Source organism: Choloepus didactylus, chromosome 13, assembly GCF_015220235.1.
Source record: "Choloepus didactylus isolate mChoDid1 chromosome 13, mChoDid1.pri, whole genome shotgun sequence".
Taxonomy (NCBI): Eukaryota; Metazoa; Chordata; class Mammalia; order Pilosa; family Megalonychidae; genus Choloepus; species Choloepus didactylus.
Genome location: NC_051319.1, coordinates 90,203,769 through 90,430,885, shown reverse-complemented (window position 1 = coordinate 90,430,885; position 227,117 = coordinate 90,203,769). Strand labels below are relative to the sequence as shown.

Genomic DNA, 227,117 nt, shown 5'->3' with positions numbered 1-227,117 from the left:
ATTTGAAGGGGGATTTTACAATTATAAGAAAATGAAGGGGAATTTTACAACTATTAAGAAAAGCAGTTTTTAAAATGAGAAAATAGGAGCCTAATGGACAGACTTCCCTTCTCTTCCATACCCACCCAGTCCTTAGTGTGTAAGATCACCTTTTCTCCTGATATTTCTTACAAATACTCATCATATTTAGAAATCATGTATCTCTTTTAGGTGTTCTTTCTCTTGTCCCTATTCTGCTTAAGGAAAACAACCTTCCCTTCCCTATTGTTAGCAGGCACACTAAATATCCTCAAGATAACATCAAAATATTGCTTTCATAAACTTGTTTGTGCTTTACATGTGGGATACCCAGATCCATCCGTGAACAAAGACTATGGCTATCAAATATTATATACAAGTAAAACTTTAATACACTTCTCTTTCATTCTCAAGAATACCACTGAGGAAGTTACTCTACTGAATATTTAATGGCCAGTGCCTTTAGAACCCAACTTCATATTGACTGACATTCTCTCATGTACATTGAGCCCAACATAAAACACGCATACATATCCACTATTCACTCTCTCACACAAGCAAGCATACACATGCATTTTCTTTCTTTCCACAACAAGCCAGAATTACAGCTCTTTTGGTGATTGATTGTTATAATTTTTGGAATGGTTCATAAATTTTCCAAATTCTTTTAATTTCATAATACTTTTTTCTTTTTTTTCCAATGTGAACCATTCCATATTGCATCTTTATTGCAAAAGTCAACATGCTTCTTAGAAATTCAGATTGTAATCGATAAAACAAACATTACATATAGGAATTTAAATGTATAAACAGTTAGAAATTCAACAATATCTCCTATTATACTATTACACAAGTTCACAATTTTGTAAAAACTATAATACAGGCATACTATACATCAAGAGAAACCACTATTCCTTTTCACATGATTTTTTTCTTTTTGAAATAATGACCCATGATCATGGACCTTTTATCCCCCTAACAGGACTGTGTTCTCCAATTTATCATCTTAGCTGGTGACAGTGTTTTCCCAATGTTACAACATAAAAAGGTTGAGGGAAATTCTGTATATTCCTGGGGTTACCTCTTTAAGCTTGGGCAGTAAGCCACCAGTAAATCAGGCTGACCTAGCTAGATTGGTGGTTTTTATTATTGTTGATCAGCTATTTATATTATTATATTTATAATGTCATACACATTAAGAACAGTAGACTTTGCCTCAGATGCTGCATATGTTATTTCTGTAAATGAAGATGCCAAGAAAACAAATCATGGTAATTACCTGCTTTAAGAGAAGTTCTTAACACTTGGGATTTGAGGGTGGGGGTTAAAAACCCCAATGGAAAAACATATATATGTTCACTACTTTATGCTCTTACATAATTTTCTAATATTCTAATTAACTCATTTTAAATTCATTTTTGAGAGCCAAGCATGTTTTAAAAGTCTTAGAAAGGACACTTCATAGTGTCTATTTAAATTGTACTGAAAACCAAGTTTTATACAAAAGGCCTCAAACCTTGAGAAAAGTATCTCTCTGTTCTTCATTTAATACCTTTCTCTATCACACCCCCCCCAATAACTAAAATGTCAAACAAATCCTTAACTCTGTACTAGAATAAGATGTAAATTTTGAGGTTAAAAAAATCATATGAAAAGGAAATCTCATTCTGAAGAATTGTCAGTCTACTGAAAATTTTCTTACAGCTCCATTAATTTACTGTAATTTTAAGTTTCCAAATACAAAAATACAACAATTCTTATTGAAATCTATACGCTGGTAGTTTTAGTACACACACACACAAAAAAACCAAACAAATTATTTACAAAATTATACAGTTTAAGAAAAAACTTTGTACAAAAAATATATAAATCCTTTGTTCCCTCTATCACGTTTAAACTGTCAGGACTCAAAATATTCACCACAATGAATCTTCCAAAATATATACTGACTGAGCCACAGACAACAAGAAAATTCATTAGAGATGATGGAGGAGGAAGGAGCAAGATTGCTTATTCTAGGTACCCCATTCTAATGTTTTCCTTCTTTTATAAGCTTATTTAAGCGTCAGTGTTATCAGAAATATAATAATAACCTAGAAAGAGGAAGACATCATTATTATGAAGGGAAAATACATGAACTTAAAAATGATCCTGGTTTGACACATCATTCCAGGAAAATATGTAGGAGAAAAGATGATCAGAATGTGGGATTTAACTTCTTGTGGCTAAGTAAATCTAGAGTCCTGATGGTTTTAAGTTTCTTAGTGAATAGCTTCTATTTTGAGAAAGTCTTTACCTAAGGAAACAAAATCATTGACATAGTAATCACCAAGAACTTTCTGAAGCCAACAGGAAGTTTCAAATTTTCATACCACACATATATAAAAACACATCCTTGAAAAAAGTGGCATCCTATGCACATTAATCATTTTATTTCCCCAGGGGCCAGTATAGTGTAGTGTTGCTCCTCTGCTTTTCCATCTAACATTCAGAACACAGGGACATAAATTTACATATATATTTTACTTAACAGATATTCTACTCTATACAGTGTACAGTAAAAATGCACACAGTGAAGGAAATTGTCTACGAAGGGATGCATATGTTCATGGATAGCAACAAACTACAAAATTATGAAAATATATGGTTGTCTGATCAAAGTCAAATTATGACTCCCATTTATTACTAGCATACCCATCCTTCCTACCCCACTCCACCCCAGCCATCTCACTATCGTAGTTTAAATTAAGGAAAAGAATTTCAGACACCTTTTAACTTTTGTGTAATTATAACTAAACTGAAGCTTTAAAAGAGAAAAATAAGCCAGTGACTACCCCCCCACCCCACCCCCAAATCCTTCCATTACTCTCACCAAAACATGACTTACATATCAAGGTGCTGATTTAAACCTTTTATTGGGGACTGACTTTTGGTGGCCCAAATGAATCACTTATCTCAATACTGGGCAAGTCAGGCCTATTAGTAAAGAAAAGAGGGATGAGAAGTGGGCAATAGCTGAAATTTTTTACATTTTGAGAAAGTTAAAAAAAAAAAGACCAACTGAACCAATACTCACTAGGTATCAAAGCAAACTAATGATTCAGTAGCAGAAGTCCGAGAGTTAAAATTATGAGAAAATGGAAACACCACAGAGCTAGCTTCTATTGCCTTACAGCATTTGAGAACACAAAGAAACTGTTGTGATTTACACTGAAATAGATACTACTGCATATAAAAACATTGAAAAAAATTTTGCTGAATAAATTGGGCTCCTCTACAGTAAAAAAAAAAAAAATTAAAATAAATTGTACTTGTCTTACAAGACAACTCTTGAAAGCAAAACGGTATTTTAATTAAAAATAACTCCTACTGTCTGACAACCCATCCATAATAGCTGAGAGTTAAGAGATTCCAGGCGATTTTGACATTTAATGAAATTTTATCAGCAGATTATAATCCAAAATAAAATTTCTGAACACCCTGTCATTTACATCATAATCCAACACCAATAGGAACAAAAACAGGTGGTGTGGAAAATAAGGCTCTAGAGATTATCCATGTCATTCCTGTGGATCTTCACAACTGTGTAAAAGTCACTAGGCCTTTGGTGCTTTAATATCATGTACAGTTATGAGATGTGTTTAAATAGCAAACTTGCTGTCCTTAAACCTACTGCGTTGAAAAGAAAAATAAAAAAATTTTTTTGGCTCATTGACTTCTTTAAATAATTTTAAAAAGTTGTTCTTCTAAACAAATATTCCTAAAAATTATACAGCTCGCATCAGATTTCATCTTCTCCATGAACGAGACTCATATTCATCTTCATCTTCGTCATCATCATCATGCAAAAACAAATCTGAAGTTTCGGTTTCCTGAAGAAAGAGACAAAAAATCTACTTAGTAGTAAAAAGACATTAAATACAATACATTTTAGGCCAAAGGACAAACAGACTAGAACAGAAAGTATAGAAGTGATACACTTCAGAGTATCTTTTAGAGGAAAAAAAAAATCCCACATTAAAAAAAAAATGCATATAAATTCTTTTCCCCTTCTAATTTGGCTTGTTTTATGTTAACAAGGTTTCCATTCCAATATTATTAGGAAAAGAAAATTAAAAGGGGGGAATATTTAGGCTGGGAAATAAAAAAAATGTTATGGAATATATTTGATAAAATTAATTTAAATTAATTATATCCCACTAACATAAAAAATGAGGAAAATAAATGACTACTCTCAAACATCTAAATCTTTCCTTTTATATTCCAATTATTTGGGATGGGTGACTATACTAATTTAACTTTCCCATGACATGAACATTCCAAATTTTACATAAAAATCTAAAATCTTACACAAAGTAGAAGTACCTATAAATATTACCAAAATACCAAGACTTTTCTCTTCCTCTTCTTCTTGTTTTTTTTTTTTTCAACATGGGAAATATATCTGCTTTTGTTCTGCCAAACTGCCCAATAGGGTCAGAAGACTCTTGATCAACTATAAATGCTAGACATCTTTTGAAAACAAGGTTATTCTATACAGCATTTAACTTTGTGACTGATGTTCACTTGTACCCCTCATCCTGTTATTCAACTTCAGACTCTATGATCACTAAAGACAGCCCCTAACATTTATCAACGAAGAAGGGCCTTGAGTCAGCTCAGAACTAACCCACTCCAATTCCAAAACTATCTTGCTAGATGGAACTAGATCTAACCAAAACTACCCCACCTATCATGCGCAGTAGCTTCAACTTTAACCTGTAAGTGACCTATATCTCATTATAATACTAAAAATCATGCCCATCATGAAATTAAGGCTGCCATTTTCTTACATACATTTGTTCTGCGACCAAGCGTGTAATCAGTCTGTGCATGCTCTATAATTAGATCATCTCTAACCTTGTCATCTCGAGCCATTGTGACCATTATTCTAAAACCTGCCCAACTTTTGGTACTATAAAACTATCAGTTACTGCAGTTCAGGGAGACAGATTTTTAGGCTGATAGGCCATATGATCTCTTGCTTTGCACCTAACAATAAACTCTTTCTCTCTTTAAAAGAGGGTTATTAAGAATCAGGAATAATTTAAAATGCAGGTTATGGGTCCACGTTACTCAACTAATTATACCATACAGGAGTAAAGAGCAAAATTAATTTCATATATTTTAAAAGGATGTTTTTCAAGTACTTGTATTATTTAGGTCTACTTCTTCCCTCTCATTTCCAATATCTGTACACCCTAACTTTTGTTTGGAGAAAGAAAATAAGAAACTCGCATCTATTACCTATGGTGCTTAAAGACGCAAAAAACTAAACCAGCAAAAATTTAATTTGTTCATGTAATCCATGACCTCATTTAACAGAATAAAAATTTCCTGTATTGAATGTAAATACAAAAGAAGAAAAGAATAGTCTCTCCCAAAGAGCTTTTCCTTGTTCTGCACCTGTTCTAATACCTTAATAAATTTCTGGGCTAACTACATACATGAAGAAAGAATCCAAAATTTATTTTTTATTTATACTATTTTCTTTAATGTCAAGAAAAATATATAATTGGGAAATGATCTAATTCAACTCTTATTTTCCATCTTTAATTTACCTCCTCCTTGACTTCCTCTTCCTCAGTCTCAGTGGATATAGATGGTACCTTAGGTTTATGCCATGATATTTGTAGTCGACGGTCTTTGAATTTTGACCCTTGGTTTGCAGCCTAAAATATATTTAAGAAGACCAGGTAAGTAACATTCACATTTATTAATTATTCCTTCAAATTTTGTGCTAACTAAAAAGTATAATGATTTAAGAAAATAAAAATCTGTTTTTTATTCTATCTACAAACTCCATTTTTTCCAGCAATTCCACCTCTGGGTATATACTCAACAGAAATGTCTGCACATGGATTCTAAAGGGCCATATACATGAATGAACAGCAACAATATTTATAAAAGCCATAAAGTAGAGATAACCCAAATACACATCAATGGGAGAATGGAAAAATAAATTGCGGTACATTTTTACAATTGAAAACTATACAGCAATAAAAATTGCAAACCACTGTTACATGTGACAACATGGATGAATTTCACAAACATAATGTTGAGCAAAAGAAACCAGACACAAAAGAACACACACTGTGGTTCCATTCATATAAAATTTTAAAAACAGGCAGGAAAAAAACTGTAGTATTTAGGAATGCATACTTAGGTGATAAAACTTAAAGCAAGGAAGTGATTATCTTAAAGTGAGCATAATGGTTACGTCTCTGAAGAGACGAGTGTGACTAAGAGAGGGATATGAGGAAGGCTTTTGCGGATACGGGCAATGTTCTATTTCAGAGCCTGAGGGATGGGTATATGGGTATTTGCCTTCTGATAAATCACTGAACTATACATTTGCACTTAGTAAACTTTAAGTATTACTGCTACAATTTTAAAGAAATTAACACATAAGATATTTATGTGAAAAGAGCAATGTTTGGAATGCAGCCTTGTATTCATATGACCCCATTTTGGCAATTAAAAAAAAAATTACTTCATCTATATATTGTTAAAAACACAACTCCTTTTTTCTGTAAAAATATATAAAGAAAACAGAAAAAGAATTTTAGGACCAGCCTCTTGAAAGGTCACATACCTGTTATAATATCCAATTTTTCTATACACACACACACATACTCTATTCTCACACACGTACCCATATATGCCTTGAAACAATGAAATATTGAAAAACTGCCTAAATGTCCATCAATATGGGTTTGTTTAAATCAAGTATAGAATATTTATATAACGAAATACCATGAAGCAATAGCATGGTATTAGTAGGGTAAATATGTATTAGTAGGGTAAAATTTCTAATAAATACTAAGTGAAAAGATTATGCAAAAGTGTTGTACAACATGCTACCATTTGTGTAAAACATATATATTATATATATATATAATATATATAAAATACAATATGTATAGAATATCTGCAAGGAGATATGTGAGAAACTGGCAGTAATTACCTCTGGTGACAAAAACTGGGTGACTGGTGGTAGAAGGGAATCTTTTCATTGTATACACTTTTATTCCTTTTATATTTTGTATAATATAAATATAATAGAATTAAAATAAAAAATGAATACATATATATAGATATGTGTGTGTGTGTATATATATATATAAACAAACAGATTATATACCATTCATGAAAAATTATATGCAGTAGCCTAAACTAGGAACCTTTGAAATAAGTTTCTCAGGGAGAACCTCATCCAGTTCAGTTATTTTCCCAGATAAGAAACTGATGCCAAATCTTGGCCAGTCATCATTAATCAATCACCTGACTGATGAAGATGAAAAAACAAAACTGAAGCGCTATTGAGGGTTTAGGTAAATAGGTAGTCTATTTGTCACTAGACACATAAATTAATATAACACTCCTGCAGGGTTATTTGGCAATCTATACCAAAATTTTAAATATGCATGCTTTTGATCCATTCATCTCGTTCCTAGGAACTTACCTAAAGCAATGGTTCTCAACTGGACACAACAGTATTGCTCTAGGAGGCATTTTCGTTGTCATAATGACTAGAGAGCACTTCTCGGCATTTAGTAGGTGGGCGCCAGGGATGCAAAAAGTCTTGTGATGTATAGGAATATTCCACATAATGAAGAATTATCCCATTCAAAAATGTCAAGTCCAAGAAGATGTATTTTGTTCACAGTAATGAAAAATGGGAAACACCCTAACTAGCCATCAGTATGGAACTGGATACATAAATCACGGTATAGCCTTTCAAAAGAATGTTTTTAAATAAGACAAACCTGTGGCTATTGCTTAAACTCCCTGAGCCTCCATCTCCTTATTTGTAAGATGGAGTACACAATACCTACGCTGTAGAGTAGTTGTAAGAATGTTTACCCAGGAAGGGGGCAGTGCCTCAAAAAGTTAGACAGAATTACCATATGACCTGGCAATTCCACTTCTAGGTACATACCCCAAAGAACTGAAAACAGGGACTCAATTAGATACTTGTACCAATTGTTCCTATCAGCATTACTCATAATAGCCAAAAGGTGTAAACACCTTTATGGGTGAAAATACAAGTTCCCAAAAGCAAAAGTAGTACGTATGCATATCATAGATAGCAGGGCTGGAAAGATGTTCATTAAAATGCAATTTGTTTGATTTCAGATTTTTTGTGCTTTCTCCTTTATAATTTGTGTGGTTTGAATATTCTAAAAGCAGAAATTATCTTTGTAAAGAAAAGAAAAAAATTAAGGTAGTCTAGATAGTTTCAATGACTTTACAAAGGTTAGAAAGTTATTACTGCCACATTTCAATAGTAATTCTAGCTACCAAAATTGTATTTTTATCTGAACAGTCTTCTATATGGCAGAAAAGGTAACCTCCTGATCACTTGTGGCAGACAATGGCAATAAATATCAGTAGTTCACAAAGATCTACCATTATTAAAAGTTTTTAACAAGGTCTAATGAACAGCAATCAATGAAGCACTATCAAGAAAAGTTTCTCTGAAGGTTAAATCCAGAGAAAAGGTTAACTTTTGTTCTGGTTAATGCAAAAGAAAACTGACTGCCTGAACTATTACTTCTGTGTACAGTAAAACTCTCAAAGATATTTTTAGACACTTGGAGGATGAGAAAGGATAAAACCTGCCTACAGAGGATGTAGAGTCAGGCTAATAGTATGTGAAAAGTCTTTTATAATTACAGTAGTCATACTCAGTTGTTTTATATGCAGTTCCAAAGTGGCATGGGGAGGGGAGTTGGAAGTTTCTCGCCGGTAACAACAAAAAAATTGTAATGATTTACACAAATATATTTGGGGTATAGAAACTTAGAATTCTAAACCTCTTACTTTCTTAAGAATCAAAGAGTCTTTCTGGTTAAAGATGGAGGACTGACCACCATAGTATGTAATTTTGTACACTTTCCACACCCCACTGAAACTGAGTGACTGTTTAAAAGGCATAAATCCACAAGGACAGAGAAAATGAGAGAGAATATCACAAAGCCAAAAAATTTGGGAAGCTGAAAAGCAGCTACTGAGAAGTCAACAGATAATGTTTAAAATTTTAAAATCAAGAAGTAATAACAAAAGCAGACTATTTAAAATCAGAATATCAAAAGAATCAGCTAAAAGTGAACACCTCCAGGGAAAGGAAAATGGGAGAATGGAGCAGGATACTGCTTAATAATCTTGTGGCTAAATTAATTTGATTCCTCAAATGATGTTCATGTTAGCTTTTATAAAACCAAAAACTAAAAAATTTATAATGCAAGAATCTAAGGGACTTGGGATTGTTGCTATTTCCTTCTTTCTATATTTACATGCTTTCCAAGTTTTCTTCAGGGAACACCATGGGAGGCACTGTTAATTGTCTAACCTTAAACTACTATTTTATCTCTTTTCTTTCTAATAGATCCTAATTTCCGTCACTGGCCAATCACCATATTTGAGCCTCAGCTCAGAGGGAGAACCATGATTGGTTTAAACTTTCCCTTCACCAGGGATGAGTTTAGAAATGGGTGACAATTCTGGCTAAGACATGTGAGAGTATGTCTTCTAGGTAGGAGGATGTTTGTCTGTTTGTGAAGGGTGGGGGCCTTTTCTGGAAAAGATTTTCCTCATTCTTTTTTAAAGTGGTATAATGGGAGAAGGAAGTATTTGAAGATAAGCAAAGCAGAATTCACAATTCTCAAGGAACAGCAAGTCACTGTGATACTGAGGCTCGTTCGTGTGCCAATACATATTGTCAGATCAGCCCGTATGAAAGGAGAGGTCATATGGATCATATAACACTAATGAAGATAATGGAACCCAGTTGGTTAATTTGGCATGCTGATATGTTACAATGTACTGAATGGTTCATTTGCCTAGGGAATTCTGAAAATCGATGTTTGCTAATGGGGTTGTCTTGTGACCAAAAGGCACTGTGATGTGGTTGGCTGGGGTCCAACACTGTTGCCCTGTTTGCTGGTGGCCTATCACCTTTTTGTATATATGTTCTATCTCACAATAAGAAAATAATTGAAACTGTGGTGCTGTAACTTGTAACATTTTTGGAAATTTCCTATATAACTACTTGTTAAATCATACTTTGAAAGACATTATTTGTATATATGCTACATTTCACAATAAGGAAATAACAAACTGTGGAACTGTAATTCATAATATTCTTTGAAATTTGCTCTCTACTTGTTAAACTGCACTTGGAAAGTTTTCACTTTCATGTATATATGTTATATTCTACAATAAAAAATATGATTAAAAGAAAAAAAAAACCAGCCATATGCACACCACCAGCCCTTGTCTCATCTTAACCATGTGCAATTTGTCTTTTATAAAGCTTTAAGTATCTTACAGCTTGCCTTTTTAATGTTAGTCACAATGTTTTTATGGTTTGAAGTTTAGTTTCATGTCAGTACACTGAAAGGAAATATACATTATCTTAATGTTGATGACAGAAATGTTTGGTTGCCTTGTGTGTCAACTGAATGCATACCTAATTGTAAAAAAATTTTTTTACAACATTGGAAATTTGGAAGTTAATGTTTTTTGTAAGCAAAAAGAATTATGACAGAAATTTATCCTAGCAAGAGTTTAACAAAGTAGGATCAAACCCTAATGGTTTGAGCCAGTTTCTTATCCTAAATGTTTCCTCCCTTTTTACAACCTCTGTCCAGCACCTCTTGGTTAAATAATGTCTGCTCTGAGACATGAAATTAATAGGGAACTATGAAATAAATTATTTTAAAACAACAAAAAGAAAGGAGCATAAGAAAGGCATACTTTCTTTTCTGCCTTTGGACATTTTTATTAGAAGTTGTGATGTTTGCTTGTGCTGCAGCCACCCTGACACCAAGAGGAAAAAAGCTTGAAAACAAAAGCCAGCATTCTAGGACAACAGAGGAGAAATATGGAAAAAACCTGTATGGCTGAGTTATTGAATTAATCAGTCCTAAAACTTCCTCAACTCCAGACTTCTTGAAAAGAGATAAAATAAATGTCCACATTTTTCAGGTCATTTATCTGTTATTGACAGCCAACTGCACCAGGAGAGAAACATGCATTACTTTCATAATTAGAAAGAAAAAAAATCCAAGTTCCACCATGTATCACTGAATTTAACAGCTAAATCACACTACCACAATTCAAAAATCTTGGTGATTAATTGATAAGATTCCATTCGAAAAAGGCCAAAGTACAGTATTCCAAGTATTCCAAACATTTAGGGCAAATAACTTTCACTGTTGAAACTAACCAAACCTCTCCTTAATCAGGGGTAAAAGAATTACCCCTAGCTCTGTATGTGACCTTAAGCAAGGGTGTATGCCTTAAATTTTTTAGCTATGGACCTAGACTTTAATGTTAAAATATTTAAACGGAATTCTTCATGAAGATCTTTAATATCCTCAGAAGAATATTCATTTAAGATTCTTTAAAAAAAAAGTTCTTTGTGGACTCACTGATTTTGATATTGAAAACATACAAAACTCCATATATTATATAATATACAACCAAATTATTTTTTATATATTTCAAACTTAAAACAATAAAATATATAAATGCTATAATACATAAATGTTATATATAATATATAAAGTAACATATAATAACATACACCAGGGATTGGTAAAGTATGGTCTACAGGCCAAATGTGGCCCTGTACCCTGTTTTTGCTGGCCTTTGAGCTAACAATGGTTGTTACCTTGAAAGTGTTGTTAAAAAAGAAGAAAAAGAAAGCAGCAGCACCAGGAGCAGCAGCAAATGTGGCAGAGACTACAGGTAGCCAGCAAAGCCTAAAATCACAAAGCCTAAAATATTTTCTATCTGGTCCTTTACAGAAAGTTTGCTGACCCCTTGTGCCAGTTTGGATGTATTATGTCCCACAAAACGCCATGTTCTTTGATGGAATCTTATGGGGACAGATGTATTAGTGTTGATTAGGTTGAAATCCTTTGACTGTTTCCATGGAGATGTGACTCAATCAACTGTGGGCAAGACTTTTGATTGGATAATTTCTATGGAGGCATTACCGTACCCATTCAGGGTCAGTCTTTACTGAATCACTGGAGTACTTTAAAAAGAGTCACACATAAACTTGCATATAATTGTGCCTAAGAGTCTCCCCGTGAGTACCTCTTTGTTGCTCAGATATCGACCTCTCTCTCTCTCTGAGTCACCTCGGCAGGTGAACTCGCTGCCCCTCTCCTGCCCCACACATGGGACCCGACTCCCAGGGGTGTAAATCTCCCTGGCAACGCAGGATATGACTCCCAGCCTGGCATCGTGGGATCGAGAATATCTTCTTGACCAAAAGGGAGATGCAAAATGAGACGAAATAGTTTCAGTGGCTGGGAGATTTCAAATGGAGTCGAGAGATCAGTCTGGTGGATATTCTTATGCACTATACAGATAACACCTCTTGGGTTTTAATGTATTGGAATAGCTAGAAGTAAATACCTGAAACTATCAAACTCAAACCCAGTAGTCTGGGCTCCTGAAGACAACTATATAACAATGTAGATTACAAGAGGTGACAGTCTGATTGTGAAAACCTTGTGAATCACACTCCCTTTATTGTATGGATGGATGAGTAGAACAATGGGGACAAAAACCAAATGAAAAATAGGGTAGGATGGGGGGGATGATTTGGGTGTTCTTTTTCACTTTTATTTTTTATTCTTATTATGATTCTTTCTGATGTAAGGAAAATGTTCAGAAATAGATTATGGTGATAAATGTGTAACTATATGATCATTCTGTGAACAGTTGACTGTACACCATGGATGACTGTATGGTATGTGAATATATTTCAATAAAACTGAATTTAAAAAAAAGAGCCACACAGGCCCAGACGCAGAGCAGCTAAGAGTGACATTTTGCTAGACCAGCTATAGCTGAGAGACATTTTGAAGATGGCTGTTGAAAGCTGCAACCTAGAGAAGATCCTGGGAGAAAGCCATTTTGAAACCAGAACTCCAGAGCAGACGCCAGCCATGTGCCTTCCCAGCTAACAGAGGTTTTCTGGACGCCATTGGCCATCCTCCAGTGAAGGTACCCAATTGCTTGTGCCTTAGCTTGGACATTTTATGGTCTTAAGACTGTAACTGTATAACCAAATAAACCCCCTTTTATAAAAGCCAGTCCATTTCTGGTGTTTTGCATTCCAGCAGCATTAGCAAAATGGAACACCCCGATACAAGCTATTAATGTATTTATATATTCATGTTATGTTTTATGTTGTTATATACAGTCTACATTATATAGTAAATGTACATTATACATTTATATATACTTTAATTAAAAATTGACTTGAATTCTGCCAGAAATAGCAATTAAATATACTTTCATTACAAGTTTATGCACAATTTTGTATTCTACCTTTCTTTAACTTGATAGTCAATCCTGAGAATTTTCTCATATCACTAAATATTCTTTGAAAAATATTCTTAACGGCAGCAAAAGTAAAGCTGTAACTATGGGAACATTTAGATTGGTCCCATTTTTTCATATTACAAAGAGTATTACAATGAGCATACTTATAGATACTATTTACACATAATCACAGTAATCATAAGGATGATAAATTCTTCGAAACTGATTTACAAAAACAAACCTTCAAGGATTCCAGAATTAGATCCTCATACTTCAGAACAGCTTCACTCAAGTCTATTCATTATCTTTCATACAGATACAGTTCATTCATGATCCTTGCACAATCATTAAGGATAATAAAAGGTCACCGAAAATAATAATTTTATCTTGGATTTTGTGGGATAAAGACTTTGAAGAATTCCCCTTTAAATTTGCTAAATTTATCGACAATAATGTCTAGGCATGTGTATTCTTGTATTTCGTTCAAAGAAAGCATACTTTACTGCCCAAATATCTATTATTAGAGTAAGTGTGACCCTAGATTCAAGACTACCTGATATTACCCTTAACAACAACAACAACAACAACAAAAAAACAGAAAAAGCTATCAAAACCCAAGGCAGTCAACTTGAAAGGTGGAATCACTGCCCTCCCCCCTACGTGGGATCAGACACCCAGGGGAGTGAATCTCCCTGGCAACGTGGAATACGACTCCAGGGGAGGAATGTAGACCTGGCATCGTGGGATGGAGAACATCTTCTTGACCAAAAGGGGGATGTGAAAGGAAATGAAATAAGCTTCAGTGGCAGAGAGATTCCAAAAGGAGCCGAGAGGTCACTCTGGTAGGCACTCTTATGCACACTTCAGACAACCCTTTTTAGGTTCTAAAGAATTGGGGTAGCTGGTGGTGGATACCTGAAACTATCAAACTACAACCCAGAACCCATGAATCTCGAAGACAGTTGTATAAAAACGTAGCTTATGAGGGGTGACAATGGGATTGGGAAAGCCATAAGGACCACACTCCACTTTGTCTAGTTTATGGATGGATGAGTAGAAAAATAGGGGAAGGAAACAAACAGACAAAGGTACCCAGTGTTCTTTTTTACTTCAATTGCTCTTTTTCACTCTAATTATTATTCTTGTTATTTTTGTGTGTGTGCTAATGAAGGTGCCAGGCATTGATTTGGGTGATGAATGTACCACTATGTAATGGTACTGTAAACAATCGAAAGTACGATTTGTTTTGTATGACTGCGTGGTATGTGAATATATCTCAATAAAAAAAAAAAAAAAAACAACCCAAGGCAGCGTTTTTTGTTCTTCCTCATCTGCCTTGGTTTTTTTGCTCCTTCTGCAAATACCTAGAAACTCCTATATCCACTAACTGCATGCCATGTTTCAGATTTATCAAATGCATTTATGTAAAAATCAGTTATTATTAGATACATTTGTATGGGTCTACTTTTGAGAAGGAAAGAGATCCAACTGAATATGACCTGGTGGGGTTAAACTTAGACATCTATATATAGTCTCCAGTGCTCCTCCGGATCCAGCATCAACTTCCAACATAGTAAGATCACCAACTTTTTGTAGGCAGGAACTTTCTGCATTGAGTCATATTTACAAAAATTATGCTTTACATAATCAATCCCATCTCACTTTACCAGAACTAGCATTGGGCCTAAACACCCAATTTATTTGGCAAGGAGGTTTTAATTTTGTATACTCAACAACACTAACAGACAAAAATCAATGTTCATGTAGCCTCTGAAAATAACCCTGTGCATGCGTAGTGCTCCCCCGTGTATTAACTTCTTTACTCTTCAAAGTAACCCTATGAGAATACTAGAGCTGGTATTCTCTCACTTCACAAAAAATGAAAAATAAGGGTCAGACCAGTAAAAGAACTGCCTCAACAGTGAATAGGCTACAAACCAGATGGCTCTCAAATTTGGACACTCTTTATAACTGCCCACCATTCTCCATGAGTCAGGGTAAAATAGAGTAAGGGGTACCTTACTGGTATGAACACTTGGGGTGTAGCCTTGTTCTTTATGGTTTATTTCACCATCTTCAACACTTAATAGGGCTGAATATGTTTTATCCCAAAGAAGTTGTGTGAGAAGCAGGGAACCTGGATTTTATCAACCAAATATGCATTTTTAACTTGGTTCTCCCACTTATTAACCATACAACCTTGGCAGAATTATTTTTAAGCTTTGGTTTTCACATCTGTACACATGGGATTTCACATGTACCTTATAGCAATTTAAATTTAAATGAGATCATGTGTGAAAATGCCCTTGCAGAAATGACACTCAATAAATGTTTACTGAATGAATTAATGAATAGTTGGAAAAAGTATAAATTCTACATATGCATAAATAATAAAGATACTTACTTGTAGCAAAACTTTATTTGCATGTTTGTCTAAAAGTAAGTGATCACTACTGAAAACATATTATAATTAAACATGTTATGTTATCCTAATAAATTTCCCTTGAATTTTGCCTCCATTCCAGATTATTTTCACTTTTTGTATTATAAATAACCTATTAAGTCATGTAATAATCCTAAAAGAAAACCAAATGTAGGTTTGAAACAATTTGTCACTACAAATGCATTTATGTGGAGTATTATGGAATTATAAAGCAAAAGCTGCTTCTTGACCTTCAGATATAAGAATTTGCGAATAGCAATGTTTTTACAACTAAGTTTTCTAATCTATAAAACATTTGACATTTATACAGAATACAGCAAAGAAATGCTGAATACAATGTTTTTAGAATTAACATTTGCTTTTTTAAAAACTTACTGAGAAATGCTGAAGTAATTCCTCTTTTTCCTCCTCAGTGTATCCCCCAACTGTTAGTGCTTTGGGGCGGTGGTCCACTACCATGTGGTTTAGTGAGCCTCTTCCTCTTCCTCCACGGCCTCGACCTCTTCCTCGACCTTGAGAGGACATAGTCTTTCCTCGACCCACTGGTAAAATACCTAATCGTGCCGCCTGAGTAACATCAATGAAGAGTAAAATATAATATCCATTGTTAGACCAAATCTTGAAAAACAGAGGAAGACAGAACTACTGATTGAGATATTAAATGTGATAAGTTAGTAACTCCTCTTAAACCTCACCTCAACCTGTAACTGACTGAGTTTTTTCCGTAACTCTGTTGTGTCTTCTCCTGAGGATAGTCTCTTGTGGAGGTCCAGTTCAGTATCTAACAGCTCTTTCTGGGCCTTTGGAAAAATTAAGAGTGAGAAGATTTATTAGAGAACTTCCAAGTTCTACAAGAACATTATGCTTAAAGAATAACACACATCTCTTTTGGGATAATATGAACGACACAAAGCAATAAATATTGGGTGTTTTAGGGAATACAATTTAACAGATAGACCACCACAAAAATGTAGAGAGTATAATGATTATCAGTGGAAAATAAGAAGCAATCTTACTGCATGAGTTAGCCTAAAAATCAGACCTTGGGAACTGACATCTGAGATGAGGGCTCTGAGAATAATTTTCACATAATAAAACACTATATATGAAACACAATGGTGCAAAATAAATTATATAGTAAAAATTAATGAATTATATAGTAAAAATTAACAGAGTAAAATTAATTATATAGTAAAAAATTATATAGCAAAAATTAATAGTAAAAATTATATAGCAAAAATTAATGAAGGAGTAACAGTTACATAATTAATGAAGGGATAATAGTTACATAGTTACTTCCAGATTTGAACCCTGTTACTTTTGCCCTTCTTTTTATTTTAGAAACAAATTCTTTATCAATTTTAGGTGGTATGACTGTGAGATATTTTTTTTTCTTCCTGAACTCTAAAGTTTTTAAAATTGCATATGTTCTTTACACAACTGGGGAAAGTTTCAATAACTTGTAATTTTTAGTATCTTTAAAGATGTAATCTTAATTAAAACTTTATGTTTCTGTATGGATAAAAAAACAATTTCAAATGTAAATTAATATGGTACATAACATAATTTGTATTCTATGTATCTGACATATTTATTCCCACTTCTCAAAGGGATGCAATCTAATCTAAAATCTCACTACAGAACTATGGTATAATGGAACTACTATGTAAACCAAACACCCTTCTCAAGTAAAGGAAACAGATAGAAATAAATAAAATTAAGATTTAAATGGATCAAGAACCTCTGATTATTCTTTTCGGCATCATGCCACACTACTACCAATATTAAAGCCAGTGATTTTTTTTTTTATTTAAAAGGGATGGTTTTATTACATTATCACAGAATTAGAAAAAAAACCCTGCTGAAACAAGAAACATTTCTTTTCTCCCATCACTCTAGTGGCTTCTTCTTCAGCATAGAATATGAAAAAAAAAATCTATTATAAAACACATCATTGTTCAAACAGGTTCTTATCACCTCTTCTCAAAAATAGGACATAGCATCTATAGAAAAACAAACAAACAAAATACATTGTAGCCAAATTGCTTGCCTGTCTCCCCATCAGACTATCAGCTACCTATGTTACCACTGTACTTTCACAGTGCCAGGCACAAAGAAGACAGATGCTCAATAACCCTACATTGAATGAAAAAATGGAAACTAATACCTCTGTCTTTGTCTTCATTTTAGATGGCGTAGAGACTGCAGAAGATGTTTTTAATTCATCTTTCAATTGTGAGATCTTTTCTCCAAGCTCTTTCAAAGTCTTCATTATATTTGCTCTCTCTTCTGGTTTCATATTTTTGTTTTTTTCTAGCTTGGATATTAGCATCTACAAAATAAAGAGGAAAAATTAAAATCACACTTAGTAAATTTTAATATAAATAAAGCTTAAAAACTTTAGACAGGTATCTTTGCAAAATCTATTCTACAGATCAATTTCAGCATCCAACCAATGAGCAGGTCTTACCTTTTGACATTCTATTTGTTTTTCTAACACTTCTTGTCTCTTTTTCCTCATATCTTGCTGCAGCTTCATTGCCTCCTGTATGAACAGGTAAAGAAGAAATTAGTAATGGATAACAAAATTTCCAATGATATACAATGGTGCTATATTTTCAATTCATTTCTTTCAGGACATCCCTGTATAAGCCTTATTTCCCTCCTAATGAAAGAATAACTGAAACCAGAAATAAAACTTTCAATATATTTTCCCCAACACTTCCAATATAATAATTTACATTTATATTTAAATGTATTTTTAAAAATATTAAACACAAATTAGCTATATCAGGTTTATTCAGTTGAATGACCCAAATGTCTCTGTGAAGAAAAACAATAAATGTTTTCACTTGCCAATTTAATAAGTCAAATCCATATTTTTGGAGTTTAAAGTTTAAAACTGTGACATGCAGCTATATGTTAGAAATAACAAGAAAACCTATGGATTTTTGCCAGGAAAATTATGCCTCTGTATTCCATAGTTAATTAAATCTCTAATTATATTAAAAAAAACCCATGAGAGCTTAAATCTAGGTTGAAAATGAAACTCAGAACTTAACTACATGAAGAATACTACATAAACATTATACCTTATGCAAAACATCACTTAACTTACAAAAGCAGAAAGGAATTAGAAGGGAAAATAAATACTCAAAAAAAAAAATTGCTTCTCTCCCTTGGAGAAAAAAGCAAACATGACAGCTCACTGCTATTTATTTTTATATTGAAAAAATTTTATTCTTTGTGTTTGGTGTGGCCTCTGAAAGGCAACTGCAAAGCATTTTTTCTGTTGTTTCTCCTTTTTTTCAAGAGCACATTAATTAGGGAAGAAGCTAGAGAAGCAAAATAAACATGATGCAGTTCCATAACAACATGAACCGATTCAAAAGTATTAATATAATCACTTTAGAATTAAATGAGTCCCTTCCTTTTTAAGGCAAACAGGATTAAGGTTATTACCTGTTTCTTTTTAAGAGCTTCTTGAACATCATGAGATTTAGACCCTGAACAAAGTTTTGAAGGTGTCTTTAAGTTTGAGGAGCTGTAAATCATTTTTGGATGGCCTGGAGTTGAAAATATCTAAAAACACAAATAAGAGTAAATTAAATCTTAGAACACTTAAAAATAATTTTTTAGAAAGATTGCATTTATTTCTACATTAATTTTTTTATATATAAAAACTTCATTTATAAAAACTATTTCTTCATACATAAAATTCAAAGACAATAATTCTTTAGCAGTAACATTATTTATCTACGCAATCTCATGTTTTTCCTTTTTTTTATACTTAATTTTTTAATTGCGGGAAAAAGGCATCCAGAAGTTGGCTTGGTACTTACACAGCTAGACCATAGTGTTCTTTTGTTGAACACAAACAATTTCACAGAATATCAGCATCAGAAAAGGTCACTCTGTGACCATGATGAATAAAGATAAAAACAAGACCACTTCATAACTCCCTAATCATGACTGAACACTCCAAGCCATACATACAACTAAATATCCCTCTAAGCTGGCTAACACAAGTGACTACTGCTTCTTTACCAGTTGAAGCTTTAGCCTCATTCTAGTCTTTCACATTTATAGGTTAGATTTATTAAGATGTCTAGTCATAGAATCACACATTGCTTCCATATTTAACACTCCCTACAAACACCTAAATCCAGTCCAAGTCCAAAAATAAGTTTTTCTAATACTTCTGAAATACCACACCATTCTCATTGCGTGCATGCTTCCTTACTGACTAATAAATCCAACTGGTTCAACTACAGGTGTGCTCCTGGGGGTCTTTGGCTGGAGGGTATCATCACAAGTTATCTTCCATTAAGTGAAGCATCAAATAAAAATCCATGTTTCTAACAAACGTAAACTTTTCTAAGAATTACAGTACCTTGCAATCATGATCTTAATCTTATACTTAATTAAATGCTACATGAATTTACAATTGAATGTGTAACAAGTAGATGGCTCACAGATCTGACTTGGCAAGCAACAGGAAGTGCCCACTTCTACTGTTATCCTTTTGATATTTAGATTCCTTTCCTCTTCTGAACAAATGACAGTCCAGTTAACCATCCCCTCTTTAAGGCATAGCAGAGCTACAAGGTACACTACAGTCTGGTTCAAATCTTCCCCAGCACACTCGGCTCTTTTTTTCCTTTCTTTCTAAAATTTACTATGAATATGTGATATGAAATGCAGAAAAGAAAAATATTAAGAAATTCATGTAGCTTTAGCAATGAACAATCTGAAGAGGAAATTAAGAAAAAATTCCATTTACAATAGTAAGTAAAAGAGTCAAACATCTAAGAATAAATTTAACAAGCATATAAAGGACTAGGACTTATACATGGAAAACTACAAAACATTGCTAAAAGAAATCAAAGGTCTAAATAAATGGAAGGACATTCCATGCTCATGGAAGGGATGACTGATTATGGTCAAGATGTCAATGCTACCCAAAGCAATTTACAGATCCAAGGCAATCTCAATCAAAATTCCGACAGCCTTCTTTGCAGAAATGGAAAAGCCAATCATCAAACTATTTGGAAGGATAAGAGTATGAGTAGCCAAAACCATCTTAAAATTAATGAAGTTGGAGGACTCACACTTCCCAATTTGAGGACTTACCACAAAGCTACAGTGGTCAAAACAGCATGCTACTGGCAAAAGGACAGAGATACAAGACCAATGAAATTGAATTGAGAACTCAGAAACAGACTCTCCAATCTATATAGATTTAATGCAATTTTATTGAGATATATTCACATAACATACAATCATCCAAAGTGTACAATCAATTGCTCACAGTATCATCATATAGTTGTGCATTCATCACAATCAATCTTTGAATATTTTCATTACTCCACAAAATAAATTTAAAATTAAAATAAAAAAGAACACTCAAAACATCCCATTCTCCTCCTCCCCTCATTGTTCATTTACTTTTTAATGCGGTTTTATTGAAATATATTCACACACCCAAGTCATCCATAGTGTACATTCAATTATTCACAGCATCATCATACAGTTGTGAGTTCATCAACAGAATCAATTTTTGAACCTTCTGCTTACTCCAAAATAAAAAAAAAGCAAAAAAGAACACCCAAAACTTTCCATCCCCTCTATCCCACCCTATTCTTCATCTAATTTTTGTCCCCATTTTTCCACTCATCTATCCATACACTGGATAAAGGGAGTGCAAGCCACAAGGTTTTCACAATCACAGTCACACTGTGCAAACTACATAGTTATATATTCTTTTCATCTTCAAGAATCAAGGTCACAGAGTTGCAGTTCGACAGCTTCAGGTATTTCCCTCTAGCCATTCCAACACACTAAAAACTAAAAGGTAGTATCTCTATAGCACATTAAGAATACCCTCCAGAGTGACCTCTTGACTCCATTTGAGATCTCTCAGCCACTGGAACCTTATTTTGTTTCATCTCTCTTCCTCCTTTTGATTAAGAAGATTTTCTCAATCCCACAGTGCTGGGTCCATACAGCAAACTGATTTTTGACAAGGGTTTCAAGTCCCTTCAAAAAATGGTACTACTGCCCTCCCAACTATGTGGGACATGACTCCCAGGGGTGTAATCTCCCTGGCATCACGGGACATGACTCGCAGGGATGAGCTTTGCCGTGGCATCATGGGATTGAGAAAGTCTTCTTGGACCAAAAGGGGGAAGAGAAATGAAACAAAATAAAGTTTCAGTGGCTGAGAGATTTCATATTGAGTAGAGAGGTCATTCTAGGGATTATTCTTGTGCATTATATAGATACCCCTTTTTATTTAGTGTATTGGAAGAGCTAGAAGGAAATACCTGAAACTGTTGAACTGCAACCCAGTGGCCTTGATTCTTGAAGATGACTGTGTAACTACATAGCTTACACTGTGTGGCTGTGTGATTGTGAAAACTCTGGCTCCCACTTCCTCTACCCAGTGGATGAACAGATGAGTAGAAAAATTAGGACAAAAAGTAAATGAATAATAGGGAGGGATGGGGGGTATGGGATGTTTTGGGTGTTCTCTTTTACTTTAATTCTTTTATTCTTTTCTTTTGTGGTAATGAAAATGTACAAAAATTGATTGTGGTGATGAATGTACAACTATATAATGGTACTGTGAACAATATCACTGTGGGTGGCTGTATGGTTTGTGAATATATCTCAATAAAATTGAATTTTTTTTAAAAAAAGCAAAAAAAAAAAAAAAAAAAGTGTGCTAGGAAAACTGGATATCCAGATCTGAAAGAATGAAAAGGGTCCCCTAACTCACACCATATATAAAAGTTAACTCAAAATGGATCAAATACCTAAATAAGAACCAAGACTACAAAACTAGAAGACCTTGTGTTTGGCAATGTTTTTTTTTAAACTTTACACCCGTAACACAAACAACAAAAGAAAAAATAGATAAATGGGCCTCATCAAAATTAGAACTCTTGTGCCTCAGAGGAATTTATCATGAAATTTTAAAAAGACAATCTACAGAATGGGAGAAAATACGTGGAAGCCACATATCTGATTAGAGTTTGATATCCAAAATATATAAAGAAACCCTACATCTCAACAATAAAGACAACACAATCAAAATATGGGCAAGAGACCTGAACAGACATTTCTCCAAAGAAAATACACAAATGGACAAAGAACACATGAAAAGATGCTCAAGATCATTAGACATTAGGGAAATACAAATCAAAATGAGATATTACTTTATACCCACTAGAATGGTAACTATTTTTGAAAAAACAAAAATTAACAAGTGTCAATTTGTTAATTATAAATAAATAGTGCTTTGGGAATGTTATTTATTGCTTTGGGAATGTTAAAATGGTTTGGTGGTTCCTTAGAAAGTTATATATAGAATTACCATATGACCCAGCAATCAGACTTCTAGGTATATGCACAAAAGCACTGAAAGCAAGGACTTGGACAGATATTTGCACACAAATGCCAGAAGATGGAAGTAATCCAAGTGTCCAAATGCAGATGAATGGATAAGCAAAATGTGGTATAGGCGTGCAATGGAATATTACGCAGCCATGAAAAGGAACGAAGTTCTAATACATGTGACAACATGGATGAACCTTGAAGATATGGTGAGTGAAATAAGCCAGACACTAAAGAACAAATACTGTATGAGCTCATTGATATGAAATAATTAGAATAAGCAAATTCATAGAGTCAGAAATTGGAGTAAAGGTTACCAAGGACTGGGGAGCGGGTAGGGAAAGGGAAGTTAAAGCTTAATGGGTACAGAATTTCTGTTTGGGGTGATTGAAAGTTCTGGTAATGGTGACGGCAGCACAACATTTTGAATGTAATCATCACCACTTAATTATATATATGAATATGGCTAAAGGTAGAAATTTTAGGTTGTATATATGCTACTAAAATAAAAATTAAAAAAAAAATCTTCCAATGGGAGTTGGTGGAAAAAGACATTACTAGGACAACGGAATAAACTAGAATATAGAGTGCATATTTTATAACAAAGTTAAATTTCTTGAACTTGATAGCTGTACTTAGAGTGGTTATATAGTGAGTGTCCTTGTTCTCAGGATGTACCTGTAGGTATTAAGTGTTACAGCAGCATGATGTATACAACCTACTCTCAAATGTTAAGATAATGGACTGACTGACAGAAAGAAATGTCACAAAATGCTAAAAGTTAGTAAATCTGGTTATCTGGCAAAGGGCTATATTGGAGTTCTATGTATTATTTCGTATTATTTTTGCAACTCTCCTGAAAGTCTGAATCAAAATAAAAAGCAAAACAAAAATTAATAAGTGCTTGAAATAAAAAAAATTCCAATTTTCATGAGTAATACTTAAAAGATGTGAAGCCTCTTAAGGTCAGGGATTATATCTTAAACATTTTCACATCTCCATGGACACCTAATAAAAAACAGAAGTTCCATAATGACCACTGTTTTAGAACTTTGTAATAAAGTTGTATAGAATTGATTCTAGGGTTCTAATATTGTGCTTTTTTCCATAATCCTAAAACAAAGATATAGATATAGCAAGGACCAACTAAAAGTAAAGAAACAAAAATCATGCAAAATTCAATAATGGAAATTATACACCCAAATATTAACTTCTCTCAATCCCCACAATACTTAAATTTCCTCAAAATTCAGCAAAATTCAGCCACTTTAACCAAACAGGAAAAGTCCTCAAGTATTGTAAGAACCCTGCATAGCCGATGATCTTATTATCATATTTTTGAAATAAAAAAGGCAACATCTAACAATTTACTGAGCACTTACTATGTGCTAAATACTTTCCTTTTTTTCTTTACTAACATAAAAAATTTTAATCCCCACAGCAACATAGTGAGTTAGATACTTGTAAATTCAGTTTAATAAAAAGTAAACTATTGTGCACGAGTCATTTAACAGTCAGTAAGGCACAGGCCAAGTGAGTCAGGGGTATCTGACTTCATAGTCTGTAACTTTTTTTATTTTTCTCCTTTTTTTATAAGGGAATTTTTGAAACAGACAAAAGTACAGAGGTGTATAAAAAAAACTGATGTATTCTAGAAGTGGTTAAAATGGGAAATTTTGTGTTACACATAAGATACTACAATAAAAAGCTTAAAAAAAAAAGTTCCATGATTTATGCAGTCAAGGTTAGCTACTACTCTAGGAAAATGAGTCGCTGGTAACACTAGGGTAGTCTGTGTAAACTCCTAAGAGCTGGGGATTTGCGTGTTCCTGGCTGCATCCTCACGGCTAACATAAATGCCTATGGATGATTCTTTTATGCTTAATAAATTGTGAATTAAAAGAAAAACAAAAACACTTTTATCCTTTTCATTACAATTAGAGTATTACAATATTTTTTCTAAATAAGTTAGCAGGTGATTCTCATTTTAGCATAACAACAGTACTATTAAAGGGATGGTACTAAGACTGCTACCGTTTAGACCTCCTGTCATTATCAGTCAATGTCAACCACTGGGAAAAGGATGCCTCAATACAGAAGCATCATAATGACGGATGATATCCAATTTTTACTACATGTATACTTGGTGACTCTTTCATCTACTTTAAGAAAGAAAAGTTTTATCATAGAAATAATTTCTTATAAAAACTAATATATGCAAACACATATGGTCTTATTGTTCATGGTAAGTATAAAGCTCTGCATAGTCTAAAAAAACATCTGTTTTGTTTAATATTTTAAAGCTATATACAGTATTTAATAATTGAAGGATATGTTTTTACTTCCTTAATCCTAGTCCAATGCAGTGCATTTTTAATTATTCCTCAATGGTATATTGTAGCATGTTAAAGTTATATGCAAACATTAATCCCGTTAGTCATCAAAGTGTAAAATGCTTTTATGATGACATTATGCTAATAAAATGTATTTATATCTTTAAAAATCTGACGTATCCATCACTAAGAAACAACAATGATCAATTCATAAACTAATCTTGATTTATTTATATCCCCAATGACTATATCCTTATCCCAAATACATTATCATTTCATCTGTAAATATTTCAGTTGTATCTCTAAAAGATAAGGGCTCTTTCTTGTTTAAAGTACAAAACCATCACTGCACTTAAAGGATAACATTAATTATTTAAAATCATTAAATATTCACACCTCTGGACTGTATAATTTTCTAAACATTTTTTTCCCATTTGAAGTGGAATCTATGAAGGTCCATAGATATAGTACAATCGATGATGTCTTCTTAACTTACCTTTTTCTTAGTTTCTCTATCTCTTTCTGTTCCTTGCAAATTATTTGCTGAAGAAACCATTCAATAGTGTTCACTCATTCTACAGTGTTCACCATAGGATTCTCTGGTATCTTTTAATGTGTTCCTCAGTCCTCTGAATTTCCTTTAAGTTGGTGAGTAGATCTCGAGTCTTGATAAGAATTTTTCTTCTCTCTTTGACAGGACCCTAGTAATCTTTGATAACTTCCTTGCTTTCTGGTCTCAAAAAATATCCCTGGCTCACCTGGACATTACTAGCCACAGATCTGGAGATGGCCATTTCTCCAAGAATCCTTGGTTCCTTTGGGTGCTAGGTGTGCCTCATTGTCTCTGAGTTGGTCAGAGGTTTCAAGACCTTTTCAGTGAACAGAATTGTTCTGTTTGTTTTATTGTTTATTTGTCTTTTAAAGATAAAATACAACCCGAATTTACATTGATTACTTTCAATTCAAATTCAGGACTACAGTGTTTTTATTTAACCTCATCTATCTTAAATATGTCTCTTTTCAACCATACTGAAAAATCTCAGTTGTCAAGGACACTAACATAATTCCTCATTTAATTTATCCTACAGTACTCACTAATCAGTCTCAGAATACCAACATTGCCAACAGTATGATTGCTGACACCTTTTTTTATTTCTTTGTCTTCAGAATATATTCCACTAGGAATATAATCAAATCACTGTTTTAAAGCATTTGGAATAGTTCCTCTCCATGCGAATATGCTAGGTTCATTTGTTTCATTTTTCTTTTTTTTAGAGATTTATTTCATTTAATTTTTTAAATTAATAATTTGATATATTTACTTCAATCACATTTCATAATTTCTAGTTAAAATACATAAATAAACATGGAATACTTTTAAGACTACATAATGTTTTCTAAACGTTTAGCAAAGCAGACAAGCAAAGGAATCCAATTTATCATTAAAACTGACAGTAAAACATCATGAACTACTACAAAATTATTCATGGGAGAGACTAAAAAATTTTGGTTGGATTCTTAATGTTTGTTGAAAAGTGTTATTGCTTTGTTATTAATGACCTCAAAAGGAGATATTTTATGATACTGAATAAAAATGAACTAATTTAAAATTCATATCCTTTTGTTGCATATTGAACTCTATTCAACAATTCTCTTAGAATTCAAAGTTCAGTACAATTAATAAAAAGAGAATTATGTTTAGTTATTTTAGTGAAAATGTACCTCTGCAAAAAGCATTATATTTCTGATTTAAAACAGAAGGATTCTTCTAAGTATATGTATATGTGCAATAATACCATTGGTATGAAATTGTTTCCAGATTTTAGGAAAACAAGAGTGTCAACTCATTTAATGAGGCCACCATAACTTGGATACACAACTTCATAAATCCATTCCAAAAATGGAAAACTATAGATGAATATTTCTTATGAATTCAAACATATAAACCTACCTCAAAGCCTGTGGAGAATGCAGGGGTATTGGCCTACCCCACCTCAATGGTTGCTAACATAACCACAAATATAGGGGACTGGTGGTTTGATGGGTTGAGCCCTCTACCGTAGGTTTTACCCTTGGGAAGACGGTTGCTGCAAAGGAGAGGCTAGGCCTCCCTATAATTGTGCCTAAGAGCCTCCTCCCGAATGCCTCTTTGTTGCTCAGATGTGGCCCTCTCTCTCTAGCTAAGCCAACTCGAAAGGTGAAATCACTGCCCTCCCCCTTATGTGGGATCAGACACCCAGGGGAGTGAATCTCCCTGGCAACGTGGAATATGACTCCCGGGGAGGAATGCAGACCTGGCATCGTGGGACGGAGAACATCTTCTTGACCAAAAGGGGGATGTGAAAGGAAATGAAATAAGCTTCAGTGGCAGAGAGATTCCAAAAGGAGCCGAGAGGTCACTCTGGCGAGCACTCTTACGCACACTTTAGACAACGCTTTTTAGGTTCTAAAGAATTGGGGTAGCTGGTGGTAGATACCTGAAACTATCAAACTACAACCCAGAACCCATGAATCTCGAAGACACTTGTATAAAAATGTAGCTTATGAGGGGTGACAATGGGATTGGGAAAGCCATAAGGACCACACTCCACTTTCTCTAGTTTATGGATGGACGAGTAGAAAAATAGGGGAAGGGAGAGGCGGGGCAAGATGGCAGACTGGTGAGCTGTAAGTTTTAGTTACTCCACCAGGAAAGTAGGTAAAAAGCCAGGAACTGCGTGGACTGGACACCACAGAGCAATCTGTCTTTGGGCATACTTCATACAACACTCATGAAAACGTGGAACTGCTGAGATCAGCGAAATCTGTAAGTTTTTGCGGCCAGGGGACCCGCGCCCCTCCCTGCCAGGCTCAGTCCCAGGGGAGGAGGGGCTGTCAGCTCCGGGAAGGAGAAGGGAGAACTGCAGTGGCTGCTCTTATCGGAAACTCATTCTACTGATTCAAACTCCAACCATAGATAGACTGAGACCAGACACCAGAGACTCTGAGAGCAGCCAGCCCAGCAGAGAGGAGACAGGCATAGAAAAAAAACAACACGAAAAACTCCAAAATAAAAGCAGAGGATTTTTGGAGTTCTGGTGAACACAGAAAGGGGAAGGGCGGAGCTCAGGCCTTGAGGCACATATGCAAATCCCGAAGCAAAGCTGATCTCTCTGCCCTGTGGACCTTTCCTTAATGGCCCTGGTTGCTTTGTCTATTAGCATTTCAATAACCAATTAGATCTCTGAGGAGGGCCGTTTTTTTTTTTTTTTTTTTTTAAATCCTTTTTTCTTTTTCTAAAACAATTACTCTAAGAAGCCCAATACAGAAAGCTTCAAAGAATTGCAATTTGGGCACGTCAAGTCAAGAGCAGAACTAAGAGAGCTCTGAGACAAAAGGCAATAATCCAGTGGCTGAGAAAATTCACTAAACAACACAACTTCCCAAGAAAAGGGGGGTGTCCGCTCACAGCCACCATCCTGGTGGACAGGAAACACTCCTGCCCATCGCCAGCCCCATAGCCCAGAGCTGCCCCAGACAACCCAGTGTGACGGAAGTGCTTCAAATAACAGGCACACACCACAAAACTGGGCGTGGACATTAGCCTTCCCTGCAACCTCAGCTGAATGTCCCAGAGCTGGGAAGGTGGAGCAGTGTGAATTAACAAAGCCCCATTCAGCCATCATTTGAGCAGACTAGGAGCCTCCCTACACAGCCCAGCAGCCCAGAACTGCCCTGGGGGGACGGCACTCACCTGTGACATAGCACAGTCATCCCTCAACAGAGGACCCGGGGTGCACAGCCTGGAAGAGGGGCCCACTTGCAAGTCTCAGGAGCCATACGCCAATACCAAAGACTTGTGGGTCAGTGGCAGAGACAAACTGTGGCAGGACTGAACGGAAGGATTAGACTATTGCAGCAGCTTTAAAACTCTAGGATCATCAGGGAGATTTGATTGTTAGGGCCACTCCCCCTCCCCGACTGCCCAGAAACACGCCCCACATACAGGGCAGGCAACACCAACTACACACGCAAGCTTGGTACACCAATTGGGCCCCACAAGACTCACTCCCCCACTCACCAAAAAGGCTAAGCAGGGGAGAACTGGCTTGTGGAGAACAGGTGGCTCGTGGACGCCACCTGCTGGTTAGTTAGAGAAAGTGTACTCCACGAAGCTGTAGATTTGATAAATTAGAGATAAGGACTTCAATAGGTCTACAAACCCTAAAAGAACCCTATCAAGTTCAGCAAATGCCACGAGGCCAAAAACAACAGAAAATTATAAAGCATATGAAAAAACCAGACGATATGGATAACCCAAGCCCAAGCACCCAAATCAAAAGACCAGAAGAGACACAGCACCTAGAGCAGCTACTCAAAGAACTAAAGATGAACAATGAGACCATAGTACGGGATATGAAGGAAATCAAGAAGACCCTAGAAGAGCATAAAGAAGACACTGCAAGACTAAATAAAAAAATGGATGATCTTATGGAAATTAAAGAAACTGCTGACCAAATTAAAAAGATTCTGGACACTCATAGTACAAGACTAGAGGAAGTTGAACAACGAATCAGTGACCTGGAAGATGACAGAATGGAAAATGAAAGCATAAAAGAAAGAATGGGGAAAAAAATTGAAAAACTCGAAATGGACCTCAGGGATATGATAGATAATATGAAACGTCCGAATATAAGACTCATTGGTGTCCCAGAAGGGGAAGAAAAGGGTAAAGGTCTAGGAAGAGTATTCAAAGAAACTGTTGGGGAAAACTTCCCAAATCTTCTAAACAACATAAATACACAAATCATAAATGCTCAGCGAACTCCAAATAGAATAAATCCAAAAAAACCCATTCCGAGACATATACTGATCACACTGTCAAACATAGAAGAGAAGGAGCAAGTTCTGAAAGCAGCAAGAGAAAAGCAATTCACCACATACAAAGGAAACAGCATAAGACTAAGTAGTGACTACTCAGCAGCCACCATGGAGGCAAGAAGGCAGTGGCACGATATATTTAAAATTCTGAGTGAGAGGAATTTCCAGCCAAGAATACTTTATCCAGCAAAGCTCTCCTTCAAATTTGAGGGAGAGCTTAAATTTTTCACAGACAAAGAAATGCTGAGAGAATTTGCTAACAAGAGACCTGGCCTACTGGAGATACTAAAGGGAGCCCGACAGACAGAGAAACAAAGACAGGACAGAGAGACTTGGAGAAAGGTTCAGTACTAAAGAGATTCGGTATGGGTACAATAAAGGGTATTAATAGAGAAAGGGAAAAATATGGCAAACATAAACCAAAGGATAAGATGGCCGATTCAAGAAATGCCTTCACGGTTTTAACGTTGAATGTAAATGGATTAAACTCCCCAATTAAAAGATATAGATTCGCAGAATGGATCAAAAAAAATGAACCATCAATATGTTGCATACAAGAGACTCATCTTAGACACAGGGACACAAAGAAACTGAAAGTGAAAGGATGGAAAAAAATATTTCATGCAAGCTACAGCCAAAAGAAAGCAGGTGTAGCAATATTAATCTCAGATAAAATAGACTTCAAATGCAGGGATGTTTTGAGAGACAAAGAAGGCCACTACATACTAATAAAAGGGGCAATTCAGCAAGAAGAAATAACAATCGTAAATGTCTATGCACCCAATCAAGGTGCCACAAAATACATGAGAGAAACACTGGCAAAACTAAAGGAAGCAATTGATGTTTCCACAATAATTGTGGGAGACTTCAACACATCACTCTCTCCTATAGATAGATCAACCAGACAGAAGACCAATAAGGAAATTGAAAACCTAAACAATCTGATAAATGAATTAGATTTAACAGACATCTACAGGACATTACATCCCAAATCACCAGGATACACATACTTTTCTAGTGCTCACGGAACTTTCTCCAGAATAGATCATATGCTGGGACATAAAACAAGCCTCAATAAATTTAAAAAGATTGAAATTATTCAAAGCACATTCTCTGACCACAATGGAATACAATTAGAAGTCAATAACCATCAGAGACTTAGAAAATTCACAAATACCTGGAGGTTAAACAACACACTCCTAAACAATCAGTGGGTTAAAGAAGAAATAGCAAGAGAAATTGCTAAATATATAGAGACGAATGAAAATGAGAACACAACATACCAAAACCTATGGGATGCAGCAAAAGCAGTGCTAAGGGGGAAATTTATAGCACTAAACGCATATATTAAAAAGGAAGAAAGAGCCAAAATCAAAGAACTAATGGATCAACTGCAGAAGCTAGAAAATGAACAGCAAACCAATCCTAAACCAAGTACAAGAAAAGAAATAACAAGGATTAAAGCAGAAATAAATGACATAGAGAACAAAGAAACAATAGAGAGGATAAATATCACCAAAAGTTGGTTCTTTGAGAAGATCAACAAGATTGACAAGCCCCTAGCTAGACTGACAAAATCAAAAAGAGAGAAGACCCATATAAACAAAATAATGAATGAAAAAGGTGACATAACTGCAGATCCTGAAGAAATTAAAATTATAAGAGGATATTATGAACAACTGTATGGCAACAAACTGGATAATGTAGAAGAAATGGACAATTTCCTGGAAACATATGAACAACCTAGACTGACCAGAGAAGAAATAGAAGACCTCAACCAACCCATCACAAGCAAAGAGATCCAATCAGTCATCAAAAATCTTCCCACAAATAAATGCCCAGGGCCAGATGGCTTCACAGGGGAATTCTACCAAACTTTCCAGAAAGAACTGACACCAATCTTACTCAAACTCTTTCAAAACATTGAAGAAAATGGAACACTACCTAACTCATTTTATGAAGCTAACATCAATCTAATACCAAAACCAGGCAAAGATGCTACAAAAAAGGAAAACTACCGGCCAATCTCCCTAATGAATATAGATGCAAAAATCCTCAACAAAATACTTGCAAATCGAATCCAAAGACACATTAAAAAAATCATACACCATGACCAAGTGGGGTTCATTCCAGGCATGCAAGGATGGTTCAACATAAGAAAAACAATCAATGTATTACAACACATTAACAAGTCAAAAGGGAAAAATCAATTGATCATCTCAATAGATGCTGAAAAAGCATTTGACAAAATCCAACATCCCTTTTTGATAAAAACACTTCAAAAGGTAGGAATTGAAGGAAACTTCCTCAACATGATAAAGAGCATATATGAAAAACCCACAGCCAGCATAGTACTCAATGGTGAGAGACTGAAAGCCTTCCCTCTAAGATCAGGAACAAGACAAGGATGCCCGCTGTCACCACTGTTATTCAACATTGTGCTGGAAGTGCTAGCCAGGGCAATCCGGCAAGACAAAGAAATAAAAGGCATCCAAATTGGAAAAGAAGAAGTAAAACTGTCATTGTTTGCAGATGATATGATCTTATATCTAGAAAACCCTGAGAAATCAACGATACACCTACTAGAGCTAATAAACAAATTTAGCAAAGTAGCGGGATACAAGATTAATGCACATAAGTCAGTAATGTTTCTATATGCTAGAAATGAACAAACTGAAGAGACACTCAAGAAAAAGATGTGGAGAAATTGGAACTCTTATTCATTGTTGGTGGGACTGTATAATGGTTCAGCCACTCTGGAAGTCAGTCTGGCAGTTCCTTAAAAAACTAGATATAGAGCTACCATTCGATCCAGCGATTGCACTTCTCGGTATATACCCGGAAGATCGGAAAGCAGTGACACGAACAGATATCTGCACGCCAATGTTCATAGCAGCATTATTCACAATTGCCAAGAGATGGAAACAACCCAAATGTCCTTCAACAGATGAGTGGATAAATAAAATGTGGTATATACACACGATGGAATACTACGCGGCAGTAAAAAGGAACGATCTGCTGAAACATATGACAACATGGATGAACCTTGAAGACATAATGCTGAGCGAAATAAGCCAGGCACAAAAAGAGAAATATTATATGCTACCACTAATGTGAACTTTGAAAAATGTAAAACAAATGGTTTATAAAGTACAATGTAGGGGAACTAGCAGTAGAGAGCAATTAAGGAAGGGGGAACAATAATCCAAGAACAGATAAGCTATTTAACGTTCTGGGGATGCCCAGAAATGACTATGGTCTGTTAATTTCTGATGGATGTAGTAGGAACAAGTTCACTGAAATGTTGCTATAGTATGTAACTTTCTTGGGGTAAAGTAGGAACATGTTGGAAGTTAAGCAGTTATCTTAGGTTAGTTGTCTTTTTCTTACTCCCTTGTTATGGTCTCTTTGAAATGTTCTTTTATTGTATGTTTGTTTTCTTTTTAACTTTTTTTTTCATACAGTTGATTGAAAAAAGAAGGGAAAGTTAAAAAAAAAAAAAGAAAAGAAAAAAGACAAACAAGGAAAAAAAAAATATATATATGTAGTGCCCTCTTGAGGAGCCTGTGGAGAATGCAGGGGTATTCGCCTACCCCACCTCCATGGTTGCTAACATGACCACAGACATAGGGGACTGGTGGTTTGATGGGTTGAGCCCTCTACCATAAGTTTTACCCTTGGGAAGACGGTTGCTGCAAAGGAGAGGCTAGGCCTCCCTGTATTTGTGCCTAAGAGTCTCCTCCTGAATGCCTCTTTGTTGCTCAGATGTGGCCCTCTCTCTCTGGCTAAGCCAACTTGAAAGGTGAAATCACTGCCCTCCCCTCTACGTGGGATCAGACACCCAGGGAAGTGAATCTCCCTGGCAACGTGGAATATGACTCCCGGGGAGGAATGTAGACCCGGCATCGTGGGATGGAGAACATCTTCTTGACCAAAAGGGGGATGTGAAAGGAAATGAAATAAGCTTCAGTGGCAGAGAGATTCCAAAATGAGCCGAGAGATCACTCTGGTGGGCACTCTTATGCACACTTTAGACAACCTTTTTTAGGTTCTAAAGAATTGGGGTAGCTGGTGGTGGATACCTGAAACTATCAAACTACAACCCAGAACCCATGAATCTCAAAGACAGGTGTATAAAAATGTAGCTTATGAGGGGTGACAGTGGGATTGGGAATGCCATAAGGACCAAACTCCACTTTGTCTAGTTTATGGATGGATGTGTAGAAAAGTAGGGGAAGGAAACAAACAGACAAAGGTACCCAGTGTTCTTTTTTACTTCAATTGCTCTTTTTCACTCTAATTATTATTCTTGTTATTTTTGTGTGTGTGCTAATGAAGGTGTCAGGGATTGATTTAGGTGATGAATGTACAACTATGTAATGGTACTGTAAACAATCGAAAGTACAATTTGTTTTGTATGACTGCGTGGTATGTGAATATATCTCAATAAAATGATGATTAAAGAGAAAAAAAAAAGAAAAGAAAAATAGGGGAAGGAAACAAACAAACAGACAAAGGTACCCAGTGTTCTTTTTTACTTCAATTGCTCTTTTTCACTTTAATTATTATTCTTGTTATTTTTGTGTGTGTGCTAATGAAGGTGTAAGGAATTGATTTAGGTGATGAATGTACAACTATGTAATGGTACTGTGAACAATCGAATGTACGATTTGTTTTGTATGACTGCGTGGTATGTGAATATATCTCAATAAAATGAAGATAAAAAAAAAAATAAACCTACCTCAAAACATTGGCAAACTGAGTCCTGAGACATTTTAAAGGAAGTATACATAATTGGATTAATTACCAGAATGAAAATTTGTCTAAATATTGAAATAAATGTAAATCCCCTTATTAATGCATTAAATAAAAAAAAAAAAAAAACATATTATTACCATGCCAATGGATGCAGAAAAATAACTTGATAAAATTAACATCTATTTATGTTAAAAATTCTGAGAAAACTAAAAGAAGAGACTTCATAGTCTGGTGGGATAAGCTACGAAAAGCTAAATGCTTCACACTTTGTAGTGAACTGTTGAAGAATTTCTCTTTGAGTGAAATATAGCCATAATTTTCACTAATTATTTTAGTCACTATTACACCAGAGCCAAAAAAAGAATAGCATATATATTTGAGAGGAATAAGTAAAACTAAATTCATCAATACGTGGCATAGAGATATACATAGAAAATCCAAAGAACCTGGAAACATTCTCTTTAATCTATTGAGTAATTTTATCATGCTTCCTAAATACTGATCGACATAAAGAAATCAATCAGCAAAAATAAACTATCTGATACTTTTTATAATGTGATCAAATTCTTAGAAGGAATTCTAAAGAAAGATGTTTAAGACGTCTACATTTGAAACTAAATAAAACCTACTGATGAAAGGAATGAAGGAAGCTGTATATAAATAGAAATATACTCCATGTTCATGGATTAGAAAACCAATAATATGAAGATGCCAGTTATCCACAAACTAAATTGGAGATTCAAAGCAATCCCAATTTATTTCATGTCTAATTGGAATATGACTATTTCATTTAATTTTTTTTTTGGGGGGGGAGTTCATTGTACTATTCTCTTTATTTTTGTGTATTTTTGAAATTTTCCATAATAAAATATGTCTTTAAAATAAGTTTTGTTTTGATAGCATTGTATTACAAAACATTTAAAAAAATTTCTTCTTCAATGAAGACTTCTAGGCAGAAAAATACCAAGTTCTCAGCTGGACCATTAACTGGTACATACTCAGTTAATTTTGTTTTATAATTATGTTCAGTATTTACATTTCCAAGTCAAATTTACAAAACAAAATACAGTTAAAGCTGTCTTGCTTCTTCTATCCCTGCCTTCACCACCATATTTAATTTATGTGGTTTATCTCTTTGGTTTTTATTATTTTAAGCAAATACTTAACGTGTGATCGTTGCTGCTACTTTCTTATACCACCAGTGGCAGACTAGACATTTTTTCTTCCATTTTGCATTTTTTACTGAATGTATCCTGAAGATCACCCCACGGTATATATAAAATATTCCTCATTCCTTTGTAAAGTTGCATATACTCTATTGTGTGGATGTACTACATCGCAATTAACCATTCCCCTACTAAGGGGCATTTGGGTTGTTTCCACTCCTTTGCTATTAGAAGTAGTATACATTTACTAGCCTTGTACATGTCTTTTCTTATTTTGGCTAGAATACCTCTGAGATAGAGTCTCAGAAGGAGGATTACTAGTTTAAAGAGTAAATACATAAATAAATATTGAAAAATATTTTTATATCATAAATTTTATACTGTCAAATTTCCTTTCATGAGGTTGTATCATTCAGCATTTCCATCAGCATCTAAATCCCCTACCCTTTTGGAATTTACCCTGATATATGATGTAACTTAAAAAAAGATAATTTTATCTTTCCATGTGGCTAGCCAGTTATCCCAATACAACTTATCCAAAAGTCCATAATTTCCCCACTGATCTGAGACACTATGTTAGCATATTATTCCTATTTGCAGTTGAGTCTAGTTCTTTACTTTCTATTCTGTTCCACTGGTCTGTGCCAATATAAAATTATTTTAATTATAGAGACTTTATACAATTTTTAAAAGTCTAGTAGGGCTAGCCTCCTTCATCACTCTTTTTCAGGGTTTTCCTGGTTTTCTTTAAAGTAACCAAGCTAGAGAGTTATCACATAGATATATAACAGAAAGCAAAAGAAACTACCTAAAACAGTTTTATTTTATAAAAATGTTATCAAATCAAAATTTTGACATTCGATTATGACAGAATCATTACTTCACTATGTTCTTAATTACATTGAAGAGGAAAAATTATGAAAGAAATTGACTAATAAAGACATCTACCTATTACTAAATAGGTAAAATTCTCAAATTCCTACTTAGCTTTCAACATGAAAAAGAATTTAGCAAATTTCTAGTACATTTTATGCATGATTGTTCTATAAACCCACAATTTCTCTTAAAAAAAAAAAAAAAAAAAAAAAAAGCTCCAAATAGAGCCTATTCTCTCTAACTCTCTAACCAAAGGACCAGAAAAGGGCAATCTAGCAAGAAGGAAAATTTTAAAATGTTCTAATAAAAAAAAAAAAAAGGAAAAAAATATGTAGTGCCCCCTTGAGGAGCCTGTGGAGAATGCAGGGGTATTGGCCTACCCCACCTCGATGGTTGCTAACATGACCACAGACATAGGGGACTGGTGGTTTGATGGGTTGAGCTCTCTACCATAGGTTTTACCCTTGGGAAGACGGTTGCTGCAAAGGAGAGGCTAGGCCTCCCTATAATTGTGCCTAAGAGCCTCCTCCCGAATGCCTCTTTGTTGCTCAGATGTGGCCCTCTCTCTCTAGCTAAGCCAACTCGAAAGGTGAAATCACTGCCCTCCCCTCTACGTGGGATCAGACACCCAGGGGAGTGAATCTCCCTGGCAACGTGGAATATGACTCCCGGGGAAGAATGTAGACCTGGCATCATGGGACAGAGAACATCTTCTTGACCAAAAGGGGGATGTGAAAGGAAATGAAATAAGCTTCAGTGGCAGAGAGATTCCAAAAGGAGCCGAGAGGTCACTCTAGTGGGCACTCTTAAGCACAATTTAGACAACCCTTTTTAGGTTCTAAAGAATTGGGGTAGCTGGTGGTGGATACCTGAAACTATCAAACTACAACCCAGAACCCATGAATCTCGAAGACACTTGTATAAAAATGTAGCTTATGAGGAGTGACAATGGGATTGGGAAAGGCATAAGGACCACACTCCACTTTGTCTAGTTTATGGATGGATGAGTAGAAAAATAGGAGAAGGAAACAAACAGACAAAGGTACCCAGTGTTCTTTTTTACTTCAACTGCTCTTTTTCACTTTAATTATTATTCTTGTTATTTTTGTGTGTGTGCTAATGAAGGTGTCAGGGATTGATTTAGGTGATGAATGTACAACTATGTAATGGTACTGTGAACAATTGAATGTACAATTTGTTTTGTATGACTGTGTGGTATGTGAATATATCTCAATAAAATGAAGATAAAAAAAATAAAAAACAACAACAACAAAAAAATAAAATGTTCTAATAAACACCCTATACCAGACAAACATCACCAAGAAAAAAAAAAAAAAATACCCCATCTCCAGCCATGCCAGCAAAGGCCAAGTGGGCAGCCCACACGTCCACCCTTGCCCAGTTGTACTAAGACCCCATTACTGTGTCAGTGGAGGTCATGTAGGGATCGTGGCCCTCCACCCCAATCAGTGATAATGAGGCATCCCTCCTCTCTTTGTTAATGTCAGAGGAAGCTAAGTGGGAACTTTCACCACCATCCAGCAGTTAACAAGGTCTCCCCACTCCTCTCCTTGCAGTGCCAGTGGAGATTAACTGGGGAGCAGTAATGAGGCTCCACTCCCCCTACCAGCCAGGATGGTACCAGTGGGAGCCTACCCTTACTCTTGCTCAGCACTAACAAGGATCCTATCTCCTCCCCGGTTCAGTGAGGAACCTGGACTTTTCCTCTCCACCCGGCAGCAACAAGGAAGTGCCTTCTTTTCCCCACCAGCATGAAGTCAGAGCAGGCCTGCTCAAATAGAAGATTTGAATAAGACCCAGAGTCTCATAACCAAATACCCAAAACATCCAAAATACAAATGAAAATCCCTTCTCATACTAAGAACAAGGAAAATCTCAAAAGGAATGAGGAAAGACAAACAATACCTGCCAATACTGAAATCTCACAAATGTGGAATTTATCTGACATGGATTTTATGATAGCCATCATAAAAATATTTCAGATAGCAATTATGAGCATGTTTGACAAACAAACAGAAAGTCTCAGCAAAGAAACAGAAGACATAAAGAAGAACCAAATGGAAATTATAAACTGAAAAAAGACAGTAATTCAAAATAAAAAACTCTATGGATGGCATGACAGCAGAATGGAGAGGACAAAAGAATTAGTCAATAGACTGGGAGAAAAAAATGAACAGAATTTCGGGAACCTGCGAAACTATAACAAAATATCTTTCCTTCATGTCATTGGAGTCTAGAAAGAGAAGAGAGAGTGGGCCTGAAAAAGTATTTGAAGAAATAATGGCTATATTGTACACAGTGGACTATAGTTAATGGTACAATTATAAAAATGCTCTTTTATGAATTTTAACAAAAGTACCACACTAATGTAAGGTGTTAATAATAGGGTGGTATATGGAAACTCTGTATTTCATGCATGACTTTTCTGTAAACCTACAACCTCTCTCATGGAAAAAAAAAAAAACAGGATTAAAAAAAAATTAGCAAATTCCCAGCCAAGTCATGGAAATTAAGGAGATTTATCTGCCACACTTAGGTCAGCTGTCACTTATGTCTTGACTGAGTAATCAATACATTACAAATCTGGGAAATAATCAATCTGTTAATTTTCTTGTATCATTAAACAACCCTAAAAATATTTGATGTTCACAGTAAAACGTACCTGGCAATCCTCTCCAGCAACACCAGACTGATTTAACAAGTGTGTTGTATCACCCTGGTTACCACTTGCATGCCCAAGGCGATGCTTAATAGGAACCTTGTTAAGAACATATGCACCTGATGTCTGTGGCTTGCTTATCATCTGCATATATAAAAATAAACATACAAATAGTAAAAGTTTAAAAACATGCCTAGGAATGATAAAAATTTAGGATAGTGATTACTATGGAGAGGAAGATAAGGAAATGGAAAGGGGAGGGTGCATCAATTACTTGTAAGGTTTTATCTTTTGAGTAAAGTAGTGGATATACAAATGATTATATCATTAATCATATTTTTTGGATGTTTGAAACATGTCACAACAAAACGTATGCATAGAAGTATACAGACAAAACCTGTTAATCTTTTTTTATGTCCCCTCTAATATGTAATGCTTTGAAAGACTTAGGGGTTTTAATTGACAGTAAGGTAGTACGAGTAACAGTGCGACATGGCACCCCCCAAAATATAATGCAATCCTAGGCTGCATTAACAGAACATGATATAATAGATCACAGAGGTGCCGGTATCACTCTTCTCTACACTATTCAGCTGGCACCTAGGGGAAGAATTCACACCTCTGGGTTCTAACAGGAAGTGGGATACAAAAAAAAGTAGATGTATGTTCAGATACAAAAGAGCAGGATGATGAATGGAGATGACATCATTAATGTAGGGAGTCCCTTTTTTGTTTTAAATCTGAATGCATTTAATATAAGCAAAGAAACACCTAGGGGTGGAAATTATCATCAAATACATGAATGGCTCTAATGTGTAGTAGTAGTTTGTTCTTTCCTTCTTTCAAATGTTTCCAGCAATAAGTACCAGGCATTGTTTTACTAGGGACAGAATGAATACAAGAGACAAAATCCCAATTCTCATGGAGCATTCATTTCAGGTTTAAAAGGAAAAGAATTTTTCTCCATGGGTAAAAGTAGAACAAGTAGTGGACACAACGGAGATGGATTCCAAATCAAAATAAGGAAGAAGTTCTAGATTTAGAGATGTCCCAAAGTGAAGGGTTATCATACGTTAGTATGCACAAAAATTGTTTGGGTACATTTCCTACCCTTCGAGATTAACTGTAGGTTTGGGAAAGTGAGACCCAAGAATCTGCACCTGGGTAAGCAATTCTGATGTAACTAAGAATCTTCTGGAGAGCTTGTTAAATTAGATTCCTGAACCCCTAGAGATTCTGATTCAGGAGGTTGTCGTGAAGCCCAAGAATATGCATTTCTAGTAAGTTCACAGGAGATCACATGCTGCATGACTGCAAATCAAACTATAAGTAGCACCGATGTAGAAGACCCAAGGACCACAAATTGAGAAACACTGATCTAGAAGGTAGGACTGAATGACTTTTAACTCCTTGTGAACCAGCAGATTACCTTCTGGATACCTCCATGTACCGTTGATGGAGGAGACTGGGCCACGAGCACCTGCTGCTGATGAAGGTGCTGTGGCAGGTGATGGTGCTGCTGTGACAGGTGACCAAGTGTTTGCTGCTGTTGTAGGAGCAGCTGTGTTGGAGACTGCAGTGCTGGTTGCTCATTATTTTCCCTATGCCATAGGACTCGAATGAATCGGTTGTTTAGAACTGCTTCTGTGCTGGAAATGGCTTTCCTGGCCTCCTCATTGGTGAGATATTGAATGAGGGCTGCTTCTGGATCACCCTTAAAAGCAACCTTTAAAAAAACAAAGCAAAACCAAAAAAGAGATAGAAATTAACAAATCGTTAAATGCAAATAAATTGTTGGTAACTGATTCAGAAGCAGGAAACAGCCTCCTAAAATCCACTGTGAATCCTTTGTAAATCAAGTTCTCCATCCCCTAAAACACTGATGTGCATATTTCAAAATTATATATGGAAAAAGGATGGATTATTTAATAAACAATCCAATATTACCTAACTACTTAGTTGAAAATTCAAGTTATGTTAGATCTCTTCCTGATACCTTACATTCATCAAATAAACTCCAGAGATAAAATATTTTACAATAAAAAAATGTAAAACATTTTACAATTAAAAAAAAAAAAGTTTTTACTTTTAAAACACACAAACCCTGAGGAAAAAAGGTGAATATCTGTATAATCTGAGGGTTTGGAAAGCCTTTTTACACATACCTGAAAAGGCAGAATCTATAAAGACAAAAAGCAATAGATTTGACCACACAAAATTTTAAACTTCTGTCATCAAAATATGCCATAAACAAAACAAATGACAAATGGAAACAACTTTTTTGTAACCTATATGGTAAGCAAACGTTTAGTAAAACATTATTATAAATAACAAAAAATACTTAAATTAAAAAAATGGGCAAAGACAATGGACAGGTAAATCCAAAGAACTGCAAATGATCTATATAAAGAAGAACCTAACTAGTGGTTAAAAAATAAATAAATAAATAAAAAACACAAATTAAAACAAGTATAATTTTTCTTATCAAATTGGTTAAAAAAAATTTTTTAATGGCCATGTATACTGTATTGATGAGGTTGCATCTACTGCACTAGGGAGTATTAATTGTTACAGTCTTTTGGAGAATAATTTGGCGGTTCAAATAAAAAATCTTAAAATTAACATACTCCTTAATTCAGCAATTTATCATAAAAGATAATGAAAGGTTTATCTATGGGGGATACTCAGTACAACATTGTTTTGTTTCACATAAAATAACAAAAACAACATCAATTCCCAACAACAGAGAATAGTTAAATAAATTATGGCCTGTGTACATTAAGCCATCTAAATATTTTTAAATGCCATAAAGAATACTTAACAACCTAGGAAAATTTTAAGAGAAAAAAAAAAGTAGACATATTTGGTATGATGACATTTTTCAAAAGTTTTTAAGTGTAATGAAACAGTTTTTAAAATAAAGTGTGTATGTTTATGTATATTCTTCCACATTAAAAAATAGCAATAGTATGCCTTTTCATCAAAAGATGAACAGTCACTATGAGTGGTGAGATTTGGGTGATTGATTTTTCCCTTACATTTAACATATTTCAAATTTTTGTAAAACTAAACAAATACTAGTTTAGGGTAAAAACTGCATTGAGGGTAAAACTGCCTAAAAATCTCTCATAAAAAATACTCTGAAATACCAAGTCCCCCAATACTAACTTATGAAAATGAGCTACATAAATTATATTTTGGTTTGATGCCAATGCTTAAGTACTAGAGGTCCACTGACATTCCAATTTTAACCAGGCTTTAAGTACCCAGCCAGAAATTTATAAATTCAAATATCTAACAAGTAGACAGCAAAATACAAAAACCACAATTTATTTGCTCTTGGACAGCATATTATACTGACTGTAATTCTCAAGATTAAAACCATCCTTAACCAATAACTATTTCACCACAATACAAAGTCAGTCAGGAGACAAGACTACAATCTTAGAAATTACCAGAAATCTCAGCTCTCAGTTACAACACTAAAGGAGGTTAAAAGGTCATTTGTCCAAGACAGAACTATAAACAAGAATGGAGTAACTAGCCCAGTGTCTTTAAGGAAGAAGTTGCAGAAAAGAACAAAAAGAAATCACAAGAACAAATTTGGATTACCATTCATAATGGTAATCAGATAAGCAGACATGTATACACACACACACACACATACATACACATATATATAGTGCAGCAGTTCACAATACTTAGCATATATATCCACAAAGAGCATGGATTCCATCACTAACACAGCCACATTTACCTGGATATTAACAATAGTTCCAAATTTGCTGAAGTGTTCATTGAGCTTGGTAATGTTGTTCAATTCCTGAGGGATTTTCTTAACTTCTAATTTGGTGTTTGTATACTGATTCTTTCGCAAGAATCCTGGTTTACTCTGATTGTTATTCCCTTGCCTAAAAGGAGTATTAATAGATCTTGGTTAATTCTCTCAATTCATGCTTAGTCAAAGGTTATATCACCAAAGAATGTATGTTTATACTTATCAAAATATATTTTGTAAGCCCTTAACATTCTTCAGAAACCACTAATTAACATCACCCTGATTATGAGGGTACAGAACATTTTACAGATGGAGAAAAAGATGATTTTTTATAGCAGATGATTATAAAAAGGAGAAGCCCAACTGAGATTAACAATCAGATGCTGAAAAGATCTATCACAATTATCAAGGAATCAACATTAAAGCAAGAATAGAGCATCATTTTTTATGATATTTTTTCAACTTCTGCAAAGGTATAGAACTGTTTTTCTTTTCAATTCCAGTGTTTTAATTTTTAATATAGAAAGGTCTAGAAATAGGCAGCTACAAATTACACATACTCTATTAGGAATACATTGGCTTTTTTATTTTTAGGACTTTCTAAAGATGCCTCCTGGAACCCTAACTTTGACACACAGTTTGAAAAGCACTGATTAATATCAACTCAATTTTACAAATTTACTAAAGCAATAAATAACAAAAAAACTGATTATGTTCAATTAAATTATCTTACTTTCCCAGCCAAGGTTTCTTTGTGAGTGGCACTTCCAAACCACTCATAGCTCTTTTACGGCTATCTGGTTCAAGAACTACTCTGGTTATGTTGCTATTAATTGAAACAGGAACTGGTGGTTCAGTCTGGATGACAATGTTAGCAGCTATTGGAAACAAAAAAATTCACATTACTGATAATGCATTGTATTGGGGCAGTTTCAAATGATTACAACATCCGGTTCAAAAGTCAGAAGTCACTGTAAATAGCACTCGGCTACTACAATTTTTTTATCAGTAATGCCTCACATCAAGACAAAAATGACTGCTTCCTTTTTAAAAAAATAGAACATCCAAGTTTAAAAAAGGCAATTCCCCAATGAAACGTTTCAGACGAGGATTATCAATGGACCCGAGACATATCAGGAAAAGGTTGCTGGGGAACAAGATCTTCGTGTGTTGAAAGTATCACTCCATGTATTATTTACTTTACAATGGAGAGATCTAGCAGTTATCACCTTAGGCAAGTGATCAAACAGCACCTTTAATAAGGGACATTCTAGTATTACTTGCCTTCTGATGTGATTCAACAAGTTTACCACAGCAAGACTGGATATTAAGATATGGAATTATGATGTTATATGTGACAACGATATTGTACTTATGTAGGACTTATTCTTAGATGTAAACTAAGAATTTAAGAGTAAGGTATCATGATGTCTACAACTTAATTTCAAATGATTCAAGGAAAAAAAAAAAGAGAATGAGAGAGTGCATGCCCAAATGATAAAATGTCAACGACACTGGTGAATGTAGGTAAAGGTATTTAGGTATTCATTGTACTTCTTTAATTTTCTACAGGTTTGAAATTCTTCAAACTAAAATGCTGGGAGGGAAATTCAAAGCCTATATTATATATTGGCACACTTCCCCCAAAACAGTTAAGATCAAAATTCTATGAGAAACTGACCTTACAAGGGGTCCCTGTGGGTAGGGAAAGCTATTTAAGCAGCAAGGAATTGCTATTCTTTATTATGGCTGGATGTTGGGGTAGGGATGGGGGTAGAGTGTAGTAACATCTGTGTAACGGGGAAATTATGATGTAGATAATCATTCATACAACATATTTTTTTGAGTAGCCATTATAACTCAGAAAATCCATTAGACTTTGGGTATAAATTAGTGAATAAAATAGGTATGATCCCTGCCTTCATTCGGCTTATGATTTCAGAAGAGTAATTAACAGATGAGGCAGCAATTACTGTGATGGCGTGAAGTATTCTAGAATTTGAGATGCTATTTGCTCGTCCCTAAAATAGTTATCATTACCACCTGACATGTCTAATGTTTTTCACAGTTGAAGTGCCTTTATAAAGAGGGAAGGAACTACAGCTAGAGACTAAATGATATGCCCATAATGCATAGAGCAAGCCATTTGCTTTCTACACTGAGAAAAATTATGTATGGATTACAGTGTATAATCTGAATAGACAGATGGCTAGTAACAAAGGAAGACTTAAAAGTGCTGAGAAAATGACCTTCCTGCTAATCTCAGGTAATTTGGTAACAACATATGCATTACAGCATAGATGGTAAGAGCATGTTCTTCGGAATCAGATAGACCTAGATTCAAATTCCAGTTCTGCCACTTATTAGCTGTGTGACCTGGGGCAAATTCTTTAACCTCACTAAGCCTCAGTGTCTTCATCTGTAAACAGTACTTCTTTCATGCTGTAAGCAGTATAACAGATAATACTACAATAAAAGTATTTGGTGTAATCCTGATACAAAAACTGTTAGCTTGTAATAGCAATAGTGGAATTAATGGCAGTAAAGGAGAGTTAACAAAATCAGGATAGGAAAGAAGGTAAGAATAAGAAAATGTTTACCACACGATTAAATCATGAAAATATGGTTAGGATGGCCCATGGCCAGGCACTCAAAATCCAATTATAATAATAAGTTAGAAACTAGAATCACTTTTTTAGGGGGTGGGAAGTGTGTGGATAGGGATGGACATCAATCCGTATTAAATGCAAAAGCTTGCATTAAATATTGGTTTTGCTTTATTTTTAAGATTTGTTCTTATACTTTGTAAAGGTTTTAAAATATAGTTGTACTCATAGGTGCTAAGAATGATCAAATGATACTTTTATTGCAATTTTTTAGGTTCTCAATGTTATTAGTGTGAAATATAGTTATGATCACTTAAAGGTCTTAAATGATTTGTTCTCTGAACAGAAGGGACCATGTCTTTCCATTTTTTTATACTCAATATCTGGCACAGTGCCTACTACTTAGCAAAAACAGTCTAAAGTCCTACCAAAACAAGCAATTAAGTAACAATACTATTATTTATACTGAAAAAATAAATATAGTCTAATTATAGCTTTATAATAAAATTTAGATAAAAGTTATCCAAAAGCATTTGAGATCATTACATACCGCATCCTTCAAAAAAGATAGTGTGTAAATATTTTTAGACTTCGATTTCTTCAAGTGTGGTCAGAAAAGCAAATGCAATAACCATATCCAGTTACTACATAACACTTAGTCTCAGAAAAATTTCAAGGCATTCTCACCTCTTGGATTTGCATCCATATCTCCAGATGTTAGGCCAATCAGGTTTGGGCGTTGTGTCTGTGTTCTTGAAAAGAACTGTCTGTACTGAGACCTACCAGAACTGGTAATACTTGGAGCTTCTGGGTTATAACCATCTGGTTCATATGTATCTGAGGGAAAACAAAACAAACAAAAACAAACAGCAAATCAGAGACAGGTTAAACCATCTCACATTACTATAAAATAAAAAATTTCTAAAAAAGTTTTCTTCAAGAGATATAATTAAATCAACCCATGTATGTTTCTCTTAGTTACAGCAGATAGATACATTTTTTGGAAGCAAAAGAAAAAAATGTTCCTGTGGCAAAAGACTGTCATATAAATCCATTTTTATATGGTGATAAATTTCCAGATTCACTCACCTAGTCATTTTTATCTTATATATTAATAAACTAATCCAAATTACAATGCACATGTTTTAAAGACTTTTTTTTTTCATGTACATGACACTATATATGAAGGATTATTGAGTTTCATGTTATCTATCATGTCCCACCAATTCCTAGGTACCTTACTTTTTTAACTAGGAAAAAAATCAATCTATTCATTTGGTCATCTGAAATTCACACTGGAGTGATAACAGCTGGTGTCATACATAAAAGATATTTCAAATGGAAGAGCCAAAAAAATAAATTTTACATCTATAAATACAATAATCTTACCATCACCCTTCTCCTCAATGCTACTTTTATCACAAGTTTCATGTGTCTTCCCTAAAAGTCAAAATTTAATTTTTAAAATTCTAATGCTGTTACTATTTCTTTAGGATAAAAAAAATTCTGAAAGTATTAGTCTCTAAATGGTATATATCTTCTTCATCCTAACATAAAATGAAAGAAAGGTTAAGACTGACAAAAGACACTGATTTTCAGAGTTGTGATTTAGAAGCCACTGTACCTCTTTTATTTTTTTAATGGAAAAATGTTGTATGTTGTTCATATTAAGTTTCAACCACAAGATAAAGTATATTCAATTCTTATTGGTCAATCAGTTTTATGATTTAGAGTACAAGATCTGCAAATTATGATAAAAAATTTTCAGTTACTACTCAGTACTCCTGACATAAAATCTCCTATAGTTAAGGCCACAGAAAGTTTTGAAAGAAGTTACATAATTAAATGACCTTTTCCTACAATTCCTGGGAATATAGGATTATAGGAATATGCAAGAAACCTAATCCTTTAGTTAATTATGATGAACTGAGATCTAAATGCATGAGATATCCACAAAGCACTCCATAAATCCTCAAAATCACACGATAAAAAGACGGAAGAGTTTTCAAGAATCATTCCATTATATACAACTACACAACAAAGGGTACATGGAAAAAAAGACATGTTCATCCATTATCAGCAAGAAACCAGATGTTTTTGTTTCATTTTAAAGAAAGATTAACCTAATTTTTCTTGTAATATACAACAGATTGGAAAACAAGTATTTGAGTAGATATTAGATTCTTATCTAACAGCAGAAACTAGCTCAGAAGTAACACAGCTTTTGTTGCCGAGGTACTAAAAGTAAATACAGAGGACACCAGAAATGACAGACACAGGAGGCCTAATAACATAGAGCCATTAGGGACAAATCAAAGCACAGGAACAGAAAATAAAACTACATAAGAGCTTTAATGGGAATTTGTGACAGCAGATCAGGATGCTAGGTCACCTCTTAGGCTGGCCAGCTTAAGGTACAAAAGATCAGCAAGGTGGATGGATGGTCATCTGTAGCAAAGCTTACCTGGGACCAAAGGGGTGGGGCTGGAGACTGAGGTATGGTACCCAATGGAAGATCCCATGAGGTTGCGAGGTGGCACCAAACGAGCTGCCAACAGAGGAGGCGGTGTCCCCAACTGAAGTCGCTCAGATGCAGCAGCACCATGTTCACGAGAATACATGGGCTGTCCTAGAGAGGAAAGAATGGGAGGGCAGCTGGGATCAAGAGTCACAAGCTTCTTTTAGGTAATGAAGTGCTTTCCGAGATTAAGAGCCGAGGACAGAGAAACTACACCAAAGAACAGAAGATGGATATGTTACTGAGATTCTTTCTAACTCAAGAAACAACAGACATTCAACTAGTTAAGATGCATCATGGTATAAAGAAAAAGAATTGGGTAGTATGATTGTGTAATCTCCGTCTTTTACAATCTTAAATGGAATAATCATGTAATAATTTTATCCAAAGCTGAACAATCACCTGCATCAAGTTATTAGGCAAAGGAGCCCTGAGCCCTTATTCATGAAAATTTTGTATACAACAAGACATGCAGCCATATGAAGGCTGTTGCATCCATTAGAGTAAAAAAACAACCCCCAACACACAATTTCAGGTTTGCACAAAATATACTTGGGAATAAATAATAAAGGAATTAAAAACAAAAATAAAGACAAGCAGATCTCACAGAGAAGATGTTGAAAAGGAAAAAAAAAGGTAACTAAATAAGTTGCTGAAAATTTTGTCCTATTTAGCAGATGGATAATACAGATGTATACTTCCTGATTGCTGTGATTAGCAAAGAAAAAATGACAAAAACCTATATAACATTATCCACTGTACATACAAAATTACTTTAGATATTAAGAACCACTTTTTGAAAGAAAGCATTTTTGGGGTTTATGTGAATTGTTGTAAGAATGCCAGGCACAAGGAAGCCAAATTTCATAGAATAAGGTTAAGAAAAAGACAACATGTCAAGAAGCAAAACCTCCCTTTGGCTATTTAACAGTATCTTCTGTACTAACAACCCCACATAACACATATTTAAGATTTTGTCAGTGCTTTACATCTAAAATCAGACACTCCCTACTGACACAAGAAAAAATATTTTTTTACATCTAAGGGAATGTCCTAAAAGTTGTAAAATTCCTGAATATTTTTAATATAGCTTAACAGGACAGGCTACAAAGCAACATTTGATTTCAACATAAATGTTGAGGAGAAATAAATGTGCTAAATATTACTACACTTCTCTTCCTATAGATGGAGCAGAGGGGAAGGTGACATCATATTTTATAGATGACCGCGTAACTGCACGTGGCACCAACCCTTTCCAAAATTTACATGAAAAAAGCAATCAAAAAGCAAACAAAAAAAGAAGCAATCATTACACTGCAAAAACAATTTTGGCATATCCTCAATGAACTGAAAACAGTTGTAAGGATGACCTATTGGAGAGAATTCCCTTGTTAAAAGTGACCTATCAGCAGAATGAAATATTGTGCTAAAGAGAAAAATCTCAGTCCATATGACTGACTTAAATTTATGATATAGCACTCAACAAATCAAGAATATCTAGTTAATATCTCAAAGTAAATTAGATACTAAAGGCCACTTTGCACAAAATCTATTTTTAAAATGAACAACAAAGAATACGCATTCAAACACTTCAGAAGATGGCTGTTTATTTAAATGAAGCATGATTTTCTTAATGCCTACTGAGGTCTCTAAATACTATCACTAAAAGAAACCAGGATTCCTTAGGCAAATGGCTGACTCTAGATCTGGGCAGAAAATGTCTTAAGATGGGCCTGCTATACCTTGGTACATTGTTTTTCCAGAAGCAAAACAGCTATCAAAGTCTCTAGCATCATGTGAAAAAAACAAAAAAGACAAAAAAAAATCCAAAAACCTTAAACAGTCAACACAAAGAGGCTCTCCCTGGTCAAAGATAAGAAAAGGTGAACATCAAAAAGGACTATAACAGGAATGTTTAACAAGATTGACTGTAAAGGTTCAGAAATAGAAAGCACAATACTGTGTGATGGTAGCACAATATTTTAAGTATAATGAATAAAGTGGAGTGTGCATATGGTTGAAAGAGGAAGGCTAGTGAAATGTATGCCACCAGAAGGAAAACTAGATGATAAAAACTGGGACCATATAACTCAGCGAAACCCAGAGTGAACAATAATGGTGGTTAATTGTACAAATACAAGAAAGTTTTTACATGAAAGAGAACAAATGTATGTCACTATTTCATGGTGTTAATAACAGGGTGTTATATGGAAAAAATACAATTTAATGCAAACTAAGGTCTATAGTTAATAGTAACATTGCAATATTCTTCCATCAATTTTACAATGGGTATGGGATTTTTTTCTTTGGAAGAAATGAGAACGTTCTCATATTGACCGTAGTGGTGAATGCATAACTATGTGATTATACCAAGAGACATTGATTGTACACTTAGGATGAATTGTATGGTGTGTGAATAAAACTTTTTTTTTTTAAAAAAAGGGACTGTAATGGGCAAGAAAACATATCTAATATGTTAAAAATTTATGAGCTAGATTGAGAACAATTTCTTGACCAAAAAGGGGGATGCAAAATGAAACAAAATAAAGTTTCAGTGGCTGAGAGATTTCAAATGGAGTCGAGAGGTAACTGTTGGGCATCCTTACGCACTATATAGATAATCCTTTTTAGGTTTTAATGCATTGGAATAGCTAGAAGTAAATACCTGAAACTATCAAACTCCAATCCGGTAGCCTTGACTCTTGAAGATGACTGTATAACAATGTAGCTTACAAGAGGTGACAGTGTGACTGTGAAAGCCTTGTGGATTGCACTCCCTTTATCCAGTGTATGGATGGATGGGTAGAAAAATGGGGACAAAAAACAAATGAAAAATAGAATGGGGGGGGATGATTTGGGTGTTCTTTTTTACTTTTATCTTTTATTCTTACTTTTACTTTTTCTGGTGTAAGGAAAATGTTCAAAAACTAGATTGGGGTGATGAATGCACAACTATATAATGGTACTATGAAAAGCTGATTGTACACCACAGATGACTGTATGATATGTGAATATATCTCAATAAAACTGAATTTAAAAAAAAATCTTATGAGCTCACAATGATACTGAAACTGCATTTTAGGTTAGCCAAATGGTTGATGTTGCCAAGTTTTTCATTACAGAATTTCAGTCAATAAATGCAGAAGAAATTCAAAATTAGAATATCACAATTTTACAGACCCTACTAAAATAACAGATCAAGGCAATTATCACAGATAGACACTGAAACCACGAGCAACTTTAAAATGGATGGATCAGGATGAAAACACCTGTACACACTGATCAGTATTTATAACACAGAAAGGAGATAACTCGACATTATGTGCACGATGGTATACTACAGTAGGAAATACATATTAACCCTACCTATAAAATACTCCTGATCAAAAAGTGGTTAAAAAAAAAAAAAAAAAAAAAATCAAACACAAATCTGATAACTCTCTCACTCTAACTTCCAATTTACAGGAGATAGAGGAACACATTAAATGACACCATGGGGATATAAGCCAGATCCAGAATGTGAGAGAATTCTTTAGGACAGATGATCTGTTCATTTAACAAATAATAGCATAGAAATTAATAGGGAAAATTGTTATGGATTTAAAGATTTAGGAAACCTATTATTAATTTAACTAAATGTAATGTGTAATGTTGTTTAAATCCAGCTTCAAATAACCAGCTTCAAAATGTATCCAGTTGTAAAAGAACATTTATGATAAAATTGGGAGATATAAACACTGACTTACTATTTTACATTAATAAGGAACTGTTAATTTGGGGGTGGTGGTGATAACAGTATTGTGATTATGTGTGGGTTTAATTCTTATTTTTCAGAGATAAGTACCAAAGTTTTTCCAGATGAAATGCTATGTTTGGGACTTGCTCTAAAATAAGCAAGTCAGTAGTGGGTTATAGATACAGCAAGACTCCGTATGTTGAAAATTGTTGAAGCTGGAAAATTGGTATATGGAGAGTCACTATATTATTCTCTCCCCTTTTGTGTATATTTGAAATTTCCTGTATTAAGTTTTTATATAAATTGGAAACAGGTTATAATATTAGTGGATATGAGCCAGTAAGAAGTTATATTCATTCAAATTAGTTTCGGTAGGGAACAACTAGATAATACCAAACTACAAACATCCCAATTAATCATGTTCTCATCTTAAGTTGTACATAATATATTACATGCCTGATAGTGACATTTTTACATTCTTAATATTATATATCACAAACTCTGGTTAGTTGAAGAAAGTCTTTATTCAAACTAAAATTTTAGCTACTTTGTGTAATTTTCCTGATTTTGTCTTTAGGAATATTCATAGAAAAAAGAAAAAAATAATTAAGATAGGTTTTAAACTAAAAACTCAAATCTAAAAATAATAATTTAAAAATTTACATCTTCTAAATATTGGTGCATAGGAGCAGAGTAGGAACTAATAGAGTTGCTGAAAGAAGGGATGAAAGCTTATTTATTAAAAGTACCCAATCATCTGGATGCATATCTTTTATATTCAAATAGGCAATATGACATCTAACGCAACACAAACCAAGGTAAAAATGTGAGGGGAAAAAAATTCTAGATGTTATACAAGCACTCTATTGGAGACTGATTCACTTTTCTAGACATCAAAATCCATTATTCTGCACAGAGAAATGTTATGCATCCACAGAATTAAATGAGGAAATCTCAAGTTTAGGAATATCGTGTTTTAATAATATTACATAATTGATAATAAGAAAAGTATTTCCTGAAAGATAAAGATTATTTATGTGAATTCCTCTGAAGACTGACAAATGCCTTCAATTTAAGAATCTCTCTCTGTCCAGGATCCCAGGATATTAAATACTACTCTTACTATTTACACATCCAGTACAGTAAGCTTAGCAGTTACCAAATATTTTCACTATTTCTTCTTCAAATAAGCAGAAGAAACAGATCAATCTTAAAGCAGAAAGGAGAGGATATTTTACCTCAACATTTTATACTAATAAATGGTCTTATAAAAATAAAAAAAAAAACATACACTGAACTGGTGGCTTAACATTTGGGTAAAATGCTCAGAGGAAAAAGTTGATTTTTAAAAGGTATATGACAGTACTCTCTTTCCCTAAAAGTCCAATCACAATTCATTATTTAAGTCATTTTCATAGGATTGTGACATTTTAACTCAACAAAACAACAATTTGAAAGAGTTTTTTTCTAAACTGGAAACATTTGATATTAACTCTTAAATTGCATGATCAGGAGCCACATATATCCTACCCAATTTTACAATGGGGATAATAATTCCTTTTCTTCTTTTAAAATTCAATTGTCCTCTTTCAAAACAAATAATAATTACAACTAAAGGAAGGTTTATTTTTGGCAGAATTAGTTCTTTTGTCACCTGTTTCTGTGTCACTCTGATCATTTAATTATAGCAAAATGCACTGTGATTTAAAAAATATATATATTTCTTTCCCACTATTAGATTTTTTAGCTTCTTAGAAGAATCATTTCTTATTCAACTGTATATTCCCAGTAGCCCTGAGCAGACTCTCGCTCCAAAAAAAATCTAGATTTCATTTTCCTATGTTTGAAATCCATTCACATATAGTTACAAACTAAATAACATTTGATATGCTGGGTTTTTTTTTTTTTTTTTTCACTTATAAGCATTTTCCAAGCTGTGAATTTTAATAATAATTTTAACACAAATAAAATATCCTTAACTTAGACTTTCCCAAATTGTTAAATTTTTAGGATAGCTCATGTTCTCTAATAGGTTACAAAACATCTTTAAACATACAGTTTCCTACTTCATTTGAACTGAAGCAACTCCAATTTTTTTGGGAAATTATCAATTATGGTATTTAGAAAAGTAAACGAGAATAATTTGAAGGATTCGACTGATCTGTATCTGTCTCAAAGGCAATAATTTAGAAAAAACATTCTTTTATAATCAACTGAACAGAAAGACATGAAAAAATTATAAGTGACAGAGTATACTACACCAAAAAAATTTTTTTTAATGTTTTGATTATCAGGAACTCTCTCATAGGTTTTCAAATAGAAATTTCAATATCAAATTTTAGATTTTTAAGAAAGGAAGAAAATCACAAATTAGGCTGCACAGAATGCATTTTGAATTGTCAGATACTAAAACTTTCAAAATATTCAGCTACTGACAAATTAAATCTTTTTGTAACCATAAGACTCTTTGTAACCATAAGACTACCTTCTAAAGCAGGAATTCCCAAACACCGTTATGAAGTTATCATCTTTTTATTGGTCTGAGGCAAAATGGAAAAAAAACAATGTAATGAGTATATTATAAAACCAAATATAGTAGACCTGGCATCGTGGGACGGAGAACATCTTCTTGACCACAAGGGGGATGTGAAAGGAAATGAAATAAGCTTCAGTGGCAGAGAGATTCCAAAAGGAGCTGAGAGGTCACTCTGGTGGGCACTCTTACGCACAATTTAGACAACCCTTTTTAGGTTCTAAAGAATTGGGGTAACTGGTGGTGGATACCTGAAACTATCAAACTACAACCCAGAACCCATGAATCTCGAAGACAATTGTATAAAAATGTAGTTTATGAGGGGTGACAATGGGATTGGGAAAGCCATAAGGACCACACTCCACTTTGTCTAGTTTATGGATGGATGAGTAGAAAAATAGGGGAAGGAAACAAACAAACAAACAGACAAAGGTACCCAGCGTTCTTTTTTACTTCAATTACTCTTTTTCACTTTAATTATTATTCTTGTTATTTTTGTGTGTGTGCTAATGAAGGTGTCAGGGATTGATTTAGGTGATGAATGTACAACTATGCAATGGTACTGTGAACAATCGAATGTACGATTTGTTTTGTAAGACTGTGTGGTCTGTGAATATATCTCAATAAAATGAAGATTAGAACAACAACAACAACAAAAAGAAGCTCTGGCAGACTAAGACAGTCATGGTATATAACCCTTTTAATACACAGTTGGATTCAGTTTCCTAATATTTTGTTGAGGATATTTGCACCTATCTTCATAAGGGTTATTAGTCTGTCATTTTCTTTTCTTTTGATATCTTTATCTGGCTTTAGTATAAGGGTGATACTGGCCTCATAGAATGAGTTAGGAAGTGTTTCCTCTTCTTCAATTTATGGAAGACTTTGAGCAGCACTGGTATTAATTCTTTGAATGTTTGGTAATATTCACCAGTGAAACAATTTGGTCCAAGGCCTTTCTTCATTGGGAGGTTTTGATTATTGATTCAATCTCTTCATTTGATATTAGTATACTGAGATCTGCTGTTTCTTCTTAAATCAGTTTAGGTAGTTTGTGTGTTTCCAGAAATTTTCCCATTTCATCTAGGTTATCTAAATTGCTGGTAAACAACTGTTCATAGTATCATCCTCTGGTAATCCCTTTTATTTATGTAAGATCAGTAGTAATGCCCAACCCCCCAACCTGCCTTCATTTCTGATTTTTGGTATCTGTGTCTTCTCTCTTTCTTCCTTTGGCAGTCAATTTTTTTTTTTTTTTTTTTTAATCTTTTCAAAGAACCAGCTGTTGGTTTTGTTGATTTTCTCTATTGTTTTTCTATTCTCTATTTCATATATCTCTACTCTAATCTTTGTTATTTCTTGGCTCCTGCTTACTTTGGATCAAACTTTAGTTTGATCTTCTTTTCCTAGGTCCTCCAACTGTGAGATTTAGTTACCAATTTGCAATCTTTCTTTTTTTAATGTAAACATTTAGAGCTATGAATTTCCCTCTGAGCACTGCCTTTGCTGCTTCCCATAAGTTTTGATATGTTGTGTCTTTGTTTTCATTTATCTCAAGATATTTCCTAATTTCCCTCCTGATTTCTTCTTCGACCAATTGGTTGTTTAAAAGTGCTTTGTTTAGTTTCTACATATTTGTGAATTTTCAGGTTCTCCCCGTTACTGATTTCTAGCTTCATTCTTTTGTGGTTGGAGAAGATATTTTGTATGAATTCAATATTTTTAAATTGATTGAGACTTGTTTTGTGACAAAACACGTGGTCTGTCCTAGAGAATGATTCAGGTGCACCTGAGAATAATATGTATTCTGTTGTTTGGGAGTGAAGTGTTTTACATATGTCTGTCAGGACTGTTGGTTTATAGTATTTTTCAAGTTTTCTATTTCCTTACTGATCTTCAATCTAGATGGTTTATCAATCATTAAATGTGGTATATTGAAGTCTTCATAGATAATTAAAGGGTATTTTTATGATCATGGTATGTAATTAGCAATCTGTGATTTTTAATTTTGATCAGCAGGAATGCACCAGATTAATATGTGAGAATATTAATACTCACATAAACACTAATAGCTTAAATGTTTCATATAAAGTATCTTGATTCTTCAAACTTGTTTTCTTCCAATTAATAAACTAATACCTCTAGTAAAAAAAAATTATTATTCTTGTTATTTTTGTGTGTGTGCTAATGAAGGTGTCAGGGATTGATTTAGGTGATGAATGTACAACTATGTAATGGTACTGTGAACAATCGAATGTACGATTTGTTTTGTATGACTGTGTGGTATGTAAATATATCTCAATAAAATGAAGGAAAAAAAATCCAAGGGGGGGGGCAGAAAAAAAGTTCTGACTAATAAAGAAGCAATCTCTGAAAAAAAAAAAAAAAAACAAATATAAAAGGATTGTCCTTTACTTTAAGATTATCTTTTTTGGTATAAAGGGTCTTTTTATAACTGAAATATTAGATATTTTCATATACAATCCTTAAGTTGACAAAATAAAAATTTATAACTGTATTAGTCCCACCCAAAAATTTTTTAGAAAAGTTACTAGCTTGTGAAAAACAAAAGTTTGGAATCTCTGTTCTAAAAGGCCTTCATTAACATATCATCAAATATTCTTCCTTTTAAAAATAATAGAAAAATGGACCCTAAGCAATTTGAGTTCAGGTATCTTATTCATCTCGGCTCCCCAATGTCTATGTAGTACAATGCCTGGTACACAGTAAGCACACAACAAATATTTGCTGACTTAATGATTATTATGAAATAAATGGTAACTTTCAAGATTTTTGAAATTAAAATCAAAACGGAATTTTTATAGTCACAATGCTAAATTTAGCAATATAAAAATAAATGACAATTGCCAGATTTTTCAAAAATTTTTAGAAATGGAATTTTTATAGTCACAATGCTACATTTAACAATATAAAAATATACCCCCAGCAACAGAATCTGAGATAAACTATCCAGTTTTTCATATTTATAAGCCCAAAAGACATTTAGAAATAATGCTAAGAGCAGATTCAGTTGTAGAATAGATGAAACAGGATTGGCCATAAGTTAATTGTTGAAGCTGGTTGATGGGCACATGGGAGTTCATTATGCTATTTTCTTTATTTTTAAATACATTTGAAATTTCCCATAATTAAAAAATGAGAGCAGCAATGGAACAAACATGCACTATGTAAAAACACTGTAGAAATCAGATAACTGTGAGAGACTAAGTATGAAACAAGAACAAGTACTTAACAGATGTGGTTCCTGTTCTGAAGAAGTCCAGTGGAATATGGAATTTACATACATGAAAAAAATAATCAAAGAGTAGGCTTATCCACAATTATATGTTAATTATTTAATACATAATTTAGAACTAAACAATAATGTTACCCAAGTTCTTAAAAGATTTGGGCCTTGCTCCTCCCCATGTAGAACATGACTCCCAGGGGGTGTAATTCTCCCTGGCAACGTGAGACATGACTCCCGGGGATGAGCTTGGACCTGGCATTGTGGGATTAAAAAAGCCTTCTGGACCAAAAGGGAGAGGAGAAATGAAACAAAATAAAGTTTTCAGTGACTGAGAGATTTCAAATGGAGTCGAGAGGTCATTCTGGAGGGTATTCTTACGCATTATATAGATATCCCTTTTTAGTTTTTAGTGTATTGGAATAGCTGGAAGGAAATATCTGAACTGTTGAACTGCAACCCTATAGCCTTGATTCTTGAAGATGACTGTATAACTATGTAGCTTACACTATGTGACTGTGTGATTGTGAAAACCCTGTGGCTCACACTCCATCTACTCAGTGTATGGATAGATGAGTAGCAAAATGGGAACAAAAATTAAATGAATAATATGGGGATGGAATGTTTGGGTGTTCTTCTTTACTTGTATTTTTATTCTTACTTTTATTTTTCTTTGGAGTAATGAAAATGTTCAAAAATTGATTTTGGTGATGGATGTACAACTATATGATGGTACTGTGAACAACTGATGGTACACTGTGGGTGACCATAGGGCATGTGAATATATCTCAATAAAACTGAACTGGAAAAAAAAAAAAGATTTGAGCTTAAAAGCATAAGAAAGAATAGAAGAGAACATGTAAATGGGAGTGAAAATGGCAAAAGAAAGCTGAGTCATGACAGGGCACAAAGAGTTATGACTGGCCTGACCAGAGAAAATGCATGTTGGGGAACAACAACATGAGATGATCAAGGTGGAAAAGCTACAGAGAGCGGTTCACATATGTTTAAGGAAGAAATAGCAGCCAGCAAAGAGCTCTCATGAGGAACTGTCATGGTTGGTTTTCTCAGCAAAATTAGCTTAGCAGCTTTATGTGGTATGATTTTGGTGGTGATACATAATGGAGTCAAAAAGACTGTACCAATAATATAAATGTGATGTGATTCAGGTGTGGACAAGGACAGAAGCCATATTAGGAATAGAAAGGTACACTTCAAAGGAAAAAAGAAAGGATTTCTGACTAGATATGAAAAAGCAAAGCAATGAATCAGTGATGTCAAGTCTTCAATTCTAGGTGATCACAATTCTAGGGGATAAAGTGGGTATTACTGCCACTAACAAAGATAGGGGTGATGGAAGGTACAGACTTAAGGAAAAGATAATAGGTTTGATTTTAGAGAGGTGAAATTTGAGACGACAATAACTACAATAATATAATAACTAACCTTTATTTATAGCTAATTAGATGCTAGGCACTGTTCAAGATGCTTTATATGTATTAATTCATTTATTGCTCAAAACAACTCAAATAAGGTGGGTAACATTATCTCCATTTTACAGAAAGGGAACTTGAGATATAGGAGGTTAAATAACTTCCCCAAGGTCACATAGATAGTAAGAGATGGAACTAGGATTTGAACCTGGGCAGTCTGGGCTTAACTACTTTGCTGAACTGTCTCTTCCTGAGATGACAGAGACGAAGAAATGTTTAGGAGGCAAAATAAACTTTGTTTATGATAAACACAGTTACAAAGAAGATGAACATAACCATAAAATTATCTGCCACTTTAAAGAAAACCTCATATGACCTGAAATTCTTAACTAGCCAACTACCGTCTTAGTTTTTGGAGAAAGAAATTTTTTTTAAAGCCATTATAAACCAAACAAACACAAACAAAAACCAGTAAGAAATAAAAGAGAATTAGGATTCAAGAGAACCATAGTTAACAGTTAAGCATTAACAAAAAACAAAACAATACCTTAAACATGAATTTTACAAACAGCCTAAACACTAGCTATTAGTTTTAAATGATGCTATCTATCTTCACTTCAGCATGCAAGTTAAATAAATGATTATTATATATACTTCATCTGACCTTTTCGTAAACCCATCAGAAATGAAACCTTATGTTTTGGAAGTGAACTTCAATCAGAGGAAGTGAAGTTCAATCAGAGAAACAACTTGTTAACAGAAGCTTCAGAATGAATTTCCTTTAAAAGAGACTAAGAGGCTACTTCACAGCAGAGGAGACTTCTCTAAAACAGAAGATACTGCCCTTCTCTCCCATTCCCAAAGAAAATTAAAATACAGCTATACAGCTTAACCATATAATAAACTGCCTCCTGAATACAATTATAATGTTTATAGTGACACACTCCATAAAAAGAAATTACATTCTTTAAAAATGTAAACACTGATATGAGAAAACTTTCTATATATAATTGCTTATCTATCTCCTAGCAACTTTAAGTTAAACAACATTTACTTACGTTCTGATACTGTATAAAGGAGGTTCTGGGGTAAAGGAGGAGGTAGTCTTGCTCCCACTGGTGCAAGACTGGGCACTGCACTTGTCCCAGTCTGGTCACGGTTGTTTATTAGGCTTGACTGTGTTATGGGTGGTCCTATAGGCAACAAAAAATGAAATGAAATGGTTCATAACTAAGGTTCATGACTAATAAAAATATTCACTATACTAGTACTAATACGGACATTCATACTTAACATACACCTACTTTGGCTTTGAATAGATTTAAGGAATTTGATACATGCAAGCTTAAGCATTGAGAGTTGCATAATTAATTAAAATAGCATTCTTCTACAATAGGCAAAACTAACCTAGGCTGAAAAAAATCAGAACTGCTTGCCTCTAGGTGTGTGGAGGTGGAAAATGGCTGGGAAGGGGTTGAGGGAATTTTTCTGGGAAGATAGTAATGTTCTGCAGAACTCTTAAGTTAATGATAAGCATGCTGCAGTGTACTGATACCTATAACTTGCAGTGAAATGCATCAAAAATAAAAATGGAGAGGTGGAAAGACATGTGATGATGCAAATAAAGTAAAATGTTAATTGTAGAACCTAGGTGATAAGCATATGGATGTTCAGTATACAATTTCTTTCAACTAAGGTTTGAAAATTTTCATTGAAATGTTGGAGGGACATATGTTCCTAGATTTAACTTTTAAATAGATACGTTCCCACTGGCCCCTCCTTATCCACTGCATTGAAATAATATTTTCTATTGTTAGATTTTCTATATATATAAAAACGCGTCTTTATCCAGCGGAAAAAATCTCAGCTTGAGATTCAAAATTTTACTGTTTATGTAATAATAATAAATGTTCCCAAATGCTAAGTTAAAAGAACTGTATTTCAACTGTCCAAACCTATGTGTTAAACCTCTCCAAACTTTTACCAACTTCAATAAGATGTGTTCTATAAAGTATTTTACTACAAAGAAGCTGGGGAATGAGTACAATGGATATTTCTTTACTATTTTTGCAACTTCTTGTGAGTTTATTTAAAAGTGAAAAAAGGAAGAAAAAAGAAAATCGGAAGAAAGTATTTTACTGTTTAAATAAATTGAATGGCAATCATTTTAAAGATAATGACTTGCCATCTTTTAATAATGTTAAATGTCTTTAAGTGGTAATTTTCTTATATCTTTGCACTCACATAAGCTATTAACCCCATAATTTTTTCAATTACATTTTAAAAAAATTAGTCTTATTTATGTTTCTCCTATATTAGCAACTTTTAAAAATATTGTCAAAATGACCATTTTTAAACATTTCTTACTCTAAATTTCATTGAGTGTGATAATGGCATGTTTATTAGTTCTTAAAAATTCAACAAAAACAAAACAAAAAACAGTCCTTATCAATAAAAAGATCCATACTGCATACATAGCAGTAAAATATGATGTCTGGAATTCAGTCCAGCAAAACAAATAAACCAAAAGAAAGTGTGTGTGTGTGTGTGTGTGTGTGCATGTGTGTGTAGGGGAGGACAGATGAGAATAAGAACAGCCAAATATTGATAACTATTGAAGCTGGATGATGGTATATGTTGTACAGCCATTATTCTTTTACCTCTGTATGTGTGAAAAGTTCCATAATAAAAAGTTAAAAAAAATTTCAATATGCTTGAAGAGTTTCTTTGAAAACTGGGAAATTTCATTAAATTACTGGGATATTCACTTTCTGCAACTTAAAAGGGACAGAATAGCATCTTAATTATAGTAATATACTCCAAATTCTATTATTAATTTATTTTTTAAACAGTTTTAATCAAGGGTCAAGTTAACAGAGATGAAAGTCTACTAAATAGAGTTCTCCATTAAAGAAAGGAAGATTGAACTAATATATACTTACTTGGTATGGGAAGCACAACAGAAGGTGGGGGTTGACCATGTCCTTGGGGAACAGGAAGTCTCATACTGTGGCCAGGACCTGGTCCTGGTCCTGGTCCTGGTCCTGGTCCAGGGCCTGGGCCTGGTCCAGGACCTGGTCCTGGTCCTGGCATTGGCGGCATTAAGATTCCAGGAGGCGGTGGAGGAGGAAGCCCAGGAGGAGGAGGTGGGAAAGGAATCATGCTTGGCAAAGCAACTTCATCAACAACCAAGGGATCGTTTCCATGATCAAACTGACAAAGGTCACCAAGTACACAAAATCCTCTTTCTGTAAGAACAACAACAACAACAAAAACACCTCATTACAATCTAGTACTTAGAATTCCCAAAACAAACAAGTCCCTGACAAATCCACTTATCTGATTTTACAAACTGCTTTCCTCCAAGGAGTCTAAAGCCTTCTTCTGCTAATCATCACATACTCCTGAGGTATGGGCAGGCAGTTTCTCTGCTTTCTATACTATGAGTTATTCTGACTTCTTGAGACTGCAAATAGCAGAGTCAAGAACAGGCTCCTAGATATTATAAGATTAACCCCATTTGCTGTTAATTTTTCATAATAAAAATTCAGATACTTTGAGCAAACATCAATTTAGGAAAGGCTGGAGAAAGTGGGGAGGGGAAATAATGGACTTGAAGTAAATGATTTAATTTCAATTACCTATTCTCATGATATTCTCTAAAACAACCATTCTTGCTATAGCAAGTTGAAATTCTGGATTAAAACAATTTAAGTGACCATTATGTACTAGGTTATTCACTCTACAATTGTTTGTAATAGCAAAATATTACAAACATCCCCAAAATGCATCAATAAGGAATAGGTTAAACAAAGTTTTTGTACATATAAAATATCAAGAAGCCTAAAGATAATGGAGGAAGCTCTTTATGTATTAATGAAGGAAGAATTCCAGGAAATATTGCTAAGTGAAAAAAAGCATTAGGCAGAATAATGTGAAGAGTATGTCAGAAATTATGTAAAAAAGAAAGTGAAGGAGAATGTGCATATGTATTCATTTATGTGCATATGCATAAATTATCTTTGAAAAGATACACAAGAAACTGGTAACATTAAGCTGGTCCTGGGAAGAACTCTGTGGCTGGGAAACCATACTGAGAATGAGGTAATGCTTGAATTTTGATTTGACTTTATTCTCTACTTAAAAGCAATGAAAATGTAAAAAATATGCATTCTATATTTACAGATAAAATGTTATGTCTGGGATTTGCTTCAAGTAATACAGGATGGGGTTAGTGGGTGGGAGTATAGATGAAACAAGATTACCCATGAGTTCGTAACTGTTGAAACAAGGTGATGGACACACTGGTGTTCATTACATTATTTTGTCTACTTTTATAAATGTTTAAATATTTCCAATTATAAAAAATTAAAATAACTATATACACATTCATTCATCCATGCAATCAATCAAATGCAAAGTCAACAAATCAAACTTCTAAGTGGATTACGCATATCTAATAAACTGCCACACCAAACACTACACAAAGAAATTACAATCCTTAGCGTCTACCCAATTGTATGGTACATTTATTGTGTTTGAAGTAACAGTAAGAACAAAAAACAAACTAAAACGGGTCAACTTTCTATATTCTCTTGACAAGAGCCAAACCATTAAATCAAACAAGTAAGCAACATGTTGCTAAAAGAGATTTCCTATTCAACCCTTTTAACTAAACCTACACTATAATTAAAAGCTATGCTACATATGCAACATTTGCTTAACTGGTGTTTTTAGCTATGATATAAGAGAAGGTGATGATTTTTACCATCATAATCCCTGCATCGCCTCTTTGGTGGTGGATTTCGACCAAAAGAATTGGAAGAGCTATGATTGTTGTAGTAATTAGACCAACTCTCAGTTGTGTTTTCAGAGTGGTGAGCAGGTGCAATCACAGTTACAGTGCTGGGAATAGACTGTGCCCCCGAGGAATACTGTTCAGAAGAGTTCGGAGGTGGTGCAGACACAGGCACATAGGTACTCTCCAAATCATTCCTTTCACTCTTAAATTTTGATCTTTCTCTGTGCTCTGCTTTAGAGATAAAATAAAAACAAGAATGAAACAAATTGGAATTTCTGTTTTTAAACTGCTTATTTTCTCACTTACAAAATAGGAAAGATCAGAATACTGAAGTAACTTACTGAGGCAACCATATTTCAAACTGCTCTCATTTTTAAAATATCCTAAAAGCAAGAATATCAACAATGTGACATATCTTGACCAATATCTTGGGCAAAATCATCTTTTACACTTATCAACACCAAAAGTCTAACTGAAAAAGGTCAGATTCTCCACTGATATTTTTAATAAGAGCCCAAGAATTGACTTCCAAACTCATATCCCAGGAGATCAATGGTTGGGAACCCAGTAATCTACTAAATTTTTTTTCTTTTTAATTTTATAAACTCTAAGCAACCTTAGAGAAAATCAATTAGTTTTGGGGGGGTGGGGGGGGTGGGGTGAGCAGGGCAACCCTTTTACCTAAAATGATAGCTTGGTTGATTAAAGGACATTTGTATCAATTACACAAAAAGACTTAAGTCTAGATGATAGACACCAAGATATACTTATGAAGAACAACTTCTTAGTCACTCTACCTTGTCTCAAATCTGAAAATAGAGGACTGTTTTTGTAACAAAATCAATATCCAGTTTTTACATTGCTCAAACATATTAAAGGTCCATTTACCTTCAAGGGAATTTCTTGTTCCCTTATAATATGGGAAAAAAGCAACTACTGAATTTTTAGGAGGATACCTCATCTACTCACCAACATTCCTATTTGGATCCCGGTCTTTACTGCGTCCCCTACTTCGGCTTCGACTGCGACTCAGGCCTCGGCTCTTACTTCGGCTCTCACTCCTGCCTCTTCTCCAGTCATACTTCTCACGGTATAATTCATTCCGCTCATAGTACCGGTCGTAGTCCCTCCACTTGCCATCTTCTCTCTTTTTCTCACGTGTCCTATAATACACAGATATAAAAGCCATATACTGACTATAGAAACAAGTCTGCAAACAAATCGGTAGTACAAAGCAACCTCCCTGGAGGCATCAAAATTCATAACATCTATGCTCTTTTAGAAAGCCATAAGATCACCACATAATTCCTGTAATCCATTATACAAAAAAGGAAAAAACATTCTTCCTTCAAGCACACTGGGTGGGGAGAAATGAAAAGGAGAGGTGACTCCAATGTATGGGGAGGGATGGGGGAAAGACTAAAATTTGGATCAAGAAAAGAAAAAAGGCTCAAAACAAAGTTTACCTAAACAAAGACCAATTTTTTGAGGGCAGGCTAATGATTCAATACACAAGCTATACTACTTGTAATATAAAATGATATGGATAATTTTAACACTGAGCACCCCTAACCAAATGGAACATTTCATTAACATTCTCTAAGGAGACTGCTCCCACCCCTGACTCTTGGGGAAAGAACATGATGATTGTTTATAAAAGCAACAGGCAGTATGACAAAGACAAAAAACAAAAAAAAACCAAAAAAAAAAACCAGAAAGAGTGGAAGGGAGATAACATTTTCCTTAGATCAGTTTAGAGAAAAAGGAGTCAATACACATGTTAAAAATCCCTTCAAGGTTCTCTCAAGGCAACTTTAAAATCAGTTACAAGCATCTTCCTAATTAAAGATAAATACAAACCTTCGTTCACTAGATTCTGAACGAGTCTTCTGGGGACTAGGATATTTCTTTTTTCTGCCATCTCGTTCTTCCTCTGCTGGTTCCTGAAATATCTATATTAGAAACATTCATTAAAAACAAGAACAGTCCTTATATATATTACAAAACACATCAATCTGATAATCTTACTGGTATGAAAGAGGGCACAAATAAATATACTGAAATCAAATCACAAATGTTAGTTAACAGGAAGAAGTAAAAAAGATGCCAAAAGAAAATTGACAAGTAGTATGTTATTTTTAAATGTCAATTTAAGGTAGAGCTTAGAATCGCATTGCAGGAGGAAAACAAGCAATTCATTCTTATATACTGAAGTAGTAGAAGCAGCAAATCTCTTTTTCTATGCATCATGTAGTAAAACGGTATGTTTTCCTAATTATAATATATATTCACCCATATAATTCATTTGAGGAAGACTTGAGATTTAGTTCACAAAGTTTTAAGGAACAAATGTTTAAGTAGGTAAATCAGTTAGTGAGTTGTAAAACCCAATTTACTTCATGTAAAGTATAAAAAAATGTTACTTGAACTAACGGAAATGATAAGGCATCCTTTAAACTCTAACACTCCAGGCTGACCAAGAAACATAAAAAGGACTAGTGATTTTATTACTGTCTTTAAACTGAAGCTGATCTCACTTTGTATACTCCCATTTATTAAAATAAACCAGACATACGGCCTCTACTAGAGAAAGGTAAAATAAAATCATTGCAAGAGTTAATCAAATGCCCATCAAATGAAGAAACTCACTTACTAATACCCAACTCAGGAAGTGATGGAATGAACTAAAAGGTAAGAATTTAGGAAAACCTGGGCAAATAAAATGGCAGCCTCAACATGGCAACCATATGGTGCTGGCAAAGCACTACACTATTATTAGAATATTGTTAAAAATCATCCTCTCTACCATTTACAGAAAATACAAAGGGTGTATTATTCCACTGAGATGTAAGCAACAAATCCAAACAATAGAAAACTCTAAAACAAATGACTGAATTTCTTCAAAAAATTAATTTTAAGGGAAAAAAATGGGGTGATAAAAAGAAGAGCAAGAAAGATACACAGGTAAATATGAAGAAGGGATTTAAATATTAAAGTAGCCTTAAAAGACATTTGAGCTTGCAGATCTGTTCCCTTCTTTTGGCTTTTCTGTATTTTCCAGGGATTTTTAAAATGAATATGTATTAATTTGAAATGGGGAAAACTATTCTTAAAAATGTCAAGAATGAAGAAGGACCTCTATCTCACATTCTATACAAAAATTAACTCAAAATGGAACAAAGACCTAAACATAAGACTACAAAACTCCTAGAAGAAAATGTAGGGAAGTATCATCAGGATCTTATGTTATACAATGGCTGCTTACACTTTACATCTAAAGCATAAGCAACAAAAGAAAAAATAGATAATTGGGACCTCATAAAAATCAAGAAAACTTTTGTGCCCCAAAGGACTTTATCATGAAAGTGAAAAAACAACCTACTTAATGGGAGAAAATATTTGGAACCCCATATCTGATAAGGGTTTAATGTCCAGAATATAAAAAGATTACCCTACAACTCAATAATAAAAAGACAAACAACCCATTTTAAGAATGCACAAAAGACTTGGGTAGATATCTCTCCAAAGATGACATACAAATATCTAAAAAGCACATGAAAAGATGCTCCACAACATTAACTATTAGGGAAATGCAAATCAAAACCACAATGAGATAGCATTTCACACTCATGAGAATGGCTACTATTAAAAAAAACAGAAAACTACACGTGTTGGAGAAGATGTGGAAGAATGCAGGCACTCATTCACTGTTGGTGGGAATGTAAAATGGTACAGCTGCTGTGGAATATATATAATGGAATATTATTTAGTATTAAAAAGGAATGAAGTTCTGATTTATGTGACAACATGGATGAATCTTGAAGCATCATGTTGGGTGAAATAAGCCAGACACAAAAGGACAACTATTGTATGATCTCGCTGATTTGAAATACTGACTATAAGCACATTTAGAGTTAGAATCTAGAATATAGGTTACCAGGAGCTGAGCTGGGGGTAGGGAATGGGAAGTTAAGGTCTAAATTGTACAGACTTTCTATTTGGGTTGGCTATAGAGTTTTCAGAAAGGATGGTAATGATGGTAACACAACACTGTAAATGTAATTAACAACACTAAATTATATATGTGAATGTTGTTAAGGGAAATTTTAGGTCATATATTTGTTACCAGAATAAAATTTTTTTAAACCACAGGATTATACAACACAGTGAACTCTACTGTAAAAGAGGGACCATAGTCAATAGCACAATTTTTAAAATGTGCATTCATCAAATGTAACAAATATCCCACGCCAATGCAAGGTGTTAATAATAGGGTAGTGTGCTGGTTTGAATCGATTATATACCCCAATAAAGCCATTTTTATGCAATTTTATTGAGATATATGCACATACAATAAAATCATCCAAAGAGGACAATCAATTGTTGACAATATCATCATATAACTGTGGATTCATCACCACAATCAATTTTTTTTATCATTTTTAAATGCAATTCTGAGATATATTCACATATCATACAATCATCCAAATTATACAATCCATTGTTCACAGTATCATCATATGGTTGTGCATTCACCACCACAATCAATTTTCTGAACATTTTCATTACTCCAAGAAATAAAAATGAAAACTAGAATAAAAAACAAAAGTACAAAAGAGTACCCAAAACATCTCCTACTCCCTTTCAAACCCTATTATTCATTTACTTTTTGTCCCTGTTTTTTCTTCTCATCTGTCTGTACACTGGATAAAGGGAGTGTGAGTCATAATGTTTCCACAATCACACAGTCACATGGTATAAGCTAAATAGTTATATAATCGTCTTCAACAATCAAGGACACTGGATTGCAGTTCAACAGTCTCAGGTATTTCCTTCTAGCTATTCTAATACTCTAATAACTAAAAAGGGATATCTATAAAATACATTAGAATAACCTCTAAAATGACCTCTCAACTCCATCTGAAATCTCTCAACCACCAAAACTTTACTTTGTTTCATTTCTCTTCCCCCTTTTGATCAAGACGACTTTCTAAACATGCCATGTTCTTTTAATCCAATCTTGTGGGTGCAGACTTATTGTGAGTGGGATCTTCCGAATAGGTTGTTTCCATGAAGATGTGACCCCCCCAACTGTGGGTGGGACCTTTTGATTAGATTATTTTCATGGAGATGTGACCCTGCCCATTCACTTAAAATTAGTTCACTGGAGTCCTTAAGAGAACCAACACAGAGTCAAATGCTGAGACATAAACGCCCTGGGAGAAACAAGCAGAAGGATCTAGAGAAACTAAGACAGAAGCCCAGAAACATTTTGGAGAAAGCCATTTTGAAACTGAAGCCTGGGAGAGAAGGACCAGTAGATGTCACCATGTGCCTTCCCATGTGACAGAGGAACCCCAGATGCCACTGGCCTTTCTTCAGTGAGGGTATCCTCTTGCTGATACCTTAGTTTGGACACTTTTATGGCCTCAAAACTGTAAATTTGTAACCTAATAAATCCCTTTTATAAAAGCCAATCCATTTCTGGTATTTTGCGTTCCGCCAGCTTAGCAAACGGGAACAGGTGGTATATGGAAGCCCTATATTTTATGCATCATTTTTCTGTAAACCCAAGACTTACCTAAAAAATAAACATAAAAAAGGAATGAAGTGTTGATACATGCTACAACATGGATGAACCTGAAAAACATCATGCTGAAAGAAGCTAGATACAAAAAGCCACACATCGTATGATTCTGCGCATATGAAATATCCAGAATAGGCAAATTCATAGAGACAGAAAGCAGACCAGTGGTTGCCAGGAGTTAAGAGGTATGGGGGAATGAGGGTAAGTGTTAATGGATATGGGGTTTCCTTCTGGGGTGAAGAAAATGTTCTAGGACTAGATGGTGGTGATGGCTGCACAACACTGTGAAATTACTAAATGCCACAGAAATGTACACTTTAAAATGGTTAATATGGTAAGTTATCAATAAAAGAAAAACAGACATGAACTACTGATACATGCTACAACATGGATGGACCTTGAAAATGTTAAGCTGAAGAAGTCCACATATATGACTCCATTTATATGAAATATTCAGAATAGGTAAATCAGTAGAGACAGAAAGTAGATTGGTGATTGCCAAGGCTTGGGTGGGTGTAACTTTGGGAAGCTGATGGTTAATGGATATGGGGCTTCTTTTGGGGGTGACAAAAATGTTCTAAAATTGATTGTGGCAGTGGTTGCACACCTCTGTAAATACACTAAAACCATGAATTGTAAACTTTAGATGAGTGAACTGTATGGTATATGAATTAAACCTCGATAAAGCTATTGTAAGAAGTCAAAGGGCATATATAGTATGGACGAATCTCACAAACCCATTATTAAGTAAAGAAGCTAGACAAAAGACTGCCTGGTATTTTTTACATAAAATGAAAAAAATAGGAGAAACTAACACATGATTTTAGAAATAAGGGTAACGGCTACTCTAAGGGAGGGGGGGAACTGGGAAGGATCACACATAATGCTTCTGGAATTCTGTTAATGTTCTGTTTCTTGACCTCAGTGCTGGTTACACAGATGTGTTTACTTGGTGAAAATTAACTGAGCTATAAAATTATGATTTAAGCATTTTTCTCTGCTAAGTTTGGTATACTTCAATAAAAAGTTCCAAACATTAAAGAAAAAAAAATAAAACAAAAAGACATCTTAACCAATCATAATACATGGATCTTGATTCAAACAAATGATTTAAAAAAAAAAAAAGGACATTTGTGAGCAATCTGAAATTTAAACAATGACTGGTATTGGATGTTATTAAGAAAATGAAGGGAACTGTTGAACGCATAGAAAAAAGACTGGCCATGGATCTAAAACTATTGAAGCTAGATGATGGGTACATGAGGGTTCATTATATTACTCTGGCTTCATTCAGACAATTGCATAACAAAACCTTTCTAAAAGTTAAATAAAAGTAAATAGTCTGCATTTTTTCTATTTTAAGTAAGTTTTCTAGAACTTCCTATGGCAAAGATTTAATACCTTTTCCACAATTAGAACCAGATTGTCACTAGGTAGTCTAACTTTTCCTTTTATGTCATCCATCTGGCTTAATTTTTTTTTAACCTTACATATTGGAAGTCTGATAATTATTGTAATCATTATTTTAGTCTATCATGGCCATACAACTCAGTCTCCATTCCACTGATCCATTTCATAGAGTCTCCATTCCATTAATCCATTTTATATCTAAAGGTGTACTGAACGGATAAAGAGCTGGGTGATGAGTACATGGAAGTTCATTATGCTATTCTAACTCCTTTAATGAATGTTGAAAATTCTCTACAAGTTTTTAAAAAATTAAAATGAAATAAAAGATATTTCAGACAAAAACAAAATAAAACACACTACACTAAAGAGCTCGTATTTCTAGTCATAAGCCTATGCCTTGGAACTAGGAAAAACTGCCTTCTATTATTTCAGATTATCATGGTACACATAAATAAAGAATTACAAAATCAAAGATCTATTATTTTCATTGATTGTTCACTCGTAAGCTCATGAACTCAGACAGACAAGGTTAAAGGGTTTTAAAAGCAGCAATTTGTAACTACAGCAAATTTACAAATAATTTTTCAACTGCAGATCAAATTCTGTGTGCTCCATAAATTATGGTACATTATCTACCAAGTCATTTGTCCAGCAGTGGGGTGAGCTGTGCCACTGATCCAAATTCTCTCACTGGGTTCCCCCTGTGGCCAATAGTCTAATTATAAAACAACTGATGGTATGATGGAGCTGGAGACCAAAGAAAGTAAAGATTGCTAGTCATTAGGTGGATTTCTTAAGTAGCCTACTAGAGCAACTATATCAACTGAAGATAGACCAGAAAAGTAGAGAGACTATTAGTCAAATGTATATGCTGCTGTCAAACCTCTTTCATTCCAGGTTAACTAGAAGAATAAACTATCATATGAACTGTTATTTATGTTGGTAATGACAATTCAGTTATGTATAAAATCTTGGAAAACAGTAAAAATGCCAGAAAGAAAGCCTCAGCATAGCTCTACTCAGAAGCCAATGTGGATTTTTCACAATTTTTGAAATTAGGATTTACTCTAAGGATACAAAATGAAATAGTGCACCAATTTGCTTTTTAAAACTATCCTTTCAAAATTCAAGATAATGCAATTTTTCAAACCAGCTGTTTCTCAGATACTTTAAACAAATGACCTTCAATGGTTGTAGAAAAGAGTATGTACACCAAAAATTTTAACTGATTATGAAAGGATAAACCAAAATTATATACTATGAAGTACCAAAGATAAGTGTTTTCCTATTTCTATCACCTAAAGAAACACACAGGGAACCTCTCTTATTTTAAAGGACTTTATGAGATGATTAGAGGGCATGAGCTAAAAACAAAAAAAGGGATAATGGTCTCATTTAATCTAAATTAAGTATAGCCACATTTAAAAACACTGGATCAAGTCAAACAGCTTAGCACTAATATATCCAAAATGACAACTAAATGCAATATATGATCCTCAGAATGGGTCCTGCACTAAAGAGGAAATGAACATGCTACAAAAAAGGGGCACTGTTGGATCAATTGACAAAATTTGAATCAGGACAATATATACTAAATTTTTTAAAGTTGACAATAGTACTATAGTTATCTAAGAGAATATCCTTATTCTTAGGAAACACACATTGAAGTATTTAGGGATTAAGAACCATGATATAAATAACAATTCCCAAATGATTCAGGAAAAAATAATATGTGTGTAGTTATAAACAGGGAGAGAAAACAGTGCAAAATGGTCAATAAGTGAATCTAGGCACATATGTATGGTGTTTTTGGCACTATTCTTCTAATTTTTCTGTTAGTTTGAAATTATTTTAAAATAAAGAGTTAAAAGAAAAAGTGATTTTATCTTCAGAATAAATATAATAAAAACAAAAGTTGGAAAAAATTTTTGTATAATAACCAACATTTATGTACCTGTAACCAGGAAATTATATATAAAAACTTATTTAATCCTCAATGAGATAAGTACTACTATAATTCTCATTTTGTTGATGAGACAGTGGAACAGAGAAGTTAACTTGTTGTAGAGCTGCTATTTTAACTCAGGCAGCCTGATTTTAGAACCCACATTCTTGTCTATACATAAAAGGAGTTACAAAAAAACTTGATAAAATTTTCTTCTTGGATCAAACAACTAAGTTACCACCTACAATCTTTTTATATTTCAACTTGTAAAAATATTCTTTTCTTTCCTTTCCAATGTTGACAGTGATGTTTACAATGACGTTAACTAGAAAAAAAACTATGTAGTTTAAAAAAAAAAGAGTAAATAGTTTCTCTATTTATATGACATCTGTTACCTAAGTATTTCTCTTCAGGTTTCATTAAGACTTTACTTCAGTCGAGCCTCTACAGTTAATCAAGCTTTCTTTTTCAAAGGCATTGGATAAGATTCCTCTAAATTGATCAGTATACTTAAAATATTTCTTGGATCTCCAAACATGCTCTCTGAAATTCTTCCAACTCTTCAAGTCTAACGAACTAAGAATCTCTGATAAAGAATCTGCATCATGCTAAAACCCATAACAGATACTCCTAAAGAACACAAGTTCCAACTAAGAAAGATACTGGTAACAAGATATAACAATCTCCCACAAGCAAAAGAAAAATTTTGCATTACCTCCTCTTTAACTTCTTCTTTTTCTTGGACTGGAGGTTTCGGCTCAGGCTTAACTGTTTCCAAAGGTGGAAGGTAATTCTTAGTATAAAGACTTTCGAAGAGTTTATCCACAAAACCTGAAGTTTCTAAGGAGAAGAAATATTATTTAAATGTTGCATAAACAAAAAAACAGAAGTTTGACAACACACTCTGTTGGCCAAGTTGAGGAAAATGGGCCACTCTAATGGAAAAGAATCCCACTTCTGGTTTTTTTTTAATTCTTCCAACATACCTGCTCATTTGCAAAATGACACATATGCAAGATTATTTGTTGAAGCATTGTTTGTAATAGCAAAAGATTGGAAACAACTCAAATTTCCATGAATAAGAGTAGTTAAAAAAATTATGGGACAACCATACAATAGAATACACAGCAGCTATAAAAATGAGTAGTGATGATACCAGATCTAAAAAATACAGGATTAAATATTTGTATGTTTATATTTGTATAAATAAACTATGAAAGGACACAAAAACTGACAAAAGGTGCAATGGGAATGGGAGGGGGGTAGATGAAGAATAGGTGAGAGACCTTTCATTTATATTACTAGACTAAATGTGTTGCTACTAAAAATTGCAATTAAAAATCAGTGGAAAAAATAAAATATTTCAAATGTATGATAGTACTGTGAATGACTGTACACTCTGGATGACTGTAGGGTGTGTGAATATATCTCAATAAAACTGTATTAAAAAATAAAATAAAATATTGGCAGGAGAACGGTATGAAAGTATCTTTTTGTGTTTTAAAGGCTGCTCTATTTTGAAACTTTTTCAGATGAACTGAAAGGGGAAAACCAGATAAATTTATTAAAAGTTTAAATATCAGAATATGTATATTGTTTTATTAAATCTGAATATAAATAATTTTCATTGGTCATATCCTAAGGAATAGCTAAAGAGCATATTAAAAGCACAATACAAGTTCTGCTTACTGCAATTATTACACATTTTACATAGTTATTTCTAAAATGTCAAATTTTTTCTTCAGAAAAAAAATTCTTAAAAAGTCTTTAGACTATTAATCTATATAGCAAGCATTTTTCCATGATTATAAAATGGTTAGCTCTTGTCAACTGATACATATAACTTTAAAACAATAAATAAGTTGGTCTTTTAAAAGCAATTTTCTTCATACGTTTCTGTATCTTTAAAACTTTTTCTTATAACAAATGTTATTACTTTTGTAATTTAAAAAACATATAACCCAATAAAGAAAAAAATATAGATAACCATCTAACATTAAGCAATATTCAAAATATACTATTAAGTAAAAAAGAGCATATTACAAAAAAAGTGTGTATTTAATACCACTTTAATACATATTAAGCATAGACATAAATCTAGAGCTATGCTGTCCAAAATGGTAGCTATTTAAATTTGAGTTTAAATTAACTTATTTAATTAAAATTAAATTTAAAAATCAGTTCCTCAGTCACATTAGGCACATTTCAATTGTACTACTTAATTGGAAAGTGCAGATATAGAACATATCCATCACTGCAGAAAGCTCTATTGGCCAGTCCTGGTCTAGAAAACCTACACAAGTAGATAAGAGTGATTTTATCTCTGGTGGTGAATTTATGGCTGTTTCTTTTCTTTTCCTTTTTAAAATGTATTTTATAATTTTTCCTCACATTGTATTGTTTTTATAACTTTAAAAAAAGTTATTAAAAACCTTTAAAGCCTTTATAACAAGGAATTCTTGGGTGTCCAATAAACATACGCTTGCCTCTTACCTTGATGTCTTTACTATATTTTTGCTGTTTTTTTCTTTAAATTTTTTTGTGGCTCTACATTTCTCATGACTCATCTTTAATGCAAATTAAGTAATGCAAATGAATACATTTAGAAAAATACTCATCTGTACTAGGGAAAAATTCTGTAAATTTTTTTATTAAAAAAGCCTTAAAATGCATGAAAAAATTTGCAATCTTGTTTTAGACTGAGAAGTCAATTTACTATCTTTTCTTGGTAGATATTTGAGTTAGAGAGTATCTTCTCATCACCAACAGCTGGATTAACGAGTAAATGTGTATCATCCCCATTCAACAGTATTTATTCTATGTGCCAAGCACTGCCAAATTTCCACTCTGAACAAGGGGAAAGACAAACAATGGGGGTGCGGGGCAGAGATAAACAAAAAAGGGAAATAAATATATAATGTGACAGTAGTGACAAGGGCTGTGAAAAAAAATAAAGTAGGGTTGAGAGAAGGAGGGGGTGAGTGGGAGTGTGGGATGTTCTATTACATAGAGTGCTCAGAGGAAACTGCACTGAGATGATGACATTTTGAAAAGAGATCTGAGAGAAGTAAGGGAGAAAACCTGTTCTCGGCAAGGGTATGGCAAATACAAAGGTCCTGAGTTGGGAACATGTTTGCCATACTCAAACAACAGCCAGGTGATCAAGGTGACTAAATGGAAGAGTGAAGGCAGTGATAGAAGATGAGATCAGAGAGGCAGTGGGGACACTGTAGCTCTGTAGATCATGGAAAGGACCATAGAGAGGACCACAGAAAGACTATGGAAGTTAAATGCACAAAGAGAAGAGGATCATGCCCACCACTTTTGAATATCAAGAAACCAAGCCAAGAAAGAAAAAACAATGCATTCATTGTCCTAAACAACAGCTTTATTATCCTTAAACTATTACTCAGCAGCCATCAACTAGGAAAGAAGCCGAGAATGAAAGGAAAGGAAAAAAATTTTGCCAAAACACATCATAATTGGCAATGCATGGATATATTCAAGTAGTCAAAGGACACTGATCACTTTCTTTCCTATTAAGCTTTTATCAAGAAGTTTTAAATTAAAAATATATTTACTTAAATACTTGGTTGAAGACTTAATAATAATTACCTTTTTGTAAAAAGACATCAAGTTGATCAGCACAAAAGGCTTTCAATTCTTTCTCAGGTTTGTCCTTTTTGACCAATGCTACAACATAGTTGGCTAACGCTGAAGGGTCAGCATCACATCTAGTTGGACAAAGAGAAAACAAACATTTAAAAACACATTTAACAGTGGTGTTATTGATGAAGTCAGCCTATTTTGGAAAACCAAATATCAAAAACTTTATTTTAAAAAATGATCACGAAAGTTGGTGACCATTACAAATGGACACAAATACTGCAAATGAGATTTTCCTTTTCTGCTTATTTCTACAAAATAGCTAATTTGTCTCCTATCTTTGAGGTTTTCATTATACTAAGAAACTTGGACCAAATCTACATGCATTTGCTCTCTCAAGTGGTAAAGGAAAAAGGGTGGCCACTGTCCCCAAAGTTGCTGTCTGACTCCAGGCCTGTATAAGCAGTGAGGAACTATTTGCTTCATGTGGCCAATGAGGAAGAAGCAAGGTTCATGATGGGAAGGACAGCTTTACCTTCCTCAAGGTGCCTCTCCTCACAATCCCAGGCACCAGCATCCAAAAATGATAAGCAACACCACTGCTGATCATGTCAATAAATGTTTTAAGGATCTTTTTTAAAAGCGAGGGGATGAAAGGGACTGTACCTTAAGTAGTACTGGCAAACACTTTAGCAGCTATAAGAAAGAACAGGTAAGGATCTGGGATTAGAAACAGAAAGGGTGGCAGAAATCAATTTTTTTTCTAGTCAGTAGTAGGCTGACCGTGACATTCAAAATCATCTCCTATGCCAGAGCAGCATGTGATCCTTGAGTTTTCAGCTCCTAATGTATAACAACCTGTCAGACTTAACCATTTATCTACATCACACAAAAGTGAAAGTTTTCATGATGTAAATACACATATAGTTGATATTCTAGATTTCCCCATGAATGCATACGTAAGTAACACATATTCTTTGTGGCTTCATAGGGTTGCTATGAAGGGAAAATGAAACAACTCAGAATGATGGTAAATAAAACATTAAGAAAACAAAGTGATTATATCCCTATAAAATACTATTCAAATAATAACTAATCTTGTTCTATAATCCTTAGTTTCAGATGTCAACCAGAAAGTTCAAGATATCTAGTTACAGAGTAACAATCATATATTTAACAATTTGATGAGACTAATAAACAAAAGAAAAACCAAGCATTAGCTCCTTTCTTCCTTCTAGGCTATATTTTTAAAGTTGATAATTCAATACAGTAGCAGAATCTTTTTCTCTGCCAAAATTACTGCTCTTTATGGGAAAGGCTGATTTCTTTAAATACCTATTTTGATTTCAGGTATCAATTCTAAAAGAGCCAAATGCAATGATTATTAATTTGAAAAATTTCAGAGCTAATTAAAAAAAAGATTATGTGCAAGCATGAAAGTGCACTAGAAGAGAGTATAAGGATCAAAGATGGTAAATTATACTTTAATGAACACATGCAATCTAAAAGGAAGTCAAGATTTTTCTTAAAGTTAAAAAAATATAAAATGAATTTTGGAAAATTTTAAACAAATCAACGCAGTAAGTCCAATTGCTAAATCCTAAAATGGAGATCCAGTATTTTCATCTTCAAAAACTGTTGCACGTCAGGCTCATCTTGCCTATTCTATAAACACCTCATAAGAGACATGTAGAAGTAAACTTAATTTCACCTCTGAGAACAAAAGGATATTTGATCAGTATAACTACAATCATCATTCACATGGAGGGGAGAGAAAAAAAAAAATCACATTTCTAGCTTTACTTAGAAAGTTCAGATCCTGGATAAGGAGGATTTAAAAAAAAAAAACGGCAAGAAGAGGCAATGTTATTTTCTCTGGTGCAATCAGAACCTTGTAAGACATCTCATGACCTCACAGGTTATAAGGCTGGGTAAGGATATGAGGTTTCTAGTGAAAAGCATGCAAAACATTCAGATTATTGGATAAGGAGTGGGTTAAAAAAAAGCCCAGATGTTATAAATACACTAGTATTTAGACGCTAAAAAACAGACAGAATTATGCTGCTTCTGATTAAGTGCTTTTTCATGTGATAGTGTTAAAACTCAAGAGAACAGTTAAGGAAGGTATTTCACTTGGAAAAAGGGTAGGCTCCAAAAAAGAGTGTCATCACAGAATTTAAATATTTGTTTAATATGAATAAACAACTGATTGTTAATAACTGATAGTTAGAATTCTGTACGAAGTACAAAACCATGCTTACAGCCAAAAGAATAGAACCATTTAAATTTAATAGCTCCTAACATGTACCCATAAAGTGTGCTATGAAGGAAATTGCCAGTCTGGAATAATAAATATGTCTCTCTAATTGAATGGTGAAACTTAAACACACTGGGGAGTTATGCGCTGCAATTTTCTAGACCTTTAGTATTATTCTTTTTTATTCTTTCACCATACTGACCTCTTACTACATAATCTTTAAAACTTGACAATTACAATACTGTAGCTATGGTACCAATGCAATCAATCGGACATCCAGAAGTGTGTCACAAAAATCCCAGCATGAGTAAGATCCTTGATAGATTACAAAACAAATCCAAGGTTACCTCCTTTCCCCAAAATCACTTTTTACTTCTCTTAAAACCTTTTAGCTATTTATTTGGAATGAAACTTTACAGGAACCTATTTCTGCTTCACTATACAAGGACAAACATATTGCAGAATGGAAGAGATTTTTAAATTTAAGATCCATGGCTAGACTAAATATACATGTGTCTAAGAAAAGGGGGGACTTCTATTACAACAGAGAGATTAGAAAAGGTAATTACATCCATATTGAATTACAATTCTGCTACAGAGTCTTTAAAAGGCCTTAACATACTCAATAAATTATCAGATTCATTTTATAGATAACTAAATCAAGGTACAGACAAATTAAATGATCTACTCAAACTCAGGAAAGTAGTACACCTGTGGAACTAAAATTCAGCTGCAATTCCACATTAGTGATATCTATTTCACAGCTTATAAACTTTTCTAATGTTTATCTGCAAAAAAACCTAATATATCCTAAGTGTCAATGAATACTCTTCCATTTGCATAAATTATGTCCCCCCAAAAGTCATATTCTTTAATGCAATCTTATGGGGGCAGACTGATTAGTCTGTTGATTAGGGTGGAAATGTTTGATTAAATAATTTCCATGAAGATGTGGACCCCATCCATTGAGGGTGGGTCTTAATTAAATCACTGGAGTCCTATAAGAGAGCTCACTTAAAGAAGGAGCTCAGAGCAGATGAGAGAGACTTTTGGAGAGACATATGGAAGCTGACACTTCGAGATGCCTGGAGATGCATACTCTGGAGAAGCTAAGAGAGACAAGCTCAGAGACATTTGGAGAAAGCCATTTTGAAACCAAAACCCAGGAGCAGCAGACACCAGCCATGTGCCTTCCCAGCTAACAGAAGTTTCCCAGATGCCATCGGCCATTCTTCAGTGAAGGTAGAGGATACCTTAGTTTGGACACTTTTATAGCCATAGAACTGTAATTTGTAATCAAATAAACCCCCTTTATAAAAGCCAATCCATTTCTGGTATTCTGCATAACGGCAGCATTAGCAAATCGGAACAGTTACCTTCCAGTTAAAATAAAGAATCAACAAAAGAAATTTACTAAAGCCTAATGTAAGTTACAAATATGAGGACTCCTTGAAATTCACATCTACCATAGGAACATTATACAAACATGTTTCAATTATCTATCTTTTATTTTAAGTTATAAAAAATAAAATCAATTAGGATGATTTTTTTTATCAGGGGAAGCCAACATACCGTCCAAAAACTGCCTTATCTGTAAAAGTCTCAAATTTGTCTTTTGCCCCCTTCATGGAAACCTCCATTGCAGCTATAATATATACCTGCTGAGCTGGTATATCAGCTTTACAGAATATTTCAGACATATACCCCATCTCAAGATTGAAAAGTAAAGGCCCTACCTTAGGTCCCACTTCAAGAAACACTACAAGAAAACCATTACAGTCTACTTGCTTTAAGAAAAAAGGCAAGACTCTAAACCTTTTCCACTTTCAGAAAAATTTCCATGATTCGGAATATTGGCATAATTTTCTTCTACCTTCGTGTGATCTTGGTTTAAGAAGTGAGGCAACTAATGCACCTGTTACTATTGGGGTACACAAAAAAACCTTCTGATCCTAATGTGTATCAAGAACCATTAAAAATGTTCTTGACATAGTAGTTGCACTTATGGGAACCTAGCCTAATGAAATAAAGCCAAGAACACTAAATAAATATTAATTGTACAAAAACAACATCACCTTTAAAAGAAAAAGTAGAGTCAATATAACTATTCTCTTATTGTTGGATGTTTATTAGACATCCATGGGAAGTGATGGTTATAAAAGCAATACACAAATATGAAAAAAGCTTATAATATAATGTAAACAGGAGAAATCCAGATCCAAACTTTTAGGTTGGTTCTGATTACAACTACATAAAAGTCCACATATGGAAGAGAAACTGAAAGAAATATACAAAATTAATTTTATTCTTTTCTCTCTTTTCTACATTTTCTGTCATGCAATAATGCTTTTTTTTAAATACACATTTTTCTTGTGAAATTTAACATATATGCATAACAGTGATAACTTTCAAAGTATGATTTAACAAATAGTTAGAGAGCAAATTTCAAAGAATGTTATGGGTTACAGTTCCAGTTTCAGTTCTTTCCTTATTGTGAAATATAAGATATATACAGAAAGGTGATAACTTTCAAAGTAAAATTTAACAAGTAGCTTTAGAGCAAATTTCAAAGAATGTTATGGGTGATGGTTCCACCATTTCAGTTATTTCCTTCCAGCTATTACTTTATTTTTAAAGGAAAGTAAATAAAAATACTAAAAATCTGACTGATATCTGTGTTGAGGTTAATCCTTTGACAAGACAGAATGGAAAAATAAATAAAAATGGAGCTGATTTTATCAGAGTTTATGTGAGTAACTATTAAGTTCTAGGAATCAGTTAACACATATTAAAGATACACAAATATTGGTATTTATATTTCTTTTCCTCTTAATTGATTAGGGCTTTCATGAATGGATATGGAAAAAAATACCCTAGATTTATTAGGAGGAAAAATATATACATACATCTGTCAGCTGCAAACACCATATTTTGACATTTTGACTAAAGCTCCTAGAAGTAGTAGCCACCAGCTAAATATACCCACAAAATTAGGTTATTTTAAAAATTTTACTAAAGAAAAAAATCCATGGAGCTGCACAACGAACAGTGAACCATGGTACAATAATAAAAACGTGCTTCCATCAATTGTAACAAATGCACCACACCAATGCAAGGTGTTAATAATTGGGTGATATATGGCAACCCTGTATTTGATGCATTATTTTTCTGTAAACTCACAACTTCTCTATTAAAAAAAGAAAGAAAAGAAAAAAAAAATTAAATCTTACTTTTCTAATTGTCGACCAATCTAAATATACCTATGAGGAAATTCATTCTTTTAAACATTTACTAAATGTTTACTAAGTGCCAAGCATCTTGCTTGGAAATAGAATTACTTGGAGCAAGACAGACCTTGCCCTGAAGTCAAATGACCAAGAGATGGCTAAACAGTACAGAATAACAAATGCTATAAATGAGATTAACAACAAAATAAGTAATCATATTGTGAGCGAACAAGAAAAGACAGTGGTAGAAAACATAGGGCTATAAAAGCTATAAAAGCAACTGTGGCTTCTAGCCTATTGCAATGGGGCTAGGAAGAATTAAGTCAGACATATTTAGGAGGCAGACCAAAGGACATAAAAACAAATATGTTAATGTAATAGACTAAAACTTGCTAAGAAGTCTTCTGGTTCAAAATAAGTTCTTTTCTATGAAATAATGAATAGTTTTAAGGCCCACAGCACTTCAGAGACACATTAATTCTTTGAAGCCACTAAGAATACCTAAAAAATAATCAGTACTTCCCAATCTTAAGAACATATCTCTAAAATACTCATTTAATCCTAGTAGTTTATTCATCGAGAAGGTCAGATCTGACAGCTGCTGGATGATGACTTTTTTCTCCATATGGGCAACTACAGAGGTTACTAGCCAACTTGATAAGAGTAGGATGTAACCTCTCCAGTTCAACCAAAATAGACATACTCCCATGACCACAAAACCAATAAAATGATCTTAATCTGTGAACCTTATTGCAGCCCTTTCCATTATATTCAATTCACTAGTGCACTTAAAAGAACTCAGAGAAACTGCATATAAAAGTCTATGGCTTTCACCAGCAATTCCTGCTTCTACCTATAGGATGTGCAATGAGGCTACCTCTGTCCTGCACTAGACTTTTCACTGTTAATGTGTAAATGGTGCTTAACATTACTAAGCAAAATATTTTTGCAAAATCATCTCATGTAAACACCTAACTGTTAAATGCCTTTGTTTCACCAGTGACAAGATGTATCATGCTATAAAATCTTTAAAAATTGGAGGCTTTTGAAAATTTAGCTAATTGTGTATTAACCTAAATAAGAACGCAATAGGAAATTATGCTCATAGCATGATTCCAATATACCCACTGCAACCACATAATCTTAAAGCCCAACAACTGCTCTCAAGTACTATGTTGTAGCAACATGCCAATCTGCTATGAAAATTTTCTTGAATCTGGAATATGCAAAAAGTAAATTTACAAACACAACCCATTTTAACATGTTTATCCTTGTTACATTTTAAGTTGTATAAACAAACAAAAATAATCTCCCATGTCAACATACTAAGAACAAAAATGTATGTGATATCTGCATTTCCATGTACTACCCAAATCCATCCCATAACTTATGTGAGTTAAAAATAAGTATTTTATTTTGTGGTTCTAGGAGAGTCACCTATATTATTACAGATCAAGTATTGATTTTACATCCTTTTTAAACACTCAAAACAAAAAAAACTTTAAGGGAAGAAGCATGATGCATGCTATAAATGGAACATAAAACTCAAACCCAAAACAAGTAAAAAAAATGTTTTTTAAAGAAAGAAGCATGGATTGGGAATGCCATAAGGACCAAACTCCACTTTGTCTAGTTTATGGATCGATGTGTAGAAAAGTAGGGGAAGCAAACAAACAGACAAAGGTACCTAGTGTTCTTTTTTACTTCAATTGCTCTTTTTCACTCTAATTATTATTCTTGTTATTTTTGTGTGTGTGCTAATGAAGGTGTCAGGGATTGATTTAGGTGATGAATGTACAACTATGTAATGGTACTGTAAACAATCGAAAGTACAATTTGTTTTGTATGACTGCGTGGTATGTGAATATATCTCAATAAAATGATGATTAAAAAAAAAAAAAAAAAAACTACACTGATAACCTACGAAACTACTCTGGACCCACATTAAAAAAATAAAGAAAGAAAACCAAAAAAAAAAAAAACAAAAAAAAAAAAAAAAAGAAAGAAGCATGATGTGGGCTGTAAATTCAACATGTAGCTCAAAACAAATGGAGAATCTAACTTCAAGCAATCATTTGGAAAGATAATTTTTATCCATGAAAATTGAGGAATATCTAGGAAAATTTATCAATCTAAGTAGCCAAAAAGCCAAGTAAAACACACTTAGCAGATTTAAGTTCCTACTCAAACTAAATTTTGACATTAATTAAAAACAACAAACAAAAACTACCCAGAGGAAAACATTTTGGGGAGCTATTTAAAAAAAAAGGCAAGTAACTATAATGTTGAAAGCTGTTACCCTCTACTCAAGACATGCTATATACGTTTAACACTTTTAAAGGGATCTTTGCCAAAAGACAAAATCAAAGCTTCTATGGAAAATTTACAAAAAACTTAAAAAAAAGAAGAAAGTAAAAAGGCAACAAGAATACCAGGTACACAAAATAAAAAAGGTTTTTTAAAAAAACTTAATATAAGGGTAAAGATTTTTTAAAATATAGATCTTTCTTTTTTTCAGCCTTTTCTATAGAAGCTCAATTTCACTGAATTTCTCATTATTTCCTACCTTCACCACAATGCATCTCCATTTTTGTGACCCAAGACTTTTTATTGTGGAAAAAGTATGATGCACACTCAAGAGGCCTATATCCTACAAAACTTTCAAGTGTGTCCAGAAATTCACTTTCACTTCAACCATTGCTAATGCAAACTTCAGAAACACTTGGTGTGTATTTATTCACACCTGTGCTCTACTCATACACTCCTCATCCTCAGAACATAACTGCCACTTAGACATCAAAATTCCCCTAAGATCAGCATTGTGATACACTGGACTGCAAATGACTATTTCCTAGGTGTTACCCGCCCCCGCCCCCCCCCCCCCCAGAAACAAAAGTAGCAAAAAAAATAAGTTAACTAAAAAAGGTTCCTCAGGAGAACCAAGAAATAAACAGGGAAGTAGCCTGACACTAACTTCCAACAGCCTCAGACTTACCATGCCTCCACACCTCCCAAAACATCCCTTATTTCCAGCTCTGAAAAACACTCAATATTTCCACTAATGGGATCTGATCTAATCAATCAAAGCTTGCCCATCTCTTTATCTACCCCTTTTCTTTCAGCCAAAAGCCCCAACCCAAGAGGATTAAAGACACCATCTTTCTCCAGCCCCCAAGCCCATTCTCTTCTTCCTAGGAAATCTGTTCCAGAGACTAGCTATAAATCAGTGCCCCAAATAAACACTCCACAATAAACACAATCAACACCCCTTAGAATGATCATAAAACAAAAAGTTGATACCTCTGCTCAAGCTTCCCAATAATAGTTCTACAAATATCTAATACTACCCAAAATGTATGAAAAGGACAAGCCTCTCTCACCCTTTTCAGCACCTCAATAATAATCCTATACCCCAATAACTTCAGTTGTCCTCTCAACCTTTCAACAATATTTACAAAACCCTTATTCTTCCTGCTAGCCCTTTTATTCCTCCAATACTTGTATCTAAAAATCCCTAGATGCTGCAAATATACCCCTTTCAGCCCCTCCTCCAATAATATTAGATACCAGGATAGCTCTTTCAGCCCCCAAATTTATAAAAACCTCAATATTCTTTCCCCATTCCTAATAGTATTTTAAAAATTCATCAGTTCTTCTAGCACTATCTACTCCTCTTAACACCATAAAATCCCTTAATATCCTTGCTATTATACTTAACAGCTCCCCCATAATTTCTAAAACCCGTCAATGCTCACATTTCTGTCAGCTTCCCCATATTTTAAAAATCCTTCAGTACGCCTGATCCCTTAGAACTCACCAAAAATTTCTATAAACTCTCAGTGTCCATGCTATCCCTTTATGATCTAATGTTTTTTTAAAAGCCCTCCATATTCTGCTTCTAGTTTTAGTCCCCAAACAATTGTAAAGCACTCGACATCCTGCTTTTCCCTTCAAAATCCCAATATTCACATTTAAAAATCCCTCGATAGTCCTGTTATCTTCTCTCAATCGTTAAATAGAAATATTTTAAATTTCCTCGCTATCCTTGCTATTCTTTCTGCCACCCCAATATTTATGTTTAAAAAGCTCTCGCTGTCTCTGCCACCTTCCCCCGCGCCCCGCAGACCCACATCAACACCGCCTCTACGCCCCTTGCTCCCCCTCCCCCCCACAATGGTGATAGTACTACAGAGAAGACGTAGCCGGGACCTCCAGATCGCGCTCCATCGCACCGCCCCTCCCCGCCGCCTCCCCTCCCCCCACGCCCCCGCGGGCCCCCAACGCCCACGTTCGCCAGCCCCGGCCGGGCCTGGCTTACTCACATCGGCTCCAGTAACTTGGCCAGCCAGGACTTGAGGGCATCCACATCCTCTATGAGCATGATGCAGGGAGGGCGGGCTCGACCGCCTCTCTTCTTCAGGCCTGCCGTGGGTCTCCCCTCACCGCTTCTTCACGCCCCCTTCACAGCTCCCTGTGCCTAAGCCCACCGGGCACCTTAGGAGACTTCAACCTACTCCCCCGGCCGGGGCCTAACAGGAACTAACCCAAGAGCCCTCACTCAACCTAACTTGATGGCTTAGTCGGGCGGGAGATAGGGCCGAGTGGCGGGCGCGAGAACCAATAGAACAGGGAGGGCCGTGCGCTCAGCACCAATGAAAAAGCTCGCTTTCCCCGCGGGTCGGCCGTACCCAGTTAAGGGGAAGGAATATAACAAGGTAGGTAGAGAGCGCATATGAACTCCTGGTGCAAGATGGTATCTTGGAGAAGGTGCTGTGCCTCTTAAAGAGGCCGCGGCGCCTTTTTTGACCACGCCGCCGCCCGACGTGGAATACCGGTGCCTGTTACTAAGACTGCCTAGGGGAACCCGGCGAGCCCCTCATCCTGGTTCCTTCCTCTCGTTTTTCCTGGAAACACACATTCGTATCCCGAAATGACTCAGCTGTAGTAAATCTGCAACAGAACGTGTAATATGTACTTGTTCGACACATGGCACAAAATGCAAAAATTCACTCTTTTTCATTACACACTCATTTTGGTCGCCATTCATGCTAACAGTTTTTGAGGCTATGCTTCAATTACGCAGAATGTTCTTGACAACCATGCCTTGGATTTCAATAACCGTCATTTTTAAAACGTGTTGCACGGATGTAAAAGGCCGAGGTCACCTCAATTTTACCAGTATTTTAAATATATACTTTATTTAGAAAGTAAGACGTTTCCAATAAGTTTTTTTAATCGCATATCTAAAATTCAGTAATTTTTGCAGGGTGAATTTTGGTCAGTAAAAAAGATTTTTAAAATAATTGTAAAGAAGAATTTGAAATTACCGAAATAGGCCATTTAATTTGTACTAGGTGAGAAAGTCCTTTGGAGTTTTGAAATCACTGGTGTTACAATTTCTATTCAAGAACAAATACTGAGCCCTTGCTGTATCCCTGCACTGGGTAAGGTGCTGGGGGTCTGACAGTGAGCACCTCCTCTTAGAAGTAGAACAGTTTGCATGATAACAACATTTGAAAAAGAGCTAATGAGCCCGTACCTCATATAAAACAGACAGATCAACCCAAAATAAGCAGGACTACTATATAGAGAGAGCTGGGGTAGGCAAACTTTTTTAATTCAATTTTATTGAGATATATTCACATACCAAACAATTATCCAAAGTGTACAATCAGTTGTTCACAGTACCATCATATAGCTGTACATTTATCACCCCAATCTATTTTTTGAACATTTTCCTTGTACCAGAAAAAGTGAAAATAAGAATAAAAAATAAAAGTAAAGAAGAACACCCAAATCACCCCCCCCCACCCTATGTTTCATTTAGTTTTTGTCCCCATTTTTCTACTCATCCATCCATACACTGGATAAAGGGAGTGTGATCCATAAGGCTTTCACAATCACACAGTCACCTTTTTTTAAGCTACATTGCTATACAATTGTCTTCAAGAGTCAAGGCTACTGGGTTGGAATTTGATAGTTTCAGGTATTTACTTCTAGCTATTCCGATGCATTAAAACCTAAAAAGTGTTATCTACATAATGCATAAGAATGCCTGCCAGAGTGACCTCTCGGCTCCATCTGGAATCTCTCAGCCACTGAAACTTTATTTCGTTTCATTTTGCATCCTCCTTATAGTCAGGAAGATGTTCTCAATCCCACGATGTGATGTCGGTTCCAGATTCATCCCTGGGAGTCGTATCCTATGTTGAGGTAGGCAAACTTTTTCTGTAAAAAAGGTCAGATAGTAAATATTTCTGGCTTCCCAGGCCATAAGGTCTCTCTGGCAACTACTCAACTCTGCCATCTTGGCATGAAAATAGCCATGAACAATCTGTAAATGAATAAGTGTGTCGGAAATAAAGCGGTACCTCTAAGGGAATAAACGCTCACTCGGTTCTGGAGGAGAAAAGAATTTATTTACGATCTTGCAAGATAGGGCGTACAGCCAAACACGTGGAAGGCTGGCGTGCCAGAGGAAGAGAATGGCGATCTTTAAATCTCCTACTCCTAATTCACAAGTCCCTCCCGTTTCCCCATTGACTGGGTACTACAGAGGTTACAGCCTATCTGAGAACACTAACTAATTCATCTTTTGAGATTTTAATTTGTACAGCCAATCCCAGAGAGCCAACTAGCTCATTATTGAGATTTTGAACTGATCAGCCTTTCCCCCCCCCAATTTTTTTTTTTTTTTTGCTGCGAGTTCCCACCTCTGATTTTACCTCATATCTCTTTACATTCCAGTAACTATGGTTACTTTTCCATATAAGGAGCAGGCAGATTCTCTCTTCTCCTTTTCTGGGGCTTGTTTAAACTGATTTTGCCTCCATTTCCCTTCTTCCATGCTGCTCTATGTGAAAACTAAACTTATTCCTTTCTTACAAGTGTGGCTGTGTTCCAATAAATCTATAGAAAATTATAGGAAAATTTCAATTTCCTATAATTTTCACATCATGGAATATTATTTTCTTTTTATTTTCCCCCCAGATATTTAAAAACAAAAAAGCCATTGGGTATTAAAAACAGGTGGTTGGCAGGATATGGTTTGCTGGCCATAGTTTGTCAATCCCCTTACCTAGAGTAATAACAAGTACACTTAGAGATCATTAAATGAACCTCTCTCACTAACAACCCCCAAACCCCCAACTTTGCATATGAGGAAAAAAGCCCAGAGACTAAGTGATTTACCTAGAATCACATGCATCTTTAGATTTGGAATAGAGGTGGCATCCAAATCTGACTGCAAGCCCAGAGCTTTCTCTCATTCCTCTTTTTTCTTCTCTCCTCCTTCCTGTCTTCCTTTATATTTATCCGTATCTCTTCTTTCCAGTAAGGAGATCAAGTGTTACCAAAAAAGTGACAAAATTAAAAAAAAGAAATGTAAAAATGATATGATTAGGCCTAAGGCTGGACAAGAACGAGACAATATATTAGAAAGGGAACAGGAACTGCTTTTCTCTCACTAAATCACTCCTCTTCAAGAATTTCAAAGTACTTCCCAAAGGTATTTATCAAACAAATTTAACAGGCCTTTTATCAGAGGTGAAGGTGCTGAGATATATATAAAGACTTATGCTTTGAATATAATATTGAAACTTAAACTGTCTCTTGAGGAAGTAGCATCTGTAGAAGAGTTGCTTTTCCAGAAGTGGAAGTGGGATACAACAGAGTCAATCTCATTCCCATGCCTAGCTTACTCCATTTGCTAAACAGCTTGATCAGATTTGATCAGTAATTATGGTTCAGAATTTTCCCATTTACTTTTTTCAGAAGCATCTATTATATGCACAGCACTGATTCATCAGCAGTCCATGGATTTCAGCCATACAGTTACTATACTACCCTGAATGCAATGCATACATACATGTATTAATTCAACACACATACACTGAATGCTTATCATGTGCCAGATTCTGGGCTCTAGGCTGGAGGAGAGACAAAGAAAAGTCAGAAGAGTTATATACCTCATTGTCTTTTGGGAATTCAGATTCTGATAGCCTAATAATCAGGCATTGGATAATATAATCACAGCCAAAGTTGTTAAGCACTTATTCTGTGCCAGCCCTACAGTATTTCAGGGCATTGTTGCCTCTAATCCTCACACTACCTCTTTATGGTAGGTAGCATTCAGAGACAAAACTGCCACCCAGAGAGGTTGTACAAGGCTAGTGGGTGAGTGGAAGGGTCCAGACTTCACCATGTCTGACTCCAAAGCCCACACCTTTCATCTTTAAACCTTTAAATCGTCTCACTAGCAAACACTGAAATACGAACCATGTGGTTCATTCAAAATTTATTCAACAAATACATAGTGAGCCCATATCATCCCTTAGACACTGTTCTTGGATAACGGATACTGTGGTAGTTTGAAGTGGAATGGACCCTAGAAAATCACGTTGTTAACATTAATCCATTCCTGTGGCTGTAAACCTATTGTGGGTGGGACCTTTCAATTAAGTTATTTCAGTTGAGGCATGCCCCAGGTGGATCTTAATCCTCTTACTGGAGTCCTTTATAAATGGGATGATACCTGAGAGACAGACAGAGAGAAAGGCACAGAAGCTGAGAGAGAAAGCCACAGAAACAGAGAGGAAGCCACAGAAGCCAGAAGCTGGAAGGAACAAAACCCAAAAGAGAAGGGAGAGATCAGCAGACGCCACCATGTGCCTTGCCATGTGACAGAGGAATCCAGGATTGCTGGCAGCCTGTATTCAGTAAGAAGGTATTGTCTTGATGATGCCTTGATTTGGACATTTTCACAATCTCAGAACTGTAAGCCTGTAAACCATTAAATTCCCATTGTTAAAAGCCAGCCCATTTCTGAAATATTGCTTTTGGCAGCCCAGCAGACTAAAACAGAGAGTAGGATTGATTTAAAATTTTTTTCCTCAGTTAAGGTGGATACTTAAGAAAAGTTTGACTTTTCTCTCAGTTTTACTGAGAGAGAAAAAGAGAGAAGCTGTTTTATTTAAGAACAGAGAGACTATTAATAAAGGGCATTGAAAAGAGAAGGTAACTACAAGAACAAACTTCTAAACCATTCTCATTCAAACCAAGTTCCCTTTCTTGGCTTCAGAATAACTGGGTCAGGAAGAACTTTCAACTAGGTGATTTCACACAAGCGTTGACAGAGGTGGGGCCTCCCAGAATCACAATGGGCATGCCAGCAAATTGATTTTTTTTTTGGTCATCATTCTCCACCCTGTTGCTAAAAGCTTTCCCACTTGTACAATGAGAGGTTTTTTCATGTAAAATTTACAATCACAGCTTGCTTCCCTCACATGCAATTAAACTAAGATTTGGTAGAGTTTTAAACTAGAAAGCTCATGCTTACAAACAGAACTTTGTAGATGATCATATAATTAAGTAACATATTCACCAAAATACCAGTCTCTCCTGAGTCTGGGACACCTGGAACAGCACATCCAGTTCAGAGAAAATTCACTAAAAGGCTTCTTTTGGTTATGCAAAGGCAAGGTGCATTGGCAGACATATGGTGAGTCACTTTGAATAGTCTGTGTTAATTATGAGAATTGTTTTTCCTAGGAGAACTGTGTAATAAGGAGCTTTTAAAAAGCTGCTTTACACAATACACCTATTAGAATGACTAATATTATTATTTTTTAAAACTGACAATACCAAATACTGGCGAGGATGTGAAGCTGGAACATTCATACATTGCTGGTGGGAATGAAAAATGGGGCAGCTACTCAGAACATGCAACTATTATATGACCCAGCATTTGTATCCCTAAACATTTATCCCAAAGAGATGAAAACTTAAGTTCACACAAAAACCTGTACCAATTGCTTATAATAGCTTTAACTGTAATAGCCAAAAACTGGATTCACCCTAGATGTCCCTTTAACAGGTGAATGGTTAAACAAACTGATACATACATACCACAGAATACTATTCAGCAATAAAAAGGTATGAACTATTGATACTTGCAACAACTTGGATGACTTATGCTAAGACACACACACACACAACTAATACCCAAAAGTTACATGCTGCATGATTCCATTTATTTAACATTTTTGAAATGATAACATTTATGAATGGAGGACAGATTAGTGGCTGCCAGGGATGGGAAGGGGTGGGAGGAAAAGTGGATGTGGTTGTAAAAGGGCAACATGAGGGATCCCTGTGTGGTGGAATTGTTAATTAAAGTATCTTGACTATCGTGGTAGTCACAGGAACTACACTGTATAGAACTTTGTATAGAACTTAATACAAACACATGTACACACACAAAAATGAATACAAGTAAACCTTGTAAAAATGTCAGTATCCTGGTTGTGATATAATACTATAGTTTTACAAAATGTTTCCATTGGGGGAACTCGACAAAGTATACAAGGGATCTGTCTGGACTATTTCTTACAATGACATGTGACTTTACAAATATCTCAATTAAAAAAAAAAAAAAAAAAAAAAGCTGCTCCATACATCCGAAGCAATGTCACCAGGGAAAAAAAGGTTGAAAATGGCATCTCTGGGTGTGTGAACACTGGAAGTAGTCCTGTCCCATTCTCCGTGGGCTTTGTAGGTTCCCACTGGGCCTGTGTGGGGACCCAGATCTGACATCCTTGCAGACTGAAAAGGCATCCAGGAGAAATGTGCAAAACACTTCAGCAGTGACATCTTTTTTGCAGCAGGGAACAGCAACAATCATGGACTGACTGGATTCCAGTTCCCTCTGGTTATCTCTCTGATATTAGAAGAAAACTGTCCTCCCTTCTTTGTATTGAATAAGCCTCTTGAGAGTTGGACAAATCAAATAATAACAACTCATACTCCTTGTATGCCAGGCACTCTGCCAAGCAATTTTGCATGGATTATCCTCCTTCAGTTCATGTATTCAGCCTTTCTTTCTTTCAATGAATATCGACTGAAAACGGAACCTAGGCAAAGCACTGTTACAGGCCCTGGGGATACAGCAAAGAAGGAAATAAACAATCTCCTGGAAATCTATTCTAGTAAGAGGAGAACTGTGATAATAAACAATTATATAACATGTAGGTGGGGATATACTATATAAAAAAAATTATGGCAAACTGAGAGGATAGAGAGTGATGGGGAAGGTAAAAGGACTCTTTGAACTGTGGCCTGGAGGTAGTTGAGGTTTGAGTCATTGTGGATATCTGGGAGAAAAGCTTTTCAGGTAAGTACAAAAGTCCTGGGGCAGGAGCTGGCTTGGCATGTGTCTTAAAATTCTGGGGCTGCTGTAACAAATTATCACAAACTGGCAGTTTAAAACAACTGAAATTCATTGCCTCACAGTTCTAGAGGCTAGAACTCCAAAATCAAGGTGTCAGCAGGGCCATGTTCACTCTGAAAGCTGTAGAGGAGAATCTCTCCTAGCTTCTGGAGGTTTATCTACAATCCTTGGCTTGCAGCTGCAGCACTTCAATTTCTGCCTTTGTTGTTACCTGGTGTTTCCCCCTCCTCTGCCTATGTATCCAAATTTCTTTCTTCTTCTAAGATACAAGCCATATAGGATTAGGGTCAACCCTAATCCAGTTTGGCCTAATTTTAACTAATTCCATCTGCAATGAGCCTATTTCCAAATAAGGTATATTCTGAGGTACTGAGGGTTAGGACTTCAACATATCTTTTTTTTTTGGGGGGGGGGGGTGGTGGTTAAGGAAGCACATTTCAACCCATAATAGTATGTCTGAGGAAAGAGGGAAAGCAAAAGAATGAAATTATCAAAAAACCGGAAAGAAGAAAACCAGTTTGTAGGCTACTGCAATAATCCAAGCAAGAGATGATGGTTGTTTGGACTAAATTAATGGTGATAGAGGTGATAGGAAGTTGGATTCTGAATATAATTTGAAGGTAGAATCAACAGGATTTGAAAATATTTTGATTATAGGTTTGAGAGAAAAAGACAAGTCAAGGAAGACACTAAGGTTTTTGGCCTGAAAAACAGGCCTTCTGAGGAAAAAGTGATGGAGCAACAGGTTTAGAGAATGGTAGGTAGATCAAGAATTCAGTTTTGAACATGATAAATGTGCAATGACTCTTAGACATTGTGGTAGCCAGCCTCCAAGATGGCCTCCAATGATCCTTGCCTCCCAGTATTCACATTCATGAGTACTTCCTTCACACATTAGGTCAGAGTTGGTCTGCATACCCAATAGAATACAGTGAAAGTGACAGGAGGTGACTTCCGAGTCATACAAAACATTGTAGTTTCTGCCTTGGTCTCTTGGATCTGTTGTTCTGGGGAAAGCGAGCCACCATGTCACAAGATACTCAAGCAGTCTGGTGGATAGGCTCATATTCAGAGGAACTGAGAACTCTTACCAACAGCCAGGACCAACCTGCCACCCTTGTCAGTGGGCCATGTTGGAAGCAGATCCTCCAGCCCCAGTCAAACCTTCAGATGATTGTAGTCCCAGCCAATCTTATGAGAGCCCCCAGGCCAGAACTGCCCAGACAAGGTGCTCCTAAACTCCTGACCTACAGAAACTGTGAGATTATAAATGTTTACTGTTGTTTGTCTTAGTTTTGCCAGCTGCTATGTTAAATACCATACAGTGGGTTTTGGCTTAACAACAGGAACATATTGACTCATTATACTACTAAGAGTAGTCAAAAATCAAGATATCGGCAAGGCTTGCTTTCTCCCAGAGTTTAGTGTTCTGGTGCTGACTGCTGGCAATCCAAAGGATTTCTTGGATTGTATTTTGGCCTTTCATCACATGGCAACATCCTATCCTTTCTCTTCCAGGTTCCTGCTAACTTCTGGCTTCTGACTCCTCCCACTCTGTCTGAATTTCTTCTGCTTATAAAGGACTCCAGTAATCCAGATTAAGGCCCAAACTCATTGATTTGGGCCACAGCTTAACTAAAATAATATCTTCAAGAGGTACTATTTACAATAGATTCACACTCCCAGGAATGTGAATTAAGATTAGGAACATGTCTAAATTGGGGTACATAATTAAATCTACCACATTGTTTTAAGCCATAAGTTTTGGATAACGTGATTCAGCAATAGATAACTAATATAAAAATCCAACTGGAGATGTCATGTAGGCATTTGGATTTATAAGTTTGAAGTTCATGAGAGAGGTTGGGCCTGAGTTAAAAATGGGGGATTTTTCAGCATGTAAATCATGTTTAAAGTCATGGGCCTGCATAAGTCATGAAGAGAGTAAATATATATAGAAAGGAAGACCACTGGCCATTCCCCCATTCAGAGGGAAGGTAAGAAATATCAAGCTAAGTAAACTGAGAAAGCCACAGAGGAAGGAGGAATACAGAGAAAAAAAGTGTTTTGAGGAAGGTGAGTTTTCAACTGTGTCAAATGTAGTTCAAGGTCAAGTAAGATGAGGACAGATAATTGACCATTGGATTTGGCAGCACGAGTTCCTGGATGACCTAGACAATTCCATGGCGTGGAGGGAGTGAACACCTGATTGGAAAGGGTTCAGAAGAGAATGAGCAGAGAGCAATTAGAGATAGAATGACAATTCTTTTGACGAGTTTTACTGTAAAGGGGAGTAGGGCAAGAAAAAGGTACTGAAAGGTGTTGTGGGATAGAGAGGATTGTTTTTCTTTTCCATTTCGTTCTCTTTTGTTTTTGCTTCTTTGTTTGCTTGCTTTAGGTTAGAAGATATACGTGAATGTGGATGAGTCTGATCTAAGAGAGAAAGAAAATCTTATTACCGTGTTACAGGCCCACATAGATCAAGTGATTTATCCAAAGTCACAGAGCATGTTGGCGATAGGAGGGGTCAATGATTCAAAGTCATGCAGTCTGCACAAGCCACAAAAGAAAGCAGATAAATGGGACCTCATAAAAATTAAAAACTTTTGTGCATCAAAGAAATTCATCATGAAAGTAAAACAAGCTACACAATGGGAGAAAATATTTGGAAACCACTTATCTGATAAGGGTTTAATATCCAGAATATATAAAGAAATCCTTCTACTCAACAACAAAAAGAAAAATAACCCAACTTAAAAATGGGCAAAAAACTTGAATAGACAGTTCTCCAAAGAAGATATACAAATGGCTAAAAAGCACAAGAGAAGCTAAACATCATTAACCATTAGGGAATTGCAAATAAAAACCACAGTGATACCATTTCATCCCCACTACAATGGCTACTGCTAAAAAATGAAAAATAACAAGTGTTAGAGAGGATGTGGAAAAAATAGGAAGACTCCTTCATTGTTGGTGGGAATGTAAAATGGTGCGGCTGCCATGGAAGACAGTTTGGCAGTTCCACAAAAAGTTAAGTATAGAATTATCACATGATCCAGCAATCCCACTTCTAGGTATATACCCCAAAGCATTGAAAGCAGGGACCCAAACAGATATTTGCACAACGATGTTCACAGTGGCATTATTCACAATTACCAAAAGATGGAAGCAACTCAAGTATCCATCCACCAATGACTGGATACACAAAATGTAGTATATACACACAATGGAATCTTATTCAGCCATAAAAAGGAATAAGGTTCTGATATATGTAACAACATGTATGAACCTTGAGGACATCATGTTGAGTAAAATAAGCCATACACAAAAGGACAATTATTTTATGATCTCACTAATATGAAATAATTAGAACAAGCAAACTCATAGAGTCAGAATCTAGAATACTGGTTACCAGGGGAAGGGGAGGGCAGGGTTAGGGAGTAGGGAGTTAAGCTTAAAATTGTAGTTTCTATTTCAGACAATGGGAAAGTTTTGGTAATGGATGATCATGATGGTAGCACAACATTGTGAATGTAAAAAAATACTCCTGAATTATATACTTGAATGTGGTTAAAAAGGGAAATGTGAAGTTAGATATATATTACTAGAATAAAAATTAAAAAAAAAATCTAAGGAACTACACAACACAGTGAACACTAAGTTAAACCATAGACTATAGTTAATAGTACAATTATTTTCATCAATTGTACCAAATGTACCACACCAATTCAAGATGTTACTAATAGGGTAGTGGTATAAGGGAACCCTGTTTTTGATGCATGATTTTTCTGTAAATCCACAACTTCTCTAAAAAAAAATAAAACAAAAGTCAGGCAGTCTGATACCAGATTATAAGCTCTTAGATACTATGTGAAATAGCATCTAGAGGAAGATACTAGATTTCTGGCTAATAAGATATTGGGAGTCTGACTAATACAAAAACAAAATAAAAGGGGTATGATCCTTGTTATGCCTCCAATTCATATAGTTTAAACCAGTCTAATTTCATTGATATAGTAGAGATAGGATTCTTAAAAATCATAAATGCATAAAACAAACAACAAATATATATATCCTCAATATATCATTGAGATTGCAAACTCAGTAATATGTGATTGGGTATTTTTCCCTGTTTCTTTGTTTTCATTTTTCCCTTCCTTTCTTTCTTCTTATCCTCCTTCCTTGCCTCCTTCATTCCTTTCTTCATTATATGTTTCTAATGGAGTCCTTGGACTGCACCACAATGGTGATGGTAATGGTGGTGACAATTTGAGTAGAACATTTAGGAACCACAGGCAGTGTTTTGATGACTCAAGTGTCACATTCCCAGGAACCCACGACATGATTGATGATGCTCTGGGGAATACTGATGAGAAGTCAGACTGAAGCTTGTGGATCCTGAGTCTGGAATGGTGTAGCATGAATGAATGAGTGGATGATTTCTAATTACAAATACCACCAATTTAGAAAAAATCTAGATAATAGGAATTTCACAAATTTTTGTTACCTGAGAAGCAGAACTTCTCTAATTTGGTTACATTTGTCTAAATTTGAATGGCAGTCTTTCTAATTAATATGGCTACTTGTTCCTAGCTCATGGCAATCAGATTTAGAATTCAATGAAGTGAGCAAACCAGTTTCCAGTATTCTCCACTGTTTTTTCTTTTTCTTTCCTCCCTTCTTCCCAGCCTTCCCTTATTACTCTCTTCTTCTTTCTTTCTAGCTTAATGTTCTTGAGCGCTTACCATATGCCAGGCATTGAGCTAATCACCTTGCATGGTGCATCTCGTTTTATTCTCAACGCAAGCCTAAGAGGTGGGTATTATCATTATCCACATTTTACCCATGAGGACCCATAGGCTCCCAGGGTTGAAGGAACTTGTCTAAAGATACAGAGTTAGTATGGGACAAAGCTTCAGTTCAGATCCAGGCACCTGACTCCAAAGCCAATGAACACAACCACTGCACATACGGCTTCGTCTGCTGACCCATTAAATTTGTCAGAAATTGCAGAACAACCCCATCATCAACTAAGTCCCCAAGTCCTAGAAGAATTCTTCCTTTTTCTCTTTGTATTCTTTACTTGTATCATTAAGAAAAAAAAAATCTGGTCACCCTTCAGGAAGTATAAAGGTAGAACACTAATGTGGGAAAGAAATCATTTAAAAACAAAAGGTGGCTAATAAAGGTGTCTAAGTGCCGTATGTTTGAGGAACAGAAGTATCAAGAAAATTGCCCACAAGCCCCTCTTTGGAGGACCTTGCCATCTAAAGGTGGGGGGATTAGTTAAATATACATAACAAACAAATACAAAGGGACTCAGAGACAAGCCAGAAATAATTATAGCTTTATGGATCTAAATTTAGAAATGCTGACGAATTACTGAATAGAGCAGAGTGACCAGTGGTGTATGTTTGGGAATAAAACCAAGGAGGAAGTGAGTTCTGTTTTGGAGTTTTGAAGAATGAGTGTGATATGGTTTGACAGTTGAAGAAGGTATACCACATCATTATCTGGTGTTAACCAGCTCAGTTAGGCCATGGGGGCACAGGAAAGCCTTTCCCATAGCTGACATTTTTAAGTGCTTACTATATACAACGCCTGTTTATATTATGTCTTTAATCCTCATAGCAATCCTATGAGATATTTACTATTATTATTCTTATTTTACAGAGTGGTTAATTGAATAGCCTGAGGTCACACAGCTTGTAAATGATGAAATGGTTTTGTATGATTCCAAGCCTGAGCTCTTATCCACTATGCCACCTTTCTAATTTCATTTACCTAGACAGTGTTCCCTCCACATGGCCTTACAAAGAATCAAAAATTCCCAATTAAAAAACTATATTACTGAGCTGAAATAAATTTTATTTTCTAAATATTTCTTGAATCTGGTTACCTTTCTCCATCTTGACTGTCACCACCATAATCAAGCCACCATCACCCCGCCCATGGACAACTGCAATAGACTCCTGCTTCCACTTTTGTTCTTTTCCAATCCTTCTTCAAAATGTTCTAATGATCTTTATAAAACACAAATAGGACCATGTCTCTTCCTCACTTAAAACACTTTGATAGCAATCATGTTGCTAGTTATGTGCTCAGAAGGACTGAGGGCAGAGACACGAATAGACATTTGCACACTGATGTATATGGGGGCATTGTTCGTGATTGCCAGTGGATTGCCAAGGGTCTGGCAACTGATTAGTGGAGGGGCAAGTGGTGCTGTGTGCATACGATGGTGTACTGTGCAGGTGCAGAAAGGAGTAGAGTCATGGGGCGTGCCACAACATGAATGAACCTTAAGGACACTGTATTGAGCAAAATGGACCAGGGGCAAAGGGACACATATTGTATGGTCTCACTAATATGAACTAATTATAATGAGCAAATGCTGAGAGTTAAAAGTTGAAGGGATACATTCATAGGTTGTCAGGGGATAGAAAGAGGGCAGAGATTGGGCAACTGATGCTTAAGAAGTACAGAATATTCAGTAAGGTTGGTTGTGAGGGTTCAGAGATGGACAGCACAATGCTGTGTGGTGGTGGCACAATACCATAAGTGTAATTAACAAGGCTGTATGTGAGTGTGGTTGGAGGAAGGCTGGGCTTGTGTATGTCGCCAGTGGGAGAGCTGGAAGATGGAGACTGGGACTGTGTGACTTGGCAAAGCCTAGAGTGGACAGTGATGGTGGTTAACTGTATAAATTTTAGAAAACTAGAGTGGACATACATCACAGTTGCAAGATGTTGGTGATGGGGTGGTATATGGGAAGAAGTACAATTGGTATAAATTAGGATCTGTGGTTGACAGTGACCTTGTGGTGGTCTTGCATTGGTGGTGGCAAGGGCACTATACCAAAGCTGTGTGTTGATAATGGGGGATATAAAGGGTATGGGACTTTTTTATTCAGAAGAAATGGGAGTGTTCTCATGTTGACCATGGTGGGAATGCATAGCTGTGTGATTGTGCTGGGAGCCATTGATTGTGCGCTTGGAATGGATTGTATGGTGTATGAATAGAACTGTTAAAAAAAACAATAATAAGTGAGGATAAAGGGTATGAGATATTTGGGTTTTCTTTTTTCTTTTTCTTTTTTAGAGTAAAGAAAATGTTCTAAGATTGTGGTGTTGAATGCACAACTATATGATGATACTGTGAGCCACTGTACACTTTGGATGGATTTATGATGTGTGACTATATCTCAATAAAACTGCATTAAAAAAACCACTTTGATGGCCTCCCATTGCTTTAATTTCTGCTCTCCCATTAGACTATTAACTCTATGAAGGAGATGACTGTACCTGACTTGTTCAAGTGATCTATCTCCAGCATCTAGCTTTGTACATAGTAGAAGCTACATAAATATTTATTAAATGAATGCTGAATCCAAATGATCCTTTAAAAAAGGAATCTTTCTATTTAAATAGGTAAATTGAAAAGTACGAAGTTGGAGACATGGAGTTAGGTTTTTCATAATTTGTAAGCACATAATTGTTTATTTTCTTCTTAATTTCTCCCATTCCTTAGACTATAAACTCCATGAGGGTAGCGACCATGTCTTTTTTGTTCCCTACTATTTCCTAACTCTATGTCAGGTTCATAGGTGGTGCTCAATAAATATTTGTATGGGTAATTTTTATTATCAATGTGGATTGAAAGCTGATGTATCAAAGTTGACCAATAGTACTGGTTAGGGCAGAAAAGGAACAGGAGCGTATAACCATAATTATGAGTAGTGGTGGATGAGGATTCATTCATTCAATATATATTTACAAGGCACTTACTATGTGTAAGACACTGAACTAGGTACCAATGAACAAAAGACACAGTCTCTGCTATCCTGGAGTTAACAGTCTAGAGATAAATAAAACAGGCAATTGGAATTCAATGAAATAAATTCTCCAAAGGGGGGAGTGGTCAGGAAGGAGGTGCTTCAGGGAATGTCTAGGAGGGACTTTTGGCCCATACTTGGCCTGTCAGGAAATCAGGTCTAAAGGGTTAGTAGCCAAAGGGAGAGGGTATGGAAGATAACGGATAGCATTTGCATGTGTAAGAGCTCAGAGATAGGAGAGCCACTGGTAAGTTCTCTATAGCCTAAGGTTCCTTATTAACTTCCTTCCTTTGATCCAACAAGTATTTACTGAGCCCATACCACGTGCCTGGCAATGTGCTAGGCCATTTTTAAACTTGTATTTCAAAGTAGTAGTTGTTAAAAAAAAGTCGAAATACCTGTTTTTTGTTGTTTTTTTCAAAAATTCCGGAACTCTTTTAAGAAGAAACACTTGTGGCTGGGCTGGGGTCCCGCCCCCCTTAGAGTGCATTGTAGATGCTCAAAGAACGTTTACTGAATTAATCAAGCACGCATGTGAGAGTAACTAACCTGACCACCAGAGTGAAAAAGCCTAGGATCAACGCTGTTCAATAGAACCTTCGGCAATGATGAAAATTTTCTATTCTGCACGTCCAATACAGTAGTCTCTAGCCATATGGATTACTGAGCTCTTGAAATGTGGCTAGTAGGACTTATGAACTGAATTTTTAATTTTATATAATTCTAATTAATTTAACTTTAAATGGCCGCATTTGGCTGGTGGCTATCGCATCCGGCAGCGCAGCCGCGGATGGTAGCAGTCTAATGGTCTGAGCCCGGCACTGGGACGTGGTGGAAAGGAGGTTACGAGTTCCTCGCTTAAAAATGAAGATTGTTAATTAATGGGTATAAAATGTTTAAATGCTATTAAATGCCACCGGCAGTAATGAATATCTGTGCGCGGTAGAAAGCCATAATTAGCACCTCCAGTCACTGGTGAATAATAAACTCTACGCACCCTGACAAACACCCAACTCCACAGGGTGAAAAGGTTGAAGGCCTGGAAACCCCACCTTCGCCGGGGCGCGCTTGCAAAAGGATACTCTTCCGAATTGCATCATGGACTTTGTAGTTCAACATGCCCGGGGCGTCACTACCGGTTTCACCTTTGAATGAGCCTTTAGGGTCGACTTCCGGTAGCCCGCTGTCCTCTGGGAATTACAGTCATTTGACGCCTGTTAGACGTTGGCTGTAGTGGTCCGGGAACTACAATTCCCGGTGGGCAGCACGCTTCCCTTGCTGTAGTTAGAAGGGAACCGGCGAGTGCCTGCGTGGGTGTAAAGTGTGTGCTTTAGTGTCGTGAGCGCCTGGTTGCACGAAGAGGGAGGGGAGAGATTGTGACTACCTCATTGAGGAGGTTCGCCGAGGTTACTGTGGTGGGTTTGTACGTCTGCTGGCGGCGCCATGGCGGTAAGTTAGGGCAGGAAAAAGTCCGCTGTGGCCGGGCTCTAGAACCATGGTGGCCTGTCTCTACCTAATTCTAGGACCTTACCGTGTGGCAGCCGCTGTCTGCCGGGGGAAAAATAAGTCCTTTATGAAGAGGATGCTAGACGCCACCCCCCCCCCCCCGGTCACGCTAAGGCGTGGCTGACCTGTTGGTGGTGCTTTTTCTTGCTAGCTGTTGAGCCAGTAACTGTCTTTAACTTGATAGACTACTTCCATGTCATCTGTCTTCTTTCACTGGCGTTTTAAAAACAGTAGTGGAGAGAGAGGAGCTTGTAACATTGATTTCTTCATTCAACAAACAATAATTGAGCACCTCCCAATAAAACAGACAAAAATCTCTGCTTTCATGGGTTTACGTGTGTGCTGTTTGTGTGTGCATACTAAAATATATGGTGAAAAATTTAGTATGTCAGATACCGAGTGCTACGGGAAACAAATAGAGCAAGAAGGGTGTCTAGGGAGTGTGTGATGGGAGTAGAGTTGCGATTTTAACAAAGGGTGGTCAAGAAAGGCAAAGGAGGTAAGGGAGCAAGCCATGCAACCATATGGGACAAGGCATTTACAGGCAGAGGCAATAGTGTACATAAAAAAGCAAAGAAGGTTGTGTGGCCCAAAGGACACTGATCCAGGGGGAGTGTGCTCGTGCATGTGTGTGTGTGTGTGTGTGTGTGTGTGAGTGTGCGTGTGTAGACCATGTAAGACCTTGCAGGTCACTGTAAGAACATTGATGTCAACTCTGAATGGGTCTGGAAGCCTTTGGAAGGTTTTGAGTAGAGAAATGACAGGTCCTGATTACTTTAAAATTATCATTGTGGCTGCTGTGTTGAGAATAGACTAATGGTGGTGCTGGTGTGGTTAGCGGTGAAAGCAGACATCACTTAGTAGCTCTGAGTGAACATTTGTGAGAGGATGGGGTCTTGGGCCAGGCTGAAAATAATGAAGTGATGGGGGGTGGTTGTTGGAAGGTAGAGCCAACAAAATTTGCTGATGAATTGAATGTTGATAGTTTGGAAAGCTGGGGGAGGAGCTGGGTTTGGTTGGGGTGTGTATAAGATCAGAGGTTCTTTTTGTGGGCATGTTAAGCTTGAGATGTTTATTAGACATTCCAGGAGGAGTGCTAAGTATTTTAGATCTATGAATCTGGAGATCAGAGGAAAGATGTGGTCTAGAGGTGAATATTGATGATATTTAAAACAGATAGGACTGAATGAGATCACTAAGGTATGTATTAGATGATACAAGAGATCCAAGGACTGAGATGAGGAATACCCAGCAGAGGCAACTGAATAAGAAGGACTAGGGGGAGAGGAGAATGTGATATCCTGGAAACCAGGTAAACAAAGTGTTTAAAGGAAGAAAGAGTGTCATATGCTATTGATAGATCAAATTGATGAATGAAGAATGAGAATTGACTGTTGTATTTAGAAACATGGAAGTCATTTGAACAGTCTCTGAAAAATGGTAGGGGCAAAAAGTGGGTTCCAGAAAGAATAGAAAGAGTGGGACTGGAGATAAAGTGTATAACTCTTTGGAAGAATTCTGCTGTAAAGGAGAGAAGAGGAATGGGGCAATAGATGAAGGTTAAAAGAGAGACTTTCTTTTTTTAAAAAATTCATGGTAGGAGAAATTACACAATGCTAGCCTACTCTTGGGAATTATCCAGTAGAAAGGGATGATGCAGCAGAGAGAGGGGACAATTGCTGTAGTGATGTTCCTTTGTAGAATAGAAGGTATCGGATCTAGTGTATCTGTGAAGGAGTTAAATAGGACCCCAGGCTGCTCATCTAGGAACTAAGGTGGAGTATATAGATAACAGATGCCTCTGTGGGTAAGTAGATATGATGGTGGAACTTGTGGAAGTTATTTTCTGGTCACTTCTGTTTTCTCAGTGATACAGAAAGCAAGCTTATCAGCTAAGCCTAAGGATTGGAGAGAGGTGTTGAAGGTGTGAAGAGAAAGGAGAAGGTATGGAACAATTGTGTAGGACAGTGCCATCTAATAGAACATTCTGTAGTGATGGAGATGTTCTATATGTGCACAGTCTAATTTGGTAGCTACTAACCATATGTGACTATTGAGCACTTGAAATTTGGCTAGTACAACTGAGGGACTGAATATTTAATTTAATTTAATTTTAATTAGTTAAAAATTAAATAGCTACATGTGGCTAGTGGCTACCATATTGGACAGTATGCACATTAAAGTTTGAGATGGACTGATCTAGAAGAAGGAATGACGATTTCAGAAATTAGTAGTAGTATTGAACATTGTTTAAGGTTAATGGTCATGAATTTCTTGAAACCAGTTGGGGCAGTGGTGTTTTTCTCTTGCCACTTTCAGCTGCCTGGATAAAGGAGCAGAGCAGTTGGATAGGAGGGTTGGAGTTTTGCCATGCAATAATGATGAAAAAAGAGAGGGGCAAAGGAGTGATTATACAGATGGACCTGGAGCTTTATGGAAGGGAAGTGAAGACCTGGTTGTGTAAAGATTAATGCAAAAGGGGCCAGGATCAATAGGTCCCAGTGGAGTTGAAGAATTATTGGAGGTAGAATTCTGGAAGGATCATGGATGTGTATACTGAAATGATTATGTGGTTACTGAAATCACCAAAATCATGAGAAACATAGTATTGGAGAGAATGACAATGATCCAGGAACTGAAAACCTCAAGAAAAGAGTGTGAAGCAGGATTATTATCTTCATTTTACTTTTGGGGAAATCTCATCCTACAAGGTTAAATATCTGGAGTATCAAGTGGTATAATTTAGTTTCGTAGAGCACCCTGCAGTTTTCAAAAGACGTTTTTTTGTGTGTGCAGAAAATAGTCCAGGACAGTGGAGGAAGCACTGAAGTGTTGGACTGAAAACCTGGTTCCTAGTTTTGGCTCTACCATCAGCTTGCTGCATCTCTGGCAAGGCATGACATTTCCCTAGGTCTCAGGTTTCTCCACTTTAGCAGAAAAGGCCTGGATTAGATATTAGCTTTTCCAGGCCTCTTTCAGCCCTCACAATCAATGATTCTGTGTTCAACGATTCTGTGTTTTAGTAAGTAGCAGAATTAGGACTAATAATAACAATGGCTAACATTTCCCATGTGTTGCGCTCTGTGTTTAGCATTTTATTTGCATTGTCTCATTAAATCTGCACAATAATCTAGTTGAGATAGGCACTCTTAATATCTTCAGTTTAGAAATGAAGAAACAGAGGCTTAGAGAGTTTCATAGATCCAAGGTCCCATAGCTAGTACATGATGGAAGTGGATTAGAACTCAAACAGGTAGACTTTTTCTCGGTCATTATGCCATACTGCTTTCCAGGAAAACCCAGGTCTTCTGGTTCCTGGTCTAGTGCTTTTTCTTTAGTTCCAAGCTGCTCAGTGTCTCCCCATCTCTCCTCACCACAACTTGAGCCAGTGTGGAATTTGCTGGTTCTTATTTTGTTTAATATTAATGGGAATAGGCTTTTCAGTGTAGAAGACACTAACACATTTTTTTAATAAGTTATTTATAAGGAAACTGGTAATATTTCCTGTAAGTATTGTTGTTTCGCTTCACTTTATCCACTTCTTGCCCTCTGAATATAGTTGTGTTTCATACTGTCATTCTACTGGGCTGACATTAAAGATAGTTATTGGAAGATTCCAGGAAGAGTTCCCTTTAAGAAAGAACAAATAGCAAAGATAATAACAGCTAAAATGTATTGATTGCTTAAACTGTACCAGGCATTAAGTGTTTTATGTAATTTTTCATCAGAACAACCCTATGAAAGTAGGTGCTGTTATTATCCCCATTTTACTGATGTGGAAAATAAGGCATTAGATCTAGTAAGAAGTAGAAGCAGAATTTAAATCCATTTGGTCCCACTCTGGAACCCATTCCTTAATCATTGTGCTATTTCCAATTGTAAAGTAATTGGGAAATTTCTTTTGCAAACACCCTCCCATAAGGAAAGTTTTCTAACTCTTTCCAAAGGAAAAGTACCAGTAGTAAAATGTGTGAGACACAATAGACAAAGAATATCATGGATGCAGAATTATTTTTGGTTTTGTAATCAACTTGTAAACAGCAAATAATATTTTCTTCATATTAGAGTATTTATTTTGTAGAACTTTTCAGAATTTTAATCCTTTTTATTATAGATCATAGACTTTAAAAAAAAAACTTTTTATTTTGAAATACTTAAAAAAATACTTTTAAACTTACAAGAGAGTTAAAAAAATAATACAAACCCCATACAGAGAATTCCAGCATACTACTATTCCCCCACATACCCAGATGCATCAAGCTTTAACATTTTGTAAGGCCAGCTGATGTTTTTGTTTTTTAATTAGAGAAGTGGTGAGTTTACAAAACAATCATGCATAAAATGCAGGTTACCCATATACCACCTTACCCCCAACACCTTGCATTGGTGTGGAACATTTCTTTCAACTGATGACAGCATTTTTTTTTTTTATCTTCATTTTATTGAGATATATTCACATACCACGCAGTCATACAAAACAAATCATACATTCGATTGTTCACAGTACCATTACATAGTTGTACATTCATCACCTAAATCAATCCCTGACACCTTCATTAGCACACACCCAAAAATAACAAGAATAATAATTAAAGTGAAAAAGAGCAATTGAAGTAAAAAAGAACACTGGGTACCTTTGTCTGTTTGTTTCCTTCCCCTATTTTTCTACTCATCCATCCATAAACTAGACAAAGTGGAGTGTGGTCCTTACGGTTTTCCCAATCCCATTGTCACTCCTCATAAGCTACATTTTTATACAATTGTCTTCGAGATTCATGGGTTCTGGGTTGTAGTTGGATAGTTTCAGGTATCCACCACCAGCTACCCCAATTCTTTAGACCCTAAAAAGGGTTGTGATGACAGCATTTTAAAAAAATAATTGGACTATTTTTTTTTGACAGTAATTACCTCTGTTACAATTGATGAAAGATTATTAAAATCATACTCTCTAGAATCCATAATTTACATTAGGTGTTTTTTTTCCGCATATACTACTGTATTTTTAACACCTTGTATTAATATACATTTGTTATGATTCATTAAAGAACATTCTTATACTTGTACTATTAACATAGTTCATCTTCTACAGCGGGGTTCACTGTGTTATACCGTCCTTTGTATTATTTTAAATTTTTATTCTGTTAATATATACATCCTAAAGTTTCTCTTTTTAACCACATTCACCTCTATATTTCAGTACTGTTAATAATATTCACAGTAATGTGCTATCATCTCCACCATCCATTTCCACACCTTTATCATCAACCTACCTAGAAATTCTGTACAAGTTAAGTATCAACACCCCATTCTTGTAACTCTACTCTATCTCCGGTAACCTACATTCTAGATTCTAACTCTTGAGTTTGCTTATTATAATTAGTCCATAACAGTGGGCTCAAACAATATTTGTCCTTTTGTGTCTGGCTTATTTCATTCAACATGATGTCCTCAAGGTTGATCCATGTTGTTGCATGCATGAGGACTTCATTCCTTTTCATGGCTAAATAAGGTTTCATTATATGTATATACCACATTTTGTTTATCTGTTCATTGCTTGATGGACACTTGGGTTATTTCCATCTTTTGGCAATTGTGAATAAGGCCTCTATGATATTGGTGTGCAAATATCTGAGTCCCTGCTTTCACTTCTTCTGGGTATATACTTAGTAACAGGGTTGCCGGATCATATGGTAATTCCATACTTAGCTTCCTGAGGAACCTCCAGACTGTCTTCCACAGTGGCTGTGCCATTTTACATTCCAGTCAACAATGAGAGTGTTCCTATTTCTCCACATCCTCTCTAACACTTGTAGTTTTCTTTTTTTTTTTTTCCTATAGAGGCTATTCTAGTGGGTGTGAAATGATATCTCATTGTAGTTTTGATTTGCATTTCCCTAATTGCTAGTGATGTTCACCATTTTTTCATGTGCTTTTTAGAAATTTGTATTTCCTCCTTGGAGAAGTATCTAATCAAGTCTTGCCCATTTTTTAATTGGGTTGTTTTTCTTTTTATTGTTGAATTGTAGGATTTCTTTATAAATATTTTTCACATTGAGTAGGCTTTTTCAGTTTCATGACAAATTCCTTTGATGCATAAATGTTTTAAATTTTGATAAGGCCCCATTTATGTATTTTTGTTGTTGTTCTTGTGCTTTAGGTGTAAAGTCTAAGAAATTATTGCCTTCCACAAGATATTTTTTTCTTTTTTCTTTTTTTAAATTCAGTTTTATTGAGATATAATTACAATACCATCATATAGTTGTGCATTCATCACCACAATTTTGGAACAGTTTCATTACTCCAAAAAAATAAAAATAGGAATAAAAATAAAAGTAAAGAAGAACACCTAAAACATCCCATCCCCCACTCTCATCCTATTTTTCATTTAATTTTTGTCCTCATTTTTCTACTCATCTGTCCATACACTGGATAAAGGGAGTGTGAGCCACAAGGTGTTCACAATCACATAGTCACACTGTGTAGGCGACATAGTTACACAGTCGTCTTCAAGAATCAAGGTTACTGTGTTGGCAGTTCAACATTTCAGGTATTTCCTTCTACTATTCCAATACACTAAAAACTAAAAATGCTATCTCTGTAGCACATAAGAATACCCCCAGAATGACCTCTCGACTCCGTCTGAAATCTCTCAGCCACTGAAACTTTATTTTGTTTTATTTCGCTTCCCCCTTTTGGTTAAGAAGACTTTATCAGTCTCGTGATTCCAGGTCCAGGCTCATCCTTGGAGTCATGTCCTGTGTTGCCAGGGAGATTTACATTCCTGGGAGTCATATCCCACATAGGGGGGAAGGCAGCGAATTTACCTGCCAAGTGGGCTTAGAGGAGAGAGGCCACATCTGAGCAACAAAAGAGGTTCTCTGGGGGAGACTCTTGGGTAAAACTATAAGTAAGCTTAGCCTCTCCTTTGCAGTAACAAGCTTCATTAGGTCAAGCCCCAAGATCAAGGGTTTGGCTTACTAAATTAGTAGTCCTCAGTGCTTGCTACCACAAGAACTTGAAGAAGCTTTCCTACATTTTCTTCTAAGAGTTTTATGGTCCTGGTTTTTATATATAGGTCTTTGATCCATTTTGAGTTAATTTTTGTATAAGGGGCAAGATTGGGGTCATCTTTCATTCTTTTGCCTGTGGATATCCAGTTCTCCTAGCATAATTTATTGAAGAGACTATACTGTCCCAGTTGAGTGGACTCAGCAGCCTTGTCAGATATCAATTGTCAATAGATGTGAGGGTCTGTTTCTGAACTCTCAATTTGATTCCATTGGTCAATGTATCTTATGCCAGTACTATGCTGTTTTACCCACTGTAGCTTTGTAATATGCTTTAAATTTGGGAATTGTGAGTTCTCCACTTCATTCCTCTTTTTTCAAGTTGTTTCTGGCTATTTGGGTCTCCTTACCCTTCCAAATTGATTTGATAATTGTCTTTTCTGTTTCTACAAAGTAGGCTATTAGAATTTTGATTAGAATTGCATTGAATCTATAAATCAATTTGGGTAGAATTGACATCTTAATGATATTTTAGTCTTCCAGTCCATGAGCACTAATGTCCTTCCATTTATTTAGGTCTTCTTTGATTTCTTTTGGTAATGCTTTGTAGATTTCTGTTTCAGTTTGCTAAAGCTGCAGGAATGCAATATACAGAAATGAACTGGCTTTTTCAATGGGGATTTATTAGGTTGCAAATTTACAGCTCTAAGGCCATGAAAATGTCCAAATTAAAGCATCAAGTGGTAGATATCTTCTCTGAGGAAAGGCCAATGGCATCTGGGGTTCCTCTGTCACATGAAAAGGCACATGGTTGGCTCTGCTGAACCTTCTCTCCCAGGTTTAGCTTCTGGTTTCAGTGGCTTTCTCCAAAATGTCTCTGGATTTCTGCCTCAGCTCTTCTGGGTCCTTGCTTGCTTCTCCTAGGGCATTTCCGTCTCTTTTAAAGGACTGTACCCATCTTCCCCTTGAATTGGGTGGGTCACATTTCCATGGAAACAGCTAATCAAAAGGTTCTACCCACAATAGGTCTGCCCCCACAAGATTGGATTAAAAGAACATAGTCTTTTCTGGGGTACGTAACAAATCCAAACCAGCACAATTTCTGTGTACAAGTCCTTTAAATCCTTGGTTAAATTTATTCTGGGATATTTGATTCTTTTAGTTGCTATTGTGAATGAAATTTTTGTCTTGATTTCCTCCTCAGATTGCTTATCACTAGTGTACAGAAACAGTACTAATTTTTTCATGTTGATCTTGTATCTCGCCACTTTGCTGAGCTTGTTTATCTAGCTCTGGTATCTTTGTTGTAGAGTTTTTGGTACTTTCTCTATATGGGACCATGTCATCTGCAAATAGTGAATATTTACTTCTTGCTTTCCAACTTGGATGCCTTTTATTTCTTTTTCTTGCCTAACTGCTCTGACCAGAACTTCCAGCACAATGGTGAGTAACAGTGGTGACAGTGAACATGTTGTATTGTTCCATATCTTTGGGGGAAGACTTTCATTTTTTTCACCATTGAGTACGATGTTAGCTGCGAGTTTTTCATATATGCCGCTTATCATGTTTAGGAAGTTTCCTTCTATTCCTATTTTCAAAGTGTTTTTATCAAGAAAGGATGCCTGGATTTTTCATGTCTTCTCTGCATCAACTGAGATGATCATGTGGTTTTTCCACTTTGTTTTGTTAATGTAGTGTGTTACATTAATTGATTTTCTTGTGTTGAACCACCTTTGCTTATCTACGATAAAATCTATTTGATCATGGTGATAATTCTTTTGATGTGCTCTTGGATTTGATTTGCAAGTATTTTGTTGAAGATTTTTGCATCTATATTCATAAGAGAAATTAGTCTGTAATTTTCTTTTTTTGTAGTATCCTTATCTGGCATTAGTATTAGGATGATGTTCGCCTTCAAAAATGAGTTTAGTGTTCCCTCCTCTTCAATTTTTTGGAAGAGTTTAAGCAGGATAGGTACTAATTTTTCTTGGAATTATTGGTGGAATTCACCTGTGAAGCCATCTGGTCCTGGGCTTTTCTTTGTTGGGAGGTTTTTGAGGAATTTTTGATGTCTGATTCACTTTGTTGGGAGGTTTTTTGTTTGTTTGTTTGTTTTAAATTCATTTTTACTGAGTTATATTCACATACCATACAATCTTCCATGGTGTACAATCAACTGTTCATGGTACCATTCATCACCCCAGTCTATTTTTGAACATTTTCCGTACATCAGAAAGAATCAGAATAAGAATAAAAAATAAAAGTAAAAAAGAACACCCAAATCACCCCCCCCCATCCTACCCTATTTTTCATTTAGTTTTTGTCCCCATTTTTCTACTCATCCATCCATACACTGGATAAAGGGAGTGCAATCCACAAGGTTTTCACAATCACAGTCACCCCTTGTAAATTACATTTTTATACAATTGTCTTTAAGAGTCAAGGCTACTGGGTTGCAGTTTGATAGTTTCAGGAATTTACTTGTAGCTGTTCCAATACATTAAAACCTAAAAAGGGTTATCTACATAGTGTGTAGAAATGTCCACCAGAGTGACGTCTCAACTCCATTTGAAATCTCTGCCACTGAAACTTTATTTCATTTCATTTTGCACCCCCCTTTTGGTTAAGAAGATGCTCTCGATACCATGATTCCGGGTCCAGATTCATCTCCGGGAGTCATATCCTGCATTGCCAGGGAGATTTACAGCCTGGGGGTCAGGTTGTTGGGAGGTTTTTGATGACTGATTCAATCTTTTTACTTGCAATTGGTCTGTTGAGGTCTTCTGTTTCTTTTAGAGTCAGTGTAGGTTTTTTCGTGTGTTTAAGGGTATTTTTCCATTTTATCTAAGTTGTCTAATTTGTTTGTATACAGGTTTTCATGGTATTCTCTTATGATCCTTTTTAGTTCTGTGGGATCAGTAGTAATGTCTGCCCTCATATCTGATTTTATTTGCATCTTCTCTTTTCCTTTGTCAGTCTAGCTAAGGGTTTGAAAATTTTATTAATCATCTCAGAGAACCAACTTTTGGTTTTGTTAATCTCTCTCTCTCTCTTTTTTTTTTCTTCTCAATTTCATTTATTTCTCCTCTAGTCTTTGTTATTTGTTTCCTTCTGCTTGCTTTGGGATTAGTTTGCTGTACTTTTTTCTAGGTGCTCCAGGTATGCAGTTAGGACTTTGCTTTTACGTCTTCTTTTTTAATGTAAGCTTTTAGGGCTATACATTTCCCTCTCAGCACTGCCTTCACTGTGTCCCATAAGTTTTGATATGTTGTTTTCTTGTTTTCATTTGTCTCAAGATATTTACTGATTTGTCTTGCAATTTCTTCTTTGACCTACTGATTGTTTAAGAGTGTGCCATTTAGCTTCAATATATTTGTGAATTTTCCTGTTCTCTGTCTCTTGTTGATTTCCAGCTTCATTCCATAATGATCAGAGAAAGTGCTTTGTATGATATAAATCATTTTAAAGTTTTTGATATTTGTTCTGTGACCCAACTTGTAGTCTATCCTGAAAAAAGATCCATGCGCACTTGAGAAAAATCCTGCTGTTTTGGAGTGCAGTGTTCTGTATGTGTTGGTTAGGTCTAGTTCATTTACATACTATTCAAGATCTCTTTTTCCTTATTGATCATTTATTTAGATGTTGTATCTATTGATGAGAGTGGTGTATTGAAGTCTCCAACTATTACTGTGGAGATGTCTGTTTCTCCCTTCAGGTTTGCCAGTGTTTGCCACATGTATTTTTGGTTGATTGGCCCTTTTATTAATATGCAGTGTCCTTCTTTGTCTCTTACAACAGTTTTGCCATTTAAAATCTATTTTGTCTGATATTAGTATAGCTATCCCAGCTCTCTTTTGGTTATTATTTGCTGGAATATCTTTTTCCAGTCTTTCATTTTCAACCTATTTGTGTCTTTGAGTCTAAGGTGAGTCTCTTGTAAACAGCATAGTTAGATCATGCTTTTTTTTAAAAATCTATTTTTCCAATCTTTGTCTTTTGATTGGGGAGTTTAATCCATTAACATTCCATATTATTACTGTAAAGGCAGTACTTCAGCCATTTTATCCATTTGGTATTTATATTTCTTATCTTTTTACCCTTTTAGTTACCCTTACTGATAATCTTCATTTCTTCACATTACTCCAACCCACTCTTTCCTGTCTTTTCCTTTAAGCATGCAGGACTCCCTTTAGTATTTCTTGTAGGGCAGGTCTCTTGTTGAGGAACTCAGTTTCTATTTATCTGTAAATATTTTAAGCTCTCCCTCATTTTTGAAGGACAGTTTTGCCCTATAAAGAGTTTGGGCTGGCAGTTTTTCTCTTTTAGCACGTTAGGTATATCATACCACTGCCTTCTCACCTCCATGGTTTCTGAAGAGAAATTGGCACTTTAGTCTTATTGCTCATCCCTTGTATGTGACAGATCACTTTTCTCTTGGTGCTTTTAGAATTCTCTATCTTTGACATTTGGCATTCTAATTAGTATGTGTTTTGGAGTAGGTCTGTTAGGATTCTCTTCGGAGTACTGTGCTTCTTGGACATGTGTATTTATGTCTTTCATAAGAGTTGGGAAATTTTTGGCCATTATTTCCTGAAATATTCTTTCTGCCCCCTCCCTTCTGTTCTCCTTCTGGGATACCCATGATGCATATGTTTGTGTGCTTTGTGCTTTCATTCAAATCCCTGAGGCATTGCTCAGGTTTTCCCATTCTTTTCTCTCTCTATTCTTCTCTCTGTAAGATTTCAATTGTCCTCTCTTCTAGTTCACTGATTCTTTCTTTAGCCTGTTCAAATCTGCTGTTGTATGCCTCTCGTGTATTTTTAAACTTTTCTTTTGCGCCTTTCATTCCCATAATTAGTGTTTGTTTTTATACTTTCAAATTTTTCTTTATGCTCACCAGTGTCTCCTTAATATCCTTTATCTCTTTAGCCGTACTTTCTTTCATCTCCTTGAATTGATTTAGATTTGTTTGAACATCTCTGATTAGTTGTTCCAAATTCTGTGTGATCTGTGAAGTTTTAATTTGTTCCTCTTACTGGGTCATATCTTTCTGTTTCTTAGAATGCCTTGTAATTTTCTGCTGATGTCTAGAAATCTGGTTATCTTGATGAGTGTTCTAGTTTGCTAATGCTGCCAGAATGCAAAACACCAGAAAAGGGATTGGCTTTTATAAAGAGGGTTTATTTGTTACACAGTTACAGTCTTTTAATTGGGGAGTTTAATCCATTTACATTCAACGTTATAACCGTGAAGGCATTTCTTGAATCAGCCATCTTATCCTTTGGTTTATGTTTGTCATATTTTTCCCCTCTGTCTATTAATATCCTTTATTGTATCCATACCGAATCTCTTTAGTACTGAACCTTTCTCCAAGTCTCTCTGTCCTTTCTTTGTTTCTCTGTCTATAGGGCTCCCTTGAGTATCTCCAGTAGGGCAGGTCTCTTGTTAGCAGATTCTCTCAGCATTTGTTTGTCTGTGAAAAATTTAAGCTCTCCCTCAAATTTGAAGGAGAGCTTTGCTGAATAAAGTATTCTTGGCTGGAAATTTTTCTCACTCAGAATTTTAAATATATCGTGCCACTGCCTTCTTGCCTCCATGGTGGCTGCTGAGTAGTCACTACTTAGTCTTATGCTGTTTCCTTTGTATGTGGTGAGTTGCTTTTCTCTTGCTGCTTTCAGAACTTGCTCCTTCTCTTCTGTGTTTGACAGTGTGATCAGTATATGTCTCGGAGTGGGTTTATTTGGATTTATTCTATTTGGAGTTCGCTGAGCATTTATGATTTGTTTATTTATGTTGTTTAGAAGATTTGGGAAGTTTTCCCCAACAATTTCTTTGAATACTCTTCCTAGACCTTTACCCTTTTCTTCCCCTTCTGGGACACCAATGACTCTTATATTCGGATGTTTCATATTATGTATCATATCCCTGAGGTCCATTTGGATTTTTTCAATTTTTTTCCCTATTCTTTCTTTTATGCTTTCATTTTCCATTCTGTCATCTTCCAGGTCACTGATTCGTTGTTCAACTTCCTCTAGTCTTGTACTATGAGTGTCCAGAATCTTTTTAATTTGGTCAACAGTTTCTTTAATTTCCATAAGATCATCCATTTTTTTTTATTTAGTCTTGCTATGTCTTCTTTATGCTCTTCTAGGGTCTTCTTGATTTCCTTTGTATCCCATACTATGGTCTCATTGTTCATCTTTAGTTCTTTGAGTAGCTGCTCTAGGTGCTGTGTCTCTTCTGGTCTTTTGATTTGGGTGCATGGGCTTGGGTTATCCATATCGTCTGGTTTTTTCATATGCTTTATAATTTTCTGTTGTTTTTGGCCTCGTGGCATTTGCTGAACTTGATAGGGTTCTTTTAGGATTTGTAGACCAATTGAATTCCTTATCTCTAATTTATCAGATCTATAGCTTCGTGGAGTACACTTTCTCTAACTAACCAGCAGGTGGCGTCCACGAGCCACCTGTTCTCCACAAGCCAGTTCTCCCCTGCTTAGCCTTTTTGTTGAGTGGGGGAGTGAGTCTTGTGGGGTCCAATTGGTGTACCAAGCTTGTGTGTGTAGTTGGTGTTGCCTGCCCTGTATATGGGGTGTGTTTCTGGGCAGTCAGGGAGGGGGGGATGGCCCTAACAATCAAATCTCCCTGGTGATCCTAGAGTTTTAAAGCTGCTGCAATAGTCTAATCCTTCAGTTCAGTCCTGCCACAGTTTGTCTCTGCCACTGACCCACAAGTCCTTGGTATTGGCGTATGGCTCCTGAGACTTGCAAGTAGGCCCCTCTTCCAGGCCGTGCACCCCGGGTCCTGTGTTGAGGGATGACTGTGCTATGTCACAGGTGAGTGCCGTCCCCCCAGGGCAGTTCTGGGCTGCTGGGCTGTGTAGGGAGGCTCCCAGTCTGCTGAAATGATGGCTGAATGGGGCTTTGTTAATTCACGCTGCTCTACCTTCCCAACTCTGGGACAATCAGCTGAGGTTGCAGGGAAGGCTAATGTCCACGCCCAGTTTTGTGGTGTGTGCCTGTTATTTGAAGCACTTCTGTCACACTGGGTTGTCTGGGGCAGCTCTGGGCTATGGGGCTGGCGATGGGCAGGAGTGTTTCCTGTCCACCAGGATGATGGCTGTGAGCGGACACCCCCCTTTTCTTGGGAAGTTGTGGTGTTTAGTGAATTTTCTCAGCCACTGGATTATTGCCTTTTGTCTCAGAGCTCTCTTAGTTCTGCTCTTGACTTGACCTGCCCAAATTGCAAGTCTTTGAAGCTTTCTGTATTGGGCTTCTTAGAGTAATTGTTTTAGAAAAAGAAAAAAAGGATTAAAAAAAAAAAAAAAAGGGCCCTCCTCAGAGATCTAATGGGTTATTGAAATGCTAAGAGACAAAGCAACCAGGGCCATTAAGGAAAGGTCCACAGGGCAGAGAGATCAGCTTTTCTTCGGGATTTGCATATGCGCCTCAGGGTCTGAGCTCTGCCCTTCCCCTTTCTATGTTCACCAGAACTCCAAAAATCCTCCGCTTTTATTTTGGAGTTTTTCGTGTTGTTTTTTTTCTATGCCTGTCTCCTCTCTGCTGGGCTGGCTGCTCTCAGATTCTCTGGTGTCTGGTCTCAGTCTATGTATGGTTGGAGTTTGGATCAGTAGAATGAGTTTCCGATAAGGGCTGCCACTGCAGTTCTCCCTTCTCCTTCCCGGAGCTGACAGCCCCTCCTCCCACGGGACTGAGCCTGGCAGGGAGGGGCGCGGGTCCCCTGGCCGCAAAAACTTACAGATTTCGCTGATCTCAGCAGTTCCACATTTTCAAGGGTGTTGTATGAAGTATGCCCAAAATCAGATTGCTCTGTGGTGTCCAGTCCACGCAGTTCCTGGCTTTCTACCTACTTTCCTGGAGGAGTAACTAAAACATACAGCTCACCAGTCCGCCATCTTGCCCCGCCTCTCTACACAGTTACAGTCTTAAGGCCATAAAGTGTCCAAGGTAATGCATCAGCAATTGGGTACCTTCACTGGAGGATGGCCAATGGTGTCTGGAAAACCTCTGTTAGCTGGGAAGGCATGTGGCTGGCATCTGCTCCAAAGTTCTGGTTTCAAAATGGCTTTCTCCCAGGACGTTCCTCTCTAGGCTGCAGTTCCTCAAAAATGTCACTCGTAGTTGCTCTTGGGGTGTTTGTCCTCTCTTAGCTTCTCCGGAGCAAGAGTCTGCTTTTCAACGGCTGTCTTCAGACTGTCTCTCATCTGCAGCCTACTCTCTCAGCTTCTGTGCATTCTTTGAAGTGTCCCTCTTGGCTGTAGCTCCTCTTCAGAATGTCACTCTCAGCTGCACTGAGTTCCTTCTGTTTGTCAGCTCATTTATATGGCTCCAGTGATATAATTTAGCCCCACCCTGAATGGGTGGTGTAACACCTGCATGGAAATTATCCAATTAGAGTCATCACCCACAGTTGGGTGGGGCACATTTCCATGCAAAGAACCTAATCCATACATTCCAACTTAATCCCCACTAATATGTCTGCCCCACAAGAGTGCATGAAAGAATATGGCTTTTTCTGGGGGACATAATACATTCAAACTGGCACAGTGAGTTTACTCTGAAGGTCAGTTTCTCTCTTGTCTAGGGTTGTATTGTTCATTGGCTTTGTGTTAAGGCTGTTCTTTGATGCTTAGTCTGCCTTACTCTGTACCTTTATAATAGCCCATGTTTAACTGATCAGATTTTTTTTACCTCTTCTTCATCTGATTCTTGCCTTGGATATACAGTACAACTTTTAAGATTGCACTTTTTGTGCTATTCTTTTGTTTACAGAAGAAAGTTTATTTTCCTCTTTCCTTCTCCAGGAATCTTCATCTGTTCTGTTTGTTTTTGTTTTGCCTCTAGTGTTTTACATGCCTTTTGTTGTCTCTAGCTTCTTTTTCCTGGAAGGCAAATTCTGGGAGGATGGTCACCCTGGAGAGGAGTTTCCTAAGTCAGTATTTCCCAGCCAAAACAGGGTCAGGGACCCATGAAGGGGGTGCATACCAGCCCAAATGTGCCCTGGGATCGAGAAGAATGTGAAAAGCCTCTTTGACTGATCCCCAAATCTGTGGTTTTCTGGCCTGTTTTCCCCCAAAAATGCAGGTCTTCAGCTAATCATGCCCTGGAGCCCTGTGTAGGTGCTGCATCTTTAAATCTCTAACAACCTTGTCCTTGTCCAGGTGGGGGTTGAAACAATGGCTGCCATCCTTTGTCAGAGGTGTGGGTTGAAATACTAGCTCAGAGCTGGGACCCAGTGATCTGATTTTGCTTATCAAAAGCTGTGATCAGTGATCTGCCATGCCCACCCTTGTTCTTGGGAAGGGGAATTTTTATGTCCCTTTTTGTCCCCAGTGAGCTAGCCAGGGAATGGACCCCTTCATAAGATTGGGGAATGGGTGCCAGCCGCTGCTTTGTGGAGAGAGCAGTTCACTGTCCTTTACTGTATTTTATCAGCGTCTTTCTCCCGCTCTTCTCTGGATGCTGTACAATGTTCTCCTGGCCTCTGGATCTCCAGGACAGTTGTTTCAGACACTTCTTGCCTGTTTAGTTGCTATTTTGATGGAAGGACTAAGTCTTGGAGCTCCCTGCTTCACTAGCTTCGACAGAAGTTCTCCAGATGATAGACTTTAAGAGGGGATCAGGGAATATGATGCAATAAAAGTAATAGCTAACTGTTCTAGTTTGCTAATGCTGCCGGAATGCAAAACACCAGAGATGGATTGGCTTTTATAAAAGGGGGTTTATTTGGTTACACAGTTACAGTCTAAAGGCCATAAAGTGTCCAAGGTAACACATCAGCAATCGGGTACCTTCACTGGAGGATGGCCAATGGTGTCCAGAAAACCTCTGTTAGCTGGGAAGGCACGTGGCTGGAGTCTGCTCCAAAGTTCTCGTTTCAAAATGGCTTTCTCCCAGGATGTTCCTCTCTAGGCTGCAGTTCCTCACAAATGTCACTCTTAGTTGCACTTGGGGTATTTGTCCTCTCTCAGCTTCTCCGGAGCAAGAGTCTGCTTTCAATGGGCGTCTTCAAACTGTCTGTCATCTGCAGCTCCTGTGCTCTCTTCAATGTCCTTCTTGGCTGTAGCTCCTCTTCAAAAGTTCACTCTCAGCTGCACTAAGTTCCCTCTGCCCGTCAGGTCATTTATATGGCTCCACTGATCAAGGCCCACCCTGAATGGGTGGGGCCGCACCTCCATGGAAATTATCTCATCAGAGTTATCACCTACAGTTGGGTGGGGCACATTTCCATGGAATCGTTCAAAGAATTACAATCTAATCAACACTGATAGGTCTGCCCACACAAGATTACATCAAAGATACTGGCGTTTGGGGGGACATAATGCATTCAAACTGGCACAGTAACTAAAAAAAAATTAAAAAATGTTTTTTTCTTTTTTTTAATTGTGAACGTTAACATATATACATAACAGTGATAACTTTCAAAACATGATTTCATAAGTAGTTAGAAAATTTCAAAGTATGTCATGGGTCACAGTTCCACAATTTCAGCACTTTCCATTATTGTAAAATATAACATATATAGAAAGACGTCATCTCTTGAGGTACAGCCAACAAGCAGTCATATAGTTAATTTCAAAAATTGTTATGGGTTACAGTCCCACAGTTTCAGTTCGTTCCTTATTATGCAATATAAGGTATATACAGAAAGGTGAAGACCTTCAAGGCACAATTCAGTGAGAAGCTATAGAGCAAATCCCAAAAGATGCTATAGGCTATAGTTCCACCATGTCATTTACCTTCTTCCAGCCATTCCAATACTCCAGCATCCAAAAAAAATCTATAATTATATAAAGTTTCTTTATTCATAGACCTTTGTTCAATCTCATCTTGTTTGTTGCTACCCCTTCCTCTCACTTAATCTCTTTCTCTACCTTAAGGGAGTACCCTTGTTCATATTAAAAGGGGGTATTGATAGTATGGGGAAGGGGCCACATCTGATAGTTGATCTTAAAGAAGCTGTTGCCTCTGAATTTTAGGACTTGTCTGTTATAGGAACACTGTGGTGGATTTAAGTTTCTAAAAGATAAAACTTAGTGAATGCATCTTTTATTGAATATCAGTAGGGCCCTAGGTATTTGGGGACTACATTTGGTAAGGGTGTGGCATACTGTGGCCATTTGAGATGTCTACCTGGAGCCTGCATAAGAGAAACCTCCAAGATAGCCCCTCAACTCTATTTGGGATCTCTCAGCCACTGTGACCTCAACTTGTTACCTTTCTTTTTTCCTCCCCTTTTGGTCAAGTAGGCATTTTCAATCGTTCACTGCCAGGGCCAGGCTCATTCCTGGGAATCATGTCCCACATCACCAGGAAGATTCATTCCCCTGGGAATCATGTCCTGGGGGGAGGGGTTGATGAATTTATTTGCCAAGTTGGGCTTAGAGAGAGAAAGTCCACATCTGAGCAACGAAAGAGGTTCCCTGGAGGTGACTCTTAGGCGTAATTATAGGAGTGCTCAACCTCCTATTTACAACCCTAAATTTTACAAGAGCAAGCTTTGAGTTGAGGGCTTGATTTATTAAGTAGTGTGTTCCTAACTTCACTTAATATATATTCTATCCCAAGATAATGTCTGTTACATTATCTTCACTTAGTTGTACAGTCATCACTCTCAGCTTTAAACAATCATCATAACATAATACATCCCAGAGCTCTTATCAGTTGGAAATTATTCATCCCTAGTTTAAGTATCGAGTTGTGTAAGATATTTCTATTAAATGTAGTCATTAATATATAGTGGGTAGTTTTTCCATACCACTCTGTTGTTAACCCTCTGTGCCAGTGTCATACCTTATAAATATATCACGCTAACGCTTATTTAGGTTTGTGGTGCTACTCTGTGGGTTACATGCCTTTAAACACCATTTACAAACATGTTCACCTTCAATGCATCACTGATACTTACAATGAGCTGTAGTTACACGTGACTATTCCCATACTATTAAGATTATCCTCATTATCATATCTGTACATATTAGATTATTGTTCTTCCTTCACTAGCTTCTGACTATCTCTAGGTCCCCTAATTTCCACGTTACAAGACACTTATTTTACATTTTCACAGAGTTGACATTAGTGGTAGCATACAATATCTCTCCTTTTGTGTCTGGCTTATTTCACTCAGCATTATGTCTTCAAGGTTCATACATGTCATATGTTTCACGACCTCTTTCCTTCTTACTGCCACATAGCATTCCATCATGTGTATATACCATATTTTGTTTATCCACTTATCTGTTGAAGAACATTTAGGTTGTTTCCATCTCTTGGCAATGGTGAACAATGCCTGTATGAACATTGGTGTGCAAATATCTGTTCGTGTCGCTGCTTTCAGATCTTGGTATATACTCAGTAGTGAAATTGCTGGATTGTAGGGTAACTCAATATCTAGTTTTCCGAGGAACTGCCAAACTGTCCTCCAGAGTAGTTGTACCATTATACAGTCCCACCAGCAACGAATAAGAGTTCAAATTTTTTCACATCCTCCCCAGCATTTGTAGTTTCATGTTTGTCTAATGGCAGCCATTCTACTCAGTGTGAGATGATATCTGATTGTGGTCTTGATTTGCATCTCCTTAATACCTAGTGAAGAGCAACATGTTTTCAGGTGTTTTTTAATCACTTGTATTTCCACTTCAGAGAAATGTCTTTTCATAACTTTTGCCCATTTTATAATTGGGCTATTTGTACTTGTAGTTGAGTTGTAGGATTTCTTTATATATGCAAGATTATCAGTCTCTTGTCAGATACATGGTTTCCAAATATTTTCTCTCATTGAGTTGGCTGCCACTTCACCTTTTTGACAAATTCTTTTGAGATACAGAAGCTTTTGATTTTGAGGAATTCCCATTTATCTCTCTTTTCTTTTGTTGCTTGTGCTTTGGATGTAAGGTCTAAGAAGGGACCTCCTAATACTAGGTCTTGAAGATGTTTCCCTACATTTTCTTCTGGGAGTTTTATGGTACTCTCCCTTATATTGAGGTCTTTGATCCACTTTGAGTTAATTTTTGTTTTAGGGTGTGAGGTAGGGGTCCTCTTTCATTCTTTTGGCTATGGACATCCAGTTCTCCCAGACCCATTTGTTGAAGAGACTGTTCTGTCCCATTTCAGTAGATTTGGGGGCCTTATCAAAAATCAGTCAACCATAGATCTGGCGGTCTGTTTCCTAATTCTCAACTTGATTCCATTGATCAATATGTCTATCTTCCAATACAATACAGTTTTGATTACTGTGGCTTTATAGTAAGCTTCAAAGTCAGGAAGTGTAAGTCCTCCCAATTTGTTTTTCTTTTTTAGAATGTTTTTAGCAATTCGAGGCATTTTCCCTTCTAAATAAATTTGGTAAGTAGCCTTTCCAAGTCTGCAAAGTAGGTTGTTGGAATTTTGATTGGAATTGCATTGAATCTGTATATCAGTTTGGGTAGGATTGACATCTTAACAACATTTAGCCTTCCTATCCATGAACATGTAATATCTTTCCATCTCTTTAGGTCCCCTTTTATTTCTTTTGTAAAATTATGTAATTTTCTGTGTAGAGGTCTTTTATATCCTTTGTTAAGTTTATTCCTAGGTACTTGATTTTTTCTAGTTGCTATTGAGAATGGAACCTTTTTCTTGGGTGTCTCTTCAGTTAGGTCATTTCTAGTGTATAGAAACATTTCTGACATATGTGTGTTAATCTTGTATCCCACCACTTTGCTAAATTTGTTTATTAGCTCAAGTAGCTCTGTTGTCAATTTCTCAGGGTTTTCCAAATATAAGATCATATCATCTGCAAATAATGACAGTTTTACTTCTTCCTTTCCAGTTTGGATGCCTTTTATTTCTTTGTCTTTCTGGATTGCTCTGGCTAGAACTGCTAGCACAATGTTGAATAATAGTGGTGACAGTGGGCATCCTTGTCTCGTTCCTAATCTCAGAAGGAAGGCTTTCAGTCTCTCGCCTTTAATTACTATGCTGGCTGTCGGTTTTTAATATGTGCCCTTTATCATATTGAGGAAGTTTCCTTCAATTCCTACTTTTGAAGTGTTCTTATCAATAAAGGGTGCTGAATTTTGTCGAATGCTTTTTCAGCATCTATTGAGATTATCATTTGATTTTTCCCTTTTGATTTGTTAATGTGCTGCATTCCATTGATTGATTTTCTTATGTTGAACCACCCTGGCTTGTCTGGAATGAACCCTACTGGGTCATGGTGTATGATGATTTTATTGTGTCTTTGGATTCGATTTGCAAGTATTTTATTGAGAAATTTTGTATCTATATTCATGAGGGAGATTGGCCTGTAGTTTTCCTTTCTTGTAGCATCTTTATATGGTTTTGGTATTAGAGTGATGTAGGCTTCATAAAATGGTTAGTTAGTGTTCCATTTTGTTCAGTTTTTTGAAATAGTTTAAGTAGGATTGGTGTCAGTTCTTTCTGGAATGTTTGGTAGAATTCCCCTCTGAAGCCATCTCACCCTGGGCTTTTATTTGTAGGAAGCTTTTTGATGACTGATTGGATCTCCTTACTTGTGATTGGTTTGTTGAGGTCTTCTGTTTCTTCTTTAGTCATTCTAGGTTGTTCATGTGTTTCCAGGAAATTATTCCATTTCCTCTAGATTGTCTAGTTTGTTGGCATACAGTTGTTCATACTATCCTCTTATGAATTTTTAAATATCTTTGAGATCCACAGTAATGTCCCCCCTCTTGTTTATTATTTTGTTTATTTAGGTCTTCTCTCTTTTTGATTTAGTCAGTCTAGCTAAGGGTTTGTCAATCTTGTTGATATTCTCAAAGAACCAACTTTTGGTTTTATTTAGTCTCTCTATTGTTTTTTTGTTCTCCATATCATTTTTTTTTTATTTTGAAATAAATTCAAAGTTATATGAACAGTTGCAAAAACAATCCTAGCCCCATACACAGAATTCCATCATACCCTGAGCCCCCTCCCCTGATAGCTCAATCCACCAACTTTAACTTGCTGTCACATTGCTATTTCTTTCCCTCCCTCCCTCCCTATCATCCATCATCTATTGCTCTGTCGTCTGAACATATGAGAGTTAGCTGCACACATCCTTGAGCATTCACTGTAATTCACATATACACTTCCCATGAACAAGAACGTTCTTTCATGTAATCCCATTAAGCGCAGCTAAGAAGTACAATAGATTCAACAATGATACAAAGCTTACATTCTATATTTCCTTTTCCTTATGTCTAAACTGTGTCCCTTTGAGCCACCTGTCCTCTATCCTCCTGTCCCATCCAAGTTCATCCTTAGCATTGAATTGTCATCTAGTTAGACTTTTTTTTTTTTTTTTTAGTTGTGGAAACATATATACAGCCTAAATCTTCCCATTCCACTTCCTCCCTAGCCTTTCATTAGTGGGATTAATCACGTTTAGAATGTTGTAATGCTCTTTCCCACCATCCATTACTAGAAATTTCCCTTCATTTGATTTGGGTGCTTGGGCTTGGGTTATCCATATCGTCTGGTTTTTTCATATGCTTTATAATTTTCTGTTGTTTTTGGCCTCATGGCATTTGCTGAACTTGATAGGGTTCTTTTAAGATTTGTAGACCAATTGAATTCCTTATCTCTAATTTATCAGATCTACAGCTTCGTGGAGTACACTTTCTCTAACTAACCAGCAGGTGGCGTCCACGAGCCACCTGTTCTCCACAAGCCAGTTCTCCCCTGCTTAGCCTTTTTGTTGAGTGGGGGAGTGAGTCTTGTGGGGTCCATTTGGTGTACCAAGCTTGCGTGTGTAGTTGGTGTTGCCTGCCCTGTATATGGGGCGTGTTTCTGGGTAGTCGGGGGGGGGTGGCTCTAACAATCAAATCTCCCTGGTGATCCTAGAGTTTTAAAGCTGCTGCAATAGTCTAATCCTTCAGTTCAGTCCTGCCACAGTTTGTCTCTGCCACTGACCCACAAGTCCTTGGTATTGGCGTATGGCTCCTGAGACTTGCAAGTGGGCCCCTCTTCCAGGCCGTGCACCCCGGGTCCTGTGTTGAGGGATGACTGTGCTATGTCACAGGTGAGTGCTGTCCCCCCAGGGCAGTTCTGGGCTGCTGGGCTGTGTAGGGAGGCTCCCAGTCTGCTGAAATGATGGCTGAATGGGGCTTTGTTAATTCACGCTGCTCTACCTTCCCAACTCTGGGACAATCAGCTGAGGTTGCAGGGAAGGCTAATGTCCACGCCCAGTTTTGTGGTGTGTGCCTGTTATTTGAAGCACTTCCGTCACACTGGGTTGTCTGGGGCAGCTCTGGGCTATGGGGCTGGCGATGGGCAGGAGTGTTTCCTGTCCACCAGGATGATGGCTGTGAGCGGACACCCCCCTTTTCTTGGGAAGTTGTGGTGTGTAGTGAATTTTCTCAGCCACTGGATTATTGCGTTTTGTCTCAGAGCTCTCCTAGTTCTGCTCTTGACTTGACCTGCCCAAATTGCAAGTCTTTGAAGCTTTCTGTATTGGGCTTCTTAGAGTAATTGTTTTAGAAAAAGAAAAAAGGATTAAAAAAAAAAAAAAAGGGCCCTCCTCAGAGAACTAATGGGTTACTGAAATGCTAAGAGACAAAGCAACCAGGGCCATTAAGGAAAGGTCCACAGGGCAGAGAGATCAGCTTTTCTTCGGGATTTGCATATGCGCCTCAGGGCTCTTCCCCTTTCTATGTTCACCAGAACTCCAAAAATCCTCCGCTTTTATTTTGGAGTTTTTCGTGTTTTTTTTTTTTCTCTGTGCCTGTCTCCTCTGTGCTGGGCTGGCTGCTCTCAGATTCTCTGGTGTCTGGTCTCAGTCTATCTATGGTTGGAGTTTGGATCAGTAGAATGAGTTTCCGATAAGGGCTGCCACTGCAGTTCTCCCTTCTCCTTCCCGGAGCTGACAGCCCCTCCTCCCCCGGGACTGAGCCTGGCAGGGAGGGGCGCGGGTCCCCTGGCCGCAAAAACTTACAGATTTCGCTGATCTCAGCAGTTCCACGTTTTCATGAGTGTTGTATGAAGTATGCCCAAAGGCAGATTGCTCTGTGGTGTCCAGTCCACGCAGTTCCTGGCTTTCTACCTACTTTCCTGGAGGAGTAACTAAAACATACAGCTCACCAGTCTGCCATCTTGCCCCGCCTCCAGAACAATGCATTGTTAACTTACCTTTAAAGATCTTTAAATATTCAACAAATATTTAGCACGGGCCTACTATAAGCTAGATGTTGAAGATATAATGGCAGACAACAGAGAGTCCCCATCATGAATGTCTGGCAGAGACAGACAGATACTGACACCACTGTGTTGTTAATGTCATTGGGTAGTTAGGAACATAGTATGAGGGACATTTCATGAACTCTTGGGGAATCAAGGTGTCAGTGATTAGCAGAGAACTCAAAGATGAGATAGGCAAGCAAAGAGACTGGTGGGAATCCCAAGCGGAGAAAATAGCTTGAACAAAGGCTCAGAGGTGAAAGAAAGAGCTTAACTCCATTGGAAGAATGCAGATAGGTCTTGAATGCCAGGTTTAGGAGTGTGGATTTAATCCTGAGATTGGTGGGGAGCCTCTGAAGGGGGGATTGATTTAATCAGATTTGTGGTTTGATATGATTTCAATGCATGGCAGTTGTAATCTGGTAGAGATTTATAGAAATAAAAATGTACTTGTTACTTTTATTTTGGTGCTTACAGTAACTGTTATATAGTTCATGATTTCTTGAAATTATTAATCTTTCTCATTTTTCTTTCTTCCTTTGTGACAACATTCTTCCTTTAATCCTTCATTTTGACAACTCCTTTTAAGCTGACAATTCTTCTTTCTCTTGCTTGTCCTTGTCTTCTATCATATACTTCCTTAAAAAAAAAAAAGGAATAGCAAGCCATTCCTGTGATTTAAAATATAGAAGACGGAAAATAGTAAAACAGATAAAGTTATGGTATGTTTATACTGAATCTTACCAAATATAATATTACTGGTTTTTCTTATTTTATAATATGTAAGCTATATTTAAGATAGATATTGGAGAAATAATGGTAAGTTTTATGTTTCTTGATTAGAGAAAATTCCTCTTTGCTTATTACTTCAAATTTGTATAATCATTAAAAAAATAGCTAAGGCTCTAATATATCTGTGATGTGAATAAAAAACAATTTTTAAATTGTTGGATTGAAGAGCAGAGAGAAGGCAGGATTAAAGGAGACTGAGATCCAGAGGTCAGGGGCCTGGTGAAGTCTCCTGTAGTCGGTTGTGGAAGTATGAGTAGAACCCAGGTATTTTCTCATTTGAAAATACTGCAGAGTATGGAAATGTTGGTACATTTAAAAACAAGGGAAAGAAAATCTAATTTTCGTTTAGATAACTTTATACCAGAAAATAAAATTATAGAAGTTGATTTTAGTTTTTTTTCAAAACAGAATTAGGTTTGTTTATGGTCCATTGCGTACCCAGCTTTCTAACCTGGCTGTGCCTATATGTGCCGTGTTCCATGATGACTCCAGCTTTGGCGCATTTGCTATTAGCAGCTACTTCTTTATCAAGTAGAATCACAAATTGAGAATGAAGCTCTAGCCCTTCTTCTTTTACAGAGTTAGAGTGATACTACATGTTCTTTCTTTTCACTCCCCGCAAGGGTGGTTTGAGGGATGATGGGAATGTAGATCCAATGTTCTTGAGTCATGCTTGTCATTTTCCGCTGTACTTTAATTTCACATTACAGTATGTAAACCATTTTGGAAAGATGTTCTTCATCAGCTTTCCTGAAAAAAAGCACTCCTAGATGATTAATCCTTCCTTGAACTTACATACGTGTTCTTCAGTGTTCTCTGGGGTTGGGGATGGGACAGGGGAGAGGCATAGTTGCAGTTTGGTGTGCAGGTCCTTCTCCATCCTATATTTCTCTAAGTATTTTCCTAACTATGAACATTTGACAATAGTGTTATATTGTAGAATCTCACTTTAAAAAAGTATTTAAAAATTTTTACGTATTTAAGTAATTCTTTAACTATTCCCTTGAGGTGTGAAGTGAGCAGATGGTGATAATCCTAATTTTTAATTATATTCATTTAAACTTCAAGATAACCATGGAAAAATTGATCTCTCAGTGAGCAGCTCTGTTCTTTTTTTATCTTCTTTTTTTAAAGCAAGCCCACTGAAATGTAGAGTGGATTATCCTATCCTTTTTGTGTCCAATAGGAAAGAAAAGGAACAGCCAAAGTGGACTTTTTGAAGAAGATTGAACAAGAAATCCAACAGAAATGGGATATCGAAAAAGTATTTGAGGTCAATGCATCTAATTTAGAGAAGCAGACCAGGTGAATAATATTTTGTGAAGTTCTTCACATTGTGTTTCTAAAACCATTAACATTATAGTACAGAAACTGCTCTGTGGAGAATATAAAATATAATGTTTGAACTAGGAGTGAAAGAGGTGATATCTACTTTCTGCATTTCAAGTTAGGACTTTTTTTCCTATAGAATTCTTAAAGGAATTTTGTCTATATAGAGGATTTTTTTTTTTTTTGAACTACCATATTTTCATATTTAAAGATTTTATACATAAGGGAGAATGTTTTGAAGTTTTACCTTTGCTGACTGATAAAAGGAAATTATTCTATTAGAGAGGCTCATAATGATAATTATATCCAAAGACACAAAATATAAGTTTTGAAGTATTTCTGTATTTGAAGATCTTACTTCATAAACACTGTGTATTTCCTTGATGCTAACATATCAGTGCTTGTAAGACAGCTTTTATCGGGGAAAAAATAAAAACAAAATAACTGTCCCCAAAGTACGACCACAGTAAATATATGCATAAATTATAAGATGCATCCCAATTTCAGATTTGCTGAAATGTAGAAAATTGGGCTTCTTAGAATTGAGGAAATGTGATAATAGCAATTGTAATAGTAGTTTACATTGAATACTTACTATGTGGTAGGAAATATGCCAGATTCTTTACATGTGTATTCGTATTTGATCTCATCAATAACTTTTTTTAATGCAATTTTATTGAGATATAATCACTTAACATAGAATCATTCAAAGTATACAATCAGTTTTTCACCATATCGTCATATAGTTGTGCATCATCACCACAATCAAACTTTGAACATTTTCATTACTCTAAAAAATAAAATAAAGATTAAAATAAAAAGGAACATCTAAAACATCCCATTCTCCTCCTCCCCACAATGTTCATTTACTTTTTTTTAGAAATACAGTTTTAATTGAGATATATTGACACACCGTACAGTCATCCACAGTGTACTATCAGTTATTCCAGCGTCATCATATATTTGTGTGTTCATTAACAGAATCAATTTTTGAACCTTTTCCTTATTCCAAAATAAAAATAAAAGCAAAAAAGAATACCTAATTATTTCCATCCCCTCCATCCCACCCTATTCTTAATCTAATGCTTGTCCTCATTTTTCTACTCATCCATCAGTAACTCTTTAGGTTAGTGATAGTTTTACCCCTGTTTTACACATGAGAAAACAGGCACAGAGATGCTTAAGTAACCAACTCAAGGTTGCAAACCTAGGAATTGACAAGGCCTGGACTTGTTTTTCAGGGCTTTCTGATTGCAAAGTCCATCCTCCTTGCTACTAAACTAATGAAAAAAAATTTTAAGAGAAAAAGAATTTGCTGTAATACAAAGACTCTAGTGTTAAACTATAATTCGAAGCTTCCATTTGGTTCTAGAATTTTTGTCAACTTTTTAAGGTAATTTGAAATAACCAAAGGTGAATTGAAAAAGCTGCTTTATTCAGGGAAAAGGAATGGACTATGGCTATATGCAACGATCTTGAAGAAACAAATATTGAGTGAAAAAGCAAATTGCAGAGGTCTATATGAAGTATACCATTTTAATGATAATTTCAAATTTAAGGATTGTTATTTTTGGTGAGAGGGTGGAGAGGAGCACACAGGTAGCTTTAGTGTGTTCATAAGTTGGATAGTGTGTTACCTCAGGTGTTCGTTTATTATAGTTCATAATTTATATGTGTGTTAAATACAGTTGGTTCATAGGAAAAAAGAGTATAGCATAATAAACAGTTTTAATTAAGGTTCTTTGCTAAGTGAATTTACTGTATATAATATAATATTGAGGATGTTTTATTTTATCTGAGGTAATTTGAATTACTTTATATTTTAGTGAAAACAAATCCCATCTAATTTGTAAAAACATTAAATTGATCCAGGTTCCTAAGAGTATCTGATGATAAAAGAAAATTTAGTATATTATCTTTACTCAAGTATTTTCAAGTCAAGCCTCCAGTATTTGCTATAAAGACATTTATTTCTTGATAGCCACCTACAAAAAGGTCTTGTTCTTTTTTAAATCAAAAACTAAGTTTTAATTTTAGAGAATTTTTAATTTCTAGATTTATAAATTTAATTTTAAATGTCTTTTAAATAGCTGAAACAAACTATTTATAGCAGGTATTCTTTCCCCCCTACCCTCTTATTGTAAAAGAAACTTAAAATTTTATTCTCTGTACTTTCTTTTTCACTTGATTGTTTTGCAGCAAGGACAAGTACTTTGTAACCTTCCCGTATCCATATATGAATGGGCGTCTTCATTTGGGACACACATTTTCTTTATCAAAATGTGAGGTAAAGCTTCCTGTATGTTGCATATAATGGGATGGAGGTCTTTAACACATACTGTTTTGAAGAAAATGGCATCTATGGAATTTATTTCCTGTTAAGGGGACGTAGTATTCCTTAATTTAAATGTAATGTTTATATTTAATTCAGTAAATTTTTATATTTAATCTTCATTTGCTATATATGCTTATGTATGCAGCGGTCTGGGCATGTTCATGTATAATTCCCAGGTAGGTGAAAAGACAAAAAAAAGTATAGTGGACTAGTGTTTTGGCATGACTAAAATCTAGCTGGCATTCTAAAGAAAGATCTGAAAAGGAAAACTAATGTTCTTTGTGAGAAGTCAGCATTTTCTGTTTGTCTAGTATTTTGTAATTTACATTTAATTTTCTTTCTGTAGTTTGCAGTAGGGTACCAGAGATTGAAAGGAAAAAGATGTCTGTTTCCCTTTGGCTTACACTGCACTGGCATGCCTATTAAGGTGAGATTGCTTATGGGATTGGTTTCTACACCTGTAAGCTTAGAGTAAATTGAGTAACATCCAATTCAGGAGTTTGAAATAGGATTTTCAAATATATTATATTAAAGTGTTTTGTAAAATGAGTTGAATTTATTATCATGAAAATTAATTAAAAAATTTCAAGAAGTGCTTAAATAAAGGGCACACATTAAAGTCTAAGTGATTTCTAAGTAATTTTAATGTCTGTTGATTACATATTCATATCTCTTGTTTGAATTGCATAATAACTGCTAACAAGTAAAATTTTTCAGCAGTTAAAAAAAAATGCATTGTTTTTTTCCATATATAGACTGTTGACAAAGGTAATACATAGTTGTAGTATATTTTGATTGTTTTTGCAAATGTCTTCATTTGTCATAAATTTATATTAGAAATAATTTTCAATCAAGATTTCAAATGGAGTCAAGAAGTCATCCTGGAGGTTATTCTTATGCATTATATAAATATCCCTTTTTAGTTTTTAGTGTATTAGAATAGCTAGAAGAAAATACCTGAAACTGTTGAACTGCAATCCGGTATCCTTTATTCTTGAAGACAATTGTCTTAACTGTATAGCTTATGCGGTGTGACTGTATGATTGTGAATACTTTGTGGCTCACACCCCCTTTCTCCAGTGTATGGACAGAAAAATGAGGACAAAAAAGTAATGAATAATGGGGGGGATAGTGGTGATGGAGGGATGGGATGTTTTGGGTGTTCTTTTTTACTGTTATTTTTATTCTTATTTTTACTACTCTTTTTTGGAGTAATGAAAATCTTCAAAAATTGATTGTGGTGATGAATGCACAACTATATGATGATACTGTGAACAATTGATTGTACACTTTTGATGATTGTATGGTATGTGACTATGTCTCAATAAAATTGCAAGGAAAAAAAAGAATGGACCAGAAAACTACAGTTAGGGGGATTTCCTAAATGTAATGGGATTAGGAAATAGGAAATTTAAACTACCATTTCTTTTTATTTTCCAACCTTTTATTTTGAAAAATGTCAACTGTACAGAAAAGGTAAAAGAATAGTACAAAGAACACCCATACAACCTTCACCTATAGTTACCAAGTATTAACATTTGCCACATTTGGTTTAATTTTCTCTCTCAAAACACACACACACACACACACACACACACACACACACACAAGCTTTTCTGTCCCTTCTATGGACCCTTTGAAATTAAGGTGCAAAGATCTCAACATGAAGACATGCCACCCCTAAATACTTCAGCATGTATCTTCTGAGAATGAGGACAGTCTTCTAAATAATCACCATCCCATTACCACCTTCAAAAAATTTAATATTCATGTATATTATCCTCTTTATATAATCTATATTCATATTTCTCTAGTTGTCCCCAAATGTCCTCTCTAGCTGTTTTTTACTTTTAATTTTGTGACTCACACATTGCATTTGGTTATTGATTCTCTTTAGTATCTTTTTGTTGTTTGTTGTATTTGAAGAGTCTAGGCCAGTTGTTTTGTAGAATGTCCTATAATCTGAATTTTCTGATTGTTTCTTCATGATTGGATTTGGGTTAAACATTTTGACAAGAATACTACATTGGTGAGGTGTAAACATCTCTTTGGATCACGTCAAAAGGCATGTAATAGCAGTTTTCCCATTTCAGTGACATTGTTTGATCACTTGGTTAAGATAATACCTGCCAGGTTTCTTAATTCTAAAGGTACCTTTTATCCTTTGTAATTAAAAAGTTATCTGTGGGATGAAACTTTGAGAATCTGTGAATATCTTTATACCCAATAACCCAATGGTTTTTAGCAACCTTTTATGATTCTTGCCTGTTTTAGTATTGTATTGGTGGTTACAAAATGGTGACTTTCTAGTTGTATTCTTTCCTCATGTAGTAACTGAACTTTCTCTGCACAGAGGTGCCCCACCTCCTTTTAAAAATTCACAATTCTATATTTGCATTTTTATTATAACTGTTTACTTGGTGTCATCTTTTTGGCAGTGGACTCATTATGGTATAATGGGAAAAGCTGGAGTGGAAAGCCCAGATTCATGACTTTGTTCTGCAGCTTACTAGCTTGGTAATCATAAATCGCTTTATCTCTCAGTGTCTGTTTTCTAACTTAATAACTGTCCTATTTACCAAGCAGGTTTTTGATGATAACTAATAAAGTGCTTGTGTCAGTAATCTCAAATTGAAAAACACTATTATTAATATTAATATTGTACAAAATAATAAAAGTGATGTCTTTATATTTTAGTTCTTCTCTTGCCTAGCTATACTATGTTGAGCTCTCTGGGTGTTGAATAAATGCTTACTGAATAAATAAGGTAAAATACTAATTTATAAATTAGTGAATTTTGAGATACATGATTTGTTTCATTTGAGTTTTCTATTATGATCACATGTATAGATGGGTTGCAAAAAAAATTCGAAGAGTATTTCAGTTGGCCATAGAAACAATAAAAATGCGGAAAAAAACACAAATTGTTTCTACCTTGAATTTCAAACTTCATTATCTCTAATGTTGTATTATAGGCGTGTGCTGATAAGTTGAAACGGGAAATAGAGCTATATGGTTGCCCCCCTGAATTTCCAGATGAAGAGGAAGAAGAAGAAATCAATATTAAAACAGAAGATCTAATAATTAAAGATAAAGCTAAGGGAAAAAAGGTTTGGTGATTGTTATTTATGTTGGAAGTTTTATGTTTATTTTTGTCTGATTTACATGTGCATTTCCAGCACTAGCACAGTACCTGGTACATAAATGGCATTTTGTAATTTTTAAAAGAACCAAATCAAAAAATTATGTGCCTGATTTTTTTATTGTCTTTTTTTTTCTTTTTACAATTATTTTGAAATAAATTTTTCCCCCTATTCCTCTTCTCATGGAGGTGGTGACCCTTCAAGGTCTTGGCTTTATGGTGGGTCTTATTTTTCACTCTTTGCCTTGCCCACCACTGTTTGTCTAATACCCCCCATGTGCCACTGCAGCAGTAGCTCATGTTCTTACCATGTTGGCTGTGGGTGCCTTCTCTATTTACAGAAGTGGGAATTTCCTTTTTTGTTCCAAGTTTGGCTATGTATTTAAATTTTTTTCTGCTAATTTTTCCCCTAGTATTTTTTTGTGTTTGCAGTGTGGCTCAGTGTGCCATATTGCTGATCTGATACCAAACTGGATTTTTAATATCTGAGTTTTCAAACTAGGCAGACTTGCTTGTGTATAAAGATGCTTTCCTTATGTTAACTTTATCCCATCTATAGACTAGAATTCTAGATTTTTTTTTTACTGTACAATTGAGCCATATCATTTACACGTATGTATTTTCTATTCATCTATTTTCACTCAGCAGAGAGAAAGAGAGGTGCAATTTAAATAGTTTGGGGGACTACTCTTAATTTTGAACTTACATACTGACATTGAAACCTAACTTTGAGATAAAATATGCCACTCAGTTGCTCTCTGTTTCCTGAGAAACTCCTTGACTCCAATTTTACATCTCAATTCATTGAAAAGGGAACTTAAGACACTGTATTTCATTGAAGTGTTTCCATATCTTTACCTTGAAACAATTTTTGACATAACAGAAGAGTTCACTTATACTCTTCACCTAGTTCCGTCTTACATTATATCTTATGTAACCATGGAAGTTAACATTAATACAGTACTGCTTACAAAACTATGGACTTTATTCGATTTTACCAGCTTTTTCACAAATGTACTTATTCTGTTCCAAGGTCTGATTCAGGATTGTAATCCCACATTGTATTTAGTTGTCCTCTCTCCTTGGTCTTCCTCCGATGTGTGACAGTTCCTGTCTTTCTTGGTCCCTTTGAATATTACTGGTCAGATAATTTCTAGAGTGTCCCTCAATTTGGGTTTGTCTGATGTTTTCTCATGATTAGGTTAAGGTTATTGATTTTTGGGAAGAATACCAGAGAGGTGATGTGGCCTTTTCAGTGCAGTGTATCAGGGAGGACATGATGTTGCCATGTCTGATTATTGGTGTCTGCCAGTTTTTCTGTTTTTTCCACAATAAGATCCCATTTTTCCCTTTGTAATTAATAAATATTTTGGTAATGATACTTTGTGGCTATAGAAATCATATCCTGTTTCTTTTTAAATTTTTGTTCGCTAATTTTAGTATTAATCAGTCGATCTTGCCTGCAACAATGATTACTGAAGTATTTTAATATGACTTTTCATTGCTCTCACTGCTTCTACATTCATTATTTAAAATTCTTCTGAAAGGAAGAGTTGCCTTTCCTTTCTTCCCCATTTACTTATTTATTCAGTCTTTTTAAAAAAATATCAGTATGGATTCATGGATATATATTTTATTCTTTGGGTTATGATCCTATACTATCAGGGTGGTTTTTTTTGGGGGGGGGCAGGGGGGCATGTTTTGTTTGTTGTTATTGCTCATTCTTACTGTGGCCATTGAGAGCTCTTTTAGGTTGGCTCCTATATCCATTTGTCATGCTCCCATCATTTCTTTTATTTTCTTTTTCGTGTTTTCCTAAAGTATTTTTTTACTTTCTGATGCCACAAGATGACCAGCCTCATCTCGTATTTTCCCTGTCTCAGCCCTGGAATCAACAATATCTCCAAGAAACCTTGGTTCCTTTTATTGAAGAATAGTGGTTTAAGAACTAAGATCTGAGTGGTAGGTGTGCTCATTGACCCTAGGGTGTCACTTTTTCTAGGCCTTCTCAGTGGAAAGAGCAAGGAAGTATGTATGTGTCCACTAACCCATGTATACACGTCTGTATTTATATTTCTGTCTGTCTGTCTAACTATCTATCTATATTTTTAAAAAGTCCATGTTAGTACCCACAGCTCCATTATAACACTAGGGGCTCATTCTAGTATTCTCCCTTTGCTGATTTGTGACTTCTTTTCCAACAGAGAGAAACTTGTCCTTTCTTATCAGCAGTATTTATTTGTTCAGTCTTAGTCTACTAGTAAAGTTACTGTAGAATTGCTGACCTATACCCCTGGGAGAGACAGTTTCACCAACTAAAGTATGGTATTTGTTTATATATAGTTCTTTTTTGTCTTCAGTAACTAGTCAGCATGCTTTTCCGAAGTTGCTTACGTCGGCCCCTTTCTTCCCCACCACTTCAGTATGGTTACATCATATATTTGTAATAGAGTTAGATTCATTTGTCATAGTCTGAACTCAATCCTGGGTTCCCCCAATATCCTGGAGATTTTTTAAAAATTACATACTGTAAAATTCATTCTTTGTGGCATATAGTTTGGTGGGTTTGACAAATGTGCGAAGTAAAGTTTACCACCACAGGACCAAACAGAGCAATTCCATTACTCCCCAGATTCTCTTCTGCTGCCTTTTTATTGATCAACCCCTCTCCCTATCTTCAACCCCTGGCATTTGGTTGTCTTTTAAAAGTTGATATATATTGGAGAAGACAGACACTGCCATGAGTAGCTTATTCATAACTGAAAAAGATGTGTGTGGTATTAGAAGGATTATACAGAAGGTTTAGATCTGAGATCTTATCTTTGTGATTTGTAGTTCTTTCTAGTTCCGCCCATCAAGTTATCATTGATGTCAGAGTCCTGGTGAATATCCTGACTAGATAGTAAAATAGTCCAGCTAACTTCAGTGGAGTTCTGACATAACAGCCTTTTTTTTTTTTTTTTTTTTTTTTTTTTTGAGTTTTAAAAAAATTAGCTGGTGTATTATTCATTTAAAATTACTGTGGTCCTAGATTGTTATGCACTGATCTTCATAAAACATTTGGATTGGAGGATGTACTGGGGGAATAATGCTATCATTTACGAAATCTTTGATAATTATTTTTCCCTGAACTATTGACTCTCAGTCCTTACTACTGTTCTGAGTAGTCTTTGCAAAAACAGACAAACATACCAAACAACAACAACAACAGACAAACCCTCTTAAATATTTAGGCCCCACTCCTGGCCACTAAAATAGAATCTTCAGCATGCAGGGAGAGGCACATGCGTTTTTTAAAGTCTGCACCTCATTTATAATTGTAACAAACAAGATAAAATACCTGAGAATAAATTTATGAAGAAAAGAATAAGATCTATGTGAAGAAAGTTTTAAAATAGTATTAAAGGACCCAAAGAAAATCTAAACAAATAGAAAAGCATACTGTTCTTATATATTGACATATAAAGGTAAATTCTCCAAGTTAATCTAGAAATTTAATGGAATCCCACAAAAACACCATCTAAATTTTTTTTGAACATGTCAAACTGATTCTCAAGTCCCTATGGAAAAATAAATAAGCATAAAAAGCCATATAAATTTTGATGTCTGAAAATAATGAGAGGAGAGTAAGTCATAGCTTAAAACTAAACTGTTAATAAAATTCCACCGGAGTAGAAAGAACCAGAAAATAAATTCTAAAAATAGACCCAGGAACATCTGTGTGCTTAATAAAGTTGGCTTTTAAAATAAGTAGGAAGAAAGATTATTCAGTACATGTGATACAAATGGATAGTCTTCTGAAAAAAGTGAATTTGGATCCCAATGTCACCTTCATATATCAGCATAAATTTCTTAATGGATCAGAAATGTAAAATTGAAAAGTATAACCTGGTAAGTATTTGAAGAAATGATGAGATAATATTTGTTTAATCCTGGAATAGGGAAGGCCTTTTGTGCTTGGCAGAAATTTCAGAGCTGTATAAAAAAATTGAAAAATCATTACATTAATAATATATTTCTACAAGGGAAAAAGGAACAAAGACTGAAGAATAAAAACTAGGAGAAATATTTGCAACTCATATCACAAAAGGCTATTTTCCAAATAAATAAAAGTCTATAAATCACTAATAAAAAAGACCAAAAATCTTAGAAAATTAGATGTGAAGAGACAGGTCCTAGAAAGGGAATACAAATTTAATTACAAAAAGATGCTCAACTTTAGTAATATATGAGAAATGCTAAAATAAAACTATAACAAGATAATACTTTTCATTTATGAGATTTAGGTATCGGTCAGAATTAAAAATGTCCATGTTTTACTGTTAAGAATTTGTCTTGCACACATATGAAATTACAAGGTTATTCACTGTAGCATTATTTGATGCAGCAAAAGATTAGAAGCAGTCTTATGTGTTCTTCAGTAGAGGCTGGTTGAGTCAATTATTGTATATCTGTAAGATGTGATATTATGCAGCCTTGAAAATGGATGAAAAAACTGTATTTACTGAGATGGAACAGTCTTCATGATAAATTGTGTATTGAAAAAAAGCAACGTGCATATTGTTTGCAAGTAAAAGCAAGTGTATATAGTGTGTTTACATCTATATTTGTTTGAATTTATAGAGAATATTTCTGGAAGAGTACACAAGACCCTAGTACATTGGATACTTCATAGCTGGTCACCTGGGTGGCTAGAGGACAGGAATGAAAGGGAAATTAATTTTACTGTATATATACTCTTTTGACCCTTTAAAATTTTGTACCATGTGCATGTGTTATGTTTTAATAAAGATAAAAATTAATAAATATAAAGGTTCATGAGTGATTCTGATGGGTAACCTTGGTGAGAGCTAGTGATGTTAAGCCACTTATTTAGATGTTCAATATTTTTAAATTTCCAAATAGTTGTTACTTGTTGTTAGTCCCATATAGATAGATCATTTATGAAGACCATTTCTTGTTCAGAGACTTTTTTTTCGCCCATGGAGAATAGTGTTTATCTTTCAGTATATGCTTAGAAATAACAGAGTTTGACATTATCAAATACCATATATTGACTAATTAGAAGAGAAGTCATATTTTATGTTGAGCCACACATTTATTTACTCTGCAATCCAGAGGAGTTCAGTGGCTTTTGAATAAAGAAAAGATCAAAGGAACCTCCTCTCTCAAACATCTATGAGGAGACTGAAGATGTTATGGGGTGAGGTTATTGAACATCTCTAGTTCTTCTCATGTGGTTGGTTATATTCTATTATTCATAGAGAAAAGAAGATAAAAATTTAAAATTAGCAATCATGAGAAAAATAAAAATATATGTAATTGGATGGTGTTACTATGAAGATAGGTACTTTATTGAGATACGTTTTGAAAGACATATTTGGTTGTTCTTTAACGGAGTTTTGTTTTTGCTGGTTGTTTTCAGAGTAAAGCTACTGCCAAAGCTGGATCTTCTAAATATCAGTGGAACATTATGAAATCCCTTGGTCTATCTGATGAAGAGATAGTAAAATTTTCTGAAGCAGAACATTGGCTTGATTATTTTCCACCACTGGCTATTCAAGATCTGAAGAGAATGGGTGTGAAGGTATGCCCCATCACCCTCATAATGTAACATAAAGAAAACATTTATGTTTGTGTGATTATTTGATATTTGGACTAATTCTAAATTTGGGATAACGTGTCCCATCTATATTTTACTAATGAATGGGTAATGTTTTTGTAGGTTTAGACCTGTTAGGCCTCGATGTAATCAATGATTTACTTTAACATTAGATGTATTGGAATATGTATTAATATACTAGCAATTAGTTGAAAGGAATTCTATTAAGAATATGAAGAAGCCAAAGTTTAACTTGAACATTTAAAAATACATAAAGGCAGGAACCTAAGATGGTGGCTAGGTGAGACAGGGCAAAAAAACACCTCCATGAAAAATACTAGATAAAAACCAGAAAGTGACCCAGAACACCACTTCCGGAGTAGCACCAGCCAGATAAGGTCTGCTTAATCTACAGGGACCGTACATTTGATGAAACCAGGAGTCTGTATTCTGAAACGAGTGAGTGAGTCAGCTGAAAGTCCCTCGGCCATGCTGCGGTGTGGGGAAATGGCGGGTTGGCGTTTGGAGATGGACTAGTTCTTTAAAAAAAAAAAGCCCGGAAGCAGCTGCAGATATGACAGGAGTGGGCTGGGCTAACGCCTGGGTGTCTGGCATGGAGGATACCTCTTCCCACACCCACTGCTGATTGTCTTGGGCCCAAGGGAGCAAAGGGGAGCCAAAAGGACAAAAAAAACACATGACTTGCAGCCATCTCCCCGGTGGGCGGGGGCACTCCTGCCTGGAGCTGAACCCACAGCACAGAGCCGCGCCAAGAAACCCAGTGTGACAGGGAGTCTTTCCTGCAGCACCGCTCACACGCTACAATATCGGCCGTGGACAGTGGCCTTTAATACACCCACGGCTGATTGTCCCAGGCTCTGGGCCGTGGACAGTGGCCTTTAATACACCCACGGCTGATTGTCCCAGAGCTGGGAGGGTGGAGCTGTGCGGAAAGGGGGAAGTTAACGTGTCCCATTCGACCATCTTTGAAGCGGGCTGGGAACGCCCCTGCACAGCTTGGCGTCCCAGGGCTTCCCTGGCGGGTCGGCACACACTTGTGATGTGGCATGGCCCTCCCTCCCTCAGCAGAGGTCCTGGAAGAGCATAGCAGGGAATGGGGAACCACTTGGAAATCCCAGGGAACTTACACCAATACCAAGGACTTGTGGGTCAGCGGCAGAGAACAGCCTTAAATCTCCGGGAACACCTGGGAGGTTTCATTATTAAAGCTGCCCTTCCTCCCTAACCGCTCAGACACACGCCCCTCATTCAGGGCGGACAGCACCAACGACACACCCAAATTAAGTGCACCAATTGGACCCAACAAGATTCAGATCCCCACACACCACAAAGTTGGGGAGAACTGACTTGAGGGGAATAGGTGACTCATGGACACCATCTGCTGGTTAGTTAGAGAAAGTGTATGCCACCAAGCTGCAGTTCTGACAAATTAGGGATCAAGTAAAGCAAATGCCAAGAGGCCAAAAACAACAGAAAATCTTGAAGCATATGATAAAACCAGACGATATGGAGAACTCAAACCCAAACACCCAAATCAAAAGCTCAGAAAACACACAGTACTTGGCGCAAATAATCAAAGAACTACAGATAGGCAACGAGAGCATGGCACAGGATATAAAAGACATAAAGAAGACCTTAGAAGAGCGTAAAGAAGATATTGCAAGAGTAAATAAAAAAATAGAAGATCTTATGGAAACTAAAGAAACTGTAGGCCAAATTAAAAAGACTCTGGATACTCATAATACAATATTAGAGGAAGTTGAACAACAACTCAGCCTCCTTGAGGACCACAGAACAGAAAATGAAAGAACAAAAGAAAGAATGCGGAAAAAAATTGAAATGGATCTCAGGGATATGATAGATAAAATAAAACGTCCAAATCTAAAACTCATTGGTGTCCCAGAAGGGGAAGAGAAGGGTAAAGGTCAAGAAAGAGTATTCAAAGAAATTGTTGGGGAAAACTTCCCAAACCTTCTACACAATATAAATACACAAAACATAAATGCCCAGCGAACTCCAAACTGAATAAATCCAAATAAACCCACTCCAAGACATATTCTGATCAGACTGTCAAATGCTAATGAGAAGGAGCAAGTTCTGAAAGCAGCAAGAGAAAAGCAATTCACCACATACAAAGGAAACAGCATTAGACTAAGTAGTGACTACTCAGTGGCCACCATGGAGGCGAGAAGGTAGTGGCATGACATTTTTAAAACTGAGAGAGAAAAATTTCCAACCAAGAATACTTTATCCAGCAAAACTCTCCTTCAAATTTGAGGGAGAGCTTAAATTTTTCACAGACAAACAAATGCTGAGAGATTTTGCTAATAAAAGACCTGCCCTACTTCAGATACTAAAGGGAGCCCTACCGATAGAGAAACAAAGAAAGGAGAGAGAGAAATTGAGAATTTTAACAGACATATATAGAATATTACATCCTAGGTCATCGGGACACACATTCTTCTCTAGTGATCACGGATCTTTCTCCAGAATGGAGTGTATGCTGGGGCATAAAAACAAGCCTCAGTAAAATTAAAAAAAAAATGAATTTGTTCAAAGCACGTTCTCTGACCACCATGGAATACAAATAGGAGTCAATAACCATCAGAGACTTGGAGAATTCACAAACACCTGGAGGATAAAAATGAGGGGGAGATGAGAACATTCCTGGATAATGAAAAGCTGAGGGACTTCATCACCAGTGATCAATCCTATAAGAAATGCTAAAGGGAGTTGAGCAGGCTGAAAGGAAGGGACACTAAACAATTGACTGAAACTACGTGAAGAAATAAAGATTTCCACTAAAGATCACATAGTAAATATAAATACCAGTACTACTGTATTGTTGATTTATAACTCCACTATTTACTTCCTACAGGATCTAAAATGCATGAACTGTAATGATAAATCAGTGGTTTTGGACTCAATGTAAAATACGTAATTTTTGACAGGAACTACATAAGGGTGGGGGAATGATGGAGTATAGGAACATAGTTTATGTGTCATATGGAAGTTAAGTTGGTATGAAATAAAACAAGATTGTTATAGATTTAAGATGTTAAATTTAAGCCCCACGGTAAATACAAAGAAAGTATTAGAGAATATGACCATAGAGATGAAAAGTAGAGTAGGGGTTCCGAGAAGTGGGGGAAGGGGCAATGGGGAGTTAAGAAATGAGTGTAGGGTTTCTTTTGGGTTGAAGGGGAGCTTCTAGAAATGGATGGTGGGAAGGTGATAGCATTGCAACATTCGAAATGTGATTAACCCCACTAATGGAATGCTAGGGAGGGGGTGGAATGGGAAGATTCAGGCTATATATATGTTGCCACAATTGAAGGAAAAAAGATAGTCTAAATAGGTGACAATTAAATGCCAAGGATGATCCTGGATGGGATCTGAGGATGGAGGACAGGAGGCTCAAAGGGACACAAGCTAAAAAAAAAAGGAAATGTAGAATGTAAGCTTTATATCAATGTTGAATTTCTTGAACTTCTTAGCTGTGCTTAATGGGATTGCATAAAAGAATGTTCTTGTCTATGGGAAAGGTAGATGTGAATTACATGGTTTGTTCAAAGATATGTGCAGCTTGCTTTCATATGTTCAGAGGACAGAGCAATAGATGATGGATGATAGGGAGGGAGGGAGAGAGGGAGGGAAAGAAAGAAACGGTGGTGTGACAGGATCTTTTTTTTTTTTTTTTAATCATCATTTTATTGAGATATATTCACATACCACGCAGTCATACAAAACAAATTGTACTTTCGATTGTTTACAGTACCATTACATAGTTGTACATTCATCACCTAAATCAATCCCTGACACCTTCATTAGCACACACACAAAGATAACAAGAATAATAATTAGAGTGAAAAAGAGCAATTGAACTAAAAAAGAACACTGGGTACCTTTGTCTGTTTGTTTCCTTCCCCTACTTTTCTACATATCCATCCATAAACTAGACAAAGTGGAGTTTGGTCCTTATGGCATTCCCAATCCCATTGTCACCCCTCATAAGCTACATTTTTATACAACTGTCTTCGAGATTCATGGGTTCTGGGTTGTAGTTTAATAGTTTCAGGTATCCACCACCAGCTACCCCAATTCTTTAGAACCTAAAAAAGGTTGTCTAAAGTGTGCGTAAGAGTGCCCACCAGAGTGATCTCTCGGCTCGTTTTGGAATCTCTCTGCCACTGAAGCTTATTTCATTTCCTTTCACATCCCCCTTTTGGTCAAGAAGATGTTCTCCATCCCACGATGCCGGGTCTACATTCCTCTCCGGGAGTCATATTCCACGTTGCCAGGGAGATTCACTCCCCTGGGTGTCTGGTCCCACGTAGGGGGGAGGGCAGTGATTTCACCTTTCAAGTTGGCTTAGCCAGAGAGAAAGGGCCACATCTGAGCAACAAAGAGGCATTCAGGAGGAGACTCTTAGGCACAAATATAGGGAGGCCTAGCCTCTCCTTTGCAGCAACCGTCTTCCCAAGGGTAAAACTTATGGTAGAGGGCTCAACCCATCAAACTACCAGTCCCCTATGTCTGTGGTCATGTTAGCAACCATGGAGGTGGGGTAGGCGAATACCCCTGCATTCTCCACATGCTCCTCAAGGGGGCACTACATCTTTTTTTTTTTTTTTCCTTGTTTGTCTTTTTTCTTTTTTTTTTTTTTTTTAACTTTCCCTTCTTTTTTAAATCAACTGTATGAAAAAAAAAGTTAAAAAGAAAACAAACATACAATAAAAGAACATTTCAAAGAGACCATAACAAGGGAGTAAGAAAAAGACAACACCTACGATAACTGCTTAACTTCCAACATGTTCCTACTTTATCCCAAGAAAGTTACATAATATAGCAACATTTCAGTGAACTTGTTCCTACCACATCCATCAGAAATTAACAGACCATAGTCATTTCTGGGCATCCCCAGAACGTTAAATAGCTTATCTGTTCTTCTTGGATTATTGTTCCCCCTTCCTTAATTGCTCTCTACTGCTAGTTCCCCTACATTCTACATTATAAACCATTTGTTTTACATTTTTCAAAGTTCACATTAGTGGTAGCATATAATATTTCTCTTTTTGTGCCTGGCTTATTTCGCTCAGCATTATGTCTTCAAGGTTCATCCATGTTGTCATATGTTTCACCAGATCGTTCCTTCTTACTGCCGCGTAGTATTCCATCGTGTGTATATACCACATTTTATTTATCCACTCATCTGTTGAAGGACATTTGGGTTGTTTCCATCTCTTGGCAATTGTGAATAATGCTGCTATGAACATTGGCGTGCAGATATCTGTTCGTGTCACTGCTTTCCGATCTTCCGGGTATATACCGAGAATTGCAATCGCTGGATCGAATGGTAGCTCTATATCTAGTTTTCTAAGGAACTGCCAGACTGACTTCCAGAGTGGCTGAACCATTATACAGTCCCACCAACAATGAATAAGTGTCCAATTTCTCCACATCCCCTCCAGCATTTGTAGTTTCCTGTTTGTTTAATGGCAGCCATTCTAACCGGTGTTAGATGGTATCTCATTGTGGTTTTAATTTGCATCTCTCTAATAGCTAGTGAAGCTGAACATTTTTTCATGTGTTTCTTGGCCATTTGTATTTCCTCTTCAGAGAACTGTCTTTTCATATCTTTTGCCCATTTTATAATTGGGCTGTCTGTACTATTGTCATTGAGTTGTAGGATTTCTTTGTATATGCAAGATATCAGTCTTTTGTCAGATACATGGTTTCCAAAAATTTTTTCCCATTGAGTTGGCTGCCTCTTTACCTTTTTGAGAAATTCCTTTGAGGTGCAGAAACTTCTAAGCTTGAGGAGTTCCCATTTATCTATTTTCTCTTTTGTTGCTTGTGCTTTGGGTGTAAAGTCTAGGAAGTGGCCTCCTAATACAAGGTCTTGAAGATGTTTTCCTACATTATCTTCTAGGAGTTTTATGGTACTTTCTTTTATATTGAGATCTTTGGTCCATTTTGAGTTAATTTTTGTGTAGGGGGTGAGGTAGGGGTCCTCTTTCATTCTTTTGGATATGGATATCCAACTCTCCCAGCCCCATTTGTTGAAAAGACCATTATGGCTCAGTTCGGTGACTTTGGGGGCCTTATCAAAGATCAGTCGGCCATAGATCTGAGGGTCTATCTCTGAATTCTCAATTCGATTCCATTGATCTATATGTCTATCTTTGTGCCAGTACCATGCTGTTTTGGCAACTGTGGCTTTATAATAAGCTTCAAAGTCAGGGAGTGTAAGTCCTCCCACTTCGTTTTTCTTTTTTAGAGTGTCTTTAGCAATTCAAGGCATCTTCCCTTTCCAAATAAATTTGATAACTAGCTTTTCCAAGTCTGCAAAGTAGGTTGTTGAAATTTTGATTGGGATTGCATTGAATCTGTAGATGAGTTTGGGTAGAATTGACATCTTAATGACATTTAGCCTTCCTATCCATGAACATGGAATATTTTTCCATCTTTTAAGGTCCCCTTCTATTTCTTTTAGTAGAGTTATGTAGTTTTCTTTGTATAGGTCTTTTACATCTTTGGTTAAGTTTATTCCTAGGTACTTGATTTTTTTAGTTGCTATTGAAAATGGTATCTTTTTCTTGAGTGTCACTTCCGTTTGTTCATTTCTAGCATATAGAAACATTACTGACTTATGTGCATTAATCTTGTATCCCGCTACTTTGCTAAATTTGTTTATTAGCTCTAGTAGGTGTATCGTTGATTTCTCAGGGTTTTCTAGATATAAGATCATATCATCTGCAAACAATGACAGTTTTACTTCTTCTTTTCCAATTTGGATGCCTTTTATTTCTTTGTCTTGCCGGATTGCCCTGGCTAGCACTTCCAGCACAATGTTGAATAACAGTGGTGACAGCGGGCATCCTTGTCTTGTTCCTGATCTTAGAGGGAAGGCTTTCAGTCTCTCACCATTGAGTACTATGCTGGCTGTGGGTTTTTCATATATGCTCTTTATCATGTTGAGGAAGTTTCCTTCAATTCCTACCTTTTGAAGTGTTTTTATCAAAAATGGATGTTGGATTTTGTCAAATGCTTTTTCAGCATCTATTGAGATGATCAATTGATTTTTCCCTTTCGAGTTTTTAATGTGTTGTACTACATTGATTGTTTTTCTTATGTTGAACCATCCTTGCATGCCTGGAATGAACCCCACTTGGTCATGGTGTATGATTTTTTTAATGTGTCTTTGGATTCGATTTGCAAGTATTTTGTTGAGGATTTTTGCATCTATATTCATTAGGGAGATTGGCCGGTAGTTTTCCTTTTTTGTAGCATCTTTGCCTGGTTTTGGTATTAGATTGATGTTAGCTTCATAAAATGAGTTAGGTAGTGTTCCATTTTTTTCAATGTTTTGAAAGAGTTTGAGTAAGATTGGTGTCAGTTCTTTCTGGAAAGTTTGGTAGAATTCCCCTGTGAAGCCATCTGGCCCTGGGCATTTATTTGTGGGAAGATTTTTGATGACTGATTGGATCTCTTTGCTTGTGATGGGTTGGTTGAGGTCTTCTATTTCTTCTCTGGTCAGTCTAGGTTGTTCATATGTTTCCAGGAAATTGTCCATTTCTTCTACGTTATCCAGTTTGTTGCCATACAGTTGTTCATAATATCCTCTTATAATTTTTTTAATTTCTTCAGGATCTGCAGTTATGTCACCTTTTTCATTCATTATTTTGTTTATATGGGTCTTTTCTCTTTTTGATTTTGTCAGTCTAGCTAGGGGCTTGTCAATCTTGTTGATCTTCTCAAAGAACCAACTTTTGGTGATATTTATCCTCTCTATTGTTTTTTTGTTCTCTATGTCATTTATTTCTGCTTTAATCCTTGTTATTTCTTTTCTTGTACTTGGTTTGGGATTGGTTTGCTGTTCATTTTCTAGCTTCTTCAGTTGATCCATTAGTTCTTTGATTTTGGCTCTTTCTTCCTTTTTAATATATGTGTTTAGTGCTATAAATTTCCCCCTTAGCACTGCTTTTGCTGCATCCCATAGGTTTTGGTATGTTGTGTTCTCATTTTCATTCGTCTCTATATATTTAGCAATTTCTCTTGGTATTTCTTCTTTAACCCACTGATTGTTTAGGAGTGTGTTGTTTAACCTCCAGGTATTTGTGAATTTTCTAAGTCTCTGATGGTTATTGACTTCTAATTGTATTCCATTGTGGTCAGAGAATGTGCTTTGAATAATTTCAATCTTTTTAAATTTATTGAGGCTTGTTTTATGTCCCAGCATATGATCTCTTCTGGAGAAAGTTCCGTGAGCACTAGAAAAGTATGTGTATCCTGGTGATTTGGGATGTAATGTCCTGTAGATGTCTGTTAAATCTAATTCATTTATCAGATTGTTTAGGTTTTCAATTTCCTTATTGGTCTTCTGTCTGGTTGATCTATCTATAGGAGAGAGTGATGTGTTGAAGTCTCCCACAATTATTGTGGAAACATCAATTGCTTCCTTTAGTTTTGCCAGTGTTTCTCTCATGTATTTTGTGGCACCTTGATTGGGTGCATAGACATTTACGATTGTTATTTCTTCTTGCTGAATTGCCCCTTTTATTAGTATGTAGTGGCCTTCTTTGTCTCAAAACATCCCTGCATTTGAAGTCTATTTTATCTGAGATTAATATTGCTACACCTGCTTTCTTTTGGCTGTAGCTTGCATGAAATATTTTTTTCCATCCTTTCACTTTCAGTTTCTTTGTGTCCCTGTGTCTAAGATGAGTCTCTTGTATGCAACATATTGATGGTTCATTTTTTTTGATCCATTCTGCGAATCTATATCTTTTAATTGGGGAGTTTAATCCATTTACATTCAACGTTATAACCGTGAAGGCATTTCTTGAATCGGCCATCTTATCCTTTGGTTTATGTTTGCCATATTTTTCCCTCTCTCTATTAATATCCTTTATTGTACCCATACCGAATCTCTTTAGTACTGAACTTTTCTCCAAGTCTCTCTGTCCTGTCTTTGTTTCTCTGTCTGTAGGGCTCCCTTTAGTATCTCCAGTAGGGCAGGTCTCTTGTTAGCAAATTCTCTCAGCATTTGTTTGTCTGTGAAAAATTTAAGCTCTCCCTCAAATTTGAAGGAGAGCTTTGCTGGATAAAGTATTCTTGGCTGGCAATTTTTCTCACTCAGAATTTTAAATATATCGTGCCACTGCCTTCTTGCCTACATGGTGGCTGCTGAGTAGTCACTACTTAGTCTTATGCTGTTTCCTTTGTATGTGGTGAATTGCTTTTCTCTTGCTGCTTTCAGAACTTGCTCCTTCTCTTCTATGTTTGACAGTGTGATCAGTATATGTCTCGGAGTCGGTTTTTTTGGATTTATTCTATTTGGAGTTCGCTGAGCATTTATGATTTGTGTATTTATGTTGTTTAGAAGATTTGGGAAGTTTTCCCCAACAATTTCTTTGAATACTCTTCCTAGACCTTTACCCTTTTCTTCCCCTTCTGGAACACCAATGAGTCTTATATTTGGACGTTTCATATTATGTATCATATCCCTGAGGTCCATTTCGATTTTTTCAATTTTTTTCCCCATTCTTTCTTTTATGCTTTCATTTTCCATTCTGTCATCTTCCAGGTCACTGATTCGTTGTTCAACTTCCTCTAGTCTTGTACTATGAGTGTCCAGAATCTTTTTAATTTGGTCAACAGTTTCTTTAATTTCCATAAGATCATCCATTTTTTTATTTAGTCTTGCAATGTCTTCTTTATGCTCTTCTAGGGTCTTCTTGATTTCCTTCATATCCCGTACTATGGTCTCATTGTTCATCTTTAGTTCTTTGAGTAGCTGCTCTAGGTGCTGTGTCTCTTCTGGTCTTTTGATTTGGGTGCTTAGGCTTGGGTTATCCATATCGTCTGGTTTTTTCATATGCTTTATAATTTTCTGTTGTTTTTGGCCTCGTGGCATTTGCTGAACTTGATAGGGTTCTTTTAGGGTTTGTAGACCTACTGAAGTCCTTATCTCTAATTTATCAGATCTACAGCTTCGTGGAGTACACTTTCTCTAACTAACCAGCAGGTGACGTCCACGAGCCACCTGTTCTCCACAAGCCAGTTCTCCCCTGCTTAGCCTTTTTGTTGAGTGGGGGAGTGAGTCTTGTGGGGCCCAATTGGTGTACCAAGCTTGCGTGTGTAGTTGGTGTTGCCTGCCCTGTATGTGGGGCGTGTTTCTGGGCAGTCGGGGAGGGGGGGTGGCCCTAACAATCAAATCTCCCTGATGATCCTAGAGTTTTAAAGCTGCTGCAATAGTCTAATCCTTCAGTTCAGTCCTGCCACAGTTTGTCTCTGCCACTGACCCACAAGTCTTTGGTATTGGCGTATGGCTCCTGAGACTTGCAAGTGGGCCCCTCTTCCAGGCTGTGCACCCCGGGTCCTGTGTTGAGGGATGACTGTGCTATGTCACAGGTGAGTGCCGTCCCCCCAGGGCAGTTCTGGGCTGCTGGGCTGTGTAGGGAGGCTCCCAGTCTGCTGAAATGATGGCTGAATGGGGCTTTGTTAATTCACACTGCTCCACCTTCCCAGGTCTGGGACATTCAGCTGAGGTTGCAGGGAAGGCTAATGTCCACGCCCAGTTTTGTGGTGTGTGCCTGTTATTTGAAGCACTTCCGTCACACTGGGTTGTCTGGGGCAGCTCTGGGCTATGGGGCTGGCGATGGGCAGGAGTGTTTCCTGTCCACCAGGATGATGGCTGTGAGTGGACACCCCCCTTTTCTTGGGAAGTTGTGTTGTTTATTGAATTTTCTCAGCCACTGGATTATTGCCTTTTGTCTCAGAGCTCTCTTAGTTCTGCTCTTGACTTGACGTGCCCAAATTGCAATTCTTTGAAGCTTTCTGTATTGGGCTTCTTAGAGTAACTGTTTTAGAAAAAGAAAAAAGGATTTAAAAAAAAAAAAAAAAAAAAAACGGCCCTCCTCTGAGATCTAATGGGTTATTGAAATGCTAATAGACAAAGCCACCAGGGTCATTAAGGAAAGGTCCACAGGGCAGAGAGATCAGCTTTTCTTCGGGATTTGCAAATGCGCCTCAGGGCCTGAGCTCGGGCTTGAGCTCTGCCCTTCCCCCTTCTATGTTCACGAGAACTCCAAAAATCTTCCGCTTTTATTTTGGAGTTTTTCGTGTTGTTATTTTTCTATGCCTGTCTCCTCTGTGCTGGGCTGGCTGCTGTCAGAGTCTCTGGTGTCTGGTCTCAGTCTATCTATGGTTGGAGTTTGAATCAGTAGAATGAGTTTCCCATAAGAGCAGCCACTGCAGTTCTCCCTTCTCCTTCCCGGAGCTGACAGCCCCTCCTCCCACGGGACTGAGCCTGGCAGGGAGGGGCGCGGGTCCCCTGGCCGCAAAAACTTACAGATTTCGCTGATCTCAGCAGTTCCACGTTTTCGTGAGTGTTGTATGAAGTATGCCCAAAGTCAGATTGCTCTGTGGTGTCCAGTCCACGCAGTTCCTGGCTTTTTGCCTACTTTCCTGGAGGAGTAACTAAAACATACAGCTCACCAGTCTGCCATCTTGCCCAGTACCGTGACAGGATCTTAAAGGTGGTGGATCGGGGTATCGGAGGAGGGGGGTCGGGGGTATGACAGTTCTGTTTATGGGGTTTGTATTGTTTTTGCAGCTGTTCCTGTAAGATTGAATTTATTTCAAAATAAAATTTATTAAATTAAAAAAATACATAAAGGCATTATTTCTTAATTACAACTCCTTACGTGTTTGTTAATATATGACTATGTGTGTTTAAAGAAACATTTATTGAACATAAATTAATCATTAAAGTATTATACATTTAATAAACGGAACTAGAATATTTTAGTTTTTATTTTATTAGTTGATATTTTTCTAGATTTGAAAATAAAGAATAGGAGACTGAATAAAATAATTGATTAATAGGAAAATTATTTATAGGCACTGTGTATTTCTTAAAAAAAATTTCCTTTTCCTTTCTTCTTCTGTAGGTAGACTGGCGGCGTTCTTTTATCACCACCGATGTTAATCCTTACTATGATTCATTCGTCAGGTGGCAGTTTTTAACATTGAGAGAAAGAAACAAAATTAAATTTGGCAAGCGGTGAGTTTGTTGTCCTTCATTATAATAAAGCAAAAATCATATAATTCCCACATCATAATTAATTGCCTGCTTTTTCCCATTATCCTTTCTCTCTTTATGATTTAAAAATTTTTTTTCTCTTGTATCCTTTGCTTCCCTTTTTCTTTTGCCAGTGTCTTAATTTCTCTGAATTGTTTACTGTTTGTGACAAAACTACAGGGAATGGGACTATTGGCTTTTATGATCTTACTAAAGATTCCATTCAATATTCCCAGCAATGATGAAAAATAATTATATTATTTGTGTTTTAGTTTATTTTTGTTCTATATATGTTTGGGGTTTTCTCTTGATTATGTGGGTTAAATAAAAGAAATTTGCATTTCATAAGTGAATTTATACTTTATAAATCATTTATGATTATAAAGCCAGGATCAATGCATATTTTTCAATGTATTATCTTTGATGAAGAAAGAAAGCTTTCATTAAATAACTAGGTTGACTGTAGAACTGCCTGTAAAAGCATAAATAACAGGTGTAGACATATGCTCAGTTAGAAGTTTTAATTAGAAGAAATACTTGTAAGATATTAGGAGTAGCACTTGCAAATATGTTAAGGATAAAACTTGAATATCATATAGTATTTCTCATTTATTTTTTAGGTATACCATTTATTCTCCAAAAGATGGGCAACCTTGTATGGATCATGACAGACAAACTGGAGAGGTAATTATTTGTGACATTGAGTAGCTATTAGAATAATCTTTAATGTGACAACAGAGTTTAAGAAATAGATCAGAAACCTAAAAATAACTCCATTTCAGTGCCAAGGTATATGGTCATGATACTCTGGTGGATATAAGAAGAAGGCAGAATATCATTACAGGTATCTTTGTCTTCCTTAGGACCTTGCCACTCCAAGAGTGGTCCAAGGATTCAGCTGCATCATCATCTCTAGGAAGCTTTTTGGGAAAGCAAAGTTTTGAGCTTTCCTCCAAATTGTTGAATCAAACAAAAGTGCTGGGGGTGGGTCCAGGAATCTCTTTTAACAGGCTTTCAGTGTGATTCATACACATGTTACAGCTTGAGAAGCACTGTCTGGAGAATATATTGCTCTAAAAAAAAGAGCATGGGGAAAGGTAAGGTATGTAGCTAACTGATGTATACAGATTCTATTTATACTTGTGTTGATCACGTGTCTACTTCCTTATTTTCAAAGTACTTCTAATCACATGACATAAATTTATCCTATTTTCCTATAAGACACATCAGTAACTTTATTCCTTATAATATTTGAGTAAAGCAAAGGTAGATAATTTGTCTATAGCCTTGGCACAGTAAATCATTGACATTGTCAGGATATGAACTTATGAGCCCCTAATGAGTGCATCTCACTTCATTGCCACCTTCGAACATATTTGTAGTCCAGTGGCTAAGTGTGGTTAACTTTTCAAAATCAGCCTTCAATTCTGAATAACTTATCTGATAGAAATGGGAGTTGATCACATTTTTGAAAGATTTGAGCAATGTGAGAAGACCCATTGTTACCCAATAATGGTAGCAATATCTTGAATTTCAATAGTACTTCATAATTTTTCAAAGCATTTATTAATTTACATTCCTCAGAACAATCCTGTGTGAGGCACAGCATAGTTATTTTACAGAACAGGAAATGAAAGCTCAGAGAGATTGTTACTCCCTTAGGTCAAGCCATTAGTAAAGGGCCAACCCAGGTTTAGAATACACATCATCTGACTCCTGGTCCATTGTATGTCTGTGATGACTGCTCCATGGGACCTGTCCTGGGTGGTAGGACTGGTGTTGATTGTATCTTCTAACTTCTGTTTTGGCATATACCATTCTGGCTTTTAATTCCCAGTCCCCCTTACAAATTTGACTTCCTTGTGGATCTGGACAGCAGACCACTGGCAGTCTCTTTATTGAAAGAAAAAATCATTCAAATAATGCAAAAATTCATTTTAGACATTTGAATCAAATCTCTCATGTGGATTAGTAGATTTAATACACGGCTTTTTTCCCTCAAATTTTTGTTTTATTTATTTGTTTAGGGGGTTGGACCTCAGGAATATACTTTAATCAAATTGAAAGTGCTTGAGCCATACCCATCCAAATTAAGGTAGGTCTGCCAAAGAATTATTGCTTTTTCTCTTTTGAACTGTCAGATAGTTGTAGTAGTATCCACACCACAACTTTTGTTTGTTTGTTTGTTTTACATAAATATCTATATTTCTTCTTAGTGGCCTGAAAGGAAAAAATATCTTCTTGGTAGCTGCTACTCTTAGACCCGAGACCATGTTTGGACAGACAAACTGTTGGGTTCGCCCTGATCTGAAGTACATTGGGTTTGAGACAGTAAATGGTGATATATTCATTTGCACCCAAAGAGCTGCCAGGAATATGTCATACCAGGGCTTTACCAAAGACAATGGAGTGGTGCCTGTTGTTAAGGAATTAATGGGAGAGGTAAGTTGGGTAGCAGACTTTGTTTCAGTGCATAAATTTAGAGGAAAATTTTAACAGTGACGCTTCAGAGGAGTACTATTAACATTTTTAATTGAGCTATAGCTATAGTAAAGTGTGCTGATCTTAAGTGTATATTTTAATGTATTTTTGTGTGTGTATATACTCATATATATACCCAAATCAAGGTATAAAACATTTCCAACACTCCAATAGGTGCTCTCATGTCCCTTTCCCAACTAATACTCACCCTTCTCTTCCAAAGGTAACCATGACTGTGACTTCAGTTACCAAAAATGAGTTGCTGTTCTTGAACTTCATATATTGTAATTAGACTGTATGCACTCTTTTTTGCATCTGGCTTCTTTCACTCAGCATTATGTCTGTGAGATTTATACATGTTGCATGTAGGAAGTTTTTCATTTTTATTGCCACATCATATTCATTATATAACTTCATCACAAAAATAGCATTTTCAAACCTTACATTTCAATTTAGTATATATCTGGTTAAAAATACAGACAGTCCTTCCCAAGAGATTTAACAGTTACATTAGACATTATATTACTTTTTTTATTTAATTTTTAAATTTTTATTGGAGAAGTTGTAGGTTTACAGAAAAATCATGTATAAAATACATATAAAATTATAAACCACCATATTATTTTTTAATCATTTTTTTATTGTAGAATATAACATACATACATAAAAGTGATAACTTTCCAAGTGCAATTTAACAAGTTGCTAGAGAACAAAGTTTAAAGACTATTATAGGTTACAATTCCACAGTTTTGGTTGTTTCCTTATTATGAAATAAAACATATAGGAGGAGGAACCTAAGATGGCGACTAGGTGAGACAAAGAAAAAAACACCTCTTTGGAAAACACTAGATAAAAAACCACAAAGGACCCAGAAACCACTTTCAAAGTAGCACCAGCTGGACAAGTTCTGCTAAAGCCACAGGGAACGTGCTTTTGGCGAAACCAGGAGTCTGCATTCTGAAACGAATGAGTGAGTGGGCTGAATCCCTCGGCTACGCTGCATTGGGGGGAAACGGTGGGCTGGACTTCAAAAAAAAATATATATATATCTATATATATACACACATATATATATACAAGAACCTGGGAACAGCTGCAGATAAGACGGGAGTGGTCTGGAATAACGCCTCGGTGTCTAGGGTGGAGGATATCCCTTCCCACACCCACTGCTGATTGTCTCGGGTCCAGGGAAACAAAGGGGGGACGCGTGGCTTGCAGCGGTCTCCCCAGTGGGCGGGGCTGCTCCTGCCCGGGGCGAGCACACGGCATAGAGCCCAGCCGAGAAACCCAGCCTCGCGGCCGTCTCCCCGGCGGACGGGGCTGCTCCTGCCCGGGGTCGAGCACACAGCACGGAGCCCAGCCAAGAAACCCAGCCTCGCAGCTGTCGCCCCAGCGGGCGGGGCTGCTCCTGCCTGGCTGAACACACAGCACAGAGCCCAGCCGAGAAACCCAGCCTGACAGGGAGTCTTTCCCGCAGCATCACTCACACGACACAATATTGGCCGTGGGCAGTGGCCTTGAATACACTCACGGCTGATTGTCCCAGAGCTGGGAGAGTGGACCTGTGCAGAAAGGGGGAAGTTAATGCGTCCTATTCAACCATCTTTGAAGTGGGCTGGGAACGCCCCTACACAGCCCGGCGGCCCAGGGCTTCCCTGGAGGCTGACGCTCACTTGTGACATGGCACGGCCCACCCCCTCCCCCCAACAGAGGTCCTGGAAAAACACAGCAGGGAGGGGGGATCTGCTCGGAAATCCCAGGGAACCTACGCCAATACCAAGGACTTTTGTGTCAGCAGCAGAGAACAGCCTTAAATCTCCGGGAACACCTGGGAGATTTGATTGTTAAACCTGCCCTTCCTCCCTAACCACTCAGGCACACGCCCCTCATTGGGGGCAGACGGCACCGACAACACACCCCCAAAAGAATCATATCCCCACATACCACAAAGTTGGGGAGAACTGACTTGAGGGAAATAAGTGACTCACAGACGCCATCTGCTGGTTAGTAAGAGAAAGTGTACGTCACCAAACTCTCTCTCTGAAAAATTAGATCGCTATCCCCCCCTTTTTTTTTTTGATACAACTTGAAAGAACCCTATCAAGCAAAACAAATGCCAAGAGGCCAAAAACAACAGAAAATCTTAACGCATACGATAAAACCAGACGATATGGAGAATCCAGCTCCAAACACAAATTATACCTCACAAAATTAATTAAAGAACTACAATCAAAGAATGAAAACATGGCAAAGTATTTAAAGGACATCAAGAGGACCATGGCCCAGGATATAAGTGCCATAAATAAGACCCTAGAAGAGCATAAAGAAGACATTGCAAGAGTAAATAAAAAAAATAGAAGATCTTATGGAAATAAAAGAAACTGTTGGCCAAATTAAAAAGACTCTGGATATTCACAATACAAGACTAGAGGAAGCCGAACAACTTCTCAGTGTCCTAGAAATCCACAGAACAAACAATGAAAGAACAAAAGAAAGGATGGGGGAAAAAATAGAAAAAATTGCAGTGGACCTCAGGGATACGATAGATAAAATAAAACGTCCAAACTTAAGACTCATTGGTGTCCCAGAAGGGGAAGAGAAGGGTAAAGGCCTAGAAAGAGTATTCAAAGAAATTGTTGGGGAAAACTTCCCCAACCTTCTACACAATATAAACACACAAAGCATAAATGCCCAGCGAACTCCATATAGAATAAATCCAAATAAACCTACCCCAAGACATATTCTGATCAGACTGTCAAATACTGAAGAGAAGGAGCAAGTTCTGAAAGCAGCAAGAGAAAAGCAATTCACCACATACAAAGGAAACCATATAAGACTAAGTAGTGACTACTCAGTGGCCACTATGGAGGCGAGAAGGCAGTGGCATGACATATTTAAAATTCTGAGAGAGAAAAATTTCCAACCAATAATACTTTATCCAGCAAAACTCTCCTTCAAATTTGAGGGAGAGCTTAAATTTTTCACAGACAAACAAATGCTGAGAGACTGCCAATAAAAGACCTGCCCTACTTCAGATTCTAAAGGAAGCCCCACCAACAGAGAGACAAAGAAAGGAGAAAGAGATATAGAGAATTTTAACTGACATATATAGTACCTTACATCCCACATCACCAGGACACTCATTTTTCTCTGGTGATCACAGATCTTTCTCCAGAGGAGACCATAAACTGGGACATAAAACAAGCCTCAGGAAATTAAAAAAAAAAAAAAAAAATTGAATATGCTCAAAGGACATTCTCCAAACACAATGGAATACAAATAGAAGTCAATAATTTTTGAACTATAACTCCACTGTTTACTTCCTACATGATAAAAAATACGCAAACTCTAAGGACAAATCAGTGGTTTTGAACTCAATGTAAAATATGTAATTTTAGACAACTATATAAAGGTGGGGGAATGAAGGAGTATAGGAACATAGTTTATGTGCCCTATTGAAGTGAAGGTGGTATCAAAGAAAAACAAGATTGATATGGATTTAAGAGGTTAATTTTAAGCCCCACAGTAAACACAAAGAAATTATCAGAGAATATAACCATAGAGATGAAAAGTAGAGTTTGGGTAAAGAGAAATGGGGGAAGGGGCAATGGGGAGTTAAGAAATGAGTGTAGGGTTGCTGTTTGAGGTGAAGGGAAATTTCTAGTAATGGATGGTGGGAACGAGCATAACATCATTCTAAATGTGATTAATCCCACTAATGGAAGTCTAGGGAGGGGGTGGAATGGGAAGATTTAGGCTGTATATATGTTTCCACAATTGAAAAAAGAAAAAAAAGAAAAAAAAAAAAGACAGTCTAACTAGATGACAATTGAATGCTAAGGATGAACTTGGATGGGATTGGAGGGTGGAGGACAGGTGGCTCGAAGGGACACAGTTGAGACATAAGGAAAAGGAAATATAGAATGTAAGCTTTGCATCATTGTTGAATCTCTTATACTTAGCTGTGCTTAATGGAATTACATTAAAGAATGTTCTTGTTCATGGGAAGTACATACGTGAATTATAGGGTATGTTCAAGGATGTGTGCAGGTAACTCATATGTTCAGAAGACAGAGAAATATATGATGGATGATAGGGAGGGAGGGAGTGAGGGAGGGAAAGAAATAGTGATGTGACAGCATGTTAAAGTTGGTGGATTGAGCTATCGGGGGAGGGGGGTCAGGGTATGATGGAATTCTCTATGGGGCTAGTATTGGTTTTGCAACTATTCCTGTAACTTTGAATTTATCTCAAAATAAAAAAAAAACATATATACAAAAAGGTAATATCTTTCAAAGTATGATTTAACAATAGATATATAGGAAATTTCCAAAGTTATTATGAATTATAGTACCATAGTTTCAGTTATTTTCTTATTCTGAAATCTAACATATACAAAAAGGTATAGCTTTCAAATCACAATTTAATAAGTAGCTATAGAACAAATTTCAAAGGATCCTATGGATTACAGTTTCACCATTTCAATATTTTCCTTCTAACTATTCTAATACCCTAGCAACAAAGGAAAAGAAAATTATATAAAGATTCACTATTCGTAACCCTTTGCTAAATTCCATCTTGTCTGTTGCTACCCCTTCCTGATCTTCAGGGATGTCTAGGCAGTGACCACCCTAATCTGTTCATGTTGAAAAGGGGTGTCAACTTTATGAGCAAAGGGGACATATCTAGTTGATGTTCTTGAAGAGTATATTTCCTCTGAGTTTTGGGACTTAGATGGCATTGGTGCACTTTGAAAGATTTAAGTTTCTGACAAATAAACTTAACTGAGTGAAACTTTCATAGGGTCTCAGATAGGGATCTGGGTATTCTTTAAGGTTTTGGGGACTACTGTTGACTTGGTCTTATCATATGGTGGTCATTTGGCATACCTAGGTGAAGCTTGCATAGGACTAACCTCTAGGACAACTTCTTGACTCTATTTGAATTCTCTTAGCCACTACAACCTTATTTTGTTGCCTTTCTTTTCCCCCTTTTGGTCAAAAAGGAATTCTCAATCCCTTGATGCCAGGGTCAGGCTCATTCCTGGAATCCATGTACCACGTTGTCAGGAAGGATTATTCATCTGGGGGATCCTGTCCCACGTCGGGGGGAGGGTGATGAATTTATTTGCAGAGTTAGGCTTAGAGAGAGAAAAGTCCACTTTTGAGTAACAAAAGAAGTTCTCTGGAGGTAACTCATAGGCATAATTACAGGTGGGCTCAGCCTCTTCTTTATAGCCGTAAGTTTCACCCAAGCAAGCCTCAATATTGAGGGCCCGACTTACAAGGTAGGGGGTTCCTAAGTTCGCATAGCATGTGTTATATCCCCGATAACCCATCCATATCTCACACTATCATCACTCAGTTGTACAATCCTCATCACTCTCCATTTTAACCAATTCTCATGACCCAAAACATCTTGCAGCTCTTGTAAGCCCCCAATTAATTTTCCTTAGTATTTGTGTAATACTACTGTGGTATTCCTGTTAATTATAGTCCCTAGTATGCAATGTGTAGATTTTTTCTCATGTACCTTTCTTTTGTCAACTCTCTGTGCCAGTGTCATACCTTAGAAGTATATCATGCAAGCACCTATCTATATTTGTAGTGTTGATCTGTGGGAAACATGCCTTTAAACAGCCGCTTTCATTCCTTTTCACCTTCAGTAGAGCTCTGATACTTATAATCCCATTAACAAACAATTGTCGCCCCTATCCATTACCACACCTTTGAATTCACCATCATTAACATATCTGAACATATTAGATTGTCATTCCCCCACACTAGCTATTGTCTATCACTAGGTCCCCAATATTCTTACATTATAATACATTGATTTTATATTGTTCAGATAGTTCATAGAAGTGGTAACATACAATATCTTTCCTTTTATGTCTGAGTTATTTCACTTAGAATTATATCTTCAAGATTCATCCATGTTGCCATATGTTTCAAGACCCTGTTGTTTCTTACTGCTGCATAGTATTCCATCGTGTGTCTATACCACATTTTGTTTATCCACTTGTCTGTTGAAGAACAGTTGGATTGTTTCCATCTCTTGGCAGTTGTGAACAAAGATGCTATGAACATTGGTGTACAAATGTCTGTTCGTGTTACTGGTTTCTGGGTACATACCAAGAAGTGGAATTGCCGGATCATACGGTAATTCAATATCTAGTTTCCTGAGAAAAACCAAACTGTCTTCCAGAGTGGCTGTACCATTATACAGTCCCACCAGCAATGAATGAGTTCCAATTTCTCCACATCCTCTCCAGCACCACCCTATTATTAAAAATAGGAAACGCTTCATGAATTTTTGTGTTATCCTTGCCCACAGGCATGCTAATCTATGTAATATTCCGATTTTAGTATAAGTGAGCATGATATTTTATTATTTTTTTGAGTACTATCTTCTGCATTTCCATAAACAAAGTTATGGTTGACCATTAGCTAAATCTGGATGATTATATAGTTCTTACCTTTACAGTTTATCTCTTTAATTATCAGTATTTCTCAGTGTTTTATTCCCTTTAGTAAATGCCAATCTTTGGTATTTTAATAAATAACATAAATAGAGCACTGTCTCAATTTCTTTTTTAAACTTCATTTATTTATTATCTGTATATTTGTAAACTAATTTTTTGACTACTTTGTTATACATTCATATGATTTAGGATTCAAAAGTTCCGAAAGGATATAATGGTCTCTTACCCGTCCCCTATTCATTCCGTTCCCTTTCCCAGAGGTAGTCAGTAATATCTTGTGTATGTTTCCATAAATATTTCATGTATACACAAGCAAATACATGCATATATATTCTTGACTCTCACCCCCCCCTTTTTTTTTTTTTTACAAAATGGCAGTGTACTTTATACACACTGTTCTGTACCTTGCTTTCTTTTTTACTTAACTATATCTTGGCAGTCATTTTTATCAATAGATAAACAGCTTCCTTGTGCTTATTTTTTATAGCTACATAATATCCATTATGTGGCTGTATCACAACTTATTTATTCAGCCTCTGTGAGTGGATATTTAAATTGTTTCTTATCTTTTCCTGTTATAAGTAGGGCTGCCATATCTGTTTTTTTTTTTAATTTTTTATTTTGAAATAAATTAAAAATTATATATTTGTAGTGCTGATCTGTGGGAAACATGCCTTTAAACATGTATTTTTTTTTGTTGCAAAAATAATACAAACCCCATACACAGAACTCCAGCATACCCCAACCCCCCTCCACCAATACCCTGATCTACCAACTTTAATAATTTGTCACTTCACCATTTCTTTCTTTCCCTCCCTATCATCCATCATCTATTGCTCTGTCTTCCGAACATATGAGAGCAAGTTGCACACATCCTTGAACAAATAATATAATTCACGTATACATTTCCTATGAACAAGAAAATTCATTTATATAATCACATTGAGTGTAGTTAAGTTCAAGAAATTTAACATTGATATAAAGCTTGCGTTCTATATTTCATTTTTTTCTTATGTCCCAATTGTGTCCTTTTGAGCCTTTTCTCCTCTGTATTTAGATCTCATCCAGGATCATCTATGGCATTTAATTGTCATTATCTATTTAGACTCTTTTTTTTTCAATTGTGGAAACATATATACAGCATAAATCTTTCCCTTCCAAACCCTCCCAAGCATTCCATTTAGTGAAATTAATCACATTCACAATGTTGCAATGCCCTTACCTTCCCACCATCCATTACTAGAAATTTCCCTTCACCCCAAACAGAAACCCTACACTCATTTCTTATTCACTCCCCATTGCCCCTTCCCCCACTTCTTGTAACCCATACTCTGCTTTTCATCTCTATGATCATATTCTCTGATACTTTCTTTGTGTTTACCGTGGGGCTTAAATTTAACATCTTAATCTATAACAATCTTGTTTTATTTGATACCAACTTAACTTCAATAGGGCACATAAACTATGTTCCTATACTCCTCCCTTCCCCCACCTTTATGTAGTTCTTGTCAAAAATTACATATTTTACATTGTGTCCAAAACCACTGATTTGTCATTACACTTTATGTATTTTAGATTCTGTAGGAAGTAAATAGTGGAGTTACAAATCAAAAATACAGTAGTATTGGTATTTATATTTACCATGTGATCTTTAGTGGTACCCTTTATTTCTTCATGTAGTTTCAGTCAATTGTTTATTGTCCCTTCCTTTCAGCCTGCTCAACTCCCTTTAGCTTTTCTTATAGGATTGATCTACTGGTGGTGAAGTCCCTCAGCTTTTTTCTCTGTCACTAGAGCTCCCTTTAGTATCTGAAGTAGGACAGGTCTTTTATTAGCAAAATTTCTCAGCATTTGTTTGTCTGTGAAAAATTTAAGCTGTCCCTCAAATTTGAAGGAGAGTTTTGCTGGATAAAGTATTTTTCGTTGGAAATTTTTCTCTCTCAGAATTTTAAATATTTCACGCCACTGCCTTCTTGCCCCCATGGTGGCTGCTTAGTAGTTAGTACTTAGTCTTCTGTTGTTTCCTTTGTATGTGGTGAATTGCTTTTCTCTTGCTGCTTTCAGAACTTGCTCCTTCTCTTCAGTATTTGACAGTCTGATCAGAACATGTCTTGGAGTGGGTTTATTTGGATTTATTCTATTTGGAGTTTGCTGGGCATTTATGCTTTGTGTATTTATATTGTGTAGAAGGGGAAATTTTCCTCAACAATTTCTTTGAATACTCTTTCTAGACCTTTACCCTTCTCTTCCCTTTCTGGGGCACCAATGAGTCTTATATTTGGACGTTTTATTTTATCTATCATATCCCTGAGATCCATTTCGATTTTTTCAATTTTTTTTCCCCATTCTTTCTTTTGTTCATTTTCCGTTCTGTGGTTCTCAAGGTCTCTGAGTCATTGTTCAGCTTCCTTTAGTCTTGTACTGTGAGTATCCAGAATCTTTTTAATTTGGTCAACAGTTTCTTTTCTTTCCATAACATCATCTATTTTTTTATTTACTCTTGCAATTTCTTCTTTATGCTCTTCTAGGGTCTTCTTCATGTCCTTTATATCCTGTTCCATGCTCTTCTTCATGTCCTTTATATCCTGTGCCATGCTCTCATTGTTTGTATTTGGTTCTTTGCTTAATTGCTCCCAGTACTGTGTCTCCTCTGATCTTTTGATTTGGGTGTTTGGGTTTGGGTTATCCATATCGTCTGTTTTTTTCATATGCTTTAAAATTTTCTGTTGTTTTTGGGCTCTTGGCATTTGCTTTACTTGATAGGGTTCTTTTATGAAATGAAGGATTATTCAGACACCAATCTCTAATTTGTTAGATCCACAGCTTGGTGGCATACACTTTCTGTATCTAACCAGCAAATGGTGTCCGTGAGTCACCTATTCCCCTCATGTCAGTTCTCCTCAACCTTGTCTTTGTGGTATGTGGGGGTCTGGTTCTTGTGGAGTCCAATTGGTGCACCAAGTTTGGGTGTGTTGTTGGTGCTGTCCGCCCTGAATGTGGGGCGTGTGTCTGAGCGGTTAGGGAGGGAGGGCAGCATTAACAATCAAACCTCCCAAGTGTTCCTGGAGATATAAGGCTGTTGCAAGAGTCTAACCCTTCATTTCAGTCTCACCACAGATTGTCTCTGCTGCTGACCCACAAGTCCTTGGTATTGGCGTAGTATCCCTGGGATTTCCGAGTGGGTTCTTTTTCCCAGCTGTGCCCTTCTAGGGCCTCTGCTGAGGGAAGGCTGTGCTATGTCACAAGTGTGCATCGTCCCTCAAGGGAAGCCCTGGGCTGCCAGGCTGTGCAGGGGCGTTCCCAGCCTGCTGTAAAGATGGCTGAATGGGGCTTGTTGATTTCCTCCTTTTTGCACAGCTCCACCTTCCGAGCTCTGGGACAATTAGCTGTGGGTACGCGAAAGGCTGTTGTTCATGCCTGACCTTGTGGCTTGTGCGTGTGATGCTGGAAACACCCCCCGTCACACTGGGTTTGTTGGCAGGGCTCTGGGCTATGGCCCCAGCGCCGGGCAGGAGCATTCCCAGCCTGCTGGGAAGATGGCTGCAAGGGTTGTGGGTTTTTCCCCTTTTGGCTAACCTCTGCCTGCCTTAATCAGAGACAATTAGCAGCGGGTGCATGAAAGGCTATCTTCCACGCCAGATATGGAGTTGTTCGCACAGTCCGTTCCTGCCGCGCTTCACTGTGTGGTTCTCGCTGCCGTATCTGCAGCTGCTTTGGGGTTTTTTTAAAAAAGAACCAGTCCGCCTCCAAACGCCAACCCTCGGTTTCCCCACACCGCAGCATGGCTGCTGGAGATTCAGTGGCTTGCTTACTCGTTTCAGAACGCAGACTCCCGGTTTCACCAAGTTCACGGTCCCTGTGGATTTAGCAGACCTTGTCCAGCTGGTGCATCACTGGAACTGGTGTTCTGGGTCACTTTCTGGCTTTTATCTAGTATTTTTCACAGAGGTGTTTTTTTGCCCTGTCTCTCCTAGCCACCATCTTAGGTTCTCTGCCTGCCATATCTGTTTAGTTCCTGATGTTGGAGTTCTGTCTAAAAAGTTCCTGTAAACAGTAATAATAAACAAATTTTTTTTCCTATTCTTAATAGAATTTCTCTCCATGTTAATCTGAGCAAATTCTGGAGTGAGGGAAGTGAATGGTATAAATTTAAAAATAACTTTTAACCTTTAAAAGTGTTAAAATATTTAGCCTTTACCCATATGATTACAAATTCCATGAGGACAGCTTACAGAGGAGAATTAAGTGGGATGCGTGGGAACTGAGTGGAATTGACAAGTATGTTTTGTTGCCACATGACAATATAGATCTAGTATTGTTGGGTCTTCTAATTTTGTTTTTCAAAAGAAGCTAGAAACATCTTTTTTTATTTCTATGTAGTCTCCATAATTATTATTTTAAATGGATGTAAGGTATTCCATCTTGTTGATGTAGCCTATTGGCAGATCTAGTCGTTTGTAGGTTTTTGCTAGTATAGTTGAAATAGCAATGAACAGATTTCCAAAGAAAAAAATAGTTATTTTTCTTTTGAGGTAAATTCCTAGGATTGGATTGCTGGGTTCAAGTTATGTGAGCATTTTTGTTGCTTTTGCTATGGATCCCTATATTGTTTTCTTCATAGAGTACAATGTCAAAAGCAATATGTTAGTGTACTAATTTCATCATAACCTTGCCATATTGGGGTATTATGATTATTTAAAATTATTTTTCATCTAGTAAGTATGAAAGAATGGATTTTTAATTTTTTTAACTTCTTAAAATTTTATTGTTGTAACATGTATATATAACATAAAATTTCCTATTTTAACTGTTCTTAAGTGTAAAATTAAGTCTTATTAGTTACATTCAAAATGATGTACTACCATTTCCACCATCCATCACCAAAGAGTTTTGTTTTAATTCACAAATTTTTTTTTTCCCTACTGTATCTCACTTCCTTTTCAAAGTTCCATGTAATTGTGGTGTTTGAACAAACTGACTGTAGAAGTTATATTGTTTAGAAAGTATAGATCCTATAGCAAATAAACATTTCTTCCCTTGGTCTCACATGGAAGTTGAAGTTTTAACACACAGTCAGTTTCAACCTTTACCCTTTGGCCCAATTTGCCCTGTTGTTAACCAGATCTGCTTCATTCATATCTCTAATTGAAGTCTTAGTTCTTTTTCAGCTTTTTTTTTTTTTTTTAACAGTTGCTGTATGCATTAATATTGACATTCATATCTGCTGAGTGCTAGCTCTGAGTTTCAGGTGTCACACAGATCCCCAGTGTTCCAGAGACCAAACAGATTATATACCAAGGGATCAACATCTCCAAGTTTCCATTACGATTCAGGAATAGCTTCGACTACTGCAAGGCTTACAATCTAGGGATCGTTACAATAATCATTTCTGTGTTAGGCTGTGCTCTAAGATTCAATTCTGAGTTTACATATTGTAGTTAGGCCATATTGGTGAGGCATTATAGTGTTTGCCTTTGTTCTGGCATACTTCACTCAAAATGCTTGTCCACAGGATCCATTCACCTCCTTGCGTGTCTCACAACTTCACTCCTTTGCGTAGTTGCTCAATAATCCATTGCATGCATACACCACAGTTCACCATTCTGTTCCTCAGCCAGTGTACTCTTAGGCCACCTCCACCCACTGCAAATCATGAATACTGCCTCCATAAAACAACAGTGTGCAAATGTCCATTCATGTCTCTGCTCTCAGATCTTCCAAGTACATACCCCATAATAAGGTTGCAGGACCTTATGGCCCCTTAATTCACAAATTTTTGATTATAAGCTTCTGAAAGTGTAAAATATTAACATTGTTTTAAATTTTAACAGTTAAAAATAGGTTTCTTCTATGGACTATAGTTAATAGTATAATTATATTAATATTCTTTTATCAGTTGCTGAAATTTGGTGAAACAGAGCTACCACATTAACATCAAGTGTTAATACTAGGGAAAATAATAGGGGAAAAAGGGAAATAATAGGGAAAACTTTGTGGGGGAGTATATGGGATTTCTATTTTCTGCATCATTTTTCTGTAAACCTACAATTTCTCTAATAAAAAATTTGTAAAAATTTTAAAAATCACGATCAGCATACATCTATATTAATATTAGAAAATATTGTTTTATAAAAAAATATTGAGGCATGATAAAGATGATATAAAATGTGAAAAACAGAATAGGTTTCTCTACCTTTTATGCTGATCTTTTTCTTATGCAGGAAATTCTTGGTGCATTGCTTTCTGCACCTTTAACATTCTATAAGGTGATCTATCTTCTCCCAATGCTCACCATTAAGGAGGATAAAGGTAAAGAGTTTATTTGTTTCTAGAAATATTTTGGTAATCACATTCTGGTTGTATTGGTTAATTTCATGCTTTCTTTAATAAGGCACTGGTGTGGTCACAAGTGTTCCTTCTGACTCTCCTGATGATAATGCTGCCCTCAGAGACTTGAAGAAAAAGCAAGTGAGTTTCTAATTGAGTTTCATTCTTATTTCTTCATCATCATCTCATTGGTTAGGTATCACTAAACTACTCCATGAGGCTAGGCTAAAAAGCCATGCATTTATCATTAAACTGCTTTCTGTAACCTGTTCTTGATGTTTATATATCTCTCTGTGTTTTGAATTTAATGTTTCATAGAACCTTTGTAGAAGTTTTCTGATAATCTCATTTTCATTGCAACCTAGAATGTCAGCCTTGTTTTAAATGATTTGTATGTGTACTTGTTATGTGTGAATTTTTGCTTTGGGTTGTCCAGTTTCATTATTGAAGCATCTACAGTAGCTTAACATGTTGAGTTTTTAAAGGTCATACATCTCTTCTTGAATATTTGGTAAAGTTAAAAATTTGTTTTCTCTGCAGAATGGAAACAAATAAAAATTTTTAAAGAAATTGGAGGTTGCTTTTCTCGATGATTATACCAATAAAGTGTTGATAATTAGTGCTTACTTGTAAATTTTTTTGTAGGCCTTAAGAGCAAAATACGGAATTAGAGATGACATGGTCCTGCCATTTGAGCCAGTGAGTACATAGATGGTTCACAATATTCACATCCATCTCATTAGGGCTGATGTGTTTTCCTTGTAACAAAATTAAGGAATTGGTAGAATATGAAAATAAGAGAGGAGTTTGCTTAAGGATTTACCTACTCAAATTTGATATCTGCCATGACAGAGAGGAGTAAGAGAAAAATTAACAATAAGCATTTTCTTTAGCACTTGGCACCCACAGTTCTAAAACAAACATACCTCTTTTTAGTAGCACCAATTTTGTATTAGCTTATTTTGCTAGTGTGATCAATTTCCTAGCTTCTAAAGACAGCAGTTTGCCATATTACTCATGAAGGTTTATTTTTACCCAAAATAACTTTAACAAAATCCCATACAACTTACTCCATGTTGTATTTATTATGTTTTCACATTAGTGCCTGCAGGTGAAAAAAAATTAAATTGCTAGTAGATAACTTTCATGAAGAATCCAGAAGACTTATTATAAACCAAAAATGAGACCATCCACAAAATTATAGCTGTACGTCATTGTTCTAGTTTCAATACTAACTATTTAGTAAATGACATGTCATTGGATGGGTTGAAAGCTGGGATGAGGAATGTGCATGGTGGGGGAGGGCCACTGGGGGGTTGGTGCTATGGATATGCACAGAGTTCAGTGGTTACTGGAGAGGAGGAGTACTAATTCACATTTGGAAATTGGTCACCCTTTGATTACCTAATGTGTGGTACTGCCATCATGATAAATAGAATCTGAAATGACTTCACTGGACAGTAGAGACAAAAGGACTATGCCCAAGAAGGCTTTTTTGTGTTCACTCAGTGTGAACATGTTCCTGACATTACTGTTCTCTGCAGGTGCCAATAATTGAAATCCCAGGTTTTGGAAATCTTTCTGCTGTAACCATTTGTGATGAGTTGAAAATTCAGAGCCAGAATGACCGAGAAAAACTTGCAGAAGCAAAGGAGAAATTATATCTAAAAGGATTTTATGATGGTGTAAGTAATGATTTTGGTTGTATTCACCTGATTTACTCTATGCTTTGTGACATTTTCTTCTTCTTTTTTTAAATGCAATTTTACTGAGATACAGTCACATAGCATAGAAGCTATCTGAAGTATACAGTCACTGGTTCACACTATCATCACGTGGTTGTGCATACAGCCCTATGATCACATTTAGAACATTTTCATTACTCCAGAAAAAAAATCAAAGTAAAAAAGGAAACCCTAATCCTTCTATACCCTTATCCCCCCCATTATTGACCTATTGTATTGGTATGGTATATTTGTTACTGTTGATGAAAGAGTATTAAAACATTACTGTTAAAACTGTAATCCATTGTTTGTAATAGGTACATTTTTTTCCATATATCCTTCTATTATTAACTCCTTACAATAGTGTCATACATCTTCTCTGGTTAATGAAAAAACTTTTTTATATTTGTACAGTTAATCACAGGCATTGTCCACCGCATGATTGACTGTGTTATGCATTCCCGTGTTTTAACCTGCAGCTTTCCTTCTGGTGACATACATGACTCTAAACTTCTTCTTTCCACCACATTCGTACACCATTCAGCCCTGTTAATTATTCTCACAATAATGTGCTACTGTCACGTCTGTCCATTTCTGAAATGTTTAAGTTCATCTTAAACATTCTGCACATATTAAGCGACCACTCCTCATTCTATTTCCTGGGAACCTATATTCTATATTTTATGTCTGTCAGTGTACATATTATAATTAGTTCATGTCAGTGAGATCATAGAATATTTTTCCTTTCGTGTCTGACTTATTTCACTTAGCATAATGTCCTCAAGGTTCATCCATGTTGTCACATGCTTCAGGACTTCATTTTGGCGTTTTCTTCTTAATGATATAGAAAAAATGTAAAAAATTAAATGTAGTTACAGCTATATACTATTTGAGATTAATATGAGATTGTGTTCTTCTGTTTCCAAATTTCTATTTTCTCATCATGTCTTTTGTCTAAAAGCATACAAAAATTACGTTTCTTGGAATCTTTAAGGAATGAATTTCTTGAGAAGGTATTTAAAGTTAATTCATATTATTGTATAATAAACTCGAAAGGTTTATTGTGTGGATAATACTTGGTCCCTTCTTTGCACTTTTAATTAAGGAGTTCATATTTTAGATAAGTAATTTCATTCAGTCCATTAATTTACTTGTTAATACCTACTAAATGCCAGGTGAGCTAAACAAACATATTCTGAACCTTTCTTTTCTGCTTAATTGTGTAGATGTTAATATGGCTTACATTTTCATGGCAAGACGATAAGGCTTGAGAAAATAAAAATCCAAACAGGTCATTAGCAGCCTGAATGAAGACTTTTTAAGGACCTGAATGAGAATCTTCTCTATTTTTACCTTTACCCTCATTTTTCTGGATAATGAAGAATTGGTTATATCTTTATTTCAAGTGACTTATACATTTTGAGTGATAATAAAAACCAACTTATATAATACTTATATGTTAACTTATTTAATTCTTAAAATAACCCCGAGAAGCAAGCACTATTATTCCCATTTTACAGATGAGGAAATTGAGGCTTAGAGAGAGTAGTAAGTAATTTACCCAAGATCAGCCAGACAGTAAGGGGCAGAGTTGGGATTCAAACCTAGGCAGCACGGCTTCAGAATTTGTGTTCTTAACCATTGCACCTTAATGATCATTCAATTAATACAATCTCATAGTGATGAATTAAATAGATATGAAGCCCTTTGGTGTGTTAGAAGATAGGAAGGTTGAAAAGAACACCTGTCTTCTCCACCCAAGATAGAAACTGTTTGAGACTGACACAGGAGTCAGATAGAGGCCACAGTATCAGTTTTATTATATAAGAAAGTTGGAAGGGGATATTTGCTTAGATCTCTGGCAACAATGGACACTCTAATGCCTTGCCTAGAATTAAATTTGCCCACTGCCATTCAGTAAAAGGCAGAATTGAAAAACAGTAGGCCTCCCTCTAAGGGGCAAGTTTATTACATGGCCAAGCAAAGGAGAGTTGCAACTGGTGGAGTTGGAAAGAGACAAATAAATGGGGCTGAGCTGCATGCATGCGCAATTCCTTTCTCTGGAACCATCCAGAGGGAGGTGAGTTAGTTTACTGGAATTCTTTCCACATGAAAACCTGAACAGTAGGAAATGAGTCTTCCTTCTCAGTCATGCTCATGATAGTTATCCCAGCTATACTAAAATAAAAAAAAAAAAATTAGTTAAACAACACACTCCTAAACAATCAGTGGGTTAAAGAAGAAATACCAAGAGAAATTGCTAAATATATAGAGACGAATGAAAATGAGAACACAACATACCAAAACCTATGGGATGCAGCAAAAGCTACAGGGGGAAATTTGTAGCACTAAACGCATATATTAAAAAGGAAGAAAGAGCCAAAATCAAAGAATTAATGGATGAGCTGAAGAAGCTAGAAAATGAACAGCAAACCAATCCTAAAACAAGTAGAAGAAAAGAAATAACAAGGATTAGAGCAGAAATAAATGACATAGAGAACAAAAAAACAACAGAGAGGATAAATATCACCGAAAGTTGGTTCTTTGAGAAGATAAACAAGATTGACAAGCCCCTAGCTAGACTGACAAAATCAAAAAGAGAGGAGACCCATATAAACAAAATAATGAATGAAAAAGGTGACATAACTGCAGATCCCGAAGAAATTAAAAAAATTATAAGAGAGTACTATGAACAACTGTATGGCAACAAACTGGATAATGTAGAGGAAATGGACAATTTCCTGGAAACATATGAACAACCTAGACTGACCAGAGAAGAAATAGAAGACCTCAACCAACCCATCACAAGCAAAGAGATCCAATCAGTCATCAAAAATCTTCCCACAAATAAATGCCCAGGGCCAGATGGCTTCACAGGGGAATTCTACCAAACTTTCCAGAAGGAACTGACACCAATCTTACTCAAACTCTTTCAAAACATTGAAGAAAATGGAACACTACCTAACTCATTCTATGAAGCTAACATCAATCTAATACCAAAACCAGGCAAAGATGTTACAAAAAAGGAGAACTACCGGCCAATCTCCCTAATGAATATAGATGCAAAAATCCTCAACAAAATACTTGCAAATTGAATCCAAAGACACATTAAAAAAATCATACACCATGACCAAGTGGGGTTCATTCCAGGCATGCAAGGATGGTTCAACATAAGAAAATCAATCAATGTATTACAACACATTAAAAATTTGAAAGGGAAAAATCAAATGATCATCTCAGTAGATGTTGAAAAAGCATTTGACAAAATCCAACATCCGTTTTTGATAAAAACACTTCAAAAGCTAGGAATTGAAGAAAACTTTCTCAATATTATAAAGAGCATATATGAAAAACCCACAGCCAGCATAGTACTCAATGGTGAGAGACTGAAAGCCTTCCCTCTAAGATCAGGAACAAGACAAGGATGCCCGCTATCACCACTGTTATTCAACATTGTGCTGGAAGTGCTAGCCAGGGCAGTCTGACAAGACAAAGAAATAAAAGGCATCCAAATTGGAAAAGAAGAAGTAAAACTGTCATTGTTTGCAGATGATATGATCTTATATCTGGAAAACCCTGAGAAATCGACGAGACAGCTACTAGAGCTAATAAACAAATTTAGCAAAGTAGTGGGATACAAGATTAATACACGTAAGTCAGTAACGTTTCTATATGCTGGAAATGAACAAACTGAAGAGACACTCAAGAAAAAGATACCATTTTCAATAGCAACTAAAAAAATCAAGTACCTAGGAATCAACTTAACCAAAGATGTAAAAGACCTATACAAAGAAAACTACATAACTCTACTAAAAGAAATAGAAGGGGACCTTAAAAGATGGAAAAATATTCCATGTTCATGGATAGGAAGGCTAAATGTCATTAAGATGTCAATTCTACCCAAACTCATGTACAGATTCAATGCAATCCCAATCAAAATTCCAACAACCTACTTTGCAGACTTGGAAAAGCTAGTTATCAAATTTATTTGGAAGATGCCTTGAATTGCTAAAGACACTCTAGAAAAGAAAAACGAAATGGGAGGACTTACACTGCCTGACTTTGAAGCTTATTATAAAGCCACAGTTGTCAAAACAGCATGGTACTGGCACAAAGATAGACATAATAGATCAATGGAATCGAATTGAGAATTCGGAGCTAGATCCCCAGATCTATGGCTGACTGATCTTTGATAAGGCCCCGAAAGTCACTGAACTGGGTCATAATGGTGTTTTCAACAAATGGGGCTGGGAGAGTTGGATATCCATATCCAAAAGAATGAAAGAGGACCCCTACCTCACCCCCTACACAAAAATTAACTCAAAATGGACCAAAGATGTCAATATAAAAGAAAGTACCATAAAACTCCTAGAAGATAATGTAGGAAAACATCTTCAAGACCTTGTATTAGGCGGCCGCTTCCTAGACTTTACACCCAAAGCACAAGCAACAAAAGAAAAAACAGATAAATGGGAACTCCTCAAGCTTAGAAGTTTCTGTACCTCAAAGGAATTTCTCAAAAAGGTAAAGAGGCAGCCAACTCAATGGGAAAAAATTTTTGGAAACCATGTATCTGACAAAAGACTGATATCTTGCATATATAAAGAAATCCTACAACTCAATGACAGTAGTACAGGCAGCCCAATTATAAAATGGGCAAAAGATATGAAAAGACAGTTCTCTGAAGAGGAAATACAAATGGCCAAGTAACACATGAAAAAATGTTCAGCTTCACTAGTTATTAGAGAGATGCAAATTAAGACCACAATGAGATACCATCTCACACCGATTAGAATGGCTGCCATTAAACAAACAGGAAACTACAAATGCTGGAGGGGATGTGGGGAAATTGGAACTCTTATTCATTGTTGGTGGGACTGTATAATAGTTCAGCCACTCTGGAAGTCAGTCTGGCAGTTCCTTAGAAAACTAGATATAGAGTTACCGTTCGATCCAGCGATTGCACTTCTCGGTATATACCCGGAAGATCGGAAAGCAGTGACACGAACAGGTATCTGCACGCCAGTGTTCATAGCAGCATTATTCACAATTGCCAAGAGATGGAAACAACCCAAATGTCCTTCAACAGATGAGTGGATAAATAAAATGTGGTATATACACACGATGGAATACTACACGGCAGTAAGAAGGAACGATCTCGTGAAGCATATGACAACATGGATGAACCTTGAAGACATAATGCTGAGCGAAATAAGCCAGGCACAAAAAGAGAAATATTATATGCCACCACTAATGTGAACTTTGAAAAATGTAAAACGAATGGTTTATAATGTAGAATGTAGGGGAACTAGCAATAGAGAGCAATTAAGGAAGGGGGAACAATAATCCAAGGAGAACAGATAAGCTATTTAACGTTCTGGGGATGCCCAGGAATGACTATAGTCTGTTAATTTCTGATGGGTAGAGTAGGAGCAAGTTCACAGAAATGTTGCTATTTTAGGTAACTTTCTTGGGGTAGAGTAGGAGCATGTTGGAAGTAAAGCAGTTATCTTAGGTTAGTTGTCTTTTTCTTACTCCCTTGTTATGGTCTCTTTGAATTGTTCTTTTATTGTATGTTTTTTTTAATTATTATTTTTTATTTTTTTACTTTTCATACAGTTGATTTAAAAACAAAAAGTTAAAAAAAAAGAAACAAGGAAAAAAAATATGTAGAGCCCCCTTGAGGAGCCTGTGGAGAATGCAGGGGTATTGGCCTACCCCACCTCGATGGTTGCTAACATGACCACAGAGATAGGGTACTGGTGGTTGATGGGTTGAGCCCTCTATCACAGGATTTGCCCTTGGGAAGACTGTTGCTGCAAAGGAGAGGCTAGTCCTCCCTATAATTGTGCCTAAGAGCCTCCTCCCGAATGCCTCTTTGTTGCTCAGATGTGGCCCTCTCTCTCTAGCTAAGCCAACTTGAAAGGTGAAATCACTGCCCTCCCCCCTACGTGGGATCAGACACCCAGGGAGTGAATCTCCCTGGCAACGTGGAATATGATTCCCGGGGAGGAATGTAGACCCGGCATCGTGGGATGGAGAACATCTTGACCAAAAGGGGGATGTGAAAGGAAATGAAATAAGCTTCAGTGGCAGAGAGATTCCAAAAGGAGCCAAGAGGTCACTCTGGTGGGCACTCTTATGCACAATTTAGACAACCCTTTTTATGTTCTGAAGAATTGGGGTAGCTGGTGGTGGATACCTGAAACTATCAAACCACAACCCAGAACCCATGAATCTCGAAGACAGTTGTATAAAAATATAGCTTATGGGGAGTGACAATGGGATTGGGAAAGCCATAAGGACCACACTCCCCTTTGTCTAGTTTATGGATGGATGAGTAGAAAAATAGGGGAAGGAAACAAACAAACAAACAGATAAAGGTACCCAGTGTTCTTTTTTACTTCAATTGCTCTTTTTCACTTTAATTATTATTCTTGTTATTTTTGTGTGTGTGCTAATGAAGGTGTCAGGGATTGATTTAGGTGATGAATGTACAACTATGTAATGGTACTGTGAACAATCGAATGTACGATTTGTTTTGTATGACTGCGTGGTATGTGAATATGTCTCAATAAAATGAGGATTTAAAAAAATATTAGTTATCTAAGCTATACTAAAAAAGTTATGATATCTGATAAATTTCACTATATATAGATATGATAAATGTCACACTAAATATATCTTGGTTTGGTGGCTGGTAATAAGTTTCAGGAAAATTTGGTGGGGTGGGGGCTCAGAACAAATTTCAGTTATTTTGTTTTTTTCTCTGTTTCTCACCCTTTTAGGTAATGTTAGTAGATGGATTTAAAGGGAAGAAGGTCCAAGACATCAAGAAGACTATACAGCAGCAGATGATTGACACTGTATGTGATAGGCTATTCTCTGAAAGCTGTTACAGGAGAAGGAGCTGTTAGTTAATAGACAGACTTTACAATGTTTTATTAGCAGTGATTTCTGTATAGTAGAACCTGGAGCTATATTAAAGACAGCATATGATTTTATGGCATAAAATAGGAACCCTGTTAGCAGTTCATTTCACTTGAATATCCTACCTGTAGCGCTGATGTAGGTAGCGTTCTAAAGTTGGCATGTATGAAACACAGAACTTTAATGCTTTCTGGCAGTGGCCATTTTAGATATTGGTAGTTACAACCCTCTCTTTCTGTGGTACTTTTCTTTTTATTTTCATTCTTTTTTCCTTCTATCTTCATTTATAACTGTCTTCTACTTAGCTACTTAACTTATACTTTTATTTTTAACATATATACCTATAATACAGAGAGATAATAGTTATATAAAGCTTATTTAAAAAAATTATTTTTCCCTTAAAATTTGAGGGTATTGCTTCTTGGTGTTCTAGTGTAGTCATGCTGTTGAGATGTACAAAACCATTCTGCCAATAGTTGATTTTTTGTAAGTGACCTGTTTTATCCCCCTCTGAAAGCTTGTAGAATTGTCTCTTTTTTCCCAGTGTTCTGAAATTTCATGACAATTTGCCTTGCTGTAGGTGAAATTTTTTTTTAGCTTTTTATTTTGAAATACTTTCAAACTTACAGGACAATTACAAAAATGTTGCAGACCCCATACAGAAAATTCCAACTTAACCCCTACATCCCCAAATACACAGATCCACCAATTTTAACAATTTGCCACATGTGCTGTGTATCATTCTGTTTATCCATCTATCTGTCTGTCTATCTGTCTTTCTGTCTGTGATCATGTATTGCATTTAATTGTCACTATCACTTGAGTTACGCTTTTTTTTGTTTTTTTTTAATGTGGGAACATATGTACAACATAAACTTTCCCATCTCAGCCATTCCCAAGCATATCATTCAGTGAGATTACTCACATTCACGATGATTGTACCCTCAGCACCTTCTGTTATTAAAACTTTCTTACTTCCCCCAACAGAAATCCTACACCTATTACACATTAACTTCCCATCATTCTGCCCCCACCCCTGGCTAACTGTACTGTAATTTCTGTCTTTGTGAGCTTGCATGTTCTCTGTTATTTTATTTGGGGCTTAAATTTAACATCCTCAATCTTTAACAATCTTGTTTGCTTTGATACTGTTCAACTTTGCTAATGCTGCCATTAAGCAAAACACCAGAAATGGATTGACTTTTAAAAAGGGGGTTTATTAGGTTACAAATTTACAGTTCTGTGGCCATAAAAGTATCCAAACTAAGGCATCACTGAAGAAAAGCCAATGGCGTCAAGAACACCTCTGTTAGCTGGGAAAGCATGTGGCTGGCGTCTGCTTATCCTTTGCTCCTGGGTTCTGGTTTCAAAATGGCTTTCTCCAAAATGTCTCTGGGCTTGTCTCTTAGCTTCTTCAGCTCCGGTGTATCTAAGTGTCAGGGTCCTCTTTTAGCTTCTCTCTTTCAGCTCCTGTGCATTCTTGCTTGTTCTCCAGGGTGTTTGTCTCTAAGCATCTGGGGGTCCTCTCAGCTTCTCTGGAGTAAACTCTGGGTTAGCATCTCTAAACGTCTTGAAGCATCTGTGTTGGCTCTTAGCTCTCTTAAATACTCCAGTGAACTAATCAAGACCTGCCCTGAGTGGGTCGGACCCACAACTCCATGGAAATAATTTAATCAAAGATATCACCCACAGTTGGGTGAGTCACGTCTCCATGGAAACACTCAATCAAGAGGTTCCACCCAACAAGATTGGGTTAAAAAATAATGACTTTTGCGGGGGACATAATATATCCAAACCGGCATACATACCAACTTAACTTTAATAGTGTACACAAACTATGTTCCTATACACCTCAGTTCCCCAACCTTTATGTAGTTCTTGTCACAGATTACATGTTTATACATTATGAATCCCAGTGTATAAACATGCTACATTTTTACACATTTTTACACATTTGCTTTTTAGATCCTGTTGGAAGTAAAAAGTGGAGTTGCAAAAATATAATAGTACTGGTGTGTTTACCCATATTGTTAACCTTTTCTGAGATCTTTACTTTCTTCCTGTGGCTTCAGTCAATTGTCTAGTGTTCTTTCCTTTCAACCTGCAGACTCTCTTTAGCATCTCTTGTGGGGCTGGAGTAGTGGTGATGAACTTCCTCAGATTTTGTTTATCTGGAAATGTCTTAATCTCTCCCTCATTTTTGAAAGACAGTTTTGCCAGATATAGAATTCTTGGTTTTTTACTTTCATTATTTTAAATATGTTTTCCCAGTGCCTTCTTGCCTCCAAGGTTTCTGGTGAGAAATTGGCACTCAGTCTTATTGAGGCTCCATTATATGTGACATGTTGCTTCTCTCTTGTGGCTTTCAGAGTTCTCTATTTTTGGTATTCAGCATTTTGATTTTAATATGTTGTGATGTGGGTGTATTGGGGATTATCCTATTTGCTGTTCGTTGAGCATCTTCCATGTGTATATTCATGTCTTTCATTAAATTTTGAAAGTTTTAAGGCACCAAGTCTTTGAATGTTCTTTATCTCTTTCTTTCTTCTTCTGGGACTCCCACAATGCATATATTGGTATGCTTGATGGTTTCCCACAGTTTTCCCAGGTTCTGTTTACTTTTCTTCATTCTTTCCTCTTTCTGCTCCTCAGACTGGATGATTTCAATTGCCTTAGCTTCAAATTCAATGATTCTTTCTTATGCCAGCTCCTTCTAGGGAATTTTTATTTTCTGTTACTATGTTCTTCAACTCTGTTTGATTCCTTTTCATACTCTCCATCTCTCTATTGATATTGTGTGTTCATCTATCATTTTCCTGATTTCCTTTCTTTCTTTGCCCATGTTTTCCTTTAGCTCTTTGAGTATATTTAGGACCATTTTTTAAAAAGCCTTTGTCTGAAATGTCCCATGTCTGATCCTCCTCATTGATGATTTCTAGTACTTTATTCTTCTTTGCTTGGGCTGTCACTTCCTGTTTCTTTGGACATTTTGGCATTTTAACGTGTTATTGCTGGAATTTAGATTTTGTAGCATCTGTTCTTTAGGCTTGTATCCAGCTACTGTTATGACAGGGCATTCCTTGAATGCCAAGAGCTAAGGAAAAAAAACATTAAAAAAAAAGAAAAAAAGAAAACAACTTTCCCAGGCTTTGCAGATTGGCCTGTGTGAGCCATTGCTTTCCTTCATAGCTTATCCATTCAATGAGTTTATAGAATAGCTCTAGGCCAAAGCATAAGGGCCCTTTTTGCACATGTGTCTTGTCTTGGGCTTGTGCATTTGTGCAGGTAGCCCTAGGAATTACCTCATTTACACAGATACAATTGTACCCTCTTTCTAGTGGGAATTTTTCATGGCATTATGAATCTTTAGTAACAAGATTTTCCATGTTTAATATTTGTGCCTCTACTTAAGTTTTTTAAAATCAGTGGTTCCATGCCTTTAGTTTCCTATTTTCTTCATATTTTTGTTATGATGAAGATAAAAGGCTGTCATAGGAAATCTAATCTTCAAACCATAGAAATAGAGACTGAGCATATTTCATTTTCCACTGAAAAGGAATAATCTATAGATAGGGAAGGTGATCCACTTGATTAAGATATATGCCATTTCAAAAGCAACTATTATGTAGAAGGAAGTCAGGTGACTTCTATCCTGTGAAGATAGAAGACATAATGAAAATGTGGTAGTGTGTAGCGTTTTTTAGAAAAGTTATTTTTATCATCTTTGAGGAAAGACTTGACATAATATTTGATATGTATTTTTATCTACCTTCATTTAGGGAGATGCACATATTTACATGGAACCAGAAAAACAAGTGATGTCCAGGTCTTCAGATGAGTGTGTTGTGGCCCTGTGCAACCAGTGGTTAGTTTCTCTCATAGCAAGAAGAAACATCCTTTTGTCAATACTTTGCTCATCTTTTTGTTTTTTTAAACAATTTTTTTAAAATCAGTTTTTCCATTACAGGTATTTGGATTATGGAGAAGAGAACTGGAAAAAGCAGACAACCCAGTGCTTGAGGAACCTTGAAACGTAAGATGGGAGAAAGAGATGAGGGAGGGGAAAGAAGATGAGAAATATGGAAGAGCGTAATGGTGAAGAAAGACATTTATGTTTTATTCTCTCTAGATTCTGCGAGGAGACCAGGAAGAATTTTGAAGCTACCTTAGGTTGGCTACAAGAACATGCTTGCTCAAGAACTTATGGTTTAGGTAAGCAAACTTCAGATTTTTCTGTTAGGATGACTAGGCTAATTATGCAGCAGATTTATGGTTTTATCTTTCTTTCCTCTATTAAAATAGATGTGGACTAGATTTATTGATTGTCAGCAAGGGTGTTTTGTGACTTCAAATATTTAAGAAGTTATTGTAGAGGATATAATTCAGTTTGAATTGGAACCGAGAGGTTTTGGTTAGAGGGAGAGGAAAACTAGGATATGGTCTTCTACTATCTACCTGGTGGCACAAGTATGACCCCTGTAACCCATGTAGCTTTTATGGTAAAAGACTCCAAATCACTACCATATTGTTTTAAATAATTATTCAAATAGTATGTAAGAACTTCCTAATGAGTAACTTTCTAAATGCTTTAGCCCCATTCTTGAAAATGTAGATTCTTTGATGAAGTGAATCTTGCATTGAAAGTAATTATGTGTTTTAATTTTTATTAAAAATAAACATACATTATTTTTCTTCTTTTTATCTTGCAGGCACTCGCCTGCCTTGGGATGAGCAGTGGCTGATTGAATCACTCTCTGATTCCACCATTTACATGGCATTTTACACAGTTGCACACCTGTTGCAGGGGGGTAACTTGCATGGACAGGCAGAGTCTCCACTGGGTATCAGGTTGGTAAAGAGATAAAAGAGCATAGTTCGTTAGCAAAAGTTGTGATCTTTTGATTTCCAAATTGAAATGTTTCTTTTTTTATATTTATTTTTCATGAGAGTTCATTTAGTGGAATTTTGTCATGCTGTTTTTGCTGTTTTACTTTTGAACTGAGAAAAAGTAAATCATCCCTCTAGTATTATCATCTGTTCTTCACCATTATTATGGAAACTTGTCATCCTCATTTGCTACTCTAAATGCATTAAAAAAGTGATACCTAATTTTTGGTTAGCTTAAAATATTGATTCATAGAAATTATGTATATATATGTTTGCTTGTTTTATTTTTAAAACAGACCACACCAGATGACCAGAGAAGTTTGGGATTATGTTTTCTTCCAGGAGGCTCCATTTCCTAAGACTCAGATCCCAAAGGAAAAATTAGATCAATTAAAGCAGGAGTTTGAGTCATGGTATCCTGTGGATCTTCGAGCCTCTGGAAAGGATCTTGTTCCAAATCATCTCACATATTACCTTTATAATCATGTGGCCATGTGGCCGGAACAAAGGTGAGTATTAAAATAGATGTGGACTAGATTTATTGATTGTCAGCAAGGGTGTTTTGTGACTTCAAATATTTAAGAAGTTATTGTAGAGGATATAATTCAGTTTGCCAATTCCATTCTTTTTCTTATATTGATAATCTGTACTAAATAGAAAGCACACCTCCTATCTGTTACATCCAGAGAGTTTCATACCCACCTAGGACCGCCAAAGCAAGTCACATTTCAGGTGCATTGATAATCTTCTAGTAGTTCATTTGACCTGTTATACAATTCATTTGACCTGTTAGATACAAGAATAAAAGCAGTTAACATCTTAGAATGTTAGATTTAGAAGAAACCTTCCCTTACACGTGAGAAAACTACTTCCCAGGGAGCCCCAAGGTTACAGCACTAGTAGCATCAATATTCTGATTAGAATCTGGGTCTATCACAGAATATTTAATACTTTATGTACTCAAGAGTAATCCTTCCATCCTTTCATTTCTTACCTAGACATGTTTCTATGCTTTTCCCTAAGTCCCTCAAGTAGCTGAAAAAAACAAATCTCTCCCTCAGTTCAAATGTGACTCCATGTATCTAAAACAATCTCATGTAACTTCTGGTATTTATAATGAGATTGCATTTTCTTTTCCTCAAAAATAAAATGAAGATTTAGAAGTAGAGAAACAAAATACTCTAATGTGGTTCTTTTTTTTTTTTTTTTTTAAATCTTCATTTTATTGAGTTATATTCACATACCACGCAGTCATACAAAACAAATCGTACTTTCGATTGTTTACAGTACCATTACATAGTGGTACATTCATCACCCAAATCAATCCCTGACACCTTCATTAGCACACACACAAAAATAACAAGAATAATAATTAGAGTGAAAAAGAGCAATTGAAGTAAAAAAAGAACACTGGGTACCTTTGTCTGTTTGTTTCCTTCCCCTATTTTTCTACTCGTCCATCCATAAACTAGACGAAGTGGAGTGTGTTCCTTATGGCTTTCCCAATCCCATTGTCACCCCTCATAAGCTACATTTTTATACAATTGTCTTCGAGATTCATGGGTTCTGGGTTGTAGTTTGATAGTTTCAGGTATCCACCACCAGCTACCCCAATTCTTTAGAACCTAAAAAGGGTTGTCTAAAGTGTGCATAAGAGTGCCCACCAGAGTGACCTCTCGGCTCCTTTTGGAATCTCTCTGCCACTGAAGCTTATTTCATTTCCTTTCACATCCCCCTTTTGGTCAAGAAGATGTTCTCCGTCCCACGATGCCAGGTCTACATTCCTCCCCGGGAGTCATATTCCACGTTGCCAGGGAGATTCACTCCCCTGGGTGTCTGATCCCACGTAGGGGGGAGGGCAGTGATTTCACCTTTCAAGTTGGCTTAGCCAGAGAGAGAGGGCCACATCTGAGCAACAAAGAGGCATTCGGGAGGAGGCTTTTAGGCACAACCATAGGGAGGCCTAGCCTCTCCTTTGCAGCAACCGTCTTCCGAAGGGTAAAACCTGTGGTAGAGGGCTCAACCCATCAAACCACCAGTCCCCTATGTCTGTGGTCATGTTAGCAACCATGGAGGTGGGGTAGGCGAATACCCCTGCATTCTCCACAGGCTCCTCAAGGGGGCACTACATCTTTTTTTTTCCCCTTGTTTTTCTTTTTTTTTTTTTTTTTAACTTTCTTTTTTAAATCAACTGTATGAAAAAAAAGTTAAAAAGAAAACAAACATACAATAAAAGAACATTTCAAAGAGACCATAACAAGGGAGTAAGAAAAAGACAACTAACCTAAGATAACTGCTTAACTTCCAACATGTTCCTACCTTACCCCAAGAAAGTTACCTAATATAGCAACATTTCTGTGAACTTGCTCCTACTATATCCATCAGAAATTAACACTATAGTCATTCCTGGGCATCCCCAGAACGTTAAATAGCTTATCTGTTCTTCTTGGATTATTGTTCCCCCTTCCTTAATTGCTCTCTATTGCTAGTTCCCCTATATTCTACATTATAAACCATTCGTTTTACATTTTTCAAAGTTCACATTAGTGGTAGCATATAATATTTCTCTTTTTGTGCCTGGCTTATTTCGCTCAGCATTATGTCTTCAAGGTTCATCCATGTTGTCATATGTTTCACGAGATCGTTCATTCTTACTGCCACGTAGTATTCCATAGTGTGTATATACCACATTTTATTTATCCACTCATCTGTTGAAGGACATTTGGGTTGTTTCCATCTCTTGGCAATTGTGAATAATGCTGCTATGAACATTGGCGTGCAGATACCTGTTCGTGTCACTGCTTTCCGATCTTCCGGGTATATACCGAGAAGTGCAATCGCTGGATCGAATGGTAACTCTATATCTAGTTTTCTAAGGAACTGCCAGACTGACTTCCAGAGTGGCTGAACCATTATACAGTCCCACCAACAATGAATAAGAGTCCCAATTTCTCCACATTCCCTCCAGCATTTGTAGTTTCCTGTTTGTTTAATGGCAGCCATTCTAATTGGTGTTAGATGGTATCTCATTGTGGTCTTAATTTGCATCTCTCTAATAGCTAGTGAAGCTGAACATTTTTTCATGTGTTTCTTGGCCATTTGTATTTCCTCTTCACAGAACTGTCTTTTCATATCTTTTGCCCATTTTATAATTGGGCCATCTGTACTACTGTCATTGAGTTGTAGGATTTCTGTATATATGCAAGATATCAGTCTTTTGTCAGATACATGGTTTCCAAAAATTTTTTCCCATTGAGTTGGCTGCCTCTTTACCTTTTTGAGAAATTCCTTTGAGGTACAGAAACTTCTAAGCTTGAGGAGTTCCCATTTATCTATTTTCTCTTTTGTTGCTTGTGCTTTGGGTGTAAAGTCTAGGAAGTGGCCGCCTAATACAAGGTCTTGAAGATGTTTTCCTACATTATCTTCTAGGAGTTTTATGGTACTTTCTTTTATATTGAGATCTTTGGTCCATTTTGAGTTAATTTTTGTGTAGGGGGTGAGGTAGGGGTCCTCTTTCATTCTTTTGGATATGGATATCCAACTCTCCCAGCCCCATTTGTTGAAAAGACCATTATGATCCAGTTCAGTGACTTTGGGGGCCTTATCAAAGATCAGTCGGCCATAGATCTGAGGGTCTATCTCTGAATTCTCAATTCGATTCCATTGATCTATATGTCTATCTTTGTGCCAGTACCATGCTGTTTTGGCAACTGTGGCTTTATAATAAGCTTCAAAGTCAGGCAGTGTAAGTCCTCCCACTTCGTTTTTCTTTTTTAGAGTGTCTTTAGCAATTCGAGGCATCTTCCCTTTCCAAATAAATTTGATAACTAGCTTTTCCAAGTCTGCAAAGTAGGTTGTTGGAATTTTGATTGGGATTGCATTGAATCTGTAGATGAGTTTGGGTAGAATTGACATCTTAATGACATTTAGCCTTCCTATCCATGAACATGGAATATTTTTCCATCTTTTAAGGTCCCCTTCTATTTCTTTTAGTAGAGTTATGTAGTTTTCTTTGTATAGGTCTTTTACATCTTTGGTTAAGTTGATTCCTAGGTACTTGATTTTTTTAGTTGCTATTGAAAATGGTATCTTTTTCTTGAGTGTCTCTTCAGTTTGTTCATTTCTAGCATATAGAAACATTACTGACTTATATGCATTTACCTTGTATCCCGCTACTTTGCTAAATTTGTTTATTAGCTCTAGTAGCTGTATCGTCGATTTCTCAGGGTTTTCTAGATATAAGATCATATCATCTGCAAACAGTGACAGTTTTACTTCTTCTTTTCCAATTTGGATGCCTTTTATTTCTTTGTCTTGCCGGATTGCCCTGGCTAGCACTTCCAGCACAATGTTGAATAACAGTGGTGACAGCGGGCATCCTTGTCTTGTTCCTGATCTTAGAGGGAAGGCTTTCAGTCTCACCATTGAGTACTGTGCTGGCTGTGGGTTTTTCATATATGCTCTTTATCATGTTGAGGAAGTTTCCTTCAATTCCTACCTTTTGAAGTGTTTTTATCAAAAACGGATGTTGGATTTTGTCAAATGCTTTTTCAGCATCTATTGAGATGATCAATTGATTTTTTCCCTTTTGACTTGTTAATGTGTTGTAATACATTGATTGATTTTCTTATGTTGAACCATCCTTGCATGCCTGGAATAAACCCCACTTGGTCATGGTGTATGATTTTTTTAATGTGTCTTTGGATTCGATTTGCAAGTATTTTGTTGAGGATTTTTGCATCTGTATTCATTAGGGACATTGGCCGGTAGTTTTCCTTTTTTGTAGCATCTTTGCCTGGTTTTGGTATTAGATTGATGTTAGCTTCATAAATGAGTTAGGTAGTGTTCCATTTTCTTCAATGTTTTGAAAGAGTTTGAGTAAGATTGGTGTCAGTTCTTTCTGGAAAGTTTGGTAGAATTCCCCTGTGAAGCCATCTGGCCCTGGGAATTTATTTGTGGGAAGACTTTTGATGACTGATTGGATCTCTTTGCTTGTGATGGGTTGGTTGAGGTCTTCTGTTTCTTCTCTGGTCAGTCTAGGTTGTTCATATGTTTCCAGGAAATTGTCCATTTCCTCTACATTATCCAGTTTGTTGCCATACAGTTGTTCATAGTATCCTCTTATAATTTTTTTTAATTTCTTCAGGATCTGCAGTTATGTCACCTTTTTCATTCATTATTTTGTTTATATGGGTCTTCTCTCTTTTTGATTTTGTCAGTCTAGCTAGGGGCTTGTCAATCTTGTTGATCTTCTCAAAGAACCAACTTTTGTTGATATTTATCCTCTCTATTGTTTTTTTGTTCTCTATGTCATTTATTTCTGCTTTAATCCTTGTTATTTCTTTTCTTCTACTTGGTTTAGGATTGGTTTGCTGTTCATTTTCTAGCTTCTTCAGTTGATCCATTAGTTCTTTGATTTTGGCTCTTTCTTCCTTTTTAATATATGCGTTTAGTGCTATATATTTCCCCCTTAGCACTGCTTTTGCTGCATCCCATAGGTTTTGATATGTTGTGTTCTCATTTTCATTCGTCTCTATATATTTAGCAATTTCTCTTGCTATTTCTTCTTTAACTCACTGATTGTTTAGGAGTGTGTTGTTTAACCTCCAGGTATTTGTGAATTTTCTAAGTCTCTGATGGTTATTGACTTCTAATTGTATTCCATTGTGGTCAGAGAATGTGCTTTGAATAATTTCAATCTTTTCAAATTTATTGAGGCTTGTTTTATGTCCCAGCATATGATCTATTCTGGAGAAAGTTCCATGAGCACTAGAAAAGCATGTGTATCCTGGTGATTTGGGATGTAATGTCCTGTAGATGTCTGTTAAATCTAATTCATTTATCAGATTGTTTAGGTTTTCAATTTCCTTATTGGTCTTCTGTCTGGTTGATCTATCTATAGGAGAGAGTGATGTGTTGAAGTCTCCCACAATTATTGTGGAAACATCAATTGCTTCCTTTCGTTTTGCCAGTGTTTCTCTCATGTACTTTGTGGCACCTTGATTGGGTGCATAGACATTTACGATTGTTATTTCTTCTTGCTGAATTGCCCCTTTTATTAGTATGTAGTGGCCTTCTTTGTCTCTCAAAACATCCCTGCATTTGAAGTCTGAGATTCATATTGCTACACCTGCTTTCTTTTGGCTGTAGCTTGCATGAAATATTTTTTTCCATCCTTTCACTTTCAGTTTCTTTGTGTCCCTGTGTCTAAGATGAGTCTCTTGTATGCAACATATTGATGGTTCATTTTTTTTGATCCATTCTGCGAATCTCTATCTTTTAATTGGGGAGTTTAATCCATTTACATTCAACGTTATAACCGTGAAGGCATTTCTTGAATCGGCCATCTTATCCTTTGGTTTATGTTTGCCATATTTTTCCCTCTCTCTATTAATATCCTTTATTGTACCCATACCGAATCTCTTTAGTACTGAACCTTTCTCCAAGTCTCTCTGTCCTGTCTTTGTTTCTCTGTCTGTAGGGCTCCCTTGAGTATCTCCAGTAGGGCAGGTCTCTTGTTAGCAAATTCTCTCAGCATTTGTTTGTCTGTGAAAAATTTAAGCTCTCCCTCAAATTTGAAGGAGAGCTTTGCTGGATAAAGTATTCTTGGCTGGAAATTTTTCTCACTCAGAGTTTTAAATATATCGTGCCACTGCCTTCTTGCCTCCATGATGGCTGCTGAGTAGTCACTACTTAGTCTTATGCTGTTTCCTTTGTATGTGTTGAGTTGCTTTTCTCTTGCTGCTTTCAGAACTTGGTCCTTCTCTTCTGTGTTTGACAGTGTGATCAGTATATGTCTCGGAGTGGGTTTATTTGGATTTATTCTATTTGGAGTTCGCTGAGCATTTATGATTTGTGTATTTATGTTGTTTAGAAGATTTGGGAAGTTTTCCCCAACAATTTCTTTGAATACTCTTCCTAGACCTTTACCCTTTTCTTCCCCTTCTGGGACACCAATGAGTTTTATATTCGGACATTTCATATTATGTATCATATCCCTGAGGTCCGTTTCGATTTTTTCAATTTTTTTCCCCATTCTTTCTTTTATGCTTTCATTTTCCATTCTGTCATCTTCGAGGTCACTGATTCGTTGTTCAACTTCCTCTAGTCTTGTACTATGAGTGTCCAGAATCTTTTTAATTTGGTCAACAGTTTCTTTAATTTCCATAAGATCATCCATTTTTTTTATTTAGTCTTGCTATGTCTTCTTTATGCTCTTCTAGGGTCTTCTTGATTTCCTTCATATCCCTTACTATGGTCTCATTGTTCATCTTTAGTTCTTTGAGTAGCTGCTCTAGGTGCTGTGTCTCTTCTGATCTTTTCATTTGGGTGCTTGGGCTTGGGTTATCCATATCGTCTGTTTTTTTCATATGCTTTATAATTTTCTGTTGTTTTTGGCCTCGTGGCATTTGCTGAACTTGATAAGGTTCTTTTAGGATTTGTTGACCAATTGAATTCCTTATCTCTAATTTATCAGATCTACAGCTTCGTGGAGTACACTTTCTCTAACTAACCAGCAGGTGGCGTCCACGAGCCACCTGTTCTCCACAAGCCAGTTCTCCCCTGCTTAGCCTTTTTGTTGATTGGGGGAGTGAGTCTTGTGGGGTCCAATTGGTGTACCAAGCTTGCGTGTGTAGTTGGTGTTGCCTGCCCTGTATATGGGGCGTGTTTCTGGGTAGTCAGGGAGGGGGGGTGGCTCTAACAATCAAATCTCCCTGGTGATCCTAGAGTTTTAAGGCTGCTGCAATAGTCTAATCCTTCAGTTCAGTCCTGCCACAGTTTGTCTCTGCCACTGACCCACAAGTCCTTGGTATTGGCGTATGGCTCCTGAGACTTGCAAGTGGGCCCCTCTTCCAGGCAGTGCACCCCGGGTCCTGTGTTGAGGGATGACTGTGCTATGTCACAGGTGAGTGCCGTCCCCCCAGGGCAGTTCTGGGCTGCTGGGCTGTGTAGGGAGGCTCCCAGTCTGCTGAAATGATGGCTGAATGGGGCTTTGTTAATTCACGCTGCTCTACCTTCCCAACTCTGGGACAATCAGCTGAGGTTGCAGGGAAGGCTAATGTCCACGCCCAGTTTTGTGGTGTGTGCCTGTTATTTGAAGCACTTCCGTCACACTGGGTTGTCTGGGGCAGCTCTGGGCTATGGGGCTGGCGATGGGCAGGAGTGTTTCCTGTCCACCAGGATGATGGCTGTCAGCGGACACCCCTCTTTTCTTGGGAAATTATGGTGTTTAGTGAATTTTCTCAGCCACTGGATTATTGCATTTTGTCTCAGAGCTCTCTTAGTTTTGCTCTTGACTTGACCTGCCCAAATTGCAAGTCTTTGAAGCTTTCTGTATTGGGCTTCTTAGAGTAATTGTTTTAGAAAAAGAAAAAAGAATTAAAAAAAAAAAAAATGGCCCTCCTCAGAGATCTAATGGGTAATTGAAATGCTAAGAGACAAAGCAACCAGGGCCATTAAGGAAAGGTCCACAGGGCAGAGAGATCAGCTTTTCTTCGGGATTTGCATATGCATCTCAGGGCCTGAGCTGGGGCCTGAGCTCTGCCCTTCCCCTTTCTATGTTCACCAGAACTCCAAAAATCCTCCGCTTTTATTTTGGAGTTTTTCGTGTTGTTTTTTTTCTGTATGCCTGTCTCCTCTCTGCTGGGCTGGCTGCTCTCAGATTCTCTGGTGTCTGGTCTCAGTCTATCTATGGTTGGAGTTTGGATCAGTAGAATGAGTTTCCGATAAGGGCTGCCACTGCAGTTCTCCCTTCTCCTTCCCGGAGCTGACAGCCCCTCCTCCCACGGGACTGAGCCTGGCAGGGAGGGGCGCGGGTCCCCTGGCCGCAAAAACTTACAGATTTCGCTGATCTCAGCAGTTCCACGTTTTCATGAGTGTTGTATGAAGTATGCCCAAAGTCAGATTGCTCTGTGGTGTCCAGTCCACGCAGTTCCTGGCTTTCTACCTACTTTCCTGGAGGAGTAACTAAAACATACAGCTCACCAGTCTGCCATCTTGCCTCTAATGTGGTTCTTATACTACTTGTCATCCAGTTATTTTTCTGGTTTATTTCAAATGTATTTTTAGAGAAATTGGTATTTCAGAAGTACCTGTTACTGGTATAGTTGAATCTTCATCCTTCTGCACCAAGTTTTTGACAATTATTAGGTTTTTTAATGTTATAGATAAATAATAATATCAAGTGCTTATGCCAGACACTTTTCTAAGAACTTGTAGTCACTCATTTGATTTCCTTTACAACTTTTGGAGGAAGGTTTGTCATATCCTTGCTTTGTAGACATGGAAATTGAGTCATAGAGAGATCAAATAACTTACTCAGAGTTTTCCAACTAACAAATGGCAGAACCAGGATGCAAACCCAGGCAGTCTGGCTCCAGAACTCTTGCTCTCAGTCGCTATGCCCCATGTGATTTCATTGCTAGAATGAATACATACATGAATGAATGAATGACATGTACATAGTTTGAGAATTCAAGCAGTACAGAAGGGTAAAAATTTAAAAGTGAATTTTTGCTATTGATCTCATATCACCCTACCTCCCAAAGCTCATCTCTGCTATTGCTTTCTTGTGATTTCTTCTGGCAACAATGTTTATGTATAGATGAGCATTAGATACCTATATTTATTTATTTTCAAGTTTATACAAAATACCACATTGCATACATTGTTCTGTTTCTTGCTTTTTTCACTTAACATATATATATATTTTTAATTCAATTTTATTGAGATATGTTAACATACAATATAGTCATCCGTGGTGTACAATCATTTGTTCACAGCATTATTATATAGTTGTGCATTCATCACCACTATCAATTTTTTTTAATTAAATTCAGTTTTATTGAAATATATTCACATACCATACAATCATCTATGGTGTACAATCAACTGTTCACAGTACCAGCATATAGTTATGCATTCATCACCCCAATTTATTTTTGAATATTTTCCTTACACCAGAAAGAATCAGAATAAGAATAAAAAATAAAAGTAAAAAATAACACCTAAATCACCCCCTATTTTTCATTTAGTTTTTGTCCCCATTTTTCTACTCATCAATCCATACACTGGATAAAAGGAGTATGATCCACAACGTATTCACAATCACACTGTCACCCCTTGTAAGCTACATTGTTATACAATTGTCTTCAAGAGTCAAGGCTACTGGGATGGAGTTTGATAGTTTCAGGTATTTACTTCTAGCTATTCCAATACATGAAAATCTTAAGAGTGTTATCTATATAGTGCATAAGAATGTCCACCAGAAGTCTGGGCTTGTTTTCAGCTTTTTTATTTTTTTAACAGTTGCTGTATGCATTAATACTGACATTAATATATGCCAAGCTCTAACTCTGAGTTTCAGATGTCACAGATACCCAGTGTTCCAGAGACCAATCAAGTTATACACAAAGGGATCACCACAATAAATTTTTGAACATTTTCATTACCACACACAAAAAAGAATAAGAATGTAAGTTAAAGTGAAAAAGAACACCCAAGACATCCCATACTCCCCATACCTCCCTATTATTCATTTACTTTTTGTCCTTATTTTTCTATTCATCTGTCCATACACTGGATAAAGGAGTGGGAGCCACAAAGTTTTCACAATCACACAGTCATACAGTGTAAGCTATATAGTTTCACAATCGTCTTCAAGAATAAAGGCTATTGGGTTGCAGTTCAACAGTTTCAGGTATTTCCTTCAAACTAATCCATACATAAAAAAGGATATCTGTGTAATGCATAAGAATGACCTCCAGAATGACCTTGACTCTATTTGAGATCTCTCAACTACTGAAACTTTATTTTGTTTCATTTCTCTTCCCGCTTTTAATCCAAGAAGGCTTTCTCAAATCCCACAATGCCAGGGCCAAGCTCATCCCCACAAGTCATGTCCCATGTTGCCAGGGAGATTTACACCCCTGGGAGTCATGTCCCACATATGGGGGAGGGCAGTGAGCTTATCTGCAGAGTTGGCTTAGAGAGAGGGGCCACATCTGAGCAACAAAGGAGGTTTCCTGGGGGTGACTCTTAGGCACAATTATAAGTAGGCTTAGCCTCTTCTTTGCAGTAACAGACTTCATAAGGGCAAATTCCAAGATTGAGGGCTCGGCCTTCTAAATTTGTAGCCCCCAGTGCTTCTGAGATTATCATTAATTCCCCAGGTGGGGAAATTTAATATTTCCACATTTTCTCCCAGTCTCTCAAGGGGGCTTTGCAAATACATTTTTATTCTCTTCCCATATTACTCTGGGATGTACTGGGGCTTCACACTAACCTATAGAAACTGAGCAGATTTCATTCCCTATTCAACATTCCATGTAATTATGTTGTTTGAATAAACTGACCGTACAAGTTAAATTATATTGTGTGTTACAAAATATATAGATTTTACACCTAATAAACATCTCTGCCTTTGGTCTTACAAATAAGTTGAAGTTTTAAAAACACTGTCAATATTGTCCTTTACCCTTTAGTCTGATTTACTTTGATCCTAACCATGTCCATTTCATTCATATCTCTAATTAAAGTCTGATCTCTTTTTCAGACTCTTTTTAACATTTGCTGTATGGGGAAATGCTGACATTCATAGCTCCTGGACTCTGGCTCTGAGTCTCAGGTGTCACACAGATACCCAAAGTTCCAGGGACCAACCAGGTTATACACAAAGAGCTCAACATCTCAGAATTTAGAAATAGCCATTACAACTCAGGAATAGATGTAACTGCTATAAGAGCTTACAATCTAGTAACCTTTACAATAAGCCTTACCCCTGATAACCTATGCCCTCAGACTCAATTCTCAGAGTTTGCACATTATAGTTAGTCCATGTTAGTGAGGTATTAATAATGTTTTTCTTTTCATTTCTGTTTTATTTCACTCAACATATTGTCCTCAATGTCCATTTACCTCTCCACTTCACTCCTTCTTGTAGCAGCTCAGTATTCCATTATATGTGTACACCACAGTTCTCCATTCCCTTCATCAGTCAATGTACCCTTAGGCCACATCCATCCACTGCAAATCATGAATACTGCCACCATAAACCCCACTGTGCAAATGTCCATTCGTGTCCCTCTTTTCAGTTCTTCCAAGTATTCCAATAACTGAGTTGCAGGACCGTGTGGCAACTCCATGCTTAGCTTCCTGTGGAACCACCACACTGCCCTCCAGATGGGCTGCACCATTCTACTTCCCCACCAACAGTGATTAGGTACATCCCTTGCTCCACATTTTCTCCAGCACTTGTATCCCTCTGTTTATGTTTTAGATGGTTTTACTCACCATCATACAGTCCATCCTAAGTAGACAATCAGTTGTTCCCTGTATGATCACATAGTTATGCATTCACCACCACTATCTATATAAGGATGTTTCCATTTCTTCAAAGAAAGAGGAAGAGGTGAAAAAAAAAAAAAGAAAAAGAAAAAAAAAGACAACTAAAAAGCAACAAAAGAAAAAATAAAATTAAAATAAAATACAATCAAAATGTCAGACAACACCACCAACTCCAGGACTCCCAAGCCTCTCCCTTATATCCCCTTCCTACAGGCATTTAGCTTTAGTATATTGCCTTTGTTACAAATAATGGAAGCATATTACAGTGTTATTGTTAATTATAGACTCTAGTTTGCATTAATTGTATTTTTTCTCCCATCCCTTCCCATTTTTAGCACCTTGCAAAGTTGACATATATTTGTTCTCCCTCATGTAAAAACGTTCTTGTATTTATACCTTTAATCACAATCATTGACCACTCTAGGTTTTACTAATTTATACAGTCCAAGTACTTATCTTCTATCTTTCCTTCTGGTGTCCTACCTGCCCCTAACCTTCCTGTTTCAGCTGTACTCACAGTCATCTTTGTTCAGTGTACTTACAATATTATGCTACCATCACCCAATATTGTACTCCAAATCTCTCTCTCCTGTCTTTTCCTATCTGCCTGTAGTGCTCCCTTTAGTATTTCCTGTAGAGCAGGTATCTTGTTCACAAACTCTCTCAGTGTCTGTTTATCTGAGAATATTTTAAACTCTCCCTCATTTTTGAAGGACAGTTTTGCTGGATATAGAATTTTTGGTTGGCAGTTTTTCTCTTTCAGTACCTTAAATATATCATAACACTGCCTTTTTGCCTCCACGGTTTCTACTGAGAAATCCACGCATGGTCTTTTTGAGCTTCCCTTGTATGTATGGATTGCTTTTCTCTTGCTGCTTTCAGAATTCTCTATTTGTCTTTGACATTTGATAATCTGATTATTAAGTGTCTTGGTGTAGGTCTATTTGGACCTGTTCTGTTTGGGATATGCTGTACTTCTTGGATCTGTAATTTTATGTCTTTCTTAAGAGATGGGAAATTTTTGTTGATTATTTCCTTTATTATTACTTCTGCCCCCTTTCCCTACTCTTCTCCTTCTGGGACACTGCTGACACATATATTCATGTGCTTCATGTTGTCATTCAGTTCCCTGAGACACTGCTCATATTTTTCCATTCTTTTCCCTATCTGTTCTTTTGTCTGTAGGATTTCAGATGTCCCTTTCTCCAGTTCATGAGTCTTTTCTTCTGCCTTTTCAAATCTGCTGTTGTATGTCTTCATTGTGGTTTTCATCTCTTGTATTGTGCCTTTCATTCCCATAAATTCTGCAGTTGTTTCAAACTTTCAAGTTCTTCCTTATGTTCACCCAATGTCTTCTTTATATCCTTCATCTCTTTTGCCATATCTTCCCTCAAGTCACTGATTTGATTTTGAATTGATATAGCGTAGATCTTTAAATAGTTGTTTCAACTCCTGTATCTCAGTTGAAATGTAAGTTTGTTCCTTTGACTGGGCCATATCTTCATTTTTCTTAATGTGACTCATAATTTTTTGTTGTCTCGGCATCTGGTTTCCTTGATTAACCCAACCAGATTTTGCCAGGCTAGATGGCCCCTGGTCTCGGGAGAGTGTAATCAGTATCACATTTCTGTGAGAATGAGACCCAGCAAATTGCCAGATTTTCTTCTGAGGCCTCTAGGCTCTGTGCTTCCCCTATCCTGTCCAGCAGGTGGTGCTTGTCAGCCTGAAACTCCCCACTGATATAAAGAGGTGCGGTCCCTTTAATTCTCGGCAGACCCTGTCCTGGCCATGGCTGAGGGTGTCAGAAGCCAAGCTTAAGTTGTTTTTGTTCCTTCACCCCCAGGCCCTGGAGTCTGAATTCTCTGAGTGAGGGCAGCCACTTGAGCTGGGCTCTGTCCCCCTTTACTTAGGAAAAATACACCCTTTAGGGAGTTATCTCCTATACTTACATTCCTCCTTTGTCTCTCTGACTCTGTCAACTCCAGTTTTGCCTGGGTCAGCACTGACAATTGAAAATTGAAATTGAAAATGTCTGAGGCTTTCTCAAATGAGCTACATGGAATGGGAGGGAAAAAAGGAAAAAGAGCAAAAGCTCCTTTTCAGAGCCTGCTCCTCAGCCCTCCAGTTTTGCCGGTCTGCCCCTTTTCTTGGGACACAGCTGTTTTCCAGTATTCTGAGCTCAGCCATCTCCAGAAGCCTCTGTTTTAATCGGTTTATTTATTTTCCGCCAGCCCCACCTTCTCTGCTGGAGGAGACCTCAGAGTTCCATTCATGCTTGCTCCGGGTTAATCTGTGTCTGTAGTTTGTATTCAGTAGTCCAAATTTGTTAATTAAAACCACAGTTGGAGCTTTGTCAAGTTACTTTCCCTCACTCCAGGTAGCTTGCTTTTTTTTCCACAGGGAAGTGTTCCACCTCAGCCTGTTGTGCTGGTAGGGGAGGGGTGCCACCTCCATAGTTTGGGGAGCTTTACTTACAGTTCATATTCTGAGGTCTCAGCCATTCCACCCATTCCAGGCTGGTGTCCAATGTGTGTCACAGATGTCCCTGAACAATTGTTGCAGATGATTTACTTGTTGTTCTTAGCTATTTGCTAGTTGCTCTAGAGGACTAACTAAATTCTAGACATCTCTATGCCGCCATCTTTCCCTGCCTTCTTAATGTATTTTTCTTTTTATATACATATATATGTATATATTTTTTTAATTTTTTAAATTCAGTTTTATTGAGATATAGTCACATACCATGCAGTCATCCATGATGTACAATCAACTGTTCACAGCACCATCACACAGTTGTGCATTCATCACTCCAATCTATTTCCGAACATTTTGCTTACACCAGAAAGAATCAGAATAAGAATAAAAAATAAAAGTAAAAAAGAACACCCAAATCATTCCCCCCATCCCTTAATATATTTTTAACATCTTTTTATCCATGCCTAGAGTTCTGCTTCTATTTTGTTAATAGTTGCATAGTATTTCACTGTATGTCTATACCATCATTTATATAGCCTATCCTTCACTAGTGGTCACTTTGTTTTCATTTGTTTCCTATGGTAAATATACTTGCACATTTGTCTTAGCAGACTTATGAATCTATCAGCATTTACCTCAAAATTTTAAGCCTAGACCATAATCTTTACATTTTATTTTCTGTCTTTAAACATTTACCTTTAAAGTGACAAATGGCCTGCAGCTGTGAGAGCAAATGGACATCTCCTTCTCAACTCTGAGAAGGTAAGGATTATTGCTTCTATTGAAGACTTAAAATTCTAAGAAAGTTTTTCAGATTTAGGAAGTTACACCTTTTTTTTCCCCCAAAGAAAGTATATGAATTAATCAGTTTTTAAAGAACTTCCCATTTGAAATGTTTATGACTAAGCATATATTAAATTTTTCTCTTTAAAATTGAGCTGGTAGATAGTATTAATTGAAGGGAAGGATAGGGAATATTTGCCTATTATAAAAATTGTATTTAGAGTGTCTAAAAGTGACACAAATTGTGACTCATAGACACAGGGATGGGAAATATAACGATCCTAGCTTTGTGACCCTGGAAGATAATTTTCATGAAATTCAGAAAATGTTTTGGTGCTTTTCGGTTTTTTAATATTGTAACCAGCCACTAAATTAATAGAATAATAGAATTTTGGAGTTGTAGGACTGCTAGGTGTCATTTAATGCATCTTTCCAGGCATTATAATACCCTGCTCTATTCTCTTACTACCACTGCTGTTACTACTGATGATATAATGTGCTTTTTAGAAACTATATAGGACTCTATCTCATTAATCAACGTCCTAAATCAGTGGTTATGTAAACTTCTTGACAAAGCCCCTACTTGCCTCATAATGCCTTTACCCCTTCTCAATTTTTAAAAAAAGTTACAGTATTACTTATGTCTCATTATTAACAAATTAGATTTGTTAGAACCAATGAATTTTTGAAACAACTGATGGAATAGTAATAGTGAAATAGTATTGATTATTGAATTAATAAATTAATAATAGGTTATTTTAATAATGAAAATAGTTATAAATTTAAGCAAATAGCAGATGGTATGGACTGCCGTACAAATTAGATTCAGTCAGTGCTCTAATATTGAAAAATGAAAGGTTCAGCATATTTAGTTATTAGCACATTAGATTAAAACAGCACTCTTTTGAAGCATGACCTTTTTTAGCCTTTGTTAGATCAACAAGTATTTTTTGATGATCAGACTTTTTTGAGTCAAAGCAAACAATATATATATTAATTCTGTTAGACCATCATATGTGCTTTAGTTTTTCTGAACATTGTTATACTATTATAATTTTATAAGAACAAGATAATTTATTGCCATGTGGAAAATTGATATAATAATCATTTCTCTTTGGCATCAATAAAGTTATGATAAAGATATTAAAATTTTAAAATAATGAATGTTGGTAGGCTATTGGTGGTGCCTCCTTAGACATATTACCCTCATGCAGAGTGCAACTTAAACAACCAACTGTTGAGATCCTAATGACCGGTAGTTTCCTAAAATCTTAACTCTAACCTCACGAGCTAGTCTATTCCATTTCTGAATGACTCTAGTTGCTATAAAGCTCTTTTATGACCAGCTGAAGTCTTTCACAGTTACAGTGGAATCATTCCACATGTCTAAACCAATTACCAGGGAGCACTATAGCCTAATGGAAAGAGCAGTAGACTGAGTATCAGACTGAAGATCCTGTCACATCTCTGTCACTGAATAGCTGGGTGACCCAAGCAAGTCACTTTATTTGTTGGGCTTCAGTTTTCTCCTCTATTAAATTATTTGTAAGGTATTTGTTTTCCCTTTTTCCCCTTTCTGTCTATTTCCTTTTTTCTTTATCTGATTTAATTTGAATTGGTGATTTGGTTAATTTTATTTATATATATTCTTATTAATACCTGATCGCTAACTTTCCATTTCAGATGTCAAAATCCACAGGCAACTTCCTCACTTTGACCCAAGCTCTTGACAAATTTTCAGCTGATGGTGAATATAGCTTTTATTATTGATGTTGTGTGCTGTATAGGGTTTGATTCTCCTCAAATAATGGAAAGCAAATTAAAATTGGTGTTTAATCTTATTGCTTTTCTCTTTTGCTTTTAACAATATTTTTAAAAAACATTAATGTTTTCTTTGTGGACAATGAACATGTATTTTAAACATAATTGTTGAAGTGATCTGTTCAGGAGCAAATTCAAACTAAGCTTACTTAGAATCTTATTTTAAAAGAAACTTACTGTCATTGCCACCTGGCTTGTTGCTAATTTTTTACTACTTGTAAGATTCAATGTTTGGTTTGTAAACATGCCAAGAGTATGTAGGAAACTTTCCCAAGATGTTTCCTTTGTAATATCAAATATAATGTCATATATCAAAGATTCCTGCCATTGACTTGAACCTGGAAGTATTCATTTTTCAGAAATAATTTTTCCCCAGGTCTCAGTACTATTAATTTTACCATTATTTTGTGAAGAGAAGAAATGCCTTGTCTAATCTGAATGAACCATCAGTTTCTTGTGTAACCCAGTCATTGGTCAACATGGTTATTTTTTGCTGCATAGTTCACAGCATAGTTTGAGTTCTTAGTTGCTCTAAATGGGAGCTAAACTGTTTCTCTCTGTGTCTTATCTCTTAGAATACATCATTTAAAGTGTTGTTTGCTTTGGAATTGGCAGTACATTCATATGGCACAAAATTGAGAAAGTATAAAAGCATGGGCAGTGAAAAGGTAGACTTTTAATTCCTGTCACCTAGCTACCCATTTTCCCACAGAGATACTATCAAAGTTATCAGTTTCCTCAGGTACTCTAATATATTGCTGGTGGGAATGCAAATTGGTACAACTTTCCTGCAGGGAAATTTGACAATATCTCACAAAACTACATTTGCAGTTAACCCTTTTGACCCCAAAATCCCACTTCTACGGATCCATCCTGAAGATAACACCTCCAATAATATGAAAATATATACACACTGGGGTATTAATTTCAACACTGTACTTGCAAAATATTGGAACCAATCTAAATGCCTTTAAATAAGAATGAGGTTGAGTAAATTATGGTACCATTCATGTAGTTGAGAACTATGCAGCTTGGGAAAAAAGAATGAGGAAGATTGCTCTCCTGGAAATCTCTGATTTAGAATGATTTCCAGGATATACTTTTTTATGTGAAGAAAGGAAAAAGAAAAAAAAAGAGGAAACGGTTTAAAAGATCATCGCTAGTGTGCACTCTTCATATAAGAAAGAAGGAGATATAAGAAAATACTATGTATCTGCTAATTTTTAGAGAGAAGACACTAGAATGATAAACTAGAAACTAAGATTTGATACCTATAGGGAGAACGAGGGAAAAGTGAGGGGAAGAATAGAAGTGGGGTAGTAAGGATGAGGAGGCAGCAACACTTCTCTGAGTATATCCTTTTGTATAGTTTTGACTCTCAGAACCATAGTAATGTCTTGAGTAACCAAAGTTAAATACGTAATTAAAATCAGCCGGGATGTGGGGGGATTTCCAAATGAAATACAAACAGAAACAAATGGTGCTAACTATATTGCAAGTGAAAGCATAACCATACAATAACTAACCTAAATAAGGTTGAAAAACAATATTTTGACTGAACACTGTAAAGCTAAAGACAAAAAGAACTGTATATAAATACTGTAGATACTAAGTCTGTTTTTTATGAGAGGTATAGAATAGCAATTTTGAAACTATGTATATACTGGGTTGAACAAATAGGTAAATATATTGTAGAAAATAAGAGCCAGGTTTCTCACTGTCAGAAAAAAGCCATAAATAAGCTGAGGGGGAATGCTAGAGTGAACCCTGTGATGTTGGATTGGAATTGTCGTTATCGGTATGAATTCATAGTTTTAAATTTATATGCAGATAGCTAAATATAGAAATAAATAAAGATGTGAGAGTATGTGGGGTTAGTATACATACATATATCTCCTAGCTCTGTCCACTGAGAGATACTACCTTAACCAAACGATCAAGGTTAATGTCACTAATGATAAGTTATATCAAATCTGATATGCACTGAGGGCACAATATCACCTTTGTGATATTCTTGCCAAAGGTGCATAACCTCAGTCTTATCATGAGAAAACACCAGGCAAACCCAAATTGGGAAATATTCTATTAAATAATTGACCAGTACTCAAAAATGTCAAGGTCATGAAAGACAAAGACAGAAGCAGTCACAGACCCAAGGAGACCAAGGAAACCAAATAATTAAATGCAAGGTATGATTCTGGATTGGATCCTGGGACAGAAGAAGGCTATTAGGGGAAAATATTAGGGGAAAAACTGATAAAATTTAAATAAGGCCTACTGTTCAGTTAATAGTATTTTAACAATGCTAACTTCTTCGTTTTGATAGTTGTCCTATATTGTATTAGTTGTTAACTTTAGGGAAACTGGGTGAAAGGTATATGTGTATTCTCTGTTGTTTTCAGCTTTTCTGTGAGTCTAGAATTACTTCAAAAGAAATAGTTTAAAAATGTTTTTAGCTTTTTGTGTATTCCAAAAGGTATTTAATACACACTTAATGTTAATATGTTCTTATCTCTGCCCTTTAAAACACACAGGATAGCATACTATACATTCTATTCTGCGCTTTGCCTTTTTCACTTAGTTTATATTTGATATCACTCCACATTGGTACATAAAGAATTTCTTCGTTCTTTTTTATGGCAATATATGGTTCCATTGTAGAGATGTCCCATAATTTATTTAATTGGGCTCTTATTGCTTGACATTTAGTTTCTTTTTCAGTATTTTAGATTGAAAGATTTTGATAGTACTAAGATAAGAGATGGGAATTGAAAAAGTAAAATTTTGTTAGTGTAAAACTTGTGCAAACTAGTTTAGGACCTTCAAATGCACAACTAAGAAATTAAATGTGCATTTGTACACAATAGGACCAGTGTGTGTGTGTGTGTGTGTTCTTATAGATTAAAATACCGTATTTTGCTACCTCTAAATGAGGCTGGGATGTTTTAGGGAAACCACAAAGAAGTGTGTATTTAGCCCCAATTTGTTTTCTTCTACCACATTAAAGATCGCTCAATGTCATTACCATCTCATTACCTCAGCATGCCTGAAAAGAAACACATATTGATGGCTAAGTGTGTGCAAATCAGTACAGAGGGTTCAAATATTTTAATAACATTTAGAGATCCTACTTTTGGTAATTTTGCTTTTTCTATTGATCCAGGGCAGTTCTTTAAAGTATTTGTTATTTCTTAATTTATATGTAGGCTTTACAGTGTACCCAGTTGGACACATAGTTGATGTTCAATAACCATATTTTTAATTTAGTTGATTTTTTTCCCATTCTTCGAGGAATGCGTTTGGCTCTAGCTGATGCTGGTGACACTGTTGAAGATGCCAACTTTGTGGAAGCCATGGCAGATGCAGGCATTCTCCGTCTGTATACCTGGGTGGAATGGGTGAAAGAAATGGTTGCCAACTGGGACAGCTTAAGAAGCAGTCCTGCCAGCACTTTCAATGATAGAGTTTTTGCCAGGTAATCTATGGACCCTGACCACTTGTACTTCAGAGTTGTTTAGTCCTGGTGCATTTTTAAATTTATTTTTTCTCTCTAAAACAACTTGCATGATAACAGTAGCTTCTATTCATTGGAGGCTTACTTGTACCAGACACTGTGCTTAAGTACTTTTCATCCATTATCTGATTTTAGTCTCACGTCTATCTTATGATAAAAATATTATTTTCTCTATTTTATGAAGAAACTGAGGCTTAGAAAAACTAAGTATTTCATTAAAGGCCTCAAAGCTAGTTATTGCAGACTTGGAATTCAGGCTTTCTTCTGTCTCTCTCCAAACCCTATTCTTATAACCATTTTACTGTGCTGTCTTGAATTAGAGTAGGACAGAGTGATGGAAGGAAAAGTAATTTAAAAGAAAAAGAGAAGTGTCCCCCCCCCCCCCCACACACACCCCATTCATAAGGCATTTTTCAACCTCTTACTTTGTGTCAAGAGCCATCCTAAGCACTGGTGTTAGAAAGGTAAATAAGACATGATCCTTCCTTATTGTCAAGCTGGAGAGACAAACACAGTCAGCTAATTATATGAGTAATAGGGACAGAGGGACTTCTTAGTTTTTTTGAAAAATAGCAGGTTTTTTTTTTCAGGGAGAGAAGAAAGCATGTACAAGCCATGGAAAGAGTATGGTGTTTATCTGAAGTAGACAGGAATGGCTGCAGTATACAGTATATGGAGGGCTGTAATAGGAGATGAAAACAGATTGAGGCCAGGTTAGGCCAAAGTATGAAGGGCCTGGGGTGGCCTTAACCATCAAGAAAACTTTATTTTTATATCCGATATCAGTTATTTAAAATGCCACAACTAAAATTTGGCTCTGTACCCTTGGTTAAGCTATTTTCTTATTGCATTTTGGATTTCATAACAAGTTGCCATTAGGGAATCTTTTAACAAGCAGTGTTAACTGTGTTGTCAGACAGGAGCCCTAAGCAGTGTCAGATGACAATACTTAGGGATTGACGGACAATATTGAAGCTCTAATAGGCAGTTTTAAGGAACACAAAGATGGTTTTATGGGTGAACAATTTTAAATGTGTTAAGGAATTATTCTCATCTTACTATTTATTATATATGCAGCAGCTTTTGGTGCCTTTGAATGCAGTAACCTTGTTTTTTTCCTATTTGATAGTGAAATGAATGCAGGGATTATAAAAACAGATCAAAACTATGAAAAGATGATGTTTAAAGAAGCTTTGAAAACGGGGTTTTTTGAATTTCAGGTAGGCTATTCTTTGGTAGCTATAAAACATGTCAGTGTGAATATGATGTTACCCTACCCCCCCCCCCACACCTTTTCCTCTTGCTATAAAATAATTACTCACCTGAAGTGGAGACTAAGAATCCTGCCAGGTAATTTTTAAATTCTTCAATAAATGGTGATTTTTAAAAACCTTTCTTTGGTACTTTTTTTCTTGTGTTCATTTAATATGAAGACTTCTCTTCCTAGTTGAGCCATAAATATTAATGAAAAGATTAAATTTAAAAATCATTCACACTTTCTAGGAAAACATTTTCAAACTGATAAAAATCAAGGTAAAATTTTAGATTCTTTGTAACTAATTGCAATTGGTTTGAAAGCAGCCGTTTCCTGAGGTTTTCCACAAGGTGTCAGTATTTCCTCAAATTTGGCATTTCAAGATGTGCTTCAAGTAAAAAGAAAATGTAGCTTTACTTAATTGGTTTTGTAAAATATCACATTGGTATTTATGTAACATGGTTTTCAGAGTTGTGGTTAAATAAGGATAAGTGCTGAGCATAGCAATGTGTCATGTTTATAGCCTTTTTTGATATTTAGTATCTTTCTGATACGCTGTTCAGAGCACCAGCCCTTAGTACCCAGTTAAAATTGTTCAGCTTTTATGTCACAAAATAGCCTTTACTTTTCTTTTTTCTTAAGAATCATTAATATAAAACTACGGTATTCTTTTGACCAAGATTGATATACATTTACTTGCATTAAAACAAAGATACTGGATTTTTTTTCCTTTCTTTTTTTTTAAAAGAAGAGCAGTAAGAGAAATGGTAAATAATTTCCTTTTTTTTTTCAGGCTGCGAAAGATAAGTACCGTGAATTGGCTATAGAAGGGATGCACAGAGAACTCGTTTTCCGCTTTATTGAAGTTCAGACACTTCTCTTGGCTCCATTCTGTCCACATTTGTGTGAGCACGTCTGGACACTCCTGGGGAAGGTACCTTTATGCGTTTAAGATGTTATCGGCCTGACACCCAGGGGAGTGAATATCCCTGACAACTTGGAATATGACTCCCGGGGAGGAATCTAGACCTGGCATTGTGGGATGGAGAACCAAAAGGGGGATGTGAAAGGAAGTGAAATAAGCTTCAGTGGCAAAGAGATTCCAAAAGGAACCAAGAGGTCATTCTGGTGGGCACTCTTATGCGTAATATAGACAACCCTTTTTAGGTTCTAATGAATTGGAATAGCTAGCAGTAAATACCTGAAACTCTCAAACTACAACCCAGAACCCTTGGATCTTGAAGACGATTGTATAAAAATGTAGCTTATGAGGGGTGACAGTGTGATTGGGAAAGCCATATGGACCACACTCCCCTTTGTCCAGTGTATGGATGGATGAGTAGAAAAATGGGGGCCAAAAAAAAACAAAACGGCACCCAGTATTCTTTTTTACTTTAATTGTTCTTTTTCACTTTAATTTTTATTCTTATTATTTTTGTGTGTGTGGTAATGAAAATGTTAAAAAATTAATTTTGGTGATGAACATACAACTGTGTGATGGTGCTGTGAACAACTGAATATACGCTTTGTATGCTTGCATGGTATGTGAATATATCTCACTAAAATTGAATTTAAAAAAAAGATGTTATGGGCAATTTTAATTTTGGCCTCATTAAATAAATGTTGTGACAATATTGTTACTTAAGAATAAAAGACCAAAAATGATTATTTCATGAATTAATGCTGGATTCACCATTGTAATTATTATAGCAGGTTAAACTGAAGCTACCTCCTGTTTAGAAAGATGATACATCAAGTATATACTTTATTTATATACACACAATGTGTATGTTTTAAAAATGTGATTATGTGTATTTTGTTCATGACCTAATTACCATCTGTTAGGAAATGTAATGTATTTGAATATGTTATATGTATATAACATATTATTCTTTCAACTATTTGTTAAAAAGATGAAAATCTTGAGGAAGATATAAACAACTGTCATGAGCTGCTTATAAACAAAGATAGAAATGTACATTTGCATAAATACTCTTGTTTTGTATAAAACTTCCAGTGTATATAGGGCTGCGTATTCAAGGATATTATATTAGCATTCTTACTGTGAAGATGAATTAAATTATTTCTCCAAGGCTTACAGATAAATAGATTGGCTGGTTTAATAACTCCTTTCCAACTATATTAGCCCTGCTCTTTTGTACTTTTTCAGTGCATGAACAATGGAAAAAATATTCTCATAATGTATACACTGAATAGCCATACTTTCAATACTGGATATATTAATAGGATAAAAACTGAGAGTATGCATAATTTATATAATAATGATTAAATTTAGGCAAATTAGCATTACATAATTTTCTTTGAAAGTGAGCATATGTGTGTGGGTATTAATATGCTTGTACAAATGGATGCTAATTAAGAATGTGGAGTCAGACTTCACAGCTTGAATTCTAGGGAACATTAGATCAGGGACTGTGGCAGTGTGTTGATGTGTAGTCAGGTTTGAACTTTGAGCACACAATTACAGATGGTAGTCTTGGTATGAAACTGTAATCAAGAATCACAAAATAGTCGTGTTGTCTAATTTCACTGAATTTTCTTTTTAAGCCTCAGTCAATTATGAATGCATCATGGCCTGTGGCAGGTCCAGTGGATGAAGCCTTGATACGTTCCTCGCAGTATCTCATGGAAGTAACACATGACCTTAGACTACGACTCAAGAACTATTTGATGCCACCTAAAGGAAAGGTGAAGTTGTGTTTTTTAAAAAAATCATTCCTTAAAAGTTATTGGTCAAATAGCATTTAATAGTTGTGAAAATTAAGAAATTTTCATTAAAGTGTGTAGTCCTATCTTCACTGCTAATGCAGTTCTGCAGCATGTATATGTTTGAATGTTAAAGGTTGTAGTGGTGTTTATTAGGAAGGTTCTCTTCATGTTTGGTTTACATGAAATTGATTAATGTTTTCTGTTTTCTTCTTCCCTGTAGAAGACTGACAAGCAGCCACCACAGAAGCCTTCTCATTGCACCATTTATGTGGCAAAGAACTATCCACCTTGGCAACATACCACCTTATCAGTTCTACGCAACCACTTTGAGGTGATGCTCTCAGGAGACTTTTCTCTTGAGCATTATGGTGTACTACCCATGTTGTTTTTGTTTTTAGGATGTTGACCATGGCTGGGGGAAGGAAGAGAGCTTTATTTATCTCTAGGCAGGGTCTTCTTTTGTTATCCTTGGTGGCTCTTAAATGGATGCTGAGGGGAAAGCTGTTACTGTTTTATCATTTCTGAAACTTGCATACAAAAATATGCTGGATAAAGTAGTATGTAATTAAAAGATGTGGGGCTTTTTTACATGTGTGGTTAAAATTATGAAACAAAAGAACTGGGTTTGCCTTTTGAATTTGTTGTGACTTGAGCATGAGGATTCATGAAGGCTTAACCTTTTTGGGTTTGAAAAAATTGAAGCTTGGTTGTTGAGTACAGTTAAAGAAAATTTTGTTCAACTTGATAGTTACCTATAGAAAAGGAGAGCTCAGAGATGTTTTTAGCTTTGTCAGCTAAATAGCTATTGAATATGATAATAGTTCTATTAAAAAGGAAGCTCAGTATATATAGTTCTAGGTTTTCCTAAAGAAAAAAATTCACCGTCTTTTTCCTTTCCACATTCAAACTGTGGAAATATACTGTGAAATTTTGGCTTTTTTAAAACTCAGATTATTAGACAGACATAAACCGTTAAAGTCCGCTTAAGAAAGAAAGAGACAAAATGGAGATGCTGACCAAAGTATAAAGTGATGATGTAAAGGAGGAATCCTTAGCCTTGTTATTCCACACTGTTATCAGGTTTTTGCCTCAGTATTTTTCATAGTTCTCAGAATTCATTAAGAAAAACTCAGGAAACTACTTTTACATTTATAAAATTTGATGGAAAGAGAAGAGTGAGTGTTTCTGTATTCTTCATGAATATTTTTGTGGAGAATTACCTCCTCCTTTGATTGTGTTTAATAGAAATGGCAGGAAGCTTTTAGAATCTGCTTGTGGATTTTGAATTATGGTAACTAAAAGAGTAAAATCTACTTTGGTCGGCAGAAAAATGAAACTGTGCCTTGTGGTTTTCATCTTCATACCAGCATTTTCAAGGGAAGCAGTGTAAGAATCAAATACAATATGTAATGTCCCAGATAGTAGAAAATCTGTCATCTCTGTTCTTTTAGAACTTATATTCTTACTTATTATTTATTGATTAGCTATTATATAGTTTCAAAACAAAAACATCTTTTGACATTATTTGAAAGGATTAGTTTCCTTTTAAATTTTTGTTTTCATCCAGATCAAGTAAAAAACTATGTTCGTTTATTATCAAGAAGAGTTTTACGTAGCATATGGTACCTTTTTGGTGACATAAGGAAAAAGGAATGTTTTCCATCCTCTCCCTTCTCTTTCATATATATTTCAAAGCAACACATTGACAAGTGGAGAAAATATTTTTGCCATGTACTTAATAAAGGTTGGACTTGAAAGTAAATAGATTGTTTGAAATCTTACTCTCAGTCCCTATTCATTTAGGTTCATTCCTAACCCTTGGCTTTGATGATATGCCTTTACAATAGGGAAAAAGTAAGTCACCCAAAACTCTGAAAAGGCTGCTTGCCTTATTTCTCATTCTATTGAAGAGAGCAGTTGATATTTGCAGCAATGTGTAAAAATTCAGTCAATACATTTGGGACTGTATGCATATTAGTGATACATGATATAGGCATTTTTCCCCCAGTTTTATTGTGAAAAAATATATATAACATAAAATTTGTCATTTTAACAATTTTTAATTGTACAGTTCAGTGGCATTAATTGCATTCACAATATTGGGCAACCATACCATTGTCCATTTCCAAAACATTTTTTATCTCTCCGACTAGAAACTGTACCTATTACGCACTAACTCCGCATACCTCCCTTCCCCCAGCACCTGGGAACCTCTAATCTACGTTCTGTCTCTGTGAGTTATAGGCATTTATTTTCCAGTAGGTAGAAATGATACTACTTTTTTTTTTTTCTTTTTAAACACTGTGCAGTCTGCTTCAGTGCCGAAGCCTATGGACAAGGCCAGGCAATGGTTCGGGGTTACGGTTTGTTGTGGCATGGGACACTATGAGAGGCCCAGGGTGATGGGCCTCCCATAAATCCAAACCCATGCGTGAAATGATACTACTTTTAACAAATCAATAGCTAGGGATTTTTTCCCACTAATTTATAAGACAGAGTGTTCCGAGGTAGACATTATGTAAGTGTTATATGGTAACTCTGTAAATTTTCGTTTGAATTTATGATTTAAGAAAATGCGTTTATAAGTTTGAAGACAAACAAGATCTTCATAAGACAATTCAGTTGCTTCCTAGGTAAGATAGGCAATCCTGGAGGTGCCATTATTGTAAGGAAAAACTAAATATGCAGCACAGTGTACCTGTTTCTTCTGTGCACTTAAAATCATATATCCTTTAAATTTAGAAAGAATAGGAGACTTCCTACTACAGTGTTCATTCACCTTTCACTTCACCATGTTGTTACTTAATGGGCTGCACACCCTTCTATTCTCTGACAGACTGTTAGGAGGTCACCATTCTACATCCAGCAGATTTCCTACAAGCACACCTACTATCCTGCATTATCTTAAAAATATTTATTTCCACATCTCTCCTCTACTCCCCTTTTTTAGGCCAATAGTGGAAAATTGCCTGATAACAAAGTCATTGCTAGTGAACTAGGCAATTTGCCAGAATTGAAGAAATATATGAAGAAAGTGATGCCGTTTGTTGCCATGATTAAGGTAAGATGTGAGCACTGTATAGCTGTGACCACATGAGTAATGGTTAGTAATGGTAGAATGAAGGGGAAAAGCTCTGGGCATAGTCTTCCTCCCCCAAAAAAAAATCTGCTAAAATAGCACTTTTCAATCAGTGGATGTGAGAAACAAGCTGTTAGAATTTGGGTTTACCTTTGCAATTGCTGAGTATGTAAAAATATGTATCGTGTGAAGAAAAAGTGGTTTAGAATTGCTTCACTAAATAATTCCCTTCATGTTTTACCTTCCCTTCTTTAATCTGGTGAGGAAACATACTCTTTTGGCTTATGTTAGAGTATTCTACTGGATCCTATTACTGGAACCAAGATTCCACATATGTATGGAATTATCTTAACAGGTAACTAAACAAACAGTGACTCTATTGATATTTTGGGCCTGGTAATTCATTGTGATGGGGAGCTGTCTTGGGCATTGTAGGATGTTTAATAGCATCGCTGGCCTCTATCCACTAGAAACTTGTAGAATCCTCCCTTCACCTGACCCCATTGTGACAACCAAAAATATCTCCAGACATTGCTAAATGTCCCTGGGGCAAAATCATCACCTCATTGAGAACCACTGGGTTAGAATATTAGTCTTTTTCATATACTTAACTGATTTATGGGATTTCTTGACAAAGAGAAACCAAAAGAAGACTATAGATTATTGTTTAAGATTTCAGGCTCTGGGGGCAGACAAACCTGGGTTCAAATCCTGAAGATGTATCACTGCTTAGTTTTGAGACCTCAAATTCATTTATAAAATGAGAATGTTAATAGAACCCACTTTTTAGGAGTGGTGTGTGGAATAAATTAAGTAAAATGTACTTAAAGCACTTAAATAGTGTCTTTTATATATATGTATATATATATATATATATATATTTTTTTAATTGAGATTGTTCACACACCATACAACTATCCAAAGATCCAAAGTGTACAATCAGCTGTGCATCCATCAACACAGTTAATTTTTTTTTTCAATTTTTAGAACATTTTCATTACTCCAGAAAAGAAATAAGGACAAAAAAAGGAAACTCAAATCCTCCTATACCCCTAAACATGCACCCCCTCCATTATTCATTCATGGTTTTGGTATAGTACATTTGTTACTGTTGATGAAAGAATGTCAAAATACTACTAACTGTAGTATATAGTTTGCAATAGGTGTATATTTTTTCCTATATGCCTCTCTATTATTAACTTCTAGTTATAATGCCATACATTTGTTCTAGTTCGTGAGAGAGATTTCTAATATTTGTATAGTTAATCATGGACACTGTCCACCACAAGATTCACTGTTTTATACATTCACATCTTTTAATCTCCAACTTTCCTTCTGGTGACATATGTGACTCTGAGCTTACCCTTTCCACCACCTTCACACACCTTTTAGCACTGTTAGTTATTCTCACAATGTGCTACCATCACCCCTGTCCATTTCCAAATGTTTAAGTTCACCCTAATTGAACATTCTGGTCATAATAAGCAAACACACCCCATTCTTCAGCCTCATTCTGTATCCTGGTAACTTACATTTCATGCCTATGAGTTTACATATTGTAATTAGTCCATATCAGTGAGACCCTGCAATATTTGCCATTATGTGTCTGTCTTATTTCACTCAATATAGTGCCCTCAAGGTTTCCTCATCAACCCGTTTCTTTTAAGATGGTTTTATTCACGCACCATACATTCCGTCCTAAGTAAACAATTGTTGTTCCCTGTATAGTCACGTGTTTATGTATTCAGCACCATTGCCACTGTCTATATAGGGACATCTCCATTTCTTCCACAAAGAAGGAAGAAGAGTCAAAGAGGGCAGAGACAAAGAGAAAGAGAGAGTAAAACAACAACAACAAGAAAAAAACAAAACTTGACAGCTAGAAAGCAACAAAAGGAAAGATAGCATTAACCTAAAGTAGAATGAAGAATCAGACAACATCACCAATGCCAGGAGTCCCATACCCTTCCCCTATTCCCCACCCCCCGGAATGCGTTTGGCTTTGGCATATTGCCTTTGTTGTATTAAAGGAAGCATAATACAATGTTTCCATAAATTATAGCCTCTAGTTTGCATTGATTATATTTTCCCCCCAATCCCACCCTATTTTTAACACCTTGCAATGTTGACATTCATTTGTTCTACCTCATGTAAAAACATATTTGTACCTTTTATTACAATTGTTGAGCACTCTAGGTTTCCCTGAGTTACACAGTCCCAGTCTTTATCGTTCGTCTTTTGTTCTGGTGTCCCACATGGTCCCAACCTTCCTCTTTCAACCATACTCACAGTCATCTTTGTTCAGTGTATTTACATTGCTGTGCTACTATCCCCAAAATTGTTTTCCAGACCTCTCACTCCTGTCTTTTCCTTTCTGTCTGCAGTGCTTCCTTTAGTGTATCCTGTAGAGCAGGTATCTTGTTCACAAACTCTCTCATTGTCTGTTTGTCAGAGAATATTTTAAGCTCTCCCTCATATTTGAAGGATAGTTTTGCCAGATATAGGATTCTTGGTTGGTGGTTTTTCTCTTTCAGTATCTTAAATATATCACCCCACTTCCTTCTTGTCTCCATGGTTTCTATTGAGAAATCTGCACACAGTCTTTTCAAGCTTCCTTTGTATGTGATGGATCGCTTTTCTCTTGCTGCTTTCAGGATTCTCTCTTTATCTTTGACATTTGATAATCTGATTATTAAGTGTCTTGGTGTAGGCCTATCAGATCTATTCTGTTTGGGTACGCTGTGCTTCTTGGATCTGTAATTTTATGTCTTTCTTAAGAGATGGGAAATTTTCATTGATTATTTCCTCTGTTATTGCTTCTGCCCCCTTTCCCTTCTCTTCTCCTTCTGGGACACCAATGACACTTACATTCTTGCTTTTCATTTTGTCCTTAAGTTCCCAGAGACGTTGCTCGTATTTTTCCACTCTTTTCTCTATCTGTTCTCCATGTATAGGCTTTCAGGTGCCTTGTTTTCCATTTCCCAAGTGCTTTCTTTTGTCTCTTGAGATCTGCTGTTGTATGTTTCCAGTATGTCTTTCATCTCTTGTGTTGTGGCTTTCATTTCCATAGATTCTGCCAGTTGTTTTCTCGAACTTTCAATTTCTACCTTATGTACGCCAAGTGTTTTCATTATACAGTTCAGCTCTTTTGCCATATCTTCCCTAAACTTTTTGAATTGTCTTATTATTAGTTGTTTCAATTCCTGTATCTCAGTTGAAGTGTAAGTTTGTTCCTTTGACTGGGCCATAACTTCATTTTCCTTAGTGTAGGTTGTAGTTTTCTGTTGTCTAGTCATGGTTTCCTTGCCCCAGTCAGGTTTTCCCAGCCCAGAACAGGCTCAGGTTCCAGAAGGAAGAAATATTCAGTATCCAGTTTCCCTGAGTGTGTGTCTTAGAAAACTGGTATACCCTGTGAAGCCTCAGGTCACTGTGCTCTTCTGCCCAGCATGTGGTGCCTGTCAGCCTGTAACTCCAGGCTGGTGTAAGGAGATGTGGCCCGTGGCTGTTTTCCCCCAGGCTCTGGAGTCTGGTTCTGAATGGAAGGCGGGTCGTAGAGCTGGGGTAGCTGGGCTCCACCCCTTTCCTCTTAGGGAAGATAAGTCCCTAGGGAGAGGTCATTAGCATTTGAATAGACTGCCTGTGCTATCTCCACTCTTGTCTGGGTCAGAGCACTGGGAACTGAAAATGGCTGAGACTTTCTCCACTGAGCCAAAACAGGGACAGAAAGCCCCCTTCAGGGCCAGACCGCAGCCACCCTCTGGCTCTCCAAGGTCAGTTGTCACCCATAGCCTCTGTGTGCTTGTTGGGGTTTCGTACCTTGTATTGAGCAGTCTGTGCTTGTTAATTAAAACCCCAGTTGGAGCTCAGCTGAGCTATATTCACTTGCTGGGAGAAAGCTTCTCTCTAGCACCATGAGGCTTTGCAGCTCGGGCTGTGGGGATAGGGGGCTTCCGGCTTGGATCTGCAGTTTTTTACTTAACAGATTTTATGCTGTGATCTCAGGCATTCCTCCCAGTTCAGATTGGTGTATGATGAGTGGACGGTCACATTTGTCACCCCGCAGTTATTCCATATTGTATACTAGTTGTTCCTGGTTGTTTATTAGTTGTTCCAGGGAGACTAACTAGCTTCCACTCCTCTCTTAGACCCTCTCTCCAAAATAGTTTCTTTTAATTGAAGCAGGCTCAGTACTTTTTTTTTTTTTTTTAATGTAAATAATGTCTTTGAGCCTGGTAGGCACAGTGATTATTCTTACTTTAGGTTAATCCTGGAGTCTTCCAGGCCACAGATACCTGAGGGAGGCTAAAATTCTAGTAGATTGGTATTCTCAGGAAAGCCTTTTAACTCTCCTATACCAAAGTCAACTGTCTGAGCCTCAGGGTGTTTGAAGTTTCAGGAAGGATTTTGAATCCTGGATTGACCTACACCATCAAATTATAATATGACTGCTGGGATGCTCATAATTCACTGTCCCGCTCAGCTGGTGTCATTGGTCAAAATGCCAGATCCTTTGTCAACATATAGATCCAACAAAATATCTCAGTTGGTAGTTGCACAGGCAATTGATTTTGATTATATGCTTTAAGAGAATCTAGTGAAACTTATTTGAAACATGACATCATATGTGTCTGTTTATGTAAGATGATACTGGACTCGAGTTAGCTTCTTCATTTAAATTTGAAGAACCAGTGTCAGACTGTGTGCCAGTATCCTTTTCCAATAATATTAGAATATTGGTGAGTTTCCAGTTAAATTAGTGATTTTGCAAACTTTGAAAGTGATTAATAAATTTGGGAAAAATGGTTTATAGTTCTTTTTCAAGGGAAAAGACAGAACTTGGATGGTAAACTAAACCAATGAATGCTAGGAATAATGACAGGTTACTTTCATGCAAGTGCATCATGTTCTAGGCAGCTAGCTGTATCTGTACATTTGAATCTCTGAGGTTACATTCTGAGTGGCAGATATTTTATTACATGTTCAAGTAAGTTAAAAATAAGAAATAGTTTTTTGTATGCCATAGGATTATCTGTATACCCAGATAGTATGACTTTTCTTTTCTATTAAACTATGTAGAAAATAGCTTCTGGAGTTTTTTATTTTGTTATTAATTCAGTATTCTCTGAAACAGCTTTAAAAAGGTGGTGTCTCAGAAAATTTTGTTATATTGTGTGTGTCTATATGTGTGTGTGTGTGTGTGTGTGTACATATAAAATTTATTGTTGTCTGTCTGTTTCCTGAAGGGAATTTGATTCCCTGAAGGAATATTTGATTTTATTCTGAAGGGCTATTTGATTCTTTGTCAAAGTGAAAACTTTGGGTTTGTGTATTAAGTCTGTCTAAATAAACAAAGGTGAAACCATATGATTTTATAAATCTGTAAACATTGTGCTTTATAGTCTTTTCAGGGCCGCTCTAATCTTAACATACTTTTAATGATAATTACGATAAGCTAGCGATTTCATTAACAAGCGAACATAGATAAGAGAGACCATGAATTCAAGATCTTTCCTTTAACTGTTCAACTTTGGAGAGTTTATCAATTGAGAAAAGAATGATTGGTTTGGAGGAAATATATTCTTTTCCACAAATTCTTAATGTGATTTTGTTTTTTAAAACCATCTTGACTGTTAGGAAAATCTGGAGAAGATGGGGCCTCATGTTCTGGATTTGCAGTTGGAATTTGATGAACAGGCAGTGCTTACGGAAAATATAGTCTACCTAACCAATTCTCTTGAGGTAAGAAGGGTGGAAGGGATTATAATAATTAGTCAGCAATACTGAACCATAATCTAGCTCTTTTGTTTTATAATAAACCTTTTAATAGACTGCATCTTCTGTATTTAGTACCTTGCCAAATATATCAGTCAGATATACTTTTGGAGAGAAAGAGAATGGGGTGGATATAGAAGTTGCAGGAAAAAAAAAAAAAGATGTTAATTTATCAACTATCCTGTACCTAAAAGACTAACTGTATGCCTGGGTTTTCCCCAAAAATTATCTTAATAAAAATGAAGAGAGTCCTTATATTCAATGCTTTTAAAGTCTTTCATAAATAGAGCACTCTGAATTCCATTTTTTCCCCCTTTGGACCTCAGGTTCACAGAATTGGACTAATTATAATCCTTGGCTCATGATATGCTATCATTGGCCCATGTCTTTTTAGAAAAATTTATTCCTAATACAGTGAACATTTATGAATCCAACTTCTTAATCCAAATTATTAGTTTTAGACTTTACCAATAGCTTTCACATAGAACATTACCAATAGCTTTCAAATATCTGTGAGTTTCTCCCCATCCCCATCACATCTACCTGCCCTAGTTACAACTTCATATATAGATTCCAGAAATGCTGTCTCAGACAACTTAAGCAGAAGGAAAGATCATTGCTCTAGAAAACTGTGTTAGAGAACTCAAAAAGTGGTTCCGGTGGTAATGAAAGCGCTAAAGTAAAAAAATGTAGGTTTAGAATTTGAATGAAATTGTTTCATAAAATATAAGAAGAGTGTTATTTCTAAATTAGCATATTAGACATCTATTTTATATATATCCTAAATATTCATATATATTCACATAGGCCAAAAAGCTTGTTTTGGATCTTTTCACTGGAAAAATTGGGACATACCTTGTATTAGAATCATTTTATATTCAGGAGTATGCAATAATGCTGAATCAGATAAAGCTGATTTGTGCAAACTAAGAAAGTGTTTTATTTGCAAGTGGTAAATTTCTGAGTTTTTCTTCCGTTTGTTTAAGTGGCAGTCTTATATGCTGATTTTCATTTGCTTTAATACCACAGATAGATGCCATGTTTCATTATAGAAAATGGTAAACATGACTATATAAATAACAATACTGTGAAACATCTAAGAAAAGTGTTAAATAATTGATTACAGATTTCACTTAATGTTTATATGAAATAAAATTGCACAGGCCATTTCATGTTAAGTGGAGAGCCTAGTTTTGCTCTTTGGTGAAATGAGGTGATGATTAATTCAATCATACTAAGTGAAACTAATGACTTCTGTTTTTTCCCCACTATTTAGCTAGAGCACATAGAAATCAAGTTTGCCTCTGAAGCAGAAGATAAAGTCAAGGAAGACTGCTGTCCAGGGAAACCACTAAATGTTTTTAGAACAGAAGTAGGTTGAAAGACTCCTTGAATCATTGCATTTTTGAACTAGAAGAGACCTTAGAGGTCATTATATCTAAATTCATCATTTTAAAGATGGAAGGAAGTGAAGTCCAGAGAAGTTAAATAATTGGTTTGTCCTGGGCCACATAATTTGTTAAAAATGGGGCTAGACTTGAAGTCTCCTGTTTCCTTGTTGGTGCATCCCTTTTCCTTACTTTATTATTATGGATGGCATCAGATGTTATTTGAGGGTTTGAAAAATTAAAATATAATTTTATTTAAGAAAAATCAGGGGAAATTGAAATTTAAGACTTTTAAACAGTGAAAAGGAGCAGTCAAACTTCAGATGAGTCTTGGTTCAATTGTTATTCAAGACTTTTTGGTTTCTAATATAAACCAGATTGATGCATCATCTTAAATCATGCTGGAATTGCTATCTTTTTCTTTTCTTTTCTTTTTTTGAGGCTACTATTGATAAAGAGAAATGGGATTTGAAGTTGTTGGATTTTCTATTCATTTACTGTCAAAAAATTGCAGCATTTGGCAAAGTCCAGTGGACTGCAACTTTGAGGGTCCATAAAATGTCCTACTTTTCTTACTAAGCAGAGGACTTAGATATAGGCTGATCTTTTTACTACATTTAATTGAAAATCCAGCAAACAGAAAAAGCCTGTTTTGAAAGAATGAGGTAATCATGGAGACATCCTGAATTTATCTTGTAAATGAATATGCTTATTCCCTAATCAAATATTTATGGAGGTGTGGTAGTTTTTTAAAAGTGCGGTCATTTGGGCCATGGAGATAGATACATGAAATAACATTCCCTACACAAATATATTTATTTCAAGCCACTTTCATGTATTCCACTAAGCTACTATATATTTTAAGTCTTTCACAAGACACAGTTGTCTTTTTTCACACTTAAAATAGCTGGCAAAGTCCTTGACTACATAGCTTCTATAAAGTAAGAAGTAGTGTGGTGCAGCACTGGGTTTAATCTCAGCCCTGTCACTTACTAGCTGTGTGATCTTTGGTTAATTTCCTAATGTTTCTGATTTTCAGCTTATCATCTGTGTAAAGGGGTCCAAAAGTACTCTCTCAGGATATAGAAATCATGTCTGTAAAGTGCTTCATACAGTTCCTGGTACATAGTAGAAATTCATTAAATGATTTAATGGTTGTAGAAGAGAAATAGTAATTCTTACTATCTACTGTCAATATTGATTGTGTAATTGTAATCATTTTTACCCTGGCATTTGGTTGTAAGCATAAGCTTGTAAATCTTTTCTTCCATATTCAAGTATCTCTTGGTCATGATTTTAGAATTCCAGAATTATGTCTAGCCTATTTGTCTTTCATTGGGCCTTAAAAATGTAGCATAGACTCCCCCTCCCTTTGACAATATTCAGGTTTAATTTCCTATAGCATTCATTTTGTTTTGTTTTGTTTCCTAGCCTGGTGTGTCAGTTTCCCTAGTAAACCCCCAACCATCCAATGGCCACTTCTCAACCAAAATTGAAATCAGACAGGGAGATAACCGTGATTCCATAATCAGGCGTTTAATGAAAATGGACCGAGGAATCAAAGGTAAATGTTTACCCTAAAATGCTCATGATGAGTTCTAAGCAGAGGGGAGAAGGAAAAATGTCTGGTTTGCTTAAGGACAGCTGTGTAATGTTGAAGAAAGAGTTTTGGGCCCAGAATTAGGAAACCTATATTCTTTTTGGGACACTGTGACTAGGTAGCTTGGTGATGTTGGCATGCCATTTGAGCTGTAAACTGATCTGTCTTTTAGCAAAATGAGGACATTAGATTAGATATTTTTTAAGGCTCCATCAAGCTCTAAAACTGTAATGGGCACTTTCTATCTTTTGGATGTGTTCAGAATTAAGGAACATACCCATAATATTCTGAACTAACCTGCCCAGCTGGGTCTATTCCTGGAGAAGGAAGAGAAACAAAAGAAAAGTTATCTAGTATCTGCCATTTATTAGTCATTTAATCCTTTACAACTCTCTGATATAGAAGGTATTATTCATCCCCTTTTACAGATGATGAAATGGAGGCTCATAAAGGCTAAGTAACTTGCAACATCAGCTAGTAAATCCTGGAGCTGGAATTCAAACTCATGTCTGTTTCGCACCAAAACTCGTATTCTTCTAAACAGTGTGCCTCCAGATAAAATATGGAAATAGTCTTAATTTCTTACCATGATTAAGTCTACATCTTCTATGATTAGGTTTAATGTAATAATTTGTGGCTGCTTTTTTCATCTCCCAGCCAGGTCCTAGGCTGATCAATTGTGAAGGAAATTGGCGTGTCTCTGGAATTATTTTTCTTCCAGATTATGAAGATAAATTAATTTTGAGAGTCACTGTTTTTCATTCTCTCTCTCTTTTCTTTTTAATGGCAATCAATAGTTGATTGGGTCACATTTCATTAGTACAAAAGTTTTCTAAAAAGATTTACAAATTCCAGACTGTGACCTAATTTAAGGAATGATATTCAGTGTAACAATATTCTATTAATAAGAATTGAAATAGCCCTCTGGAATTCGTTTTATCCTGCATTTTTTGTTCTCTTGAAGTCATTTGTCCACCCATTTATTCCTTCTGTGGACATTTATTGAGAGACTGCCCTGTGTAGTGTATATAGAGACAACTGTGTGTATAGAGACTCCCATGTATGTACTTGGGGCTGTGGGGAGTCCATAGAACTCTGTTCATTAGGAGACTGCATCTTTGAAGGGGTAGAGGAGTAAGCTATTGAAGCACAAAATCATAATTTAAGGAGAAAATGCTGAGTGCAGTAAGAAAGCTTCAGATAAATAAATGTATAGCACAGAGGAAGGAGAGATTATATCCAGCTGTGGTGATCAGTGATGAATTCATGGAGAAAGAATTGTTTGGATGTGGCCTTAAAAATTATATACATAAGAATGAGGAGAAAGGGCATAATGTGAGGAGGACATTATGTTACATCTTAGTTTTAAGGATCTTATAGTTTATAGGTATTTATCATGTTCCCATCAGTAAAACAGATACTGTATAATGCTAGCGTCACTGTTAGAATTTACAGGCCACAGGAAGCATAACTTGAACATTTGGAAATATGAACATATAGGAAGCCCATTTCTGGCTTGCCATTTGTGTGCTTTATATTGCAAACAAGCTTCAGTAATGAGAAGATTTTATAACAGCAAGAACCCTTAGCTGTGAAGAGCAATATGATGGCTTTTAAAGAAAAGAGATATTTGCTACATAGGTATATTGTAAGGTTGTAGCACACAAAAAGATGCATTCCTGTACTGAAAATTGTATTATATAATGTTAAGCCTTCCTTCCTTTTAATTGTACTCAGATACAGCACTGACTAGGTTCTTTAGAATTATACTAAATGTATTTTTTATATCTTGTCATTTCTCACCGAGCCTCTGGCATAATTCTAACCTCCTTTTTCTTACTACCTGTGAATAATATTTTCATGAAGTGCTTTAAGTTTGGTGTTAGTAGCTGCTATGAATTTTAGAAAATAGAAATGTTAAGGGGGTTTGAGATTGATAATCTCTAAGAATCTACAGAAGAGATCTAACCTTGAGGCTTTTCCAAAAGCGCTCGGGATGCTTTGATATCTAAGGGCACTGAGTATACCGAGTATATGAGTTGGGAAAGGAGTTAAATTCAGTGGCGTAGTTCTCAGTCTGTCTGCTGCAATAGCCAGCAAGTCATCCAATTAGTGCCAATTGTATTGAGACTGATTATGATTTAGGTCCAGGAGGAACTTGGCTAAAACCATCATTGCATTCCACAAAGGCCACTGGGCAACTATTTGATGATAATGAGTTTAAATCACTCTCAACCCATGCCATATATGAACTAATAACTTGGAGGTGAAAGGCATCATTTCACATCATCAATCCCTGGGGACTTTGAGTCACTCTCATCTTTTCTCTAAGTGCCTTAAATCTTGTGTAGTTGCCAACTTAAATTTCAACCTTTTCAATGATAAGACAGGTCTGGGATAAGAAAAGATAGTAAAATCATTAAAAAACCTCCAAGAATTTATTGGCAGTAATGAACTACATGGCGAAACATCAAAGCAAATGTGTTTTGTCACTCAGAAGCTTGATTATTAAGACTTCTTTCAACTAAATTTCATTCAGCATTGCTTGGAATGGTGAGAGAGGTCTGTTTCAGAGAGAGAGAGAGACAGGCAGAGACAGATCTGCAGTAAAAGGCCTAGTACATAAAATCTGCTGGCAGGACTTGTCATTGCTTCCATAAGAAAATATTTGGTACCACTGATGTACAAGTTGAATTACAATAGCTGTTAAGAAGAATTGTATTCTTCCCCCAGAACAAGATCATGGCTGTTACAAACGCTATGCCTGCTTCTTTCCTATTTTGTTTGTCAGGGCTTGTATTGTATACACTTTTGGGAATAGAGTGTATAGTCTTTGCAGAGACTCTCCAAAGACTCGCAGGCAGGGTTTGTCCTGGTGGTAGTTGGTGATAATTGCTCTGTAAGTCCCAAGATCCCTGCTCTCTACTTGCAGTCCTTTGGTCTTTGTTTCCCAAAGAGAATAGAATGCCTCCAGCTGCATTAATGTCTCCTTTTATCTCTCATTCCTCTCATGGTAAATTTTGTACTCTCAAAGCAACATGAGAGAGTGTAGTTCTCGGACCACTCAGTGATCTGCCTTAGAAAAGGGTGGAATTATTTCAGAAGGTATTTTCTGTTTCTCTGGATCAGGTTAAACATAACCAGCCATGCTACACTTAGAATAAGATTTAAACCCAGAATCAGCATGTGAAGTCATTTATGAGTTTTTTCCACCATATAAAATAAAACCACTTGATGTTGGGAGTCTTAGAATTGATGTAATAAATAAATTTCTTTAGGGCTTAGTTGCTGGCAGGATCAATAGATCATAAATTTTTTCAAGGGACAAGTGCTTTCTTTGCCAGGAGCCATCTTAGCTTGCACAAGAGCAGCTCAGGAAAATCTCAAGCAGGGTGGAATTGGAGTTCATCCAAAAGCTCATTTCTGAAAACTCTGCCCTTTCCCTCTTCACCCTCTTGTTTGTCTCCTTGTGTCTCATCAACTTGTTAATACAAACACTTCATATTTTAAGCAAAAAAAGAAACTGGTAATGTTCTTTCTTAGAATAGTAATTCTTTATCCAAAATTCTCTTCCAAGAAAAGCTACAACGCTTGCAGGTTTAATGTATTTTAGGAAGTAAGACAAGAAAGAATAATGAGTTTTAGATTTTTTGATTTTCAGAAAAATTGTTAATTGAAGCATATAAAAAGTGATTTGAAAGATCATATATAATAATGCTCAAAAATATACTCAATCCTTCCTGTGTCTTGATTTATAATTCCAGAAGATGTCAGTGTTACACAGATTCTCTGATAATCTTTGATCTGGTTAAAGGCTGAAGAGGAATGAAGATTTGTTAGATTTTAACTTTGCTTCCTGAGATTGTGCCCTATTTAATAATCTGGTGAAAATATTTTTGTTTAGATTTAACAGCAAATGTGTTTAAAATATGAGTTATCAGATTCAGTCATGTTTTTGAGTCAATGACTGCAATGGAGTGCTCATGTTGATAATATCTTTTTACTGTAGACCTTTCCAAAGTGAAACTGATGCGATTTGATGATCCACTTTTGGGACCTCGGCGAGTCCCTATTCTGGGAAAAGAACATACTGAAAAGACACCCATTTCTGAGCATGCTGTTTTCCACGTGGACCTCATAAGCAAGAAAATTCACCTCACTGAAAATGGGCTACAGGCAGATATTGGTGATACAATTATCTACCTGGTTCATTAAATTCATGTAAATCAGAGATTTATCCAGGATTTCTGGGGGTACTATTGCTCTGATTGTGAAGACAGAATGGCTATTAGAACCTCAGGCTGGACCTAAATAGATTTCATTTCTAACCTAAGATTCTGCATATAATCATAATTATCCCAAGTTATCTTTGATTTCTGGACTTAATAAATTTTTTCTTTCTTTCTTTTGGGCCTCTATGAAATGGTTTGTTTCATACTGTATGTTTGTGGTTTTTTTAAACAAATTTTGGTATTTCCCAGAAGCTTCTAGTCTTTCAGATTAGCACAAACGTGTACCTTATACAATGTCTTAAGGCTAGGGATTATTTAACAGCCTTTATTTTTTTTTGCGGTTTTACTGAGATATATTCACACACCATACAATACATCCAAAGTACACAATGGCTCACAGTATCATGACATAGTTGTTCATTCATCACCCTAATCGATTTTATTTTTTATTTATTTTTATTTTTTTAAACTTTTTATTGAAGTAACATATATACAACTGAAAAGTTCCCATTTTAACCACTTTGAAGTGTACAGTTCAGTAATATTAATTGCATTTACAATATCAGTGTTGCTTTAATTTTCATTTTCTTTTTTCTCTTTTTTAATACTAAAACTGTATTGAGATAAATTCATATACCCTATAATCATCCACAGTGTACAATCAACTGTTCATAGTACCATCATATAGTTGTGCATCCCCCATCACCAGAATCAACTTTTGAACCTTTTTCTTAATCCAAAAAATAAAAAAAAGAATAAAAATAAAAGTAAAAAAGAACACCCAAAACATTCCTTCCCCCCCATCCTACCCCATTTTTCATTTAGTTTTTGTCCCCATTTTTCTACTCATCTGTCCGTGTACTGGACAAAGGGAGTGTGAGCCACGAGGTTTTCACAATCACACAGTCACACCATGTAAACTACAAAGTATGCAATTATCTTCAAGAATTAAGGCTATGGATTATAGTTCGACAGTTTCAGGTATTTCCTTCTAACTATTCTAATACACTAAAAACAGCAAAGGGGTATATCTAGATAGTGCATAAGAATGCCCTCCAGAATGACCTCTTGACTCCATTTGAAATCTCTCAGCCACTGAAACTTTATTTTGTTTCATTTCACTAACTCTTTTTGATCAAGAAGATTTCCTCAATCCCAAGATGCTGTGTCCAGGTTTATCCCCAGGAGTCATGTCCCATGCTGCCAGGGAGATTTACACCTTTGGGAGTCATGTCCCATGTGGGGAAGGCAGTGAGTTCTCCTGCTGCGTAGACTTGGAGAGAGAAAGAGAGAGAGAGAGAGAGAGTGAGAGAGGGCTACATCTGAGTAACAAAGAGGTTCTCTGGGGGAAACTCTTAGGCACAAATATAAATAGGCTCAGCCTCTCCTTTGTAGCAGCAAGCTTCACAAGGGCACGCCCCAAGATCGAGGGCTCATCCTACCAAACCGTCCTCAGCGTTTGCGAGAAGACCAGCATACAACTCAGGTGGGGAAGTCCAACATTTCTGCATTCTTCCCCAGTTCCCCAGGGGGACCCTGAAAATATATCCTTATTCTCTGCCCAAAATTACTTTGGCATGTGTCAGAATTTCACACTAATCTGTACAAACCTACCAGATCTCACTTCCTGTTCAAAGTTCCATGAAATTATGGTGTTTGAATAAACTGACCATACAAGTTAAGTTATTTAGTGTGCTGCAGAAAATATAGATCCTGCACCAAATAAACATCTCTTCCCTTGGTCTCACACAGAAGTTGAAGTTTTAAAATACAGTCAATATCATCCTGTATCCTTTGGTCTGATTTGCCTTAGTCCTAAACAGATCTGCTTCATTCATATCTCTAATTGAGGTCTGAACTCTTTTTCAGCTTTTTAAACAGTTGCTGTATGAAGTAATACTTATATTCATAGCTGCCAAGCTCTAGCTCTGAGTTTCAGGTGTCACACCCAAAATTCCAGAGACTGACCAGGTTATACAGAAAGAGATCTCAGAATTTAGAGATAACTATTACAACTCAGGAATAGATAACACTGCTATAAGAACTTACAATCTAGGGACTATTACAATAAGCATTCCCCTGATAAGCTGTGCTCTAAGATTCAATTCTCAAGAGTTTACACATTATAGTTAGTCCATATTAGTGAGGCATTATAATGTTTGTCCTCTCGTTTCCGGCGTGTTCACTCAAAATGCTGTCCTCAAGATCCATTCAACTAGTTCCGTGTCTCACAGCTTCATTCCTTCTTGCAGCTGCACAATATTCTACTATATGCATACACCAGAGTTTGCCATTCTGTTCATCAGTTGATGTACCCTTAGGCCACCTCCATCCATTGCAAATTGTGAATACTGCCACCATAAACACTAGTGTGCAAATGTCCATTTGTGTCTCTGCTCTCAGATCTTCCAAGTATATACCCCATAACGAGGTTGCAGGACCTTATGGCACCCACATACTTAGCTTCTTGTGGAATCACCACACTGTCCTCCAGATAGGCTACTCCATTCTACTTTCCCACTAACAGTAAATAGGTACATCCCTTTCTCCATGTTTTCTCCAGCACTTTTATCCCTCTATATTTTTCCCTGAAATTTTATTGAGATATTCACATACCATACATTCATCCACAGTGTACAATCAAACCACAGTTGATTTTAGGACATTTTCATTACTCAAAAAAAAAAGCCCAAAAACAAAACAAAAAATATCTTATATCCCTTATCTCCCCTACCCCCCATCATTGACCCCTAGCATTGGTGTGGTATATTTGTCACTGTTGATGAAAGAACATTAAAATATTACTGTTAACTATGGTCCATAGTTTGCAATCGGTGATTTTTTCCCCATATATACCACTCTATTATTTACTCTTTGTGATAGTGGCTTACGTTTGTTCCAGTTTATGAAAGAACATTTTTATATTTTCATCTTCCACCACAAGGTTCACTGTGTTACACAGTTCAAATTTTATTCTCTTGCTTTCCCTCTAGTGACATGCATGGCTCCAGACCTCCCCTTTCAACCACAATAACACACACAATACATTGCTGTTAATTATACTCACCACAAGATGCTACCATCACCTCTATCCATTTCTAGGCATTTAAATTCAACCTAGTTAAAACCTACAAACATTAAGCATCTGTTCCCCATTCTCTACCCTCATTCTATCTCCTGGTAACCTATATTCTAGATTTTATCTCCATGAATTTACTCATTATAGTTAGTTCATATTAGTGAGATCATACAATATTTGTCCTTTAGTGTTTGACTTCTTTCATGAAACATAATGTCCTCAAGGTTCACCCATGTTGTCATGTGATTCTTACTGTTGAATAATATTCCATCTGATTTATATACCACATTTTGTTTATTCATTCATCTGTGGGTGGACACTTGGGTTTTTCCTGTCTTTTGGCAATTGTGAATAATGCTGCTGTGAACGTCAGTGTGCAAATGTCTATTCACGTCCCTCCTCTCAGTTCCTCTGGGTATATACCTAGCAATAGGATTGCCAGATCAGATGACAGTTCTATACTTCCAGTTCTATGCTTCCTGAGGAACCGCCAAACCCTCTTCCACAGCAGCAGCTGCACCATTTTACATTCCCAAGAACAGTGAAAAAATGTTCTGATTTCTCCACATCCTCTCCAATACTTGTAGTTTCCTGTTTGTGGGCCATTCTAATAAGTGTGAAATGATACCTCGTTGTGGTTTTGATTTGCATTTCCCTAATAGCTAATGAAGATGAGCGTCTTTTCATTTGCTTTTTAGCCATTTGTATATCCTCTTTGGAAAAAAGTCTATTTGTGTCTTTTGCCCATTTTTAAGTTGGGTTGTTTGTCTTTTCATTGTTGGGTTGTAGGATTTCTTTATATATTCTGGATTATCAAACTGTTATCAGATATGTGGTTTCCAAATTTTTTCTTTCATTGAGTAAGCTGCCTTGACTTTTGACAGAGTCCTTTGAAGCACAGAAGTATTCAATTTTGAGGAGGTCCCATTTATCTATTTTTTCTTTTGTTGCTTATGTTGAGTGTAAGGTCTAAGAAACTACTGCCTATCACTAGATCTTAAAGATGCTTGCCTATATTATCTACTAGGAGTTTTACGGTACTGGCTCTTATATTTAGGTCTTTGACCCATTTTGAGTTAATTTTTGTATAGGGTGTGGGATAGGGATTCTCTTTCATTCTTTTGTATATGGATATCCAGTTCTTCCAGCACCATTTATTGAAGAGACTGTTCTGTCCATCTGAGTGGACTTGGGAGCCCTGTTAAAAACCAATTGCCCATAGTTCTGAGGATCTACCTTTGAACTCTCAATTTGATTCCATTGATCAATATGTCTATATTTATACCAGTTCCATGCTATTTTGACTGCTGTGGCTTTATAATATGCTTTAAAGTCAGGAAGCATGAGTCCTCCAACTTCATTTTCTTTTTCAAGATTTTTTTGTGTCTATTCAAGGCTCCTTACCCTTCCAGATAAGTTTGATTAGCTTTTCCATTTCTGCAAAGTAGGCTGTTGGAATTTCGATTGGGATTGCATTGAATCTGTAGATCAACTTGGGTAGAACTGACATCTTAACATTAAGGCCTCTA

At 36.1% G+C, this 227,117-nt stretch overlaps 2 protein-coding genes and 1 non-coding gene across 6 annotated transcripts; 1 reads left to right on the top strand and 2 right to left on the bottom strand.

Moving 5' to 3' along the window:
* Nucleotides 1–2,866: 2,866 nt before the first annotated feature.
* On the bottom strand, nucleotides 2,867–87,152 carry RBM27 (RNA binding motif protein 27). Of its 4 annotated transcripts, none has more exons than XM_037801329.1 (21): nucleotides 86,928–87,152; nucleotides 77,131–77,249; nucleotides 74,231–74,355; nucleotides 66,434–66,525; nucleotides 65,543–65,736; nucleotides 64,541–64,801; nucleotides 62,715–63,020; nucleotides 60,831–60,965; nucleotides 48,770–48,934; nucleotides 46,993–47,142; nucleotides 44,433–44,577; nucleotides 43,679–43,832; nucleotides 41,351–41,647; nucleotides 39,925–40,065; nucleotides 19,313–19,432; nucleotides 18,321–18,395; nucleotides 18,018–18,182; nucleotides 16,546–16,650; nucleotides 16,226–16,417; nucleotides 5,619–5,729; nucleotides 2,867–3,890 (listed from the first exon to the last, which is right to left on the bottom strand). In XM_037801329.1, the coding sequence occupies exons 1-21, from the start codon at nucleotides 86,984–86,986 to the stop codon at nucleotides 3,807–3,809; spliced, it is 3,195 nt and encodes a 1,064-aa protein (XP_037657257.1). In that variant the 5' UTR covers nucleotides 86,987–87,152; the 3' UTR covers nucleotides 2,867–3,806. The 4 variants fall into 4 exon arrangements, with proteins under 4 accessions (XP_037657257.1, XP_037657256.1, XP_037657258.1 ...); XM_037801328.1 differs by having other exon boundaries at nucleotides 64,541–64,804; nucleotides 86,928–87,151; XM_037801330.1 differs by lacking the exon at nucleotides 48,770–48,934 and having other exon boundaries at nucleotides 64,541–64,804.
* Nucleotides 87,153–102,963: 15,811 nt separating this feature from the next.
* Nucleotides 102,964–222,685, top strand: LARS1 (leucyl-tRNA synthetase 1). The gene is made up of 32 exons (XM_037801711.1): nucleotides 102,964–103,115; nucleotides 129,352–129,470; nucleotides 131,694–131,781; nucleotides 132,176–132,256; nucleotides 134,805–134,939; nucleotides 140,397–140,558; nucleotides 152,552–152,664; nucleotides 153,303–153,366; nucleotides 154,710–154,777; nucleotides 154,899–155,124; nucleotides 167,869–167,956; nucleotides 168,039–168,115; nucleotides 168,620–168,673; nucleotides 169,519–169,659; nucleotides 176,487–176,564; nucleotides 180,408–180,493; nucleotides 180,596–180,661; nucleotides 180,758–180,840; nucleotides 181,338–181,476; nucleotides 181,812–182,024; nucleotides 197,040–197,097; nucleotides 198,802–198,865; nucleotides 202,231–202,414; nucleotides 203,583–203,673; nucleotides 204,502–204,642; nucleotides 206,277–206,417; nucleotides 206,659–206,769; nucleotides 209,389–209,499; nucleotides 215,152–215,256; nucleotides 216,566–216,661; nucleotides 218,109–218,241; nucleotides 222,287–222,685. The coding sequence occupies exons 1-32, from the start codon at nucleotides 103,110–103,112 to the stop codon at nucleotides 222,490–222,492; spliced, it is 3,528 nt and encodes a 1,175-aa protein (XP_037657639.1). The 5' UTR covers nucleotides 102,964–103,109; the 3' UTR covers nucleotides 222,493–222,685.
* LOC119508602 lies at nucleotides 208,738–208,869 on the bottom strand. Its single transcript, XR_005211506.1, has one exon. It is a non-coding gene; the product is annotated as a small nucleolar RNA SNORA42/SNORA80 family (small nucleolar RNA).
* Nucleotides 222,686–227,117: the final 4,432 nt, after the last annotated feature.

What these genes read in the sequence shown, in the direction of transcription:
- RBM27 (XM_037801328.1), bottom strand. Translation starts at nt 86,986, where the DNA reads ATGCTCATAGAGGATGTGGATGCCCTCAAGTCCTGGCTGGCCAAGTTA. An exon ending in AAGAAGAAGTTAAAGAGGAG is followed by an intron (nt 66,526 to 74,230) that starts GTAATGCAAAAT and finishes TTTCTAATATAG; the next exon opens with ATATTTCAGGAACCAGCAGA. An exon ending in TGTTGTGCTTCCCATACCAA is followed by an intron (nt 60,966 to 62,714) that starts GTAAGTATATAT and finishes TGTTGCCTATAG; the next exon opens with GACCACCCATAACACAGTCA.
- LARS1 (XM_037801711.1), top strand. An exon ending in TGGTCCTGCCATTTGAGCCA is followed by an intron (nt 168,674 to 169,518) that starts GTGAGTACATAG and finishes TGTTCTCTGCAG; the next exon opens with GTGCCAATAATTGAAATCCC. An exon ending in TAAAAGGATTTTATGATGGT is followed by an intron (nt 169,660 to 176,486) that starts GTAAGTAATGAT and finishes TCACCCTTTTAG; the next exon opens with GTAATGTTAGTAGATGGATT.